Raw genomic sequence first — 288,358 nt, 5'->3', positions numbered from 1 at the left:
CCATCTCTTCCTCCTGTATCTTCAGTAACTCTTTAACCTCCTCTAGTTCCTTCTGTCTTGGGAAGCTAGGGAGACTGCACACTTCATGTCAGAGCCGGAAACAATCTTACCGTGAACGTTAGTTATATCTGCGGACAATTCATCTACATGAGGTCTAGCAGTGAAAACATGGCCTCGAGAGTCAGTAGTTGCACACATTCAAAGCCCCTCGAAGCTGATTAAAGACACTCATCCCTAAGCCCCACTCTGGACCAATCAAATCATAATATCTGGCAGTGGGGTCCAGGCGTGAGGATGTTTTAAGAGCTCCTTATGTAAGTATAACGTGCTACCAGGTTGGAGAATTGCTGGACTAGAGAAACGGATCCTGCTTCCAAGATCAGCTCTTAATTCATTATGCCAACATGAGTAGCTCACTACATTGTCTGGGCCTCAGTTTTCTCATCTGTGAAACATGTGGGATGAATGATATCCTGTTTAGAGATAAAATAAAGTCTCATTACTTGGGAAGTGTAGGTTTTTTTAATATAACAAACACTTTTGTAGCTATGACAAAGGCAAGACACTCTGGAGAGTAAAAAGAGGAAGGGGGACCCCTGCCCTCAAGTAGTTTATAAACAAGCTTTGAATCCATCAGTTACCTGAGAGCAAAAGGCAGAGAGACACTGGTTGGATGGATGGATGGATGGATGGAGGACAGACAGACAGAAATGTTTTCCTTGTGAAAATGTTCTACATATAATTTGATTGCTTACATCCCCTTCTAAATCCTAGCACTGCCCTGATGTGAATCAGGGAGAAATAAAACATACTGTCATGTAGGTTACAGGAAGATGTAAATCACAATTTTATTTTTGTGTTGCTTCTTTTATGGACATAAAGCACACAAAAGTAGATTTATTATAATTCTTGAATCAAAAAGCACTATCACCAGTGGTCCATGCCTTAATTTATTTTATTTGTTATGATTTTAGCAGATAAACAGCATTCACAGATCCATCGTGCAATCCATGAATAAGAACGTTACCCTTTACTAGGACTCTCATCCCATTTCCTAGCCTTCACCACTCAGCCAAGTCCAGAGATAATAATCATACTAAAGTTTGTGTTTTTCAAACTTTGTTTAAAACAAAATATTCATCATATGCTCACATCCATGCACACAAGCACCTGTGTCTAAATTATGTATGATTTAGTTTTGCTCATATGTTGACTTTACAAAAAGGCTGTCATGCTACAGGTAATCTTCTAAGTCTTGCTTTTTAACTAAACATAATGTTATTAGATTCATCTGTTTTTGTGTGTAGTTCATTCATTTTCACTGCTATATAATATTCCATGCATGAATGTACCACCATATTTTCATCTGCCTCCTTTAGTGGCATTAGGGTGGTCTCTAATTGTGTACTGTTACAAAAGGGCCGCTATTAGCATTCTTAAACCTGTCTCCTGATACACATGTGCAAGGGTTTCTCTTCAGTGCATACCCAGCAGTGCAATTACAAGGTTGTAGATAATGTACATGTTTAAGCTCACAAGCTAATGGGCAATTGTTCTCCAATGTGGATAGTCTGGGTTAAAGCCAACCATAAACGTGCCAGGAAGCTTAAAATAAGAATGCAATTATTTGTTTAACAAACATTCATGAAGAGCATACCAGGCGTTGTGCTTGATGCTGGGGATAAAATGATGCAACAGAAAAGGGTCCAGCACCTCACTGGGGCTGCACACAAGCAGAGGGGAAATTAGAACAGAAGATGATGAGCGAATGGAGAGGGAACTATCAGGGCTCTGCAAGAGTAGAGAAGAAAGGCTTCTAATTCTAATTGGAAGTCAGAAATGAGACCAAGAAGGAACAATAGAAGTCATTTAGTCCAATCCCTTCATTTTCCAGGCAGAGACATAAATGCCAAAGCGTAAAACACAGGGAAAAGGGAGCTGTGGATGATCAAAAGGGCATTATCTATAAACAAGAAGTAATACAAAGCTCATGTGGATAGTCTGAGTTAAAGTCAACCATAAACGTGCTTATGTTGTTGTGTTGTTGTGTCGTTATGTTGTGAGTGTTGTGACTTTTAAATGGAATCTCTATGTAAAGATTTAGCATAGTGCCAGACACATGGTAAACCACTAAGTAATGTTAACTATTATTATCATCCAAGATGACGCGTCAATTTTGGTTCAGGTAATTTGGTGAACAAAGGTCCGTTCACTAAGATGGGGAGGAGAGAAAGAGGAGATTTGGGGGCAGTGGAATGACGTCAGCTTTAGTCAAGTGATATCTGAGATACTTATATGCTGGAGGTTGTTGGGTAGAAGTCGGAAATCCAGAGAGAGAGATTTTTGGGGCCATCAACTGGAACTTTGGGGAAAGATGTCATCACTAGAACTTTGGGGAAAGATGTCATCACCCGGGCATAGCAGGCGTAAATGAGAGGACTGAAGGCAGAACACTGCAGAATATTAATACTGATATGGGAAGAGACAGTAGAGCCACAAAGAAGGCCTGAGAAGTGAAATGAGAAACACCAGGAGATCATGAGGGCAGGAGAACGGAAGCCTAGGGGACAAAGCATTTCAAGGAGGAGGTAACACTGCCAAATGCCAGGAAGAAGTCCAGAAAGGGGACATTGGAATTACCAAGAAAGACAGTATTGGAGACCTTGAGAAATTCAGTGCCAGTGAAGTGGTGAGGGCTGAAGCCTATACATCCCTGGTATATGAAGAAGAGAAGGGAATGGCTGATACAGGCAGACAAGGGAAAAAGAGGTAACTAGAGGAAGCATGGGCTCAAATAAATAATCTATTTTAAAGATGCAGAGACAAACATAATAAGAGGTTGAGGGGGAAAGCCAGTGGGAAGAGAATTTGAAAATATAAGAGGAGCCCTTAACTGACAGAATACAAACCTCCTTAGTGGGGAGAATCTAAGCCCTCTTCCATTATTGCTGGAAGCTGGACGATCTTCGCTTTGGAGCTAATTAATAGTTTCCTTTAGCTCCAGCCTATTTAGACAAAGGAGCTATTCTAGATAACCAAGCATTATCTTTGAGTCTTTCAGATCCAACATTTGTAACTTTTACTAATACAATATTCCCCATTGTTCCATAGAAACTGAGAATCAGAAAGAATCATCTGGTGTCTAACCGCCTCACGTTACTAATGAGAAAACTGTCATCCTAGAATTCTATTCCACTTAATCAAGGTGACAATAAACATTATAATAAATTAGTGAGAGAAATAAAAATGATGCCCAAGGCTTATGAATCCTAGTTTAAAAAGAGTCCATTCACTCATTCAACATGTATTGAGCACATAAAACTCAGACAAAATCTCTGTCCTCATGGCTAATACAAGATGATTTCCACTAGATTTTCAGTCACATTTATCTTTATTTCTCTTCAAAAAATAAAACAACAAATTTCCTAGGCTCCTTTAATGAGACTAGAGTCAATTTTCGCCTCATTATGGCACTGAGACCTTTCAGCCTCCATTTGCTTAAGTGGTATCAACTTAGAAAGGCTTATAACACTGGACATTGGGCACAGCAAAGGAGGGCACCAACGTCAACTGCACCCTTACTCTGTCCGTCACGATTCTGCCATGTTCCAGCTGTTCGACCTTGGATCTCTGCTTCTTTTCCTCAAACACGCAAATATTTCTTATAATTATTTGAAGAGCAAAAGGGATAATGTAATTTCTTGGCATATAGCGGACGTCCAGTAAATATTGGTAGGAGATAAGTTTGAAAATTTCAGACACGGATGAAGAGTGTTCAAACAAAACCAAAGAATCAAAAGAGAACTTAGACATCATCTTGTCCAACAAAATTGCTTTCGGGAGGCTCTGAGTCCCAGGGAGGCATGGAGACCCATCCAGAGTGCCATGACCAGTCAGCAGCCTCACCGCACCTGGAACCTGCATATTTCAATTCCCAGCCAAGAGCTTTTGGTAAATGCCAAGTCCTATTGTACCTTGAAGGGCGGTCTAAGGAATCTAGACTTTGTCCTGCAGAAAATGGAGGCCTATCAATGGTTTTCAATAAGTGACATGATGAATTGCCCATCAGGATTTGACATCAAATGTGTGTAATAATTGGCAAGGACCAGGACTGGGAGAAGAGTCCCTGCCCTCCAGATGAGAGTCTCCGTCTATCTGGTGAGCTCTATTTCTAAATCTAATAAACTATAAAAACTTGGACTTCCAACAGACACCTTAAAATAATCAGAATCCATAAAAATGCCAAGAGATGCACAAATCCAGTTTCCACATGCCTGCTCCAGCTCCAGCAGGATCCCGAGTCCCAGAAAGCACTTGGTTCGCATTGAGCTGATCAAAAAACATCAGTGAAAACATATTTCATCTGTGGACATCATTTTTCTTTGGTACACAGTGACTTTCACTCCTGACCAAAAAAAACCCAAAATAAAAAGAAAAAAAATGAGAAGTAAAGTCTTCATATCAAAGCCTTATTGATTTTTTTTCATTTACAAAAACTCAACCATGCTTGTCTATTAAAAATAAAATGTCTAAGGGCCTGAACTTATGTCGTGCCAAGGACCCAAACTTTCTGCTGAATTCAAGGAGAGCTTCTCGGTTAGAACAAGAGCAGAAGAGGCCAAAAGAGGGCTGAGAAATTGAATCCCAAACCCAGGTCTTCAAAACCTTGCTTTCTTGTTTTACCCCCACACTCCATGAAGTTTCGAGTTGAAATATCACACAGGAGGTAGCAAAGGGCTTTCTAAGAAATGCCACGTTATAAGTAAAGCAAGACAGTCAACAGACATTTGAGTACCTAGCGTGTTACAGGCTTACACCGCCAAAGGCAGAAGAGATGACTTTCAGAACTACCTTTCTAGACTCATTGCTTATCATCCCCACCATCTACCCCATACTCCAACCATCCAGACTACAATTTTCTGTCCAAATGCAAACATGACATTGGTCACAACCTCTCCAATCCTTTGCTTATATTTTTACCCTCTCATCCTTCAACACCCAGCCTAAATGTCTGAGATCAGTCTGGGCACACTGAAATTATGTTTAAATGTCTGCTTCCTCCATGATCATGGGGACTAACTCCACAAAGACACCGGAGCTTATTCACTTTGTACCTCTCGCATCTATCATATTCCTTGAAAAAGTGGGTGAATGATAGATGTTTCTTGAAGAATGCATGGGCAAATGAAGAAAGGACGAATCAAACAGATTCTGCCATCAAAGAAGTGTCTAGAAGGGGAGTAGTAACAGAAATCCTAAGCAAAGTGGTAAATGTAATAAGGAGTACTCAGAGAAAGCTTTTAGACACAGAGACTGGAGAGTAGCTATTGCTGGGGGATCAAGACAGGCTTCATGGAGGAAGTGGCATGTGAGCCTGACGTTGGAGGATGTCTGAGGACTGAACCAACTAAATGAAGCAGGGCACTTGTAATAGTTAAAGGTAACATAAGCAAAACACCAGGTCCCTAGTGGGAATTAAGTAAATGGCAGCTAATAATAATAATAAAAATACTCTAGCTAGTCTCAAAAAGCATGTCAGTTGTTAGTGTTTTATTTTATTTCTTTCATACTTTTACAATCGCAACACTAGAGTCTCTGGCCATATCAGTTTGAAATTGGTATGTCTTACCAATGATGAAGTCGTCACATTAACAGCTTCTGCACAGACGGTTGTGGAGTATATTGGGCTCCTGGATTGTTGAGCCTTGGGCCAAGCATTAATTCCTAGACCTTGGTTGAACTGGCAAAGCCATTTCTTGTGCTCATACTCTATTCTTTATGGTCAAGAGTGAGCTCAGATTTTTCACCAGGATGGGCCCAAGACAGACAGGCATCCCTCCTTTCAATCAAAAAGTCTTCCCTCTACAAGAGGAAGTCAAGACACGCCTTGAACTTTCATCTTGATGACCTTTGGTTAGCAAAGAGTGACGGAGGGCTCTTGCCCTTTATATAAGATACATAATAGATATTGCATCTACTCCTAAAATGGCTGTGGATTTTTTCCAACCCACACCTATTTATAAGGTACCCATATCATTCTCGGTTCTGAATGGAGTTGTAGTGAATGTGGAGGCAGTTCTCTCAAAGGCTCTCCTGGCTGCAGTCTCCTTCCTACAGTTCATCCTCATGTGACACCAGCATGGTCTTGCTGAAACACCGATCTCCTCACGTCACTCCACTGCTCCAAAGCCCTCCATGGCACACCATCCTCTTCTGTAATGGTTTTCAAACTAGGCTCCACTGAGCCTCAGACATCCCTCAGTCAGCCTACGAAAGTTGGCCACTTTGTGGAGGGTGTAGGATGGAGGGCACAGCAGAGAGATGAAACCTGAAATGACAGGTTTGCCATTTTAAAACCAGTGGCCTACTGTAAAAACAAAACGAAACTCATTGAAGATCACGCAGGGCCTTCCCATTCTCGCTACTACTTCCTCACCTGCCCAGCCTGTGGCCATGCCCTATGTATGCAGCTAATGCCTCCCCAAACAACTCTGTCTCAAAAGTACTGGCCCAGATGTGTGTAATCAACATCTGTTTACATATGCCCCCGCTCACTGTCCAACTCCATTCTCCCCTGAGAACTCACCTTCACCCTTTAACACCCCGCTCATGTCTTGTCCTCTATTAATCATTCGTCTGCTCTCCCGGTAGAGGTTAGATGCTCCCTCCTCTCTGTTCCCTTGATCTTTTTGCACATGCAATAAGGAGCCTCATCTGAGTACTTGATATCTATTCTCCACACTTACAGAGTTGAAGAGGGAAACAAAATGATCTTACAAAAATCATCACAAATAAACTGTTAAAAAAACAAAACAGTTCTTGTTGTAACACTAGACTCTATTCCCACCATCAACTCTATGTTCTTGTTGATTATTCTATGCATGACAAATATTTAAAATGTTTTACAAATACTACAGGAACTGTTTGCAAAATGAAATTGTAAGTCTTGCAAAGATAGAGAATTCCATGAACTCAATAGAAGCAATGTCAGCAAATTCTATGTCAAAGCATAGGATACCCATTGACAGATTAGAATTTAATTGAGATAGACAGTTATCAAGTGAAAAAGATGAAATCTACCATATGAACATGCACCTCAAAAGAATTATATGACTATTAAAGGATTAAGAGTAGCCATTGTTAAAATTGATGAATCCTTTAGAAAACGTGACACTTTAAATTAATAAGGGTAAGCTAACTATTGTAACAAACCACCTCAAAATCTCAGAGGCGTAATACCTCTGAGTTTAACAATAGTGAGTTTCTCACTCAAGACATGGTCTAAGGTGGGGAGATCCGGGTAGGCTGGGGTGGAATGGAGGTTCTCCTCCACTCAGACTCCTTCCATCCATGCAGCTCTGACCTCTTCTCAACCAGGGATTGGCAATCTGTCCTGTAAAGACTATATAGTAAATATTTACAGCCTTCAGGTCACCTGGTCCCTGTCACAACTACTTAACTCTGTCATTGTAGCATGAAAGCAGTCATGGGCAATACATAAATGAATGGGCATGGCTGTTTTCCAATTAAACTACATTGACAAAAATAAGTGGAGGGCAAGTTATGGTCTACTGGCTGTGGTTTCCTATTCCTGTTCTAGAGCTTCATCCTTCTCTACTCAAAAGGAAGAGAGGAAAGAGAGAAGAAAGACAAGGCACATCTCGAAAGATTATTAAGGCTTCTACAGTCCATGCTGGAATACTAGCCATATTAGGAATTTTTCCTGTTTTTGTCACTGATCTACCCTAAATATATAGAGAAGTGCAGATAGCTAATCAATAAATATCTAGTAAGTGGAATTATTGAATGCACTTATATTAATATGATTTTGAAAAGCAACATATACACTTAGCCATTTTGTGAATTTTAAAAATTACAAATAGCAGCTAATGTTTACTGATCATTTAATATATACCAGGTACTGTTCTAAATCTATTATGTGCTATATATCATTAAGTTTCTCACAACAACCCTGAGAAGTTCCATTGCTAAAACTTTTTTTTTTCAGATAAGATAACTGAGGCACGGGAAAGTCAATCACAGTTCTAATTAAAACCTAACTATGATTCAGTATAAGTCAAATGCACTTACTTTCAAAATTTCTAATTTTATGATTCTGAATTAAAATCTCATTCAAACCCTCTTCCTACATCACTTAATATGACAGTTTCTTCTTTTAAAAGTAAATTCCCTTCAGGTGTCTTTTCTTGGTTTCAACTGTTCTCGCTTATTGAGTACCTCCTGTGATGTTTTGCAAGTGCACCCATTATCAATTTATTGCCTCTCAACTGCAAATGAACCCTTCAATGCCAGCCCTGCAAAAAAACTGAGCTGGGCCCTTTAAATATACTTTCCATTGTTAACTGTGCCAACAGAGGGCGCTGAAGAAAGCTTACAAGAGGAACTACGTTCTCAGAAGACTCCTGCACAAGGTGACTTCTCCAGCACCCCCCAGGGTTGTGAGGGCTGAGTTAAAGAGAAAAGGAATATAAAACAGTTGACACATGGGGCTGGCCCCATGGCCGAGTGGTTAAGTTCGCACGCTCTGCTGCAGGCAGCCCAGTGTTTTGTTGGTTCAAATCCTGGGCGCGGACATGGCACTGCTCATCAAACGACGCTGAGGCAGCGTCCCACATGCCACAACTAGAAGGACCCACAACGAAGAATGTACAACTGTGTACCGGGGGTCTTTGGGGAGAAAAAGGAAAAAAATAAAATCTTAAAAAAAAAAAAAAACAAACACGACATGCACAAGTCATCTGGATTCCCCTCCTTAATGAGTAATCAGACCTGCGTTCAACACTGTGAAGGATTTGCAGCAGGATGTGGGGATGAAAGGCGTATAAAAAATTTTTTCTCTCTCTTTCTGTTATTTTGGGAAGGAAAATACCAGTGTCCCATGACACTCTTGCACATGAGAGCGATTATTAGATGTGTTACGATTATGCATTTACAGGTCAATGAGCCTAAACATTCACTATTTAGCTCTTTTGTCGGGAGAGCAAAAATGGAAACAACACCATGGAAATCCGAGGCCTAATGTCCTGTAACCTTTATTTGCTAGACCTGCAATCATCTGAGAAAGCAGATTCTGAGGTTGAATGTTTTGTTTTTGTTTCATTTGTTTCTTTGTCTACTTTTATTGAGAGACTGCTTTTATGGGATAAGAAAAAAATAAAGAGGTATTCAAAATATATAACAATTATTTATCAAGCTTGAAAAGCAAATCATTTCTGATCATCAAACTGGAAAAGTGAAGAGGTATAACTCACACAGTACATTGAGAAAATTCAGTTCAAAGAGATTATGGAATTTGCTCCGTGAGCAACATATCCAGGATTTTAGCCCAAGAGTTGATTGGCTCAGAACATACCTTCTTGCCCTGACACTGTGAAACTTCCCTTACAAAGTCTTGATGACAATAACATTTGGTAAAAATCAGATTCTAAACCCAAGTCTGCCTGACTTCATAGCAAATACTTTCTCCACTATAAGGGAAAGAGAAGAGAGGGCGAGAAGAAAGAACCAAGAACAGTATTTACCATGCACTTCAGATTATAACCTACTCTAAGTCAAGAATTTTGGTCACAAGTAACAGAATTCCAAGACCCATGAGCTCAGCAAGTTGCAATAAAGAGAATTTATTGACTCGTGCAACTGACAAGTCCTGGGACAAAGCTGCCTTCAGGCATAGCTATATACAAGGACACAAATAATGACAGTAGTACTCCATCTTTCTGCCCACTGACGTTCATCTCTGGTTCCCTTTGTTAACAGACTTTATTTTCTTACTATAGTCAAGCTTTCTCCACATGGCAGGCAAAACAGCCACCCCCAGCCCCAGGCCTACACGCTTACAACACTTGATTCAAAAGAGAAAGACAGCTCCTCATCTATCGCCAACATGGAAAAGTCCAGGGAAGGTCTCCAGCCGGCTGAAAATCACTGGACCCTTCTAACCACCTGGAAGTGTGAGGCATCATCAACATCTCTTGGAGGAGGAAGTGAGTACCCCAAACCCCGAGATGTTGATGAGAAGTTATCACTACATTCCTAATACACACATGCATACAAGCCAACATTACAACACAATTCCAACATCCCCCAAATTGAATATTCTAACTGATAAAACATGCAACGTTTTAATATGTAAAACCAGCTAAATCACAATTATATTGTTCTGCTGTAGAACAGACAGCACAAATTTTTCATCAAACGAGAAATCAAATAAAATATAGATTATTAACTCTATATTACATAGAGATCTATTATCTTGACCTCAGGAGTCTTGCTCACCACCATGCTTTGTCTTGTTGTGTGAGCTTGGATATTATAATGTGCGTGTGGTATTGAGAGATCATGATGTTATGATATTTTTGTCAAACCTCCAAAGCACTTTGCTTCTGCATCCTCAGAACACTGTATGTCTTTAATGCTGCGTGATTCTTCCCCACGTTAATTGGCACCTAAATGGATACCCTAAGCTCTGACATATATCTCTATATGTTAATGAACACTTCTGAAAGCATGTTCACATTCCATGGGGCACATGCCCTCAAGGTGATAAATGTAAAAAGGTTCAATGGCTAAAAGCATGCTATAACATTCTCTTAGATAATGATAATCTGAAATAGTGGATAAAACTCTCTGAAAACTGTAGTAAAAAAAGAGCTGCTCAGCTTTTTCTAAAACCGTGATGTCTTCACTGAGATTTCCCTACGAGCAAAGGCTGAGACATAAATTTACACAGACAGTTTGCAAGGTGACCACAGGAAGCAGGAGGGGAGAAATGGTGAGACAGGGAAGGAAGAAAGGGAATCAATGCTGCTTACTGAGCTGCTTAGCACTATGGTCACGTGGGGACTGATGTTGGGGACTGATGTTCAGAGGGAACCTATAAGGAACCGTGTGGAATGCCCTCAGACCTGTCTCTCTAACTACAGGAAGCTAGCATTCATCCACCACCTCTGATCCCCCATTGATGGAGGGTTGACCCCAAAAGCATCAGCTCTCTCACACCCCCCGGCACCTTCACAAAGGCCAAGGGATCTGCTGCAGCTTAGGAGGAAGCCATGAGACAGTAAAGCAGAGGAGAAGCATGAGATACTGCTGTACAAGCAGGAGGCAGGACCTTCAGCGGTGTGGAACCGTCCACCAAGGCCGTGTTGAACTCAAAGGTGGGAAAGAGAAGATGACAGAGGAGATTTTTTTAAAAATATGCTCATGTAGGGGCTGGCCCCGTGGCTGAGTGGTTAAGTCCCCGCGCTCCACTGCAGGCAGCCCAGTGTTTCGCTGGTTCGAATCCTGGGCGTGGACATGGCACTGCTCATCAAACCACGCTGAGGCAGTGTCCCACATGCCACAACCAGAAGGACCCACAACAAAGAATATACAACTAGGTACTGGGGGGGCTTTGGGGAGAAAAAGGAAAAAAATAAAATCTTTATAAAAAAAAAAATATGCTCATGTATTTTTTTCCAAACTTTTTTGAGCATAGAATCCTTGCTGTGTGAAACGCCTTTCAGCATCACACACAATTTGGAAAATACTCTGTTAGACCATTGTGCACAAAAGGACCGAGAAGAGACAGATTTCCAGAATAGCAGAGAAAGGATCTCCAAAACTCTACTCTTCTACAAAGGCAACAAGAACACTGACAAAAAAAAATCATCAGGACAAATTTTTCACAACTCTTGAAATTAACAAATTTCTTGCAATAATCCCAGCAACACTTATTCAAGAATAAAATAGCTGAATCTCAGTCAGAATAAGGAGGTTTGTGATGTTTTAACTCGCCCTATTTCCATCCCTTTCTTCCCAGCTCTACAGGAACCTTGAAAACCGTCTGCCTTGGATTCTCAGTAGCTGTGAAAACAAACAACTGAGTAGACACTGAGGGGACACATGGGGTTTGGAGCTCTTCAAAAAGTCCTCTCCCCATCACATTGCACTATGTCACCTATCTGGCAGCTCCCTGGAAAAGCCCCATTCACAGAGCTCTTCATTATTTGACCTAATTCAGAGCTTACACCATGAGAAAAGTCCCATCCCTGGGTGTTTGTCAAAAACAATCAGTGGTCAAGAGAATGAGAAGACAAGCTGCAGACTAAGAGAAAATATTTGCCAAGGACACATCAGATAAAGGACTGTTACCCCAAATATACAAACAACACTTAAAACTCAACAATAAAACATCAATAACCTGGTTAAAAAATGGGCAAAAGATCTGAACAGAAACCTCATCAAAAAAGATATACAGAAGGAAAATAAACCTAAGAGAAGATGGGAAACATCATATGTTATTAGGAAACCGCAAATTAAGATAACAATGAGACATCACTGCACACCTACTGGAATGGCAAAATGCAAAACACTGACAACGCCAAGTGCTGGAGAGGATGTAGAGCCACAGGAACTCTCATTCATTGCTGTTAGGAATGTTAAACTCTACACTTTAGAAGATGGTTTGGCAGTCTCTCACAAAACTAAACATATTCTTACCATACAATACAGCAATTGCCCTCCCTGGTATTTACCCAAAGGAGTTGAAAACTTACGTCCATACAAAAATCTGCACACACATGTTCATAGCAGCTTTATTCATAACTGACAAAACTTGGAACCAACTAAGACGTCCTTTAGTAGATGAATGGATAAATAAACTGTGGTCCATCTAGACGATGGACTATCATTCAGCTCTAAAAAGAAATGAGCTATCAAGCCATGAAAAGATATGGAGAATCTTAGGCTTCATACTGTGTGATTCCAACTATATGACATTGTGGGAAAGGCAAAACTACGGACACTGTAAAAAGATCGGTGGTTGCCAGGGGTCAATGGTGAGGAAGGGATGAAGAGATGGAGCACAGAGGACTTTTAGGGCAATCAAACTACTCTGCATGAGACTATAATGGTGGATACATGGCATTATGAATTTGTCCAAACCCATAGAACCATAGGGTTCACCAAGAGTGGGCCCTAATGTAAACTGTGGACTTTGAGTGATAATGATGTGTTAATGGAGATTTGTGGATTGTGACAAATGTACCACTCTGGTGGGGATGCTGATAATGGAGAGGTTTTGCATTTGTGGGGGCGAGGGATATATAGGAACTCTCTGTGCTTTCTGCTCAATTTTACTGTGAACTTAAAACTGCTCTAAAAAATAAAGTCTACTAAAAAATAAGAGTCAATTGTTTACTATTGCAATGCAGAGCTGGAGGTGGTAATGCCAGTTGGGGCGAAAAAGAGGCTAGCCAAAAAACTTGAAAGATCTGAGGTTTAAGATGCTCATGGGGACTTTGAAAAGCTCCAATACATTGCTGAGATCTAGAGGACCAAATATGTGGGTAGAGATCTACTCATTCCCAGGAAAGACTCAAGAAGCCCTCATCTCTCCCTCCTGGCTCTCCTTGAGGCTCGGTGCAAGCAGGAAATTATGCCTAAGGTAGAGTTCCAAACTGCTAGAATATTGAAGCTAAGTCCAGACACACACACAAACACGGCTCCTTGGCAAACTGTGAGAGACTTACTGCTTCAAGGCACTTAAGGAAACTTCCTCTAGTCTTGACTTGACCACTAAACTAACTGGACACAGACTTCAGTGGCTGCACGTGAGCGAGAATACAGACTTTAGACAATCAGTTCAGAAAGGTCATGAAATAAACAAATAGTTTCAGGAACATCAACAAACAGCAACAACAAGAAACCCTGGCAAGAGGGGAGTCACATTTCCAGAACAGCCACGTCAAATTATTTAAAATGTACAGTTTTCAACAACATGAAAAATATGACACATGCAAAGAGATGGGAAAGCGTGTCCCACAGCCAGGAAGGAAAATCAATAGAAACTCTCCCTGAGGAAGCATGGAGTTTGGACTTACTAAATAAAGACTTTACGTCACTACTTAAATCAATTATTATAGTATGTTCAAAGAAGTAAATGAAAGTATGAGAATGAGGTCTCATCAAACAGAGAGTATCAGGAAAGAGATAGAAATTATTAAAACATAGAAATTCTGGAGCTGAACAGTAAAATAACTTGAATGAAAATTTCACATGAGCAGCTCAATAGTAGATTCAAGTTGATCGAGAGTCAGAAACCTTGAAGACAGAGCCCTGGCCTCTATGTTGCCCTGTGGGGAAAGAGAGGTATTTAAACAGATAATCAATAATAAGAATAATAACAGTATGATGCTAATGAGAAGCTGAGAGGGCAAAGAAGTTCCCTGCAAGAAGACGAATTGGGAGGTTGGAAAAGACAGACATGGAGGATGTGCACTGTTGACTGTAAGTTACCCAAGTTGGTACCCAAACCTTTGCCTGATTCTGTGTTAGGGCTCAGAAAAGGAGAGGTTGAGATACAACAATATGGTGCAGCCACATGCTTATCTTTCCTGAATTTATTATAAAACCCTATGCCATTCCCAATCAATTATTGATTGTTGAAGGATTTTTTAATAGGATTGCACAGAAGGTATCTTGGCATCTACGTCACTGCACAGAGAGGAGCCATTTTTTTTACTCCTAGTAGGAAATGACTCTTGCCGCCAATAGGGTTTGGAATGCCTTCTCCCAGTGCTGCAGCAAGCTGAAGCGCCACTGCCAGAGAGAACAGACCTGTTCAACAGACTGCAAAATCAGTCCCCAGGAGCTCATGCGAGACAGAGAGCTACAATATCACACAACCACAGCCAGCATTTGCCACTTGTACTGAGGGATGCAGAAGCTTCTGGAACAATTCATTAGCAAAGACTCAGAAGGGAAAGTCTGTAATGTGAACAATGGCATAGGAGAAGACTGAGACCTGATAACAAATGTCATGAAGCAAGATACGGTCACCCCTCCACTGAGGGAGTAGAATAGTGTGAGAGCCACAAAAGAATCCAGTCCATACGAAGACTTGTCCACAAATGTTCAATGTAGCTTTAGCTGTAATAGCAAAAGCAAAAAGAAAACAAACGCCAAGCACCAATCCAAATATCTATCATCAGTTAAATGGCTAAACAAATTCTGGTATATCCATACAATGGAATACTACCCAGCAAGAAAAAGGCATAAACTATTGATACACAGTAAACCGTTAATTAATCTAAAAATAATCATGCTGAATGAAAGCAATCAGACAGAAAAGGACACATTCATACTGCATGATTCCATTTATAGAAAATGCACACTAATGTGTAGCAGTATAAGGCAGATCTATGGTTGCCTGTGGATAGGGAGGTGGTGAGGTAGGATCACAAAGGGGATGAAGACACTTTGGGAGGTGATGAATCTGCCCATTATGTGGGTTGTGGTGATGGTTTCATAGGTGTGTGCATTTAACAGAACTTATAAACTGTTAGTATGTACAGCTTATTACATGTCAATTATACCTCAACAAAGCTATGAGAGAGAAGAGAAGGTGACGAGAGAGAGAGAGAGAATGAGAGGGAGAGAGAAGAGCGAGGCAGAGAGACGAGAGAGAGAAAAAATGCATTCCCTTTTCCCTAAAACTCCTTCCTCAAATATATTAGTAGCTGAGGGTTCCCAGCGAGAAGTGTGTGGGGGCCTATCAGACCCTGACTTGCATTTATAGGGTATTTCCCAAAAGTTGTGAAATAAACTATAGACACATGTCATTGCAGAGTGTTGGCACAGTCATTCTCTCATACATCCTGCACTGTCTCCATAAAGTCAGAGTTAAAAGAACACTTCACATACTCCCACATATGGGGGCTGAGTTGGGTGTGTGCTACCTAATTTCTAAAATCAAGAATCTTGGGGCCCCCGGGTGGTGCAGCCATTAAGTTCGCATTAAGTTCAGCAGCCGGGGGTTCGCAGGTTCAGATCCCAGGTGCAGACCTAAGTACCACTTATCAAGCCCAGCTGTGGTGGGCATCCCACATATATGCCAGAGGAAGATGGGCACGGATGTTAGCTCAGGGCCAGTCTTCCTCAGCAAAAAAAAAAAGAGGAGGATTGGCAGCAGATGTTAGCTCATAGCTAATCTTCCGCAAAAGAAAAAAAAAGATTCTGATGCCCAAAACGGATGAATCCAGGTAAGGCAATCCCCTTCAGAACCCTGAAAACCCACTCTATTTCTCCCTCCCCTTCCTGCCCTTCAAACTGTCAACAGTGGAACTCTTCTGAGAGCCACACTCGCCCTCCTGCCTCTCAGCTCCCGCTTGCCCAGGATGACTCTCAAGTTCTGAAGTTCCTCTGGCTCCACCCCCACGGAGCGGGTTCCTATGAGGGCGTGCGCAGCTCTACTGAGCTTCTCCGGATGCTCAGCCACGCCTCCTCCTCCTTCTGGGCCCGCGGCAACTTCAATCCTCCAGCTCGGAAACCTGGAAACCTCGGAAACCTGGGACTCCAAACGCGCCTCCGCCTGGCTCTGGGCTCTGAATCTGCCCCCAGGAGCTTCAAGGACTTTCCTTGCTTTTTCTTACAAAGTATGATTTGCCATCCTACGGTGCTGCAGAGGCCGGAAACGAGAAGACACTGGCTGAAGGTGTCACCTGGCAGACCTGAAGAAGACACAGGGTTTCCTTTCCAGAGAGTGGCTCCGTTCAGCAAACAGGTTCTCTGCACCTGCGGTGAACCAGGCACGTGGTCAGGCGCTGGAAGGGACGGAAGGAGGAGCAGGGAGCCTTCCCGCCCTCAGGAATGTGCGAAGCAGGCTGTGACAGGCCAGAGCTAGGCAAGAATATATTCTGGACCTCATGCTAAAAAGCAGCCGCTTCCTAAACCTGCAAGAATGGCAGGAAGGGAACTTATTAAATGTAAATCAGTGAAGACAAGAAAGGTGAGGGAGGAGCTGACAGCAGATGAGACGGGGCAACTGAATTTCAGACAGTGGAAAGTGAACACACAGGGTAGCTGACCTGTAGGAACAGGTAAGCTTAAGCCTCAGGTCACCCCGCAGGGCGCCAACAGGAAACAGGCTGCTGGTGGTGGTGGTCCAATATCTAGCCCCCTCTGTCCTTGATTAAGAAGTCCGTTTTACTTGGAGCAGCAACACGCCCAACCCAAGAAGTAGATCATGTTTGGTCCCAACTGAGCATGTCACTGTGGTCTCTAGTTTTCCAGCCTCCTGCCTAGAGTCATAGCCATGCGACCTGTTCTGGCTTCTGAGGCTGAAGCAAAAATCTTCTGGAGCTAGTCTTGACAATTACTTTGCTTTCTTAATAAAGAGGGTTGTACATAGCTGGGACCACCTCTCCCCTTTTTCCTGCTGGGAATGTAGCTGTAATGGCTGGAGTTACAACAGCCATTTTGCAACCCCAAGGGAAAGATCAAAAGGATTGCAGAGACACGAACCCTGACATCATTAGGTCGCTAAACTGATGCAGCAGCTGCTGACTTCAGACTTCTTGGCATGTGGGGGGAAAAGTGTTTGTTTCAGACACTACCCTCAGGTTTCTGTTACTTGAAGTAGAAGACATTCCTAGAAGACTCAAGAGATGAGGAAGCAGGGCCTCCAGTACTAGAGAGAAGCAAAGTGAATGTCATGGTGATGGATAAGCCTCTGAATGACAGTGTGGGGCAGACCCAGAGGCAGCAGAGGTGGGCAGGAGCAATCCAGATCCAGAGGGCTCTGGGAAGCTGTGCAAGGGGACAAATGGAAATAATGTGTTACCCAATACATTGGCCAGTTGCAGAGGAAGTTTAATTTTAACTAGGAGTCCTGGTTTTTGTTGTTGCTGTTTTTTTAAGATTGGCACCTGAGCTAACAACTGTTGCCAGTCTTCTTTTCTTCTTCTTCCTCCTCCTCCCCATACCCTTCCCCCTTCCCCTCTCCCCTCCCCCTCCTCCCCTCCTCTCCCTTCCCCCTCCACTCCCCCTCCCCACCCCCCCTCCTCCTCCCCAAAGCCCCCCAGTATATAGTTGTACATTCTAGCTGTAGGTCCTTCTGGTTGCACTATGTGGGACGCCGCCTCAGCACGGCCTGATGAGCGGTGCTAGGTCCATACCCAGGATTTGAACTGGAGAAACCCTGGGCCACCGAAATGGAGCACATGAACAACCATTCAGCCATGGAGCCAGCCCTGAACTTTCTTAAAACAGAGAAAAGTGGTTCAAACTTTATTAACTTATTTTAAGGATTGGCTAATTTAACATAAATGGTCAACAAATGATCAAACTAGCCAGTAAATAAAGAGAGAAAAACTAAAATGAGAAAACATCTTCAGCTATTAAATTGGAAGGGATGCAAAAGAAGAATGAAAGTGCAGTGACGCTGAAGAGAAATAGGTGCTCTTACGGATTGCTGGTGGGTGTGTCAAGAGCACAAGCTTCTGGAGACAAATCTGGCTATAGCCACAAAAACACCTTATTTAAAAAGTTGGCCAGGAATTCTAGTTCTAGGAATTGATCCTAAGGAAACCATTGGCTAAGTACACAAAGATATATGTGCAAAACTGTTTCAGAATTGTTTGCAGTATAAAAATTGGAAACAATTAAACAGTTAAACATTATAGAACATGGAAAGAGGTTCATAATATACTATTGACAGAGAAAGCATGCTGTAAGTAATAGGGGATTCCATTTTTGTTTTCAAAATTTTGCGTTTTCTACCATGTACACAAAATAAATTTATACATCATCATGTACATAATTGCAGAGAGAACGCCTCAGAAAATTCTGGAAAGTTATACACTCCACTGTTAACAATGGATATGTTTTGGGAGTGGTTCTCGCAAGGAAAATCTTAAGCCTTTATTTTCGTTTTCAATTTCATCCATAACTTCATTTTTATTCTTTTATAATCATCGTGAATCTCGTTATATAATCAAAATAATACTTTAAAAAATGAAAACACAGACATTTCAAACAGTCAGTACAGTGCTCAGGCTGCATTGAGCGCTCATGAAATGTCAGTTACGCAGAATTATTTAAAGCAAGAATATGGAACAAAATTAACTGGCTCATCTTCAGATCAGTTATGAACTTGGTCCCATTCACTCCATTCTCTGATCAACTTAACTTGAACCTACTAATGAAAATATGCATTTTAATGATTTTTGAATCGCCAACATGTAGCCCAGTGCCTGACCCATAGTCAGGACTGTGTTTATACAGGAAAAGATGAATAAATGAATGAATATCCTCATACAGAAAGAGGTCTTTACGGGAATCTGGAAAGCAAGGGAAAAAAGATCCATCTGACTATTCCCACTGCGCGGGGTGCTACTCCAGATGCTTTGTTTTGTATCTCATTTGATCTCACAGCCCTCGGTATCTTCACCTCCTTCTTAGAGTTGAGGAAATGAGGCTCAAAGAGGTTAAGCCACTTGCAGAAGGTTATACAGCCAGCCGGTGGTGAAGAAGGATTGACGCCCAGCCCCACATGACTTTCTACATCTGCTCTTTCCTCTGCCCCTCAAGCCTGGTCTGCGATACCCCGCGAGTGAATGCATTAGTGGGGGTCAAAAGTCAGCCTGGTCATCCAGACCCTGCTATCTCCATGATGTCAAGTGGTAGAGGTGTGGGTCCTGATGGCACAGTGGCTCACTGATTAGGAAATGAGCCAGCAACCCCCAGGTAATGGAGTGGAGCAGCAGCCCCGTCAGCTGAAGAAATGTAACGAGTTTTCATCCAATCCCTTCAATTATCCTGTTCCCCTCTCAGGAGACTTAGCAATCAAGGAGATGACGCAAAGAGGGGCAGTGGGCTTGGAAAGGTCAACGGTATTAAAAAGCACAGAATCTTCCTCCATTAATGCCCTAATTGTTTTTATCACCTAGTTTTCACTCAAACGTCAAACTTAATCTCTGCCTTTCTCTTCTCCCAGGCCGCAGATGTTTAATATTCCTGGCTAAGGCATAATGAACCTTTTTATGTCACTGTAATATTTAGTCTCTTTAAAACATGATTAGCTTCCTCCATTGTGCACTACAGGCAAGACTAGAAACTTTGGAGATGGGATTCCATTAGGCGAATATTATTGCCAAGCCAAGCTGAAAGGGAAATTAAGCCAGGTGGCAAAGTTCAGTGGTGATAAACTACACTGCCAGCCTGGGGTTGACTGTCTGTGAAACTCAGGTCAAAAAAAAGCAGAAGATTGGGGTATTAAGGACTTTGAAAAGTTATGATTTTCCAATTTTGTGAAAGTCTGCTTCCCAAATGAATATATTTTTTTTAATGTTCTAGCGCACTAAGACTTTTTAAAGTGTAACTTCAGTTATGTTCTTCCAAATTGTGGTCCTCATCTTGAATGGTTCATTTGGCAAAAATAAGTTCACAAGTCAATGAGTACGCAATTGCTTATAAAACATCATTGAAAAATGTAAAGTGCATTCTTAGGTTTTTGTGCAAAAAAGCATGAGAATGCACCTATCATTTCTTTTTCGTATTTCTCAGAATAACGTATGTTGTCCCACACTCATGTAAAAACACACAACATCTTTAAAGCTTGCCAACACGGCATGCAAGCAAGGACCAAGACAACTGAACTGAACACACTCCAGAGCTGTTCAAGGCAATCATTCAAATTCTAAACATTTCATTCCAGACCTGTCACTTCAATTTCTACCCAGGAGTTCACTCTTGATTTTCATCTCCCATTTTTCTATTCCATCAATGACTTTAAATTTGAGACACCCCATGAAGAAGAATTGGGACAATATCTGACATTCATTGTGAATTACAAGTAACAGAAAAGCTACAGCAATGGGGGCATAGCTACTGAGGGCAGCAGGTGAGCATTTTTATAATTATCAAGATACAAACACCAGCCTCTGCTTTCTGTCAATTTGCCAAAATAATAATAATAATTAAAATGCTAATAATACTATTAGAAGGATAAATATTGAAGACATGGCACCAGTTAGATTTCGCCCTCCACAATGGGCCAAAGAAACTATTCAAATCTGGCCAATTTCACTTCTTGAATATGTTTTAATTCATCTGCTCTCTATCGCTGTTGCTGCTACTAGAGCTGAGCTCCTCACCAGCTCCCAACTGGGCTGTTTCTGTAGGAGCCTCTGAATTAGTCGCTCTGCCCCCACACTGACTCCTAGCTCCCTCAATGGCTTCATTGCCTTCAGCCCAAGGTCTTCCCCATGACGTTCAAAACCCTCCATGAGCTGGCCTTTTTCGGCACTTCCCCCACCACTTCTTAGCTCTGGAATTTTTACTGCTGTGCATGCACAGAGCTCCAGCCTGGAAGGATGAGGGCATGGAGTTTTATCTGAGGGGAATCTGGCCTCCTGGAGATACAGAACCTTTCGTTCCCTGGTGACGTGGTTTCTGAGAAACTCGTAGAACAAATGCACTCAAAAACATGGGACTAAACTAGAATGTCCTATTTCACTGATTGTTTTCTTCTTTTATATATCGCAATGTAATAGCTTATTATAGCCATCCTTGGGGTCTAGTGGTTAAGAATCAGGGCTGTCACCACTGAGGCCCAGGTTCCTTTCCCGGTCGGGGAACCACACCACCCATCTGTCGATTGTCATATCGTAGTGGCTCCACACCGCTGTGATACTGAATGCTGTGCCACCAGTATTTCAAATACCAGCAGGGTCACCCATGGTGGACGGGTTTCAGTGGAGCTTCCAAACTAGACAGACTAGGGGGAAGGACCTGGCCACCCACTTCTGTTAAAAATGGCCATGAAACCCTGTGAATAGCAGCAGAGCCTTGTCTGATACAGCGCCAGAAGGTGAGAGGATGGAGCAAGAAGACCAGGCAGGGTTCCGCTCTGATGTCCACAGGGTCAAAGGAGCTGGAATTGACTCACGGGCACTAGCAACAAATAGCTTATTATTCATTGTAGCGTATGTATATGTGTGTGTATATATATATGCAATCAATTTATTGACTTCTATATATTAATTTTGAATCAAGCTACCTTTTCAAATTATTTCATTATTTTTGTTGATTTTTGGTTAATTGCTTTGAATTTTCCAGGTATATAATCATAATATATATTTAATTAGTGACTGTTTCACCTCTTCCTTTCAAGTTTTGTACATATAATTTCTTTGCCTTACAATTCATCTAGTAAAATGAGAAATTATAGTAGTGATAGCATCTTTGTCTTTTTCCTGAATTTAGTGGGAATGTTTCTATTGCTTCCACATTCACCCTGAAAATGCCTTTGGGACAAAAGAGATATGATTCACCAAGTTATGAAAATATTGTGAATTCCTGTTTTATTAAGAATGGATATTCGATTTTGTCTAATGCCTGTTCAGCATCTATGAAGATTATCACGAGTTGATTTCCTTAGACATATCAATATGATGAATTAAACATATTACCTTATAACAAACCATTTCTGATTATTGGAATAAGTGCCATATAGTCACACTGTGCTTTTTTTAATGTGCTGTGGAATTGTTGGTTAAAATTTTATTTAGGATTTTCTATTATCAGATATTGACACAATTTATTGCTGAAAGATTCAAGTGCATCCTGGGTGATTCCGTTGGGAAAGGACTCTTGGAAGCTTGCTCCTGATTTCCTCAGAATTTTTCCCCATGCATCTTTTCCCTTTGCTAATTTCACCTTATATCATTTTGCTGTAATAAATGACCATAAGTGCTCTGGGACTATGGCTAAAAGGAGGTTGAGTTGGGGATATATTTAGTGGAGATTTGTTGAGATATATTTGTGGTTTGCTGTCACTGCATTTACAGTTAAATTATTGCTAGCCATCCTGGTCTAGGATTAGCTTCCAGAAGTCTCCACTCTCCCTCTGTGCCAACTCACCCCACATGGTAACTTGGAGATGCAGAGTTTGATCCTGATAGGAATCCACCTTCTAGTCCCTGGCACTAGGCATATGTGGCTAGTGGAAGAGAAACAAGGTTTGAAATACACACAGCCCAAACAAAGCCCAATGGTGGAAAATTCTTCCAGTCATCAAACGTGTACAATTATAAGCTTGGTTCTCTTTGATGTCTGGTCAAAACAGAAGTTCTCTCCTGTCAGCAACAGGCTCGAAATCTCAGCAGGTACAATTATAAACGCACTGTATGCGTTTTTCTTTTGTGATGGGGATTGCACAAAAAAGAATTTATCACAGTCTACTCTCCATAGAGTAGAAACCAGTAACAGAACAATAAACAGCAATATATCTGTGTGTTTTATGCATCCCAACACATTGGATTGCGTCTAGAATATCCAATGCGTCTTGTCCTGAGGAAGTCTGCTGATGCCAGATGACAGAGAAGGCAAGACTGTCAGTGACACAGCAAAACAGCCTGAAGAAACAAGTGAGGAACTCCCACACATTCATCAGCAAGTCAATGGATGTGGAGTAAGAACAGATTACACTGTTAAGTAGCTCAATACAGAGTAGTGCCAGTTTTTAAAAGCATTTGAATTACTTTTGTGTATGCCTTAATTTCAGATTAATTTTACGCATTTTCAGAATTATTGATCAAAGCAAAATTCATGTTTGATGGGAAGTATCTTAGTGGAAGTCAAGAAAAAACTTAAACAAACCTGGGGCCAGCCCGTGGCTAAGTGGTTAAAGTTCTCCATGCTCCTCTTTGGTGGCCCAGGTTTGCTGACTGGGATCCTAAGTGTGGACCTGCTCCACTCATCAGCCACGCTGTGGAGGCATCCCACATACAAAGTAGAGGAAGACTGGTACAGATGCTAGCTCAGGGCCAATCTTCATCAAGCCAGAAAACAGGAAGGTCAGCAATGGATGTTAGCTCAGAGCACATCTCCCTCACAAAAAAAAAAAAAAAATTTAAATCAAGACTGGCAGAATCTTTAAGATGTCAAAAACTCTCTTGTTATATCACAACAGGAATTAAAACTCTGATGGTCAAGGTCATAAAGACGCAAAAAAGAATCCTGGTAGCCAGAAGCATACAAATAAAAGGACAACTGAGGAGAGAGCAAAGGTTGTGAGAATCAGGACACTCCCAAACAGAAGCCAAAGTCAGAAGGAAGATGAAAATAACAGCGAAGTAAGACACAATTTGTGTGAATGACAAAACTGGCATGAAGGTCAACAACAGCTGTACTTGACTGAATTCATGGACTTCCATGAGTTCTGTGATCCTTCGTGATGGCCTGTTACAATGAGCAGAATTCTCATTCATATCTGTTTAACTATAAACAGCTGTTTTGTTCAAAATCATGATCACAGTAGCATGAAGAATCATACTACAAAGGAACACAAAGAATCAGACAGAATATAACATGGACGTCAAAGATGCTTCTGAAACAAGTGATTAAAAAAGATTCCTGACCAAACTGCTGAGGTCTTGGGTGTCCTACAGGACGGCCTGTACTTGTGTCCTATACAGCTTGGTGCTGTTTGGGTTGTAAACTCTTCCGTTAAGAGATACAGCAAATAAACTAGCCACTAAATACGACTCGACGATCATAGGATCTACATGGGATGGAATAAACATTGACCTGTGGCGAATATCGCACTACTCTCTTAACAGAAAACCCTGAGAAATTTTTAACTGTTTTGCCAAATGACCACTATCTATGACTTTATTCAACAAAGTGAAACAAGTTTGGGACTATTGTAGCCTGTCCATGAAGGACATCCATGGTCTGGCTCGTGAAAACACTGCTATTGTGGAGAACAGAGGCCTCCACGCACTCTTTAAAAACATTTAAAAATGGCACAGTATGCGCACTGAGCGTCTCATTTCCTCAGTCCTGTGGAAGGAAAAGCTGCTCAGCTCCCAGTGCGGAGGGTGTTGACAGCTCTGGTATTCTGCTACATTAAATGTTTTCTTTTCAGGTTTGAATTGTAGATGTGTTATTTTATACACACAAGCCAACTTAGATTTTTCTTTAAAGATTTTAAAGGTGATATAATGGGAGGGCCATTATAAAGCTATTCAAGCTTTGCACATGGGCATAAGGATGTTTAAAGGACTCTCACATATATTTTTGAAGACTCAGAAGAGAAACCTGAGTACAAAGATAATGTAAAAAAAAAAAGGTATTCAAAAAGCTGATAAAGCTTCAATACACCATTTCAACTGTAATTTGAAAAGACATCTTGGAATGTTTCAAATAAAACAAATAAGAAATTACAGGCTTCTGAATTGGATGTTTATGAAGGATACATTCTTTTATCATCTTTAAATTTATCTGTGAAGGAGATGAGAGGAAATTCAATTAAAAATTAATGGAAACAAAATGAAAATATGAAGGGAAAAAGCAATTGAAGTTAACCTGACATTTAGAAGCGAATTATAACAAAAACAATGTTTAGATCACACTAAATCTGGTATTGCATTAGAAGGAAGAGTGGCTCTCTTCATAAGCTCCTGGATTGTTTGACATTTTGGCCAATCGAAAGGAGTGAGTCATCTGAATATATTGGGAAGATATTCAAATTTCTGGCTGATTTGAAACAAAATACTTACATCGATGGAGGTCATACAAAATTCAAAATACACCACTACAAGAGGAAATCATTGACAAGCTGGTAAAGGAGTGTCAGTAATTCAAAGATGATTTAATATTTAGTTCCTACACAGGAAAAGTTGAAATGCCCTGAAACCTTACAGCTCATATATGGCAGAAATTGGATAGAGTTTTTCCCAAAATTGATAACAATCCTAAAAATTTATGACTTGACCAAGAATGGATTGGGACACTGAAAAGATCTTTTCTTAAACCATCAGTAAAAACTATTTTAATCCACCATGCTAGAAGAAGGATGGAATAAGCTTTCTGTTGTCTCATTAGGAATTATTACAAAATTGTTGTCTTGTGAAGAGGCAATGAAAGAATATGCACCCAAAATCTTGAGGAATACGTGTTATAAAGGTGTGTCCAGAAGTTAATTTTAAAAATTAGGTATTTTTCCTGGATTTTATAGGATTATTTGGGTTTTGTAGATTTTAAATCTATGTAATTTATTTATTTTCTCATTCTAAGTAAATATTCATTTTTAATCGAATTTTCTGTTCAAAATCCCGGGTTTTTTTCTTAAAAAGAGCCCCCAAAATTGTATAATCTTCAGGCCTCACAAAACTTTAATAGCATTAATAGTATCTTATACATAAAAACAACAGTTCAAGACCTGAAGAGAGCATTAGTGAAAACATGAATTTTAGGCAAAAATGTTGAGCCATTATTTAAATTTCAATACATAACAAAATGCCTCTCCCATTGCTCCACAATTCAGAATCTCCTTTACTCCCAAATAATTTGCAATGATTGACCCATGTATCTTATAACAGATGCTAGGTGTAGGTCAGTGGAAAAACAAACAACTTCTCAGAGCTGGCTAACAAGAAAATACAATGATAACTTATGTTTTATAATCCAAGAACCAACAAAAACACTACATCACTTGACTGAAGTCAAGCTCCTTGTCTTGTCATTAAAGACTCTGAAGAGTCTGGCGAGACCAGAAGAACTGCCCTGCTGAGCCCAGCCCGCATCTCTCACCTATCACATTATAAGCAAATGAAATGTTTATGTTTTAAGTCATTACATTGTGGGGTGTTTTGTTACACAGCAAAAGCTAATTGATACGTTCACAAAGCTGCTTTTTCAAAAGATGCCCAGCTTTATGGTTAGAAAGCTTTGCCTTTTATCAGCTCTGAACATAACCCTGGATTATCCAGCTGTTTTGAATATGCTCTCCCCTCTCTCTTCAATATCATTGTCCCTCCTCTTTGCTAGTGAACTCGATCATTCAAAACCCTGCCGATATTGCCCACTCTGCAATTTCCTCGTGCTTCCCAGGTAGGTAGCCATCCTCTAGAATGCCTCTAGTGTGCCTAGTAGGTAGCCTGTGTGCCTCTAGTATATGTTTTAACTCAGCTATCATACGGTCTTATTCATCTTAGTGTCTTTAGTACTTAGCACAGTGGCAGGCATGTAATGTTTACTGAGTAAACAAATAGCATAGTGGTTAATGAAGTGAACTTTCAACTAAGAAAGGTTTCACTTCAAATCCCAGCTTTACCACTTACTAGCTGTGTGGACGTAGGAAATGGTCTTGGCTGTGTGGAACAGAAAACCTAAATGGTGGAGTAACTCAGACAGTGACTATCTTCTCTCATTAAAGTAAGTCTGGAGTAGGTGATCCCAGGCTAGACTGGTGGCTCCATGGTAATAAAGGGCTCAGACTTCTTCTAACATTCTCCTCCATCACTCTTTGCTTGTGATTTGCATTCTCAAAATCACCTCGTGGTCCAGGGAGTGTGTAAATGCTCCAGCTATCACATCCTTGTCCCAAGCAAGAAAGAGAAAATTGAGAACAGGAAAAAGGATGCTTTTCTGGGCCAAGTTATCTCCTTTTAAAGAATTCTCCCCCAAAGCCTCAACCAACAACTTTACACAACTCATTGGCCATTCGTGTCAGCAAGGCAGAATGGAAACTACTCTCCTTTATAAGTGGGCACATTGCCACAGCCAGCAATATTTACAGGGCTTCTGTCATTAAAGAAGAAAGGAGAATGCATATTGAGTAGAAACCTTGGAGTCTCTGCGATGTTTTGGACCTGCCAGTTAAACTTTTGAGCTTAAATTTCCTCATGGGTACAATATGAATGAGAATCTTTCAAGGCGGCTGTGAGGATTCTGTGAGATCACTCACGTGAAGTATGTAATAGAGTGTCTGCCCGTAGTAGATGTTTGATAAGTGGTAACAATTCTTAATATGAATTTTCATGAAAGTATTCTATCTACTACCTATCTGTCTCACTCAACTATATTTCAAACGTCATAGAAGGTCTGAGCCGTCCATAGTCATTCATCTTTCTTTTCCCAACGCCAAGCACAGTGCCTGGCACGTAATAGGTAATTGACAAATATTGTTCAAATAATGTCAAATGAAAATTAAGCACTGGAAAAACACAAAAAGTGAGAATCTGCTGTGCTCTTTCTTCCCAATACTACCTTGACAAATGGTGGCTGTGCAGTTGACGACAGGTGTTGCAGAAAGCAAGCTTGAGCAAAATTCTTTAAGCACAATCAGCCCTCGAATGGCTACTCAGCAAATAGACAGGACCCTCAGTGACTGTAATTGAGTACCGCCTGGTACAGAGTCCTGAGAAAGTCAATTCCGTAAGAATGTTTAATAAACAAGAAGGCTGCAGAAAATGAGCAGCGGAGAAGCCCATTTGGGTAGCTTAACGGGGCCGTTCATTCCGATTTTCCCTCCTTAAAAGCTCTTTCTCCCCCTTTTTCCCCTTTTGAAATAGGGAAACCTCTTGGCCTGTCTCAGCCATCAAGGGGTCACAGAAACTGGAGGATTTATAACAACCAACAAGAGGAAGACTTTCCTAGCATCCCACTGGGATGAAAAAGTTCAAACTAATTAGCCTGGCGTCCCAGGCCCTCGTTGATCTGGTCATGCCAGCCTTTCCAATGCTAGGCGCTCTGCTCACCTCTTATGTCATGAGTTTAACCCACAGACAACTTGCAGCCATAGGTGTCATTTTTCTGTATTTTATGGATTAGAACATTGAGACTCAGAGAAGTTACATGACATATTATTTAGGACCATTTAGTTGCAAGAGATAGAAAACAACTCAAATAATCTTAAACCAAAAAATAAAAATAACTTACATAACTGGAAATTCCAAGGGTAGCGTTGACTTCAGGTAAAGCTAGATCTAGGAGTTCAACCATCACATTAAGACTCTCTTTCTTAATTCTTAGCACTGCTGGCTTTATTCTCAGACAGTCTCTATCAACATGGTAGCAAGATGGTTCCAGAAGCTCCAAATTTACATGGTACTTAGACATGACTCCATGAAAAGAGAAGGTCTCTTTATTGATTGCACAGACAAAGTCTCAGGGAAAAATCTGAGATATCCAGTTTGAGTTACACGCATAGCCCTGAACTAATCAATGTGGCCAGAGAATAGCTTGAACAGGCCCCCAGGACCAGGCAGGGGCTCAGTGAATTTAACTCCACACAACCGTGTGGGCTGAGCAGGACTTGGGCAGAATGGGAATATGGTTATTCCCCAGAGACTGAAAGTAAATGTTGAGCTCCTTTACACAAGTCCCGGTCAGGTCATAGGGTTAGTCTTTCGTTCCAAAAAGGCCAGATTTTTCCTCCAAAGCTCAAGCTGTTTTTAGTACACCATTCTGGCATCAGATTAATTAAAGACTGGAAAGCTATATGATTTCTAAATGAAATCCTATTTTATGGGTGTTTATTCTTAGTAGACACTGTGCTAGACACACACGTCTACTATGTGTTGTTTCATTTAAGTCTCACTACTGTGAACAGAAGTCATAACTCAGTATGTCCATTTTACAGATAAGCAAAGTTAGGCTCAGAGAGGTTAAGGCACCTGCCCAAGGTCAACAGCTAGCACTCACCTCATCAGATCCTCCTTGCCCCAGGCCTGCTTGGCTGTAGGGACCAAGGCAGTTGAGGTGTGATTTCCACCCTATCCCGCTGCCCGAATCCATTCTAAACATGGTAGGCAGCACAGCAGGCACCTTGTCACCACCGCAGGCTGCCTCGGCCCGGCAGACAGGGTGCAGGTCTGGGCCATTGAGTGGCTGCAGCCACTCTTGACCAGCGGATTCAGGGGGCTCCTATACTGGCTCCCTGCCCTACTTGAACTCTGACATCGGAGCCTGTCCTGCAGCTCAGCCCACTGGGACGAGGCCAGAACACCTGGAGGCACCCATTGCCTCTTTCCACAGGGGTCAAGTCCTAAGCCTCACTCCCAGCCTTTAGTTAGAGCCATGTTCCAGGGTGAGTGAGTGTCTCGGAAATAGCATCGAGCTGACCCGTCTCACTGTAGACCTGTGGTCAACCGACTGCAAGAACGCCCCTAATCCTCCACGTCTCCCTGCGTCCACCCCCTTTCCATGCAACTGGGCAGCTCCTCTTACCCAGACATGGAGGCTGTGTCCCACCTCTCAAACCTGGGGTTGCCTTGGCACTTGCTTTAGCCAATGGAATGCAGCAAAAGTGGCCTGGGGTCAGTTCCTACCCAGGCCTCAAGAGGCTAGCCTGGTGGGAGGGGAGAGATCACGTGGGGCGGAGAGCCCTGGCTAAGCCAAGGCCATCCTGGGCCAGCCGGCAGCAGCTGATCCCAGTAAATGAGCCCAGACCAGGCTAGGAGAGCTGTCGACATGAACCACAACTGATCGCAGATGCGTGCATGAGCCCATTAGAAACCAGAAGAGAAATACAGCTGACCTCTGAACCCATTAACAGCAATTAGTGCTTATTGCTTTAAGATGCTGAGTTTGAGAGAGGTTTGTTACGCATTAATAGCTAACGCCCACAGACACATCAGGGCCACTCAGATGCCAACCCCACCCAGCCCAGATCAGGCTGAGGTCTCCACTCCCCTTTGGACCTATTCCAACATCTGCTCAGCTCCATTCCTCATCATGGGCCACAGCAAGGCCTGAATCCATGCACTTTCTCTCCCAGGCTACCAGATGAGGTCCTGGCACAGATACCAGTTGAGGCTGACCAAATTATGCTATTCTAAGCCCTAAGCTGTCATCAGTAGGGCACATGAAAATCACAGAAGATGCATTCCCAGCCTGCAAGGGACTTACCATCCACCTGAGGAAAGAAGATGCGCATCTAAACAACAAGCAACAAGCAATGGTCCCTGCTCTGCCTTGTACATACTGTAGTAACCATCAGATGAAATAACTACTCATCAGCCTGTCTCAAGCACTAAACTGGGTGCTCCTTGAGGGCAGGACCAAGTCTAGTTTCTCCATGGATCCCCATCAATGAAGCTCTGCCTTGACCAGAGCAAGGACATGGTGTACATTTCCTGAAGGAACGAATCATGCAAGCTGACAGGCTCAAGTGCTCATCAAGGGGTTCAGAAAATATGGGATCAAGAAGTTCAGCGGGTGGTTGGCACATACTGAGGGTTAATAACTTCCTTAGATGAATGAATGAATGAATGTGTGCCTCATATAGTATGGATGTGTCCTATCTATCCGTCTGTGTGAACGACTGTGGCAAGAGTAGCAGGGTCTGTCAGATGATCCAGTCCTGTCCCTCACTGACCATGTGCCCCTGGGCTCAAGTACCTTATTCTCATTTGCCTCGATTTCCTCACTGTGAAATGAGCCTTTAAATCAAAGGATTTCCATGAGAATGAGATGTGATCATTTGTTCCCCTATTGAAGGAGCAATCATCAAGCATCATGGGGCACTGCCCCCTGGAGACTCAGGGACAGCAGGGTACTAGCCCCAGCAGCAAATGGCTCTAAGTACAGGGCAGGAGCATCTTCCTGGAGATGAGAGGGATGAACATGTAAACCACAAACACAGCCCACCTTGAGGGAGGAGAGCCACAGCCAGAGCTCAGGGGACAGGCCCTCGCCGAAAGCTCAGACAGGGCTGGCTCGAAGGGCACGGTGAAGCCTGTGATGAGAAACGCTGACCTTGGTCACCCGCTAAGCCCCGGCTTCATGCCCGTCCACGTCTTCTATATTGGTTCTCATCTATTATTTTCCATCTTTCTCTCTGTGCGCTTCTCATTTACTTTCTTCACAGTCCACGGTGTTTTCCCATTACCTGGTTTTGCAGGGCTGCCCTGAGTGTTCTAACCCGTGACCCCAGTGCCCCTGACTGAATAAGGCGGTGCGTGCACGCCTCAGATTCCAGCTGCCTGCGAAGCCTGTGGCCCAGAGGGTCACCTGCACAGGTGCCTCCCCTGAGCCTGACCTGGAGGAGAGCCACGTGCTCCCCGAGTGTTCCCATGAGCTTTGAAACCGGTCTAACAGTGTTTGAATCTCAGCTCTGCCACTCACCCAGCTGTGGGAACCTGGCCAGTTAAACCTCCCTGACTCAATTTCCTCATTTGAGAAATGGATACAATAGTGCCTTCATCACTGAGTTTAACAATTCAAACTGTTTTGAGAGTACTTCTTACGTGCCCTGCGTTATACTAAATATTTTAAATGTTTTAACTGTTTAATCCTTGTAACATCAACTATTAACACTCCCATTTTACAAATGGAGAAAGGGAGGCAGAGAGAGGATAGTTACCTCACCGGGAGAACACACAGCTAGCAGGGACAAGCCAGGAGTTCGACTCAGATAGGCGGTGTCAGAGCCCACACTTGTAATCCCTCTTCAGAACCACCTTCTATATCAGGATTCAACGAGTTAAGGGTGTGCAAAGAGCATAGTGTGTGTCCAGCATGTAGTAAGTACCCTAAAAAGAGTAGTTATTATCCAGTTCCCAAGGCACATGGTGAAAACAAAATTGCCTGGATCTAATTTGGGGGAAATCTCCAGTCCGTGGATGAGTGATATAAGATAGAAGACAAAAGATCGTGATGACCTAGGGAGCTACTTTCTAGAGCAGTGGGTCTCAACTAGGGGTGATTTTCTACTCCAGGGGACATTTGGCAACGTCTGGGGATATTTTGGTTGTCACAACTGGGGTAGGTACATTCGTAGCATCTAATATGATTGGACCAGTTATTCTGCTAAACATCCTACAATGCACAGGACAGCCTCCCACACCCCCCCACCAAAAAAAGGAATTATCCACCCCCGAATGTCAATCATACCAAAGTTGAAAAATTCTGTATTCAATCACTGCATCTGGACCATGTTCACTGATGTGGGCTAACTGTCCAGTACCCAGCCTCACACAGAGTAGCCACATATTAATATTTATTGGACACGTACATACATAAGTGAATGAATGGATATATGCCCTCAGTTCTAGGATGCGCTCAACTGAACAATGTACCATCAATTTAACAGTGGTTGTTCAGAGAGGAAAGAAATAGTGTTACATTGACTATAAGATATACCCCAAGTCAAAGATGTTAAAATGGAGGAGGGATGTGCATTTTATAATTGAGTAAATAGAGAATATTCCTTAAGTTTAAAAATTCTCTAATCAAAGAAGAGGCAATCTTTCCAAGGCAGAGAGAGCCATCAGAATATAACCCAAGATACCTTTAGGGACTTGTTCAGCCTCTAGGCAGACAACACAGCAGAGCAGGAGGATGGCAAGATGTTATCTTGAACCTCAAGCGATTAGTGTAATGTTGGGCTGAGAAGGATTTTGAGACAATGTCTCAGTTCAGCAGGATAGACATCCACGATTGATTAGTGATGCCTGTGTAGACGTGGTACAGGAAGTAATGTTATGCATGGCAGAAACCTGCTCAAAAAAGAAACCTACTATACTCAAACCTACTATAGTCAAAAGAACAGTGACTTTTGAAACCACACTACCTAGATTTGAACTGTAGCTCAGCCACAGAAGAGCTATCCCCTTGGGTAGATCAGTCTACTTCTAGAAACTCCATTTATTCTTCTATAAAATGTGTGCAGTACATCATGGTTCCATTTCATGGTTGTTTTGATGAGCTCTGTTGGGTATAATGAAAATGCTAATTATTACCATGAGATTAAAATGAAATAATCGATTCTGGTGCTTCTTAACCTGAAGTTCCCAGGTAATATCTGGGAGCTGTTTTACTTTGTATATTTCAAAATGTACACCAGATATCGTTCTTGATACACCCTTACAGGCCGTCAGTTAATCAGCACAGTATGTTGTCTAGCAGTTTGTGAGACGTGGCTGCATTGCTGAGGTTACATTATTTGGAGGAGTTTCAGGCCATCCTTTAGGGTCATCTCTATCCTTTTTTAATCTAGATAAGGGATCTGGACTGGGCATGCTTTATACAATAGGAAATTAACTGCAGAATAAGTTACTGGTCTAATGAATGCCCTTTCCTGACTCATATTAGAGTTTTCTGGGGACAAAAGATAATCTGTCCACAGGTAAGGAGGATACACAAATGAGCTATCATAACTGGTCTCCCCGTGGGCTTCAATAAGCCATGCCTCCCAGTATTCACACTCTGGCATTATCCTTTTCCCTTGAATCTAGGTTGGTCCTGTGACTTTAACCAATAGAATGTGGAAGAAGTGACAGTGCATGACTTATAGGGCTGGATCAGAAGAAACTTTGCAACTTCCTCCTTGGTCTCTTGGAACATTCATTCTCATGGAAACCAGATTCCATGGAGGTAATACTGCCATACTGTGAGGAAGCCCAAGCTAGTCAAGAGAAGTTATGTGAAGAGAGAGGCCCAGGCAGCTGCCAGTTATTCTATTCAACCCAACCAAGGCAGCAGCCGTCGGTGAGGACACCATCTTGAATGTCTACTCCAGTTGAGTCTCCAAATGACTCCACCCCCAGCTGCCATCTGACTTCAACCATCTCAAAGACCAAGCAAGACTTGTTAAACCACAGAACCATGATAGATAATAATAAATTGTCATTTTAAGGCACTAAGTTTTGGGGTAGTCTGCTACTCAGTATGAGATGTCTGAAGCAGGAGCCATGCTCGATGTTGCAGACAGGAGAAAGACTGCAGTGATAAACTGCTTATCTTTGTCCCTGCAGTAGGTCACATTCTGAGGTATTGAGGGTTAGCACTTCAATATATCTTTTGGCTAGAAACACAATTCAACCCATAACAGTAGATATTCAGAGTTTTTGTGGCTGGAGTATACTATCCATGTGGAGAATTAACAGGAGTGAAGCTAGAAAGAGAAGTGTCTGTGTGATCCTGGAAGGCATTACCGGCCACGCTAAGGACTTTAGACTTTATAGTCAGAGAAACACAAAATGGTTTTAAGCAGAAAAGTCATGTGATGGACCTGGCTTTAGAACGGACAACCATGCCGGCAGAAAAATTGGGATAATTCATGATAGGAAACTGGGGCTGGTACCACACAAGAGGCTATTTCAAAAGTCAAGGTGAACCTCGCACAGTACATAAAAACTAATTTGACACGGTTCATAAACCTAAATGTGAGAGGTAAAGCAATGAAGCTTCTGCAAGAAAACACAGGAGAATATCTTCATGATCTTTGGGTAGGCCAAGGTTTCTTAAACATGAAAAAGGAAAGCACTAGCCATAAAAGAAAAGATTGATCAATTGGACTTCATTAAAAGGAAGAACTTCTGTTCATCAAAAGACACCATCGAGAGAGTGACAACACAAGCCACGGAGTGAGAAAAGATATTTATAGCACTTATCTCTGAAAAAGGACTCCTATCCAGGACATATAAATAACTCCTACAAGTCAAAGACTGATGACTCAATTTTAAAAATGTATCGCGCACACACACACATACATACACACGTACACACACACAGACACACACACACCTAACAGCAATAACAAATGTTGGTGAAGATACGGAATAACCAGAACTCTCCTACATTGCTGAGGGGAGTGTAAATTGGTTCAATTACTTTAGACAATGATTTGGCAAAATCGACTAAAGCTGAACATAGATATTCTATGACCTGGCAATTCTACTCCAGGCTTTGTCCCTAACAGAAATGAAAACTTATTTCCAGCAAAAGACAAGTGCAAGGATATTCACAGCGTTATTCACAAAAGCCAAAACCTGGAAATTATGAATTGTCCATTAAAAGCAGAACAGGTAAATTATCTAATGGTCCAGGCTGAGTGTTTGCAATCCTCAAAATTCATATGTTGAAACCCAAGCCCCAACATGAAGGTATCAGGAGGTGGGGCCTTTGAGGGTGATTGGGTCATGAGAGTGGAGCCCTCATGAACGGGATTAGTGCCCTTATCACAGAGACCCCAGAGAGCTCCCAGTCTCTTCCACCACATGAGGACACAGCAGAAAGATGGCTGTCTATGCACCAGGAAGCTGTCCTTCACCAGACACTGAACCTGCCAGTGCCTTGATCTTGGACTTCCAGCCTCCAGATTGTGAGAAACATATTTCTGTTGTTTATAAGCCACCCAGTCCATGGTATTCTGTTATAATAGCTGGAAAGAACTAAGACAGTGGAATACTTCTTAGTAATGAAAAAAAAAATCTTCTGCTAAATACAACGAATTGGATTTATGTCACAGACATAATGGTGAGAAGAAAAGAAAAACAGACACAAAAGAGTGCATCCTGTATGATTCCATTTAGAAGAAATTCAAGAACAGGTGAAAGTAACCTTAGTTACTTTGAGCCTTTGGTTACCAGGAAGAGGGCACAAGGGAGCTGTGGGCGTGGAAATCTAGACCGAGATCTTCAGATTCCACAAGTGTAGACGTGTAAAGATCACTAGGGAAACTTTCCTGCATAAAGCAATACCTCCATGAAGGAGAAAGCAAGCCCAGGTGAGCACAAGGGGAATGGGCGGCAGGGAGGATGGAGAGGAGAGAGCATCCGATGGCTCCTGGGGAGATGGGAGAAGCTGACTGGAAGCAAACCAGATGGAAAGCAGTGGAGACGAGGGAAGACTCAAGTGCATCTCTTAGTCCAAACTATAAAGGTACAGAAGGGAAGGGAGAAGACAGGAGATGCTAGGAGAGTCAGAAAGAAGCCCGAGCTCCCTCTGGGCGCTCAGTGATGGGCTGGACTTTGCTGGGGCGAATTGGTGGTCAGACAGGGAACTGGTCCAGGAGGATGGAGAGCGGCGCACACAAGGGTCATGAGGTGGGAGCCCTTACAGCCCATCAGACCCACCGTCGGGGGGTATCCTCTCTGCCCATTAAAATCTTGCTGGGTTTTTGTGATAAGGGTCAGAAGTTAAAAAAAAATCTCAGTGTCTGTTTGGCAAACAGTCGACAGAGAAGGCCCAGGAGTAGAAAAATAGCTACTCTAGTCAAATCTTCCTCCTGGACAGAAAAAAAGGTGGTGGTAGGGGAGGTGGGGGCGATTGCATGGGAAACGTACAATGCTGCAATCTTTCAGGAGAAATGCTGGAGGGATCTGAAACCCACTTTATCACAACTGTCAAAACAGACTCAGGCAGTACATAATTTATAACCCTGGGGTGGCAGCTGGGGGGAAGAAGCCTAAAAGATTGGTTTATTTTTCTTATTAATATTTATTGGCTAAGAAATAGCTCTGCCCCCACTAGACCAGAGTATGGGCTTAATTTGAAGCAGACACATTTGATTTGTGTGTCTGAGCCTCTGCGGCTGGTCCTCGGAACTGACTGGAGCAGGGACAGGTGGGCGACGCCTCCTCCCCTCACTCTGCAGCCCACACCGCACTGGAGACAGAACTCAGAGAGGAAGACATGGGCCCCCACTGGAGCTTGTGCATGACAGCGACACAGACAGACGGAGTTGAGAGTCCCACACGGACAGGAAAGGAAAGCCCCCAGCAGAGTGCTGGGAGAGGCTGGGAAGCCTGAGGCAGCCCAGAGGTGCGGAGGAGAGGAACACAGCAGCTGGGCTACACGCTGAAGGGCTGGCAGGATTTAGATGAAACAGGGGGGACACAGCACGTGCAAAGTTCAGGAGGCGTGAACTAATGCAACTTTTCCAGGGAATTGTCTCCGTTTGGGGAATTGTCTCCGTTTAAGAACGCAAAATAAATAAGTAAATAATAAAAACTTTAAGAACAATATCTTCCATTGATATTAGAAAAAAGAGGAAGGAAACAAACAAGAAAAATGTTGACATTATTAGCTTCTTTCAGAGAGCCCAGATTGCTGAGTCAAGAGTAAAGAGGACTGGGACAAGCATGTCTGCAAAGGCACCTCTGTAAGATGGGGTGCAATGGGGTGGGGCTTGCTGGCGCCTATTTCCAGCTACCTGGTGACCTACGATGTGCATTGACAACATCTGAGCTGAAATGTGGCATGCAAACTGTAGAGTTCAGTACCTCGCCCGCGGCAACCTGCACAGAGCAGTGTCACCCCCTGCAAGAGGCAGGTTTTGCTGTCATGGCTTGTCACAGGAGAGGAAAAGAAGTCCAGACAGGGAGGCACTGCCCCATTTCCACTCCACACAGAGTGTGGACTATGACTCCAGGCTCCAAATTCAGTGTTGTCCCCCTATAACTCCCCCTCTGACCCATCTCAGCGCCAATGGAGATCATCAACCCTGGCCTCACAGAGAAGGGCAAGAGCTGAGGGAAAAGAGGGTAGAGGAAAAAGGCGGTGAGGAGAGGAAAGGACTGGGGGTGGGCGACCCAGAATCAGGGCGCCTTCTCAGATCTCTCCGCCCTCCGTCCTGCCCTGCTGGGCATGCTTGGACAAGGGAGGTAACCTCGGGGAGACCATTCAAATCTGTGGGAAAAAGCATCATACCCATTTCACCAAGTCTCGCGAGATTAAGTGAGATTATAATAGGCAAATGCAACGAGCACTTCTCATGTGCCAGGCACCTACCAAGCTGGACCCTTTTCCAATCTTATTTTGTTTGCCCTCTGACCCTCCTGCAGAGAGGCCTGTTTATGCCTATTTTCCAGCCAAGGAGACTAAGGCCAGAGTGAATACTGTGGTCTGCCTGGAACTAGTGGCAGCGTTAACACTCTCTCTCTCCTTAAAGAAGTAGAGAAGGAAATCAGACCAGTCCAGACAAAGAAATAGAGGACGGAGAGAGAAGTCTCCCCAGAGATGAGCCCCGCCCCACGCACCCCACAGTCAGAATCCCCTCTCTTAGAGGCTTCCTTCTCCGCTGGCACAACTTTCCTTTGCCTTTTTAATTTTTTCTTTGCCAGTAGTCGGGATGGCTGGCAGGGAAGGCTTCTGTTTTTAGGTGTGGTTTTTGAGAAGAGCTTTTAGGCCATTGTTTTAAAAATCTTTTCTGGGAAAACTGGCTCCCAGAGAAAAGTCTTTCTTGGAGCAAGAGAATTACAGGGTCCTAATGGATTCTGGTCTCATCAGCTTCCCGGGCTCTGCAGATGGCCTCTCATCCCCACGCCTTAATAAAACCCTCCCCAGCCGGCCCCAGGATGCTGTGCTGTGGCCACTAGACTAATGGGATGTCTTTCCCAGCAGAAACCCACACAGGAAGACCCCGAAAGAAAGAGTGAGGGAGAATCTGAGTCAGGCCTGGGGTGCCGGCTGGAGAGAGCAGGACCCTTAAAGGAGACCTGGAGGAGTGTGGGGGAGAGAGGGAGTTGTGGGGGAGGGAGGGTGCCATCATGATGACACACCCACTGTTGTGGGTTTAACTGTGTCCCCAGAAGGGACCCGTCCAAGTCCTAACCCTCAGTACCTATGCATTCACCTCGTTTGGAAATAGGATCTTTGCAGACGTGAGTGAGTTAAGGATCTTGAGAAGAGATCATCCTGGTTTTAAGGTGGGGCCCAAATCCAATGGCTAATGTCCTTAGAAGAGAATGGAGAGGGAGATTTGAGTCACAGGGAGATGCAGGGTGAAGCCTGCCTGAAGTCAGAGGCAGCGCTGGAGTCCTGCATCTACCAGCAAAGGAAGGGCAAGGATTGCCAGCAGCCACCAGGAGCTAGAGAGTGGCATGGACAGATTCTCCCCAGAGCCTCTAGAAGGAGCCAGACCTGCTGACACCTGGACCTGGGGCTGCTGGCCTCCAGAACTGCGAAAATGAGTCACAACTCAATCTGTGGTAACCTGTTACAGCCGCCCTGGGACACTATACTCCACCCATGGACCAGGGCCCCGTGAACCCCAGGTTTGCAGCAGAACTCTCACTGGTCCCCCCCCCCAGCCAGAGATGAATGAGGCTGCCGATCCTTCAGTGATCAATTTCGCTGGCTGTTGGCCCCATCTCGTAACTGAGAGCACAGCCCCCAGGTCTCTCTGTTATGTCCAGAGGCTGCAGAGTGCCGCACAGGGGCTCAGGAGCCAGTCGCTCTTCCCCTCCCCCCCTCCTGGTCACATTCACTGCTGGCAAAGACACCCAAGGCCTGGCTGGGCCCTGCCTCTGGTGTGAGAGCAGGACCCAGCCACACAGCTTCCCCTGCCTCTGAGCTGCAAACCTGCCATGTGGTCTCCAGAGGCCCCTCTGGAGTCTGTGAAGAAAGGCCAGCACCTGCTGCAGCCCACACAGGGCTCAGCCCTGGTCCACCGCTGGGAGAAGACACGTCCGTGTGGTCCTGGCCCCCAGCCCAGGCCTCAGTGAGAAAATGTCCCTCCCCTCCTTCCCCAGGGAAATTAGCTCCAGCAAATCAAGTGCCTGAAGAGCTAAGAGCTCCTGGATTCAACAGACACGGCCAGACACTGAGCCCCAGCTCTGCCCATCCTGGGTCCCAGCAACACATGGTACTTCTTTGAAGTACCTTGAGAGGTGGGAGGCCATAATCCACCAGCATCAATGGAAGAGGTTCTTTCATTCATTTCTTTCTTTTAATGTTCCATAAAGAGATTCAATTCCCCAGAAGGGGTGTATTAGTTCATGCCACCCGACCAAACTTTGCATGTGCTCTTCCCTCTGCCTGGATGCCCCGCCTCTGTGTTTCACTTAGGTTCCACCAGCCCTTCAATACTCAGCCACCGCATTCTTCCCCTCCGTGCCCTGGGCTGCTTTCAGGGCCTCTTCCCAGTGCTCCCTATTGGCAGAGGGGCTTAGCTCAGAGAGGCTGAGTCCCTTGGCCAAAGGCACACAGACAAAGTGGAGGGCTAGGACCGGAATGCACAGCCCACAGACGGAGCCCCGCCCTCACAGTGCTCAGGCTCTGGCAGTGAAGGTGGAGGAGGCAGGGAAGCACACGTCAACAAGCTCGGGTGAGTCTTCAGAAGCTGATTGCCGCCCGAGCTCAGCTAAGGATCCAGACCTTGGGAAGGCTGCAGGTGTGTGGGTCCCAGGGCAGCAGATAACACCTGCTACCCATCAGCAGTGGGAGCCCTTAGATGACTCTAGAGCCGAGGGTGGTGAATGACGGCCAGTGAACCAAATCCACTCACTTATAAATAAAGTGTTGTCGGGACACAGCCAGGCCGACTCATTTACAGATTGTCTGTGGCTGCCTTCCTGCTCTGATGGCTGAGCTAAGGTAACAGAGGTCTTATGACCCACTCCACGAAGCCTGAAATGTTTACTATCTGGCCCTTTACAGAAAAGGTCTTGCAACCCCTGGGTCAGAGTAAAAGCGAACACTTCTCGTGCCTCCTTCAGGTAGGGCGGCCTCCAGGCTGGCTCCCACAGCCCGAGGCCAAGGGGAACTCACCTGAGCTCCAGCCTGGGGAGGCGGTGAGAGCTGCCCAGCTGTATGCGTTTTTTTCTCTCCAGTGTGAGGCAAGAGGTGCTGGGTCCCCTCATGTGGAGGTGGGGAGTTGTTTTCTCCGGTTTTTTGTTCATTGTTGATCCAGCATGCTCGCAGACCCCTGGCTAGGGCAGTGCCCCCATGCTGACCCAGCACAGCACTGTCATCCCCGAGGACTGACGGGGAGCTGGGCCTTACCCTCCCTTGGGAAGGTTGGGGCCAGCACCGAGGTCCCCTCTCTTGCTCCCTTGCACCCTTGCAACTGCCATTCCCCGTATGTGATGGTTAATTTTACGTGCCAACTTGACTGGCCATGGGTGCACAGATTAAAGATTATTTCTGAGTGTGTCTGTGAGGGTGTTTCTGGATGAGATTCATTTGAATGGGTGGCCTCAGTAAAGCAGATTACTCCCCCAATGTGGGTGGGCATCATCAATCCCTTGAGTGCCCGGATAGAAAAACAGACAGAGGAAGGAGAAATTCACCCCTTTTTTCTGTCTCTGTGCACGAGCTTGGACATCTCCTCTCATCCTCTCCTGCCCTCGAACTCAAATTTGCACCATCAGACCCCTGATTCTCAGGCCTGCAGACTCAGGCTGAATTACACCACTGGCTTCCTGGGTTTCCAGCTTGCAGGCGGCAGATCCTGGGAGTTCCAGGACTCCACAATCACATGAGCCAATTGCTCATAACAAATCTCCTTTTATATGTGTGTGTATATATTTGTGTGTGTGTGTGCACGCGTGTGTGGCCTATCGATTCTGGTTCTCTGGGGAACCCTGACTAATATACCGTGGTACCTCGAGACAGAAGTTAGCAAGGGCTTGGAAGAAGGTTCAAAAAGAAAGTGGTGAGGAGCAGGACCATTGAGGTGGAGGGAAGGGAGAAGGCAGAAGGCACACCACGGGCAGAGTCATGGCCACCAGCCATCGTCTTGACTTTGATTGTTGGCCGTGGCCTTAGCCATCCTTTCAACCACTCCAGCTCCCCTTTCTGGATCCCTGATGTGCAAGGCTGAGCCAGAGGTGCAGAGTGGAGGCAGGATCTGGGACCACCCAGTGCAGGCCACGAGCTGTTGGAGTTGAAGGGGTATTCCTTGGAGGGAATTCAGTCTGAAACTCGGCTGAGGTGACAGGAGATACCAGAAGCCAAGACAGAGGCAGTGGCATATTCTAGGGGGGACGGCTGCATTCCTACGTCCAAGTACAGACATCCCTCTACTGAGAGGCAGGGCTGGCCATGAGACACAGACCACCTTGCTCCAAGCTGCGATGTTGCTCACGACCCAGTCCCCAGTAAGGAGTAGTCAGAAACTTAGACCCGGCTTCCTCTCGCGGAAGAACCCAGTTCCCAAGGAGAGAATTCATCTCCAATGTGGGGCGTCTGGAAGCAACCAAGGCCTGCAGGAGAGGAGGCCGCCTGGGGGGCATAAGGGGAAGCAGGACTGTGAGGCTCTGTCCAGAGTGGGAGGCACCTCTTGGCCAGAGCTCTTAGGCCAGGTCCTCCTAGGACACTGGTCCCCTTTTGTCAGCTCATGGACAGCTGAATTTGGGTCAGGTCCAGTGCTAACATCCAGAACAGCCAGGCCACACTGACACAAAGAACAGTGCCTTATGCCTGCCACCTGCTTTCCTCAGGAGGAAGTGGGACAATGGCAACACCTCGAGGCATCACGACCTCATACTACAGTGATCACTCACTCATTCGCTGTGTATGTCTTTGTTGAGGACCTACTATGTGCCAGAAACTGTGTGCAGGATACAGCGATGGACAAATAAGACACATGGAGCCCTGAGGAGCTCACGGACTCTTGAGGGAAACGAACACCTAACAAGTCAGCCGCCACACATAAAACCACACCCTGAGGATAGTGTTCTCTTAGTTTCGATTTCCCCAAAAGTAGACCTGGGACAAGGACTTGAGTGTACAGATTTTACGTAGAAGGTGATCTCAGGAAGCAGAGGAGAGAGAGAGGCAGGGAAGAGAAGGAGGAGGGGCCACACAGGGATGCCTCTGGGAGGTCACTGCAGACGAGCGGGGCTTGGCACAGCTCAGACATCTGAGAGGTGAGCAGAAGCCCTCCTGCAAGGCCAGCCCCAAGGTGATGATGGGTGGGGGACTCGAGCATCATCCGTGGCTCCACTCCCATGGCTTTAGGGAACCCCAGCTATGAATGTAGGGAGCCTGCTCTCCAGTGAGCTCTGGAGGAGAGAGATAGGGACCTGGGCGCAGGAGTTGGCCGCCATCAGTGCAAGGCTCGTCTGAGTTCCATGAGCTGTCCACCAGGCTGCGACTGAATTCACAAGTGGGCTGGGTTGGGGAGGATGTGATGGGGTCCCCAGAGGCATCACCGCAGATGCCCTGAAGTCAAAGACGGGAGGCAGTGAGAGACGTTGACAGGGAGACCCATCCAGCTGGGAGTCACAGAAGACGTGCCTGAGGAAGGGGCCAGTGGGAGACGCCTGAAGGAGGGGTAGGAGACGGACAGGGGAGAGAAGCAAGGAGAATCACAGGATGCGATGTGAGGGTGTGAGACGCCTCCATGAAGCTGTATGAGGAAGGACCAAGGGTCAGACTTTACCATGCCTGCTCAGCTCCTGTGGGACCCGGCGAGAGCATGGACAGGATTGGGAGATGAGACCAGAGGGTGCTGCAGAGGTCCAGGAGACCCAGCGGGAGACGGGCATGGCACTGGGGGATGTTCCCCAGCTAGATGAAATACAGCGAGGTGACAGTGACACAGCTCAGAGGAGAGGGAGCGTCCCCTGAAATCCTAGGCTCGTCCAGCAGGATCCCAGTGGTCTTCAGCGGTCAGGTTCACGTCCACACGTTTTTATCCATAAATATATGAGTGCTACAGATACAAATGACTTAACATTTTGCTAACCCTCCAGTCCAAAGTAGATCATTGTTTTGCTTAACATTGGTCACCAGAGAAGAAAACGATAACAGGTAAAATATAAAAATATACTTTTGTACCCTACAGGCAGGTTGAAACTGAGGTTGAACAACGGAAAATGCAGCTCCTGTGTATAAAAAGCTAAAACAGATTAAAGCAATAAATCTGGGACAATGACACAAGGCAACTTAATAAGACTTTCCAACAAAGGTGCTCTTTGAACCAAGACACACACACACACCCCCACCACCACCACCATCGCCACCGTCACCACGGCTCCAGAAGGGCAGAGCACTGGGATGATAAGCTGAGCGAGAATCAGGGGACCGGAACGTTGCTTTCGACTCTCCTGATTGTTTTATTCTGCCCAAGTCATGGAAGAATACATGGGTCGATTTTCTGACCTGTAAAGTGGAGATACTAATGACTACTTTGTGACTATACCAGGCAATTAGAAAATGAATTTAAAACCTCATTGGAAAAGTATAAATCCTGTATAAATACCAAGTGTCTTCATCAATACCATAATCATTTTTATCAGAATTGAAATCTGATAACAGCAACAACGTTACTATAATAACAGTTAACACTTATTAACCAATTTCTCTAAGGACTATAAAACCCCATTTTATGGGTGAAGACAAGTTTCAAAAACATTGAGACTTTTCAGGATCAGGACCACCATATACAGGTGCACAAGTTGTGCACTGCACAGTTCTAGGGAGGCCATTTTGGTTTGTCATCATCGTAGTTTGGGACATTTTTTCAGCAGAGGCCAGTGAGAAGTCTTGACGAACAGTCAGCGTTTTCTTATTCTCAAAAAGGTGCGGCAAAGGGGCTGGTCAAGAGTTTAACTCTGTCAGACTCCAAAAGGATATCCGAAACTTAAAGAAGGAGATGTGGTCTTCTTCCACAGTAAATGATATAGAACCTCAACAACATAGAACACATCAAAGCATTCTGCATCCCACCCCTTCTCTTCTCACTGCACTGCCCCCTACTCCCAGGGGTCCCCAGGTAGGGCCACCCTTGTACAGCAGCCTGGATTCCTGCGAATTCTGGGTCCTCCCTGCCCACCAACCCACCATAGATGGGGGCAACTACAGATGCCAGGAACAGCCATCTGGAGGGAACTTAAAGGACAGCCAGGCAGGAAATGCCAAACCAGAGAGTCATGAGTTAATAAAAGCGAAGGGAGGTGGGGCAGGTCATGCTCTGAACAAGAGTTTGGTTCAAGGAGAGCTAAAACCCAGCCCTCGCTCCACTCACCAAACCATGCACGTGGGGTGGGGGTGGGGGGCTGCATCTGCCCAACAGCAAGAGCACCTTTTTCTAATTCACAAGGAGGCATCCTATAGGTAGCTGGGTACCCGAGGGGAAGGGAGGGGAAGAGAGGGAAGACAAGAGCAGGAGGGAGGAAAGGGAATCCTGTATTCATCTGAGAAGCAGCAAGCACAGCCAAAACTCAGAGGCTTACGACAGTCAGCGTTGTTCCCACACTCCACTGTTCTGTGGGTTGAGCACAGTTTAGCTGACCTACACTGGGCTTGGCTCCAGGCTGCAGATTAGCTCCCGGTCTGCTCCATGTGTCTCTCATCCTCTTGGACCAGCAGCACCCCAGGGCATACTCTTCTCCTTGGCCGGTCATCAATTCAAGAGGCAAGCCCAGCTACGTAAGCACGTTTCAAGCCTCCACTCAGGGCTTATTTACTAACATCCCGGTGGTTAAACACAGTCACACGGCCAAACCTAAAGTCAAAGTGTAGGATGTACATTCCCTGCATCCACTTACGTCTAGGCAGGGCTTGCATGTAGAAGAACTGGGACCAATCTCCTGTGGGGGTCTGGACTTCAATTCTGGGCATCGTGGAGCTGTGGTAGCAGAGGGATAAAGGCCTAAGGAAGGCCACACTGGTCACAGCGTGAAGGAAGGATTACAGGAGGGAGGGACCTCCTACAACATGCACCTGGGGGGTCCAAGGCCTGAGCTGCGTGAGTGACAGAGGGATGAAGAGCAGGGATGAATTGAGAAACAGACCACACTCCCTAATGCTGTGAGCCAGTCCCAAGTGTTTTCCAATATATGAAAATAAGCCCCCCAGGTCACTTGATAACTTCCATAAGATAGGTCAGAAGAGGGCAATGATTTTTCTAAGACTCCATTAGCAAGGATCAGACAACCACCAGGATGAGCTTTTCCCTTCATATCCCACCAGCACGGGTTCCCCACATTGCAAATGTAAATTATTAGTTGCCGTTTGAGAAGTCTTAATTACCTGGATCCATTGGAAACCATGTCAGTTATTTGAAACCAACGGGTCGATAGCTCCGATCGATGCCGGGCCATTAAGGCACAGAGTGCTCCATTGAAAGAGCCCCAGATCCACTCGCAGAACTCAGGATGCCCGAGGCACTGCATCTTCTGAAAAGCTAACAGAAAAAACTTTAAGTCAGACAATGTAGTCACTGATGAGGCCGTAACCACAGCCAGCAAGAGGGTACAAAATTAGATTAAGATCTTTCATTTTAGGTGGTTGCAAAGTTTTTGCCTTTTTTCCTCTCAGGAAACTTGTTATTTATTTTCAATTTGAGCTAAACCTAAGGGGGTCTTCTCTCTTGTCTCCCCTGTAGCAGTCTGATTCCAAGAACCTCAACCAGGAGAAGAAGAGCTGGGCTCCACTCCTGATGTTGCCATTGCTGCGCCAGGCAACTCCTGGATCCAGTGGCATACTTAACATGCCCTGGGTGTCCTAACGTGACTCAGACACAGTGCGGCCAAGCTTGTCCCTCTGCTGTCTCCTCCATCTCAGAAAGTGGCACCCCACTGTGGGTGTCATCAACAATGAAAACAGCGTCTGGCACAGGGTAGAAGCTGAACAAATCATTGTTGAGTGAGTAAACATGAACGATGCTGGAGAAGTTATATAACCTCTCGGAGGCCACTCTCTCATCTGTAAAGAAATGCAACTAATAAATGTATTATCTCCAGGGGTTGTTTAATGATTGGCCCAAAATACGTGAAAACCCTAGCCTAGTGCCTGGCACACCTTGTGTCTGCTCCTTCTGCCAGTTCAGACAGGAGGCAGACATCTGTGGGCAGCGCAGGGAGCTGGGCTGGGTGTCCTCAGAGCAAAGGGGGAGCAGAGAATTGAGAGGGCCAAAGTTTCTCATGCAGGGTTAGAACCAGCCAAGGAGCCTGTGGAGAGAGAAATGAGGTGCTTTCATGGAAAAAAGCCACAGAAAAGTACCAAATTGCCTGACTGAATGCAAGAGACCCACCTGCGCAGCCAGTGATGCCAAAAAATAAGGAGAAAGCACTGCCACTGTAGTGGGTCATAAATCACTTATTCTCTACACGCAGCATGGATGCTGGGGTTCCAGTCACTACATCCTCATTCTAGGTAGCAGGAAGGAAAGTGAAGAAAGACAGGAGCACTTCTAGAAGCCTGTCCAACAACTTCTGCTTACGTTCCGTTGGCTGAACTCAGTCACATGGCCAAACCCAACTACAGCGTGGGTGAGAAATGTGCTCTTAGCAAGTCATTGCTCCCTCTCACGAATAAGAATTTTGCTATTTTTCGGTAGGAAACAGGGAGAATAGACATGGGTAAGTGACCAGCAGACTCTGCCACAGTTGGCTTCAGCCCAGGTGTCGACATCATGCCTCTGGTGGGCTAAAGATGACCAGCATCTGTGCAGTAGACGACAAGGCAGGAAGGAACACACATAGGACCCGCCAGGCAGGGTGGTAAGAGGGGCTGTGCATCTGGGCTGATCTGGGCCCGGAGGGTCTGAGCTGCAGGCTGATGGAGGAAAAGGGACTCACTGTGAGGCAGCTGCTTCATGCTGGCTGGCTCATCTTATTGGAAACAGAGTCTAGGGGGTGGGGGCCAAGAGACAGCATATAGGCCAAGAGCAGAGGGGTCTGGGAGGCCGAGGTCCCAAACAAGGGAGCTGGGTTCAGGGCCAGGGCTCCAGCCCACAGCTAGGGACTTGGATCTCATCAGTCCAAGAGGACTTGGACTCCAGTCCTCTGCCCAGCACAGGGTGGGGAAGCGTGAGTGCCGGGGGCCCAGGTGCCAGGGCATGCAGAGCAGCATGGCTTTATACTCCAGGATTTTCAACAAAATGGCCTCCCCTCAATTTTTTTTTAATCTTTTTTTTTCAGTTCTTTCAATTTTAAAGTAAGCTAACCACAAGCACTGATAAATGACATGCATGATGTTAAACTCTAATTTATTTAGTTAGTTAGTTAGTTAGTTAGTTTTGGGTGAGGAAGATTGGCCCTGAGCTAACATCTGTTGCCAATCTTCCTCCTTACTTTTTTTCTCCCCAAAGCCCCGGCACATAGTTGTATATCCTAGTTGTAGATCATTCTAGCTCTTCTATGTGGCACGCCACCACAGCATGGCTTGATGAGCAGTACATAGGTCCATGCCCAGGATGCAAACCAGAGAACCCCAGGCCACCAAAGAGAAACCTATGTGCAAATTTAACCTCTTGGCCATGGGGCTGGCCCCATAAACACTAATTTTTTATTTATTTTTTTTTTTTAAAGATTTTTTATTTTTTTCCTTTTTCTCCCCAACACCCCCCGGTACATAGTTGTGTATTCTTCGTTGTGGGTTCTTCTAGTTGTGGCATGTGGGACGCTGCCTCAGCGTGGTCTGATGAGCAGTGCCATGTCCGCGCCCAGGATTCGAACCAACGAAACACTGGGCCGCCTGCAGCGGAGCGCGCGAACTTAACCACTCGGCCACGGGGCCAGCCCCAAACACTAATTTTTTTAAGAAACCTAAGAACCAGCAACCTGGACATCAATAAGACACTTCCCTTTTCACCCTGATGGTCCTGAGCCCTGCTGGGGCCCCTCCTCCGTGTGTTGGAGCTCAGCCCCCTCCTTCTGTCCCTAGGCTCTGCCTTCATCCGGCCCTTGTCTCTTTCACCCTGGACCATCCCTTTTGCCTCCTCACCAGTGTCCCTGCCTCCCTCTTGCTCGCTCTGCAGGCCATCCTCCACCAACCACCAGGAGTGATGGTTCTAAAACCGTAGTCCCGGGGCCAGCGGCATCGGCCCTACCTTGGAGCTTGTTCGAGATGCAGAACCTCCGGCCCGCCCCTGACCTACATCTGAATTTTTACACCCTCCCCGGGGATTCCTACGTATAATAAGGCGTGAGAAGCACTGTTCTAACTCGCACCCCAAAGATGCCACATCTCCCTGGCATCAAAGGCATAGAGCCCAGCACCTTCACTCAACCCTGAAGGACATGGCGTCACGTCCCGCCAGCCCTCCCATGTGCCTCCCCGAACTCACCTCCCTCCACTCACCTCTAGAACCTTCCACTGCAGATAGAGTGAGCTACTTAGCATCCCCCAAATGCTGTTGCTGCATGTCCCCACCTCTGGTCCTGTCATTCATTCAGCTATCATTGATTCATTCCTCCCACAAAGATGCACTGATGCTCTGGGCTCGGTGCGGGGGATGCAGGGCGCTCATCCTCATGGAGCTTAGTGTCCCCATAAGGAGGACACTAATGAGGGAGGGCAGGCATGAAACATGAACGGACTAATTACACAATGATTGATTACACCTGCGTGAGTGCCTTGACAGGGAAGTTCTGGGTGATGAGCTCATGAAATGGGAGCCTAATCTAGAAGACGCCTCCAAGGGTAGAGAGACAGGCCAGGCAGGGAAGAGTGGGTATGAGGTCCTGATGGAAGGACTCCAGAGCTCCCAGAGTGTGGAGAGCAAAGAGAAGTGGCTCCAGAAGGCTCTCTTGATGGTTCTACGTGGCCTCAGGCCACAGTAAGGAATTGGCCAGATGGAGGGATTAAGTGGGCCTCAACTTTCCCATCTTTGGAATGACCAAGCTGAGCTTTCTGAAGTGCCTCTCCCCAGAAAGTTTCACAATTCTGTGGTATTTGCGGAGGAGGCTCCAGGCGCCTTGGGAGTTATCCCAGGTTTTCCTATGGTGACTCAAAATAGCGGCCATTGCCGCCTGTCACTTGGGTGAAAATATGGCCATATGTATGAAATTGATTTACTACCAGAGAAAGGGGCATTAATCCAGCCGCAAATTCTCTCTGCTGGGACACGAGGCAGTAAATTTCAGCTAGCCGGCAGCCGCTGCGATTCAGGGTGAAATATGGTGCTTATGTTGTGTGTGTGTTTTAATAAAGGGAACGCTTTTTCAGATTCTTAATTGACAATCACATTTTCCCATCGAAAAACCGTAGCAGATGATGAGATCATAAAAATGTGAAGCAAAGAAATGCCTTTTCCCTGCTCTTACTGACGCTTCAAAACACGGGGTTCATTGAGAGAGCCTCTGTCTGTAGTCAGGACATTCCTGTGTTTTGAGTATTAAAAGGAAATTAAACCAACCAGAATAATTCATTGGACAACCATTAAATGCGAGGTGGCTTTCTAAGAGCAAGGAATAATAAAAATACATGTTACTATTATCATTATTATTGTCACTATCATTTATTGAATGACTACCATGTACTGGGAACTTTCTAAAGCTCTGGCCTATAAATTCTGAAATAGCCCTGAAAGGCAGGCTATTATTATCCCATGCTTCTGTCGATGAGCAATAAGCTCAGAGAGGGTAAGTGTCTTGTCCACGGACGCACAGGTAGACAGTGGGCCAAATGTGAACCCAACCCTGTATTTTTCCCACTATATCACATAAATTAGACACCAATTCCCAGGGTGGACACATTTCCTCATGCTCTAAGGTGGGAAGCCCCTCCACTCTCCCCACTAGTCCCCTACTTCCACGGGTTCCAGGGAAGAATTGACAAGGCCCCTAATCTCCAGCTGTTCCCTTGATCTGGTTGTCTGAACTGGATCTCATGGCAATTTCCCCCCAGAACCAAGTCAGTTTCAAAGGGCATTTTCCCGGCCCTGCTTGACGCTAAAAGGCTTTTTCCCCAGATTGCAGTCCTTTTCAGCCTCGGTCTCCTTCACTTCATACTTACTTACTGAGCACCTATTGCATATCAGAGAGCGTCCTCAGCACTGAGAAGCCACCCATGTGGGTCTTAAGTTCTAGTGAGAGGAAAGAAACTGAGCCAAGGCCGGAGACGCGTGTTCTTCATCCATGCTTCCCACGCGGGGGTCCAGCCCCAGCCACCGCTGTGGGTCTCAGGAGAATCTCGTCCCGAGACGGGCGGAGACGGAGGTGGCGGCAAGCGCTGGGGCACATGCTCCCACTTGCACCCAAGAGCCATCTTTCTCTCCCTTCTTGGCCAGCGAAATCCGCCTCCCAGGGCGAGAGGCTGGAACGCCTGGTGCTCAGTTTCCAGAGCCCTTTAGGCTGAGGGTGGTCATGTGATCCAGTTCCAGCCAATGAGCGTGCAGGGGAAACCTGCTGTGCGGCTTCCGTGAAACATTTCTCTCTGATAAGAAGATACAGATGCACAAGAAGAAAGCCCTGCCCTGTGTCTCTGATCTTGATTTTGCTTTTCTTAGGTGAGGAGGTCAGCCATCCTTTGACCACAGAGGAGACTTCAAGACACACGGAGGAGACAGAGTAGAGAGAAGGAAGGAACCTGGGTCCTTGCTGGCATGCTTAGGCTGTCTCCTTAGGTCTGTAAAAGGAAAAGTGTGCTATACGTGAGTGAATGGTAGCCCGAGCAACCTCGACATCAGGCAGACATGGAGAACGGCCAAGTAATAATGACGCTTCCCGACAGAAGAAAGCTCAGGGGTGATCACAGTGGAGACAGTGTCCACAGGCTGGCGCAGTATTGGCCTGCAGCATGTGCTCCTTCAGTTTTCTTTTCGTGTCCACAGTCAGCCCCCGCCCAGGCTTGGCAAGACATTTTGTAGGGTCTGAAAAGAGGTCTCAGACTCTGAATCCTGCCTTCGCTGCAACCTACCACATTCCCTAGCTGCTGCCAGGATTTGAAAAAGAAAGAAAAACCCACCCTGAAGTGTTTCCTTCAGCAGCACGCCGACAAGGATGGAATCAAGCAATCCATCAAAAAGGAAATGAGGACGCCAAAGTAGAGAATTGAAAATGAAGCTGAGACTGACAAGAAAGTAGATGAAGTATGAAAAGAAGCTCTCTTTTTAATGCATTTATACATGAGAACATCAAAAATACCACATCTGAGAGAGGCCACATGTCCATTTGCAGAAGTAACTGTAGGTCTAAAAGGCGGGCTGGAAGGTGGCGATGGCACTGCTCCCGGGCCATGTGGGGCCCTCGCTGGAATCTTCGCTTTCTCATCCAGTGCATCCTCCGGGAGGCAGCCAGAGGGCTGCTTCCAGGACACGGGTCTGACCTATACCTCTCCGGCTGGAAGATGGCCGTTAACTCTCTGCTGTCCTCGGGACCAGAAACGGCTCCTTTCCATGGGGTTCTGAGCCCGCTGTGATCTGTCATGGCCTCTTCTCCCACTTCCCCTGTTGCCTGTTCCTGGCTCCCTCCATCCGTACCCACCAACTGGTTTCTGCCCTCCTTCACGCCTCTGTGCCTTTATCCATGTTGTCCTTCCTTCATGCACACAGCATTGATTGAGTGCCTTCTGTGTACCGGAACAGGAGCAGGTAATGGTATAGAAAGAAGAGTTGGATAGATTTCAAGCTTTGAAGAGTTGCTGAGCCCTGTGGGGAAGACAGATGCAGAAAGAGATCATTAAAAGCAATGTGCTCAGGTGGACCTACATGTTTGGGAGACGAGCCCTGTGAGAGGTGTTAGAGCCCAAGAGGGGTGACGAGGGCGCCCAGGCATGGGGATGGCCAGCATGGGGTTTGGGAGACCAAACTGGGTGAGGAGGGCAGCCACATGGAGAGGTGGCCGCACGGGAGAAGTCAGAGCCTGAGCAGGAGTAGGTGGGCATCCACGTGGGAGAGGTGGTGGCACTGGACAAGGGCAATTTTACCGACATGAGGATTGATCAAATACATAGATATTAATAAAGGAGGAAGGAAGCCAGGTTCCTCAATGTCGGAGAAGGATTTACAAATACAGAAAGACTGAAAGCCAGAATCAGCTCTCTAGTGTTGGATTGGATGTGGACATAGTATAAACTCATGGCCTTCAGCGTATACAGCTAGATATAGAAATAAATTTAGATATCAATGTCCAATGAGAGTGCCCAGTGGCAGTCACACTCCACTAATAGCAAGCTCACCCCTCACCCACATCTTGGCTTCTAGATACCATTCTCTTCTCAGGGCTTCTCGAGAAATGACAATTTCCAGGGCTACAGCAAGGAATGTACAAGATGAGCTTGGAACTTTTTGTGCCAGAAATCAAGGTAGTGTTAAAAGAATGATTGGAACATGCCCAAAGGATAGAGAAGCTAGCAAGAGGGAGCCCCACTGACCAATCAGAGAAACCAGAGCATGAAAATGAGAGTAACAGGATATAACTCATAGAATAAAATAGAAAACCACAAATCCATGCTGATATAAATGAACAAACGAGTACATTGAAAATTTCTTGAGAAAGGAGTTATTTACATATTTTAAATGTAACCTCTCCATGAAATACTGGTCACTTGCAAAGGAGAAGCCATTTACAGTGGAGAAGCTGGTGACATCCCATCTCACTCAAATGTTCAGAGTGATGGGACAAGTTGAAGCCACAGACAAAGCACCACTTCTGCAATATTCCTGCCAAAGGTCATGGCCTGGGTCTAACCTTGAGGAAACATCAGCCCGAAGTGAGGGATGTTTACAAAAGAACTGACCTGAAGGTTTCAAAAGTGTTGAGGCCATCAAAGTCAGGGAAAGAAGAATTCTAAAGGAACCTGACAACTAAAGCCACAGGTGGTCCTTCTGCTATCCAGGACACTATCGGGACAATTGGAGAAACCTGGGTGGTCTGAGGATGGGATGGAAGTAATGCGTCAGTGCCAGTATTCAGACTGTGATGAAAGCAGTGTGGCTACACAAGAGAAGGTCCTTGTTTCAGGAGATACACACAGGTGACAGCAGCAGGTCAGGAACAGACTCTCAAATGCTTCCAGTAATGTGCCCCATGCTTCCAGCATCCTCTAAGTTGCAGTTTTTGATATAGAAAGAAACGAGAAGCAGCACATGAATGGGGCTATGCAGAGGGATTGTAGGAAGGCCCTGGAGGAATCGGGCAGGGGATGACACCCCAACTGCAGCCTCCTTCCTTCCTTCCTTCCCCTCTACCTCCCTCCCTCCCACCCATCATCAGTCACTCACATTCATTCATTCATTCATTCATTCAAAGAAATAGTCATGCCAGCATTGTATTAGGTGATAAGAAATAATGGTAAACAAAAACAAGAAAGATGAACTCCCCGTCTCCAAGGCCCAGTGGGGAAACTGGATGCTGATGATAGAGTGAGAAGAATAAATGCAAAACTAGAACCGTGAGTGCTTTGACAGCGAGAGATGTGGAAATAAGAGAGCACATTCTAGAAAAAGTTGACCAGTCAGGAAGGTTAAAAAGAGAATCCCTGAGGAAGGAAAGACTGAAATGACTAAAACAAGATTCTGAGTTAAGATTCTGAGCTCTGGAGCATGTGCTGGTTGAGAGGCAGCCTAAGCCGCTATAACAAAGAGACCCAAAGATACAGAAGTGAAACAAGATTGGTTTCTGTCTCCGTCTGGGGGTGGGTGGTCCAGGGCAGTCAGTGGCTCAGCTCCACAAGGGGTTCCGGGGCCCGGGGCTCCCCTCCTGTGCTCCCCGTTCCTCCAGGGCGTTGCCCTCCCCTGCATGGTTGGAGCCAGTCCATCTCCCACGTCTGAGTTCCAACTGGAGGAACGGGGGACTTAGGTGCAAGAAGCCACGCAACTTCCTTTGTAAACATGTGCCCTGGAGGTCGCACACAGCACTTCCATTCACACCCACTGGCTGGAACTTTGTCACACGGCCCCCCAGGCAATGAGACTCATGGTGGGGGTAATTAGCAACATCCACCAGGCCCCACACTTGTCCTGTGGCTTTGGTTGCTGGTCTGTTTTCAGAGGGAGACAGTAAAATAGGAACACTGAGATGGGCCTGTGGCCCTGCCAGGGAGCCCTTGCTAGCCTGCAGCCAGGCCTGTGGGGGCGCGGGGCACACAGGGAGGCGGGCCAATGAGTAGGCAGCAAAACTGGACGGAGTCCCCAGGACCTGCGGAGAGGAGAAGAGAGCGCCAAGTGGGTGCAGCATCTTAAGAAACCACGGCTCCCATCCCCTGGTTCCCTGAGGAGGACCAGCACCTTTTGTCACCACACCGCCCTTTTCCTCTCCCCCCCAGCTGAGAAATGCCATGAGCTCAGGACCAGACAACCTGGGCTCGTGTCCCAGCTCTGTCCCTTATTACTGTGTGACCATGGGCAAGGCACCAAATCTCTGTGGTGCCAGTTTGGTCAATGGTGAAACAAGACTCAAAATATCTCCCTCTGGGATGTGCTGTTTATCACCTGACACAACCCCTGGAATGTGGTAGACACCTAAAAAGTGCATGCACCAGCCCAACCTGTAGGCCTCTGTGTTCACAGGACTGAGCTGGGACATCCCACTACTCTCTCTCTTCTCTCCCACATCGGGCCCCACTTCGTGCTTTTGCTTTCTGTTGGTAAACTGTTTCCATGCTTTGGGCCTCGTTGTCTCACCAAATAACCATCCTCATCCCCACCCCGGGCAGCACTTCACACCCTTGCTGCTCAAAGTGTGGTCCACAGGGAAGCAGCATCCGCATCACCAGGGAGCTTGTGAGAAATGCAGAGTGTCAGGCCCTGCCCTAGACCCACTGGATCAGAATCCTCATGTTAAGAAGATCCCTGTTGATCCGCGTGCACACTGAAGTTTCAGAAGCGCTGCTGTGTCCACAGCTATTCCTAGCTGTCACCTCGTAAGATCTTCCCAACTCCCTGAGCAGAGGCTAGCATAGCGATTGTCATCACCACTTTACAAATGAGGACAAGTCCACCGAGACTAAAAGGCAGAGCAGGGACTCAGGTCTGGGTCCCCCGCCTCCCCCCGGGCCCCTCCAGCACACCTTGCACTGTCCTTCCATCTCTGCAGAGTACACGGAACGCCTGACTGTGGTTCCATTCCTGTCCCAGTCCACCTCCAGAGCCCCTGAGATACAGAATTTAATATTACTGTGGGTCACCTCGTCCCCACCGCATACAAGGTCACCAGGGGAACAGGAGAAATTAAAGAGATCAGCAAGGAAAATAATTACCGGGCTGAAAGACCTGATAATTGCCAAATGATTGAAGTTGGCAGAGAGCTGGAACTATGGAGATTGGCTAATTGATCTTCTTGACAAGGGTTAAGAAACAACATTACTCCCTGTAGCCATAATTGAGAGTTTGCTAATCCCTGGAGGGAAAGGCAAGATTCTGCTTCCAAGAAAGTGATCTGTATAGTTATGTTGATACATATCGCGTTCCACCCCCGTCAGTCAGCTGTAGCCTGGGGAGGACGGACAGCTATAAGCTTGGGGGTCAGGCTGACCTGCTTTTGAATTGTCATCATAAGGCTTCCTGGCTGTGTAGCCCTGGGCAAGTTCTTATTCTGTCTGAGCGTCAGTTTTCTCTTCTATAAAATGGGTCTAACAATACAAATATCATACGGTAATGGAGATAATAGCTCATATGTAAACTGATTATTACAGTGAGGGCTGGCACCTCTCACGGTGACACCATTTTGCACCCCTATCTTCTTAATTTATAAGCAGAGGTGATGAAGAACAAAAATGGGGGCAAGTGAGTCCAGAGAGGAAAGCACAGCTGACTCAACTCTGTGAAATGATGAGGACCATGAAAGAAGTCTAGCCTCCTCCAGGAAGCCTTCCGGGCTTCTCAGGGACGACTCCCTGATCCCTCTCCTCCAGGAGCAGGTACAGTCTGACTCAGACCACCCCAGACCACGCTGACACATGAGGGGCTCTTCCAGCACAGAACAAGTTGGGGACCCCTCCCCTGGTGCCCACACTCGCCTCTGGCTCGTTACAACATTTATTCAGCTTCCAACTGACTGTCTACGTCCCCTGAGCCTGGCTTGCTCTTTGGATTAGTAACAGACCTGGCTTCCCCAGGTCAGTGCTTTGGCTCTCTCTCCGTCTCATTGTGTGTGTGTGTGTGTGTGTGTGTGTCTGTCTGTCTGTCTGTCTGTCTGTCTCTGACAGACCTCACGCCTGCTCCCTAGCTCTCAGGAACCCCCAGCCTGGGTCCTCCAGGCTTGATGGTGGGACAGTGGGATTGGTGGTATTCTATACCCAGGACCACCTCCTCAGTTGCCCGGGAAACCGCCCTTCCCCACCCCAGCTCCATTTCCAGGCCATCCTCAGCCCCCTTCCACACCCACAGTCACCCTAATTCCCACTTTACACTCCTGTGTGGTTGTCTTGCTGAGCCTCTATTTCCTGGCCCTGGGTGGATGGATGCCGAGTGGGAGCTTGATCCAATTCTGGTGTCTCCTGAGGCCTCTCATCTGTGGTTGTCCTGCTGTCCTGTGCTCCACCCCCCCAATCCCGGTGCCCCCTCCTGCCTCCCCACAGTCTGTGTCTACACAGCAGCAACTAGTGATCTTCAAAACAAAAGCATAAAGCAAATTATGACACTCCCCATTGCTTTCTCATCACAGGCAAGAAAGCAATCCTGACTCTTCCCCGTGGTTTATAAGGCCATCCAGAACGTGGTCCTGCCAGCCCCTCTGCCCCTCTTTGCCCTGCTCCAGTCACTATTCTACAGCCACAGCTCCATCCTTCTCTCCCTGACCCACCAGACTTGCTCTCCCCTCGGGGTCCTCTGTTGGGGGCAAACTTCTCGGTTCACACTTCAGTCTCAGCAGCAAAGCCCGTGTCCCGCTGCCCTCTGTGCCCAGGCCCTGCCCTCCTCCTCTTTCTATTACAGGATCCAGCTGATAGCCGGGCAGCTAGAGGCAACAGGTGGTCACTCCTGCTCCCGGCCACTGGTCCAGTGGGAGACAAAAGGCTGCAGAACCTCACAAGATGGCATGGGGTCCGACCCCACCGCATGAGTCCCTCTAGTCAATGCGTGTAAGAGGCGTGTTCCGTTCCCCACTGGGATTCCTAACTCACAAGGCCACAGGTGGCACTTTTTAATTCTGGTCTTAGCTCCCTGAGGTCCTAGTACAAAGACAGGTCCAAACAGGTGATCACTGGGATGGAGAACACTGAAGGCTGGATTGGCAAAGGACCTGAGGAACTCAAAGAACCGCTGGTCCAAGCCCTTCATGTCTGAGATGAGACAGTGAGGCCCGAGGGAGCACGTTGCTGACCTAAAGCCCCAGGGAGTGGGTCCCGAAGCCTTCACATTTCTGTGTAACCTGAGGATGTGAAGTAAAAACCCGAGAGAGCGATTGTTCCATCAGCCTCTCTTATTTAATTCTCTGACATGTTGGAGGAGACAGGAGACAAGGTCCGTCCTCATTGTTTCAGTGATCTGTGCTGCATGGCAAACCACCCCACACTCAGTGGCTGAAAACAGCATCCTTTTAGTCTTTCTATCCTTCTTCCTCAGGAACCAAACAGACATGCACTGCAGGAATCCTCATGGGCACCTGGCCCTGGGCTTCATGCTTAGGGCACAGAGCTAGGGGACAAAGGGATATTCTGTTTCTGCATTGACGAAGTAGCTCATGACACTGCCTACAGCCCCGAGTTTGGCTGGGGATCCCAGTCCTCCTCCATGGGGCCTGACTCTCCATGTGGTGTCTCATCTCCAATGGCCTCTCCATGTGGCCCCTCTCATGCATCAGCCGATAGCCTGGACATCCTTAGAGCACGGCAAGAGGATTCCGAGAATGAGCCTTCCGAGAGGACAAGCCCCAACACACAAGCATATTTAAAGCCTTTGCTTGTATCATGCTTGCTAATGTGCCCATTGTCCAAAGCAAGTCACATGGCCAAACTCAGAGTCAATGTCAGAGGGGCAAGGAATACCCGGAGTTGAGGCTCACTGAGGACACCCATGCACCGGTCTGCCACACTCCTTCTCCCCTCAGACAGACAGGGTATTGTCTCCAGGGCCTGTCGCTGGCTCCATACTGTGGAGGCAGAGGTGGGCGAGACATGGTCCTGAGCTGAATGAGGTTGCATCTCTGGCGGTATGGCAGACCAAATACCCTGAACTACACTCTAATTCACAGCAACTACAAATGCTGGACAGAAGTTTTGTAATGTTTTTAATGCATTGCCAAGCTTGGAAGGAAATTAGGAAACTTCTTAGGGGCCAAACTGTCTGGGTCCAGCTCGTGGGTCAACCAGCTATCATGTCCTCTTAATGACCTCCTTCAAAGATTAGTTTGAATCTCATGAAAATGCCAGTGTTAGGACTTCTTAAGTTATAAAGCCAGGACTTTCATATGGTTCAACCTAAAAGTTATTTTGGTAAAGCCCCATATCTTACTTTTCCAACATGAGCAATAAACCAATACTGGAAATTCTCTCTCCATTCATTACCAACATATTTGCCCAATGCTCAAATGAAAAATCCTACCCTAGTTTTCTTTTTTTCTCCATTTTGTGCACTTGTAATTTTTAAAATAAAGGCACATGCACACACAAAACCCTGATTTAACATTGACTTTCTCTGTTCTTTTTTCCTTACATCCCACTCATTGCAACTAACATTGAGATTGAAATTGAAAAATGAGTTTGGAAATTCAAACCAAAGCTAGGCAAAAGAAAATAAATAAATAAGTCTCTAAACGTGCCCTGGCTATTTCTGCTGATGTGCCTTTTTCCTGACATTTACTAACAACCAGCATTGGACGGGTTCCTTGCTACCCTCCCACCCCGCCCCTCAGTCAGTCAATTTAAAGATGATGTATTGAAGCCATTGCTGACATAAGGAAGGGGGACTCCATGGTGGCCACTCCAGTTCCAAAGTCAATTTTCAGCAGAGATGAGCGACTGTGACTATCTCAGAGAACAGCTTTTCATCCACAGCCCTCAGCAAGCCTGGGTGGGGAGCCAGGAGACCCGCGTGGGTATCCTTGAAGGGATAATCACAATTTGTGCAACAGACAGAATGAAATGGATTAGGAGAGAATGGGAAAGGATGGGGCAGGGTGATGATGCCGACTAAGTCTTCAGAGGATGGCCTTTCGTCTTCCAGTTAGGCATTGTGCATCCTTCTTGGTGAGCTCTTTGAAAGTATTTGCAAATTCCAATACCCTCCAAGACATAGAAAGCTCAGAGTAGAAGGTGTTGACTTCATTTGGAGCATCACCCATCATGTGAATTGATGGTCTGTCCCAGACATTCAGTCCCTACAGGGAGGACGGGGCTAAGGGAAGACGTCATAATATAAATCAGAGACAAGTAAGCACAGGTCATGCATCTACCATGGTCTTTCTAGGCCTTCAGAGATTCAAGTGGGGTTTTCTTTCTTCTTTTTTTAATGACCACTTCCTTTCTACTTGGGTAAGTAAAATGTTCGGCATGTGTCTAATAAGACTAGTGCCATCAAGCAAGAAATGGCAAGGGGACTGACTCCTTAATTCCTGACCAGTCAGTGCCCACACCCGCAGTCACTCTCCCCAGATCCCTGAGAAAGCTCTGCGTGGAAGTTATGAAAGCCAAGGATGCCTTTATTCTTTTTTAGACAAACACATTATGATTTATTCATACAATTGAATATCCAGAATAGAAAATGATCGGACGATAGCTGAACACATCAACACAGATGAATCTCAAATGAAAAATTTTGAGAGAGAGCAGCAAGTTACAGAAGAATATATCCAGTATTACTACATTTTATGTAAAGTTTTCATAATGATAAAATTAAATAATATATTCTTTGGGGATATAAAAATAAGTTATAAAAACTTTAAAGCAAAGAAAGGAGGTGATACACACACAGACACACATGCGCATACATACGCATGATAATGGTTTCCTCTGGGCAGGAGGGATGGGCATGTCAACCTGGATGGTCAAGGAGGGGGTTGGTATCCAGGAGTTCCATTAGGCTACCACAATGGGCTTGGTCTGCCTTGGGTTGAATCTTACCTCTTAAAAGTGTATAATAATGGGAATTTTGCTTAATCCCTCTGTGCCTGGTATCTTCATCCATAAACCATGAAAATACTAACTACTTTAGAGACACTAACTCATGTATAGTGTTCATGAAAGTACCAGTTGAAAAGCAGTGAGGTTTAATAAGTGACAACTATTTTTATTATTATTGAGGCTGCCAGGCAGTGCTGGTCCCTCTTCTGGCTGTGTCTCCTCCATAGCTCTGTTCTTATAAGACATGTTTCTTCATCCATTCCCTCATTCATTCATTCACTCATTCATTTCACAAGTATTGTTTGAGGCTTCATATATACTGGACCTTATGCAGTGGTGTGGTAGTAATCCGACAAAAAAAAAAATACACTAAATTTATAGTGTTTGTCAATTTACATGGTGTAAATACTCCCAACTTGGCCAAATTTCAAGCTACTACCATTTAAAAACTCACTGGCAAAATTATGCTGTGGTCATTATTGTTATTACCCCATTTTTAAAATGAAGAAATGGAAAGGATAAGAAGTTTGTCCAAAGGCATACAGCCTGGACATGTAGAAGTTGAGATGCAGACCATGGCAGCCTGATGTTGGAGTCTGCGCCCTTAGCTGCTGCGCTGTACTCTCTCCTTCTGAGATCGAAACCCGGGCCTAGTACCAGCCACCTGCTGCTGCCTGTTTGTAACTTATAACCCACTTCTTTTCCCAAACAATATTTTGTGGTAAGTTAAAAAGTGTCGACTCTTTATAATACAATCAATCAATGAATGTTCCAGGAGACAGGTACTACGCAAAGACAATTTTACTCAGTTTCCTATGGAAACTTCTAGGCCTCAGGCAATGGGTGAGCTGCCTGTAGAGGGAGCGAATGCCCATTTGTCCCCACCTTGGTCCACTAAGAATGAGAGCTGAGTTGAAGGATGGAAATGCAATAAAATGAAATAACAGTAACACATCAGCATAATGAAAATCAAAGTAAAATGAAAGTATCTCAGTCTTTCATGGGTCTGGGAAGGAGGAGATGAATGTTACCACCCAAAAATACTGAAACACCTCCAAGTTCCCTTCTTTTCTACAATTCTAAAATTCTCAAAGAGTTCATAATTCAGGTGGCAGGAATTAGAGGGTAAAACTCTATAAAAATCATTCTTGGAATACACTGGAGTCCTCCTGCTTCCTTCCTGTTGTAGGCAGACTCCCGTGATGGCCCCTGAGCTGCCGGCTCCGTGGTACACACATCCCGTCCTTCTGATGACAGACAAAGGCCAGGCTAGCTCCAATTTGCTACCCGCTGTGCAATTATGTAACGAGATTGACTCTCATTGTTTGCTTTGAAATGCTCTCAGAGGTCTGTGTTAACCTGCTCGTAATCATATTTTCAACTTCTTAAAAGTTTAATAAAGGTCTTTGCAAACATCCTACTTAAGCATTGATAGAAATGTTAGAATGTATCTAGTGCTTATAAGTGGGTGAGGTATCAGTATTCATACACTCAGTGACACTTATTGAGCACTTACTGCATGCCAGACACTATTTGGAGCCTGGGAAAATGTCAGTGACCCAGGAAAACAAGATCTTAATCTTTCAGGAGCCCACAGTCCAATGGCAAAGAGAGACAAGCCATCACACACAGATGAACCCAGGGCAGGAAACACGAGCAGGAGGGCAAGCTGGAGCTCCAGGGCTCGAAAGAGCCGAGGCAATATGAGAGAAGATTCACAAAGGAGATCAGGCAGGAGAAGAGCTAGGAAAGGCTGTGAGAAAGGGCACTTAGACCAGGGAACAGCACAGGCAAAAGCAAGAAGGTGCCAAGATCTTCATGTTCAGGGAACCACAGTATGTAGATCGTTGTGCCTGAAGGTCAAGGCATGAGTAGACCCATCTCGAAAGATGCAACTGAAGCCAGCACAGGACGACGAAATCTCACATATGAGATACGTATTTGGCTAAGTTAACTCTGCATCTTCCAGAATAAGGGTCAGTAACCATTTCTTTTTCTATAAAGGCCAGATTGCAAATATTTTAAGCTTTATAGGCCATACGGTCTCTGTCCAAAACTCTCAATTTTAGCATGAAAGCAGTCACAGACAGCAGGGAGACGAATGAGTGTGGCTGTGTGCCAATCGAGCTTTATTTGTGAAAACAGGCTGCCGACAGGATTTGGGGGTTGGACCCCTGTTTGTCCATCTCTGTTCTCGAGGTGTTAAGCTGTTTGGGGGCTTTGCCAATTTTGCACATGGGTTAGATTTCTAACAATGAGTGAAGATTGTCTACCTGTAAGCTGAACACCTGAAGACTGAACACTCTGCAAGCAGCTCCTTTGATTTGGTGATGATTTTATTTTTTTTGCAGTTACTCCATTGGAATTCCGTCCTGCCCTGCTTGCCGTTTGTGGTTACGGGATGATCAAGCACCGCTGGACAGACGGAACCACAGAATGTTGGAGCCGGAAGGGAAGTGTGATGGTAGAGCCCCACGCAGCTTGCAGATGAGGAAGTGGGCACCCGGAGAGATGAAGGGACCTCCCCAAGGTCACAAAACTAACATGGCCCCCGCACAATTGCGTTAACAAGGCTTGCGTTGGTGCAATGCCCACCTAGTGCCAGGAACTGGGCTGGGTACTTTAGACACAGCATTTCCAACTCTCACCCACTGCACTGCCTCTCCTGCAGACAGTTCTCAGAGAGGGGACTGCAAAGGAAGCCTCCTTTCCAAGATTCTGTTGATCAGTGGAAACGGGAATTCCATGCGAGGGTTTGTGTGGAGAAGGGCGGCCAGACTGAAGGTCAGTTGAAGTGGTTGGCATCCCAGTTCTGCCATTCCTTGGCTGTGTGACTCCCAATAGGCCACTTAACCTCTCTGAGCCTGATTTTCTATATCTGCTAATTGAGGATAATAGTACTCACCATGCATGGTTGCTCTGAAAGTTAAAGAATGTCATGTGCGCAGGCCTCTCTCATTGTACCCAACACCCTGAAGCCACACAGCCAGGGGCAGGCCTGCAGCTTGACTGGCCCTCCGCAGTGTCTCCCATTCTGCGTGGATTAAGAGCTAGAGCTTGATTGAAACGGTTCTGTGTGAGTCTGGGACTTCAAGAGTTCAAAATCCATCGTAGTCAAGTGATTTGGGAAGTCCCTTTACGGTCCATGGAACTCTTCAGAGCACACACACTCTGAATGTCAGCCAGGCCCCGACCCAGGCTGGCCTGGGGCTGTGTGCTCTGCATGGTCACACCTACCGAGGAGGCATGTGAGGCTGAGCCTGTGGGATCAGTTGGGCCTGGAACTCTGGGCCAGGAAGGACCTTGTTCTTTCTCCCGGGCTGGCCTCGAGCTGCCTGAGGTGCCTGTACTGTGCGGGGAGTGGCAAGCATGATCTCCTGGGGCCCTCGAGAGCCAGCCCACACCGCTGGTCAGATCCAAGGGCTGAACAACCTGCCCACGTCCACAATTAACAGTCACGGGGCCCTCACTGGTGCTTATAAAATGAGGCAAGAGGCATGGTTATTTCCCTAGAGGGGTGCACAGTCTAACGGGAGAAGCAGAAACAGAAGGAGCTCGTGTCATTAGAATGGAGAGAAGGGGAAGCATGGAGGAGGGGCCTTGCTCCATGTGCAGGTGCAAGAGAGCCCCCTGGAGCAGGCGGCGCCCAAGCTACATGTGGGGAGCCAAGGAGGGCTGAAGAGCTTGTGTTAGAGGACCAGCGGCTTGGGCTTAAACCCTGTCTAAACCACCTACCAGCTGGGTGACCCTTGACGCACTCTCTTTCTCTGTTTCCATCACCTGACCTGTACAGTGACTAACAACATAACCTGCCTCAGAGAACTGCTGCCACGGGAAACGGGCTAAGATTTTCCAAGAGTCAATACAGGCTCACAGTTCCCGGAGAACAGGTGGAGTTGGCCAAGCAAGCAGGGACAGGGCCACAGGCACAGGAGCAGGGGCACACCTGGGCGGAGGGCTAAGGCAGGTCTGCGGAGGGGAGACACCTGCTCAGGGGACGCGTCTGCTGCCATGTCACGGAGCCTGAGCCTTTTTCTCTCACAGAGGGACCATGCCATGGCCTCTGCTCTCTGTGCCTGACCACCCCACCGGCTGCCAGGCTGGGAGCATCCAGGATTGCTTCCCAGTTGCTTGGGATCCAGCGTCTGCTCCTTCCACTGTGCAGATGTCTCCCAAGTGCCAGATGCCACGTGGGGAGCTCGCAGCCAGCGTGTCATTGAACTAGCGAGAACACTGGACCCTGGAAGCTCCCCCAGCTCAGTGCCACAGGCCAGGGTCATCCTTCATCATTACAGTCCAGTTGTCCTGCCCTCGGAGGCCCTGCCCTGGAAGTTTCTGAAGGGAGTGGACTCCAGACTCCCAGATCGATTCTACGGTCTAGCCTGTTCTTTCTAATCAGAAAAATGCTGCATGACACCAAGTCTGCTCTTTGTAAAACACACGGGGCTTTCTGAAAGGTGCAGATGATGATGAATTGGGGCCTGGGCCCAGCCTAATCAAGCCCATGCATCTTCATAACCTGGGATTGGAGCAGTGGCCGCAGAGAGAATGGGGCCGAGCCCACCCGTCCTGCACCGAGCACATGGCTGCAAGGAGCCCTCACCTCTTCGGGGAGCGGCAGCGCTCCCCGGGCATACGCAGCTCTCATCTACAGGAAAACCTGCTCAGAACATTCTCTCCTTGGGCAAGTCCCCACACTTCTTTCCTCTTTACTCCCTAAGCTCTTTTAAAAAATTCCAGGAGCCAAGTCTGATGCGAAGGTTGGTAAAGGGCATGCATTTGAGTTTCAGTCAATTGTTGAGCCAGGTTTTGAAGCCCTTTCTTTTTGCAAAGAATCATCAGATTAGAGCTGGAAAAGCCCTGAACAATCATGCAGTCCAGCTTTACTTTGCAGGTGGGGAAACTGAGGCCCAGGAATCTGCCCATTATCACTCTGCTGGCTGGTAACAGAGCCAGCACTTCTGATTCTCCCTTCAGAGCTCTTTCTACCAGGCCATGTCAGGTATCAGTCTCCGTGTGCATGTGTGCGTGTGTGTGTGACTCACACACACACACACACACACACACACACACACACTCTCACATCCTTAGTGGGCCCAAAGAAGGGACAGCCCACTCAGTAAGCATAATGGAGACTGAAAGTCGTCTGCCCAGGATCCACACTCCCCATCCAGTTTTTCTCAAAATGTTGGCCCTGGACCAGCATCATCAGCATCACCAGAGAGCTCCTTAGAGATGCAGATTCTCGGGCCCCAGCACAGACCCACTGAGTCTGAGACCCTGGGGGTGGGGCCCAGCAATCTGCTTGAACAAGCCCTCTGGGTGATTCCAATGCAGCCGAAGTTTAGAAGCAGTGCTGACAGGGACACTCTCTGTGCCCTCGGCCCACATACAGTCCCAGCTGCAGCTACGGTGGATGCTTCCTAGCAGCACCCCAGTGCCCACCATGTCCCTCAGCTTCTCCAACTCAGGATGTGTCCAGAAGCGTGGGGAGTTCACAACCCCGGAGCCAACCTCACCCAATGGGGCACTGGAGTCCACTACAGACCCACAGCCCCTGCCCGGATGGTCATGAGGTGAGGCCACGGTTTGTTCCAGAATCCCAGTCACAGAGTAACATCAGCCCAGTATCACATTGGCCCTTTTCCCACCCACGTCTCATTCTCTCTCCACCCTCTCTTCTCTCTGAGGATCACCTCCAAGACTACCGGCACCAAAATCTGTCTTAGGATCTGCTCTGGGGGTGCCAAACTAAGATAGATGGGACCACGAGTGGCCCTGCAAACAGAGCTGGGATTCTGGCATCTATCTGTCAATCAGCATCAGGCAGCAACAAGCACACATCACTGACTTTGCAGATGATCTGGAATGAGGTGCAGGGCAAAGAGAAACACTGACATCTAACTCTCTCATGCTGCATAAGAAAGCACCGCACAGTGTACTGGCTTAGCACAGGGTTCAGCAAATCACAGCCCTTCGGCCAAATCCGGCCCAACACGTTCTTTTGCCAGCAGAGTTTTCTCAGCGCACAGACACGCCCATTGGTTACGGCTGCTTTCACTCTACCAGGCACAGTCAAACCGTTGTGGCAGGAACTGCATGGCCTGCAAAATGTAAAGTATTGACTACCTGGCCCTTTGCAGAAAACACGTGCCAACTCTGGCTTAGAACAACCACCCTAATTTTGCCCCTTAACCTGCAGTTTGGGGATGGCTCTCTGGGGACGGTTTGTCTGTGCTCCACACAGAACCAGCTAGATGACTCACAGGCAAAGGGGGTACAATAATGGGGCACAACCATGGGTGCTGGGTCCCACCAGGTGCCACACCACCCAGAGGCAGCCGCTCAGCTCAGACACCAGCTCAGCCCCTGCACAGCGGGCTCTGTTCCACAGGATGCATGAGTGCCTTGAACCAGGGGTCAATATACCAACATACAGCACTCTGCACCCAGAAGCTGGAACAAAAGGTGGCAGGAGGGTCAGTCCCATCCCTCATCACTCCTAGGGACCTCCTTATAGAAACTGGCTTCCGGTCCCCGCAGCCCTAGTGTGTGCTGGACTCGATGACCTGGTTCCCACAGGGGGATGCTCCCACCAAGAACATGGTAAGGTTTCCATTGAATCTAAAACTGAGCCCACTGCCTGGCGACTTTGGGTCCTCACTCTGCTGGCCAGCAGGCAAGGAAAGGGGTTACTATGTGCTGGGGACAGTCAACTCTGACAACCAAGAGAAGATGGGTAGCACTTTCTGATGGTGAAGGGATAAACGTGCCTGGAATCCAGGAGATTCACTGGGGCTCCCCTCGATGCTCCAACGTGCAGCGATAGCGGGGAACACACATCCACAGCCTGAGAAGGCCATGAGGATCTCTTCCTCCTGAGGGAGGATCTGGGCCTCGCCACATGCTTCACCTGATCACAGGGTGACCCAGAAGTGCAGGGCAACCTTCCACCAGTGGGGTGGAGTCAGTGCATAAATGCTGGCCCCCCCTCTCACCCCCGGCCTTTAGAGGGACAATTCCGGGATGCATCCTCCTCGGGGGATCCAGAGGGACTGAGCCCTCATAGCCCTCAGGGCAGAAACGCACCCTTTCCCGCTTTTCTCCTTCTCTGTCTCATTCTCTGTCTCCCTTACATATAAACTACCTGCAGCCAAGTGTGGGGCTGAAACTCTGCTTTTGGGGAGACACAAACGAAGGCACTAATAACAGATTGTCCTAGGGGCTGCACTGTGCCGGTCCACCTGAGCATGAGGAGTAGTCAGGCACACACTCTGGCCAATGGGCTTTAACTAGAAGTTTCAAGTGGGGCTTCCAGTAACCTCCTTAAAGGGGGCTGTCTCGACAGACAATGCACTTTGCCCCTCCTCCTTCTTCCTGCCTCCTGCCTGGACCACAGACACAATGGCTGAAGCTGCCATGGCTCTCTTGTGACCAAGAGTCCACTTTGAGAATGCAAGCCACCAACTGAGGATTGCTGAGCAGAAAAATAGAAGGAATTGGGGTCCCTGAACGGAGTCCTTAGCCCAGCCTGAAGGGCGGAGCTGCAGCACCCTCAAAGTATGTTCTAGAACAGGGTAATGAGCGTGGATGCTGGAACCTGATCTCCTGGGGTGTGCATCCCAGCTCAGCCACCTAGCAGCTGTGTGTGTTGGACAAGTTTCTTAAACTCTCTGGGTCTGTTACCTCATCTGCAGCGCGGGGGCTGAGAGCATACCTGGCAAGCTGTTCTGAGGATTATATGTCAGACACTGGGCCAGGCTCACAGTTAGCGCTCTCTGGAGCCCCTTGTTATAACTGTTACCCCACCTCTGGGCCCATGACCTTCAAGATTCTCACTATGCAAAGAGAAAAGACTAATTTGTCTAAACCAGGTTTTTGCCACTTATAACCAAGCACAATATGGATTTTTGCTTCTTTTGGGAACTTATTGAAAATATGAGAATTAGGATAGCTGCTCTTACTGAGTGCTTGCCGAGTACTAGGGTTTAATTTGCTGTTATCATGTCCATCTCCCAGCAGTGGGGCTCCATGTCCACACTGGGGGTCTCACATTATCATCAAACGGGAGCCTCCGTGGGCCTCTCCCGGGGTCGCCCAGTCTTACTAGAGGCAGGGCTGTGATGGACGGCCGGATGGCTTCTCTGTTGGAGGAGCATTCTCGAGGTGCACAGAGGATGTCCTCCAGCACCTGAGGGGCTGCCCCCTGGACGGGGCCCTAGTCTTCCCTGGCAGGACCGCTGAAGACTGCTGAGATTGGGTCTGTTTTTTATGGCCTAAAGGTCGATGGGTAGAAGCAAGAGGAAAGCAAGTTTTAGGTCAATACAAGGAAGGACTAATGTCCCCCCTGCCCTGCTTTTTTCCTCCACTCTCCCCTGTCCTTACTTCCATCCACACATGTGTGATGGGCGTGTCCTGTGCGCCAAGCACCATGCTCACGGCTGGAGGTGTAAATACTGATGAGATAGAGTGTCTGCACTCAAGGAGCCCACAGTCCAGCTGAGGAAGACAAAACTAAGTGAGCCCTTCCTCTGGGCTCCTCTAGCTCCTTTGCCAGCCTCTGTCTTAACCCTTTTCACACTGTCTTGCTAGAGATGTCAAACAAGAAACGAGCTGTCTCGGTAGATAATGAGCTCCCCATCAATGTGGGTGTGCAAGCAAAGGCAGAAGCACTTGTCAGTGTTGCTCTAGGAGGAGGGGTGAGAGAGGTGTGGCAATCTTACAGTGAAGGTTGGACAGAATGATCACTCCTAAGAGTGAAGGGCTTTGGTCTAAAGTGGGCGATATTCGCTGTACCCTCTTATGTCCTTGTGGTGGCCGGGACTGCTGATTAGTGAGAATTCTTGGCTTCCCAGATCCAGAGAGCTCCTCAGCTGCTCCTCACTGTACGACCCTTCATCCTGTCTTCATCAATTCCTTGTGGTCCCCAGATTTTCCCTTGAGCTGTGTGGCTGGAGTCCCATTGGTGGGAGGAGGCATTCCTGCAGCCTTGGAGGAGCGTCACTCAGGGGCCGCTCCTCCTCACCAACTACCAGCCCTTCCTCCTGCCCCTGTCCACCCCAGATGCACTGGAGGCATCCATTCTCGCCTCGTTGTCACACAGGACTGTGCATTTGGGACCAGGTCATTCTGACAGCTCCCCAGTGACCAGCACCCACGGACATGGAGGAAGAGCCTATACCCAGAGAAGGGCCTCTCCCCATGGCTCCTCGCCAAACTGCAGACCCACCGGGACCAACGCTGCCATCTGCTCTCACTGAAAACCCTCCCCTGTCTCAGGTAGCCAGCTCAGTTGATGCTCTTAAAGCCGGTCTCAATTATTTTAACACAGAAAAAACCAAAAAGGCACAAACTTAGACACATAAACTCTCACCAGTCACACCATCTTCGGGGCAAGTGCTCTGGTAGCTGATTGTGACAACAGGTGAGAACCATGGGACTAGGCATTTCACGTCTGTTGTGTAGGGTTAATGTCATGTTCCTCCCTGATAATGCGTTCCTCCCTGGTATTGCATGAAGAATGGGCTGCAGGCGCGAACCAGGACAGCCAGAGTGAGGGGGAGGCGGGGGAGGCCCGGGGATGGGCGAAGCAGCCTGGTGACTAGATGTGCCCCCGCCACTTCACCTCTCAGGCACCTGGGAGCTAAACAGCTCAGAGGCAGAAGCGACTTCAGCCCGGGTACCTGGTACAGATATATATCTTTTGCTGCTTTTAAGTGATCTTTATTTGGTGTAGAATTTTTTTTTGGCTTCTTTTATGCGTGTTTTAATGTTGTAAGACTCCTCAAATCCCTTCCAAGGAGCAGATGAATATAAATGATAAATGAATAAACACATAAATAAGTAAAGAGGACACAAATGTCTTTTCCAAAGCAGTTTTTCCTTCTTTCCTGGGTATTTGTCATTCAAGACAAATGCGCTTCTCATTATGTGGCCCCGACGACCATCTACCCGGCGCAGGTCTTGGCTCACCCAGCGAGTAGGAAGCCCCTACTATGCGCGGGTGTGGCGTGTGCTGGGCCCTGGGGCACGCAGAGGAGAAGGGAGGGTTCTCCTGGGGAGGCAGCTTGCTCTCCAGGCCCTAGGAAGGTAATGGCTTCCATTAATAATGAACTCTCCTCTGAAGTGTGTGTGCGCGTGCGCGCGTGTGTGTGTGTGTGTGTGTGTGTGTGTGTGTCTGTTGAGGGCGGGTGGCAAGTTATTCCTAACTGGCCCTCCTGGTGGGTCATTTCTGGTGCAAAGATTAGAGGTGGCTGGGAAGCCAGGATGCCCAGGTTGTGCTCCAAACAGCCTTCGCCAGCCCATCAAGAGGCCCAATGCCAAGGGAAACCAGAGGAAGACAGATGTGACCAACAGCCAGGGCTCCGGCTGCCCATACCAGGGCTGGACCCTAACCTTGTGAGCTGGACTGGACTAGTGGAACCCCAAAGACACCATCATAAGCAGACACCCAGGGCCACGTTAGGGCTTCGCCCTTCCTTCTAATTGGTTTTCAAGTGAGTGGGGCTGGGTGAGTGGCTCACCTTCCTTCAAGCTGGAGGGGGGCTATGAAGACAGGGGCTGAGACCCCCAATACGGCCAAGGGCAGGTGGAGACTGTGGCTTACAGTGCTTACCTTCCCACAGGAAGGAGAGAGACCGCCCCAGACGCCACTCTGAACCTGTTGCTGTGCGCACGGCATCCTTGACCTGGACCCAGACTCCGGGTGGAGGCATGCATCCTGAGCTTCCCCTGGAGTCTCACCCTATAATGACATTCAGTTTGGCAGCAGTGGATTCCCAAATCCAAAGCTGAGACCTGAGGGATCTTCCAACTCTAAGCAGGGCACTCTAGGATAGAATCTTCCAGAAATCCAGGAGGCCTCTATCTGAGGTCACTCTGGAGAAAGGAGGCCTTGTAGTCACTAAGCCTTAGAGTCGCAGGGCCTCGTATACGAAAGGGCCTCCAAGGTTGTCTGGTCCAGTGGTTTTTCCGATTCTGTTCCTGCAGCCTGGGTCTGCCAGGGCTGAGCCCGGGAGGGGCTTCCAGTGAGCTCCAGGGTGTGGCTTTACCCGGCGCTGCTCCAATTTCACCAGTTGTTCATATGAGTAAGATTTTGTTTGGAGAAAGGGTCATAAAACTGCCAGCTGTGTACAACCAGCCATAAAATGTAGGAACCCCTTCTCAGGCCGGAGGAAGCCTCCAGCACCTGCCGGAACTCCTGGGCTGTCGGGAGCCCATGTGAAACCCCCAGCTCGCCCATCAAGCTCAGAGCCAGAAAACTCAGAAGTCAGGTGAGTGGAGAGGAAAATGGATCAAGATCTGTTATTGTAGTGGAGGCTGCTAGTGGTCATGCAATATTCTCCCTCTCTTTCTTCTTCCACATGATTATCTCATGTAGGCTGTGTGCTCTGTTAAAAGACTACATTGTCCAGCCTCTCTTGCAGCCAGGAGTGACCAAATTGCTAAGTACTGGCCAAAAAGATAGAAACCAAAATGCTGTGTCAGATTTCCAAGAAGGTTGTGGGAGAGGAGCTCAAGTCTAGAACCTGAGAGAGTCGTCTTCTCTCCCAAGGGAGAATGTGGTTCTCCAATGATGGCATATTCTCTCAGATCACTGCCTCCCTCTGGTCCTGCCTAGAGCTAGAAGAGAGAGAAGATCCCAGTGTGCATAGTATTCTGATGGCTGAGGCCCCAGCTGAGAAAGTCCAGGGGAGCCCCTCTGCATGGGAATTTAAGGAGGGGGACGAGGGTTCCACAGGGAGACCAACGTCTTTTCCTCGTGGGAAACTGGCTCATTCCACCATCAGACGAGACTCTGACTGCTGCAAGCTTCCTCCCCAAGCTGAGCAGGAAAATCTCCATTTGGGGAGATGATGCTGGCGGGCGTGGGTTCTGTCCAGATCCACAAAGAATAAGCTGAATCTCTTTGAAGGGTCTGAGGCTGCTTCACGACAAATGGAGAGCCTAGGTTGCAGTGTTGCCAGATGAAATAGAGGACATCCAGTTAAATTTGAGTTTCAGGTAAACAATGAATTGTTTTTTTGAATAAAATATGTCCCAAATATTGTGAAGGACATACTTGTACTTAAAGACTTATTTATTGCCTGTCTGAAATTCAAATTGAACTGGGCATCCTGTATTTTTACTTCCTAGCTCTGGCACTCTTAGCCCAGAAGCACCAAATTTCCAGACACTTCGATGGGCCCAGTCCAGTTTTTGAGAAAGGCTGCGATGTGAAGAAAAATGCAGAAGCGGCTTATCTGCAACTCCCACCTGCACGCTCGCCTCTCTCCCGGCCTGTGGTGCTCTGGGCCCATCCCAACCCAGCCTTGCTCACAAATCTGAGACTTCCATCAACTCCAGCCCACACCAAGCCCAGAGTGGATGGTTGGCGCCGGCCATTCCCGTTATGCAGCATGTGTACCCCAATTTTGCCTCCCTAGATCAGCCAGACTCAGGGCTGAGCCAATCAGATTCTTCACTCTCTCAGCTACAGCGATTGGTTGGAGCTGGCAACGTGACCCAAGTCTGTCCAATCAGAGTGGATTTCGGTGGTTTTGCTAGGTAAGGACGGCCCGGATCTTACCTGGAGGACAGGGAGCATCCTGGGAGCACGGAAGGGAGGGGGGCGGGCAGCCAGGGCAGGACCAGATCCAATGGACAGGCTAGCTCTATTCCCTGGACTTTTCTGCTTACATGAATCAATAATTCCCCTTTGGCTGAAAGCCAGCTTGTTCTGGATTTTTCTGACGCTCGCAAACAGAAGGATCCTGGTACAAATCTCGAGAACAGTCACAAGGGAAGGAATCCAGAGAGCTCATCCCATCCCCAGCATGCAAAGCGCTGGGCATGTTGTTGCCCCTCAAAGACTTCGGCTCCCCTTATCCCTATGGGGTCCCAGGGTGCTCCCATTTAACCTCACCCCACAGCTCAGTGAGAGATTCTTACTGCAGTTAATCAGACAGGGAGAGATCAATAATAATGGTAGCTAACATGGGATCCTCACACCAACTCTGAATTAGGTGCCGTGTACATCCTGCTAAACCCCCAGTGTCCCTTTACTGCCCACAGGGTCACGTTCTAGCTTCTCTGCAAGGCCCTAGACTTCTCCCGGGGGCTTTATCCACTGCCTGGCCTCCTGTCCCCTCCTCCAGCTCCACAGGCCTGCACCTAGTCTCCATTTCTCCCCATCATGCTCTGCTCCTGCTGCCCTTTGCCTGGGTTGTCCTTCATTCTTTCCCTGGCCAACACCCCTCAAACGGCAAAATTAAGCTCAGGCATTGCCTCTTCCCGGAAGGCTTCCTGGTCCCACCTTCCTGCCTTCTGCTCTTAATACTGCCCTTGCCCCCAGCCTGACGGTCTGCTCCTGTGTTCTTCCACATACCCTAAAGGATATATACTGTGGACACTTGAATCTTGCAATGAGCCCCTGTCCCCTTTTGCCTTGGCTGCTGGGATGCTCAAGGCCCATTTTAGCCTTTATGGAACACATGTTGCTCTCCAGTCTCACCTTCCTCTGGCTGCGTCTCATTTTCTCAACCCCACTTGCTTTTCCCTCATCTTCTCCTTTTATCCTTTGTGTAGCATGCACGCTTTGCAGGAAACCATCCCCAAACCCTTTTACGGGGAATGAGGCAAAGCACAAAAATAAGTAAATAGAAATGATAAAAATCCACCAACTTCTATGAATCTAATTATATAACTAATGGGAGCAATACCTTTTTCCTGAGAGGCGATGGGACGGTGTGTCTTCTCCGCACAGAATATAAAATGTTGTTGTTATTTAAGGGAAGTGAAAAAGAAATTGCTCCCCCTTCTTCCCACATCCTGCTGAGTTTTCTCTTAAGTAACCTTGAAAATCTATCCAAAAAGCAGAATTAGAGAGGCTGCCCAATTCACCGAACGCCTCCCTGCTCGTGAGCAGAGCCAGGAAAGTCATGGCAGGTTGGCCTCACTCCGAAACGTGAGCTCTCGTGATCACCTTTGAGGGCCACCTCAGTTGGCTGAGATGTGCCTCAGTTTCCTGTTGCTACCGTGACCCCCAACTTAGTGGCTTAACACAACACAGATTGAATAGTGTCTTAAAATTCTCTAGGTTAGATATCCATTTTGGGTCTCACTGGGCTAACATCAAGGTCTTGGACTAAAATCAAGGTCTTGGTAAAATGTCATTCCTTTCTGGAGACGCCAGGGGAGAATCCTTCTGTTGGCCTTCTCCAGCTTCTAGAAGCTACCACACTCCTCGGCTCGTGGCCCCTTCTTCCATCTTCAAAGCATATCACTCCAACCTCTGGGTCTGTCCTCATACCTCCTCTCTCTGACATTGCCCCTGTGGCCTCCCCTTTATAAGGACTCTGGTGATGACAGTGGGTCCTGCTGGATAATCCAGGGTCACCCCCCATCCCGGATCCTCGACTTAGTCACGCCCACAAGGCCTCCTTGGCTATGTAGGGTAATGTATTCACGCAGTCTGGGCATTAGCACATGGACATATTTGGGGCGTATTATTCTATCTACTACAGTTAAGTTCGCCCAAAAGCCAACCCTAAGATAAGGACTTGGGTGCAAATAGCTTATTTGGGAGGTGAGCCGGGAGGCACTGTGAGAGAACGAGGAAGCAAGAGAGGGAAGTGAGAAAGGCCCAGAGAGGCTGTGCTAACGAGCGGTCAGTGCTGAGCATGTCAGGGCTCAGTCCCTCTGAGAAATTGGGTGAGGACACACCTCTGAATTTTCATCCATAGAGGCAAGGAGCTTTGTGAGTTTCCCACCAGAGGCCATCCCTCACTGGCTGAGGAGTCCCCCTGGGGCATCAACTCCATGGCATACTCCCGAGGCAGAGGACACCTTGGTGCTCAAATCAGGAGGCTGTCACATGTCAGGGAGTCCTTCACAGAAGGTTCTGTGACGTGGTGGCAGAAGGAATGGTAGGTAGGGCCCTGACAGTGTCTGTGTCTGAGAGATTTGCCGTGGAAGAATGGAGCCTGGAGCGGTTGCGTGGCTTTGTGGCTGAAAGGTGGGGAAGGGGAGCAAGTGAGAAAATGGAACACAGGGAGGAGCGGAGCCCCTGGAGCCCCTAGTTCACTCAGAGAGAGAAGGGGAACCAGCCCCTGACCAAACTGGCCATCCCACCTTCCCCTGCCCCTCCACGCCCATCCCATGACGTCATGCTGGAAGCAGAATGGTCCTGAGAACCCAGAACCATAAGGTGCAACTGGTTGTGGACAGGTTTGTAGCAATCCCTCCATTTTCCACACAAGACAGCTGAAGCTCAGAGACCAAACTTGGTTCACTAGAACTTTCCTAGACCCATAATGGCACAGTGGGTGGAGAAAAGCACAGATCTTGGAGCCTGCACTAATGAGGACAGACCATCAGGGAACCATCCGAGCGTGGAAGGCCTGTGACTCAGGGATCGCCCATGAGAAGTTTGTTCTTGCTGGTGTTGGGGTCCAGGGCAGCTTGACGGGTGTTCCTGGCGGCTATTCGGGTCTCTCTAGTGTGGGGATTTGCCCTCCTCGGCCTCAGCCCGCTGACGAGGGGAGATGAGGCAGAGAAGCTACGTCTGTCCTCAAGCGCCGTGGCCCACAGGTAGCACCTGTCAGGTGGCACCAGTCATTGCCCCTTGCTTGTCATCAGCAAAAGCCAGATGCCAGGGGCTGGGACATGTGGTCCACCAGGAGTAGGAGGGGACCGATGCACGGGAGCGAGAGAGAGGGGCCTGCAATCCAGATGTGCCCCTCACCTTCTGGGATCTTGGAAGTCAGAACTGGCAGGAGCCAAGCGGGCACATGTTCCTGGCTCTCAGGGTCACTATGGGAATCACATATTAGAGCACATCCCGCTCTCCCGGGAAGCCAGCGCAGCACCTGGCCCACAGGAAGTGGCCACGGAGATTAAGCCCCTTCCCTTCCTCCTGAGTTTAGTCAGATCCTCTTTTCATCGTGCTGGACTGGCCATGACTGGCTGACCCCACTTCCCCACCTTTTTGGCTGCATTTACTGCAATTCCAATATGACCAAGCAAATAACTTTTGTGCAGTGAACGCCCTCAAAATGGACCCAAAAAATGGGGCACAGCCTGGGGTCCCGCTCCATCCCTCTGCCCTCTAACTGGTTTCCTCAAGGCTCTGCACTCAAGGCGGAGTTTTCCTCTTCGAGACAGGGGCAGGCTGGGCCCTGGTGCCACTCCCGGCATCCCCCCCTTCTCTCTTCTCACCCCCACAGGACGGCCTCATCCAGCCTGCAAAGCATCTATTTACAAAGCAGGTCACAAACAGACAGTGCTGCCATCTAAAAATAGAAAGTCATTACGGAGCAGACAAGTGTCTGCGCTTGTCCTGCGAGGCTGGGATGGCTTCTGTTTGCCTTTTCTTTTTCCTTTCTGCCTCTCTGCACAACAGCCCCCGCTCACTCTTCTCCCACCGCAGCCGACAGTGGGAGGACACAGGCCCCTCGATGAGGGCAGTGCTTCCTTACCCCTTGGTCCTGCCTCAGCTCAAGAGCCTACCCCATGCGGGGACCCGGGCCACCTGCACCCAGATTTCCTTTGATTCTTTCAACAGACCCCACAAGGCTAGTGCTATCATCATTCTAGTTTGTCAACTGAGGAAACTGAGGCTCATAGGGTTATGGGACTGTCCCCAAATCACAAAGGCAGGACGTGGTAGAGCTGAGACGGGTGGCAGGTCTGTCTCGGGGATTTGTCTATCACACCACAGGCACCGTGTCATATCTGCCATGTCACATCCACCACAGGCATCATCTTTGGAGACAAGCACCATGTGCCCTGGCATCTTGAAGAGATGCTGGGACGTGCGAGGCCCGTCTTCCGGCCCCTCTCCTGGGATGCCAGCCCCAGGGAGCGCTGCCTCTGGGGGCCCCCAAGCTGAGCTCATAGCTCTGCCCCCCGTGCAGCCTGCCCGACCCTGCTGGCCTCAGAAGAGAGTGCTTCCTCCCCTCCCATCGCCCACAGGGAGGACGCGCTCTCTAGACATGTCTCCAATGCACGTTTGTATCGTGGGTCCTGCACAGCCCGTGTCGGGATCTGAATTACACTGAGCATCCTGATCCTGACTCCTCCCTTCACAGCTCTCCTTCTTCTTCTTCTTCCAGTAACAGTAATCAGGTCCTGATGACCTACTGTGTTCTACAAACATCCCATGGCATGTCTCGGTATGGCAAACAAGGACCTGGGCTCAGAGCAATAAAATGACTCGCCTGGGGCCCTTTGGGCAGTGGCTGGTCTGAGGCCCACACCCAGGTCTCTGACTCTTCGTTCTCACTGCCACCCACTCAGGGTTTCCAGGCCAGGCTGGGGACCCATGGTCCTGCCTCTCTGAGAGAAGCCTCTTTGCCTGGAATTCCAACCCTCTGGCCCCAAGTGTGACATGCGTGAGTGGCTGCCACACACCTGGTGGAACCCTTGGACAGTGGATCCAGAGGCCAGCCCTCTCGGACAGGCAACTGTCTCTGGTGCCTCCTGAGAAGGAAGGGATGTGAAAGCCTGGGGCATCAGCCAGGGCAAAGAGGGTCCCGAGACCCAGGAGTCCTGCCTCCGCAGAAGCCTAGGGCAGTACAGCCTTAAAGCCAAGTACAAGAATGAGAACCCGCCCGGTGGAGAGAAACCCCTGGGTGCCAGAGTGGCTGGATGTGGGGAAGCCGGGGTGCTGGTGGCCCTGGGGGAGGGGTCAGCTTTCTGTATTTGGCTCTTGCTCAGGCGGTGGTTTCTCCTGTCACCTGTAGGCAGTGTGGCAGGCCCCTCTTTTCTCACCTGCCGGGGCTGCTCCAGCTAGGGGAGGCAGAGGATGCCCTGACAGTCTTCCTGGCTTGGGAGCCATCTGCTCGGCGATCCTCTCCACCTGACAGGCTGTCAAGGAGGGCATGCACCTGGGAACTGAGAATCGCTCCCTTCTTGAGTCCTGTCTCACCGCCTTACCCTGCTGGGCTCACAGGGAACCAGGAGACAGGCCTAGGGAGTATGTTTTGCTGAATTTTCAAATAACCATCTCATTGTGAATAGTTATCAGACCGGGGTGTGACTTTTTCTAGCTAACTTGACTCCCTCGTGGGACACAGTAGAGAGTATGGGACAATGCCTCACTGCTTGGGCCATGGACATCAAATGCAAATGAAAAATGAGGCCAAATAGTTGCCAGCAAATGCCTGAAGCCAGCTGCATGGGAGGTAATAGAGAATGGTGGGGACTGGGGCAAACACCAAGGGCTTGTGCCTCAGCTCCAAAGCTCCATGGCTCCATGGCTCCATGGCTCCATGCCCCAGCCAACCGTGGGCATGCAGAAAGCAGGCTAAAGTGTAGATCACCTGCTTTGTCATGAAAAGTCAGAATCTAGATATCTGTTTAGAGTTGTCGGATACTAGATGAAAATCATCTAAAACACTATATGGGTGGAAGGGAACGTTGTTGGCTGCATAGAAGCAGAGAAATAGGCCTGTCACTCAATATTGTTTATTGGGAAAGAATTTTTTTCTAAAGTATCTGTAGTTTGACCTCAATTATTCAGTATAATAGATGTGTAGGAAGAAAGATCTGAGGGGAATAAGTACTCTGATACGGTTGCACCATTTGGTTTAAGATGGAGACATTAAGCCGTGGGAGGAACAGCTGGCCTCCATTGGGCCAGCGTGGTCTTAGTGGTGAGTAACGCAGCATGTTCTCCCCTATGGAGTAGCTTGTGGATTCCGGTTGTGTACGTTGTCGCCCTCTCAATCTAGAGAATCCAGACGAAGAGGCCTACACAGGCCCCGCACTTCTGGAATTTTCTTGGACTTAAGCTTCCTCTACAGATGCTTCAGGGACGGTGCCCTGTGGCCACAGAGGCCGAGGTGGCCTGGGACTCAGCTGCCCCAGGCCTCCTCGTCCATCACTTTTATCTTTTGAAGATGTCAGACCTTGGCTCTTCAATCTTTTGACGTCTTGGAAATCATGAGTTTCCTGCCCACAGAGGGAAGCAGATCCACTTCCTTTTGCCTGCACTGTTTCTTTATGGGGTGAACTCTCTTGGGCTTTGGGTTTTGACATTGATTTCTCCCCCACCCCCACAGCTGCAGGCTGCCTCCCCAGGGGCATGGCTTCGGGAGAGGGAGAATGAATTAGCACATCAGAGCACTGGGTTTGGGGACATCATCCTGCATTTTGTTAAACAGAGATCCCACATTAGGCTAGATTAGAGATCTAAATGTTCTCTGGTTTCTGGTTTTTAGAAAACGCACCTGTGATCGTCCTGCCCACTTCCCCTCCTCCCTCAGGCTGTGAGCTGCTTGAGGGCAGCACGTCATTCCTACAGCTCCTGTTCCCAGCTCAGGCTGCCACGTAGCAGCAGGTGCTCAGCCTGCACTGGGTGGGGGGGAGTGGTGACCAAGTGAGTGACAGCTGCGTGCTGTCACTGATCACTGCTTTCCTGTCTGGGTCTCATCACCCATTTTACAGATGAAAGAACTGAGCAGAAGAGCTACTTGCTCAGCCTGTTGCTGCCAACTGGTTAGCCAGGTCGAGGCAGGGCCCAACCAGCGGCTGCGGCGGGCGGGGATTCCGGGGAGCAGAGAGCCAGGAGGAGGGCCGAGGCTTCAGGGGAGTGACAGCTCTGGAACCAGCAGGTAGAGAGATGGAGAACGAGCAGGGAAACCAAGGCCCAATCCCCTCCTCAGGGGCCATGAAGGTTAAGGGAAGTCTGTCACTCAAGTGATGGGACAGTGGCCAAGGGTGAAGCCGGCGCACCAAGAACGAGGCACGTGGCGGCTGGCGGATTCTAGGTTCCACTTGCTGGTGGGAGGGAAGGGGCTGCCAAGGTGCTCTCAGACTGCTGAGAGCTTGTTCCTTCACTTGGCAGGCATTTCAATGGGTGCCTGCTGCTGCGCGGGTGATGTGGGGAGGGGTGAGTCCTCATCCTGCGCTCAGGAGGCCACTGTCATAGAGGGGGACATGGGTATGGTGGCTGAGAACTCTCAGACCAGTGAATGAGGGCGTCTACACTCTACATTGAAAGTGCATGCGTGCATCTTGGAGTATGTCCATGATGATAACTAATGTATATCAAGTCCTTACAACGTGTCAGGCCTCCTCCTGACAGTCTCTTTGAGGTGTCACTACTATCCCCATTTTGCAGGTGAGGTCACTGAGGCACAGAGATGTAAAGTAACTTGACCAGGTGGGAGCCCGCCTCCAAGATGGCCCGGGAGGTCCCCACCTCCTGGTATTCACCCCCTTGTGCAGTCACCTCCGGCACTGTACCAGGGGAGGTGTGTCTGACCACTAGCATGTGGAGGAAGTGATGTCGCGTGTCTTGCGAAGTGAGGGTGCGAGTCTGTGGCTTTGTCTTATGAACACTCTCACTCATGGACTCTCCGTCGTGGACCACTTGCTCTGGGGGAGCCAGCTGTCATGTTGTGAGGACACTCGGGCAGCCTGAGAGGCCCCTGTGGTGAGGGATAGAGACCTCTGGCTGCCAGCCCCAGGCGCGAATCAGTGAGTGGCTTCTCCAGGCCAGTCAAGCCTTGAGATGACTGCAGCTCCAGGCACAGTTTGCACCCTCAGGAGAAGCTCGGGGCCAGAATGTGTCCCAGATCCCCGAACCTCAGGATCGTAGGACGTCGTAAATGCTTGTCCTTTACACTGCTGAGTTCTGGGATGGTCTGTTCCGCCGCAGCTGATAACACACACACCGAGCTCTCCGCTCTAGTTAGGACGGCCCTGAGCACAGAGGCCCATGCTCTGCAGCTCAGGCTGTCAGCTCCAGGAGCCAGAACAAGGAACTATTTGGAAGGAGAGGCTTTGGGGCAAGGGCCGAGCAAGGAACGAGAGTGTGGGGCAGGCTGCATGGGAAGTGCTCTCACGTGCGTTCAGGTGTCTCGAGGCAGTTAGGCGGGTGCAGATCTGGGCCTCGGAAGGTGGTCAGAGCTAGGCAGCCCGGAGGAGCCGGCAGTGCATGAAAACTAGAAGTCACCACTGAGCAGAAGCACGGACCAGGAGCTGTTAGCTTCTGCACACAAGCAACGTTTTGCCAGAGATTTCAATAGTTCAGTGCAATAGCACCTGGCCTGGGTCACCTGGCAGAGGATTTTAGTCACTGAAGGGCAGGATCTCAGATTACCAGAAAGTACAGAATCTTTCGGCATGGCAGCAACCATAATTTTTTTTTTTTTTTTGGTGAGGAAGATTGTCACTGACCTAACACCTGTGCCATCTTCCTCTACTTTGTATGTGGGACAGTGTGGCCTGATGGGTGGTATGTAGGTCTGTGCCCAGGATCCAAACAGGTGAATCCTCGGCCACTGAAGCAGAGCATGCGACCACTACGCCAATAGCCTGGCCCCACAACCATAATTTTGACAACTCCACGAAGGCATCCCCCCAAAGAGCTGGCTTTAGGGTCTAATATAGTTAAATACATGTTGAAAAAGCCATCAGCTGTCGCTCATAAACCATAGGAAGTCACTGCGATCCTTAAAATCCATCCAACGCTGGAATGGACGTTTCCCCTGCCAGGCTGGACCACCTGCTGCTGACGGGAAAGGAGACCTCAAGGAGGACCCCGCTGTCTGAGGGGGACCAGGAGGAACTCAGCCAGGGAAAAGTGAAGCTGCTTTTCAAATCTGAAGGCAGCTTCCTAAGTTCAAATGCTTTTCTGTGCCCAAACAAATCCCTCCCAGGCTTCCCCCGGTCCAGAGGCTGTCTGTGTAGACATTCAGTGAGTACTTGCTATGGGTCAGCCCTGGGCCGAGTTGGGAGGATAGTCGCCTCAGACAAAGTCTGTCCTGCAAGGCGGTAAGCCAGAGCAGGGACAGATGAGGAAGAATATAGGGACTATACCCCGGCGTGGCCACCAGGCATAGGTGTGTAGGTTAGAGTGTCTGGCGCTGTCTGAAAAGATGGGTATGAGCCGGCTGGAATCTCGGAGCTTCCAGATCACTGTACTGAAAACGCGTCACAGACATGGATTCCCTTCAGCTAGGGGTGGCTCTGTGGGGCCATGTAGCTCTGACCTTCCTCCACTCCTCCCGGTGACATATTATCATTTTCTTTATGTGCCAAGTTCTGGAAAACTTGGGAAGCACTAGGTTAGAGGAAGCAGAAGAGAAAGGTAGACAGGCTAACAGGACACATGTGCAGGGGTAAAAAGCAGTGACAGGGGACAATCTGGTCCATCTAAAGAGCCACAAGCAGCAACCAGTGAAGAGGACACATGGGTGGCGCACAGTACATAGGTCAGAGGGGCCGTGTGGGCAGCCAGGACGTCCACCCCACCTGGTGGTCCAGACATTAGAATTACCTGACTGTGGTCACAGCAGGAATTTAAGCTAGAGAGTAGGTAGGAGCCCAGGAATCTGATGTTAGCTGGGAAGCTGGGGGGTGCCCGGAGCATCTGACCACGGTGGGACACGCACCATTTAATGGCCATGTTACACAGGCCTGGCAGCAGGCACCCCAATGCAAGGAGACCTGCTGGCATGGCGAATGTCCATCCACCTTCTGCTCTGCTCCCATCTCTACCATCTGTGTGCTGCTGCCCAGGCCCCCTCCTGGGCAGAGATGGCTCCCCCACATCTCCCCAGCAACCCACCCGTCTCTCTCTTACACTCTCAAATGTTTCATCTCAACTCCACACCCCTCTCCAGCAACTCTAGAAAGCAGGCTCCTTGAAAGCGCTGACTATACTAATTTCTCTTCTCCAGTTCTCTCTTGGATCTGCTCCCAGCCCTCCCTCTATGAAGCAAGCATGGTCACGGAGCCTCTATGCAGCTCCTGTGTCTGATCTTCAGCCCTCACCTCCCTTGCCGAACCTGCAGCAAAGCATCCCATCCCCACTCTGGGAAGTCCTTTCTACAGATGCCTCCTGCGGCACAGCCCTCGGGCCCCTTGCCAGTCGGCGACTCCTTCTTCGTCTCTGCTTCCTCTTCATCTCGCTCTAACTGTTGTAGATTCCCCAGGTCTGTTCTCCGATCTCCACACTCACCGTCTACCTTAAAATGACATCTGTATTCTAATGGCTCTCCAGTTCCTATCTCCAGCTGAGAGCTCCCCTCCTAGGGCAGAGTTCTATCTCAAACTTAACGTATCACCTGTTCCTTCTACAATCTTCCCATCTCAGAAAGCAATTCTATTTTCTCAACAGCTCTAGATCAGAATTTTTGCATCCTCTAACCCCTACTTTTCTGCACCTCCCATCTGTGAACTAAGTCTTATCAGCTCTCCCTTCAAAGTAGACCTGAAGTTGGGCCCGTCCTCAACACCCACAGGGCTGTGCCCCTGGACCATGCTCTTACTTTCATTGCAGTTGCTTGTCTCCTCCTGCCCTACTATAGCCTGTTTTCAGTGTGGTTCCAAAGCAATTCTGTTAAAATGTACATTGGATCACGTTACTCCTCTGGTTCAACGTCACCCCACTTCCCGCAACGTCTTCCCTGAAAGTTCAAAGGAGACCCTTCGGCCCAATGGGCTCCAGCCCCTGGCCCCTTCTCTGATTTCATTTCAGTCTTTGCCCCTTACTCATTCCATTCCTTCTGCACTGGGATCCCTGCGGCTCCTCAAGCTCCCAAACACGTTTCCACCTCAGGATCTTTGCATTTGCAGGTGTCTTGATGCAGCTCATTTCTTTAGTTTCCTAGGTCTCAGCTAAAATGTCAATTATTCCTCTACCGCCCAAAGTCAAGTCTAACCCCTCTTCTCATTATTGTGCTCTGCTGTCCCCACAGCACCATTCTGTTGTTTTGTGGGTGATGGCCCGTCTCCTCCCTTGGAAGGTAAGCTGTTGAGGCAGGACGCCCTCTGCTTTGTCCTGTGCTCTCTCTCTAGTACGTGGGACAGTGCCCAGCACATGAGAGTCTCACTAAATGTGTTTAATGAATTAAGTAACGGAGGCCATAAAAGAGGAGGCCAAAACGAAGGTATTAAGAGTGGGACCAAGGAGAAGGGGACAGAGATAAGAGTTGGAAAGTTCAAATCCACAGCATTTTACTTGCAGGGTTATGACATGTCACTGACTCAGTAGGTGAAAAGGCTGTAAGCAAAAAGGGAGCTCAAATTGTGTTCATTTACAACAATCTGGCTTATGCTGTAAAGTTCCGATTTGTGTAAAATTAATTCCAAACGAAAGGGTGCACTGGGCCAACCCTGACCCTCTGATGGGCGTGCACGCCCTCTGGCTCCTGCCCCACCTGCCTGCTCGCCGTAGCGGCCCCTCGGCCCTCCAACACACAGGCTTTGATTCCTTGCATTCTGAGATGGGGAAATGTGTATTTGACAAAAGTAAACGTAGGAATCACAGGAGTGGAAAATCATGTTTCTAGGATGCGTCATGAGAGGATCAGGAACAGCAAACCTATAAGAAGTTATGCTGTGGTTAACACAATGCTCCCAACGCGGTACATCGCAAAAAGTGAACTCCTTAAGGAAATGTGTCTTTGAGGGAAGAAACTGACAATTTAACAATGCGTAAGACTGTTCTTGAAATTCCAAGACTAGGAAACATGTTGTGTGAGCTGCTAGCAGAAGGAATAAGACACTTCCTCCCGGGGCGCACTGAATTAAAATCACAATGTGCCAGTAAATTGATGAAAAGAGAAGGAACAGAGTAATACCGTCCACAGGGATTATGACCTTTATGCTCCATAACAAATTACGGAGAGGCATGAAAACCACACTTCCCTTCTGTCGGCACCACTCTGCTTCCCGCAGAAGCCTTTATAATCAACCTTTCGTGTGACAGAATACTTTCGGCATAACATTTTCATATTTATTGTTCCATAAGTGAGATGGATAAACCATTTTCAAATCTGGACCATGTGCAGAATCTTGACTTCTCACATTGAGTTGCAGCTGTACGTGGTTCTCAAGTGTGCAAAGTTTAGAGCTGAAATAGCAAGACTTGGTTTCTCTAGGTTTATATTAAAGTAGAAGAGATCAAAACGGGCAGCCTTTATTAAGTAATACACAAATCATTTGTTTTTTGTTTTTAGGAGACAACAAAATAAAACTGATTTTCTTTCCTGTTTTTAGCAGGCTTTCCAAATTAAAAAGCATACCATCTTATAAAACATTTCACAAAACACAAAATTGTGCAAAAAGTAATAAAGTAAGATGATTTTCAAGTTCGCAAGCGAATTCATTTACTGACTAGGCACGTTGGTGAGTTGACTATTTTTAAGCAGTCCAAAATTAGAAGGAAAGTTCCTGAAAGAGAGGAAAATGAAATATATTTGTACATGTTAAGAAACAAATAATTATTTATGCTCTGTTGGGAAAGGCAGGATGTAGGCAGAGGAAGCAGGCAAGTAGAAATTTAATAGAAATAAGGATATTTATGGTAAACAATGCAAAACAGACTTGCAGAAATTAAGCACATAAAATATTTGTGTTTAGTAAGGAAGATGAATGATTAAATACTATGATGATGAAAACACTACGCATTGTGACATTTAGGAGTCTGACATCAGAATGGCAGTGCTTGCTGTACATGGACCCTCCAGGATGACAATGTGAAATGACTTCCTATGGGTACACACTGGCACAGCCCTTGCATTCTTGGCATCTGAGAAGAGACAACTTTCAGATATGTCTTTTAAATTTTTTATTAATTAACACCATACGATATATTTTGAGGCGCAACAAAACTGTTATTTTAAAACCCAAGTGGCAATCAGAAGGAAAAAGAAAAAATACAAAAACAATCACACCGGAGAGGTGGTCATCACTGTGTTTACTTCTCACAGCTCTGGTTACACATGCTTGGCCCTAGGGGATCCGGCAATGCCACAAAGGGTGACGCCAAGCCCTGGGGACCCGGTTCATGCCCCCTAGGACCTGGCTACTACCTCCCCAGATGCAGCACCCCCTCTCCCTCTCCCGGCACCGGCACTTACAGTCCAGCTACTGCTGACATGTCCCCAGACACAGGATGCTGCTCCTGCCTCGGTCAATGCCCGGCTCCCCTCTGCCTCAGCCTGTTAACACCTGGCATTCTTCTCCCTCCTGCTTCAAGATTTCCACGGAACTTTGAAACTGCACTCAGGTCTCCTCCGCGGCGCCTCTCCCTCCTTGTGGTCCCTCAGACAGGGTCCATTGCCCTGTCCCCGGCGCCACCTCTGCCTGCGTCCGGCCTTTTATTACTGCCCCGGGCCAGAGACAGCGAGCCTCACGGTGTCACCTGCACAAAGCATCCATGTCTGGGGACGGACCAGATGCAAACTGTTATTTTCAAGGCTAATACTTTACAAAGGTCAACATCTCATATTGTAAATCTATTAATTAGGGCATTGTTTAGTTAATCAATGAGTATTTCTTGACTGGCTTGAGAAGCAAAAGTGCTTTAAGGTGACACGAGGTAACGGACTTACTCCCAGCCCTCAAGAAGCTTCCTGGGGGACGAGGGACAATCCACACAACACTGCCCGGATGGTCAGAATTCGGTGTGTGCCGACTGAGTGCTGGCAGCCAGTACTTTCAGAGGCAAGAGAGAAAAGGGTTCTTTTGGCAGAAAGAGTGGGGAGAGCTTGAAGAATTGGCAGAGTCAGGGTAGCTAGAGATGAGGAAAATGGGGGCGAGGACACTGTGGCGTGAAGTGCCAGCAGGGGTCTGTCTCCTCCGAGACTGGGGGCCCTCAGGGGCAGAGGCCACCTCTCACCCACTGTGCGTCCGCAGTGCTTAATGTGAAGTCAGCCCCATGGAGGGCCGGCCCTGAGAACACATCTGCCGACGTAAACCGCTCCAGCAGTGAGAAGAGGCCAACCCAAGCTTGAGCAAGGGCTGGGGGAGCTCCCCATATCTCTCAGCTGTCCCTGAGCGCCCGGGACACATCCCTCCTGGATCCAAACTCACCCTGCCTCATCCATCCGTGCAGGCTCCTAACCCACCACGCACCAGTCTCCCTGCTGCGGGTGGAAGACTGTTTTAAACCCACCCGGAGTGGAGGAGTTTTCCGTGTCGCCACAGGTGCTAACAGTGGTGTTAGTAACAGAGACACCATATTTAGAGTTCAAGTTTCCTTCAGAAAAGCATATTAAGATATAGTATTACCTCCATGGGGAACGATATAGTATCTCTACAAAATGCAATGACTCAATAAATCCAACTTAGAAATTTATTCTACAGATGTATACAAATGTGCACGGTAACAGGGATGTAAGGCTATGCTTTCTAGCACTGTCTTTAATGACTGCAGAATATTGGAAGCAAATTACACGTCTGCCAAAAGTTGTTTAAACTATGGTTCATTCACATAAATATTATTCAGCCAAGAAAGAGAAAAAGGTAGCTTTATAGCATAAAATGATAGAAAATGAACACTAAGATATACTTTAAAGTGAAACAGGGTAGAAAACAGTGTAGAAGCAAGTAGAAAACAGTGTACTGTTTTGTACGTAAAAAACAGTAGTAATTAGAAAAAATATATATGCTTTGCATATGCACAATCTCTAAAAAAAATATGGAAACCAATATGAACAGCTGCCTCTGGGTGTGTGGGGGTAGGTAGGGCTGGCAATGGACCAACTTTTCATTGTCTACTCTTCTGGAAGTTTTGGATTTTGCACCAAGCATATGTATTATCTATTAAATAAAGAACATACTGTGGTTTTCCAATTTCACATTTCCCATGTAAAAACCTAGAAGTTACAGAAGTAAATATCTCATTTCTGCTGAAAAACCAAACTAACAGTGAGCAGTGCTCCGTGTAGTATTTCATGACTCACAGGTTTGCTCACCATTCGCCCCTGAGTGAACACCCTGTCGGCCCCTGCTATGCACCCGGCATGACGCTGGGATCTGGTGAACATGACAAACAGGACACGGTTCTGTCTTTAAAGAACGCAAAGTCTTACAGGTGGTGAGAAAGACACATCAACAAGTGGAGCAGAAATCTCGCTTCAGGATAATCCCTCCAGCCTGCTCACTTCGCAGTGGGGTCTGCGCATTTATTCCATCTCCGTGTCTCCAGGGCCGTCCAGTACCAGGAACCATGTTAGGTAGCAGACGTGGAGAGGTGAGCAAAGAATGGATCTTGCCAGGAGTGGTGGCCAAATGTGATTTTATATTTATATATGTGAATGACAACATTTAATGACCTGTTATATTCTCTTCAAAGGGAAGGATGACTCTAACTTGGTCCAGTGAGCCCAGTGAGTCCCGATCCGCTTTGTACTATGGGACACTGCGCCACCTCACTCATTTTATTTACTCACACATTCGACTGCTTATCCATTTAGCACTCACTGGGCACAAGACATGGCGCCTGCACTAATGACGTTTATGTCGTGGTCGGTGGTGGGGAGGAGAGGAAATAGCAATCAAAGGACAGTGGGTTGCAGAATCCGTACAGAGCTATGAGGGCTCTCAAGCAGGGATCCCACACCCAGGCGAGATGTGGAGACGGCCAGCCAAGGAAGGCTTCCTGGGTTAGGTGATGCTTCCAGTCTCACTTCCAAGTTGGACAGACTAGTAAGGACTGGCCATGTCAAGCACTGAGTGGGAAGGGAACGGCGTGATTTCCGGCAGAGAATGGCACAGACATGAAGGCTCCCTGGGGGATTCAACAGCAAGGCTGGAGCAGAGCAGGGAAGGGTGGAGAGCACGCTGGAGGCAGCTGGAGAGGCAGCCAGGACCAAGAGCTGCAGGGCTGTATGCTCAGAGCGAGGGAGTCTGAGCTTCTCCTGAAAGCCATTGGGAGCCACTAAAGGACTCAGGATACTAAGATCCGAAAATCAATTTCAGCAATGGCCGCTAACCACCAAGAGAGAGAACTGAGATTCTGGAAAGAATCCCATTCAGAATCAGCTTCAACTGGGGAGGATTTTCCATTCGATAAGGGAGGCTGAAATTCAAATTTAAAAGTGTTCTACAACCTTTCTCAAACATGGAAAGAGAATCAAGCATGAAGTAGATTTTATTTTAAATATAATGATGGATTTTTTTCCTTTCTATCCCTACAAGACACTGAATATCAACATAAATAGTAGATATTATTTGCAGAGAAAATAAACTATTATTTATGTTCATTACATATACCTTATAAAGTGGCTTATATTTTGGTTAATTAGATTTTTGACTACACTCCTCTCTGCCCCCCCAAATCATCAGTTTCACATTCTGGGACCCGTCTCTGTACGCACGACCAGAGTCACTGTCAAATTTTGAGTTAAACCAAGGGAGCCAGACCACCTGAATTGCCATTAACATGAGTGACCTTTTTTGTCTTGGCTAACTATTCCCCACCATTTCTAACACTGCCTGTTAGGAATCGTATTGATCACACTGACAATGTCATTCTTTCATATTCATCCTGCGAGACACTGTGCTCAGAGACGGGACGAGAGGATGAACGGGTTAGGGCCCTGCTTTTCCAGGCACTCTCTGTCTGGCTACGGGATCAATAAGCCGGGCAAACAGAACTCTGTCCAAAGTTCTTGTTGGAACACGGACTGGAAAGGGCACAATCTCCACCCAGGGGAACGGAGCAGGGCGGGCTTAAAGGCGAAGAGGAGATGACAACTGAAGTGGTTTCACTGTATTTAAGGTTCTTAGCAGGACCTGCAAGATCCCTCATTATGTGTCCCTTGCCTAACCAGACAGCATCTCTTGCTTTTTCTAATTATCTAATATAACTGAAGTTTCCTAGATGATCGTGTTTTCTTATAACTCCAAATATTTACATAAAGCAACAAATGATTAAATACCTATATTTGTGCCAGGCATGCTTCTAATCTTCTCACTAACACTGAGATAGACAGTATTACTGTGCCCGTTTTATGGACGGATAAACTGTGACTCAGACTGCAGCTTAGACAGGTTAAGTAACTTACCCAAGGTGACAAAGCTGGTAAATGGCAGAGCTGGGATATGAATGTTTCCCAGAATATCTTCCTTATGTGGTTATCTTCTACTGGTCCTGGCACCTGGGATGGCACCTTTCCCACCTCTAATCACCCAACCTGGTGGACGTCTCGCTTCTATGTGCCTATATCTGTCACCGCCCTTGAGGCCTTCCTTGCCCATCTCCCCAGTAGACTGTGGCGCCTTCAAGGACGGGACTACAGCATTCATCACTGCGTTCCCACTGTCTGCAGCAGAGAGATGCTCAGTCAGTGTACCTGAATGAATACTGACACTGATTCAACTGGAATATCTTGAATATAAGAAGATTCAAGAATCTCTGGGGTGGGAGGTGGGGCAGAGATGGAGAAGGGAACGGTCATCCAATCATAATGTCTAGCCAATGCTCAGTGTTGTCAGAGTTACTTTTAGGGATACAAGGTAACAAAAAAATTAGCCCCTGTTCGTAAGGAGCCTTTAATCTAACGAGGGAGTCAGTGCTAGCCCAGAGAACTGACAGCGCAACAGCATGGTTAAGAACAAAGACTCTGGATTAAAGTGGAGGCTTCAAAATTGGCTCTCCCGGTTACAGGGTGTGTGAGCTTACATAAATGACTTCATCTCTTGAAGCTTAAGTGTCTTCCTTTGTAAAACACTTATCCTTCTTATAGCTGTGAGGATTCAATGAAATCGTTTATAGAAGGTGATAAGCACATGCTTGGTGATAATGGCAAATTGTAACCAATCTAAGTCACATGCTATCAATACTAAAATGAAGAAGTATAAACCAAACACGCTATTTCAGAGAGGGCTGAGGGACCGTGGCCTGTGTTAACTGGTGGAGACACTGTGGAAGAGAGGGTACTGGGCTGTGTCCTGAAGGATGGGCATGGTTTCTACGGGCAAAGGAATGGGGACAGATAGCAAGTACTGGTTTGTCAGTCCGTCCTCTCCATTCGATTCCGAATTACTTGAATCTAAGGTCCACGTCTTCTGGATCTTTGTATTCCTGGTGCCTCCTTTGAGTCTAGCATAGAACTTGTGCTCAGTAAATGTTGTCAAATGAGAAAATAAACGAATTCCAAGGGGGCAGACGAAGCCTGGGGGAAAGACTTGGGAACGATGCAATGTGCTTTCAGGGACAGAAGACTGCATGTGTACAGCAGAGCCTTCCTGTGGAAACAGGAAGAAACAGGGCTCGGGAGAGTCTGTGCCGAATAAGGGGAAGCCGTGAAAGCCAAGCAGGAGCACCCCTGTCCAGGACTGCTCTTGGTGGCTCCCGACCTTGCTCACTCACAAGCCCTTTTTATAGTCTGATGAAACTACAGATTCTTTAAAAATGTGAAGATAAACATAAAATTGAACAATTCCTACGAATTAGCTCTGAAGACCATTTGGAGGTTTATCCATCAGGGACCTATTCATAATTCCTGATCTAAGAAACCTACATTTATTACTCAATATACCAATTCCTAAAAAAACTTATTAAAGAAAGAAAACAGTGAAAAATTCAATATAGCTCCACACATTGAAAAAAATGTGTTATACATCATATTCCCTTTCTGTGCAAGAAAAGAAGCAAAGATAAATAAACAAAATGAACTTATTTTGGTCTATGAGAGTGAAGAGACCTATTCCTAACAGCAATTTAATTGTTTCAGGCTAATTTTGGCTATTCTAGGAAAAAACCCTTATATCCTTCCCGTATACATTTCCCATGCATATTAAACATGTATATTCAACTTTGACAATTACACTTCACATTATTGCATCACTTTCCAGACTACAAAACACTCTTGCAGTATTATCGCACTTAATTCTTAATAACAACTACATGAGAATAAGCATCGTTCTCATTGTGCTGTCTTCAAAAGTGAGACTTGTCGGAAGTCACACAGTAAGGGGCAGAGCTCAAATGCAAATACTTGTAAAAGGTAAGACTCTGGAATGTCAGGGCCTAAGGAATGTTTCGGATGATTTAGAAAAAAGCAAGAATATCTGAAAAGACCAAATTAATGATACCTTTCCTTCACAGATTGCTAGATTTTTTTAAAAATTTAAAAAATGTTATAAAACACACTTTATAATATTTAGCTTACAAAAGTAGTAATTTGTTTTGCAAAATCCCAAAAGGATAGAAAAGCACACACAAAGAATCATAATTCCACAAGCCTAAGATAATTATAGCCAAAAATCTCTAGCACATCCATGTCATTTTGAATCTGAATATATAGTCCACACAGTCAGTTTTCAAAAAATAAAATCGGGATCCTCTTATACATTAGGTGTGGTAAACTGCTAGTTTCACTTAATAATCTGGAAAGTTTTTCATGTCCTCGACTAGATTGTTACATATAGACATTTTTAAAGACTGGCACCTGAGCTAACACCTGTTGCCCATCTTCTTCTCCTTCTTCTCCCAAAAGCCCCCCAGTACATAGTTGTATACTCTAGTTGTGAGTGCTGCTGGTTGTGGCTTGTGGGACGCGACCTCAGCATGGCCTGATGAGTGGTGCCATGGCCGCGCCCAGGATCTGAAGTGGAGCACGAGAACTTAACCACTCGGCCATGCGGCCAGCTCCTAGACCGTGATGTTTTTATTGAAGAAAGTAATCCAAGTATTTAAACACTGCCATGAGCTGAGGCCAGCAGCTTGAACGCAGCTGACTGGTCTGACCTGGTGACATTCGAGAAGCTTCTTTCCTGACTGGGAGTTAATGTGCCATAATCACGAGTGGTGGTGACAGGAGCCAGCATGGGAAATGCTCCACGGACTTCAGAGGAGCATGCGATTGTCTCCATCTTCTGTAACACGTCCAAACAATCAGCGCGAAAGGCAAAGGCACTCACCTTTGTTTGCTGGGGGCACGGCTGTTCCTCTGACTTCCAAGGCGGCTGACATTTCCTAACAAAAGAAAAGACCTTTTTACTCAAAGAGAAGGAAATCCTTCAAGAAATAAAAAGTAAACATTTTACATAATCTACAATTTAAAAAAAACTTAAGCCAAATGATTAAAGAATAACTTTATTAAATATTTGTCAGTTTTAAGAAGTGCCCTCAATTACTAGCAAATAATGTATTACAAACAACTAGTTATGAGATTTTACATTTGTTTAATAGGGAATAATTGGCCCCAATTAAACTGACTAAACTAAGGCTTTTTAGATTACTAAAACAAATTAAACTTTTTAAAATGAGAATTTAGGTGATCTTAAACCCTTTCTAAAATGGATAATGAAACTTGCTACGTTGTCATCGTTCTGGTTTTATTAGTTATATTAAGATAAATTAAGTGAGATTAAAATCTTATTTGATTTATTTACCTTTGAAAATGAAGACCGTTTAAGGGTTACACATCCTCAGCCTTGGCGAGTGCGACCTCAATTAGTCAAGTCAGAATGTCTTTAAAAGCTTTGTGCTTATTGCTTCCAGCATGGAGCGAAGTGTTCATTAAGGTACCAAAATTCTCATAAAAAATCCAAAGTTGCACTAGTGAAAAAACGCTCAACAAGATGAAAACTGATCACATCTTTTTCAGAAAATCAGTAGTAGTTATTTTAAAACCAGTTTTTAAACAAGATTTGGTTTTGCGTAGTTTTAACGTGCCACTCAAGCAGCTTGATACCATTTGGACTCTTTAAACAGCATTTAAATCTACGGTGAGTATATAATGGTACATTTAATTTTATACCATTTTTTAAATAAGTTGTACAATGTTTAGTGTGACCCTTTTATCACAAGCGTTGTTAAATGAATTCTTTCCCTGTTTACAACTATTTATGAAGGCCTTTTTAAATAAGAAAAACATGAAATTGTTAGCTCACACACACGAAATTTCTTTCAAAAGTTTATTTAGTATCAAGCAAGAGGAGACTTTGCTTAACACTACAGAACATTTCAAGACTCGAGTTACAAAAGAATACCACATTATTTGCACTTGTAATTGGCTTCCCTTTTTACGCATGTTGGCAAGAGAAATAAAAACTAGCATATGGCTGAAAGATCAAATAACTAAACTCTATGGAAACCTTTAAAATGAAAGGTGAGGCTTATGTTAAAAGGATGGATTAACATATTTAGTAAACCTATTTTTTTGTTTAACACTAGTTAATCAAAGTTATTTTTTTTCCTTTTGATGACCTATTTTTTCATATACAGACTGGAAATAACAAAATTTTACATGTCTTTTTTTTTTCTGCCCAGATTGATGTTTCAACAAAGTAGTTTTAAGTTCCATCCATTCAGATTTTAAGCATTTTGATTTATTTAAAAAGGGATTGTTCATAGAAAAAAATTACTTTGAACAGTATACAGGACTGGTGGCCACAGATTGGCTATTTCACAACATCAGACAGTACAATCAGTATCTGCCATATGGCTGGTCTCTGTAGACGCCCTTTGCTGTCCTCGCTGAAGGTGCCTTGTGTCTTGAGTTAGTCCACTCCTCTTGTCCTAAAATCAGTAAGATGAATCACAATTAGATCATTGCCATGGAGCCCACTGGCTTCATTGTTCCGAATCTAACTCAGCCCTGAACTAATGGTACATGTCATATTCAAGATAGATATCCCTGAGGAGCTAAAAAAAAGACTCAAGGGAATTTACTGTAAAAAAATTACCAACACAATGGAAAATGGATGTCTCACTAGCAAAGCCTATCAGCATGGGAAAAAAAATAAGTTTTGTATCTTAAAAGACAACCAGCTGTGCAAGAACTTTCCTCTTGGCTACTCATTTCACAAAAGCTCACAAGCTCAAGTGGCAGATTCAAGTGCCTTGTGCTAAACATTAAGACATTTATGAATGGGAAAGAGAATGGAAAAAGAATCACTTAGATTTCTTCTAAAAGAAAAAAACAAAGAAAATACAGATAAAAATTTGTGAAGACAAAAGATGAAAAAATGAGAGCAAAATGGGAATGGGCAGATTGAAAGAAATGCTGTAACAATTTTCATAGGTCCTTTCACAGAAAGAGTAAATTAGAGTTGTGTTGGTAGAAATTTATGCCTCAATAATACTTCATGAATATGAAATAATCTTAACGTCATAATGTCAGATTTCACTGGACCATACTGGATCCCGGCATTCTACACCTCTGCCTCCTGAGAGTAAACGTCTGGTCAACCTCCAGACTTCCAGTGATCGATCTCTAGGTCTCCGACAACAAACAGTTAACAGCCCTGCTGCAACCCACAGCAATTTAACAGCCATGTGTCCACAGAGACCAATTTAAAAAAGCTGTGAAGGAAAAATGCTTAAAATGACCTCTTCTTTTGACACAAACATGCAATCAACGTCATTCCCTCAAGCTAACTTGCATCAATTTAAGTAGACAGCATTCAGCAAACCAACGTATTTCTCTTAAGTATTTGTTATGAATAACAAAAAAAAAAACCCAAGGTGCGGTCATCACAGCTTGGGGCAGGTGATATAACAAAATGCACTTCAAAAGGAACACCCGAAAATGGTTTTCAGTTATGTTCAGAGAAATGTCACAACATCCATTAAGCAGAATCCTGATCCACTTGTACTGGGTACCAGGTAGTCTTCGGAGCTTTGACCCTGATTGAAACTTTCAGTTCTCTGCTCTCTTCGCCCTGCAGCGAAGGAGCTTCTTACTATTATTATGTTGCTGCTGCCAATTCTTTTAATTAAACCCGTCATTCTTCTGCATATTGAGACCTGGGACATGGTTTCCCCAGCATCTCTACCAGCCTCCCCTGAATTAAGTGGGGTTCAGCCGTCGGCAAGCCTGGGAGAGCCTTACACCTTCCTGGCTCAGTGTCCTGGACACTGTGTGGAATGACTCCCACTGTGATGTTTTCAGAGGACTGGGGATTGGGGATGAATTAAAATATAAAGATGGGGGTGCGAGAATCACTTTAAAGCTGTTGTCTCGATTGCTTCACTTGCCTTTACTGTCAAGAAGCAGACACTTCAGAAAGACCCACGCTAGCGAGTGTCTGCAGTTTGGCAAACTAGTCTATAAATAAGAAAATCAGCACGTGGTAATGAACCCAAACAGAAAATCTATGTTCAGAATCTGAATTCATGCAATTTTCTGCAAGTCTTTAGTTCTCTTTAAATATTAAATTTAAATCTTAAAGGAGCTTCTAAAAATATCTAGATATGCACAGATGAACTGAGAGGAAACTGCTGTTTCACAGCCAAAATGTCTTTTTGAGTTTCCCCTCAACATGGATCTTTAAGGTGTTCCTATGGCCATCCCCCTCTCCATTTATGGTTCACTTGGGCGTGCCACTCACCGTAGGAATCGTAGGTCTCTTCACTGAGTCCATGTCCATAATCATAGTAATCAGCGCCACTGTAGTGAGCAGAACAAAACACGCAGAGAGAAGAGACAGAAACACAGTTAGGAGCAAATGCACTGACTGTGAGTTTAAATCATATTCAATGAAGTATTCTAAAACTTACAGATAACTAATAAGGGCAAGGCTAAAACCTGAATGAAATTCCCGTTGAGATGACCGGGCTCTAAGAAGGCAGCCTCAGACTTTAGGATTATCACAGGCCCCTCTTTCATCCCGACAACTTTAACACAAAACAAACGCGTGTGACACCTTCACCACAGCTGCTGGCCAATCCACACCGAGTAAGTGCCGACTGTGCATGGCGGTAAAGAGAGTCTCTGTCCTGGAAGAACTGAGAGTCTGGAGAGCAGATGGCTGCGTAGTGGGCAATTACAGTCCTGTGTGCCAGGCACTAAGGCTGAGCTCACGCAGGGTGCTACGCGAGTGGAGGAAGGACAGCCACAGTCTCCTTCCAATAGATGGACGTTGTTACGGAGGCAAGGATGGTATTTCCTCTTTAAGCCTCACCTACTAGAAGACTCGAGCTATACAAACTACAGGCACTTCACTTTATAATACAGTAGCAAAGACCCCGGTTAAATGTGTCCTTTCATCAGCACTGTGGCCGTACCATCAGGCAGTGGCTAACATGGGACTCAGCACGACTGTGTGTAACAGGTGAGTGGACGAAAGGCCACCCCCACATGGTCTGTGAGGACAGAGGCCAAGGATCTGCTCAAGGAGCAGGCACAGCTATCCTCTGACGCGCGGCACCCGTGAGGTACTGGGGAGGGCTTCTGTCCCCACGGCTGCAGGCAGCACACACAACAGACTTGAAGGAGGCATAAGTTTTTTTTTTAGATTGGCACCTGAGCTAACAACTGTTGCCAATCATCATCATCTTCTTTTGCCTTCTTCTTCTCCCCAAAGCCCGCCAGTACATAGTTATATATTCCGGTTGTAGGTCCTTCTAGTTGTGGCACGTGGGACACCACCTCAGCATGGCCTGATGAGTGGTGCCATGTCTGCGCCCCGGATCCAAACCAGTGAAACCCTGGGCTGCCAAAACGGAGCGCACGAACTTAACCACTTGGCCACAAGGCCGGCCCCAGGAATAATTTTTTATAGGAACAAACTTGTGGGAAATCTACACTATTAAACCACAGCAGGGACAATTAGTCTATGACACATCCGAGGAAGAGCTTCCACTCACGCTCTCAGGCTTTCTCCTTTCCCACTCTACTTAACGGTGTAGAGAAACACTCATCCTGAATTTGTTATCTTGGATTGTCATGGAAATAAACATTCTCATTATTCCAACTTCATGCAGTCACGTAAGAAATTCTAATCAAAATGGAAAACGATCCAGCTCGGCTATTTAACACCTTAGGAAGCCACAATATGAATAATAAAATCCATGCTGTGTCACTGTATGCCAGCGGCTGAGAGCCTGCACAGAGTCATCACAACAGACCCTGAGTAAGCTGAACTGTCATGCCCGTGTTATAGGGAAGGGCACTGCCCGTTGAGAAAGCTAGGACGCCAGCCTAAAGCTCAGAGGACAGCAGAGGCGACACACTCGTTGGTTACAATCACACCTACTTCTCCCGCCACACTTCCTTTCTCAGGTAAACGACACCAGAGACGAAGCATCACGTCCAATGACTACAGCACAGGACGGCAGCTGCCACGAGGAAAAGGTAAGCAATGGGAGCTATGCTCCTTTTTGCCTCAAGCATGTGGGATGTGTCTCCACATCTGCTCCTCCCTCCACCAGAAATGTTCTTTCCTCTCCTTCCAAGCTACCTCCTTCTCAGTCTTTAGCCTGAATGTCACTCCCTCAGACAAACTGCCCAGTTCCCCAGGTTAGGTCGGTTCCCCATTACAGCACCCTTTCACTGTTTCTCATCCGTCTCCTGGCCCTGCACAGACCCTTACACTACATGAACTGAGTGTCTGGGGATATAGAGAAGCGGCACCTCCCTCATTCTGGGGGTCATGGCTGGCTTCTCGGAGAATGCTGAAAGACTGGGAGGGTGGAGCTGAAGGAGGGGTGAGGAGAAGGAAGGCACGGAGGCAGTGGCAGCAGGGCCTTCCAGGCAGAGGGAGAGTACAACAGACGCGGGAAACAGGCGGAAAAATCTGAGTGTCTGTAAGTATGTCTATCAAAGAGAGTTAGTAAGCACTGATAAAATGCCCGGGCTTGAATATTCCTCAGAATAAAATGCTTCCTCTATGTGCAAAACAGAGGACAGATCTTGTTATCCAGGTTTCATCACGTCTTCGCAAGTTAATTAACTACAGTGTAGCACACTGGTTATGATGCGAGCTTTCTGGCATGGAGACACAACGTAAGCTCTCTGGAACGAGCTGTGTTAAGCTCCGCTGGCACTTTTAAATGTCGCCCTGGAACAGAGTAGTCACTCCTACAGCTGACCTATTATACCAAGTGGCGACGTGCAAGTTTTCCAAGGAGGCATGTGCAGCTACAGAGTTTCTTAAAAAAGGTCTTCAAATTGAGAGCTGGCATTCCTAGAGAAGCTGGAAGAAAGGAAGGGAGAGTGAGAGGAATGGAGCTGTTGTGAGCTGACCCCTGCTGCACTGACCGCTTCTCCATGTGTGCGATCTCACTTCACTCACGTAAGATCTCTAAGCTTTCACAGAGAAGGAAGCGGAGGCTCAGTGAGGGTGACCCACCTGCCCAGGGTCACACAGCTTGTAAGTCGCAGCACCTATACTCAAAGCTCAGGGTGTCACCACTGCCATGCGCTGAAAATCTTGTTGGTGGGGGACGGTGCTCACCCTGGCAGGCCACCTAACATGGCAATTCCTGCTGGACTCTGACCTGCTCTGCTGCTCTCCCAGAATGTCCTATTGTTCCCCCTACAGCTTACATGACCCCTTCTCACGCTCAGAAACAGGCGGCAGGATCCACACGAAACTCAGTGCAACATGATCATGGTGAGTCAGGACTGCCATCTCTACCTGGTCTCAAATTCTTCCTCTCCCTTTCCGTAGTCCTGATTTTCCCTGAAGGCATAATATGTACTCATGGTGAGACGACGAGGGACGAGTTGAAAAAGGAGCAGAGGAAATTTCATATTGAAAAAGGAAAAAAATCCCACAAAAACAAGCAACAACAAAATTAACAATATGGCTTTCCTACCTCTTAAGATTTTATAGCCTTAAATATGAGAGTTGCTATTAAAGTAGGATATATTTTTCACCTTGAGGATGGAAACTCAGAGACAAACATTTTCATAAAATGTCAGTGTCAGATACCAGTCAAGACACCTGAGTGTGAGCGTGGGCCTCCGCGTGGGGCTCGGAGAGCTGCCTGCTCGCTGAGCCTCAGCGCCCATCTGGCAGAGCCGGGCCGGCCGGGCCAGCTGCTGCTCAGCCCCTGGGCAGCTCCAACATTCTTGGTGTCTCCTTCACAGCATCTGGCCACAAGGTGGGCAAAAGAACTCCTCATTTGGTTGAAAATAAATTGGCTAATGCTTCTTAGAAACCCAGCACTAAATTACACGTGAACCTCGGTCTTCTTTCCAAAGGTCAGAAGCTACATCATAATGGCTCCTTAGACAAATAGAACCTTGATGTTCTCGAGTTTTCTCTCTGTTGCACAGATAAAATGACAATAACCTCTTCATAAAACTGCAAAGAAGTTCCTTTGCTGAGACAGGTCCCATTGTTTAACCTGGAACTGTCAATGACAGAGACTGATAAACAGGAGAGTCGAACAATTGCTTTCTGACCAAACTAAGGCTCCTTTATTAGATGGACCGAGCAGTAATGAACCTCAGTGTAGACTGGAAATTTGTCTGTGAAGTGCTCTAACGCAGTTCAGCATAAAAAATCGGGGTGAAGAATGTTTTCCAATGAACAGGAGGATAAAAGGTAGCATAATTTGGTCCAGCAATGGTTTCGTGATAAGACAATCTTAGTTTTGACAAGTGAAAACTTTAAACTGACATTTGCTATCATTTCGCCCAGTTTCTGATTATTTATTGCAGGACTGTCATCAAACTGAAAAGCTGGGAGCAGCTGAGCCCCATTCTCATACCTGTCAGTTCCATCTGAATTGCTTTCGCAGCGTTTCATTTCGTGCACCTCAAATGTCTATTAACCAAAGACGTGTCCTATTTCCCAAGGATAAACTAAAAACTCAACATAGAGCAAAGGGAAAAAACACTACGAATCTCTTCATTTATGGATATAACTTATAATATTAATAATAGGCAAGAAAACACATTAGGCAGAAATACACCCAAACTTCATCAAAAGGGATCAAGGGGAAGCCCCTCACTCAGGAGATCAAGAGGGAGCTGCTCTCAGGGGCACTGCGCCCACGCCTGCCCGGGCCTTCTAATCTTCCTCCACGCTCCACCCCTATCAGGGGTCAGAGCAAGTCCAAAGGCTCAGCATAATTCCTGGCTTTCCAGAGGTTCTCAAGTCCATCATCCAGAGTCAAGAAACAGCCCCCAGCACTGGGAAAACACAGGGGTCAAGGAGCAACTGTAGCACTAGGCCCAAGTCCACGTCTCGCTGGGCCTTCCACCCTCCACTGACATGTCCAAGAGGAGGACACAAACTCTGAGCCCCGGATCACCCTGTCTCTACGAACGGCATTAAGAAGGAACCCCTGACATTTATCCATCCCTATCCCTTCAATTTCTTTAAGCCTCTCCACCAATTTCTACTTTAGTCACTGGAACTGATCTCATTAGGCCCTTTGCTTGTAGTCATGTCAGCTCAGAGAGCTCTAGACCACGAGCTTACTCTTTATCTCCAGTACTTGTAAAGCTCTGCCTGCCTACAATCTATCCTCATCTCCTGCACAACTGTTTTATTGTGTCCTCTGGAATTCATGGTCCATCACTGGCAAAAGCCACTATATATTCTCAACCTCCTCTTCGGATATTCTCTCACCTTCTTCCTGAATGAGCACTTGATTCCCCTCTAATGATAATTCTTCCCCAGCAGCCCTCTCCAGTTTTTTCTTTACCTCCCACAGCCCACGTCCCATTGGGCCTAGGGGAAGGGTGAGCATTCTCTTTGCTAACCTCTCCCTCCCCCAATATACACACACCACTGCCACTTCCAGACCATTATGCTTCATTCCTCCGTACAGACACCTGGCTTTGAATCTCCCAATAGTATCAGTGTCCTCAATCTTGGTGATTTCAGTGTATGGATAGAGAATCCTTCAAACGAGCCAGCCTCTCCATTCTCTGGACAACAGTTGTGCATTGATCTTGCCTCTAGTTGTCTTTAGCCATTAACTCCCATGTCACACCCTAGATCTTGTCATTACCACCAATAACTTAAGTCTTCCCCACCTCACTTCAATTTCATATATGCCACTCTGAGTACAATTTCCTCTCTTTCTAGTTTCATTCCGACCTTCTAGCATTGTGCTGACTATCCTTTCAAATCCACTGCAATCATCCCCACCACTCTTTACTTTTTCATCTCTTGTCACGGCAACCAGGGAACTTGAAGTTGTTAAACTCAATGGTCCATTCTTAGTCCTCATGTTAGGTGACTGATCAGTAGCATCTACTATAGTCGATCACTCTCTGTTCCTTGGTATTTTCTTTATTTGGCTTCCAGGATACTGTGAAATTTCACCACCACCGGCTACTCCTTCTCAGTCAACCTGCCAGTCCTCCTGTTCCCTCATTCTTCCTGAAGTTGGAGTGCTCCAGAGTTCAGATCTGGGTCCTCTTGTCTTCTTTATTTACCCAAACTCCCTTGGTGAATTTATCTAGTCTCTTGCTTTATATACAATCTAAATAGCAAAAACTCCCAAATTTATAGCTTCAGTCCAAGAATCTCTCCTCCAGTTTACATTCAGGTACTAACGACCCACTTTACATCTCAACGTCAATGTCTAATGCATATCTCAAATTTAACAAGGCCAAAACTAGACTGAATCTCTGATCTTATCTCTAAATCTGCTCTGCACAAGCTTTCCTGCATCTCAGTTGGCAGCAAACTTGTCTTATTTGATCAGGCCAAGAGCTTGGAGTCATTCTTTTCACTGGCTATTTGCTTTGCCTAAAATACTCTTACTTCCAAATACCTGTATGGTTAACTTTACCTTGCTCAAGTCTTGGCTCAAATGATGCCATCTCAACAAGGTCCACTCAGATTAAAATTGCAATCCCCTTGCCCTGGCAACTCTAATTCACCTTACTCTGCTCTACTGTTTTCAACAGCACGTGCTACCTTCTAACATACCATATACTTATTTATTATGCTTATTATCTATTTCCTCTCAATAGACTGAGAGTGTAAGCTCCACAAGGGAGGGATCTGGGTCTTATTCAATGGTATAACTCAAGCTCCCTTAGAATAATGTCTAGTACATAGTAGGTACTCAGTAAAGAGTTGTCAAATACTTTGACTGAATGAATTACAAAAAAATTACTGGAAAACTATGTGCCAAGGAAATTTAGGAAAGACAATGTTATTAGTGGATAATGGTGAACAGGAGACCAATCCCCCCTACCCCAACTCTAAAGCTGCAAGATGGAAGGACTCAAAGACACAATAGCTTTTGAATGTTGAGTAGACTTGAAAGAATAAAGTAAAATGAAGTCCTAAGCCCAAGTGTGGTCATGTATTGAGCAACATTTTTGCGTACTTACTGTGTGAAAGATACCATTCTGAAAAATGGAGATACAGAAATAAATAAGGTGTGATCTCTGCTCTCAAGAAGCTAGCAAAGATGAGCAAGTAAATTTCAACAGAACAGCCTATAAGTATGAGCATAGACGTATGTCCAAAATACCTTGAGATCAGATTTTATTGGGAGGTGAGGGGAAGGTATAAAGGAGGCAGCTATTCAGTGAAGGTGACGCATGAGTGGTTGAGGATTGAACGAGGACGAAAGAAGCGATACAGGAGGGTGGGGTCAGGCTGCCAAGTAGTTCATGAGCTCTTCAGGAAGGGAAATTACTAGCTCACCTAGTATATACAGGGTGCTGCTTCATGCAACTATCTAGCTATAGCTCTATCTATCTATGTATCTATCTATCTATAGAGTGTGTGTATATTTCTTCTTTTAACTTCACGACAACTCAATGAATTAGATATTGTTCTATCTCCTTTATATATAAGAAAATTGCAGCTCTGAAAGCATTCTTATCCAAGGATGAACAAGGACAGAGGCTGTAGGTCAGGGCCCATCTGATGCCACAGCTGATGTTTTTTGCACACTAAGCTGCTGCCTCCTTCTCTCTAATGCTAAGCAGTTTGGACTTTATCTTTTCAACAAGAAAGTTACAAGTCTGTTTACTTACAGCACTAGTTTATTTCCTTATTTCTTGTTATATTCACATCTGTTTTGGCACCTGGTTTGCCCTTTTGATGTGAATAATAACTTGCGTTTTTCTTCAACTTCTGGATTTTTTCTTCTTCTTTCTAAAAATTCTCTCTCCTCTTAATTCTCTTTGTCTTCCCATTCTGTAACCCTACTTAGGTTACTTTTAAAGTTTTGGGCTCCATCTTCCACATCCCTCAATTTTTCTATCAATGTGATAGCTCCTCGTCCTTTGGTGCTATTCAGCAACCTCTTTAGCCATTTGTTGACTTTTTAGTTCCTCACTCCTTAACTGGTTTGGCCTTTATGGCTGTGATGTCTTCTAATTCATATGAAGATTTAATTACCTATTTTACAATCATCATCTACTTTGAGCTCTCTCCTCTCAAGTTGTTAGTTTCTCAGTTTGTTGACTCTGTTTCTTAAACGCTTAGTAAATTTTGGGTATGTGTTAATTTTTGCATCCGAGATTCTCACTTTGCTTGTCTGTGGATGTTGCCCTTGTTTAAAATAGCTTTCCTCTGGTGGCTGTGGAAAAGGGAAAGAACATACTGTTGGGTGGGATACGCGAGCAATCTGTCTCCTGTATTTGGAGCTCTGGGCTCGCTAGAGGGTGGTGCTATCTGGGCTGTGGCTTTGCATTGCTGCAGCTTTACTCTGGGAATAGACACCATTACTCTGCACTGCAGACACCACTGGGTTGGAGGGCGGGGCCAGGCCAGTCTAGCTGCTCCACAGCGTTGGGGGGAGCAGGTATATGTTTAGTCTATCCCCTTGATTCAATCTTCCTTTCTTTTTTTTAAGTCCTTTTTAGTTTAGGTAATCTTTTAATCCTCAAAACCGCTGTCTGAAGTTGATATAGGAACCATGTCTAATTCGTATTTGTTCTCTACAGTTTGTCTTTCTAGCATACAGTAGCATCCCAGAAAAGAAAGACTAATCTGACCAGTGCGACTGAACATTTTGCCCTTGTCTCAATGAATAGTCTGTAATGATAACGCTTGTTGCAATGGCTGTGACTTTTTCGGGCGGAAGGGGTAGTGCATCCCTTCAGATGTTAAATTAGTAAGTTCTGTGCTGTTTGAAATTAACATAACAGGACTAATTTTTTTTTTTTCCTGATTATTTTGGCCCATTCCTTTAAGAAAAATCTTATCTTTAACCAACCCAGATAATAGCTCCTGACTGGCTGCCCCAGTCTAGTATTTCCATTCTACTCAGGACCCTTTAATCCCCATACAACCATTAACAACTGTTATGGATAAAGCAGAGTAAACAAAAATAACACTTAAAATGAAATTTTGGGACTACTTCTGTTTTCCCATTATCATAGATAACCGAAAGATTTGAAATTCCTTCAGGGTAATTGGCTAAAAAACTTCCAATCTGCTTTCAAAAGGGTCTTGTTTATCTAACAGTTCTTTTGTAATATTTAATAATATTTCCCCAGGAAGACACGGAATAAGAAGTTTCAGAATCAGGTTGCACAAGTCGGATGGAAGAAGGGTCAGAGGCGAAGTCTAGTCACCCGATTAGGGCTCTGCCGCGTGTCAGCCTCTCCCTGGGGCTCCTCCCGGGCTCTGCTGCTAACGGAGCCATTGTCATCTAACCTGAGGAGACGCGGCGTAACTTCACTTCATTCCTGTCTTCTGTGTTTTGCTAAGTGTGTTCAGACTAAACCTATGGCTGTTGATGATGTTTTGACCCTCTTCACCTGAGAATTCCAAAGTTAGAGCAGTTTTGATGTGAGGGCAAGGGCTCAGCCTCCCCTCACAGGCACACTTGGCATTCACGGGGCACCTACTTTATGACTTTTATGCCCTCAAGGAGCTTACAGTGTGAACTGTCATTCATTTGATGGAGAGGCTGCACAAAGTTTAAAATGTTTTGGCTCAGGGCTAATCTTCCTCAAAAAAAAAAAAGTAAAATGTTTTAGATAACTTGCTGCTGGATCCATCTCTAACCCATCTCCCTCCCAGAACATTAATATACATCGCACCTTCAAAATGGCCCAGAGCAGTGTTTCAAAGTGTGGCCTGGGGCCTCCTCGGAATCTCTGAGACCCTGTAGGGCCATCCACCAGGTCAAACTATTTTCACAATAATAATAAGACGTTCACATCTCTTGCTGTGCCGACATTTGCACCAAATGTGGTGAGTAAAACCGATAGAGCTTTAGCAAGAATCCAGGCAGTGGCACCAAACTGTGCGAGTAGGTGTTTTTTTTTTAAGAGGTAGTTTCATTTAAAAATGTCCTTGATAAAGTAGTAAAAATTGCCAATTTTAATAAGTCTCAAGTATGGAGTGCACACCTTTGCCTCAGTCTGTAGGATGAGTGAACAGCGTGCTCATGGCAGTTCTGCACACACTGAAGTCATGTGCTTCCGAGGCAAAGCACCGGGCATTTACTGATGTTGCCCAACTAGCTTCTTTTCTCACAGAACGTCATTTTTATTTGAAAGAATGAATGGCAGACAAACTATGATTACTCAGACTTAGATATCTGGCAGATAACTTTCTCAAAAATTAATGAAGTGAACCTGGCACTTCAAGAAAAACAACAGACAGTATTTGTTACCAATGACAAAATTCAAGCTTTCAAGTATAAACTGAATTTTGGAAAACTAGTATTTGCCACTGTAACCTGATAGCAAGCTGATGCTTCAAGACTTCTCTGTTGAGACGGGTGGTGATAATAACGAACGTGATTTTTTGATAGTGCATAATGAAATGTGCGCAGCATTGTGAAAATACGCATAACTTGGTGAACCAATATTTTTCAAATGAGCCATGCATGATATTACAAAATCCATGAAGTGTAAGACAGACCAAGGTCATTTTAATGTAACACAGTATGAAGTCTTACTGATATGGTTTCAGAATCCACATTTCAACTAACCTCCAAGAAACCACCACCTGCCAAGTTTTGGTGTAGTATCAAAGAAGAACATCCACAATTATGTGAAAGGCCATCTAAATACTGTTCCCTTTTCCAACTACACATCTGTCATTCCAACTACTTCAACCAAAACAACAACGCACCCCAGAGTGAACACAGAAGCAGACAGAAGAATCTACCTTGCTTCTGTTAAGCCAGACGTTAAAGAGATCTGCAAAAACATAAAACAATGACACAATTCTTATTAAATATTTTTTTGTTTTGGAAAATAGGGATTTTCCAAAAAAACAGATTATTTATGTTAACATGCAATGGGTTGATTATTGTTATATATTTCACTATTAATATTTTAAAATGTTTCTGTTTTAATTTTGAGTATGGTAAATATTAACAGACGTAAACCACATACACTAAAGCACTTTGTGGCCCTCACTAAATCTTGAGGGTGTAAAGTATGAAGGAGTCTTGAGACCAAAAACTACCCAGGGGCCTAGGATGCTCAACTGCAGCAAGTATGAGGAAGGCAGAGAGTTAGTGTCATACACTTGCCTGAAGAAGGAGTCTTTTTCTCTGGAAAACTGTTTCCTTGTGCCTGTAGTGATGAGGGAGGAAGTGCTCACTCACAGAGCTGGTCAGGTGGACAGAGCCCCATGTTACAACTGCTTAGCCTCAGGTCTCATGCGACGCCATGATTACAAACCTGTCTTCCAGGTCAGACAGGTAAAAAAGTCAGGGAGAAACTTAAACTTCTTATAAGCAAGGCAAATGTGAAGATTCTCCTAAACCCATCAGGAAGAGAATTTATTTATTTTATTTTTTGATGAGGAAGATTGGCTCTGAGCTAACATCTGTGCCAGTCTTCCTCTATTTTGTAAGTGGGATGCCACCACAGCATGGCTTGATGTATAGGGCCGTGCCCAGGATCCGAACCTGCAAACCCCAGGCTGCCGAAGCAGAGTGTGTGAACTTATCCACTATGCCACTGGGCTGGCCCCCTCAGGAACAGTTTTAACATGGGAATAACTTCCCTAGCTGGTACATGTTATTTTCCAGCACCAAGAATGTAAGAAAACAGAAACAGACCCTTAAGTTTGAAGTAAACAATTTTCTTTAGGAATTCAAAATTATACGCATTTGCCAATAATTAAATATTTAAACTTTCAATATAAAGGGCCAGATAAAATTTATAGTTTAATCAGAGAATCCCTCTCTCTCTGAGAGAAAGGTCCAGTAATTCTATTCGCTCACAAAAACTGAAGGTCTGATTTTCATAATCAGAGACCTTTCTGAGTTGACATCATTCACCTGCTCAGGAGAATCCATCACGAGGCTGACAGGGGAGGGAAAGTAAAGGCAAAGTTAAAAATTAATTTTACCGTGTTTTTTAAGCTGGGAAATAAGATTTGGTAAAAAGAATAATGGGGCTTAAAATAAGTGGAGAATTATTCTTGCTTCCTATTCAAATAATTTAAGAGTAAACAAAAATTTTACTTTACAATGGAATCCTAAGAAATGGGTTGATATCAAGGACATAAACCATAAAAATATTTTTAAAATTGTAACTGAAATTTTGTCTCTCACTTCTTTTTCAGGACAAAGTAGGACTTTAAAATGAGAGATGAGAAAACAGATATTTTTCTTCTTTACTAATAAATTAGTAATCAAAAAACAATCCATGGGGGCCAGCCTGGTGGCGGAGTGGGTAAGTTCATGAGCTCTGTGATGGCAGCCCAGGGTTCGCTGGTTCAGATCCCGGGCACAGACCTAGGCACTCCTCATCAAGCCATGCTGGGGCAGACATTCCACATATAAAGTAGAGGAAGATGGGCACAGATGTTAGCTCAGGGCCAATCTTCCTCAGCAAAAAGAGGAGAATTGGTGGTGGATGTCATTCAGGGCTAATCTTACTCACGCTCAAAAAAAAATATCAATGAAACTGGTTATATTTAACAGTCATTTTGTGCAACTGAGGCTAATTATTAAAATCTGAATTTTACTATGACATTAACAATAGGTTATATTTCTATAAATTGTATAAGAAAAATAACATTCCCCTAAGTTATTAAAGTTCTTGTCATTGTCCTAGAAGAAAGAACTGCCCATTTTACTCTCCCATTCATATGCGGATGGAGGCCCACCCTGCTGTGCGTGTGCCAGCGCCCACGGGAGCTGAAGGCCAGCACAGCACAGCACGGCCACTCTGGATTCTAGTGAGTCTTGGCTCTGCCACCTTCCACTGTAGCAGCCTCACTGAACCAAATACCATGAGCCAGGCACTTCATGCATTCATTCCTCCACTCATTCACTCACAGATTCAATTTATTTAAAAATGTTTAAGAAACAAAACAAATTCACTACTTTCATAAAGCTTACAAGGAGAGAGAGAGACAATAAACTATTTACATATAAATAGGCGGTGAGAAAGACTGCGAGAATAAGAGAGAATAAGAGAGACCAGGAAGAACTGGAATAACGTAGTTAGACAGTTGACAGCCTCTTCCCCGGGGGTCAGAGGAGCGGAGACTTGAGACTCCAGCTGTGCAGGGACCCTCTGAGGAAATGCTACTCTGGGCAGGGGGGCTAACAAGTGCAAAAGTCCTATGGTGGGCACATTCTTGGTCCATTTGGGGACCAGAAAGGCAGGGCAGGGGGAGCAGAGGGACAAGCGGAAGGCAACTTCAGAGAGGAGGCAGAGGTGGGTCACGCAGGGTCCTGAGGCCACCGAGAGGCTTTGGGTTCCTATTTTCTCTTCCTGAGTGAGATGGGAAGTGATTGGACAGTCCCACGGCTCCAGGGAAAAACAGCTTTGCCATTACTGAGATGGGGGGCGGGCAGGGAGCCATCAAGAGCCGGCCTGGGACATGTCAGGTCTGAGACACCTCTCAGACATCCCAAAGGAGACAGCAAGGAGGCAGCTGGGAAGAGAAATCTAGAGGTCAGGAGAAGTCCACTAAACTGGAGACACATATCATTCAAAAGTACTTAAAACCAGGAGAAAAGATGAGGTCCCGCACGAGGAAGTGCAAAGGGGAGAGCTCAGAGTCTGGATTAAAGTTCACTTAGTTCTGAATCCTGCTCTTCCAGCTAGAAACACTGGAATCCTGGGCAGGTAGCTTAACCTTTCTGAGTCCCCGCTTCTAGAAGTGTCTACAACATAAAAGGTGCTCAATACAAGTACTGAACAAAGGAATGAATGACGTGTGTGGCTTGTAGTTACTGCTGAGTAAGTGACAAGTGCAGCTGTGTCTTCTGCGATCGGGTGACAACGGATGAGTGATGGTTAAATGAGTTCACATACACAAAACGCTTTCCACTGGCCTGCCACTTTGTCAGTACAAAATAAACGGTGCTATTATTCTTAATCCTATTGTTCTAATTAAGTTTGCAAAGCCTCATTTCAGATGTAACAATTACTTTGTCAAATAAAAAGATTTAAATGCTAATATAGGTTTGCCAGGGAATCAGAGACACACAGTTTGCCATTTATAGCTCATCTTGCACCTCTCCGCTGTGAACCACTTCTCAATGTGACCTCTATAAAGCCAGGAGTTGACTGGCTCTGTGCTGAATCAAAGGGAAGAAAGCGACCTCCAGAGTGCCTGTGGCCCATCCCCCGTCCTCAGGCTGAATTGTCTTAATTGTCTGAGAGAAATGATTCTCTCTCCACTTTCAAAGAAATGAAGACTGACTAACTTGTCACAGCAACACACTCCAACAGGCCTGCCAGGAAGTTCTTATTTTATGTTTAACCTCGATCACTCATGAGACACCCAGAATCCTTTTCCTCTTATTCTGTTCTGCACGGAGCTTGAGAGTCCACTGAGTAAGAAGACTCAGGAAGACAATTACAGAGAGGGCATACGGAGGGTGTGCCTGGGAGTTCCCGCAAGCCTAACTGAAAGGAGGACCCACTGCAAGGACCACACTCTGGCGCTCAGTATGGGCAGACAGACACACAAACGAAGATTTAACAAAACACTGACAGCAGACACCACTTCACAAATGTCCACGAGCCGTGTAGACGAGGTACTCCACACAACCATCAAGCTGTGTAGACGAGCTACTCCACACAACCATCAAGCTGTGTAGACGAGCTAATCCACACAACCATCTCTCATCTGTAAAACAAACCTGCAGTCAGGTATTATCTCTACTGTGTAAACTTAGATTAAACACCAACACTTTCCACTTAAGAGAGAAACACTCCCTTCTCACAGCATCTCAAGATAGATGATCTCAGCAGGAATTTACGAGGTTCAAACGCCAGCTTCTTCTTTCCGCACATGCTCAGGAGGTATTTACAGAAGACCTACTGTGTGCCACACGTTGGGGTGCAGCGTGAACAAGACTTGGTCCTTGTGATAAAACGTGCATATTAGACCAGTGTAAAGGCAAACGGAGCCCTGTGATGCTGGCGAGCCCAGAGTTCTGAGGGGCTCGGGGGGCGGGGTGCGCCTGACCAGTTCTGGGCAATATGGGAAGGCTTCCCAGAAGAAGAAAGGTCTAAATTGACACCTTAAAAGAAGAGCCAGACAAAAAGGAAGAAGAAAGCATTCCAAGCACAACAACATTCAATCTGGCTCTGTAATGAGAGAGTAGTGAATCAGAGAGATACAGTGATTTCTCCAAAGTCACGTGGCTACAGCGCCATGGAGTCGGGCTATAAGCCTGAGTTACTCTGACTTCCAAGTGTAGATTCTTCCCACACCACGTGCTTTTCACGACTATCTAATTTAACCATCAATCACGACATTCTCAGAATAATAGGAAATCTGTCTGGGGACTTTTTCAAAAAGCCATGTAATTCAGGGAGACAAAAAGAGATAACTAGAAGATACCCCAGAGTCAAAAGGAAAAGCCAGAGAACCTTCTGGGGTGCTGGAAATGTTCTCTTGGTTACATAGGTGTACATATATATGTATATAATGATGTTCTTCAGATAGGTGTGAATCTATACCCTTTGCTGTATGCACATTATATTCCAGAAAAAGGAAACAAAATCTAAAGGAAAAAAATAATTTCCACGTTAAAAAGGAAGAAGCAACAGGCAGTTGTTGCCCATTTAGCATGCACTTTCCCTTTCTTTCTTACCAAAAGATTCCCTGTAAAATGGAGAGTGAGGTGCTAGTGATAATCTATCACCCCAAAAAGCTCCCTTTCTCAGCCACCTCTGCAGATGAGGTCACCAGTGAGACAGGAGCAAACTCAGGGAGTGAAGCTTCCGTGAAATTTCCGAACAGAAGGCCAAGCTACGCAGGAGGTGAGGCTGCCTGCTCTGCTCTTCCTCCTCCTGCCTGAACCCCACCTTGGTGGCTGGAACGACAACAGCCATATTGAGACTGACGGGAGCCTTAGGATACAGGTGACGGTAAGGGTGGCGAAAAGGAAAGGCAGAGGGTGGGTCCCCAGTGACTATGAAGAGTGGTCCCTTAGTCTGCTGCCACTTACATTCTTCCCTGAGACAAAATAAACCTCTACTCTGTCTGGCTTTAAGGTTAATTCAGAGCTTATCCCAGTGCTGAAGCGTAGAGCACCACATTCTGAAATAGGGGATGCTGAGCATCTCTCTCTCTCTCTGATGCAGAGATCCAACTATGCTTTCTTATTTTAACACAAAACCCTTCATTATGCTACTCCTTCCTATCAAAAGTTGCTTCAAAGGTTGCAGAGAGTTCTACATAATTTTAAAAAAACTATGAAATTTTATTAGATTCAAAGAAAACAGAAAGAGTAAAAATAAAAGAGTTTTGTTTATAAGAGTCTCTCTAGTTCATCCTTTTTCTTCTTCCAACATTGACACCTGAGTCACTCGTGCAAAGAAGCCTCCGTGATGCTCCATGTGTCTGTTTCACGGCAACATACATTGATGTCGATGCTGTGATGTCTATGCAATGCTAGCTTGTTTCTTTATATACTCATATTTTCATTTTTACACAAGTTTCTCATCTTATTGTAACTATTTTAGAAGACAGTATAGAATTAATAGTTAAGAACAAGGATTTGGAGTCAAACAGATTGTCAGAATCCAGGCTCCAGCATCTACTCTGTGTGCAAGCTTAGGCAAAGTTATTTCAATTTCCTCATCTGTAAAATAGTTTCTGTTTTGTTGTTTTTTTGGTGAGGAAAACCAGCCCTGAGCTAGCATCCATTGCCAATCTCCCACTTTCTGTCTCAGGAAGATTGCTGCTGTGCTAACATCTGTGGCAATCTCTCTCCATTTTGTATGTGGGATGCCACCACAGTGTGGCTTGATGAGCAGAGCGTAGGTCCCTGCCTGGGATCTGAACCTGTGAACCCCGGGCCACTGAAGGGGAGTGCGCAAACCCAACCACTACGCCACAGGGTTGGCCCCAGTAGAATCATTTTCAAAATAAATCTTTCATAAGATAGTTGTGAGGTTTAAATAAGATGATGTGTTACATATATCTATTAAGCTCTTATTCAAGGATAGCCATTACTACTATTATTAAAGCAGAGGTTCTTTCTAAATGAGTAATATTTTTCCCAGAGTGCTTATTTTGATGTTATACAACCTATTTCTGCTTAGCAAGAGAGTGGGGAACTTACCTTTAGTGACACAAATCTAACAAAAATGCCAACAATCACTAATAGTTTCCTTCTATTTGCATAGTACTCTGCAGTTGCATAATTTTATTTAACTGTCAGGAAGGTAAGTACTATTTTGTCCATTCACTTTAATTAAATGTAAGGTTTCATAAGGTTTCCTGTTCATTTGCTCAAGGTCACACAATAAACAATATAGCTAGGATTCAAAGTTGGATCTGGCCTTTGACTCAAGCTTCAGTATTTCTACTGTAGCTGTTACTTAATTTCAACAATGAATTAATTTCTCCAAAATACTAACTTCTAGAATTAAGATTTCTTATGAAGAAACACAGAACAGACTCCCCTGTTTTTTTTTTTTTTTTCTTGCTGAGGAAGATTAGCCCCGAGCTAATGTCTAGGCCAATCCTCCTCCACTTTATATGTGGGTTGCCACCACAGTGTGGCTGATGAGTAGTTTAGGTCTGCACCCAAGATCTGAACCCGCAAACCCAGGCTGCCAAATTGAAGCATGCCAGACTTTACTACACCACGGGGCTGGACTCCAGATCCATTTTTATAACTTATTTTTCTGGCAAAAGATGATTTAAAAAGTATTATCAATTATATATATCATTAGACATCCCAAGAAATTTTAATGAGAATTCTTCACATGAAATATTAAAACTACATATTAGAATGTGATAGAACATAACTGTCAACACAGCCTGGGGTCGTGGGGAAAGTCTTGAGAGTGGGAAAGGGTCATGGATGTGTCCCCAAGTCAGAAGGAGGCTGAGAAGGTTGCTGAATATTAATTTCCAAAGAATGAAATATATATCTACCAGTTTAAACAGTATAAGAAGAGTTTTGGACAGGGAACAAAATGAAGGCTGGGTTCATTTGTGTATTTATCTGTATTTCTCTCTGTGAAACCCAAGTCCAACAACACTGCATGCCAAGGCGTGCACTCTTTTGCTGTTGGGTTCTTTGGCTTTCAACAGCATTCAAAATGGTCTATCAACATTTCATGAGCAGTTTATTGTATTTCACGGCATCATTTGTTAATCTTGAATTTGCTTTTGCAGCCAAGGCTTCCATCTGCTATAGTGAAGTATCTTTTGGGGGAGATTTGATAGTTGGATTTCAAAGCCATTATCTATTAAGTAAGAAAACTGGATTGTGATCTGTAATATCTATGCATGTGAAATACTATGTATGTGAGTGTGGAAGGAGTCTCACTTGACTTCTTACGGGATTGTCAGCACCCTCTGAGACGATGTCAGTCTAGCGAATGGCTTTCAGTATTTCTGGAGAGTCTCGTAGCTCACTAACGTGCATCGATGTGCACATCAAATTATTCAGCCTCACTCCTCAAATGTGTAGAATTAAAATAATTTAAATTACATTAACCATAGCAATTGTATTTAAATTCAATGTTAAGAAATTCAGAAAGGAATACCTACTTTGGCTTAAAATTAGTGACGTGAAGTAAAATTTTACCTCTCCTCTTTATTTAATAAATAATTATTGAGGAGTTTCTGCATCACAGGCACTGTGCTAGGACTGGGGGATATGATAGTGAAAAAATTGAAAGAAGAACATAGACAACGATCAGACAATTACTTCAATATAAAATTGCAGTTATGAAGGGAAATTGCTTGGTGTTATGAGAGCATATAATTATAGCACATTTGAAAAAATATCATTTTGGCTGCAGTATGGAAAATGATGGGAAAGGACTCACAGAGGGAGGCGGGGTGAGCAGCAAGCCGGCTACTGGTATCCAGAGATAAGATGACATTAGCTTGGACCACCGTGGTGGCAGAGGGTATGGAGAGCAGCTCGGTTTACAAAGACCAAAAAGTCCCGTACAACTCCTGAGCCTGGTGTTCAGGTCCATCACAAACAGCTGCTATAGGTCTTTCTGCAGACGCCTCACACACCCTCCTCAGGCTCTCCAGGCCTTCACCCCACTGACGGACTAGTTAGTACCTGCAGATACCAAGTCAATTCCCTTCACAGGGCCATTGCACATGCTGTCTGTTCCCTTCTCCTTCTCCTGGTTTGTCCAGATTTCTATTTGTTATTAATCACTAATGTTGTTAAATTTTGTCAAATGTTTTTCCTGCATCCATTAAAATGATCACATGATTTTTTCTCCATTACTTAATTGTGAATTATATTAACTTTCATGTCATATAAATCATGCATTGCTGAGACAAACTCCAGTTGGTCGTGATAAATTAACCTTTTTGTACATTACTTATATTTGATTTGCTAATATATTTGGTGAAGGAATTTGCATCTATGATCATGAAGGATCTCAGTCTGTAGTTTTATGTTTTGTTTTGTTTTCCCTGTAATTTTCTTTTATCGTTTCGGTCTCAGGGCTATGGCGTCCTCATAAAATGCGTTGGGAAGTGCTCTCATCTCCTCCATGTCAGAGCCTTTCTGTCACACTGATATTAACTTCTTCTTTAAAAGTTTGATAGGATTCACTAGTAAGCCACCAGGGCCCAGAGTTTTCTTTGTGGGAAGGATCTTTACCGATATTTCCATTTCATTAACGGATACTAGGCTATACAAGTTTTCTATTCCTTCTTAAGTTTTCATAAATCAGTTTTCAAAGAATTTGCCCACTTTTCCTAAGTTGTAAAATACACTGGCATAAAATTGTTCATAATATCCTCTCATTATCCTTTTTCTTCTCATCAGAATCTGTAGTGATGTGTTCTCTTTAATTCTTAATATTGGTAATTTGAGTTTTATATTTCTTTTTCCTCAGTTGACTAGTCTTACTCAGTTTATCAATCTGAATAATCTGTCCAAAGAACTGACATTTTGTTTTAGTGATTTTCTTTATTGTTACTTTTCTATTTCATTTCTTTCTTTTTTTTTTTAAGATTTTTTTTCCTTTTTCTCCCCAAAGTCCCCCAGTACATAGCTGTATAGTTGTATATTCTTAGTTGTGGGTCCTTCTAGTTGTGGCATGTGGGACACTGCCTCAGTGTGGTTTGATGAGCAGTGCCATGTCCGCGCCCAGGATATGAACCAATGAAACACCGGGTCGCCTGCAGCGGAGCGCAGGAACTTATTAACCACTTGGCCACAAGGGCAGCCCCTATTTCATTTATTTCTAATCTGATCTTTATTCTTTCTTTTCTTCTCTTAGGGTTTGATTTATCTTCCTCGGTACCTTCTTAATATGCTAAATTATTGATTTTATAGTTTCTTTCCTCATATAGGAAAATAACGCTAAAACTTTCCTTCTTATGGGCAAAAGATCTGAACAGAGATTTCTCCAAAGAAGATATATGGATGGATGCCCAACAGGCATATGAAAAGATGCTCAACATCATTAGCTATCAGTGAAATGCAAATCAAAACTACAATGAGGTATCACCTCACTCGGGTCAGAATGGCTATAATTAACAAGACAGGAAACAACAAATGTTGGAGAGGATGTGGAGAGAAGGGAACCTTATACACTGCTGGTGGGAGTGCAAACTGATGTAGCCACTGTGGAAAACAGTATGGAGTTTCCTCAGAAAATTAAGAATAGATCTACCATATGATCCAGCTATCCCACTGCTGGATATTTATCCAAAGAACCTGAAAACGCAAAGGCATAAAGATATATGCACCCGTGTTCACTGCAGCATTATACACAATAGCCAAGACTTGGAAGCAACCTAGGTGCCCATCAAGGGATGAATGGATACAGAAGACGTGGTATTTACACACAATGGAATACTACTCAGCCATAAGAAATGATGAAATCCGGCCATTTGTGACAATATGGATGGACTTTGAGTGTATTATGCTTAGTGAAGTTAGTCAGAGGGAGAAAGTCAAATACCATATGATCTCACTCATAAGTAGAAGATAAACGACAAATAAACATAGCAATGGAGATTGGATTGGTGGTTATCATAGGGGAAGTCGGGGGGAGGGCAAAAGGGGTGATTAGGCTCACATGTGAGGGGATGGACTATAATTAGTTTTTGGGTGGTGAACATGATGTAATCTACACAGAATTTGAAATATATTACAACGTACATCCGAAAGCTATATAATGTTATAATCCAATGTTACTGCAATTAAAAAAAAAATTAAAATTAAAAAAAAAAGAAAATGGAAAAAAAATTTCCTTCTAAGTACTGCTTAGCTGCATCTTACAAATTGAGATATTTTATGTTTACATTATCATTCAATAAACAAAATAATATCTGGTTTTCCTTGTGATTTCTTCTTTGATGCCTGCATCATTCAGTAGTGTGTTCTTTAACTTGGAAATATTTTAGGATTTTATAGAAATATTACTGATTTCTAATTTAATCATTGGCTATTTTTTTGTTTTTTGAAGAACACTACAGAGATAAAGTGTATTTCATCATATTACATCAGGGGGGATATACTATCAACATGACTTACCACTGTGATGTTCCCTTGATCACCTGGATGAAGTGGTGTTTCTCAGGCTTCTTCACTGTAAAGTTACTCTCTTCTTCCTTTTTCAAATAACGAACTCTTCAGAAAGAGTAATATTTCATTTCCTTGCAGGCAGAAGAATTCCAAATAATATAGGAAGACACTCTTTGAGGGCAGAGAAAATTATTTGGAATTCTTCTGCATGGGATATTTGTCTATACTACCATATTTATTTACTTATTCATTCACTTATCTATATCAATGTAGACTTAGGGATATTTATACTTTGGGTGATAATCAAATGTTATTTTATTTTGTTCATCAAACGACCCAGCTTTAGCAACAGGGAGCTCTTTCAGTTGTCTCCTGTGTTGCTGTGACACACCCTCATTATTCATCCACTCAATCATTCATTCACTCACTCATTCATTTATTCTAGCAGGTCCTTACTTTCTTGATTACAAGATACTCCAGGCTCACCTTGTATATTTCTTGCCCTAGCTTAGAATCAGCCATTTCTCCAAGGAACCCTGCTTCCTGTCACTGAATAATGGTATTAGAAACCAAGATTTGTGCATTAGTTGCTTTTTATTATTTTGATCCACAGAAATTTACTGAGACTTGTTTTATTGCCCAGAATATTACCTATATTAATGAATGTGCCATACGCACTTGAGAACAATGTCTATTCCACTCGTGTTGAATAGTTCTATAACAATTAGTAGGTCAAGGGTTGATAATATTTTTCATATCTTTTATACACTACGGATTTTCTGTATGAATTCTACCAATTACCTAGATAGGAAGGTCTTAAAGTCTTTAGCTTTGTGATTTGTCTCCAACTGAGATTTTATTTATATGTCAGTTAATATTCTTCCATTTTTTAAAAATCATTTTTGTGCCTTGTTATTAGGTGCACAAACACTTAACATTATTTATGTCTCTGGGATGAAATGCCCACTTTATCACCAGGAAATGCTTGGCTGTTTCTAGTAAGACTCTTTGCCTTGAGGTCTACTTCGTCTCAAATTACTATAGGCACACCAGATTTTTAATCCACACTATTTTCACAGTATATTGTTTCCCATCCTTTTGTTTTCAAGGTGTTTGTACAGTTATGTTTAAAGTGCATTTCTACTAAACAATCCATGGTTGGTCCTTTGCTTTGTATCCAGTCTGCAAGTATCTGCTTTTTAAATTTAGGTTTTCATTCATTTTTATTTAATTATTGATATATTTTGAATCAGGTCTCCTATCTTGGTACTAGAATTCTAATTCTCCAAACTGTTCTGTTTTCCTCCATTTCTCCTTCTCGGCTTTTTTATGAGTGAATTAAATACTTTTTAGTAATTTATTTTTATCACCTCTATTGACTTTTTAGTTATGCTTCTTTTATTTTTAGAGGTTGCTCTAGAAGTTACCACATGCATCTTTAACTTATCAGTTTACCTTTAATAAATATTTAAATGCTCCATAAACACTAAGAACTTTCAACAACACACTGCCAGTTAATATCCCCTCTTTGTCCTATTGCTGTCATACTTTACTTCAATATACGCAATCAATATGCTATAATTTCCACAGTAAATTACTATTACCTCTACTTTTAATAGTTAATAGTTTGTAACAAGATTCAAACAGAAATAAATGTATCTGAATACTTTTTTAAACGGTCTCATTTTCCATATTTACTTTTTCAGGTATCCATTTCTTTTGACAGAATGAGATGTTTTTTATCAGGTATCATTTCCCCTCAGTCTAAATATTCAGCATTTCTTACAGTGCAGGTCTGCTGGATACAAACTCCCTTTCAACTTTCATTTTGTCTGAAAATGTTCTTATTTCATACTCCTCTTTGAAGGATATTTTCACTGTGTAAAATTCTTGGCTGACAGGTGTTTCTTTCATAGCTCTAAGGACACTATTCCACTGTCTCTGGCCTTCATTGTTCCTGATCAGAAGTCAGTCTTTTTTCTTATTATTTTTTCCTCTATGTAATATGTCTTTTTCCTTTGGTTGCTCTCAAGATTTTTTCTTTGTTTTTTAACAATTTGTATACGTTACACCTTTCATGAGTTTTTCTTTATATTTATCCTGCTTGGGGTTCTATCAACTTTGTGGATCTGTGTGATAGTGTTTTTCATTAATTTTAAAAACTGTTCACCCATTATTTCTTCAAGTATTTCTTGCACTCCATATTTCTCTCTTCTCATTCCAGAACTCCAATAACACAGCAGGTGGCCTGATATTGTCTTGCAGATCTCAGGGGCAACGTTCCTGTTTCCCTTTGTCTTTTCTCTTTGTACATCTGTTCAGATAATTTTTATTAATTTGTCTTCAGTTCTCTTATTATTTCCTCAATTGTGTACAATCTGCTAATAAGCCCACTGAAATAATACTCTTCTCTGATATTGTAATTTTTCTCTTCCAGCATTTCCACTTGTCTCTTTTTTTAAGAATTTCCGTCTGCTGAATTCCTACTTGTTCACTCAGGTTGTCCACCTCTTGCACAACATCCTTTAACATATTTACCCTTTCTAGTTTTAAGACCCTGACTGACAATTCCAGTATCTGGGTTCTTTGTTTCCATAGACTATTTTCTCTCTTGATTCTGGGTAATATTTGCTTACCTTAAAATTTTTTATTGAATACTGGATGTTTAGGAAAAAGAACAGAGAGATTGAGATAAGCAAAATTTACATCTGCAAAAGCCGTATCTCTTCTTCTGTCAGACTGTTAGTTGCTGTCTTAGTTTTCTATTTTGTCTGTTAAAGTACCATAAACTCAGCAATGTAAATAACCTGCGTTTATTCAGATGCAGCTCCACAGAAACCTCGCTGGGTCTCAGCGGGGGAGAAGCGAGGCACTAGCAGGGCCTCATTTCCTCCTGGAGGCTCCAGGGGGGCATCTGTCTCCTCGCCCTTTCAGGCTTCGGGAGGCTGCCCACATTCTTTGGCTTGTGCCCTCTTCCTCCATCCAGCAACGTTGCATCTCTCTGTGCCTTTCTCCCATAGCCACATCATCCTCTGACTGACGCTTCTGCCTCCCTCTTTCATTTTTAATGATCCTTGTGCTTACAACCGGCCCACTCGGATATTCCAGGATAATCTACCCACTTCAAGGTCCTTAACTTAACCATATGTGAAAGTCCCTTGGGCCAGGTAAGGGATCATATCCACAGGTTCTGGGCATTCGGACATGAATATTTTTGAGAGCCATTATTCTGCTCAAGACATAAGTATGTACAGGCAATGGTCTTCTCCTGTAACTGCACGGTTTAAGTCTGCAAGCTCCTTTAATCATACTTGGATCAATTTTAAATAGGAACAAGTTATTAGAACATATTCTTGAAAAGTTAAAATATTTTGTTCCAAATTGTTCAAAAATATCTTATTACAAAGAGAAATTTGAAGTTTTCTATTAGAAAAATTTGAAATTATAATTGTAACTTTGAAGATGCTAGAATACACGAGACACACTCCCATCAAGGGCTTTTGCACAGACCACTGCTCCCATGGATATCCTCTCAGGCAAACTCTGTCACCTCCTTCAAGTCCTAAATTCTCTTCTCATTGAAGCTGAACATGACCGCCATATTTAATCATGACTACCACGAGAATTTAAGCTCTATAGGGCAGGGGTCTTTATCCTTTTCGCTCACCAATATTTATGAAGCACCTAAGATAGTTCTTGCCACACAGTAGGTACTCATTAGTTGTTTGCTGAACAAATGAATGGAAGACATTCCAGAAATGCCAATAATTGATTTCTTGGGGAAACAAAGATTTACTTAGCAACTATCTGCTAGGCACTGTGAAAAGCACTTTGTATATAATACCTCATTTGTATAGTACTTATTATCAAGATGAGTAGTTCTTAACCTTGGCTTCTCATTAAAATTATCTGTAGAGTTTAAAAATTTTCAGGTAGCTGGGCTACACGAAGACCTAGATTGAAAATAATAACAGGTGCTGGCCCTGTGGTGTAGCAGTTAAGTTCATGCATTCCACTTTGGCGGCCCAGGGTTCGCCAGTTCAGATCCCAGGCATGGACCTACACACTACTCATCAAGCCATGCTGTGGCAGGTGTCCCACATACAAAGCAGAGGAAGATGGGCACGGATGTTAGTTCAGGGATAATCTTCCTCAGAAAAGTAAATAAAGAAATAAATAAAATAATAACAATAATAATAACAAACAAGAGATTGGCTTGGGCACCTAATTGTTTTGTTTTTTGAGGCTGTACAAGTGACTCGTCTACTCACCAGAATTGAGGACTGCCTCCATCATCACAGTAAACTTTCAGTGGGACCAGACTTTTCACTGTTTCCAATAAAGAAACTTCCAAAACAGATGCAGACTTCTTCTTTTTTTTTCTTTGAGGAAGATTAGCCCTGAGCTAACATCTGCTGCCAATCCTCCTCTTTTGCTGAGGAAGACTGGCCCTGAGCTAACATCCATGCCCATCTTCCTCTGCTTTATATGTGGGACGCCTGCCACAGTATGGCATGCCAAGCTGAGCCATGTCCGCACCCAGGATCCGAATCGGCGAACCCCGGGCTGCCAAAGCGGAACGTGCGCACTTAACCGCTGCACGACCAGGCCGGCCCCAGACTTCTTAAATGTTATCTATTTAACTGAAAAACCCAGACAGATCACTTTTCTGATCAGTACTGTACTAGGTATGGGAGATACAAAGGTGACAACAAAAGGGACCTGTCACTGGGGGCTCTCTGTATAAAAAGGAGACAGATGCTCAATGGCCTAGAATGTACGACTGGAGAATCCAGGCAAACATAGAGTATTCTGGAAACACAGTAGATCGGCTTAGTACTTGATAGAACACAGAAGGAAGGGGATGTGAGGTGAAGAGAAAGGATCAGGGAAACTTGCTGGATGAGATAATGATTGATTCAAGGAACTGCTGCTTTGCTGCAAAACAATTTGGCAAGGACTAAAATGAAAAGAAAAGCAAATTATTCTGTTTACACCATTTTGGAAAAGTCTAAAAGAATTACATGTAATTTTTATAGAAATATGCCAAATAGCTACAATGTCTTTAAAAAGTCTATGGGGGGGCCAGCCCAGTGGTGTAGTGGTTAAGTTCACACGCTCTGCTTCGGCAGCCCAGGGTTTGCAGGTTCGGATCCCGCGCATGGACCTACACACTGCTCATCAAGCCATGCTGTGGTGGCATCCCACATACAAAATAGAGGAAGAGCTAACAGATGTTAGCTCAGGGGCAATCTTCCCCAAGCGAAAAAAAAAAAAAGAGGGGGATAAGATTGGCAACAGATGTTAGCTCAGGGCCAGTCTTCCTCACCAACAAAAAAAAAAAAAAAAAAAAGGAGTATATGTGAAGAAAATCATTGAAGATGCCATGAAGAATTTGATAAAATTAAATTTACTCCCATAATTTATGCTTTGAGATCTATTTAATGTATAATTGAGCAAATTACAAATGAGCCACAACTGTACAATTCAATATAAGGTTAGATTGTATGAGTGGGTACCTTGACATGAGGCTAGAGAAAAAATCAGGGCCAGATCAAGAGAGGCCTTGCTAATGTGATGGCTTCTAATAGTTAGGATGGGTCTGTATTAATCCTTTAATCCAACCTATTCAAATACTAATTTGGGGGCCGGCCTCACGGCCTAGTGGTTAAGTTTGCATGCTCTGCTTTGGCAGCCTGGGGTTTGCAGGTGTGGATCCTGGGCGTGGACCTATGCACTGCTCATCAGGCCATGCTGTGGCAGCTTACCACACAGAGGAACTAGAATGACTTACAACTAGGATATACAACTATGTACCAGGGCTTTGGGGAGAAAAAAAAACAAAGAGGAATATGGCAACAGATGCTAGCTCAGGGCCAATCTTCCTTACCAAAACAAAGCATACATTTAAAAAAAGATTTTCCCCATTCTGGATTATTAAAAAAAAATTTAATTTTTAGCACTAGCAGTATTGTTAGACTCCATAGGATTACAAACTTCCAAGGCTGAATACCATCTTCCCCTTCAGAAATCCCCTTGTTTTTCAATTTGCTATATATGCTTTTCATCCCTTGGTAATCACATTTTCACTGATCATAAACTTCAAATAATCCAAGGGCAAGCACTGTCTTGGAGAGGCACAAACAGACTCCACTGGATTTGTATAACACGTGGTATGTGACCATACTGCCTTTCCAAAATACAAAAATTCTGCCTCGAAGACGCTTAGACCCAAGAGTTTTATAGAAAGGCTTAGAGAACTTTAATGACAGCATTTACGAAGAGCCAGGCACTGTTCAAAGTGCTTCCACATAGTCACTCACTTACATCAACCTAGGAGGTGGTTACTGCTATCATCACCCATTTCACAGACGACAGACCTAAAGCGCAGGTTGAAGATGCTGAACACAGCCTTGCTGTCAGCAGGGCGGGGCTGGGATGCAGATGCAGGCAGTCCTGCTCCCTGAAGTCAGATGCCCTCCGTTCTCATTAACCAGGTCTTGATTCAGCCTTCACTGAAGCACTGTTTTTATCTATATTACTTTGGCCAAGTTGATGAGCATAGGTTTTTTTTCCCTATCTAAAATGTCATTTCTCTTTCCCTGAACTTTGCCAGAAACCGTTTACTCTTTTTAAAGAGCTCTTAATTACATTTTCACTGGCAAACGCTCGCTATATAGGAAGTTCAGGCACTTATTGGGCAAATATTGGGTCAAAGGTTACAAATACTTTTAAAGTTCCTGATGGAAACTCGTAAATTACCTTCCAAAAGGAACGTATCCCTTTACGACGACGAATATGAGGGAAAAAGACAATGCAACCATGTCTGAATTATTTCAGTTCTGAAGTTGTGAGTTCAGTGAATGAGGCTGGACCAGATCCTGAGAAATTCAAGCACACTGGCATTCTCCCTAATAAACCATCCTTCACACGTAACTGAAAGCTTTGACCTCAAGTCTACGCTTTCAAACATTTATGACTCGACACAATCTAAACTAAATGAGGCCTTCAATAACTTTTTTATAAAACGGCATGCATAATTGTATTCAGATGGTCTACTTGTTGGGATTTGTGGACTGCAGTCTTCCTCAGAAAGACTGTGAAGAGTTTCTCGAGGCACTAACTGAACTCGTGAGCACAGTTACGAGAGGCAGGGCAGCAGTGTGTAGACCGCCTGGGTTCACAGCCAGCTCGAGCACCTACTCTCCACGGACCTTAGGGAAGTTCTCTCATCTCTGTTTCTCAACTTCCTCATCTATAAAATGGGGTAATAACAGTAACTTACCTTTATAGGGCTGTAAAATGCTTAGAACAGTGTGTGGGACCCAGTATAGGGTCCCTCAGAAAGTTCATTAAACTTCTGCTATCTACATTACATCCACTATCTCCTTTAATCACAATCTTACAAGTCAAATATTACTGTCATCATTTTACAGATGAGAAAAGATGCAAAGAAGTTAAACAGCCCGGCCAAAATCACACATTTAAAGAAGTGATGGAGCTGGGATTCATACCCAGGTTTGTGCGGTCTCATAGCCCACAATCTTTTTAGTAAATCATGCCACCTAATATTAAGAGTCAGGAATTATATGAAAGTTATATCATTTTCTTTCACTAGAAAGAGTGCTGGAGCTTTTAGGAAAATTCTAAAAATCAATAAAAATACATTTTAAGAATGTAAAAAAAAAGGGAAAATAAAACCTGGGGAGATTCACTGAGTAGATCTTTATCTAACAGACCTTAAAATGCTATAGCAAAGATTTAAAACCGGGGGCTTGATAAGCAACATATTCACTTTTTAGAAACCCTGTCACATAACCCGCATTTTGGTAACAAACCCCTCTGCCCGGTCTGCTCACTCTGCAGCATCTGTCAGCGCTATGAATGGCTGATCAGAAGCACCGCTCTAGTCTTCTCCATGCTATTAAGCAGATGGCAGCGCTAAATCCAAATGATGTAGTACATTTCCCTGGTGGACTTTGTTTTCACATCCTACCATTATTCTGCGATTCCTCGGTGATAAATCTCGTGTATTCTCAAGAACATTAAAGAGTGACTGACAGTGGATTGACTAACTACCACCAGCATGTCTCTGCCCCGCGGCTGTTTCCACACACTTGTGGAGATCACGCACGAAGATTCCAGGGGGTGAATACAGCAGTTCTGCTAGTCTCTACAATTATAAGGACATATTTCTCTACCAGTTGCTTTCGAGTTGCGTGAACATGGGCTTGATCTCAAAGAGAAGTGGGTACGAGGCCTGACTTACTAGCTATGTGACTTTCGTCAAGTTCACATTCTCTGAGTGTCGGTTTTTTTGTAAAATTGAGGACTGGCAATCTTACTGAGGTTGCTGGGGGTTAAAGGAAATGATAGGTATGAGAGCATCTAACATAGTAACTCAGACTTGTAAGTACTCAGTAGACATCTGATTCCTTCAAAGTTTAACTTAATGAATCTTGAACAAAAAATTTTCCATCCTTTTCTATTAGTTTAACTCTAAGGAATTTCCTGATTGAGCTATGAAACGTCTTAGCCTATTTTCAATATAGTCGAGGTGTCAAGTTTAGCAGAAGAACAGTGTACCTCAGGGTGAAGTCCGCTCACGGTTCTCAGATTCATTCGCTCACACTTCACTTGGAGCAGAGACACACAGGAGCTGACCCATTAATTAGTGAAACAAACGCTGAGCGCAGTGTTCGCCAAACTGCAGCCACTCAGGGCCCACTGCCAGGACTCCTGCCACCAGGTACACCACCCATCCTATAGGTGACTTAATGTCACTCTCTATATGGATTTTAACTTGAAGATATTTAATAATTTAAGTATATCAGTAATATTCATAAAATCATGTGCTTGATATGCTAATTACGCTTTCCTAATAATTTTTAAATCTATCCCTTAAAATTGCAAAAAGTCTGCCACGTATCATCTGAAATCATGTTGTGAAACATCAGTGATAAGTATACTACTCTTCAAAAACCACTACCATAAGAGAAAGAAAATGGGCTGAATTCAGTATTGTCACTAAGTGTGTAACTCAGGCCACTCATTACATCTCTCTCAGTGTCTCCGTTTTCTCAAGAATAAAATGGGGATGATAATATCTACCTTTTTAAGGTTAAAATTAAGATCAGAGGGGATGTGCGCGTGTGTACCTTACACACACTGGACACCCTAATGTAACCAACACACCACAACACACGGTCCATCCACGGTGACTGTTAACAGCGACACTCGTACAGGTTGGCACTTTGGCTTTGGGCTGCTCCTTCCCTTTCCCTTTCAGGGTGTGGCTTCACTTTTCCGCTACAGCCCACCCTGCCTTTCTTGTCTCAGGGCCCTTGATGGAGAACTAAAGTATTGACAGGTTTACACTACCATTGGGTTGGTATCTCTGTTTAGTCAACGCCCACATAATGCTCTGTTAGAAGTATTTGTTATCTGCTTACACCGCTTAGTTTGTGCTGAGAGCTTCCTTCAGTAGTTGTGCAGCAAGCAGCCAAAAAGCCAAAGGACCAGGCTAGACAAAAACAGATGTGACAAAAGTTTTATAACACACAGTTAATAAACTCTTAATCCAGGCTAAATCATTTCTGCTTTTAAAGGCTCAAAACAGCTAACCCTGAAACAACAGAGGAATATCTTCCAAAAGATAGTTTGACTGATGTTTAAATGGTTACATCTTAAGTTAAACAACAGGTCACCATTTGCAAAGTGAAAATTCCACACTATTTTCAGAGCTCCACAGGTCAGCTCTTGGCATTATTGGACACATAATGCTAAAGCTGCCAACGCAAGCAGTAACAAACTAGAAAGCAGAGCATACGGCAACATCAGTTTCTGTCTCGTTGCTTTCCTTGGAATTGGCATTTGAAAACACACCAGGAGTACTCACAGCTTCTCACAGCTGCCATTACTCCACTTATTTGGATAAAAAGGGCTTAGGTGTTATTTTGCCACAAAAACAAATCAGTGATTTTATATTCTTAAAAATATTTTCTTAGCTGGATAACGGCTTTTAGAGTCAGACAAAAACCTAGGCTCAAGTACTCTTTAGCTGTGTGTTCTTGGGAAAGTTGCTAAACATCACAATCCTCAACGTCCCTACGGGGAAAAACTTAGCACATAGGGTGGTTATGAAAATTGGAGATAATGTATTAAAGGACATAGATAGCTGAGCGCTACACTTAATACATTCTCCAAAACTGGTAGCTGTTATTTCTAATCCCCCTTTTCAGTAATTTTAAGCATTTTCATGAAAATCATAGAGATTTTGGCAGATGAATTAAAACATACACTTGAAAGTACAGTTACACCGCAAGGCACTATGAGAAATTAGTGTGTCAATATTTACAGGTCCAGAAACTAAATCTTTTTACCGCTCAGTCATCCACGGACACTCCGGGCCTTCTGAGCACTTTTTTGAGATCCTTTTTGTTCTACTTACTTCATGATCACTACTGGAATCAAATATTTCTTTGGAGAATTTATAATTATTCAGAAACACAGATTAAAATATTGTGATATTTTTAATAAAAATCGTATATATTTAAGGTGTAAACAAGATATTTATAGAGTGAAGTGATTACTACAGTCCAGCTAATTAACGTGCCTCCTCCTCGCAAAGTCAGTCACCTGCGTCTTTGTGATGAGAGCACCTGAAATCTACTCTCTTAGCAAATTTCCAGCATCCCATACAGTATTAACTACAGTCATCATGTGTATGACTGTGATTGCTATTAGGATTATAAATAAGACATCAAATGAAAATTAGTTCCACTTTGTTTAGAATGAAATGGATACATTTACAGAGGGTCTCCAGGAGTAAAAACTATGATTTCTGTGAAGGCACAAGTCATGTCAGGGCAGGGGCGGCCCCGAGGGCTGAGGCCTTTTATCAGCTGCTCTGCTCTATTCACCACAGCTCCTCAGGAGCTGTGGGTCCACAGGAATTAATCAGTAATATTTCTGAGCCAACGTATATTAGAACAATTCCAATATTGCAAAGAACAGGTCATAGTTCTCCCCACAACGACTGTGTTGACAGCTTGTTACTCATTAAACATGTGAAGTTAGATAAACAATGCTTTGTTTTACACAACAACATTCACACTTGCCAGGTCGTTACAGAAATCAATGGGGAAATGGAGCTGAACCACACTGAATTTCTACCACTCTGTAGGGATTCTCATTTGTACTCTAATTTTAATACAAGGTATTTGAAAATTGAGAGAAAAAAGTTCCTAATTCGTAAAACCTCTCGAGAGAAACTGTTGTTTGCCCCACAGAACAGTGCCATAAATGATTACGGCTTATGGAATCTAAGTCACGCCTGAAAGGAACCCGTTCACACACTGATAACACCCACTGGCCAGCCATCCCACAGTGCTGGCTTCTAGTTTGTTTTCAAGTGGGCCACGGCTGCTCGCCTGGCTAATCCAGTTTATGGGAGATATCTATACAGACCATCCCTGAGGGGAGAAGGCCCCCACAAGGTACCCCCTCTCTCTTCTCCTTCTCCCTGCAAATCATTTACTTGCACAGTCCTTCCAGATTTACTAATACCTGCTTCTCAAGGCCACCCCTGTGTGAAAGGAGAAGCAGAAATAATTTAGAGGTGCGGAAGGAGGGAGGGAACTGGGGTTTACGGGGTACTAACTGCCTTATATCACATGTTAACTACCTTACATAAGTTATCTCCTTTAGTCCTCTCCCAGAGAAGACATTGCAGACAGCGCACCTCATGCTAACTGTGGGCTTTCCTATCTCATCAACCTTCGGGACCACCCTCTAAAGAAGAAACTAAGTTACACATTTTACAAACTGAGGCTTAGAGACGTGAAATAACTTGCCCAAAGTCACAGAACCAGTAAATGTGAAAGTTGGGATCTAAAACCACTTTTGGAAAGTAAACCACTTTTGAGCTTGTGTGTGCTATAGTATTAACGAGTTATACCTTACACACAGCACAAAACATCAAAACAGTAATTTAAAATGGACAAATATGAGTTGATTTCTCTCATTTTCCTTCTGCATCTCGTGAGCGGACCTGTGTGGCCCGAGGGTGTGTGCCCTAACGTGGAGACACTTCACTGTTCTGGAATGCCAGAGACATAGCCAGCGTCTTTTAACTCTGTGCTGTCCAAGAGAAATTTGTGATTTAAAGTTTCGTAGCAGCCACATTAAAAATAAAAGTAAAAACAAACAGGCAAAATTAAATATATTTCACCTTCTTTACTTCACACTAAGTCTTTGGAATCTGGTGTGTGTTTCACACTTCTAACACATCTTGGTCTGGACCAGTCACGTTTCAAGCGTTCAACAGCCATCCGCGCTCATGGCTACCACAGCTGACCGTGCAGTTTCACTTCTGCTCAGCGCTCTTTCGACTACATCATGACATGTCAGAGAACACTTTCAGAAGAGCTTTGTAATCTAAAAGGACCCTAAGTAAAGAATTCTGCAGTAATACTGGATTACATAACTCTAACATAGAATGTTCTGTCAAATTTTGAATTGAGAGAATTATTGAAGTAAGAAATTCATTTCATAGAACCTGCAGTGTCAAAATCAAGGAATTTTAGACGACAGAATATCAAGTGTTACAAGGTAATATCTATTAGCGAAAATAAGGCTGTGTGCTCCTTGAGAGCAGTGGCAGTGAATGTTATTTGCTGAAAAGATCTAATGTAAAACTGGAAAAACAAAGTTCTTAATTTCATTAGTCTTAGCCTACAACATTAATATGCCAGCTAAATGAAATTCTTAGGTTGGATTAAGGTAGTCCAAGCCTGATAAGGCAACACTTCCAGTTCGGATGAAGCATAATTCCTAAGGGATTCAAAAGCATCACAAAGTATTACATTTTTGAATACTGTATGTGGGGAATACCAATAGGAATCAGTTTCAGCAATCAAAATCAAAACCATGACAAAAGGAGAGTGAAATGGCGACGGAGCAGAGTACCAAGAGGATGCTTGGGGCCAGCGTGGGTTTGAACCAGCGCTCAGCCTTGCGAGTCTGGGGAAGTGATTTCACCTTTCTGAACCTGTTGGCAAGAGGATGACATGTTCAGACTTGACTTTTGTAGTATTTCAGGGCATGCTGAGAGAGGAGAGAGAATTTAGGTGAAGAGTCTGGAATAGCAACAAGCATACAGTAAACACACTCCGTAACTGAAGATGAGGGTAACGGTGATTTCCTTGATAATACCCACTATCTGATCCTGGGGACGATTTGAAACTTTGCTACACTAACTGGTTTATACTAAATTTCTAATTCTGAGCCATACGGTCTTGTCCTTAAACCAGTGTTATAATATGTGCACCTTATGGGCTGAATTGTGTCCCCTGCAAAGTCACAGGAAGCCCTAACTTCCAGGACCTCAGAATGTGATCGTATTTCAGGGCCTTTACAGAGGTGATTAAGTTAAAAGGAGGCCTTGTGTGAGTCTTAATCCACTCTCACTGGTGTCATCATAAGAGAAGAAATTTGGATACACAGAGAGAGAGCAGGGATGCACGTGCACAGAGCAAAGGCCATATGAAGACACAGGGAGAAGGCAGCTGTCTGCAAGTCAGGGAGAGAGGCCTCAAAAGAAGCCAAACCTGCCGTCACCTTGATCCCGTCCATCCTTAAGAATGGTGAGAAAACGAATTTCTGTTGCTTAAACCACCCCGTCTGTGCTAGTTTGTTACGGTAACTCTAGCAAACTAACACAGTGCATAAAACCATTTCTTCATCTTACTACATAATGTAGCTGCTTCCTTCCGATGTACAATAGAGTGGCTGCTTAGTTAGGATTGAGCGCTACAGAGGAAGGTGCACGCGGTCAGACAGACCTAGGTTCCAAGTCCCACTCCTTCGCTTGGAAGTTGCATGATCTTAGGCTAATTACCTAATTTTTGTGAAGCACAGTTTTCCTCTTTAAAAGGACTAATGTTTATTTATTAAACGTATATTCAGAATACCTAACAAACAGTGGTTTCTGCATTTGCCAACGTGCACAATTCTCTGTACTCCTTCAGGTAAGATGAGTTGTAGCATTGAAAAGATCACTTCAAAGAAGGTAAATGGGCTGTCATGCAAGATGTTTCTTAAAGTGAGTCTTGCCTGACATTTACAGGGCTTATAATTTATAATGTACCAGCTTCCTAATGGATCTCAGCCTCCAGGCTCGCCATCTGTCAATCCAGCCCCTCCACGGCCATCTCATTAATTTCTCTGAACTCAAGCCTCAACATTGTTCCCTTGCATGGAACTCTTCGATGGCTCCCTACTGCTGCCTACAGTGTCAAGCTCTGGCTCCTGGGCAGGGGCCATGCAGCCACTCCGCCTCGCGCCTCTTCTCTCTCCTGCGCATCACCCTCTGGTTCTACAAAATGATGAGGAGTTCCCAAACAACACCTGCTATTTGGCGCCTCTGTGCGTTGCTGTCCCTGCTTTGTGAAATGCCCCTCCCTGTTTGCACCTGGGTGACTCCTACTTACCCTTCCCTTTCTCAGTGAAATGTCCCCGTATTCCCGACCAGACTCAGCACTGTCTTCTTATGGAAATACGGAGTGTTTCCTCAGACCTCTCATAGTGATCACCATATTATATTGCTTTTACATATTTATATTTGCTTCCTGCTAGCCTGTGAGCTTTTCAAGGAGAGGGTATCTGCCTCAATAATCTTTGTATCCCAAGCATCAAGAGCAGTGCCTAATATAGTGGACATTCAATAAATGTCAGCTGAATAAGTGACCAAAGGAATGAATGCTTGTGACCCAGCACATTGACATGTTATCACAGCTTAAAGTGCAGGGACTTTAGTGTTCTGGGTCCAGGTTCACATCCTGGATTAGTCTTTTACTTCTGAGTCTCAGTTCCATCACCTATAAAATAGAGGTACATTCACTCTTGCAGCTGCCGTTCATATGAAAGGAAGCATGTGAGTTAAGGATTACGCTCCATGTGAGATTTTTGGCGAATTAGTTAACGTTATGCTCTGTGATCCTTTTCTTCATCTATATGACGGGAACAGCATCACAAACTTCATAAAGTCGCTGGAACACTTCAATGAGATACTGTATGTAAACTCTTGTCTAGAATCCGCTAATGCCCGTCACCCTGGGGGCGTCTAACACCCTCAAGGATCCAAACGACCCACAGGCTTCCACTGAAAAAGACCACTTGAGGGTCAAAGTTGGAAGGTCACTTAATTGTTACAAGCTATATAACAAAAAAAATTCGGCATGAACAAAAAGAAAAAACCATTGTATATCCCTGTCAACCCCACTAGCAGAGTTAACAAATAAGAGGACCCATCTGTTCAAAGCCTGCCCGGCACCGGGTGAGTTCAAAAATTAATGTACGTTTTATCAAAATAACCACATCCACATGTTTTTATGCTTCTTAAAGCCAATATGTTTTGTGTAAATCTATCTTTGTGCTCCACTTAGAATTTTAAACATCAAGCGAGAGGTTTCCAGGCATTTAGGAAAACACTCTGAATAGAATAAACACTGATTTCAGATATCGGTGAACATCAAGGTGCATTATTAGAAGAGGTGACAGTGAAGCTGTTTTGCCTCTTGCAACACTTACTTCTCGGTAAATACTTCTTTAGGAAATGAATTGGAACTAACATATCCACAAATAGAAATTTGAAGTTGTAGAAAACAGGAACTCTGCTGCTAAGAAAATGGAAACGTTCTATGACTATGAAACAAAACTTGTGGCACTTTCTTCCCCAGGCACTTGACAACGTGGGATATTTACGTATTTCTGATGCGATTTGCAGCCTCAGGACTTGAATAGCCAGAGACTTTGTAGACACTGTTCCTCCTCAGAACATATTGAACACTTAAGTCAAATTTTTAGAGGAAATAAAATTTCAATTCTTATTTCCCAAGTTTCATTGCTTTAACACTAAAGTAAATTTGGGAGGAGTAATACACACTAGTTGGTAAGACAGATAGTGCTTCTCCAATGAAAACAAACAAAAGACAAAGCAGACCAAGTCAAATTACCCTCACAGGCCGATCAGCAACCTTTCTCAGTCTATAAACGTGGAAGGCACAAGTGTCTGTTATGCGGTCTGCTTATGAAGATTGACTCTTACCTTTGGACTGGGGTGCTATAGCTGTTATCATAGGAATCATAACTCTGTTCATCATAAGCAGTGCCATATCCATCATCATAGTCCTAAAATACAACAGGAGAAGTACAAAAAAGTTCAGAGAAGTTTCTGGAAAGAAAGAAGCATTCTGCTTTTAGTGAATCATTATTAATTCAGCTAGCATTTAACTGTATATCTAATCATAGTGTAAAGAAAAATATGAGTGACGTAAGTGAAAACGATGAAGTAAGAACCTTCAAAAATTGTCTCTAAAAAAGCAAAGAGAAACTGGCAAAAATGGTCAGAATCAACATTTTCACAACTCTGGAAATTAACCAAAGGATTGCAGAAATCTAGGGAGCACCTGCTTTTTTTAAAAAATTGGGCGAATCTTGGTATGAACAATGAGTTTGTGCTGCTTTAATTTGTCCTGTTCCCACCTGCCACCCCAGCTCTGCAGGGCTCCTGACAACCAGGGGCTGCAATAATGGGGGAAGCAGCAGCTGAATGAGGGGAGCAGAGCAGGTGGAGAGCTTTCAAAACCCCACTGCAGAGGACTGTCTCATTTGTATTCACTTATTCTATTTATTTGTAATAATAAATTTTATTTGTATTTACTAATAAATAGTAATTATTTATTATTTGATTGTATTTATTTATACCTGACTTGGAGCTCATCCAGTACAAAGAGCCTTTTCCCTGGGGGTATTTGAAGAACGTAATTAGAGGGAATTGTTTAAGATTTCAGCTGTCTGAGGTGGAAGAGAAAAACTGGAACAAACAATGGGGCATTCAATAAGCTTCCAAGGAGAAGTAGGGGAACGAGATGTCCATGTGGGCTTTGGAAAGCTCTGACATATTCCTGGGATCTCGAAGGCTACGTGCATGCACAGTGCCACATACACGCCCAGGAAAGACCTGACAAGGCCCTAAGCTCTCTCCTTCTGCTGACCTTGAAGTTCAGCACAGGAAAACCAAATCCTCCCTGGGGAGGGAGGAGAATTTGATTTCCACAGTTGACACATTATACTAAACATCCAGTTTTAAACAAAAAATTAGGCAACATGCAAATAAACATGAAAGTATGGTCCATATACAAGAAAAAAGTAATAGAAACTGTCCCTCAGGAAGCTGAGACATTGGACTTAACAGATAAAGATTTTAAATCAGTTATTTGAAATATATTCAAGGAATGGAAGAGTACTCTGCATCTAAAGAACTAAAGAAAAGTTTAAGAACAATGCCTCACCAAATAGAGAATATAGATACAGAACACAATAAAAAAGAATCCAAAGAAGTTCTTGAGTTACAAAGTATAACAAATGAAATGAAAAATTCACTAGAGGTTCAACATCAGATATGACTAGGCAGAAGAAACAATCAGTGAACTTGAAGACAGATCAATTGAGATTATCCAGTCTAAGGAAGGAAAAAAAAAAAAAGAATGAAGCAAAATGAACAGGGTCTGAGAGACCTGTGGGACACCAACAAACCTGAACATATGCATAATGAGATGCTCAGGAAGAAAAGAGAAAGGACCAGAAAGATTATTTGGAGAAATAATGGTTAAAAACTTCCCAAATTTGATGAAAAACTTTACAAATCCAAGAAGGTCAACAAATTCCAAGTAGGATAAATTCAAAGAGACCCACATCTAGATACATCACAGTCAAAATGTTAAAGACAAAGGCAAAGAGAGAATCTTAAAGCAACAAGAGAGAAGTGCTCATCAAGTGCAGGAGATCATCAATAAGATCACACATTGATCTCTTAAGAGAAATTGTGGAGGCCAGAAGACAATGGGATTCCACATTCCATGTACTAAAACAAAAAGAGTGTTAACTAAGAATTCTACATCCAGCAAAACAGTCCTTCAAAGACGGAAAAATTAAGGGGCTGGCCCTGTGGCCATGTGGTTAAAGTTCCACGAACTCTGCTTCAGCAGCCCAGGTTCACGGGTTCAGATCCCAGGCACAGACCTACTCCACTCATTACTTATGCTGTGGAGACATCCCACACACAAAATAGAGGAAGACTGGCACAGATGTTAGCCGAGGGCTGAAATCCCTCAAGCAAAAAAACTGGAAGATTGCCAATGAAAGTTAGCTCAGGGTCAATTTTTCTCACCAAAAAAAAAAAAAAAAGGAAAAATTAAGATATTCCCAGGTAAACAAAAACTGAGAGAATTCATCACTAGCAGCTATGCTCTACAGGAAATACTAAAAGAAGTCCTACAGGTAAAGTAAAGGTCATTAGACAGTAATTTGAATTCACATGAACAAGTAAAGAACATTACAGGTAACTACTTAGGGAAAGATAAAAGACAGTACGTAAATGTATTTTTTGTTGTAACTCTTCTTTCTCCTATTTGACTTAAAAGATAACTGCATGAAGAAATACCACAAATCTGTGTTGTTAGGCGCACAATGTATAAAGCTGTAATTTGTATGACAATAACAACACAAAGGTGGGAGAGTGAGAATGGAGCTACAGAGGAGCAGATTTTTTGTGTACTGTTAAAATTAAGTTGATATAAATCTACAAAAGACTGATATAAGATGTAAATTGCAATCTCCAGAGGAGGCAAAGAAAATATTTTAAAAAATTAAAACAGTAGGAAAAGAAATGACAATGGAATTAAAGTGGGGTAGTAAAAGATAATCTATTTAACATAAAAGGAGGTAGTAAAGTGCAAAAAAGACATAAGACATATAGAAAATAAAAGGAAACTGGCAGTTGTAAATCCTACCTTAATAGTAATTACACTAAATGTAAACGGATTAAATGCACAAATTAAAAGGCAGAAAAGGGCATCAAGTTAAAAAATATGATACACTCACTTGCTGTCTGTGAGAGACACACTTTAGATTCAAAGATAAAAGTACACTGACAGAAAAAGGACGGAAGAGAGTATACCATGGAAATACTAAGCAAAAGAGAATTACCATAGCTGTACAGTCACGTGTTTTTTAACAACAGGGATATATTCTAAGAAATATGTTGTTAGGTGATTCCATCATTGTGTGAACATCATGGCGTGCACTTACACAAACCTGGAAGGAATAGCCTCCTCACTCCTAGGCTATATGGTACTAATATTATGGGACCATGATCGTACTTGTGGTCTGTCATGACTAAAATGTTGTTATGCAGCTCATGAAAGTACTAATATCAGACAAAATAGACTTTAGGACAAAATATGCTACTAGAGAAAAGGAAGGGCATTTATTTATATTGATAAAAGGGTCAATGTATCAAGAGAATAAAATTATTATAAAAATGTATGCATATATATAAACATTTATAACAACAGACCTCAAAATACATGAAGCTAAAACTGACAGAATTAAAGGGAGAAATTAGACAATTCAACAAAAATAGTTAGGGACTTCAATATCACACTTTCAATAATAAAGAGAACATCTAAAAAAAGATCCAAAAGGAAATAGAAGATTTGAGCAATAATACGAACTAATTACCAGACAGATATCTACAGAATGCTCTATCCAATAAGAGTGGAATACACATTCTTCTCAATTACACATGGAGCATTCTCCAGGACAGACCATACATTTTCCCAATTCAAAATTTACTACAAAGCTAAGTAATCAAAACAGTGAGGTACTGGCAGAGACATACAGGTTAATGAAACAGAATTGAGAGTATAGAAATAAACCCTTACGTTTATGGTCAATTCATTCTCAACAAGGATATCAAGACAATTCAACGGTTGGAATAGTCTTTTCAGCATATTGTGTGGGAACAGCTGGATATCCACAGGCAAGGAATGAAGTTGGACTGTCACTTCACATCACAGGCACAAATTAATGCAAAATGCGTCATACATCTAAATCTACCAGCTAAAATTATAGAACTTTTAGAAGAAAACATAGGTGTAAATCTTGTAATCTTAGTCATTAGTTTCTTAGATATGCCAGCAAAAGCACAAACAACGAATGAAAATATAGATAAAATGAGCTTCATCAATATTAAAAACTTACGCTTCAAAAGACACTAGCAAGAAAGTGAAAATACAATCCACAGGATGGAAGTATTTCTAACTCATATATCTGACAATGGTCTAATGTTCAGAATACACAAAGAACTCTTATAACTCAACAATAAAAAGAAAACCCAAAAAGAGCAAAAGACATCCTCTAGTTCTACTGGGGACAGACTTCAAATTGAGGCCATTCTGCAAATGTGATAACAAGCACACTATGGTTATTTTCAAAGTATTGTGGAATTCAAAAGGGTCCAGAGAAATGATGGAATATAGAATAAGTCAAATCAGATATGTCACTCAAAGACATCTGCATGCATGAAAGTGTGAATCCTACCCCAAAACTGATTTCTAAGTTTCTGAGCTTAGTCAATTACATAGTGACTTCAGACTTACTGGTATTTACTTAATATTTAAATGAGGCTGGAAATAACATCGAAGTATCTTGGAACATTGGTATTACCAATGCCAATCAATGTAATGATTACCACCAGACCTCCTGAAGTAGAGAATGTGGAAAGGATCTGGAGTTAGATGAGCTTCTCCAATTTACTATCAATGATTTTAGGCAGGCTAATTCACTTATCAGAGTCTGTTTTTTTTACTTGTAAAATGGGAATCCTTGTATCTTGAAGGGATAAGAAATCATATATACACACATAGGTATATATTCCAGCCAGACATGCATTAAGACCTTTATAAAAGAGAGCTTGTATTATTAACTATTACAGTGAAGCATTACCTATGCAGACCTCCCTCCTGAATTTCTAACGTGATACGACCCATAATGAAGAACATTAACATGCAAGGGTATGAGCCAAATGACTGGTTTTAAAGTAATCACCTTAGTTACTCTCTTTTAAAAAGCATCTATCAAATCTTACATCTCAATTTATTTGACTTAGGAAAACACAAATATCTAAATAGGAAGTGACATCGTAATGCTTTCAATTTTGTAAAACAAATAGTAATATAAAGTGATGGCACTGTCTTTGTAGGAAGTTAGGCTTATACAATATTTACATGTTCACCTTAATTTTTTAAATGTTTTTTCACAAAGCAAGAACTGAATATTTGTTGAAGAGCTATGTGTCCAGTACTCAGGACACACGATAAAATATAAAATGAATACTCAGTAAATAGGGGCAGAAGAAGAAGAAAAGTCAAGAGTACAGTTAGAACACAATGTGCAAGCCATAGTGTTCCTCACAGTAACTATAGGCAGACTGCTAACTTGGCTATGATCTTCCAAGGACCAATGCAAGGAGCAGAAAGCTATCAGACAAGACACAAACAAAAAAAATTGAGAAGAGTTTAGTAATGAGATAAGTAGCGTAATGCAGACATTACCAAGAATTCTGGCAAATTAGTAAATAAAAGAAGCAGGTATTCCTAATGAAAGGAGTAATCTTATTAAAAAAAAAAAAAGAAAAAAACCCTTCCCTCAGCCCCTCCCCTGTGCCCAGCACTCTGCTAGACATCACAGATGGAAAAGGAGCGTCACGGTCTAGGGAGGGCACTGGCACGAAGTGGAGCGGGAGGGATGAGACACAACAACTGAAGAGAACTGCAGTGCCACGTGTCAAATGACGCAGCCAAGGTGTGCATCGAGGTGCCACAGAGCAGCCAGACTGCGCAAGGGAGAGGGAAGGAAGCTTCTCAGAAGCGTTGATGCTAGAACTTAGTTTCAAAGCAGAGAAGGGCAAAAGTAGTTGGGAAAATCCATTAATAATAAAAATTAGGCAGAATGAATAGCAAGTGCAAAACAATGGAGGTATAGACACGAAAACCCTCTCATTCTGGGAATCAAACCGCTTCTTGTTGGCACACAGTAGGATGCAAACGGAAGAGGGGAGAGTAGTGAAACTGAGAAACCCAGATCAGGAACCATCAAGTTAAAGAGCGAAACGATCCACTTTACATTTCAGAAATCTCTCTGGGGCGACAGTTTGTGGGCGTGGAACAGCAAAGGAGATTCCAAACGGCCAGAGTTGCAAACAGATCATCGTACTGTGCAGAGTTCGGCAAAATGCAGAGCCCATGGTTTCTTTAGCAATTTGTTAGTAGCTTCAAAAGAACATGGTTCGCCACGTGAAGAATTCTATTTCTATGCTGATTTGAAGAATCAAGATTGTAAATGATTGGAACTTTCTTAAATAACTAAACTGTTAAGTACTATATTATTTTTCCCTAAAATTACATCATTCAGGGGCCGGCGCAGTGGCGCAGCAGTTAAGTGCGCACATTCCGCTTCTTGGCGGCCCGGGGTTCGCCGGTTCGGATCCCGGGTGCGGACATGGCAACGCTTGGCACGCCATGCTGTGGTAGGCATCCCACACATAAAGTGGAGGAAGATGGGCACGGATGTTAGCTCAGGGCCAGCCTTCCTCAGCAAAAAAGAGGAGGACCGGCAGTAGTTACCTCAGGGCTAATCTTCCTCAAAAATAAATAAATAAATAAATTAATTAATTAAATAAAATTACATCATTCATTCCTTATTCAATTACTCTGTCAGATATTATAAAGCTGGTGATTTACTTGAATTTTCAAATTATTTAGGTCATTGAATTACTGACTTCCATATGTACACTGAAGATCTTAAAAGATTCAATTTACAGTTCTCACGGGGTTCCCTTCCTGATGACTTCACAGCTGGATTTGGCCATGGGGGTGCACCCCTTCCCGTTACAAGTATGCTTTGTTCAATGCACAATGCTTGAACAATAGGAAAGCAGAAAGAAGGTCTGGACAGGAGAAAAGGCGGAGCAGCTGAGCGTGACTGCAGGTAAATGCATGTGGCTCTAGGAGGGCGTGGAGGGCATTCTGGTTGATCATCTGCTCTTTTATTGCAAGGTAGGAGAGGAGGGCAACGGCTGAGAACAACAGAGTAGGTTAGCCAGTAAAGGGCTGGAGCAAAGGTTACAAGGAGGAAGGGTGGATGCTGGTGGAGCTGGCTAAGAGCGGCTGAGCAGGAGGCTTTTGGTCTGAGGACTGGGGCATCGGAGCTGCAGCAGCCGCCTCCTTTTTCCTAATGCTCCTATCCTCCAGTCTTCCCAACTACTGGTCGCTTGTTTTTCTTATTTATATAATTTAATTTTACGAAATTCCTCTTTAAATTTTTCCGAGGCTAGAGTGGGAATTTTAAAAGAACAGTCGATACAGTATTTGTTACAAGTTAATACACAATTGAGTAGAATCATAAATGTGGTATGGAAGAGGATGTTCCAGATTTAGTTCAGTCACACAGCGAAGCTTAGAGTCCACTCTTTAAACGTGTGCAAGAACCTGGGATGTGGACTCACCGCTTCTCGGATAGCAGTGCTCAGGTATGTCCAATGATTTTCTTTACACTTGAAATTGTTGCATAATTTCTCACTTTTCCGTATTTTCTCCTAGAGAACACTCCTTTGTGACATGGCCCCAGTCTACGTCAGCCTCATTTTTGCTATGTGCCCTGTGCTTCAAATGCAGTAATTACGTCCAGTTCACGTGCTGTTCCCTCTAAGTTTCTGTGCCTACTGACTTTTTCAATATAAAACTCAACTGAGTCTCCTCTTCTGTCATATCTTCTCAGTCCCACAAAACCAGAGTGTGTCACACCTGTGTTATGCCCCAAAGGACCCGAGGCACATACTTCTCTCACTGTGTGGAAGTGACTGGCTTTTGGCCTCACCCACCGCAATGAACACGGATTGTGTCTTGGCTCCTCTTTCACACAGAGGACTAACCACACCTGGAACTTCATGAGGACGACTCATAAAAGGTCACTAGGTGGCTGGATTGCCTGCCCCGGGAGGAAGAGGACGTCCCTCTCCCACTTAGTTCTCTCACCTGCCCCGAGCTCGCCGACGTGTCTCCAGAGCCATTCCTCAGATGACCCAACTGGGTCCCAAGTGAGGAGACCGCGCATATACCCTACTAAGCAACCTACTTTATCTCCTCTGGAAGAAGTTTAATAGAGCTCCCTTAAGCTGTTAAAAGGCACTGCAAAGACCTTCTATTCCTTTCCTTGCACTTTTAAAACAGGGCCCTGCACCTGTGAGTGAGACACTCCTGGAGATACACATCTCATGAAATGCCAAGAATCATTAGTCTACACAAACCTCTGAACGCACTTTTGTCTGGGCAGAGTCAATGTGCCCCGCTTTACTACCCCACTATCATTCCACCCGGCCAGTAAATCTTTAATTTGATCTCCTAAATCTCTCTCACACCCAGCCGTCCTCTACATTCCCAATGTGACTGTGTCAGAATTCACAACTTCTCCACTCAATTAGTACAATATTCTAACTCATCTCCCTGGAGTCCCAGTGCTTGCTCATCTAAACCTTCCTCCAGAACTATCTACTAAAATGCCAATTTGCGCTTGCTGCTTCCCTGCTTAATCTCCATTCCCCTTTCCTAGGTCCTGGAAGAGAAGGAAGGAATTCCTAAGCCTCTCGTAGTCTTGCCCTTCGCAGCTGGTCCCTCTGACATCATCTTTTATGTCTTCCATCAGGAGACCTTAGGCTAAATTATTGCTCCCTTGTTTGTGCTTCCATAATAACTGATAACTTGCATATACACCATGTCTGTAATCATTTCTCTGCCTCCTTTCTCTCCCACTAGTCAGTGAGGGTAAGGCCCAGGCCTTGCTCTGTATTTTCAATGTCTGGCACCTGGGAGGCATGCAGTTACATTTGTTGAATGAATAAATCAAGAAAAGAAGTAATTAAAGACCACGTGGCAGGAAATATAGCAATAGCCTCTTTAAATGCAAATCGAGGAGCTATGGTGGAGTAAATGCAATATTTATTAAAATATTATAAATTTGATAATGAGACCTCACCTAAATTCTTTTCTGTCAAACACTCTCTTATGTTCCCTGCTCTCAGCAAAAAATCCCTCTAAAACTCTGTATTCTATTTCTGAAAGTCAGAACAAAATTATTAAAAATAGTGAACAAACATGGACAAGAAATAAATGTATATGAATATACATTGTAGCTTCATTAAAAGAGACTTGCTTATTCATCAAGCTCCACTTCTGAGTTTTTATCTTCAATAAGGAAACGTGTAAATGGAATTTAACTGATGGTGACCTGGACACTTGCAGACGCCAGGCCTACCTCTAGTAAGGGGACACGTTCTAACACAGGTGGAGATTCTCATCTGCCATTCCAGACCGATAAAACTTCACCGACAGCTGACCCAGACCAAAGAAATCCTGCTTTGAAAAGAAGAGATTTTCTGGGATAAAAGACATAGCATGACCTATTTAATTCTATTTCTGTCACAACCAAAATCAAGCATAACATTTAAAGTGGGGAAAATAATTTTAAACAGAGAGTTTATAAAAGACAGTGATTTTAAAAATAATGTTTCAGTTTTGAGTCCTTTTAAAAGGAGACAATTATGCTATATAACACCTCACTTTAATTAGGGTGCTATCTGGTCATTTCAAAATGGAAAAAGTTTCATATATCACACAGTGCTAAATCTAGTCTTATGATGATTGATTTGAGTTTATAAAATCGGATTAGCTAAAAACAGTCTTTTGAGAAGTTCACTTTTGCTGGGGGACTCTGAGTAGTAACATCCTTGTTGGGTATCACCAACGACCATGAACATATGACATAACCAAGTCATTTCATAATTAAACACAAGTCATAATATTAATAATAATGCTAAATAAGAATCTTTCACATAACCAGTTAAATAAAATCACTAACACAACAATCAAATCACATCCCCAGGTGTTTATGTTATGGCTGTGAGGAATACAGTATGCAGCTTCTAGACCCACACAACTTCTCCATGTCAGCCTTCGGAGTCGATGACTGTGTTCGAATTCCAGGTCTGCCTCTTATTAGCTGTGTGGCTTTGGGGAAATCACCTAACCTCACGGAAGCTTGACTTTATAATTAGCCGAATGGGAATCATAATCCAGGTCCTGGCTATTTCCAATGGCTGTGGGAGGATTAACCAAAAAATATATTTGAAAGCTGTTTGGCACAGTTCTTGCCCAATAAAGGTAGTTTCATTTTACTGAAGATCTATTCCCTTTAACATTCTCAAGCTATTAGCCCAGAGAAACATCAGAGCTATCCAGGTATTTCTCTTTTGTAGAAAGTGATAAATTCTTAAAACTTTGTCTACACTGCAATGCCTGCATTTCCATTCTGCAAATGCTAGTATTAACCATTGTGGTTTTTAGATAGAGAAATGGCTGACCAAGATTAGCTGTGATTTTACCCATATCTGAACAGAGCTTTTAAAAATACTTCTATGTCAATTATTCGTAAATGTCTTCTCTTCTCTCAGTTCATATCTGAGAAAGAAATAGATTTGTTTGGATTTGACAAGGTGTTCAAAATAATACAATAAAGGAAAATGAAATAACAAAGAAGTTAACCCAGAAATCAGACAAACAAGGGAAGGGAAAACTGTAAATGGAAAATTAAAGAAAACAGAAATAAAAAAGAAATCCCACAAACATGGGAAAAAAGGGAATAACTAAATCTTACTAAGCCCACGCTAGGTACTATACCATGCTAAAGATTTTCACATCAATTTTCCCATCTTCTCTGGGAGGTAGACGTTGTTGAACGCCTTCTATGTGTCAGGTGCTGTTCTAAGCACAGGGGACAGAGTGTTGAGCAAACAAAACAGAACAAACACTGTTGTCCTCATGGGGCTCACACTCCAGTGGGGAGGCAGACACAAAAAAACAACCAGCACATACACAGCACGTCACAGAGTGAGAGCGTGGGCGAGGCTGAGCACTTGGGGTGGCCAAGGGAGTGGCTACAGAAGAGATTTTGCATACAAATGTGAAAGACTTGAGTGGGCTGGTTACGCAGTCTTCCTGGTGGGAGGTGGGTGTATTTCAGGCAGAATAAACAGCAAGTGGGAAGGTCATAAGGTGCAGAGGGCAAAGGGAGTGAGCCAGGCAGAGAATACAGCAGCCAGATGACCTGGGGCCTTTGGGGCCTGAAGTGAGAGGTAGCCCCTGGAAGCTCCTGGGCCCCATGTGACTTTCTGCTTCAATGATCTCAGTTCCAGTATACTATTTCTTCCTTTATCTGCATCTAATGTGCTACTAAAACATTTATTTAGTTTTTTAAATATTTTTCAGTTCTAGAATGTCTATGTTTTCTGTATTTTCCAGTTCTCTGCTTAAATCATCAATCTTTCTTTTAATTCCTCGATTATAATGAGCATAGTTATTTTAAAGTTTGTGTCTGACACCTGAATCTACTGGGTTGGTTTCTACTGTTTCCTTAGTTTTTTATTATGGTACCTCTTGCACGCTTGTAAACTTTTGACTGAGTACTTGCAACTATAGATAAAAAATTACAGAAATAATTAAAGGCCTACGCTGTTCTATTTCTCCAGAGAGAATGCATATTTGCTTTTGGTGGGAGGATAGGAGACTTAGCAGCTCCGGCTTAACGTTAGTTCCACAAAGGACTGGAAGAGGAGAAAGCCTTCCTCTGGAGCACAGCTTCTCTGGGATCTATCAGCTCCCTTGACCCGAATTTGGAGGGAGGGGCTTAAACTCCAACTTTTCTTTTTTTTTAACCTTCCCAATCTCTGCATTTCTGTTAAGGCTCAATTCAGCTTCTCAGCTAACTTTTCAGGAATTGGTAGAAGCCCTCACAGCCTTTCTCATCCAGGGTTCCACCAGAGAATGAAGCGCGATGGCCTAAGGCAGCCTCTGTATGCAAGATGACCTCACTTCTCTCCTGTGCAGCTAGAACAGCAGTGGCTTTGCACTGTCCTTGGGATGGTTAAGGAAAGCATCACTCCAACCACTCCCACATCCTGCGAGTCAGATAAGGAAGCCCAGTTGGAAAGGCTGCCCCATGGGCTTCATCTGCCTTGTTTACTACGGTGTCCCCAGCGCCTGGCATGAATCTGCATTCAATAAATACTCTCTGAACAAATGAATGACGGTAATGGATTTATACTGGTTCCCTTCCTTGAGAAGAATGACCTCCATCTGAAAGATGACTGGCCACAAGAGTTGTGCGTAGTATCTCCAGTGCCACCATGAAAGAGAAAGGGCTTCTGGCTCGCCAAAATGCACACCTAATTCACACTGCAGAGGTTTCCTACAACAAATGTATAGCCACCAGACTGTCCGAGTTCACAGCAACAGCACTAAGATTACTCCTTGCTCAGCTTTTAGACTCACCCAGAAACTGTCAGATTATCACCTGGTCTAATAGCAGACCTCCTTGAAGGAAGATGTTCGGCTCTGTTATAAACGAGAGTATCTGGTCTGTCTAGTACAACGTTCTTAATACACAAAATGATCATATTTTTAAACTTTTTAATCAAGCATAAAATTAGTGATAAAAAGGTACAAATCCTAAGTTCACAGCTTAGTGAGTTTTCACCAAGTAAGCACAACTATGTGACCAGCACCCAGATTAAGAAACGGAAGATCCACCGGCCCCCAGAAGCTCCCTTTGTGCCCATCCTCAGTTACTGCCTCCCCGCAACAGTAACTACTACCCTGACTTTCAACACCACTCATGAGGGTTACTTGGCTTTAAGCTTTACAGAAATAGAATCAGAGTAGCGACCACTTTGTGGCAGGTTCCTTCCCTCAGCACTGTATGTGTGAGATTCGTCCATGTTGTTGGATGTGGCAACAGTTGGTTCCTTTTCGCAACTTGAAGAAATTGGTCCATAAGATTACACTACAACTTGCTCATCCACTCTAGTGTTGACATAGACTTGGCTTCTTCCTGGTTTTGCCTGCACGCTCTTACACCAGTCTTTGGTGCACCTACGCGTGCATCTCTACTGAGTAGTTCCTGGCAGCAGAAGTGCTGGATGGCGGGGATGCACGTGTTCGGCTTTAACAGGTGGTGCCAAACTTTTTTCAAGTAGTTGCACCAACTTACATTCCCACAGGAGCAGATGAGAATTCCTGCTGCCCCTCATTCTAGCTAACACTTGAAATTATCTTTTTAATTTTAATCATTTTGGTGGATGTGAATACTATTGGATATCATGATTTTCATATATTAATGTCTGGGACACAGTTAGCAAGAGTCTTCCCTGAAAGACAGCACTACATTGGTAAACAGAAGAATTAGATTTCTGACCCAACAATAAAAACACTTACACACCACTTTTTACGTGCCAGGCAATATTTTAAGTACTTATCATACATTAATTTATCTAACCTTCATAGCGACCCCATGAGATAAGCACTAATATTTCCATTTGCAGATTAGGAACTGGGACACACAGCAATTAAAGGCACAGCAAGGATTTGAACCTAGTCAGTTTGGCTCCCAACCTTGCTTTTAACCACTGTGATACACTGCCTGTTCATTAAAACTGAAAGTCAGACTCTGCACCAGAATGAACTTCCCAGGATAACGCCACACTATGAGGACACGTCTGGATGGCCAGCTGGTCTTCCACTCGCATTGCCCAACACGACAATGTGGCTTTATTTTAAACTGCTTTAATCCTGAAGTATCTTCCAAGATTCCACGTTCTGTTATGTACCTCACACTATTCTACCTGTAAAGAGACTGAATGGAATAACAATAAAAGTATAAAGATGCTAATAAACCTCATCAATCCTATGCTTCTCTTCCAGCTGTTCCTGCACACAGCAACGCCCCCCAAGTGTCCAGGCCTCTGGAGGCCGTGCTGCGTCTTCACAGAAAGCCCTCAGCCCTTCCCTCCTGAGTGGTACTAGTGTCCGTTCCTGCTTGGTTCAAACACTGACTCCTCTAGAAAGTCCTTCCACACTCCATCAAGCAGTTAATCTTCCCTCTTTGGTCCTTCCTAAGTATCATATTCATAAGTCAATTACAGGTGTTCTTATCCTGAATAGTAACTGTGCTTTGTTTCCGTATCAGGAAATCGAACATCAATTACTTACTATATGCTGGGCCCTGTGGAAAAAGGGCATGGCCCTGTCCTCAATAACTTAGAATGTGACGGGAAACAGTAAGACAAAAGGAGTGATCACACCGCTCTAATTACCCTAAATAGGATGCACACACACGGATCCAAATAATAGAGAATGACCCCTGAGATAGACGGCATTGCGGGAGATTCAAAGGGAGGGTGCTAACTGTGTTCCTTCCTAGACCCTGATCTACTGGAGGGCAAGGAGCGAGTGCTATGGCTGCTGTTAACTGCTGGGGAGAACGATAAGACTAAGATGGCAGGTTCTTGTAGGAACTCCACTGTAACAGAGGACTACCTGGCGATTCTCAGATTCCCCTCCCTGCCTCAGCCCTAATTCGCCTGAGGGATATGACACATGTCACATTCGCTCAAATACAACCACCATCACTCAGCCAACTGGATGGGCAAGCCCAATTACGGAGGCAAATTTTGCCTTCCATGCCTTAGTGACACTGTCATTTCAGAGTCCTCTAGTCCCTAAATAAAGCATTTTTTGGGTTGTTTTGTTTAATGTAAGGAGGAAAAAACCCTTCCATATTTATAAATTTAAAATCTGAAATTATTTCCTAAAGGTTTACGTTTCTGAAGTAGGTCAACCTTTCAAGCAATTTAGGAAAAAGGTGAATTTGTGACGCTCCTGATAGACACGTCAAGTAAACTGCATGCTGGCCTTATTCTTGCTTCTGGTAAAATGGATATAAAAAATTATAGAACTTTCATCTTTTTATCTAAAATAAAAAGGTGTCCCTAGGCTTTTCAATTCACATTTAAAATGCATTTTCATAAATAACCTTTTCACAATCTGTACTCTGTTTTAATTAAATGTCTCACTATGGAAAACAAGATAATTGAAGCAGTTTAGACATTAGTTAACTGTCAAAAAATTATGACAGTAGTCACTGCACTGGGAAAAATGTGCCATTAGTACAGCTCTCATCTGTACTAAAATCCCCAACCTAGCCATATAACTAAAACTTCAGGTGAGTTCTCAAAAGAATGAGAAAAAGCATGACTTCACTGAGTCTTTAAACAAAAGCTACATTAAAGAATTACACGTACATTTAAAAAATATATGTGGTTTTCCCTAAAGTCTTCTCTGATGTTCCTAGCAGTCAAAATTTCAGAAGAGTTTATTCTTACAGCCAAAGAGGAAGTGGTGGTCCCTGCATTGCCGGGTTACAGGTGAGGATACTGTTTATGGCCATACCAGTGTGCTTCTAAAGACAAGAGCCACCTCCTATAGCTTTAAGGAGCCACGATGCTCGAAAACAGGCAGAAAAGGCGTGTCTGCTGGCCGAACACAAGGTTTCGATTTCTGCTCCCATTCAAAACTCTCTTTTCTGACTCTTGAAGCCTGGATTAAGTTAACCCATGCAGAAGTTCTATGAGGAAATACCCTACAGAGTTACGCAAGGACTGGTAAAACCAATTGCTCCTTAATCGTGCACCAATTGCTCTTTTGTAGAGCCAGCTTGATGGTCTGAAGTGATGAATAATTTTTCCCACTCATTTGTCAGTTTCTCTGTTTGCAAACACAGAGTTTTAATTTCAAATTAGAAGACACGTACTTGTCCAGGCAGCACTGGGTCTTGGCCAAGGGCCTGGGCTCTGGAGCAGACACCAGGCTCTGCCCTAACTACTTCTGTGACTGGGAGGAAAGGATGCACTTCATGGTGGGGTCTGAAGGATCTAAAAGATCCATGGACAGAGCTGAGAAGAGTGCTCATGAGGAAGTAAGGGCACATGAGTTTCATTACTTACCAGAAGCGTGATTGGGGAAAAGTTCGTTATCCTAAACGGTCTGGAGACTACAACATGTAGTTCACAGGGCGGAAGTGAGGGTTGAGTAAGATAATCTAGGATAAGCGCCCAGCACACTAATACACTGCACAACATAAACATCCAATAAGCGGCAGCTGTTATTTCTTCTATTAACTTTAAAAAGTTGAAGAACATATCATTTTTCAGTGATTACAGAATCACAACATTGGAAGAGAGCAACAAGAGTAGACCGTTGGACAGTTTCATGACGGTTTCCAACGAAACCATCTGCGTCAGGAAGTGTCCTTGCAAATATGTAACAAAGCAATAACTTCTGACCTTAAGACTGAGGTTGATGAGTTTACAAAGAAGCATCTAGAAAACTCAGGCTCTTCAGTAGTTAGTAAGGCAGACCTGGTGAGTGCTTCAGTTTGGAAAAAACGTCCCTGGCTAGGGATGTCTGGATATTCAATGAGGACTCTTGCTCTGGTTCTTGTACTCTTTCCTCACTTATTTTCTCATTTCTTCAAGCCCATAACATTACACAAGTCAGAATGTTGGTGATAATGCTTTAGACCAGTGGTTCGAGAATCTGGGATCCACCCTCAGTGCACGTACTTTTCATCCGCGTGGGTCACTGGAAGGCACACCCGTCTTTGGATAGTACGGGTTGGGTTATTTTCTTCATCTGTGGCTTAGTGACCATTATTCCTCCTCTGCAGATGAGGACCCCCATGACAGTGCTGTGGTGAGGCCTGGATGCAACAGTGCAAGGGAAAGTGCAGCAGTACATGGTGCTCTGCCATACATCAAGGTCCCCTGTGCGACATTCGAACATATGGATGCCCGGCCCCCATCCCTACAGATTCTGACAGAGAGGCCAGAGGGAAAAGCACCTGGGTGCTACAGTCAGAAGTACTTGGCTCTGCTACTTCACACTGTCCCACAGCCTCGAGGAGCCGCCCCCTCCTCATTTAAAGACACGCACCTGAGGCAGAGCGCATGCTCCCATGAAAGCCCTTCAGCACCCGGCTGACCCCGTCTCTCTCAAGGCAGGACCACCGCACCACACGGGCTGCTGAGAGGGTAACTTCAGTCTGTTCAGTGAACACCTTATAGCTGGATAATCAGAGCATATCAAGTCCCTGAGAGGGCTTTCAGACTCTGAGGAACTTGTGCGACTTCATCTAGAATGCCCCCATACCCATCTTTAAAGGGGATTAACCCATTGGCCCAGCCTCCAAAGTGTGAATGATTTCACAACACAAAGACACCAAGGATATTAGTGAATGGCAAATACTTCCTATGACTAGACGGCTGACGTAGTCGTAATTAAACGAGTTAGAAAATAACATGATTAAAATTTCTAGGACAATTTTAGTTTATACATCTTGAGTGGTCAGTCTGCATTTGAAAACAGAATCTCATTTCAAAACATTTTTCAAAACTTGTGCTTTAGAATTCAAAACACTCATAGCTGCTCACACTGTTAGTTTGTTTCTCTCCTTAAAATGTCTGCCTCATTTATTCTGTAACTTTCCTGTCAGTATCAATATTTCTACTTGATGAAAATACAGTTTCTTATTAGAAAAACCATCTTTAGGGTGATAGTGGAAACTAAGTTTCAGAAAATTCTCAATTATAGAATTTTCAAGTTGGAAAAGATGTTTGGAGAATATCTGGTCTAACCTGCTGATTTGTTATGTAAAGTACTATCTGCATTTTGCTGAGGAAGAAACTAAAAAGTTTAAATAATTGACCTAAGAAAGAAACAGGGGGCTGGCCCTATGGTGTAGCGGTTAAGTTCAGCACACTTGCTTCCAAGGCCTGGGTTCATGTGTTTGGATGCCGGGCGCAGACCTACACCACTTGTCAGCCATGCTGTGGTGGTGACCAACATATAAAATAGAGGAAGATTGGCACAGATGTTAGCTGAGGACCAATCTTCCTCAACAAAAAAAAGAGAAAGAAATAGATGCTGATACTGACAAGCGGGATTAGAAACCAAGTATTTTATCTCTCAGAATAATATTCTTTTCATTAAATTGCATTGTCTTTCCTATTTATTAGTTCACTAAATGAGCCATGTTATGTTTGCTAAAATTTGCTAAAGATACTTAATTTCACTTCACTATGTTTCAACAGTGCACATGACACACAGAATGACGGAATTAGTTGGCATTAATAAAGGCCATCCTCCACATGTTTACTTCTATCTCCAAAATGTCAGCCCCTATGATAGGCTTTGGGAAAACTAAAAGTGAAAAAAAAAGAAAGAAAAAGAAAGAAAAAGACATAATTCCTGTCCTAAAGAAATCCACAGTCTACTGGGGCCAAAGACAATTAAGCAGACAGAGCAGTCGACGCAGAGTGTACCAAAGATGCTACTGACCATGCCTGATGAGAGCCAGGAAGGCCCCACAACCCCAGAACAGGAACAAGAGTCGGCACAAACAAAACAGGAAAAGGCCTTCCGAGAGAAGCAACAGTACGTGAGCAGCAACGCAGGGTTCGGGTCCCTGGTACGTTTAAGGAACTGTGCTAGGTATTGATGGAAACAAAATGATAATGTGGAGAGCAGAGGGTTATAAGTCAGACAGAAGGACAGACAAGAAAGGCTTCAGACGTCACTTAGAAGAATCTCAGCCTTCTCCTGAAGAGACTGAGATCCTTCTAAAGTTCTAAACTAGTTCTGACGATCTAGGGCAAGGGGGCGGTAGCATTATCAGACTTCAGATACTAGAAAGTACACCAGAAGTGGTATGAAGTACTCATTATTTAAGAGAAGGGCTAAGCCAGACTGAACACCATGGGGTGACTAAGGAGGGTGCAGCAATTGCCTAGATGTCTGTCTGGTTGTCCATCTGTCCATTAATCCATCCATCTAAATAATCAGTATTTCTTGAATGACTACTGTCTATTCGGTGTAGGAATAAAAGAGTGAACAAAGATTTAAGTTAGTGAGAAGTCAAACGTGAAAACCAATATACAAACAAATAAGAGCAAATCTGAAAACAGCGGGTGCTCTGAGGGGACGGGATCAGAGCACCTGCTGTGGACACGAGGAGCTGGTGAGAACACTGCACAGGGAGCACACGCATCTTAACGAAAGCAGCTGTGACAGAGACGGGCTGGAGACCAAACACTTATTTACAAAGACATGAAAAGACTCAGGTTACTGTCTGAACATAGGGAGTGAAGGTGAACAGATGAGCCCGGGAGCCTGGGTACAGGTCGTGCCATCCCCCTCACTCAGGACGCGGGGAGAAGCACGGCCTCTGCACTGGCCACCCCCCAGCTTCCAGTGTGTGCAGGGCACAGGGAGAGCTGGACACAGCAGGTGACCCCAGAGAGAGCTCCAGAGAGGCCAGAGTCAGAGATTTAGATACGGTGGTTATTAACACATAAATGTTAGTGAAATGATGGAAATGGACAAGATTTTTCAGAGGTAGTAAATAAAACTAACATACTAAGTGTTTGGGGAACAGGCATCTATTTAGATGACATTTTTTTGGTAAGTGAAGCCTAGGGCAATTTATCAAAAATGGTTTCACTTTAGAAATTCTTATGTAAATTGGGCTCTGGCAGCAAGCATCAAACATATCTTTCTGTGTAACTTCACCAACATTTTGAATTGTTAAAGTGCTTTCATTGAATGTGTTCTGGCTTACACTAGTTACTTTGTCAGTTATTTAATTATTTGGACAGTAAGCAATGAATCAATGTCATTTTGAGAAAGAGATACCTCTTATTCTCAAAAAAGAGATGAGAAGTTACTGTAACTATGTCTAATTTTACTAAGTTAAAAGTGGAGCAGAAGGTCCCAATTTATACTCAAAAGGTTGAAAACACATTTATTATTTGTTTTCTTCTTTTTTGGAAAAAAGCTAACCATGTTAAATTGCCTTATTTTCTTAGAAGACAAGTACGCTCTGAGAGAACAATCTGGTCTCACCGATGGTTAGCCTCTTCTGCTCAAAGGGCTACTGGGTCTGTTCCCCGCGCTTTTGCAATAATCACCTTCTCACAGTCAAACAGACTCATTTGCTAACAGATGTTCTTCCCAGTGACACACACTCAGGGAACACTTTGTGACAGCGGCTCTGCTGAAGAACGGTAGGCTCCGATGACATTATAAATGATCAAATATCTTCACCAACTCACCTTTAGAAAAGTCAGTCAAATTTCCATAGGCACATTTTGACAAGGAAATGCCTTCATTTTATCAGGCTTTCTCACTCAGGCTAACAAAGCACATTCTTATAACGGGCATACTATAACTATCTACTAAAAACAATTGCAGCATATATACCAGTAATCGAGTTTTTCTGGGGCTTCAGACTATACTGGAATACATTCATTTTAGTAGACATAATTGGAAGAACATTGAGGATTTTAAGGATTGAAATGTATACTTTCTCAAGGAAGCAGCAGCTGTGGCAGAACATGAAAGAATAGGATTTTATCCCCTTTTTTGTTTAAATAAGCAACTGATGATTTCTTTTTGTTTTTCATTCTGGAAATAATGAGTCTAGATACTAAATGTTAAATGAAAGTTAAAATGAAAAGTAAATTGAATTTGTTAGATATAACCCAACAAGTCCTACAGAATAAAACATTTATCACTATGAACATACTTCAGGGAGATCTTTAAAAATTACATTTCTGCATTCCAAAGGAATGACAAGCCTTTTTTACAGCTATGGCTGCTCTCAAACTCTTAAATAGTGAAAATGTTATTTTTTATTTTTGCCAATAAATTCAATAATTGCTCTGTTTACTACTTTTTAAAATCCTAACCCCATCCCATTCTTCCTACTGGTTCTCAACTTCTATTTGCCTGCTTAAGGTACCTTAAAACCAGAGAATTATTAAATTGCAAGGGACCACAGAGGTTAGTTCAGTTTCCTCTCATCCCTTTCATAGCACTCCTGATGAGAGCAATGTGTAACACCTGCCTGGTTTTCTCCAAAGATGAGGAGATCTTATAATCTCAGCTAATAAAGCACTGTTTTCAATAAAGCACTGATTGTTCGAGATAGAACAGAGGGCTTGAATTTTGAATCCCACATCTGCTTCTTTCTCATTCATGTGACTCTGAACGAGACATCCAGCTTCTACAATCTCAAATTCTCATTTGCACCACAGGAGCGTAATATCTCATGGAGTGGCTGAGAGGACAACATGACATAACATACATCAAAGTGCCTCGTGAGAAGTAGTTTCTCATTAAATATTACGTCCTTCTTGAAAGTTCATTCTTAAACTGAGATGAGATTTACAATGTTACTCTGTTACCTTCTGAAGCTACACAGAGTTAATCTTACCTCCTTGTAACCCACAACTGCCCTCTGAGCATGAGAAGAGAAGAATAACTAATAGAGGACGTTTTTTCAAACGACACCCACCACATTTCGCACGAGACAGTTACAGTAATGACTCGGAAAAGAGCAAAGCTAACCTTCATTAGGAAACTTACCAGGTCTGTACAGGGTTATCCAGTCCAGTCAACATTTACTAAGTGCTCACAATGTGCCAGAATCTATGCTAGTGGCTAGAGATTAATTAAGAGACAGCGCTCTTCCGCAGAAGTTTATAACCTTCTGAGAAATAGATGTATACTAACTAACGGATGCCTTATGCAGCTATACGCTAATAATTAAGTTATATATACCCTGCTCTGTGAGTAAAAATGCAAAACCACGCAGGAGGCATCTGGGGTGGGTCCTCCACAGGTGACAATTGTTAAAAACTCAGTCTTGAGAATACTCACTCACTCACTCACTCAGCAAACATTCATTCAAGACCTTCTATGTGCCAGGCATTATACTAGGTGCTGGGAGTACAAAGGTGAGAGAGGGGGAATCCCTACCGTCATGTAGTTTAGACTATAATTTATGATTACTCCAGTTCAGTAGAATAATTATTTTAGTATATTCTAAGAATAATTTCAACTTTCCCATGTGCCACATGAATGGATAAGCAGCTTTTTGGGTTATGGAATCCCAGGCTTTTAAAGTTGGAGATCTTGTTGTACCCCTGCTCGATCTAAAATCCTAGAAACAAGCAAACAAACACACTTTTTTTTAAAGTTTGTGTTTTCCCCTTCCCATGCTGCCAAGCTAAGCACATTGTGTGAGTAATCTGTGAGAGGATTCCAAACAGCTAAGACCAACAGCCAACGTCTGGGGATATGCCAGGGACTGCCCAGCTGTATCAGAAAGGCTGGAAGTAGGAAATTCAGTTAAAGTTGGGTCAGGGGAGGAAGACGAGGTCAAAAGAGCACACCTGAGAGTCAGAGCTACTGATGGGGAGGGGAGGGAGGGAAAGGGAGGTGAAGAGAGGGGAGGCAAGGGGAGGGGGCAGGGTGAGGCGGCTTTGTCTCCTCCTCATACGACCTACCAACAAAGTGTGTTACGTACAGTGTTCAACTGCAGAAGCTTTCTCTGTAACTCTGTGGAGGGCTTACAAAATGCTAGGCGAAGTGGGAAAAGCCTTGTTCTTGGCTATTAATTTTAATAAGTATTCCCAGGAATAACAGATACAAAATTAAGAAGGGAAGTTATAACACATAATCAAAACTCTTCATGATAGCAATTCAATTTGGGGACGTGAGTGTACTCATGATAGGCTTTCTTTTTGGTATGAGTCCTACTATACCACACAAAGCATACTGAGAAAGCACACAATCATTTGATGTGTGCAAGAGGAGTTGTATGAAGTTGAAGAAATTGCTAATGCCGCACTCCAGCCAAATTAAAATGAAGATGGCAAACGCCGGTGTCACTTATCCAAAGGCAACACTGTGGTGCGGCAGAAAGAGTCCCAACCCTGTGTTGGAACTGCAGGCGCAGAGACAATCAGTGTCTGGAAGATCACGAGGTGCGAGGCTGGGACTCAAACAGCGAGGCTGCCTTCCTCCTCAGAGCTTCAAAACCCTGTCTGCTCCTGCCAGGACATGGGCTTTCTTCTGATGGCCACTACCCCATCATCCACTGCGGTGGACGGAAAGGGGGACTAACTGAACGCTACAGAATACTTTTCAGATCAACTGTTTTCATGCCTTCCCCATCAATTATCAATACAAATCAGAGCTAAAAACAGAAAAACCAAGTGCCTTGAATTTCTCTTCCTTTTTCTCCCCTAAGCTTTACTCTTTCAAGAAATTTTTACTTGTAGTAATCTAATTTCATTCTAGACTCATAAAGTCTACATGTTGAGACAGAGAACATGTGTGTCTTGTTCACACAGTGGGAATTCAATCAATCTTTGCTGAGTGGAAAGATGAATTAATTCACGGAAAGGAGGCAACAGCTCTTTCTGAAACATGGATTGTGAAGCCAAAAGAGTTAAATACCTTGCCTGATTTATACCATATTTATGGTACAGGAGGGTCTAGAATCCAGGTTTCCCACACCCTGTGCCTGGCAATTACCACAATACCATCCAGAAACATCTACATTAATCCAAACCTAAGAGAACTCAAGGTAAGGCAAGGTAGAAATAAACAGACACTGGGCCTACCTAAAAGGCATTCAACAACATTTCCTTTCCTTTACAGTCACTGCTATTCTTAAGAAACTCAGCGTTTGTGGAAGAGCGCCAGGCATGATTATTATTGTCAGCTTGGTAAGAATATAACGAAAGAGGAACATGTCCAGCTGTAAGGAATACAAAGAGAAAAGATAGAGGCTGCATCCTTCCCCGCTGAACAGCAAAACGGTGAAACTGGCTATTCTAGAATCTATCTGTTAAATACAATTCACTGAGCCCCCAGTAGGCACTCTCTGCCAAGCATAAAGGATAAAAGCTCTCCATCCGTGCTCTTCCAGAAGTCGCAGTCTAGAACAGAGGGAGACATGTCACCACTGTAGCAATGCTCAGTAGGTCAGCTCCTACCTCCTCTGAATTTCCCTAGTACAGCTGACCTAAGTCTAGAAGGACAAATAGGAGAGATGAAGTGAGACGAGCACTCGAGGCAGAGAAAGCAGCACGAGCAAAGGTCTGGAAGCCTAAGAGGACACAGCACATTGAGGGAACTACAAAAAGTTCAGTAGGTCCAGGACAAAGACTTAGATCTTTCCAGTGGCTGCAGGTGAAGATGGAGAGGTTGTCTGTGGCCCAGGGGATGACGGCAACCTTCCAGACACTGTGCAAAAAGCTGTCCTAGCAAGAGACCTCCGTTAAAGTACAACAGGAAAAACTCTTGTTCTTGCATCGTAGCCCTGTCCCTGCTTCCCCTTCTTTGACAACAGTTCCCATAGTCTTTCTTTAATACTTTGAATTACTAATATGAAACATCTATCCACTACTCATTTTCTTATTTTATGGTCAACTAGGAAGTTATAGTAAGACTCTCAGGGAATTTGCACTGTATTCTTGTTCAAGAATTCTTCCTCCCTTCCCCCAGCCCAGTTTTCATGGTTATATTTTCTTTCTCTTATGTTAAGTAAGTCTATGAACCGTATCAAAGAATCATTGAATGGTAAATGGAAAACTAACTGATTTGCATTAACTTAAAAAATTGGGAACTTTGTTTTCTTCACTGAAAAGAATTTCAGTAAGAATCCATATTCAGTAGCAGAGATTAAGAGGAAACACTTAAGGGCAAAAACAGCTCAGTATATGTAGGCAATTATGTTTTATACGATTGAATTACTCAGAGGCAACCTGGAGTGGAATATGAAAGAACGCTGCATTAAAATCCTGGAAGAGCTTGATAACACATCTCCCTGCCCCTAGTCTTGAACCTTCCCGTCACCCAAATTCATCTTCTCTATCTTAGATGGAAGCTATTCAATCAAAGAAGTTATATTTTTTTCCATTTTTTTGTACCTCTAGTACCAAGTACTTATTTAGCACTCAATAAATGTTTGCTGAACTAAGGTGGGAAGATTCAAGATCTAAAACACAGTGAGGGAAGGTCCTTGGTCACACACCTAATGCTGTGTCTGAACGGGGTCAATCCGATCACCCAAGCTGTTGTGGGACTCCTTCACTTACATAATCTCCATAGGTCTCTTGTGTTGGGGGTGGCGGTGGAGGTCTGTACCCAGTTGGGGGGACTCCTCTTGCTCGGGGAGTGAGCAGTCCTCTTCCCCGACTCACTGGCCCTCGGGTGGAAAGGACTCCCCTGGAGGTTGGCGTCCCGCGTGGCACACCGACTCCAACTGGCCGGGCTGTGACTCCTCCCCTTCCCCTGCAAGCAAGAGGGGCAAGTTAGCAATATACAGCATGTTCTTTAAGATTCCATCGTTCCATGCACAAATACTCAGAAAAATCAACGTTCCATATTCTGTAAAAGGAAATAAGGAAACTATATGCAGACTAAAAACTAAAGCAAATGAGAAACAGGTATCTACCAAAAGGAAGTTAAGTCACGTAGGCAGCTAGTCCAGCAATAACAAACATGGTACCATGGTACCATCAAAGAAATCAAGACAGTTTCTGGGTGGGATACAGAATAGCAAGTTATGGCATCTGGGAAGGCTGCATCTACCGAGGACTTCTCTATAATGCCACTCAAGGGTCACATCCAACCTTCACTCCAACACTACGAAATGGGCCTTACTTTGCTTGTTGATGGACAAGGAAACTGAGTCCTAGAGAGATCTTAAAACCATCTGAGAACACACAGCGAGCAAAGCCAGGGACCAAAATACATGCCAGAGTTCCATGAGAGAGAGAACAAAATGTACTTTCCCAAATAACATATATACTACCTAGTAATTTAAAATACCATTCTTAAGGTAAACACAGATATTTTCTGAGTTGAATTCAACATATTCATGTATTTCTAACACAAAATATGAGACTTCAAGTCAGAGAGGAAGGAAGGAGGCAGCTGTATCAAGAATAGCTCAAGATAAGCAAAAACTTGAGAAAATGTGCAAGTCCTATGAAGAAAGAAGGACAGAAAAATGCAGCTCTTCCACAGAATAAAGGCACAGGCTGATCCACGTCCCACAGACAACGTGCCCCAAATAAGGAAAAGCACAGCAGACGACATGGCTGCCTACACTTCCGTTACTTCCTGAGTCTTTAGTTTGACTGGACAGCAAATACACAGTCAAAAATCTAATTTCCAAAAACAAGAGAGAAAATTAACAAAATTCAAAACCAGTCCTTTGACAGGATGGATTAAACTGATAAACCTTTAGACAGACTAAACAAGGAAAAAATAATATCAGAAATGAAAAAGGGGTCATCACTGTTGATCTCAAGGACATTAAAGGATAACAAAGACTATGAACAACTCTAGGCCCACACATTTGTTAACTTAGATGAACTAGATTTTGAAATATACAGATGACCGAACTGCACACAAGGAGAATTAAGCAATCTGAATAAACTTACATCTATTAAATAAATATAACAATCAATAATATTCCAAAAAAGAAAGCAGCAGACCCAGATGGTTTCACTAGTAAATTCTATCAAATATCGAAAGAAGAAATGATATCAGTTCTCCACAGTCTCCTCCAGAAAAGAAAATCAGAGGGAACGTTTCCTAAGTCATTCCATGAGGCTGGTCACTGGACTGCCTCCTGAGCAGTATTTCTACATTACTAGTCAGAGGCTGGGATTGGCCAGGCTCAGCCAGGGAGGACAGAAGAGACTGGCCTCCACGTGGTCTTGAGCCCCGCTGGAGATCTGTTGTAGAAGGCACTTCCCAAGACTTTTTTTCTAAGTCCCACTCTGGGAACCATGACTGGCCAAGGGGTCTGGGGGGACCAGGAGGCCTGAGGAGGGTGCCATGTGGCTGGCCTAGCTGCTCTCTGACCTCCCCAGGAAGAGACATGTGGTCCAAAGGGGAACAGGACAAGGCTTTCGAATAACCAAAGACATTAGATAAAGATACTATAAAATGAAAAAAACTATAAATTAATATCTCCTGTGAACAAAGATGCAAAAATCTTCAAAAGTAGTAGCAAACTGAATCCAACAATGTATTACAAAATTATACATGACCAAGTCAGATTTATTCCAGGTATGTAACGTTGGTTCAACATTAGAAAATCAACGTGTTCCACCAAATCAACAAGGTTTAACAAGAAAAATGACATGATCACAAAGAGCAGAAAAGCATCTAAAAAAATGCAACACCATTCATCATAAAAACTATCAGCAAACTAGGAATAGAGGGAAATTTTCTCCAGTTGAAAAAGAACATCTAAAAAACCTACATCTTATATCATATAGAATGGTGAGAAACTGGATGCTTTCCTCTTAAGACTGGGAACAAGGCAAGGATGTCCACTCTTACTACTCGTATTCAAATTTTACTGGAAGTCTTACCTAATTTAACAAGACAAGAAAAGCAAATAACACTTATAAGACTCTGGAGAAAGAAATAAAACATTGTTTGCAGGTGGCATCATTCCTATGTAAAAATTCTCAAAGAATTGACCACAAGAAAACAAAATAAAGCAAGCAAACAAACAAGCAAACCACTCCTAGAACTAATAAACACCTAAAACAACGTCTCAGAACACAGTTAGTAAGTCAACTGCTTTCTTATATAACAGCAATGAACAATTGAAATTTGAAATTAAAACACGATAGCAATACTTGCTTTGGCAGGATATGTACGAAAATTGGAATGATACAGAAAAGATTAGCATGGTTCCTGCTAAAGGATGACATGCATATTTGTGAATCGTTCCATACTGTTCAATGCAGGTGTAGGCGGAGGAGGCATGTGGGAAATCTCTGTATCTTCCTCTCAATTTTGCTGTGAACCTAAAATTGTTCTTAAAAAAAAAAGCCTTTAAAAAAACACACACAGTAACATTTACTAAAGCAAGAAAAGAACTGAAATGTTCTGGCACAAATCTAACAACATATGTACAGAAACTCTATGTAGAAAATTATAAAACTCTGATGAAGAAATGAAAGGAGAAATATTCCATGTTCATGGTGATAAGAGTCAATATTGTTAAGCTGCCAATTCTTCCCAACTTGATCTACAGACAAGGGAATCCCAATCAAAATCCCAGAGAACGACAAACATATTCTAAAGAACACATGGAAAGGCAAAAGACCGAGAATAGAAACACAATATTGCAGAAGGAAAATGTTGGAGGACTTGTGATATCTGATTTCAAGACTTACTATAAAGCTACAGTAATCAAGACTGAGTATTGGTGAAAAAATAGACACGCAGACCAATGGAACAAAAGAGAGAGCCCAGAAACTGATCCACAGAAATACAGTCAAGTGATCACTGACAAAGGAGCAAAGACAACTCAGTGGAGGACAACAGTATCCAACAAATGGTGCTGAATAATGGACAGCCATACGCAAAAAAGAACCTACACACAGACCTTACATCTTTTACAAAAATCAACTCAAAACGGATTTTAGACCTAAATGTAAAGTATACAACTTAAAGAAGAAAATATAGGATAAATCTATGTGAGCTTGGTTTGATGATGAGTTTTTAGAAACAATATGTAAAGCATAATCCATGGAATAAAAACTGGTAAGTTGGACTTCATTAAAATTAAAGACTTCTACTCTGAGAAGAACAAATACAGTACACGAAGAACTTTTAAAACTCAACAATAAGAAAACAAACAACTCAATTAAAAAAATGGGCAAAAGACTTGAACAGACAACTCACCAAAGAAGATACATGGGTGGTAAATAACCAAATGAAAAGATGCTTAACATCATTTGTCATTAGGGAATCGCAAATTAAAACATACCTTCTACTGGGATGACTAAAAGCAAAGGTAACAATATACCAACTGATACCGAGGATGTGGAGAAAAACAAACTCAATTCACTGCTGGTAGGTATGCAGAACAGATAGACACTCAGGAAGACAGTCTAGCAGTTTCTTACACAGCTAAACATAGTCTTACCATATAATCCAGCAATTCTATCCTTAGGCATTTAACCAACTGATTTGAAAACTTACTTCCACACAAAAACCTGCACATGAATGTTTATAGCAGCTTTATTCATAGTCGCTAAAACTACCAAGATTCCCTTGAAAAGGTGAATGGATAAGCAAGTTAAAGTACATTTATACAATGGGATATTATTCAGTAATAAAAAGAAATGAGCTAACAATCCATGAAAAGAGATGGATGAATCTAAAATGACTGTTTCTGAGTGAAAGAAATTGTCTGAGAAGGCTACATATGGGAAAAGAAAAAAACATAGAGATGGGTTAAAAAAAAAAATCAGTGGTTTACATAGGTTCAGGGGAGGAGGGAAGGTCGAAGAGGTGAAGCAGTAGGAATATTTTAGGGTGATGAATCTATTCTGTATGATATTGAAATGGTGGACATGTAACAAAAAGCACTTGTGAAAACCCACAGAACTTTATAGTACAAAGAGTAAACTTTAATGTATGCAAACTAAAAAATATATACATTATTTACGAAATCAAGAGCTCCCAGGACGGAATGTTGAATGTGACAAAACGTTTTAACCATATGAAAAACACAGGAAACAACCTTACTGAAGGAGTTCGGAAGAAAAGTAAGTAAATTTAGAAATGAGTGAAGTTTTTAAGGCTAAAGGCAAAAGAACCTGTACACAGCACTGCTCTAGTTGATAAAGTTATTTCCCCTGGGGAAGGGTGCAGGTAACATTAATGATTCTGATACCACCATGCATGTATACAGGAACTGAACAATTAAATAAATGGATGGTGGACAGTGGGAGCACATTTCTCGTGTTGGAGAGAAGGTTATAGACAAGTAAGTAGAAGAGGCTAAAATGATCAGTATGGTAACGACTGGAATTGAAGACATCAATACAAACGCTTGACTGGTTTACATTGATACAGATTTTAAACAGAAATACGCATGGATACGTTTTTATACAGATGGTTAATCACAGAAATATGCACAGATATGTTTACACATGGGTTAGCATACACACATATATTCCCTTGCTCTGTTGGTTGAGAGGGCCTAGAAGCAAGGACATGCCAGTAGTAACAAGCACCCAGATCTTGGTTTCTAATACCATTCAACAATAAAAGAAATGAAGGTTCCTGGGAGAAATGGCTGATTCTAGGACTGGAGCAGGAAATATACAAGATGAAGCTGGAGCAACTTGTAGTGTTAGAAATTAAGGAAGTAAAAATAAATAAGTAAATAAATAATAAATAAAAAAGCACAAATTATGGGGGTATGTGAAAGAAGCAGAGGAGGCAAGTGAAACAACTCCAATGGCCAAAGCTGAAATAATTTGAGCAAGAAAATAAAGTAGTATTAGATTTTAACCCACTGTATAGAATATACTTCCAAGAGTCTATACTGATACAAATTAAGTGATTTACTTAATAAATGGGAGAGAAGAGAAAAATCTTCCAAATAATTTATGTAGTTATTCCATGCTCCAGGGGAAAAACAAAGAAGTGAACCTTTACAGTGGAGTAATAAGTACCAGCTCAGCCAGATTACAAGGTAATGTCAACAGTGGTAAGTCACGTAATAGCACCCTTGGTAGGATGTGATGACGATGACATTTTACCTAGGTGGTTTTTGTTCCCCAAACTCATAATCCCAGGCTAATCATGAGAAAAATATTAGAAAAATGCCAAATGAGGGACATCTTACAAAAAGCCTGACCAGTACTTTTCCAAACTCTCAAGATCATCAAAAAGAAGCAAAATCTAAGATTTTCACCCTTATGCAACTTGTATTAACCCTTTTATGAGTATTGTATGTTAGGTCTTTTTTTCCTATCCTAAGCCATAAAAATTGGCACCGTAAAAGATGTGGTCAAGAGTAAGGGTACTGGTATAAGATCTGAACTCAATTCCTGACAGTACTTACTTGCTTAACTTCTGTCTTCCAGTTAACATTCAAACTAATCAAGAGCCTAAACTTTCCAAGCCAGTTTCCTCAATTGTGAAATGGGATATGAGCCTATTTCGAAGTATTATTACAAAGGAAAAATGACACAGGACATATATTTAGCACATCTCCTACTCAATGAAGATCAACAATATATATATAAATTTCAATCACTCTAAATTGTACTGACAGATGTTATAATTTCTATAGTGTTTTACTCATGTTTTTTATCTCAGTATATATCCAGAAAAATATTCAATGTGATTAGAGGAAAAAGTAGTTTTTACTTATAGTACATCTAACCCCTTTGTGATATTTCAGTTAATCTGTGTGTATTCAAACTAGTTAAGGCCCCTGCTTCCTCTAATATCCCATCCCTGCCGTCCAAGGTACGACATGGACCACAAAATATTCAACATGCTTTTTGAACATATAACTTTATGTCTTTCAATTTTATGTAAGACATAAATTTATATATTCAAGAAGCTCATAATTCTTTCAATTTTATGAAAGACATAAATTTATATATTCAAGAAGCTCATAACTCTTTCAATTTTATGAAAGACATAAATTTATATATTCAAGAAGCTCAGAATTCTTTCCCATCAACATTATTAGCTCACGTGCCCACTGGGTGTATGAAATCATCCTAAGGTATCCGTCATAGAATTCTAGACAAGTCATCTGATATATGTAGCTCCAGATACTTATCTATAAAACATGCTTTGAAGATTGATTTTTAAGGGTTTGAAATTCCACAGGAATGGTGTTAAGCAGCATAGTATTAGTATTGTTTCAAATGATACTCTGGTGAGAGGAAGGCATGATGGAGAGTGACATGCTAACATAAAAATCCTGTCATATTGCAAAGTATTCATTGAATGCTACAAAATGAAGTTCAGGGTAAAGTTGAACAGCTGGACTGATAACATGGGGCTTTTTTCTGAAAAAAAAAAGAGTCTGTTAGATGACATTTATAATGATAATTAATAGTTTTTTGGGGGTTTTTTTAATGAGAAAAGTTAATTCAAATTGACAGGATTAGGATGCTACACAACTCAGAACGAGGATAATGAAAAAGCAGAAAGATAACACATCTGCGTAGCAAGTTTCATAAGCAGAGGAATGGATATGATTGTAGTTGTTCTTTCTGTTTGCATTTTTCAGCAGGGTAATCATGGTTTCTGGTTTTGAAACTCAGATATGAAAATAATCCAGAAAAGTTTTTATAGTGAATAGCTATTTTTGTGGGAATAGAGCTTTGAATGACTGAATTTAAAAAGTCATTGACTAATCAAGAACTAATTATTTAGTTTATAGATTAATAAGAGGTTTTAGGATATGATGAAAAAGTATATGCTTCGGGTTCCAACAAACCACACACAAATCCGGTTCTGTTACTTAGTTGCTGAGCAACTCTAACTCCATTTACAGTTTTCCAATCTGTAAACCGGCTTAATAACATCTAGCTCTTAGTTAGTTGTGAAGTTTACACACAGGGTATATAAGGTGCCTCCCCTAGAACAAGCAGTCAGTAAGTGGTAATTATCAATGTGGTCTTCTACTCAGACTCTGTCCTGACACTTTCCTTTTGGCTGCTTACTGAAGGGTGAGGAGAGAGAGCAGACAGAAGGTACAACTCACTCAGTTCTCACCTGATGCATTTAACAAGAGCACATTTATATACATTCTATACATTTAGCAACAGTAGCACTGATTAGCAGAGTAAGAGTAGAAACATACATATACTACATTGTTTGACTTTTGTCTATAAATTTTATGAGAAGTGAAAAGTATAAAGTAAATCAATGAATTTGGTAGCAGAAGCCCTGAATTCTCAGGCTCGCTCCAGCAGAAGCACCTGGGTGACCCTGGGAAACACAGCTGACTCCTGGCCCTCAGGAAAGGGAGCACCCGCTGCTGACTGCACAGTGGGTGCCTGCAGGATCTCGTGCCAGGGTCTTAGCCTGGTATCACCGGTATCACAGTGAGATAAACCTTCCAGAGATCTATTTGAGGGCCCTGCCTGATGCAACAATGACCTGAGGGGTAATTTATTTTTCTATAGAATCCCTAAGACATTTGACAACTTATCTGGATCTTGTGTTTTTTGAGAGTAAAGCTTAATCATTCTGAGATTTTGCTTTTTTTTCTTGCCAGAGGCTGCCAAGTGAAGGAAAGGGTAGACAAAAGGAAAAGGAGAACATGGCCTATAGCTACAATCTCTGGGAATTTATAATCCCTTAATTCTTTCAGAAGAAATTGTCAGAGCTGATGGAGACAGGAACTTGTACACACATGACTTTGGCAGCTCTTACTCTGAGCACCTTCAGAGATCACATTAAATGTGGTTCCAGGGCAATGCTTCTCACACCTCAGCGTGCAGCCTCATCACCTGGGACCTAGTTTCGGGGCAGTCCGGGTCACTAAGTCTAGGGGGCATTGGGATTCTGTGTTTCCAAGAAGCTCTCAAAGGGCTGCTGCCGCTGGTTTAGATCCAGCAGTTACACACCTGCTATGAAACCTGTTGGCTACCTCTTTTCTTTACTCTGTGATCAGCTAATCTTCAATGCCACTAAAAAAAAAATCACTGAGCAACTGTTTTGTTATCCTACAGTGTAACAGTATGAAAGAAACCCAAGGCACTTGGTTTCTCCTCTGACAAGTTATGAACTGGTTATTAGTAAAAGTCTTGACAATACAAGACAGTGGGTGAGAAGGACAACCTCTTACAAAGTGCAAGCGCAACTAATTTACCTTTTCATCCAATGATATATCCCCCTGAAGACAGAAAGCCCATTCCTTACTTTGAAGCCTGTCATTGTCTTCCAATTCCTATGGTTAGCATGGTTTTATTTATTTACTTATTGTTTTGGTGAGGAAGATTGGCCCTGAGCTAACATTTGTTGCTCATCTTCCTCCTTTTGCTTGAGGAAGACTGTCACTGAGCTAACATCTGTGGCAACCCTTCCTCTATTTTATGTGGGATGCCATCACAGCATGGCTGGATGAGCAGCGCATAGGTCCACACCCAGGATCTGAACCAGTGAACCCTGGGCTGCTGAAGCAGAGCACAGGAACTTAACTGCTATGCCACTGAGCTGGCCTCTACTTTTTTCTTCATTTAAAAATAAAAATAGTGGGGCTGGCCTGGTGGTATAGTGGTCAAGTTTGTCTGCTCTGCTTTGGTGGCTTGGGGTTTGCTGGTTCCTGGGCATGCACTGACGCACCACTCATCAAGCCATGCAGTGGCAGGCGTCCCACATATAAAGTAGAGGAAGATGGGCATGGATGTTAGTTCAGGGCCAGTCTTCCTCAGCAAAGAGAGGAGAGGATTGGCAGCAGATGTTAGCTCAGGGCTAATCTTCCTAAAAAAAAAAAGAAAGAAGATGAGGAAACCACTCAGAGAGAAGTTCCCTGATGCCAAAGAGCTAGTAACAGCCAGAGGGGACTCTGATTTTCCCACAGTGCCCCACCCTAATTTCCAGCAAACAGTCCCATCTTTTCTGCTTTCAGACCTTTGCCCCCTGGTTGGGATGACTTCCCTCTGGCACTATCCTGCTGGATTTCTTTATCTTCCTCCTAAGTTTGTTCATACTCATGTTCCCCACTCAGAATTATTTGTACCCTCATTTCTAGTTCCATTTCATTTTTTCTCATATCCCTTGTCCCCTATTTATACCATTCTGTCATAATTACTTGTTTCTCTGACTTTCCCCTCTTAAGTCCCCTGACGTCAGGATAATGACTTACTCATCTCTGTAAGTTCAAGTCCTGTCACAGAAAAAAACTCAAGGAAAATTTGTGGCGTTGTATGACCCAACATCAGAAACTGACAGACTGACTTTCAAAGAGGAAACAATCCCTTAAAACTTCTGACACAGCAGGGTGTGGTGGAGGAGATTCCTACCGTGTGTGAACACACTCACTGGACTCCTTCCACCCGCCACTGTCTCAGTCTGTCAGTGATCTTCTTTAACATTATTCTAGGAAAATATCAGTTGGCATGTCAGGTGTCAAAAATCTTCCTCCAGTCGGCACTGAAGTCTACAGGAGGACCTAGAACATTTACCCAGCGTTACGCTGTCTTGACATGGATGTGCCTGGCTGAGTTATAACCCAGAGAACCACGCTTAGCCGCTTTTATTTGTCTGTCCCTGGCTGGCACTTAAATTACAAGTTCTTGTCAGAAGTTCTCACACTATTTGCAACATTATTTGCCTGAGTTATTGTCTTCTCAAAGCCTATTAATGTGATTTTAAAAGAAACCACACATTTTCCTCCTTTGTCTCCTTTAACCACCTGCAGTGTGGCTGCTCACTAACACGCCATCAGCGAGCACATGAGTAAAAAGCAGCTGGATGCCGAGGGCTGCGGGAGCAGCTCAGTGGGAGAAATTCAGTGGACCTCATGGCAAGAAAAAAGCCAAAAAACTCATGTCCAACAAAAGTCCTCTAGTGTTCTGCCTGGGACATGGGGCAGACAGGTCACATATCAATACCTGATTTTACTAAAGGCACAGACAGTAGACACAGAGTGGGAGGGAGGTGGAGGAGGTGACTTTTCTGAGAGTTTAGGTGGTAGGATGTCCTGAGAAGGTAAGTTCAGTAGCAAATCAAACAATTAAAAAACTGTTTTTTAATGGAAAATTTCTGTAATTTTGGCTACTAGAAAAACAAATATATTATTGTTTTCCTATAACCATCCTTTCCTTAATAAAAAAGGACTTTTTAATATAGATTGGTAGATTAATATAAATCACACCATATGCTGCTGAAGTATTTATGGCCCTTATACGAACTATTCAGTTTTCTTGATAACATTTCTCGTTACTTCATATACTATGGGGAAACTACATCATTCTTAGTCATTAAAACAATCTTCAGCACCTGTGAATATCATTCATAATCCACTTTAAAAAGAGACTAACTCCCGTGTGAAATCAACGTGGATGAGGAAATGAGAGCGACTGTGTCCCAGCTCGTGGTTTGAGAAGCTACGCAGAGAAGCGCCCAGCAGGCAAAGTAGCTGTGGCTACTTGCCAGTCATCACAGCAGCTGCTGAAGTACCGGTTTCACAAAGATAGGACACCATTAAAATCCGCGGGGCACGGTCTAACGTTGAAACTCTAAATGACTACCTTAAGCTGATAGTTCAGGCAATGCCTACAAGATGTTGATTACTGTGGCTGGTGGGCCTGTGGAATTTTAAACTCTCCCAGGGCAACTCTGCGAGCTGGCTGCAGCACCCAGTGCCCCGACACACAGTCTGGGAAGGGCAACCGTAAGATCCAATGTGGGATCGCAGTCCAAGACAGAGCAGAGGGAACCGGGCAGGTAAAATGGTTAAAGAAACTGTGGCTGAAAATTCCACCAATTTGATGAAAGCTGATAAAAGGCCTTGAGTGACTGGGTCAGCCTAACGTCCTAAGTTAAAAGAAAATCACCACATTCAGCACCCAATACTGTGACCGTGTGTTTACTACTTAGAAAGACAGGCTTCATCTACTGTGTTCACTTTTTCTTCCTCCTGTTTCTGGTGTCAAATGCAGGAAGATAAGACTGCTCGCTACTTGGGAGAAAGGGCCAGGTGGGCCAGAGGAAAAGCATCACACAACAAGCCAGCTGTTTTGAAGGGAGCATCATTGAGGGTTCAAAACTGTCTAGCCCAGACCACCAGAGCAGCAGGCAAAATGCAGGGTAGGAGACCTACTAAGAAAAACACAAAACAAAACAATAAGTGTGTTGCCTGGAGTGGCCTCAATTCTTCGCAAACTCCCCCTCTGCCAGCATCTGCGGAAGGAGCGAGGGAGATGACATACCCACAGCAATGCTTTTAGGAGGCACAGCCCAGGACAGACTGAAAGCAGAGAAACTTCCCTATGTCCAAAGTGAAAAAAACAAGTAAGTTTAGTTCTCTCACTTGAAACTGAGATGAAGGGGTTTTATTAAAACACTTATTGCTTCTCAATGCAAGATTTAATTTTGGATTGCTTACATATTTTAGCAGAAAGGTATCCTGAAGTGATAACAGTGGGAAACATTCATGAAGAGTCCAGCAATAACTTGTTCCACTGTGAAATTCCAAAGTGGTGACATCCATGTGACGATTCCCACAAAGCTAATCCCCTAGTAAATTCAGTCATATGTGAGACAAGAACTACATTAACAAAACACATTGTAAGTGGTCAACACTTGATCAGCAAGAGCCTAAAGGATGTGTTGTTGTACTGCAGTCACGCAACAATTACTAACTGAGCGGCTACTATATGCCAAGCACCAGGGAGCTGCTCAAGGGCACTTATGGGTTTACATTATAATGAGGAGTAATAATCAGTGAAAAAGTGAACAAATAAGAAAGGTAAATTGAGTTTGATAACTGCTACTAAGTAACCACGATAGCGTGTGGTCGAGCAGCTCCGGGGCTAGGGCCTTCAACAAGGCCAAGAGCAGAGGCTTCTATGACAGGTGCTTGAACACGATGGGAAGGCAATGCTGAGGGCGTGGCTAGACACAGGAGACCCAGCACTCTGGGGAGAAGGAAGGGTGAACAGAAAGGACCCCGGGAAAGAAATGGGCTTGGTCTCTTTAAGGAACAGAACGAGACCAGTCTGGCTGGAGTGCAGAAAATGGCAAGGAGGAGTGAGATCCAGGCAGAAAGCCGGAGAGTGCCAGATGATGGAGGTGCAGGTCAGGAAGTCTGGCTTTTCTTCTAGCTGCAAAGGAAGCCACTGAAGGATTTTAAAGCAGGGAGAAGATAAATCTAATATAATTTTCAAAGGCCTTTAACACAGTGAACGAAAACTGGAAGAGTAGTGTAGATAGATTAGGAAGGATGGAAGAGGTGATTAAAGAAAAACAGACTTAAGACCTATTTTAGAGGTAAAATCAAAATGACTTCCTGAGGGCCTGGGTGTAGTGACGACTTACGACTCTCCAGGGGAGATTCTCTCACACGTCTCAGGGCTAGAAAGTGCCAGGCTTCAATGAGGAGGTTTGTCTTTTGTTTTGTGTTGTTACTGCTTTTAGACACTCAGACACTGTGAACTCTATAACCATATTTTCCTCAGCTTTGGCCACTAGGAAGCTCAAAGCATCATGTGAAGACCAACCCCACCAACTCTACAGAATAACACGTGCTTTCTGTATACTCACCTTACCCCTGGGGCTTTTTGTGACTTTCTATCTTAATTTCCACATCAATTTATTTTATTCTGTTAGATGGACATATTAGTCTGGCAAGTTACTATATGTGATTTGATGAGAAAAAGTAGTAAATAAATATAAAAGTCTTTTCATCCTAGCTTGTGTTAAAAGCGTTATCATGTGCTATAATGAAAATATAATAAATGTGTCAGAATGTAAGTTCTATGGGAGAACTGCAGTGAGAGAACAGATGAAAGAAAAACTACGGATGAAAACACAAGGGGAGGATCAGAGAGGGAGAGGTGTGGGTTATGGAACCAGACTGCTGCCTGTGTGCCAACCAGACTCTACCAAGCACTAGCTGTGCGACCTTGGGCAAGTCACTGACTCCTCTGGCCTCATTTTCCTCATCTGTAAACTGGCAACGTTACCAGAACAGTGCCCACCTCACAGGGTTGTTACGGGGCTTAACCTAGCTGATAGGTATCGTGCCTAAAAAAGTTCTCTATCAATAGGTGCAACATAAGTGTTTGTTAACATAAGTTTCAGTTTGGGATGTAAAGATACATACGATTTAAACAGGTGAGAGGGGCAGAATTGTAGACAGAGGAACATGCGAACAAAGGTACGGACGGGTGCAAGCACAAACTTTATGAAACAGTTTCCAGCCTGGGGTTAAGCACACAGGAATACGACAAAGGAATCTATAAAGACTAAAGGGGGAGAGGTTTTAAGAAAAAATACAGAAGGGCTTTGAATGCCTCTTGTAGGAATATGAACTTTATACTGCTAAAAATAGAGCACTTGAAAGATTTGGTACCAAGGGAGCCCACAATCCTATGGAGGAAAGACAGTGGGGTGTGTGTGAGGCACTCTGCCCAGTGCCTGGACCAGGTGCTCCTCAGACACGTGGTGACCCTAAGTACACAAACAGAGATGTTTACTCTAGCACTAAACTAGCCATTACTCTACTACAAATAAAAACAAGGCCTGAAAGGTGAGCTTCACAATAATTCTATCAGAGAACAGTAACCATCAAGACAACGGAAAAGCTTTAAATGGCAATGTTTATGCTGTGAGGAAGAGGAGTAATTCATCTGGGCAGATGGAGGTGTTTCTCCACATACCATACTCCAAAAAATGAAGAGCTTCTGCCTTCTTTATCTGTTCATAACATAACAGTTTCAACTTAATTTACAACCTGACAACTAAGTTAGAAATTATCTTCGGTAAAAATGGCAGATCTGGTTTGAGGAACACAGCATCCCCGAAACAACAGCACTGGGTGTGCTCGATTCTCTACGCTCTCCGTCCAAAGGACACGCATCCTGTGAAGCGGCCTTATTAGGAAGAGGGCCACTGCAGATGTGCTCACTAGGTTAAGAATCTTGAGATGGAGAGATTACCTTGGATTATCCCGGTGGTCCCTAAATACAATCACACATACCCTCGTAAGAGGAAGGCAAACAGAGATCAGAGCTGGACAGAAGAGGAGAAAGCAACATGAAGACAGACGGAGAGATGAGAGTGATACGGCCATATGGTCAGGGCAGGCCTTCAGGCACCAGAAGCTGGAAAGGACAGGAAAGGATTCTTTCCAAGAGCGTCTGGGGGAGCACTCTAACACCTTGATCTTGGTCTAGTAACACTGAGTTCAGACATGGAGCCTCCAGAACCACGATAAACTGTTCTTTCTTAAAGCCCTCAAATTCAGGGTAATTCATCACAGCAGCCACAGGAAACTAATACAGCAGGTGAGTAATTGCTTATTATGTTCTCAAGTAAATTTAACCGTAGAAGAAGTGGAAATGAAAGAGATTCACCATTTACTGATCACCTACATAAATTACTTTATTAAATCATCAACAGCAATTCTATCACTATTAGCTCTTTTTCATAGAGAAAACCCACCTGCATCACACCCAGATCTATGTTTATTTTATACTGCAGTAACACCTGTTTCCAACTGCTCTGATGCTGCACTGATCAGCCACACTGAAGAGGGGAACTGACTTTTTATCCTTCTAAATAAACTTGGGGATATACAAAAAGTGCTATTTTAAATTATTTCATGCAAAATTCTAACTGAAAAGATATATGTAGTCACCAGTGAAAAATTTGTGTTACTTCTTTCCACTGAGTTCTTTTGGGGACAAAGACTAAAAAACTAAAAATAATTCTCAAACAGATTTGAGATAGTCATATGTATTTTGTCAATTTATGATCTGCTTAAATTGATTTATGAATTCATTAAAATAGTTTTCATATTAAAAGTAGTCATCATCCAAAGACAAAAATAAAAATTCTGCATGCCTGGTCAAGCTCAGGATTTTTAAGATACCACAGAGCATTTAGGGTGACTGAAATGACAAGAGGTATTTGGACACCCACTTGGTGCCTGACACTGTGCTGGACACTGGAGATGTGGTGATGAACTCGCCTGAGGCTGTGCTCAAGGGGAAAACACAGTTCCACTCTCTCACTTTGCATATCAACACGATTATCTACATAAAATAAGCCTCATTTTATATAATTAAGGAATTAATGTTAGAGTGATCGAATGAACTTATCTCAAGTCAGCAGCTAGCAAGTGGTACAGGTTACACTTAAGCCCAGGAACATCTCAGTCTAAAGTGAATCCCCTTAATATGACATCATATTGTCTGAATATATTCTTATAGGCTTTGTACTGATACACCGACAGAGCCGTTTGACTATTAATAAAGGAAACATTAAAATTATTGCCGTGGTACCCTACTCTAACAACAAAAAATAAATCAATTAATTACACCTACCTGGTTATTGCTGGGGTTGGTACGCCTCTAGTACGCAAAGTGGATTTCCCTCGAACAACTGGTACATCTGCGTTTTCTGAGCCACCATTCAAATATGTTAATTCCTGGAGCTGCGCTTGCCTGATCTCATCATTATAGTCCTACATGGGAGACAGAAGAGAGCATAATTCACCTCATCCGAGAAATACAAAAGTATTTTTTAATAGAAAAAAGGGTTAGGAAACTTGGTGAATTCATAAAACAAGATTTAAGTTTGTTAAAATAAAATGCATCAAGAAACTGTTGTAAAAAGGAAAAAAACACAGTATTTTCCCCCAAACTACGACTTTCTACAATCAGCCATAACTCCTTCCCCTGCGTATGCTTTCCAAGTGAAACATTTATAATAAAATTAAAATGCCATATAACTGATAGATGGGCATTGTTATTTACAACTCAATTCAACTAGCAGTTATTGGGCATCTATGATGTGCCAAGTAACAGAAAAACACAGAAGAGCAAGCCATGGTCCCTACAGCCAAGGAACTCACAACCTACCAAAGGAGGAGGACACACAACATGGCAGCTTTACTGAAATTAAGAACCACATGGACACGTTCTTTTTACACATTTCCATTTGGATATCTCACAAGTAACAAAATGTAACATTTCCAAAACTGAATATATCATCTTATTCTTGAAAACTTGCTCTTCTTTATCTTACATTTTTGTCCAAATATTCAACTAAGAACCTCTAGGAGTCATCCTTGATTTCTCCCCTTTCCTTAATACCCCCAACTCCACTCCACAGTCAGCAAGAAAGATATGTAATTAATAAATAAAAGTGTTTGCTTTATAATAAAAGGAAAGTTGAGGTCTAAATGGTCAAAAAGGAAAGTCATCTAATTCTGCTGTGGGTAGTAAGAGGAGGCACTTCTCTACCAGAAGGGCCACCTAAGGATGGGCATGAACTAAATACCAAAAGGGGGCAGTAAACCATTCCACACAGAGGGAAAAGCATATTTAAGACCCAAAGTAATGCTGTGTCCAGGGAACTGAAAGAAGTGCCATATGGCAGAATTGTGAAAACACTTTGGGGTGGGGATGGGGTCTTCAAGTGGAGGGGAAAGCAGAGGCCAAGCCATGAAAAGCCTTAGATATTTTAAATACAACTCTAAATGTCTAGAATTAAGTGTACTAAAAAGCATTCAATGGTTTTAAGGAGGTGAGTTGCATATTTAGGTGTGTGTTTTGGAAAAATCATTCTAGCATTGTGTATATAGATAGCATAAGACTGAAAGTAGGGACTGATAAAACACTACACTCAAAACCATCAAAACCGCATATGCTTCTCAAGTGCATATGGAGCATTCTCAAGGACAGACCACACACTGGTCCATAAGATAAGCCTCAATCATTTAAAAGGACTGAAATGAAACAAAGTACATTCTCTGACCACAATGGAATAAATCAGAAATCCATTAAAAAATGGAATTTGAGAAGTTAACAAATACATAGAAATGAAATAACATAATCAAAATAACCATTAGATCAAAATAGAAATCCACAAGGAAAATTAGAAAATACCCCGAGATGAATGAAAACGAAAACACAACACACCAGTATGGCCAGGATGCATGTAAGGCAGTGCATAGAGGAAAATGACTATATTTAAAAAATGAAAGATTTCAAATAAACAACCTAAACTTTCACCTTAAGAAAAATAATAAATCCAAAGTAAGTAGAAGAAAAGAATAATAAAAACTAGGCCAGAAATAAATGAAATAGAGAATAGAAAATAAAGAAAACATCAATGAAATAAAGTTGGTTAAGATTAACAAAATTGAAACTTTTAGCTGAAGTAATCAAGAATAACAGAGGGATGACTCAGGTTATTGAAATCAGGAATGAAGAAGGAGAAGTTATGCAGACTTTAAAGAACTAGAAAAGGGCTGTAAGGGAATACTATGAAGAACTGTATGCCAACAAATTAGATATTAGATGACAGGAGACACGGACAAATTCCTAGAAAAACACAAACTATCAAAACTGACTTAAGGAGAAACAGAAAATATGTACAGATAGTAACAAGTAAAGAGACCAAATTAGTACAGTTGGCCCTCCATATGTGCGTGTTATGTTTATGATCTGCGGTTGGCTGAATCCACAGATGGGGACCCCAGGGATGGGAAGTACTGACCAAAGGATTTGAGCTTCTGTGGATTTTGGTATCCACAGAGGGTTCTGCAACCAATCCCCCTCAGACACTGAGGGACAACTGTACTCAAAAAATGAGCTGCAAAGAAAATCCAAGGCCCACGTGACCTCAATGGTGAATTCTACAACAATTAAAGAAGTACTCATGCTAATTTTTCACGAACCTCCAAAAAACTTAAAGAGAAGGAAACACTTCCTAACTCATGCTACGAAGCCAGTATTGCCCTATCCCAAAACCAAAGACATTACAAAAGAAAGCTACAGATGAATATCCCTGTGAATATAGATGCAAAAGCTCTCAAAAAAAGAAATATTAAGAAGACAAATCCTGGAGCATAAACAAAAAAGGGGGCATATACACAAGAACTGAGTAAAACTTACACCAAGATTGCAAGGTTGGTTTAACATCTGAAAATCAATTAATGTAATACCATAATAATAGAATAAAGGTCAAAAACCACGATTACTTTAATACACAGAGAAAAAATATTGGACAGAAGAATCCAGCACACTTTAATGATAGAAACACTCAGTAAAGTAGGAAAGCTCACAGCTAACATTGTATTTAATGGTAAAAACTGAAAGCGTCTTCCTAAGATCAGGAACAAGACAGGATGTCTACTCTCGCCACTTCCATCCAACTTTGTACTCTAGGTTCTAGCCGGACAATTACGTAAGAAATAAATAGTATTCAGATTAGAAGGGAAGAACTAAAACAATCTCTAATCATTTATGGCATAATCCTGTACATAGAAAAACCATAAAGAACCCACAGAAAAATTAGTATAACCAATAAATGAGTTTAGCAAAGCTGCAGGATGCAAGATCAATATACAAAAATCAGTTGTATTTCTTTACGTGAGCAATGAACAATCCAAAAATGAAATTAGGAAAAAAATTCCATTTAGAGTACACTGAAAAGAATAACATACTTAGAAATAAATTTAAAAAAATAAGAGCAAGATTTGTACACTAAAAACTACAAAATATTGTTGAAAGAAATTTTTTAAAACATACATAAATGGAAAGATACTCAACGTTCATGAATAGGAGGATATAATATTGTTATGATGACAATAGTCCCCCAAAATTGACCTACAAATTCAAGGAAATCCCTATCAAAATTCCAGCTGATTTCTTTGCAGAAATGAATAAGTGTATCCTAAAATTTATATGGAAATCCAAAGGAACTAGTATAGCCAGAAAAATCTTAAAAAAGAAAAACAAAATTGGAGGACTGTTATCTTCCCATTTCAAAACTTCCTAAAAAGCTACAGTATTCCAGACTGTATGGTAATGGCTTAAAGGACAGCTATAAAAATCAATGAATAGAATTGAGAGCCCAGACATAAATTACAGCCAACTGATTTTTGAGTGGTCTCATTAACAAATGGTACTTCAACAACTGAATATCCACATCAAAAAAATAAAGTGGGACTCATACTTCTTAGCATACAAAAATATTTAATCAAAACGGATCAGAAATCTAAAAGTAGGAGTCAAAACTGTAAAACTGTTAGAAGAAAACATGAAAGTAAGTCTTTACGATCCTAAGTCATGTAATGATTTCTTAGATAACAAAAGCACAAATGAAAAAACAAATCGGACTAAATCAAAATTTAAAACTGTTATGCTACAAAATTACCATCAAGAAAGTGAAAATACGACTCACAAAATGGGAGAAAACTTTTTGAAATAATATATCTGATAAGCAAATTGTATCCAGAATATATGAAGAACACTTACAACTCAATAATAAAAGAACACATAACCTAATTTTTTAAAGAACAAAGGATCTGAATAGGCACTTCCCTTAAGAAGATATAAAATGGCCAATATGCCCATGAAAAGAAAACTAGTCATTAAGGACATGCAAATCAAAACCACAATGAAATTCCACTAACATACCCACAAGGGTGGCAATAATCAAAGATACAGCCAATATCAAATGTTGGTGATACTGTGGAGCTACTGGAACCCTCATACTTTGCTGGTGACAATGTAAAATTGGCCAGCCACTTTGGGAAACCATTTAGTAGCTCCTCAAAAATGTTAAACACAAAGTTACAACATGACCTGGCAAATCCTCTCCTAGGTAATACCCAAGGAAATGAAACATCCATCCGTGCAAAAACCTGTACACGAATGTTCACAGTGCAATATTCGTAGTAGCTCAACAGCAGAAATAACCCCCAAAAGTTCTCAACTAATGAACAGACAAATAAAATGTGGGATATTCATATAATGGAATAATATTCAGCAATAAACAGCAACTTGAATGAACCTTGAAAACAGTATGCTAAGTGAAAGAAGCCAGATAAAAATGTTTTATATGTTTTATATAAAATGTCAAAAACAGGCAAATCTATAGAGACAGACTAGTGGTTGCAGAAGACTGAGAAGTGAGGGAGGGCAGGGAAGGAAACGGAGAGTGATCGCTAACGGGTATAGGGTTTCTTTGGGGATGATGAAAATCTTCTAAAATTGACCATGGTGATGGTTGCATAACTCTGTGTATATACAATAATTCAATGACCTGTATATCTTAAATGGGTGAGTTGTATGATATGTGAATTATATTTCCATAAAATCCATGTAAAAAGGTTGTCTAGGGAAGCAGAAGAATGGGGAGTGACTGTTGTCCATTATAAGGTTTATTTTGGGGGGTAATAAAAATAGTCTTAGACAATGGTGACAGTTGCAGAACTCTGTGATTAAACTAAAAATCACTGAACTGTATACTGTATATCGGTGAATTTTATGATATTTTACATATTAAAGGAAAAAACCACAGTGGAGGCAGAAATACAAGACGGAAGCTCTTAAAAAACTCCATTATGTGGTAAGGATGGCCTAGAATAGGGAAGGGGCAGGAAGGATGAGGAAAGGTAGATTTGGAGATATTTATAATGTTTAATTTTATTAGAAACAGTAATACACTGGATATGGAGAACACGAGCAAAGAATGTCAACTGGTTTCTGGAAGACAAGAAGGGTCAGTAGCAGAGTGGTATCATGATGGCAACAATTTTGTACAGGTTGAACCTGCAATGGCCTATGGTACATGAAAATTGAGATACACTATAGCAATCAGATATAGGAACTGGAGATTTACAAGTTAAAGATATGGATATAGAAGTGGTAAAGGAACGTTTACTGAGGCCCTACACATTACAGAAAAAGGCCTGTCATCAAGGCCGGTCCTTGCAGGCTCCTAGGAGACAAGCTCTGAGCCCATGTAGGGTTCTGCCTACTAAGAGTGTTTCTCTGTGCCTGAGGCTTGAGGCTGTGCTGTAACAGTTTGGGCAGAAAAGTCTGTCCTAGGGATATGACTGGTGGGGAACATTTGTTGGCTCAGGAAGTGGGGTGGCGATGACAGACTCTCAGTAGCTCAGGTGAGGTACACAGGCACGACCATATGCCTATGTGACTGATCCCCAAGAAAAACCCTGGACACCAAGGCTCAGGTGAGCTTCACTGCTTAGCAACACTTCACATGTGTTGTCACACATGGTTGCTGGGAGAATTCAATGTGCCCTTGTGCTACTCCACTTGGAAGGGATACCTGGAAGCCTGGGCCTGATTTTCCCGGACTTCACCCCATGCGCCTTTTCTCTTTGCTGATTTTGATCTGTATCTTTCTGTTGAAATAAACCATAATTATAGAATAACAGATTTTCTGAGTCCCGTGAGTCCTTCAAGAGAATTACTAAGCTTGAAAGTGGTTGTGGAAAATCCTAGCACAAGAATTCATTTGTGTAGAAATGTTAGCAACAGGCAGGACTGCTTGGGGCACATTCACAGAGTGAGAGAAGGGCTAGGACATAGCTTTGAACATCAACATAAAGTAAAAGGCAGAAGAAGGAAGGCCTACACAAAGCAGACCGAAAGGTGTGGCAAGAAACTGAGAAGGAAAAGGAGGTAATCATATTACGAAAGCCACAGCAAGTCGGTGGTGCATTGCCGTTCGGTCAGGCTGCCAAGTATCAATTCCAGGGGAGTCACCAACAATAAGGCATTACTGACTTCAGAAATAGCAGTTTTGGTGAAGCTGGAATCCATTTCAGTGGGATTAAGAGTGAATGTGAGTAAGTCACGGACACGGTAAAGGTAGGCAGCCTCCTCCAGCCGAGGAAGAGAGAAGGACTGTAGGTCGAGTAGGGAGGGTTTATGATAGAAGAAACATCAGCATATCTGAGAATGAAAAGATGCAAGGGAAACTGTGTCCTGAATTATTTAGAATTGAAAATATATTTGAAATATGTTTAGTAAATTTATTAAAAATAAATACACTCTCTCTTCCTTAATTTTCAGAAAATGACTTGAAGCTGGTAGTGGAGGGCATTGTAAAATAAGAAAAATAATATGAACACCGATCAAAAATGAAGTTGAAATCACACTCAGCCAACACTTGCAGAGTAGGAGGAAGGGAAGGCAAATGAAGACAAATCAAGTCACCATGATAAGCAGGAAAAGCTAAGGGCAAGGGCATCCAGAATTTACTGTAAACGGAGATTCTTTTTCTTGACTTATTGGGGGTATTGTGATCTCAGAAGAATCATTTGAATCTATCATTATTTCAATCTCTCTAAAATAAACCTATAAATATGCTTCCTACCATTTTACTAAAAATGTGTGAAGATTAATACATTATTTGTAAAGCACATTCTAAATAAAACAAGCTACATAAATGCTAAATATTTGCCCTGTTGAAAAGTGTTAGGAGGTGTGACACAAATTGTATGCAGTTAAAAACAGATTCATGGGAAAAGAACTTAACTTGTGCCCTATCCAAAAACACTATTAAAAAATTTTTTGAAAAAGCTTGCTCTGAAGTTAGGTGATTATAACAGCGTCACCAAAACTAGAATTAAGGCCCATTTTAAACATCATCTTTGTAAAACTACATTTTAAAGCAGACAAACAGTGGAGTTAAAAAAAAAATGAACTCTGAGCCCCTCACATCCAAGGTTAAGCCTGAATTTAGCTGACTGAACTTACCAGCTTTGTGATTTTAGACAATGTTTTTAAACTTAAGATAATTGTTCCTTCCGACGTCATGTGGACACAACTGATATAATCATTATAGTTATAATTTCCTTGGTTTTCGAAATAACGCTTTTAAATCAGTAGGGAAACTAAGTCATATATGATAGTTTACAGACTAAATTATGTTTATATTTTTACATTATAAACTAGTCATATTTTAACTCTCTATCTGAAAAGTGAGACTATTATAACATTAATACTAACACTGCCATCAATCGCGAAGAATGCAGAAGTGATTATAATTTTAATTCAATACGTGTAAATGAGATTTTTCTCTCCAGCTGAGTTTAGAATCTATTTAAATGTATGTTAGCCTAGAGAAAGAGGACAGAGTTTTTAAATGAAATCATTAAAAGTAATCTATTGAAATTCAGTGGGTTCTCTGCCACGAATTTACTCTTCAGATATATTTGCCAAAATATGCGGACATTTATGTCCAAGGTTAATTCTGGGATCATTGTTTGTACTAAAATCTATAAGAAATAACTTAAATGTTCATTATTTGAAGACTAAATCCTGAAACATGCATATAATGAAAGATTAGCAAACATTAAAAAGAATGAAATAAAACTGTACACATGGTCTTATGGACAGAGGTCCAAAATAACCTAAGTTTAAAAAAAATAACCATAATGAGAGGTCAAGGGACTTTGAGGATAGCTAATGAGGAACTCAGCAAAGCCTTTCTATATAAAGCAACAACAAAAGCTGACCAAATGGTTAAAAACAACAATTTCAGGTCTCTGGAAATTGATTGGAGTTACAAAATAAATAGAAAATAAAATAAATTTGTTCGTGAAAAACTGCTAAATCTGAGGTAGGAAAAGAGGGAGTCTGTGTTCCTGAGGATGCCAATGCTCTCCTCCCTAGCCCAGGTGAGGCATTAGTTCCATCAGGATGGGGAAGGACAGGAAAACGAGCAGCTCTGCTGTAGGACGGGCTCACTTCATTTGGAAGAAAGTGTGAGAAACCCCCACGCCCAGCAGCACTGTCAATATCAGGAGCAATTTTTGTAGCAAATGAATAGAGGAGACCAGTGAATCAGCAAGCCTAATACTGTAGTTTTGGGTGGGGCAAGCAATAGACTGGCAGACTAGGCAGAAATTTAACAGAGATCCAGGAAACGAGACAGCCACGAAGAGCCTTGGGAAGCTCCCTGCACATATCTGACTGACTGGAAGTCTGTGCACATGGTACAGTCAAGAACAGAGAGAGCTAAAGCTCTCGACATATGCTTGCCTGACAGTGAGTCTATGCACACGGAAAGGAGACACAAGGAAAACCTGCGGAAAGTAAAAGCCAGGGCAGATGCAAAAACTGCCGAGCCTTTGCAAGCACTCCCCAATGCATACACGCTTCCATCAGCAGAGGATGGCTTCGTTACTAACACAGGTGTTTGAGCACAACCTCTGACCAATCGCTAGCTGACCACTCAGCAACGCTGACACTCCAGGCCAGCCCAGCTTAAAAACAAAAGAAGGAAAAAAATTAACAAAGACATTACTAGCCATAAACCATGAAGATGACAGATTCCACAGATTTAGTCCAACTAAATTATTAAAGAAATGAATAAAAACACAGCAACAAACAATCCTCTGGGAATAAAATTAATGAGAATGCAGATGCACTACGTTATCTAAAATGTCGTTTTCAACAAAAAACTAAGACATGCAAAGAAACAGGAAAATGAGACCCATGCTCAGGAAAAAAAAAAAAGGCAGTAGGAAAAAATTGTCCTGGAGAGGGTCCAGATGTCAGACTTGCAAAAGAAGAGATTTTTTTTAAAAAGAGAGTACAATTACTGCAATTAAAAATTAACTAGCTCAACAGCAGATCTGAAATGGCAGAGGAATGAATCAGCACACTTGTAGATAGGTCAATTAAAATTATTCAGTCTGAGGAGCACCGAGAAAAAAGGATGAAGAAAAATGAGCCTCAGAGATCTATGGGACACCATCAAGTGTACAAACACACACATAATGGACAATGGGAATCCAGGGGTTGGGATTCACACCCCCATAGGAGGAAGAGAAAGGCAGAAAAAATTTAAAGAAACAATGGCTGAAAACTTCCCATATTTGAAGAAAATATAAACTACATATCCAGAAAGCTTAACAAACAAGGATGATAAACATACATATCATAGCCAAACTGTCAAAAATCCAAGACAATAAGAAAGTCTTGATAAGAGCAATACAAAAGCAACAGATGATGTACAGAACAACAAAATAATTAAAGACTCTTCCCATCAAAAATCATGGAGCCCACAAAGCAAGGGAACAGTCTTCACCACCTGAAAGAAAAACTCAACCTTGAATTATATAAATTGCCCTTTAGAAGGCAGGGGAAATGAAGACGGTCTGAGAAAAACAAGACAAATGTTTGTGCTAGACTTGGGTTACATGAAAGACTGAAGGAAGTCCTTCAGGCTGAAAAGAAGCAACACCACATGGCGGCTCTAACCACAGGAAGAAATCAATGGGGTTGGCCCCATGGTTAAGTTTGCACACTCCGCTTCAGTGGCCCAGGGTTGCTCTGGTTCAAATCCTGCGTGTGGACATGGCACCACTCAACAGGCCATGCTGAGGTGGCGTCCCGCATGCCACAACTGGAGGGACCCACAACTAAAAATGCACAACTATGTACCAGGGGGCTTTAGGGAGAAAAAGGAAAAATAAAATCTTTAAAAAAAAGAGAAAGAAATGAAGAACACTGGGAATGGTAAATGTGGAGGTTTATATAAGACTATAAAAATATTGTACTATAAGTCAATATCCCTCATGATCATAAATGTAAAAATCCTTCACAAACTATTTATAAATCAAATGCAGCAACACACAAAGGAGATTATAGACCAAGTGGGATTTATCTTAGGAATGCAAGGTTGGCTTGATATCTGAAAATCAACTAAGGCAATACACTATTTTAACAGAATAAAGAAGAAAAACCACAGATCAACTCAATAGGCAGGAAAAGCATTTGGCAAAATCCAACACCAATTTGTGATAAAATATCTCAACACTTAGAAATAGAAGAGAACGTCTTCAACATAATGTTAGACCTAATGAAAGACTGAAACCAACAAGGACAGGATGTCCATCTTCACCACTTTTAATCAATGATGCACTGAAAGTTCTAGTCAGTGTTATAAGGAAAAAAATAAAAAATTAAAGGCACCCAGATTGGAAAGGAAGAAGTAAAACTTTCTTTAGTCACAGAGGACATGATCCTGCATGTAGACAATCCTAATGATTCCATTAAAAAGAAACACACTATAACTAATATACATGTTCAGCAAGGTCAGAAGATAGAAGATTAACATACAAAAATCAGCTGCATTTCTATACACCAGGAACCACCTGAAAATGAAATTTAGAAAACAAATTCCATTCACAAGAGCATCAAAGATTATACATTCTTAGAAAAAATTTAACAATAGAAATGCAAGCCTAGTACCCTAAAAATTATAAAACACTATGGACAGAAATTAAAGAATATCTCAAAAAAAAAAAAAGTAGAGAGCATTTCACGTTCATGGACTTGAAAGCTCAATATTGTGAAGATGGAAATTATTAATCTAGAGATCTATAACTTAGATTTGATCAAGAGATTCAATACACTATCTATCAAAACTCCAGCAGGCTTTTCTGTAGAAATTGACAAGCTGATTCCAAAATATATACAGAAATGCCAAAGAGCCAGAATAGCCAAAATAATTTTGAAAAAAAAGAACAAAGTTGGACAACTTATACAACCTGGATTTCAAAATTTACTATAAAGCTAAAGTAATTAAGAGTATGATATTGGCATAAGGACAGGCATATAAACCAATGGAGCAGAACTGAGAATCCAGAAATAAATCCAAACATGTATGTTCAGTTAATTTTCATCAATGGTGTCAAGGCAATTCAATAGGAGAAAGACTGTCTTTTCAACACAGAGACAACTGGATATCTATATAGAAAAAGATAAATTTAGATCCTAACCTCACACCATACACAAAAATTAACTTAAAATGGATCATAGACATATATGAAAGAGCTAATACTATAAAATATTAAGAAGAAAATACAGCAGAAAATTTTTGTGACCTTGAGTTAGGCAGAGTTCCTCTGGCCAGACCAGATTCAAGGTGAGAGAAATTAGACCCTACCTCCCGGTGGAGGAGCATAAAGGAGATGGGACGGGAGGGACCACTGCAGCCGTCTTTGGAAGACAGAAGCTGTCCTACTTGGCAAGGTCAGCACTCCCTGGCCCACAGTGAATGACCACTAAAACATTACACCTCTCCTTAGTCTTGTCACAGGTGCAATTTTATAGTCCTTTATGTGAATATCTGATTCTTATCTCTCTCTCCCATTACATAAACTCCATAAGGACAGGGACAATATCTTTTATTCATTCACGTGTGTCTATCACGGAGAAAGCACCAAAAACTTTGTTTTTAAACTAAATGAATAAATGGATCATTACAGTGACTTCAGGGAACTAAAGAAAATATTAACGATTTTCAGCTGTCAAGTAAATACTTAATACAATCCCAAATCCTGGCTTTTCAAGGGCAATTGTGATTTAAAATATCCTTTTCCCACAAATACAACAGTGTTCCTCACAGATAATATAATCATGATGCATATGTTGCAGTATGTAAGTCAATCTACTAGACCAGCCTGCAATCACTGAAGACACAGTCTTACCCCACAGAGCCCGCCAGCAGATGCAACAGTTTCTCTAAAGTAAATTGTCTAAAGAATCAAAGTGTTTAATGTTTCAGTTTTTTAAATCAAGAACACGTAAATTATACAAAAGACCTAAATTAACTTTTGTAATGGAGGTAGGGATATATTCTGTTTAAATTATGACATTCTTAGCAATGTCAAGGTGTCTGAAAAGGGTTAAAAAAGACTGTCAATTGTTAACAAAACATCAAACACCTAGCAGAAGCTGGTTGAATAGCTTCACGTGCCTCTCCTCTCTGTGCTCATCATGCTTATGGCTGCCATTCTGTTTATCAGGCTGCACCGAGATCATCTGCTCAGGCTTGTCTCTTCCCCTAAGCCCATATTCCTCCAGGGCAGCGACTGCTCTTACGCATGTCCGCACACCCAACACCAAGCACAGCGCTGGGTATACAGAAGGTACTAATGAATTTGTGTTGGAGAACAATAAATTTGTGAGGTTATTTCAGTGTCACAAAAAAGCTTGGGACTTGGAGTCCCAAAACGTGAACAAGCGATTGTGCTCTTCAACCTTCTTAGCCCTGTAACCTTGGGAGTATTATTGCTATTATTACTATTTTTGAGGAAGATTAGCCCTGAGCTAACATCCGCTGCCAGTCCTCCTTTTTGCGAGGAAGACTGGCCCTGAGCTAACATCCATGCCCATCTTCCTCTACTTCATACATGGGACGCCTGCCACAACATGGCTTGCCAAGCGGTGTGCAGGTCCGCACCCAGGATCCGAACCGGTGAACCCAGGGCCGCCGAAGCGGAACATGCGAACTTAACTGCTGCGCCATGGGGCTGGCCCCAATACTATTATTTAATTTCAAAAAAAATCTGTCACCTCATATACTCACAAGGAATAATGTCAAGTAATCCCCAGGGACACAGGGAGGTCTACTTGTGATGCTGTATGTGAAGCTCTTTAATAGAAAAAGTGCTATGCAAATAACAACACTGATAAGAATTACCAAGGATTAAAATAAAGACTTTAAAGTACAAGTTAACTATCAAGAAAAACTGTACTAACAGGAATGAGGAACTTTTTGATTTCTTCCAAAGCATGTCCCATCCGGGCATACGCTTCCGCTGGTGGGGCAAAAACTTCAATGAGAACGTGCAGGTCATCATGAAGGTGAAAGTACTTTGCTTCTCCACTTTTCCTCAACTCTTCTTCCTGAACAAAGAAAAGTCATGTTTAACAACGTGTCAGAAGGAAAGAAAATAAAAACTCCCCAGAGCTTATGTGGCATGTAGCTCTCTCAGAAGATTCACTCAGTAACAAATATCACCTAAAAAAGAAAGTTTAAAACAGAAATCTGCTCCCGCCATTCCCAGGCTTTTATGAAAACTCCAAAGGTTTCCTACGGCTGCTGGAGTAAGCCTCAGCCCCTGCCTCAGCCTAGGAGGAGTCCCGCCGCCTGCCCACCACCTACCACCGCGTGCTCTGGCTCCCTCGCCCCACCTCCTCCAGGAGCTGCACAGAGATGCTTTGCATTCCTCAAACCAGCTAAGCAATCAAGCTCACTTCTCACCGCTCACACTCTGCGCCTGTGATCCTGTTACAAAGTAGTTGCCACTATCTGAGATAACTTATTTTTCACTTGTCCATTTTCTAATTTCTGTCACTAAAGGTGATTGCCATGGAGCAGAAACCATGCTTGTCTTGTTGGGTGTGGCATTCTCCTTATCTAGGAAAATGCTTGGTATATAGCAGATGCTCAGCAAATATCGACTGAAAGAATGATCAAACATTATTTCTTCATTTCTACATTCATTTGCTCATTCATATATCATTCAAAAAAGCGTTTCAACAGGCCAGGCACTAAACTCTTTCTGAGGATAAAACAGTGAATAAAATAAATGACAGATTTTAATTACATAATTTTACACATTTATGATAAACATCTTTTACCATTTTTCTCTTTTTTGTGGTTTACATAATGAAATCCAGGGGAAAATCAGGAGGAAAAAAACATTTAAGGGACTACCAACTTTGCTCCATTCTCTTTTCCTAATTAGCCTTCATCGGGGCAGCAATTACAGAATCCGGGTCTTTGAATAGTCTTTGTTTCCAACATTAAAACCAGACAGACAGATTAAGATTAGTAGGAACCTACATCTAAAGTGATTTCTAAAAGGTAGGAAACTTTCCCAGCCTCTCCAAAAAATCTATCCCGTAAGACAGAGAATTCCAGGAATTCCTGGCAACAACATCGTTCGTTTAATTTCACCATTAGCCAAGAGGCCAAGGAAGCACCAACACCTTCACTTCATCCTTTAAGGCTTCAACTTCTGTTACTTAACTAATCTGAATTCTTACTAAGAAAAGAGACATCAACGTGAAAAGGGCATGGGATTCAGAGTCACATATACCTGAATCTTAGCTATGCCCGTCACTAGGTGTGTGAGTTAAGACAGATTATATGTAATCCAACATTTAATTTGCAAAATCAATTCCATTTGGTGTTAACGCATGTATATTAATGCAGGATCGTCAAGAAGACTCAAAGGACCAGCTATATGGAAACACTTGGCCAGGAGACAGTGTGTATAGAACACTGCCTTACACGTGGTAGGCTCTCAATAAATGCTAGTTTCCTTCACACTTATGGAAAGTGGGTCAGAAACTGAAAGAAAGAAGAAAACTATTTGAAATACAGGACAGCAAATATAAGCTACCATAATATCCTGCGCATTTTCTTTGAAATTTGTCTTGACTATAAGAAACACCATTCTTTTATGCCAACCGTAGATCATCCATTGTTCCAATCAGAACATTTTCAATCATTTGATCTGATACTCTGCCTTGTATAGCTAAAGCTTTAAAAATTGTATTCTGTGTACAGTAGTCCATCTGTGAAAATATGAACTACTAAAATAAACATATTTTTCTAAAATGGTATCAAAATAATGATTTTAATGAGAGATTATAATGTTCACAGTCAAGCATTTCATTTCTATCACAAACTTGCGATGGAAGGAGCTTTCTTACTGCAACCACAGCTGTTGCACGACTCCATAGAGTGAGCAGTTGCTACCAGCCTGTTTCAGCGGTTCATGAAGACAGGCACTGTGTTTTCTGAGGAAGAACAAAGACTTCAAACTTCTGCTTTCAAATCCCAAATCCAATACATACTGTGCTGTATAACTTTGGGCAGGTCACTTTGTCCTCACTTTGAAGGGATGATTTTAAATGAGGATGCTAATAGTATAGTACCTACTGCTCATAGGGCTGTTGTAGTAATAAAGGAGTAATTATAATTAGGTGTTATTAGTAATAAAGGCGTTGTGGTAATAAAAGAGTTTTGTGTCTAAAGAAAGACACAAAAAGTCTTTAGAATTATGCCTAGCAGATAATAAACGATGAATACAGTAATGACAATTATTATTACAGTAATTATTATTACATGGCTATAGTATTAATTATTCTATTGTTGTATAATACAGTTGATGTGGGCAAAACATCTAGCATGATGTTTCCACAAACTGAAGGCCCAGCAGACCACAGCATTACTGTGATTATGCTGCATAACCAGCCGATACATGTCAGTAATGACTTCCATAATTTCATCAATGTAGCAAGTACAAGAAAAAATGAATTATGCTCATGTTAGAACTGAAATAACGAACACTTGGAAAATCTCAAAGGATGAAATTTTAATACTAAGTAACAGAAAGCTGTTTAGAAATAAACATATTATTAACTGAGAATTTCTGTATACTAAAATTAAACTAGTAAAAAGGATCAAATGAAATTAGTATTCAAGAGTTCGGGCAGTGAGGATCTGACTATAACACAGCAGATGGGATACTAAATGTATTCATTTAAGGCCCCTGATGACAATGAGGTCAAGAGACAAAAGGACTTCTGGTCCTAGTCTATTGACAGTACGCTCAGCAGACTGTAAACCCACGATGTATGGGACTTCCTCAGTTTCTAGTTGTCTTGATGGAATATAAATGATCAGCCACTTGCAGAATCCCCATATTGACTTGCTGACCCATGTCATTGAGCACATAGAAATGTAGAAATGAGAGGATTGGTGAATGGTTGATAAGTGGTCTGGAAAGAGGCCCATGCAATGCAGAGCAGGCACATAGTGACCCGGTAACCAAGGGGACCCATTTTAGCAGTTGTCAAAGCAGCTCATTCCCAAGCTACCTCAGTGCTACACAAGGGACTCATCAACAAAGTGCTCAGGGTGACAGGGAGAGAGGTCATGCACTACTTTACAACACGGACTCTCCCCAAAAACGATGATTGGCTACTGCCACCGCTGAGTGTCCTATATGCCAACAGCAGAGAACTACCACCAGCCCTTGAAATGATAACATAACCTGGACGACCAAGCCCTGAAAGCAAGCTGATCTTCAGGTTCCCTTTCATTATACAGCCAGCCAGCCATTTGTTGGTACTTGGACATAGACTCTAGATAAAGACTTGCCTTCCCCACTTCCCTTCTACCTGTAATACCATCTGTGGATGCCCTGATCAAGCCACTGAATGGTCTGACCAAGGAACTCCCTTAACAACAAACAAAATAAGTAGCATCATGTTGATGGGTCTCTGTGGTCACATCAGGTACCACGATACCAGGTGGCCTTATGGAAGACTTTATCAAAATACCAGCAAGGGTGGGGTACTTTCCTACAAGATACACAGAATTTCTGACCAATCATGATTCTATTTTCTCTGCCTGCCAGAATAGATGAGTCAGGGAATCAAAGTAACACCACTTGAGACAGCAATGCTTAGTGAGTATTAAGCCTGGCGTGGGTCAAAATCATTTCAAACACCTATTGAAAATTCATTTTGAGGTTCCACCCTAAACAGATTGGGACACGGGAATGTGTATTTTTAAACAGCATTCCAGGTGAATGTGACACACAGCCATTTTTTAATCAAATAATATAATGAACTTCCGTGATTAACCCAGATGATCACTCATGTTCTCTGAATCTCAGTTTTCTAACACATAAATAAGGAGAGTGGTATGTATCTTCCATTTTTCTAAGGATAACATGGAATAATGCATGTAAAATGTCTCCCACAGGGTCTAATCATAGTGGGTGTTCAATAGCAAAATGATGGCTATTTTTATTATAAAAGTTGTTATTTAGATGGACTTTTTTTTGTGAGGGGGCTGGGTTTTGTCTGAATAACTTTCTTGTCTGATACAATCATTGTTCAACATTGCATGGCAAGTGATCACTGAATATGGATTTGGTTCTCAGTAATATAAATCTTTTAACAATGAGAGAACAACAAAGTGATAATAGAGAAAACATTAGTGATAGCACACTAAGAAATGTGAAAATTTCTTTCAGAATTGGTATATTTAAGAAAGTGCTCAAAGCAAATAGCTGAGTAATTTTAGCTTATTTTAAAAAAAGGCAGTTAGTGTGATCACATCCAAGTAGTATTAGTAGGTGTTAGAACAGTGAGCAACTACTAAAACATTTAAAATAAATTTTAACTTGATAAAATGCATAGGATATCAAAGAAATGGCAAAAAGAGCAAATAAAAGTATATACTTTATAAACTCAACTGTGGGAAACAAAGGCATAGACAGAAGACCCTAAGGAACTAATCTATAATGCAAAAAATGATGGTGAGACTATAGATAACTCTTAGTTCTCTTCAAGATAATTTCAATATCACTGTACTTTCTATAAGGTAACATTGCTTTTAGAATCAAAACCATAGGTACTGCTATTTAAGTTTATAAATGAATGTAATAGTCACAGATGTAGGTTTAAGATACTACATATTCTGAAATTGGCCAGAGTGATTCAATTTTCTAAACAGTTATCACAGATAAATCACCTTATATAACAGTTTCACATAATTTCCTTTGAGACCCCAGTTAGCTTTTATATAATATGCATTAATACAATGGATGACCTAAAAGTACATTATATAACTTAACTAAAAATGTAGCCACTGTCTATGGTGACTGTTACCTTTGCCTTGTCTCTCATGGAACCTTTTCCAAGGATGGACATTTTTGTCAAGGTTTCTTCTTGTAAACGCTTCAGAGAATTGCCACGTGGACCCAAAAGTTTCCCCACAAAGTTGAACTAGGAAGAACAAACAAACCAAATTTGTAACATTCATATCTGAAAGTAATTTACTAATCCAGAATGTTAGGAAAACACTGTAGTATGCCACACATAATTAATGTTCCTAATATTTAAGTTGTGCTACATGCATCACACTGTTTCCATAAACTATATAAAATGGGGCTAAAAATGGTGAAATTTAAAAATTTTTGACATGTTTCTTTACACCAATCACTTCAGTGATGGCTACATTTCACAAATTGTACATGCAATTTATTTCCCAGAATTTCTAAGTTGCTATTCTGACAATTTCAACACACATTCAATATCAACCACGAACAATGCAAGGATTGAAATGTAGGTGAGGGAAAGGACAGCGGGTGTCCTCTAATGTGCACTGGACTGGTCATTATAGAGTATCTGGGTTCTCCTTGGTCAGTACCTAAGCTTTGGTTAGTCAATCAGTGGGTGCACTGGCTCAGATGAGTTCTTAAGCATTCAGTGGCCAACAAAGGCTTTATGAAAAAATACATCTCTCTCTTCTAAAATAACCAGCTATGGGAATACGGACAAATTATTTAACCTAGAAGCTTAGGATCCTTTATTTAACAAGAAGAGTAGAAGTGAATTAATTAGGGTAGAGACTTTGAGGCTAGACTGCCATGATTTTCAAACCTGGCTGTTCCACTTACCAGCTGAGTAACCCTGGCCAAGTAAGCTAACCTCTCTATACCTTGACTTCCACATCTATAAAATGGGAATGATGAACCACACAGGACCTACCCTCACAGGGCTCTTCTGAGGATTAAATGGGTCCACATAAATACATAATTTAGAACAATGCTTGGCATATAATAGACAATAAATATATCTTGAATGGAAGAATTATCATTAGGAATTTCACACAAGTTTTAAAAGCTTTACTATAATTCAGGTAAATCATGGATACTTCTTGCTGCCATATAGAAAGTCAGCACTGTCTACCAGGAGAGAAACTGCTCTCTTTGATAAGATCCTTGATTACAAACTCATGTAGCTGCTGCTTTGATATCAGCTATCTTTCATGATCTATGCCACTGCTGCGCAATTGCAGTTTGCGTTCGTTTGTTTTTTGTTTTGCTGAGGAAGATGTGCCCTGAGCCAATCTTCCTCTATTTTTTAGTATGTAGACCACCAGCACAGCACGGCTGCTAACAGAGTGGTGTAGGTCTATGCCTGGAAACCAAACCTAGCTCACGAACTGGAAGGCACTGAATTTAACCACTACGCCACTGGGGCTGACCCAGCATTGCTGTTTTTAAGAGAAAATCATTCCTCAATTTATCCAACTATGATAATTGAAGTAATTTTCCTGAAATACGTATTTTAAAAAATCAAAATGGTATTTTTTTCCTTGTCCACTTTTAACTTTATTGGTCTTCAATGAAAACTCAAATATCTATTTTTAACCTTTACATGTAATTATTTTTCGGTTTTTTAAATTTAACTTTAATTAAATTAGTTTTGAAAAGTATAAAAGTGATACTTTCAGAGTTTCAAGTATCAAACAAACTACAAGGTGGGAAAAAAAAATCAGTGTCTCGACCCACCCACCTCCACTGTATTCTTGTTCCTCATTTTCTCTACTTGGTCTTTCTGGAAATTCCATTGTCTGGATATTGGACCTCCTGAGTTGGATGTCTAAGTTTCTCTCTTAGTTTTCCTCTCTCTTTATCTCTCTCTGTTTCACTTTCTGGGAGATTTAATTACATTAAGCCTATATTTCTATTGATCCTTTCATTTCTGCTACGAAATGTTTAACTACTAACAGTATTTCCTTATAGTTGTTCTTTTTTATGGCTTTTAACAAATATTTATGGAAGCAATATAAGCTCTTATCTCTCTGAGGACACTAATGACAGTGGCTCCTCCCCACCTTGGAGCTTACAGTATCTGCTTCTTGCAACAGATTCTCCTGACCCGCCATGTTTTGTGAACTGCTCTCTTTCTACATTATGGGCTTTCCTCAGATGACAGGTAATCCTCTACTATGCATTTTTAAAATTTTAAGATTGAAGCTCTAAAATGCTGACTGGAAGTTCTGCTTTTGTACATGGGATGACCGGACTTGACAATTCACTGTAATATGGCAGCCAGTTTTTTCATCAAAAGCTACTCAAATATCACTATCTCTATTTCTCTTCTCTTGGGCTAGGCATTTCCCTGAAGAGGAATTCTCAGTTTCCTAGGAGGGGGTATAAGCCTGGCTGCCGGAATACTGGGATCCCATTTTTAAGTATGCACATCCTTATTTAAATGAAATAATTCCCTCGTTTTCAGTGGGAGGATCTCACTCTAGCCCTTAGCTGTCTATTTGGGTCTTAGAGCCTAAGGCTTCTCTTACGTAAACTCTGGAGAAAATCTCCAGTCTGTTGCCAGGCTAAGAAGGGCAGATGCCCGGTTTCACCAGCTGGGAAGAGCATGTGGTGGTCTAACTACTTCCCACACAAGCCTTAACCAAGTCTCCTCTATAAATCTACCTTCACAGTCATTGTTGTCTACGATTCCTGAGTCTTTCAGGGTTTTCTTCCCACACTAATGAGGTTTCTGGTCGACTTTCTCTCACTCTGCAAGCTCAGGATTCTGCTTCCTCTGGTCTTCCAAGTCATTACCATTTATCCATTTATTTTGCAGCTACAAAATTTTACTGACATCATTTGCCTTTTGTTGTCTCACACTCTCATTCTTCTCTTCACGGATTTGTGCCTTTTTTCCATTCATTTCCATTCATTTTAGTGGCATTCAAGGATAGCATAAAAATAAGTTTCTGCAAACAGCCATATTTATTACATCACATCTTTAATAGTTAAGTATTTCCCAACTAACGCAAATTAGAGACCTTAGAAATCACCTAGCACAAACATCTAATTTAACACTGAGGAAACTAAAGTCTACAGAGTGATAATGATTTATTCAAGGTCACTTGATAAAATATAAAAACATGGGACTTTACATAAAAAGGAAAAGCATTTTTTAGACCTTTAGGAGTCTTCTTTCTCCATTTAACTTCTATTAGTCTTTTGTTGACAAAAAGTACCATAACGAGTATTTGGGTAATCAGAAGCACTTTTATTCCCTTTTTTGTTCAATTAACTATTGTGTATTGGTTATACTCCCTCAGCAAGTCAACCCTCACGAATCTCAGACTCCTCATCTACAACACAGGGATCATACCACCTACTGTGGGTGCTTTTTGTATGAATTAAATACAGAAATGTATAAAAACCACCTACCAGAGCAGCCAGCAGATTATGTACACTCTATGCCAAGTCAGTGAGTGATAAATTGATGAATTTAACCATTGTGGACTACACAGAACTTTATCTGAATAATACCCACTTCCTACCAAGAAGTGACTCCCCTTCACGCACAAGGCTACCAAGGGAGCCACCACACTGAAACAACACGACCACGCCCAGGCCACCCAGGCTGGTCAAGGAGCTGACCTTTGCCTGGAAGTCCAGGGAAACAGAGGTTGAGAACTTAGCGTAGATACCAAATGTCCCTACAGCTGAGAAACAACGGCAATACGCTCGGCAGCTCGGCTGGGCTCTCACTGCAGGTTGCATCACCTCCCGGGGCTTGTGGAAATACTTAGCATGTTTGGTTGGTTGTCGCCATGACGGTTGGTCACTACTGGCATTTAGTGGGCAAAGGCCTAGAACGTCACACAGCAGAGAGGGATGAGACTGCCCTTCACAAAGTAGAAGTGTCCTGGGTAAAATGTCAGTTGTGCCCCTGTTGAGAAACACTGCTAAAGAGAGGGGCCAATGACTGGTTACTCTATTTCTTAGGCTTGAAGCCCTTGTCACTGTCCTCTCAGTTTACAAGTTCAATTCCTCCGTGCAGTCTGTAAGATATGCTAATGTAGTTAAAACAAAGAAAAACAACTCTTCAGCTGGCCATGGTCAGTCTCTGTCACAAGAAAAGGCTTAAGTAACACATGGGCTGATTAAATAGTTTGGCCTTTTTAGATGATATAAGAAATAAACAACTTAGGCAGCATAGTTCTCTTATTTGCCATGAGCTCTGGGAGCTGCTGATGTCCCGCCCCACCTGCTATGACTTCTCAAGGAGTGAGTGTCTTAGGGGCTCACCCTCTAACCAGCAGTGTGGTCACGGCTGTTCCTCCACCCTTCTGGTCCTCAGTTTCACCAGAGTCACCTTGATTGTGGCTTACAAGAGTCATTATTCTTCAGGGTTATCATGAAGATTAAAACGTATCAGATAAAGTGCTGAGTAGCACTGTGACAATGCTGAATTTCACCTGAGCCCTGAGTTCCTAAAAGACAGTGGTGATTAAGAAACCTTCATACCCTTTGGCATTCCTGGAAATGGCTTACTGCAAAGGACTCTCCTTTCCCATATGACTTAGGTAGGAACTGCGGATGACTCCCTCGTTTACCTACAACCAGCTCAGACACAGGCCCTCCAAATTCCTATTCTTTGCCCCTTAAAAGATTAGCTGATCTGTTTGTCCACTGATCAACCAGAAAACGTCCCTTAACCTGGCTTGATCAAACTTCCCCCCATTCCTCAGGCCTCTGCATGATGACCACCCACGGCCTGAGCCAGCGCACCACGTACCACTCTCTCGAGAGGCCTCCCAGCTTCTGGGCCAGCCTCAGGGTAAACCCTTCTCTGATCTACTGTCCCTTCATGCCACCTCCCTCCACCACTCCCACTTCTCCACATCTTTCTGGCCTTGTTCACTTCCACGCACAAGAAAAGCCCTTTGCTATCTGACCACTGAGACGCTGAGATCTCATGCTCAGAGCCTTCTCCCTGCTCTTGCGAGATCCCTTCAAACAGTCTCTCCTGACTTAAGTTGGGATTTGGTTTTTACTGGACAACTGCATTTGCAAGACAGACAGTAAGAACTCAATATGTCTTAACTTTTATTTTTATTAATAATTTGATTTGTGCATAGGTTTGAATAAAAAGTGACTATTATTCCCAAGACCAGTGATTTTTCTCCAGATGCCAATTATTACAAATATATTATATTACAAATGTTACAGTTGTGAATAGGAAGCTTTTCAAATGATTGTGCAGATGGTAAACCAGCATACAGTGAGTATATGTGAGTTTCACTGCATGATGCACAGGAGCCAATAATCACGTTCTTCGTTGGTAAAGACCACGTGCTTTCTGGACTAGCTTTAATTGATCTAAACTATATTTGTGACATGACATTGTTCCTCGGGGAACAATTACAGTTAAGCTGTCATTTCATAAACAACTAAGCCTCAAGCACATGTCACTGTCTCCATTAAAGGTTTCCCTTAATTGGGTGCTCAGCAAAATGTTGATTAGTCTAACAAGGGGATGTTTTATTGACCTCAAACTCAACACTAAAACTGAACTTGTAACCTCTGCCACCACAGATTCAAATACGTTATCTTTCAGAGTTCCTTAGCCCAGCAAAAGGCTGCAGCACCCACGCAGCGACTCAAGACAGAAACCCGACCCTCATTCCCTGAGGGCAGTGGCCAGGCCTTTTGTACTCACTGCTCCAACACTGTGTCGAGAGGGCATTTAATAAATGTTCAATGAATTCATTAACTATCTGAACAACTTTACCTCCTAAATATCTCTTAAACCAGTTTTTCTGTAGTCCCACCACCACATACCCCAGCCAAGCCATCATCCGCTCTCACCCAGCCCACTGCAGAATCCTTTCCCTGGAGCCACTTCCACCTTCCTCAACCAGCAGAGAGGTCGTAACACAAAGCTGGCCGTGTTACATCTCTGTTTAAAATACACCTGTCCCACTCTTCTTAGAATGAAGTCCCAGTGTCCTGATAGAGCTGTGAAGGCCCTCTCGGAGGCAGCCTTTGCCCACCTGTCCGCCAGCCTCGCTACACTCTCCTGCTTTAATGTTAGTCGTTCTGGACTTATTTCACTTCCTCAAAATTACCACATTCCAAGAACTACCCATTTCGGCTCAGATGTAGAACTGCAAAGAACGTCACTCTCACCTAAAACAAGAAAGCTGGACAGAATGCAGATCAATGCTGCAGTCCCAAGGCAACACTAACCGCACATCTGGAGAGAGAACAGGCACCTGCAGGGAGAAAGGACTCCAGCATTTGCTTATGGGGGCGGGGGGGGGGGGGGGGCGGCGGCAGCATGAGAGCATGAAGCCCTGAAAGCTCCAGAATTAGGAGAGGTGACCCTTCTTAAAGCTGTTTTTCTGCAGGAATCCAATACCTCTACCCCCAGGTGCTCACAGAGAAGGTCAGGGAAGAATCCTGAAACGCCCTACTTCCCCTGGGGCTGGTAGGGGAGACAGAAGCAGCCTGCCAAAATGTGTCCAGATCCACGTCCCTATCTGCCCTCCTGAACAAAAGCTTAACCTGCAGGAGGACGGGCAACAAAGGCGCTCTGCTCTGTTTTGTAAAATATTGACAAAGTCAACAAAACACACACTTAGGTCATCTAGCCCTCAGTGAGTGTCGCTACAGCAGGGGTGACAAGCAAACATGTCCTGTGTGCTGGGTAGGAAAGAGAAACAGACAATGCCCCATCCTCACTGAGTTTCTCTTTCTAGTACCAAGAGCCGGATGACAATCAAAGAAAACGCCTACGAGAGGATAACATTTGTTACTACCAGGAAGCTTCTGGTGAGGGCGCAGAGAGCGACCACAGAGCAGGGTATTCACGGAGGGCAGCTTCAGGCTAGGCTGGCCTCTGTGACGGCTGCGCTGAGCTGGGTCCTATGCGACGATCTGGGGACAGACAACTCCCTGCAATGCAAACAGAAGTCGGGCACAGGGGAGCTTCTGAGAAACAAGCAGCCCACCAGCCTGAACAGAGTGGAGTGAGGTGGGGTGGGGAAGTACGAGTCGGGGTAAGAGAAGACAGAGGCACAGCAGGCAGCCCTCCTGGCCCACTGCCAAGAGTTTGGATCTGAGTTTAAAATGTAGGTGCAAATCTGGTGGTTTTATTTTCTTCGTATTTTGGTCATTGCTTAAATTTTCCATATTGATTTGAATTCACTCTTAACAACAGTAAAAACTTACACTGAAAAAAGAACACACTCCACGGTATAAAGTACGTGCCCAGCCAGTCCTGTCTTACAGCTCCTCAGAGTCTAACAGGCCCAGGGGCGTCTCCTGCAGGCACCTCCCTGACATTCTGAATCCACACTCATTCTCCTGCTTTCTCTGGTGACACTTACCAAACTATATTGTAAAACATCTCCTTTCATGTTGGGTTCCTGAGAAGAGGGAATGTGTTTTACTGAACTCCGAAATCTTGTCCACATCTTAATCCCCTTCTCCCCTTTTAATACACTGCCTGGCACAGAGTAATGCTCAAAAAAAAAATTGTTCTGAATCCATAAAAGCAAAAGAATAAATTAATGAACTCGGGGTTCAGGAACCTAGTATCCTGTCTCTTGTTGCTTTATTTTGAGAAAGCCACAGCTGTATCAGCAGTATCATAAAATATAAAACACTCTGGCACAAGAGGAAAGGAATTTCAAAACAGTAAGTCTTTTCAATGGCAGAGCCCCTCCTGCTCACCGTGACAAAAATACTCAACAGTGTTATGGCGTCTTCCCTGACTATAACACGAACTGTTAACGTTCCTCTTAGATTACTTATTTTTCTTTAAATGCACTTTAGTATTTCATAGACGAAATCAAATCCTGGGATAAACCTCATGCTTGCTGAGAGTAATTCCCTTTGGTCCATTATGGTCCCTTGTCCCTCTCATTGTCCTCCAACTCTGATGCTAAAACCCAACATGCGCATACGTTGCATCATTTTCACACAGCCCCACCTGACTTGGCAATCAGAAAATCAGGGACTGAAGAGTTAGGCTTTAATGCTATCTTGGTTGTCTACTGCTGCATAACAAACTAACCCAAAAACTTAACGGCCTTAAATAACCATTTTATTTATTTGCTCACAATTCAACAATCTGAGCACTATGGGGAGGTCCATGTGGCAAAGCCAGATTGACTGGGCTGGAGGACCCAGCCCACGATGACTCACGGCCATGTCCTGCTGCAGGCTCTAGGTTAAATGGAGCCGCAGGATCAGGAGAGACTCAGGGAAGGGAACTATGCTGGGCTTGAAGGCAAGAAGGAGTGGCTTCAGGGGGCAGAGCACAACAGAATCCACTATCACAGAAAGAAACAACAAAGCTGTCATTTAGTAAAACAGTAAGTTTTACAGCCTCGCACAGCAGTCTTTTCTCAGCCTGGCCATCTACTTGATACCTTCTTCTCTCTGAGAAGGGGAGGGGAGCAGTGATCTCTCTGAGGGCAGAGACCCTGTCTTATTCATCTGTGTACTCAACAACCGCCTAGGACAGCACCTAACAATACTGGATGTGAAGAAATAGTTCAACTTTGAGAACATCACCCTTCTTGTCATATCCAACTGGACCTCAGTCACTCGGACCCTGTTATAAGGCTGAGCTTGTTCCAGGCACAGGGCAAGGATCAGCTCTGCCATTTTTTGCTCATTTCTGATGAGGATTTTTAGGCTGCTTAATTTTAAAACAGTTTATGATGAGGATTTTTAGGCTGGTTACTTTTAAAACTACAGATAAGAAGCAGGCTCCAAGGAGTGGAATTTGTTTGCCCTTTGATCAGAGACAATTGCATTTGTGAAGGAAATCTCCATGCCTCCCTCTCTGGAATTTGTTTGCTCCTTTGTTGGGAAACATTTACATTTCTAAGGGAAACCTCTATCTGTGAAGATGCCTCCCTCTCTGTGCCAGGAAGAGGGGGGGATGGTCTTATCTCTAGAGGCTCTTGGTCAATGCCAGAGGCAAGAACTTAAGTTGGTTACTGTCTGGCAACCTCATGTAACTGACCCTCCCCCCCACAAATCCTCCTTTGTCTTTAGCCGAGGATAAAATTCAAGCGGTGACTTCTGCCATTTACTCAATCCGGTTTGATTCTTATCTACCATTTTAGCTTTTTACATATTCTTTGTCTTGTAAAGAGATAACTCACATGCCCATGCCTTAAATTTAGCCCTAACCCTCAACTAGGGGCAGCAGAAGCTCTGACTGCCCATGGGTCCTGTCCCCATGCTATTCCACACTATTCTCTAAATAAAAGAGCACTACTGCCAGATCTTGAGAGTCTAAGAAATCTTTCTTTCGACTCCTCGGCTCACCGATCCCGCATCAATTTCTATTGCATGTGTAGCAGACCTTTAATTCACAGTTTAAGAGTGATCTTTGCCCATTTAAAGATAAGGATAACTACAACTAGGTAATACACTCCATGAATCCATTACTCAGGCACACACACCAGCCATATGCCCCGAGATACTCAGAGCAAATGAGTAATGAGAACTTGGTGAGCCCTTCCGCACTGTGGTGTTGCCCCTTCCTTCAGGATGCTGTCTCAGCGTGCACACAGCTGTACGGCACTCATATGAACCTGTAACGGTACTACATTTATCCACGTACTAAATATTTATAAAGGTTAGTTTCTTGAATAAGAGCATGGGTTCTGGAGCCGGATTTCTGGGATTCAAATGCCTGCTACTCAGTAACTGTGTAATCTTTAGCAATTTACTTAACTTCTCTGTTCTTCAGTTTTTTCATATGTGAACAGGAGGTAACCATTCCCTCCTCCTAAAGTTCTAAAGATTAAATAAGTTAACACCTGTAAGGTGCTTAGAACGGTGCTCGACACCCAGAATACCATACGCTACATATACACATTAAGATAGAAGTTCTAGCATCCAAATGTTTGTGTAGACATCCTTCTTTGGAAAGCATCACCTAAGCATTTGCTTTCTAGACCTTACCAGGGAGAAAGAAGTAAACTGCCAAGGAACAGCTTTGGTTCCTGATCTCCACATTCATCTAATTCCCGCCCTAGGGCAAGAATACAAAGGAAAACTTAACAAGCTTGGTTTTACCTATCTTCTCTTGACAGGAAAGACTGGATCACTACTTTTATTAGCTCTAGGGGTCATTTTATGTTCCAATAATTTAAGCAGTAACAAAATAATTAGTTACGTAAATCCACATTTCAGTTGGTATTCAGAATACTGATATCATTTGAATTAAATCAACGTCATAAATGCCAAACTCCAAACAGTAGTAAACCTAACCAGAGACCTAGGAACATGGCATTCACGTGAAAGGGAGCAGCCTCTTCAGAAATAAAATGCTTGTTGCTTAGGATTGTTAGTAACTGAGCCAAGCTTTGGATTACTGACAACGATTTTCATGATCCGATAATCACCTCTGAAAATATCAGTCACTTTTACACGAGAAGTTGAATTTCCTAGGAACAAAAGTCATTCCAAAAAGTCATTTAAATCAATCATTCCTAAATTTTAGGAGAGCTTAAAAAAAAAAAAAAGGTCTTTTATAATGCAGAATATCTTCTATGGTATATTCTAGCTGTTTGCTTCTCTCTGCCGTAGATCTTCAGGGCTCCTGACCGGCTGTACAGAATTCTAATGCCCAAGCACTGCACCGGAGGCTTTCCAGACTAGTCGCCCCCACGCCGATGAACGCTACAATCTCCTATCCCCATAGTTCAATCATGCTAGCCCAACACTTACCCCGCCCTTCCCCGATCTCTGCTTCCTAACATCCGGGGCTTATTCTTAAGGACCAAATTTAATTCCACTTGTAATTCTTTCTAGAAATAACTCTCCCTCACTCCTTTAAATCCTGTGGTATCCCTCTACCTCTCATGTTAATTCGATCTTTACCCCATATTATTTAGTGAAAGTTACTCTGTTTCTCCTGTTAGGTTATAAATCTCTTGAGAGTAATTAGGACTCATATTTGATTCATCATTTTTCCTACAAAATGAATTCTCAATAAATACTTGTGGAATTAAAGTTTATTTTACCCCAAATCAAATGGCACTAGTCAATATAGTTTTTATTGATTTTCTTTGCTCCAGAAATTATTGCAACATATTAAAGCTATGGATAAATACTATTATTTAAATTTATTAATTTGCCAACCACAAATCCTCAAATATTACTGGTAGTAGTTAAGATTATTTGGTGATTCTCCATTGATTATAACTTAACACAGTATTTACTTCTGAATGATAAACAGCCCACCTTATTGAGATGTTAGCAATTCTAAAAATCAATGAAGTGTACAAGTAACTTCTACGGGAGATGATATGGGCAGGCATACAAAAGTAACATACAATCTGAAATGATCTACATTACATTATTTCTATCTTTACTTGTTCAAGGCTGGATTATAATCTTGGGGGAGGGAAGGGTGGACGACAAAACAAATAAAATAAGCAAGTGTAGCCCATATATAAGTGAGTTTAAAACTGTTAATCCAGAAAATCCCAGACTTCAATAGTTTGGCCACAAGTATGGAGAATAGAATGGAGGATTTGAAACTGAAGGTAAGAAATTGACTGAGTTAGAGATGATAGTAGTCTAAATTAAGGAGTGGCAATGGAATGCAGAGATGGAGATGGATGATAATGAATTTAAGAAGTAGAAATAATAAAATGTGTAAGTCACAGTATTTCAAGAATGGAGGGAGAGGTGGTAAATGAAGGAGAAGATAGTAGACAAAAACGATGCGCTGGTTTCAGGCATAGGCACTTAGGTACACAGGCTGTCTGTCATTCACTGAAATAAGGAATACAGGAAAAGGTGCAGGTTTGCCAAGAAAAGGAGGTATGAAGATCACTCATGTACGCATTGAATCAAAGATGTCTGGGATATCCAAGTGGAGGTGACCAGTAGGCAGAGCGGGGCATAACACAAGTGGGGCTAGCTCCTAAACCTGACTCCTTTCCCCTCAGTAGCAATGCTTCTCAGTATCATTGTAGATCACGTGTCTTTTGTTTCATGTAATTATGTGTCAATTACTTGTTGTGATAAAAGTTTATAGTTTGGTCCATGGTATGAATTTCTGCTGTTTTATTCCACTAGGCTGGGAGTTCTAGAAGAAAGTGATTAAGTTTTGTTCACATTTCCCATGTCCAATACCAATATAGTCACACAGTTTTCAGTAGACCCAAACTGGTGGTCCTTAAGTGGCCCAGAGCCAAAATAATCAGTCCAGTAATATTAAAGATACCTAAGCCAATAATATAATGCAAAGCACTAATGATGCTGTTACCTTTTGGCTCAGCAACACATTTAGAGATCTCTCCTCCACCCCTCCTCAAAAAGTAAGCACTGATGTGTCAAAAGATTTATACATAATAATACTTATCACAGACTTTAATTTCTAAATTACTGCTTTGTGAGCAAAATTCATATACGGTAGCATTTCTAGTCTTTAACGTAATGAGATTGTGGGGGTCTCTATATAACCAAATTTTATAATTATTTCATCTGGCTCAATAAAATAGTAGTAGTAATAATAATAAGCCCCCAAAACAACATGAATAAATTCTTTCGGGAACCCCTCAATATACTCCTGGCTGTTTTTGGAGTCTGCTTAACAAATCTAAGTTCGAGTGCTACTTTCTGGGTTAATGATCAAGCATTTTAAAGAGAATAAGGGAAAAGTCACAGCATAAGATTTCAAATTCCTTCACAACGCTTTTGAGTGCTACTGTATTTCCAAATACCAACTTAACTTTCTAATTCAGTTCTCATGACACAGGGGCTGTGTGTCACGAGATCCCAAGAGCCCAGAGAAGACCTCTGAGAACAGAACAAAAGTAGTTTCTGAAGATATATTCCTCTCATCTCTACTTATAATGGCACTTCTCTCCAAGTCCCACTATAGGCTATGGGTTGTCAAAGCGATGGTTGAGGACTGACGTGGAAGGCACTGTGCATTGTGAACCAATGGCTTTAAGGGCCAATACTTTCCCTAAGGTTCTGTTATCCAGAGAGGCCTTTCTACTTCATAATAGGGTCCCAAGATTTAATGAATACCAGGAGGGACACTAATAGTGACTTGAATTAAAGACATGTATCTCTAAGTGACTATTTTTAATATAAGGCTTTCTTGATGTCAACAAGTTCAAAATCCCCACTAGCCAGTCATATTAATCTTGGTAATGGCATATACATATAAAGAACTAACATACAAGCACATTATTACTTTATGTCTACAGGTAGTCTATCAATTGAACACCAAAATTAAAAATTATTTTCACATAAATCTTCTGGGAAAAATATTATATGCCTGTGATAATCAAATAGGAGTCACAGACAAGGCAATTTTTAACAAGCCAACGTGACTGTCACATATTTACTAATGTGGAACATTCTTAACCCCATGAGGATTTCTATGGACTAGGCTTCTACCTAGTGGTAAATTCACGGGGTTTTGAATTGTCTGCAACATACTACAAGGAAAAAATGCAAGCCAACTTTGAAAAAGAAAATTTTCCTGAGCTTCAGTTCCAACTCCAGGTGAGACCATGTTTCATAAGCCTCTATTCTCTCCCTCAAAGACACTTACTTAACCTAAGTGTCTCTGTGAGACAGCAAATATAGCAAATTCAAAACATGCACATAATAGGAAAACATTTAATGTGAGAAACCATGCTGACTAATATAAAGTTACTCAAAATAATATGTAAACATTAGAATACTTAGAGATTAAAACAATTACCAATTAAAAAATTTAATAAATCTAATTTAAACTTATAGAATTTAACTCAGAATTTAACACTAAATCTTAAAAAACATAATCATAGTACAAACGTACCTCCTAAATTAAGTATTTCAGGCACATTTTTCCCAAAAATGGAAATCTCTTTTCATCCTAATTATAAAAGTTATAATGATAACCAAGTTATCATTATCAAAAGTTTAATGATAACCAAGTTATCATTAAAGCACAGAAACACATAAAGCAGAGAAGAGCACATAATCCCACACTCCAGAAAATCACTGTTGTTAAGATGCTAGTCAGTTTTTTCAAATAACTGTCCAACTGGGATGCTGTCTGCTCTACATGTTGCTTTTTCTTTTTTTATTTAACAATATAATACAGACATCTTACCCTAGCAGTAGAGCATGTATGCATCATGATGCAGAGATACAATTTATTTAATTTCATATCACAGCTCACTTGCTAAAATGGTGCATCAGCCTTCTTTCTCCCTAGCATGACTTTGCACATGGCATTCCCGCTCCTGAACTAGTTTCCAATCAGTGAACACATGGAGAAGCCCACCTCATCCTCTAAAACAGCTCGAATACCACCTCCTACTCCATCCTCGCAGCCCCACTGACCAATCCTACCGCATACTCTTCTCCCTTACCACTTTACTTATAAAGCCTCTACAAAAATCCTCACATCTTACTGAAATTAACCTGTTTAGCCAAACAAGATGGCGTATAATTTCTCAGACGTCCTCTGCTCTAGATATAGTACTCCCCTGTCAGGATCACCTCAGTCTCACCCTGTTGTACTTCTGACTCCTACCCAGCCAGCTCCTTCGGACACAGCCACCTCAGGAAAGTCTTCTCTGAGAGCAGCAACATAATCTTCTTCTTGGTCTTTCTAGAGTACACTACCATCGCACTTCTCACACTGTACTATAAACATGATTTTATTCATCTGCATTTCCCACAAAACTGGGAACTTTTTGTGACAAAACAACATGTCTTAATTACTTTTGTTTTTCCAGCACAATGCCTGGCTCAGAGGATACCCTCAATAAATGTGAGGTATGCGAATGGATGGATTTAATTCACTGATGGACGAACCACTTAATGAGAAAAATCAACGTAAAATCTAAAGCACGAGACATCTACCGTCCTCCGAGATAGGGCGCCTTGCTCCAACGTTGTTTGCGTACTTACATTAACTCTGTCATATCTAGTCATTGCGCGGTACCAAGGGTTAGGATTTATCCACAGGAAAACTATGGAGGATGATTTCTGCAAGTTTTAAATATTTTTTAAAAAATCATAAAGCAAGCGTTTACTTTGAGTCTCACACCCTACAAGCTCAGGCATATAACTGAAGAGAGTGAATACACTTTAGGTTTGAGTACTAAAAGACTGGTGATCAATGTGGTGCCAGTGGAAGAGTGTTGAAAATGGTTCATTAAGAGGAGAGAAATTATTCAATTAATTAGATCGATTTTCACAAACAGCACTTCTCTGTTGCCCCAGAAGCCGAAAGTGTATAGTCAGCATCAACTCCAGCATCAAGCTGTATTACTCTGCCCACTGCTATCCCAGAGGGGCAAGCATTGCCAGCTTCCTCCAGCTCAGCCTATTAACCTATTCCAGCATGAAAGCTTTTTCTTAGAACTGATGCAAGTGCTATACTAGCCTTTATACAAGGCTGCTTGAAACCTGCGTGCTCAATTATGCTAAGCAGAAATATCCTTTTTCAGCATTCTGAAAGCAGTGCATTTCTAAGTAGCCTACTTCAGGCATGATAAGTACTCGAAATGGACTCTGCTGTCTGTAGACACAGAAACTATAATTTGTCTTCCCCTACTCTCATCAAAGCTGACACTGAAAAACAATATTTGAGATTTTATTTCCTATACTTTATTCATATACTTTATTTTATTTCATATACTTACTCATAGACAACAGAGCACTAATTTAAGGTGAATCATCTACTAGATTATGAACTACTTCAAGATGGGGCAGTGTCTGTTCATCTTTCTATCTACTGCATATTGAGCATATAAAGGATATCGAGCATACTGATCAATTTACAAAGGTTTCCATAAGTCATGCTCTGCTTAGTAATGAGGCTGTCTGTGAAATGTTCACAACATAGTTTTGTACTTAGTAAAAATGTCCATTCTCAGTTCTGCAAGTATGGCTGAGTAAGCTCCTATTAGGCTGACTGTCTATAAGACAACAACTATAAACTCTTAAACCGAACAAAATATAAAAACCAACTATCTGAAGCCTCTGGAGAACGATCAAATTCAAGGAAATTCTGAAAGGGAGTCAAGACTTGGAAGAAGGGAATAGTCTGGGCGAATTTATTGATTTTGGAGTTTTTACCCTGAGTAGCAGAGTTTGAGGCAACCAGAGTGCTGAACTGTGAGGCAGGAATACTGGGAAAGACAGAGTTAGAGTTGAGGAACCCCAATTTTGTGTATAAAATCTAACAAAATCTCTGGCTGACCCCCACATCACGTATGCCAAAAATAAACACAAAAGTCAAAGTAAGGAAAGAACAGAACTAAGATCTGCACTCCTACCCAGCACACAGTCTGCAGACTGAATCCAAAAGAATCAACATTCCTCCAGGAAATAGAACCAGAGTAGTTTCCACAAAATGACACTCACAATGTCCAGTATGCAATCCAAAACTACACAACATATTAAAAATAAAAAGTGAACAATATGACTTGTTATCAAGATAAAAGGTTATCAGGGCCGGCCCAGTGATGTAGCGGTTAAGTTCACACACTCCGCTTCGGTGGCCCAGGGCTCGCCAGTTTGGATCCCAGGTGTGGACCTACGCACCACTTGTCAAGCCATGCTATGGCAGGACTCACACATATAAAGTAGAGGAACATGGGCACAGATGTTAGCTCAGAGCCAGTCTTCCTCAGCAAAAAGAGGAGGATTGGCAGCAGATGTTAGCTCAGGGCTAATCTTCCTCAAAAAAACAAAAAAAGATAAAAGATTATCAATTGTAAGATTTTAGAATTAGAGACTTTAAAGCACCTATTTTAATTGTGCTTAATGATGTAAATAATATGACACCTGCAATGAATAAAAAATAGAAAATCTCGGGAGAGAAAATTGTTTTTTTCACATACCCATATTTACATAGGAATCAAATATAAATTCTGAAATAAATCATTATAATACCTGATAAAAAAATTTATGTGATGGGCTTAACAGAAAAATAAAGATAACATAGGAAAGAATCAATGAGTTTAAGATGCAGCAGTAGAAATGATCCAATCTGAAGAACAAGGGAAAAAAAAAAACAAAAGTAAACAGAGCCACAGGAAGCTTTTTTAGGATATCACATGGATGAAGGAATGTGTAAATGAAGTCTCAAAAGGCGGAGAGAGAAAGGGTCAGAAAGAGATGAAACAGACAAACTGCTTGAAAAACAAACAAAAATTTACAGGTAAAATAGAAAATCTCATTAGTGCCCTGTCAATTAAAGACACTGAATTCATCGCCAAACTCCAGGCCCAGATGACTTCACTGGTGAATTCTAGCAAATATTGAGAAAGAAGTAGCAGCAAACTGACATACATTCTTTAAAAGAAAGGGAAAGGAACACTTCTCCACTGATTCTATGAAACTATATAAAAAAAGAAATTCTAGGCCAGTATCACTCATGAATATAGACGCATTTGAATCCAGCCATATACAAAAATAATATATTATTACCAAGTATGATTTACCTCCAGAATGCAAAGTTGGTTTAATTTAGATAAATCAATCAATAACATCCACTATATTAACAGCATAAAGGAGTAACACCCTAGTTCATTTCAACAGATGCAGAGAAGGCATTCAACAAAATTTACCACTCAGTCAGGATCAAACCCCTCAGCAAAACTGTCACAGAATGGAACTTCCTCTACTAAATAAAGGGACTAACCAAAAAAACCCTATGGCTCTTACCATTCTTAATGATTAATATAGAATGCTTTCCACATTGACTGGGAAGAAGGGAAGAATGCCTCATCTTACCACTTGGATTCAAGCATTACACTAGAGATCCTAGCCAATAAAAGAACACAAGCTAAACAAATTAAAAGAATAAAAACTGGAACAGAAAAAAAAAAACTGGAACAGAAGAAGTAAACTGTTTACGCAGATGATCTAATTATGTATATAGCATATCCTAAGAAATCTATGAAACAGTTTTCTAGAACTAACAAGTGAATTTTGCAAGGTAGCAGAATACAAGGACCATGTACAAAATTTTATATTAGAAGCAAAAAATTGGAAAATAAAATTTCTAAATATTCATTTTACAATAGTGTCAAAACAAAAAATATTTAGGAATAAGTTTAACAAAAGACAATAAGACATTTACCTTGAAAAGTAAACAATGCTGCTGACAGAAATTAAAAACTCTAAATAAATGGAAAGATATACCCTGCTTAAAGAAGGAAAGACTCAATATTGCTAAGATGTCAAATCTCCCTAAATTAATCAAGAGACTCAATGCAACTGCAATCATCATCCCAGCAGAACGTTTTGTGAAAATCTATAAAATAATTCTTAAATTATATGGAACTGTAAAGGACCTATTTCCAAGCAATCCTGAAGGACAAAGTTGAAGGGACTACATTACCTCACTTCGTTTCTTACTACGAAAAGCTACAGTAATGAAGACAGCATAAAGATACATAAATAGATAAATGAAACAAAACTGAAAGTGCAGAAACAGACCCTCACTTTACACAGTCATCTCGATTTCATCAAAGGCATCAACATAACCAGTCCAACCAGGTGGAGGAAAACATCTTTCAACAAATGGTACCAGAAAACCCGGATACATCCAGAATGAGAAAAAATGAATTCTGACCCTCTATCTCACACCATACACAAAAATTGAGATGGGTCATAGATCTAAAAGTAAAAGCTACCATGATAAAGATTTTGGAGGAAACACAGGAGACTTATCTTTCTAACTTTAAAAACACTCTAACCTTCCCTTGAGGTTGCCAAAGATTTCTTAGTTTACAGAAGGTAAGAATCATAAGAGAAAAACCTGATACATTATACATCATCAAAATTAAAAACTTCTGCCTATCACAAGATTCTGTTAAGAAAATAATAGGCAAGTGATAGACTGAGTCATATGTTTATAAAACATTTATCTAACAGAAGATTTTTATCCTGGATATATAAAAAAGCTTCTACAACTCAATGATAACAAGACATACAGACCATTTAGAAATAGGCAAAAGATCTAAAAAGACACTTCAAAATAGAAGATACATGAATGGTCAATAAGTCCATGAAAAAGCATTCAAAATCACCAGGGAAATGAAATTAACACCACAACAAAATACCAATACACTGCCAGATTAACTAAAATTAAAGAGATTGACAATATCAAATACTTTTGAAGATATGGAGCAACCACAATTTGCTCACATCGTTCCTGGAAATGTCACAAGGTACAACTACTTTGGGAAAAAAGTACTGGTAATTTCTCATAAAACTAAATACACAGCAATTTAAGTCCTAAGTATTTACTCAAAAGAAATGAAAACATATGGTCACAAAAAGACTTTACAAAAATGTTCACAGCAACTTAATTTATAATAACCCAAAACTGAAAACCATCCAGGCAAGTGGATAGACAAACTGAAGTATATTCAGGTAATGAAGTATTATTCAGCAATCAAAAGAAATGAACTATTGGTATCTACAACAGTATGCAGGAATCATGTACATGGACACTGAAAAGAAAGAAAAAAGAAAAACAGGGTAAAAAGAGTATCAATTCAGGCCAAATCTAAGATGGCCAACATTTTAGAAGTAGATGGGACCTTAAAGCATCTTTTTTTGTTGTTGTTGTTTGAGAAGGATTAGCCCAGAGCTGACTGCTGCCAATCCTCCTCTTTTTGCTGAGGAAGACTGGCCCTGAGCTAACATCCATGCTCATCTTCCTCTACTTTATACGTGGGATGCCTACCACAGCATGGCGTGCCAAGTGGTGCCATGTCCGCACCCGGGACCCGAACTGGTGAACCCTGGGCCGCCAGAGCAGAATGTGAGCACTTAACCGCTGCACCACCAGGCCAGGCCTAAAGCATCTATTTTAATTGTGCTCGATGACATAAAATAACACCCGCAATAAATGAAAAATAGAACTTTTTTTCTAGAATAGATTTTTTTTAATCTCTTGTGTGTGTGTGTTTGAGGAAGAATGGCTGTGAGCTAACATCCATTGCCAATCTTCCTCTTTTTTATTTTTCTTTTTGAGAAAGATTAGCCCTAAGCTAACATCTGCCGCCAATCCTCCTCTTTCTGCTGAGGAAGACTGGCCCTGAGCTAACATCTGTGCCCATCTTCCTCTACTTTATAGGTGGGATGCCTGCCACAGCATGGCTTGACAAGCAGTGTGTAGGTCTGCACCCAGGATCTGAACTGGCGAATCCTGGCCCCCCGAAGTGGAACATGTGAACTTAACCACTGCGCCCCCTGCTGTGCCACCGGGCTGGCCCCCAGGAATAGATAATATTTTGAAATTCACGTGCTAAGCCCTGTGCTAAGCATTTAACATGGACAATCTTATTTAATTCTTAACAACCCAGCCTCATCTTATAAATGAAGAAACTTCAGTAGAAAGAAATTAAACAGGTTGTCCAAATTTGCATCACTAGTATGACTCAGAAGCATAAATTTTAGGGGCTCCATTAGTCACACTAAAGTCAAACAGAAAAAATGGAATCACTAAATAAGTTTTTAATTAACTTTAAAAGTACATATGGGGAGGCAGCTGTGCTAAGGGAAAATATCTCAAGAAAATATTAAACAGAATATAAATTAAACATCTGCTCCCCCGTGATTAAGTGTAACACACCTGCAGTGTAGACCTCACTGTCTTACCTTAGGGAACTGTTTTACAGGAATTAACACTTTCTGTCCCAGCTTCATGTTCTTATTAATCACCACATCAATGTACTTTTCTTCATCTTTGCCTTCTCCTTTTTGAAACTTTTCTATTTCTGTGAAGGAAAAAAGATAACCATGAAGTATATAACTTAGAACTCCAGAGATGGGGAGTTCTTGTGAGCTCTAAGGTGGCATGAAATCAAACACAGAATATGGACTATTAGATTGCTCAGTTTTTTCAGGTAAGGACATATTTCCCATTTTATCAATGATTCTTCACCAGTACGGTGGAAAAAATGCATAGACCATGACTCTACAAAGTCCAGTCTCGACCGCCCATGCTAAGAGAGGGGATCCATGGACTAGCTCACAAACAAACACAAACACAAAGGAAGTTCCTTGGGGCCTTCTGGAATCCTAAAGAAAGGCTCATCAAACAGCAAAGAAAAGCCAGAAAGTATTCTCAGTTCAGTGTTACAAAGCACTGACATCCCTATTTATCAACCCGGCCTGGCTCTCCAAGGCTTACACCATCAAGAACTGACTCTTTACAATGGCTTTAAAAGCCCAGACAGGCACCAGTTTTTTTGTCAGTTCGAATCCTGGGCGCGGATGTGGCACTGCTCATCAAACCACACTGAGGCAGCGTCCCACATGCCACAACTAGAAGGACCCACAACGAAGAATATACAACTATGTACCGGGGGCTTTGGGGAGAAAAAGGAAAAAGGAAAAAAAAAAAAAAAGCCCAGACAAGCTTCTGTCATTCAACCTCCCCAACCAAATCTGCCCTCCTCACAAGTGACACAAATCAACTCAATGCTCATGCCTTTGCTAATGCTCTTTTCTCCACTTATGCTGTTATTTTGATGACTTCAATTTCATATAATTCCTTGAAGATTCAACCACATTAAATACCACTTTTTATATGTGACTGTCGTCTTCCTAAATGGGACAGGAGGACTGCTAGAATCAATTAATCTCACCTTGATATTGGCAATGCACTTTACGTACAACTCTTATAATTCAGACAAAAAAAAATGTGGTACCTCTCTGCTATAGACGTTTGTGCCTCCCTCACTCATATACTGAAATTCCAACCCCCAATCTGATGGTAGTAGGTGGCAGGGCTTTAGCGAGGTGATCAGATGGTGAAGGTGGAGCCCTCGTGAATGAGATTACTGCCCTTACAAAAGGGACCCCAGAAAGCTCTTTCACTCCTTCTGCCATGTGAGGACACAGTGAGAGGACCACTGTCTATGCACCAGGAAGTGGGCCCGCATTTGACTCTGCCTCTATAGGCATGCTGATCCTGGATTTCCAGCCTCCAGAACTCTGAGAGAAAAATTTCTGTTGTTTATAAGCCACCAATCTATGGTAGTCTGTTATAGCAGCCAAAAGGACTAAGACATTCTCCAACCAGAACATAAATTTCTTTTACGTAAAATCTGTTTCTTCATTCAACAAACATCTACTACTAAGCACCTACTACGTGCAAGTTCCAGATCTTGGAAAATCTCAGGAGACTCTTTCCTCACATAATTGCCTAGAGCATTTGGCTGTAGAGGAGGTACAAGAATATGTACTTGAATGACTGCTGAAGCAGAGCATTCATGGACTGTACCCCCCACAGACTGACCACAAAACACCCAGGGTCAAAGAAGGGGACCAACGCATGGAGAAGGACCAGGGACGGTATCAGTTGTATAAAGGGGTACGCATATTTATTCATTTTGCCTGTTGGGGCAGGAATGTTTAAGAATTTAATACATGTCACATTCGTGAGACAATTCAATCCTCACCATAGACGACAAAAAGGAAGTTGAGAAAGGTTACTTTACTAACAAACGGCAGAGGTAAGATTTACCCCCAGGTTTGCCTGACTCCAAAGACAGTGTGCCACTGCAGTCTCTTCCACTGTTTTTAATGGCATATTTGACAGAAGATAAGATTTTCGTGGCATTGTTGGATAAATGTAGGCTGTGTTTAAAGCTGGAGGCTGCAGGCCTGTGGCTTCAGTCATCACTGAAGAACCCCGCCGGCCTGGATGTCTCCTCTTGGCAACTCTCCAACCACTGGCCCCTGCATTCTGCTTCTTAGCTCTAAATCCCCAACTGCCTTTGCTGTATTCAGAGCTGAGCCTCATCTCTGAGCCCTGTGGCAATACAGTCTTGACACCTATCATGACAGTCCTGAATAAAATCTTTCTTACCATTTTAACAAGTGTCAGAATAATTTTTTATTTAACAATTCATGGTAGAAAGTCACTATATAGGTGAGGTGTAGTGAAAAATACATCTTTGGTCTTTGTTCTCAGTTCCTGGCACAGAGCTCCTAAGACCCCTGGAATTTCCTGAGTGATGGGGAGTGCCTTGTGCTATTCATAACAAGTCCCTTCCAACCATACCTGAGTTTACGTTAACGAGGTGACTCTTGGAGGACCAGGGAGCCGACTGCCAGAAAAACCAACCATGTGACTGGAGGGTTGGAACTTTCAGCACCCACCACTTTCACCATCTCTGGGGAGAGCAGAGGAACTAGAGATTGAGTCCAATCATCAGTGGCCAATGATTTAATGAATCGTGCCCACAAAATGAAAACTCCACAAACACCCCTAACAGCAGTGTTTGGAGAGCTTCTGGGCGGGTGAACACCTCTGAGTGCTAGAAAAGCAACGTGCCTAGAGAAGGCATGAAGCTCCACATCCCTCCCCCCATGCCTTGCCCTATGCACCTCCTCTACTTGGCTGTTTCTGACTTGTAACCTTCATAATAAACCATAACAGTAAATAAAGTGCTTTCTTGAGTGCTGCGAGTCATTCTAGCAAATTATTGAAGCTGAGGTCGAGTCAGGTTGTGGAACCCCCACATTTGCAGCTGGCCAAGCAGATACGTGGGTAGTCTAGGCACCCTATTTGTAGCTGACATCTGAAGTGGGGGCAGTCTTGTGGGACTAAGCCCTTATTCTGTGGGGTCTGCCCTAACTCCAGGAGTTAGTGACAGAATTAAATTGAAGTGGATTGCTGGATACCCAGTTGGTGTTGGAGAATTGGCTGGTGTCAGAAAACACTACACACAGGGATTAAGAGAGATTGGGTGGGGGTGGGGGGAACCAAGAGGAGCAGGGAAGGACCTGGAGATAAAAAAGGACAGCTGACAGAAAGGAACAGCAAATTAGCTCTCCAGCTTCTGACCAAAGTGTCCAACTTTGAATAATACTGAATCGCCAAATAACTGATTGATTATTTTGTCAGCTTTCTTGTATTATCCTATGTTTTGATCCTATAAAACTGATTCTAAATAGAATCTCTATGGGAACAATACACACTGAAATTGAAGGATGTGAAATGTAAAGATTTACTCAGATAATGCTTGCTATTTTTGTTGAAAAAAACTTTCAAAAGTACTTTTAATTTTGATTTTCTTCTATAAAAATAAAATGTATACAGTAAAAGTTTTAAACAAATATTACACGATATAAAATTAAAAGAAAAGGTTTCTCCTACACCCATACTCCAGAGGTAGTAATAATCAACAATTTTATATACTCTTTCAGAAGTTTTCCATGAATAAATAAGCATATGTGCACGTGCACCCGCACAACACACACAGGCTCTGAAAACTGTAGAACGAATAGCATACATGAGCTAGTTCGTTTTGTTTTCCCCAGTAAAGAGCAGTAAGCCACACGTCATCTGCTCTGTTGAGTATAACAAATCATGACTTCACTTTAATTAGAAGAAAATAAATTCTACACTTTACTTTTATCTACCTATGTATGCTATAATTGGAAATACCTTTAACATAGTTAGAAGATTCAACAAAATTAGGTACAGTGAAACTTCTTAGAAAAAACATTCAATGTACACATATGTTTCTAAAAATAGATTTAACTTGGGGCAGGCCCTGTTGCCTAGTGGTTAAGTTCAGCGTTTTCCACTTTGGCAGCCTGAGTTCAGTTCCCAGGTGCAGACTGACATCACCCACTGGCGGCCATGCTGTGGTGGCAACCCACATATAAAATAGAGGAAGACTGGCACAGATATTAGCTCAGAGAGAATCTTCCTCAAGCAAAAAAAGAAGATTGGTAGCAGATGTTAGCTCAGGGCAAATCTTCCTCAGCAAGAAAAAAACACCATGATTTAACTAATAATTTTCTTTTCAAATAATAAAGCATTTTTATAATTTTTGAGAACTTACAACACATGCACTATTTCATATTTAATTCTATAATCAGAATTCAAATGTTATTCCTTGAATCAGTGACATTTAATTTGAGGTGACATGCAAAGTGATAAAGGTAAAATTAAAAAATTAGAAAAAATTATGTATTTTACCATACATTAAATTAAAATTTGAGATATGCCTATGATTTTAAAGAGAAAAATAAAAATTAAAAGAAAATATACACAAAATACCTAATTTCCTCTCTAGATGAATAGTCAACTTTGCAAATCTTTCATTGCTAAAATATCTTGCTGTTACTGTGGGGGACTGGCATTGGCCACCCCAAGATATGTCTCTTTGGCATGAAGATTATTTTGGGCTGGTTACTTTTAAAAACTACAGATATGAGAGAAACTCTGAAAAGTAGAATTTACTTACCCTTTGTAAGAGACATTTACATTTGTAAAGGAAATCTCCATCTGTAAAGGTGTCTCCCTCTTTGTACCAAGAAGAGGGGGGGATGACCTTATCTCTAGACACTCTTATCAATGCAGAAGGCAAGGACTTAAATCTGCATAATGACGTTACCCTTGTTTAATGTGCTTTTCTGATAATCTCCCATAACTGACTCTCCCCACCCCCAACATCCTCCTTTGTCTTTAGCAGAGGGTGGTATTTAAGAGGAGAGCTTCGACCATTTTGGTGAGTTGCTCAGTTTTTCTGGGTCTCTCCCATGTATACATGTTATAAAACTTTGTTTAATTTTCTCCTGTTATTCTGTCTCATGTGAATTTAATTCGTTGTCTGACCAGGAGGACCCAGAGTGGGTAGAGGAAATGTCTTCCTCCCCTATATTACCTTAAGTAAGCTTTGAATTATGTTGAAATATAATATTTCACCATTTAAGATTCATTTAAAAAATGTCTGAAGCCTGATGCCATGTTAAAAGCATGTAAGTTTGCATGTACTACATTTAACACACAGCACAGCAAAGGAAAGAGCCCCAATCCAGTCTCTGGAGTCAAAGAGATCTGCTTTCAATCATGGCTACTGTACTTTTCTCTGGCCCTTGTGTCCTCCAGCTTTAAATTGAAAACTGTCTAAAAAAGTTTAAAGTCAAAACTTTTATTTCTTTAGGTCCTGTTCAATCAACTATTTTTTATTTTCTACTTGATTGAGGATTACAAGTAGTTTGACATTTTCATGAAGTCCAATAAAAATACAACGCAAAAAAATGGGGAATTGTACATGATGATCTATGAAATCTTGAAACAGCTTTGTAGTGTTTATGCCTGCCCCTAACTGGGAGTTTCATATTCCAAAACCCATGCGACCACCCTCTGCTCTTCCCTGAGGAAGGGAAGGAACTTCACACCCACCAAGACGGGTCTAACCTTTCAGTTAACTGTAGCAAATGAAGGCTGACTGTAGGGAAATCCAATCAGATTTTCAAGGTCAAATGCATAAAGGATCCAACTTTCACTAATCCCCAGGTTACATCTGTCACCATACAATTTAATGTGCCAATCCCACCTCCCAGCTCAGAAATAATAAGCAAATATGTGATTAAGTTTTAGATAACATAGGGAATTAAAATGCTACATTTTCAAACCATGGACACAACATCTCTGTCAGGCCAGAAATTGAGTGTCAGTGCTGTCTTTTTTGGCTTTTGTTTGTTCATTCCTTTTTTGTTTTCGCCTTGGTCCAGTCGAGTAGAGAGCTTCCTAAACACTTACCTTTTTGCCTACCAAATATATTAAAATCCACTCATCCTCTAAAAAACAAATAACCTTTAAATTTAAATGAGCTAAATCTCCAATATAAAAAATTTTAGTAGTGTAAATTTTCACTAAAGCCACTTAAATTCTCTCACAGAATCAAACACTTCTAAATTGACGTCTCCTTTGTCCCAGCCACTCCAGTTCTGAAGTTGACTGAGTTCCCATGTGTTGAAGAAATTGTACCAGATGCTGGGAATAGAGTACAGAGAATCTGAGGCATGTAAACAGACAAATTTAATCAAATGTACACAGAGCCACAGAAAAGGGACTAAAGTTGGGAATTTGTAAAACTGTTCAAAAAGCTATCAAATATGTGCTAAATCCTTAAAGGACAGGGAATGGAGACTGCCAGCAAAGAAATGATGATTTCTTCAGTGAAGTCAAGTAACCCTGTGTGACCCTAGTTCACATCCACTCATCTGATTACACTGTGCATTTGACATAGAGTTTTACTCAGATATAACCTATTTTTTTCCTTTTCTCTTTTAATAGTACTCAATGGAATAAATCATACAGTAACGATGACAAAATTCTGTGATCAGAGAGTCAGTTAGTGAACAAGCTTAGACATGAATGCAATTTCCTGACCCAAGTCCTAGTTTCTTGCAGAAAGATCAGGCAGGTTCAGGGTGAGGAGAGAGGTAGATCTCCTCAGCCAACAGAGAAGAAACGCAAAGCATGAAAAGGCAGGCCAGGTTCTTAATGCCCAAACTGATACTAACAGTGGAGTCACCTCAGGAGATGCTAACAGTTGTGAGCAGAGGAGTCTGCTGAGACATCCTGAAGGAGAGATGGTCTGGTGGTGGAGTAGGAAATGGAATGGGTGGAATACAAAGAGAGAGCAGAGCAGAATACAGCTGGATAATCACACAAACAAATGAGGGACTGAACTAGAAGGCAATTCATATTTAAAGTCGACAGAAGATGGATGAGAGTGCCACCAAAGAGGCAAGCCTTTCATAGAGACAGCGTCATGCCCGCTGAATACCCAATCAAACACATGGGATGCAGCTCGCGCCCTCTCCCCTTGCTTTATCCTCTATCCCTTAACTCCCATCCTCTCCACGGGTTCAAAGCTCCACGCTCATCAGGCCTTCGGCTTCTGAACTTGTTCTCCAAGATTGGAACACTTCTCTAGACTTTTTGCCTGGCAGTATCCTTCCCTTCATGTCTCTGCCTGAATCCCATGTCCTAGAAAGGCTGTCTTTGAATTCTCAGACTAGTTAAGCGAAAATCACAGCATTCTATCATGATACTCACCATAGGTGTAACTTCCTACTTCATGCCTGTCTTCTCCAACAGACTGTTAGTGACCCCCTGTTAATTCATTTCATAGTGCCTAGCATGTGGTAACAGCCCTGCAGATACACGCTATAAGAACGAATGATGAAACGACTCATCATTACAAATAAGACATCTACACACACAGCTCTACCTTGTATAGTATTTTCACTGCTTTATCTCACATGATCCTGACAACATCCCAGGATGGTTGAGTCTCATTCACATTTTGCACATGAGAAAAGTTAGAAAATATATTTCTAAAAGTCACACAATTAGCAAGCAACATTACCAAGACTCAAACTCAGGACTCCCAATCCAGGACACTTTCCCAACACATTCCACCAACAGGTCATTAGAACATCTTGTCTAACTAGCAACCCAATCAAGCCTGGAGTACACAGTGCTTCTATAAAGGAAAGAAATACTCCTTACAAAACAGGTCCAGGAAAGACAGTATTAATGAGCCAAGGACTTTGTACGCTGAGCCCATACAGAAGTCATCCTTTAGTATCAGAAACTTTTAGCTAGAAACCCTGATACTTGGCAACTCTGCCAAATCCTAGAAGCCTCTGTTCTTTCTCTGGGTGAACGATCCAAGGAACAGGATTCCAGAAGGAAACAGATGGTATTCAAACTGGCTGATCTGAAGAGAGTTTAATTAAGGGCCAGTATATAAGGGTGCGACTACTGCAGTACTGGGGGTTAGGCAGGAGGGGAGGTGTTACTGCCCCAGGGGATGAAGCACGAAGTGGCAGGAAAGAAAAAGAAAGAGAAACTTTCTTTCCTTCCACTGCGAGGGCAGCCTGACAGGGTTGCAGATTCCTTCCACAGAGAGAAGCAGCCATCCTTTGGGGACCTACCACCGAGGGAGCCAAAGAGAACAAACACTCTGATCCCTCTTTTCCCTCCTGCCAGTCCGCTACTGGTGACCTCCACTGGGTAGGTACTGACCCAACCAGAAGCCAGGGGGTTAAAGCATCTGCTGATACGGGCCTCACACCACACACATCAGCCTCCCGGGCCCAGAGCAGAGAACAGAAGGGTGGAGAGAGGAGCTGGGAAGGCAAAATGCAGCTCTCCAGCCCTGCACCTTTGTAACCTCAAGGGCTCTTTGCAAAGAGCTTCTGATGCCTCCTTTACATGCAGCAGTTTCCATCCGAGCTTGCCACACACAAAATTACACAGCAGAACACTAAAAAGTAACGAAAATTGCTTCAGAGATCGCTTATCATACCAGTACTACTTAAGTAATTATGACCTTGTTAACAATGAGTCACCAGCTATGGGGCTGTGCACTTGACTTAAAGCCCCTCTTTAACAAATCTATGATCTATGTCCCCACTTTACAGAAGAAGACCCTGAGGATCCAAATGGATTTTTAAAAAGTTAAAAAGCTTGCCAAAGCTTAGACAGTTAATAAGCAGGCGAGTCAGGATTCCCACTAAGGTATATCGAATGCCAAAGCCCATCTTATTAGGTGTTTAAAAGCTACTTAATAAAAATTCACAAAAGGGTCAGAAAAGTATAACTAAGAAAGTAAACGCAGCTGCACAACACAGCAGTCGTGTGGATAGGGACACAGTCAGCAGAGGCCCCCTTGTCCAAGCGCCTTAACTCTGACGAACTCACTACAGGACAGGGTGTAGCCTGGACCCGGACCAAGACGAGAAGCCCAGAGAAGAGTGATAATACCTACACTCAACATTCCGAGATCTATCTCAAAACAACACAACAGCCCAGTGGGAGGATTCAAACTCATCTTAGAAGATATATAAATAGCGTTCATGGCCACTGAAATTCTGTTTGACAAATTACTAAAATGCTACTACGGCTGCTGGTCTGAAAAGAAATTTTTTATCCCCCAACACGACAAATGTTCTCACGAAGGAATTATTTTATTTAAGCAATCCAAACTCAACTGAACATCTATTAGAATCAAACCAGAGTTGAATACACTAAAACCTGCCTGGACTAGATTGATTCATATAGCTCAAGATCTTGCAAATAATCTTCCATAAACAGAAATAAATGGCACGGCAGAGTAGAGATGCATATCACTGTCTAATAAGGATGAATAAGCTCATCATAAATACACATAAATATACCATCCAGGGAACAGGAAACAGTCAATACTCTAAATATTAAGAATGCCTGAAAGTAAACTATTTTTATAAAGACAGAGCGAACATTTGTACAGAAAATATCCTTAAATATATATACAACACACAAGATTAAAACACACACACAGGAAATGACAGTCAAATTCCTTCAGGAAGGAAGAAAGGTTGATAGGGAAAGAGAGAAGGAGGAAGGAATTGATACTCCCCATCATGGATAATTAACAAAAATATAACAATAATTTCAGCAGCTGGAATGTATTTGCTGACTATCTTCCAGGTGTTTAACGCCTGTAACACTACAGCAAAGTGGACGTCATCCTCAGTGTGCAGAAAAGACACAGGTGCTTGGAGACATCCAGCGACTCAGCCGAGGTCACACAGCCAACCCAGACCGAGGTTCCAGCCCCAGTTTACCTGATTCCTAAGTCCACGCTCCCTCCAGTTTCGTGGTATTACTGGAGCAAAGGAATACTGAACTTGAGTGAAAAAAATAGCTTTGGATTATTATTTCATTTTGGGGGAAACTCACCATGTATCAAAAGAAATAACGTTTATTAAAGTGCTTTGAAAACTCTAACACATCATGCAAATATAGGTTATTATTGTTTACTTATTACAATGCCTAATTTGTGATGATTTATTTATATGCATCTCAGTGTAGAACAGATTTCACGAAGAATTTGTGAAAGCAATAAGATTCTAGAGAATCAAATCCTGATAACTAAAAACTTTTGAGCACTACTCAGAATTATTATAAAAATTTTGTCAAATTCTTTTTAACAAAAAAAAAATGCTTCCAGTGTACTGGCACCTTAATTTCCCCTTCAATATATGCAATCATTCACCAAACAAAGGCATCTTGGCCAGAAATGAGAAATACAAAGATGAGACATGGTCATTCAATGCCTCAATGGAACACAAATTTATCATCTAAAGAGGAAAGACTCAAAGGCCTTCAGAAATAAGTAGGTTACTGAATTTTGGTACTAAATTCTAGAAATTTTCAAAATAAACTTCTAATTACAAAAGGTTTCTTACAATTTTAAAACACTAAAGACCAAAGAACGGAAATCAGAGATGAGATATCCCCTGAAACTGGTAGAAGGAGGCTAACCAGTTGAATAATTACCATATTCTAGACATTATACTAGAAGCTTTACATAGATTTAGTCCTCATAACTTCTCAGAGTGTTGGGACAAGAATTATCACCCCCTTTTTTCTTATACGTAGCAAGTGACAGAGCCAAAGTTTGACTGCAGGATTGTCTGACTCTCAAAGGTTTTACTTCTTTTCCAAAATATCACACAACTGTCTTCAAAAGAAAACAAAACCTTCCAAGCCAACAGGTAAACAGAATAGATTAAATTCCACCTCTAATAAACCAACAGAATTTTACAGCAAGTCTGTCAACAGCATTCATTGAATACCTGCAGTTTAGTGTGAAACATAACAGAAGGAACAGAGGGCGTTAAAAATGTAACTAACGCGCAACAGTGCATGCTGGTGTGCACAGCAGTGAAGACAACAAATGATCAGGGCTCAGGTTCACGTATAGTTTTACCAGTCCTAATGCTGAATACAGGTAAATTTCTCTTCTATGGACCAACCCGTTTTCATCTGACAGTAAGGAAGCCACTGAAATAAATATTTATTGAAACCGGTCACAACGAATGGCTCAGCTTCTACTTAAATCACACAAAAAAGAGAGGCAGGGGGATGGACCTAGTCGACAGGGAAAAAGAGGCTAAGAGTTCCTGCCTTCCCAAACAGACCAAGCCCTTGGCTATTCCAAGTGACTGAGAATTATTCTTAATATAAATGCATTTGTCAAATGAAGAGTCGGTAAACCCACGGACTAAATGAAGGAAACAGTGCATCAGCTTAGTTCAAGTTGCTCATGACTTAAGTCAGCACCTATGGGGAGGAGGGATGGGAATAACCACTAAAGACTGAAAAAAAGGAAAATCTACTTTTAGTCGCACCTGCCTAAGGGTTAAACGACATTTCTCACTTTTAATTGCAAACATCATTAAGTATACCGCAAAAGACCAGCTATCTTAAACAATTATCAGGCTCCAGAGGTCACCAATTAGAACCCTGCAAGGATTTGAATTAAAAAAGGTTTCACGGTTAGGTGAAGTAATGATCCAAGAAAGAGATTAGTTCTGTTCAGACTGCACTCATTATAAAATCCATTTCCTTTGTATGAAGATTCAATGTCTTTCTCATTTATCCCGCTGGCATTATCACACTTTGAGATAGAAATATGATTGTACTAATGATATTCTATAACAACCATATAGTACAAGCATTTTGCTCTCTACTACTTTAATATTTAATAAGATTACCAATGAATACCTTCTATTGGTTAGATATACAATATTACAGACTCTATGGGTATGACAGAGTATTCAAAATAAATTCAAAGTAGGATATAACTGTGCTATGGCTATACATTTTTAGGTCAGTCTCATAATCATCATCAGTCTCTATTTATATAGCAAAGTGTCAGAGTAACTGGGGGGAAATAACCCTTAAAACATTAAATCATATTTTTCATACGATGATTATCTACAGGGTCACTTTTATAAAACAAACTCTAAAAATAAATAGCATGATCTAGGATTACAACTAGAGCCCAAAGAAAACATCTACTTTGATGCTGTTTAAAAGGCCTATCGAGCCAGGCCTGATTGCCTAGTGGTTACAGTTTGGCACACTCTGCTTCAGCAGCCTAGGTTTCTGGTTCCCGGGTGCAGAACCACACCACTCACCTGTCAGTAGCCATGCTATGGAGGTGGCTCACATAAGAAGAACTAGAAGGACTTATAACTAGAGTATACAACTATGTACTGCAGCTTTGAGGAGGAAAAAAAACAGAAGAAGATTGGCAGCAGATGTTAGCTCAGGGAAACTCTTTCCCACCAAGAAAAAAAAGTTAAAAAACAAATTAATAAATAAACAAAAGGTCTAGCAACAAAGCCATAAGAGATATGCTAGAATAAAGAACATGGCTAGAAAAAAAACCACAGATTAATATTAGAACAAAACATAGAAAATGTCTAAAAATACCATTATTTCCCTCATAACTCAATGCTCTTCTAAGCTACCTGAAAACTGCCAAACAGGCATAAAACACTTTTAAAAACAAAATACAATTAAAGCAGAAACATATATCTTGTCACTCAGATTTAATCATCATAAAAAGTTAAGACACTGATAAAAAATCAGTCTGCATACACTTATTAGTCACAGCCTCTGAGGACAGGAAATATCTCAACACAGATGCATACAATTATTGAAAATGAGGACAACCTTCCTATGTCAATTTAGAGCCAGGAAGAGTTATCCATACTAGGTCATCCTCCAGTCACATTTTACATATATATATATATATATAAAACTTCTCCTTATGAGGCAGGTGCTATCTCCTCACAGTGGACCATCCCACTGGGAGTTTTCTTAAACAGATTTGTCAAGTTAGGTATAGATCTTAACATTCTAGACTAAGCTGTACATTAAAATCATGTAGGGATCTTATGTAAAAATAACTACGCTGAGACCAGCCGGGGGCATTTGTTTGTTTTCACTTTGTCCTTCAACCATGAAGTATTTAGTTAGCAATTATGCACTCTAGTGGGTTCCACTTGTCAAATCTACTGACAACTGACTGATCAATTTTAAGGCTGAATATACAGATTACTTGTTACTTTACAGAATTGTACCACATAGCCCATCAGGGCAAATGAGCCAGAATCAAAGGGTAAACACAAAGCTTTACTTTGACTAAAACTAACAATAAGTATCTTCGGTTGATGTCTGACTGTCTTCTATTCTCACCTTAAACACAAGAGGTGGGATACTTTGTTGATCTATTCCACGAAAGAGTAACAAACAAGACGAGAACACTAATAACACGGCCAGGAAGGATAGACCACATTCGAGGATTCACCAATTTTTAAATCAACAGTGGTTGCTGCCCATCAAAGGGCCACAATACATAAGCAGATACACAGTATATCTGAAGTATCACTATTTCACGGCAGGGTGAAATATTTTTGTCTGTCATATAAAAGAGGGATTAGATTTGGTCAGTAAGACCAATGGTAGAATTAGGACTAAAAGGTAGAAATCATAGAGAGAGGAGCAACCACTCAAATTATAGAGATGAAGATTCTAACAATAGCATTTTCCAAAGATGGAACTAGCTACTTAAAGAGACTTTAAGTTCATCTATGGAGTCCATCCAGCACAGGCCGGACCCAGCTGGCAGGAATGTCCCAGAGAGAATTCAATCATCTAACGGCAAGTTCAACTTGAAGGCGGTTCTCAACCCTGAGATTTACACACGTCCTTATCATCTGTCTCACTGACTAGCTCGTCTACACATGAAACTGTGTGATTCATCATCACATCCCCAGTACCTAGTTCTGCACCATGAATCTAACATGCATTCAAAAACTATTTGTTGAGTGAATGACGATATTCTTCACGGAAAGGCACAGTGAGACCTGAGGAACTTTTAGGAAGACCCAAGGTATGAATTAACCAAAATGCAAGTCACCTATCTTCCAATTTCCATAAACAAACCACCTATGCCAGTTACCAAGATAGTGCCTCCCAGCTCCCTCCAAACCCATCCATGTCCTGTTCTAGAAGGCTGGGGAGGGACACTGGAAGCATATTTCTCCTCTGCCAGCAGTCCCCTAAGAGGTTCTGCATTGGGAGCGCCAGCGTGGGGGAGACTGACGGGACCTGCTCCTTCCCATTCTGTTTCTATTTCCTGGCAGCGTACCAGAACAGTGTTCTCAAGTTGTGGCAGTGACAGTGATTTTCCCTCACATTCCCAGAATCTCACTCATTGCATCTCCTCAGCAAGCCAGGACCCTCACCTGAGGCCTGAGGCCCAGCCCTCTGAGCTCCCTCTTCAGGCCCCTGAGTCAGCGCCCTGAGTGGGCCTTGGCGCCAGGGTCCTGGCTGGTTCATTTCTTCCTCCAGCCCTGAGGGCGATGGCTCAGCACGGCGCCTCTGGTACCACTTCTGTGTTACTTCACTACCCCCCATTTGCCTTTTCAGTCATCCAGCACCTGTCTAGCCAGTTCTTTATACTAAATCCTCTGTTCAAATACCTGGTGTGATTTCTGTTTACCTGACTAGACCCTGACTGATACACCATCTTGGTAAATTCCTGGAAGTGTAGTGGAAAGAACCTGGGAATCAACAGGCTGGAAGTCTTAAGTACTGTGTGCCAGGTACCATGCAAGGCCTTAAGGCAGGTCCTCACGGGTCCCAATCAACCCCAAACAGGGCAGTAAAGTGGAAGAGAGGACACCGGTGTTGGGGGAGCAGCCCAAGCTCGACCTCTAGAGAACCTCCAGCAACTCACTTAGCCTCACTGAGCCCTCATTTCTTCATGTATAAAAACAGGGGGAAACCCAGGCTCGTGTGACCCATCCCCAACTCTAGGGGTTGACAGTCACTAATCTAATGGCATCAAGCCCCTTCTAAAATTTGATTCTTCTACTTCAATAATTCTTGGAAACTTAAATAATTAAACTTTTTTAGACCAGGGATTTATTAATGGTAAAAAGCTCTAAAGAAAAGGGCAAACTTTCCTGGGCGACAGCATGCTTTTGCAGCACCTCCTCTGCCTGCAGAGAGGGCTTTCGTGCTGACTCCTCAGCCTCAACTGCAGCTGGCAGAGCTGACAGCAGGGGCGCCAGAAGGATGGCTGTGGCGGTGTGCCTGTTCACTCCCCACCCACCTCCAGTACAGATCATAATGATCACCACAGAGTTTGAAAACCAGCATCTATGCAATGACATTAGCATCGATGTTCTCCATACAGTGGAACCATAATGAATATCTTGGAGGCTGAATTATCTGAGCTAAATTTCTGATTTCCCCTGTGAAAAGCACAGGAAGACAGCATAATCCAGGAATATGCAACTGCAGGTGATGTTTACCTGGAGCAGCATACCTATCAGCGCTCTAATTTGCGTAGCATAGAGTAAATCTCTATGAATATATAACCATTCAACACATTATTCAGGGGGAAAGTGTTTATCGTCTTCAAAACATTTGCTATTCCAGGAACTAATTAAGTTTACAAACTGTGGTGTGAATACCAGACGGCAGTCGATGTACAAATCATATTGCTAATTATGCCTCTGACAAAGAAACTGTATTACAGGTATTACATGCAAATGCTGCAACCAGGCAAGTCCTTTAAATTTCACGATCTCAAGCTTGGGAACAAATGAAACCCAAAACATGAGCATCAAATGAATGGAAATTAAGTCGCTCAGAGGCAAATTCAACAGTAGCCCTAAGTGAATGCTTAATCGAGTTATTTTGTCACCTGTTTTTGCTTATGGCATTCCCAGGACAGAATATTAACCTAGAGCCTCCAGACAAGCACAACTGTCTAGCTTTTTGACACCTGCAATAAGAGAGTATAAATTAATGATAATGTGGAAAGAAGATCTTAATTTAGTGAGACTCGAAGTAATAAAAACTAATGAAAACATGAGTTCAAATCACAGACCAGGACTGACTTACAGAATGACACTGGGGGAAAAAAACAAGTCAGAGGGCTCCCAGTCCCCTGACTATCACTTAGGGGTACTGAGACCCACTCCTAGAGCTGTGAGGAGTCGTGACACACAACAAAGGCCCTCCCTCCACCCTGCGCATAAGAAATCCTGGCTCCTGCACGCTCCCTACTTCTGCGTATTAATGCAGGCAGAGGTATACATGAAGAGAAGGCTAATACAAACTTAACGAAAAGTGTAAATATTAATAGAATCAAAGATCACTAGAAAAGATTAGAGTGCTAGTTACTCCCGAGTCTCCTGTAGTCAGAAAACCATCAGTTGTGCTAGTGCCACCACTGGCAAGGACCTGGGCCTGGTAAAACCAGGGAGCTCTGCGTGTGAGGCTGCAGGTTCTGGAACTCTTCTGTCCTAACTCAAGCCTTGCTAAAGGTTTATTTGGGTGAATTATTTATCTTCTCTGAAACTCAGTTTCCTTATCTGTAAAATGAGGATTGCCTATGACCTGACTTAGTTGATGTGGAAATAAAATGAGGCCATGTAAAGGAAACCACTCTCAGCCTAAAAGAGCTACTCGAATATCACTGGGGCCATACACATACACGGGCCCCAGGGAATTCCTTACCAGGAGGCCACATCTAAGCAACATGAGCAAGCTGCAGAACAATAGGTCAGTGCGGGACCTCTCCAGCTGCAGTTAAGAGACAGCCACTAGGTCAGGCCTCACGTTTGCCTTTCACGGCTTGGCTAGCTCTCTAAGCTCAGAGCTTCTGGGGGAAAACATGTCTGCTTCCCTCCAAGGAGCAGTGAAGGGGGTATGCAGGGTAAATGAGAGTGTCCCTGCGACAGTTAATAGAACTGTGAATATGCGTGACGTCTACAGGAAACCAGCTTCTGGGATGATGAAATAATACCAAACTGGAAAATGTATTATTATAATAGATACAGGGATATCTGCATAGGACACTGTTTGTCTACTACGTTATTCCTGTCCTAGAAGTAGGTCAGTCACACCACATGCATGCAGGGATTATCCAGAAGGCAGTCAAAACCACCCAGGCCAGTACAGTCCAGGAGAACTTTCTGTGAGGAGGGAAATGCGTGTCTGTGCAGTCCAATACTGTGCAGCCACATGTGGCTACTGAGCACTTGAAATGTGGCTAGTGTGCCTGAATAACTGAATTTTTACTTTTATCTCATTTTAATTAATTAACATTTAAATTTAACTAGCTACAAGTGGCTGGAAGCTACCACAGCACAGATCTAGAATATGGCTAAAAACTAAAAAGGAATTAAAAACGTGTGTGACCAGCAGAAAGAGATACCATGAAGTTCAAACACTTATGTTTTCATTCAACAACAATTTACTGAGTGCCTACAACACGCTGTCGGTGCTCCCTAGCCAACAGCTAACAACTGAGCAGCAGCTGACGGGATGGACGGGCACACAGGGACTCTGGAGTCGGGCAACCCTGGGCTCTAAACGGTGGTTACGTTGGGTAGAATATAATGACATTGATCCTATCTCAAGAAATACGTACCTTAGGAAAGACTACACATGGACACTCACAACACAAAGTATAAATTTTAAGCACACTAAAAATAAATGAAGTACTACGAAGTTTAAAGGAGGCAATAAACACTTTTGGGTCAATAGATCACAGGCAACTTCAGAATGAGTGGTATTTTAGCTGAGCCTAAATGAATGGACTTTGAACACGAAGGGGCATCCCGTGCGTGGGGAGCAGCAGGAGCAAAACTGTGTAGACGTATCCATGGTAATGCGTGCAAAGAATCCAGAGCAACAGAGTGATGAAAGCATAAGGTACAGAGGGGGAGTATCTGGTGACCAAGCTGAAAAGGCAGACAGACCCAAGACAGATTGGGGGACTTGTACTGCCACTAAGCAGCTCCTTTAGGACAGGACTGCAGGCCGAGGGGGCATTTATATGGGGCAGTAGCAGGAAGAGACTTGTGGTTGAGAAAGAGGAAACGGCTCCGTACAGCAATGCCCGAGGGCTGCTCTGTTGTCACTGAGGATTTAGTGTCCACTCTTTGCGTTAAGGTTAAACTACTTTAATAAACAGAGACGCCACAAAAAGGCTGTACAGGAATTAAAAAGTATGATAAAGAAAAAGTTGATTCTGAGACCCTCTACAGGCCCTTGTAACTACCTACATCAGAAGGATGAAGCAAATTAAAAAACCAGTAACTCACGCCAAAAGTGCAAGATGTATTGGTAGGAATTTTAAAGAAAAAACTCACAGATTATAGGTTAAATCTAAGGCCAGAGGCTGAAGACTGCAAAGAGTAAGAATTACTACACAATAGCACCCCAGAATGTCTTCTTGTGAAAAAAAGGTCATTTTGCTCTGAGACTAAAAATATGATATTAAAAAATTGCTGCTATATGTTACCTATGAAAAAGGAGAACAACAAAAAACCCCTACACTACAACTTTTCTATAAGAAAGGAAGAAGAGGATTGATAAGCTACATTTTTGGACAACTGGTAAAAAAGATACAAATCTTACTGAAGGATGCCTAAAAATGTATGATTTCCTATTTCTCTTCCTCTAATCTACTTTCACCTCAAATCTGTTGAACTCATTCCTATTTCCTTCAACTGCAGCTGATCTCAAACATTCCTTGATGTCTTTGAAGTTTCTTGCTCAATAGCTACATGTGATTCTTCTGGAAATGATTTTTACAGTCGTAGAGATAATACGTTAACAAAAAAACTGCCTGAAACAAGAACCACATCATGGTAGGTACTTCACATGGACTTCTTAAAGTCTGCATGCCAAGGCACGACACCTTTATGTATGCTCACCAGTCACCAATCAGAGATGTTCAAAGGCCCTAAATTCTAAGACAGAAAATATTACAAAATAAAGGAAAAAGGGCTCAGAGCTCAGCCAGCACTGTTTCTGTTTTTACTTGTTTTATAAATTAAATGCCTGTTCAGCTATAAACTATACTGGGCTTTTTTTTTTTTTTTGAGGAAGATTAGCCCTGAGCTAACATCGACGGCCAATCCTCCTCTTTTTGCTGAGGAAGACTGGCCCTGAGCTAACATCCATGCCCATCTTCCTCTACTTTATATGTGGGACCCCTACCACAGCATGGCTTGCCAAGCGGTGCCATGTCCACACCCAGGATCCCAACCAGCAAACCCTGGGCCATGGAAGCAGAACGTGAGAACCTAACCGCTGCACCATGGGGCCAGCCCACTGGGCATGGTTTAAGGAGAGAAGGAGGTGGAGTCAGCATTTACTGAGAGCCTCCTGAAAAGTAGGCACTTTAAATATGTCATCTCAATTAATCTCCGAGGGAGGTAGACAGCCGCAGGGGGGTCTTCTCGCCTATCAAGCTAGCAAGCAGAGGTAATAGGTACAAACCCCTATCTGATCAAAGGTCATGTTTTTGGCTACAGCAATAGTATTCCATTCTCCAGTGAGAATATTTAATCCAAGTGTGATATACTTACTATAAGCCTCCACTAATTCCTGGTTAATCGTTTTACTCATCTTCCCAAAGCGTTCACCCCATGCGACTTCACAGCACCTACCAGAATCGTTTACACCCGTCTTAATCATGCCTCAACTCCGGCACTCGCAACAGAGCCTCGTGTGGAATAAGAACGGATGAATAAACAGATACAGAAAATTAGCACCTGAATCAATCAGAAGATTTGGGCTCTCTACTGGTTTCTGCCGTGAACTAGTTAAATAAGCTTAAGCAAACTACAGGTTTTCTGACTTTCATTTTCCATTTCTTCTAGGAAATATTTTCTGAGCTCTCTACTTCTCCCCATCCCAGGGCAGCCAAGTCCTAAAACTAGGAACTAAGTGGCTTCTGAGAAGAGGGTGGGGTGACTTCTGCGTCCTTTATTCTTCCAAGGGGCCTTTCTTCCTGACCGTTACTAATAAGCCTACGTCCACCATCTCCCATCGACTCTCTGAGCGCCTCGGGTCCTTCCGACAGTCACCGTTCGTCGGTCAGGCAGGTCAGTTCCTATTCTTTGGAAGAAATGCCTGTGGGGGTGAAGCAGAGCCTCCGTCACAGAGCAAGCACCCCGATGTTACTCCTTTTCATCTAACCCCTTTATTTAAAAAAAGAAAAGATTCTAACCAAACCAAACTACTACCAGGTCTGGCTAAAAGTCCCTCACAAGGAACTGCGTTTCCCTTGCTGGCCGCTGTTCTACTTTTGAGTAGACTTGCATCTCTTTTCGAAATCCTCTGGCCCGTGTTTCGGGGTTCAGTCTGACCTCCCTCTGCAGCTGCAGTGATTTTCCGGGATCAGTGAGACATCCTCTTCAATTCAGTAAAGAGTTGCAGTATCATGAAACATGAGAACACGATTTTCTATTGAAAAATTCTGAATGTAATGGTAGCCACTATCTAATAGTTTTAACTGCATCCTAGAACTGACAAAGGCAAACTTTACACGTACAAATATCTTCTGTTTCACTGAGACTCTGGGCCGGAGGAGGAGGAGAAGAACTCTAGCATGGGAGGAGACCAGATAAAAGGATGCTCTTTAAAAATACGCTTTCATTGCCAACCAATATAAAAAGTCTCTTTGATCAAATAAAAATCCAGAGTCAGGCTCCTCCCTCCAGGCAAGGTTAAAAACCCAGGAAGAGAAAGTAAGATAAATGAGTTTAAGACACTCTGATGTGTTTCTACAGCAAAAATTAATAATTTTTAAAAATGCAGTGAAAGTAAAAACTAAGATGTGTCGATATTGTGCCATATCTGCTGGCTATAGCCTGTATCTAAAATTTTACATCTTCAAAAGGGGGAAATTATAATGAAAGACAAAGTTAGAGATAAGAGTTGCAATTTTCATTTTGTATAAAGGGACACAGACATATAGCCAAGCACGTCAAGAGTTTTAATAGCATCAAAATGGACCAGCAGAAAGACTGATTTAAAATAAGCAGAAGTAGATTTAAATGACCTCTCCAACCCTTAGAGGCTGCTAAACTTTGGTCAAATTACTTAATCTCTGAGACTTTATTTTTTTATTGGCAAAATATAGATAATGATGCCTAATACGCAGTCCTGTTGTAAGCAACTAAAACAGAAAACAAATATAAACAATGCCTGACAGCCACTAGACACTTTCACATTACCTATTAATATTGTTATATTTCACTTATGCACTTCTAAGTGATACAATGAAAATATTTATCCTTCCTATCCACAACTGGCTTTTCCCTGCACAGTCAGGTGCCTGCCCACTGGAATAGGCACCCAAACTGACATGTGGTTGTAGGGTAAGAGATATATGAAAAGCAAGTCAACTCTAAGAGTAAGCACAACGCACAGAACCACTCTAAACCAGATTTAACCCAAATTTACAATAATGAGGATTCTTTCAAACGATAATACCCAGTACTGTCCAGGAGAGAGGAAAAAAGGTACCGGAGGGTACTCTGCAATGCCAGCACTTAGCACAGGTACCACTGTGGGTCTTCTCCCACTCCGGACTGTGGGCCCGAATGCTAGTTTCAGGTCTCACTTCTGCATCCTCCAAATCTCAGAGAGGAAATGCTCAATACATTTTAGATGACCAAATGAACAGATGCTTAACATATGTATACTCACTATATTCAAAACAGAAAGAACAACTAACCTTTATTTATTACTTCAAAATAATTTTCATTCAACTATTTATTGAACACCTTTTACACGTGCAGCTACACTGGCTGCAGAGTTCTTCAGAAACAAGCTAGAGTTTTGGTGATCAAGAAACTTAAGTAGAGCAGAAAGGCAGACGAGAGGGAGATAATTGTCACAAAGGGTGATGAGTGTCCTGACGCAGGCTATGAAAGACATGAGCAGAAGGGCTCAACGCAGTCCACCGCAGGGTCCAAGACGCATGCGGAAGCTAAGGCTGGCTGAAAGGCTCGACACACAAAAACGATGTGCTCAGGTCTAGCTGCACGAGATCGCTCTGCTGCTCCGGGGAGAGGCCTGCCGGGTGAGGAGCAGCTCAGAAGGGCGGGTGAACCACTCAGGAGACTGCTGCTGAGCTGTTCTTCATTATGACTAAAAGCTCTCTTATTTTTCATCCCCCCAGAATCCCCAAAGAAAGTGTGTTTTATATACTAAGGCTTCAATCCCTCAGAGTAAGGCAACATGGATAGAACAGAACCGGGTTTTCTTCCCCGTCGAACATCTTGAAGCCCCCTCACTCCCTTCACAGTGAGCCATGCAACAGCCTTAAATGAACATGTTACGCCAAGAATCAGACCCCAACCACAGGGAAGCCTAAGGAAAGGGAAGGAGTTCTGTTGTGCCAGGGTGAGCTAATGCAAAGGGACAGGACCATGCCCTATTTTATCATCACATGTAGATCATCAGAGTGCCCCAGTCATTAACAGAACAATCTTTTTGAGAAGTCGGATGTAATACTACAAATAGAATGGCCAATTTCTAGCCTTATGACCTCAGATAAGTTCCTTATTGATTGGGTAACCTTTCCCCACCTGTAAAAATGGAGAAAACACTACGTACTTTACATGGTTATTGAAAAATTAAATAAGTTCACTGCATAAAGAACATCTTCTGAGGGGCTGCCCCAGTGGCATAGTGGGTAAGTTTGCATGCTCTGCTTCAGTGACCTGGGGTTTGCAGGTTTGGATCCCGGGTATGGACCTAGCACTGTTCGTCAAGCCATGCTGTGGCAGCACCCCACATAAAATAGAGGAAGATTGGCACAGATGGTAGCTCAGGGCCAATCTTCCTCACAAAAAAAAAAGAAAGAAAGGAAAGAAAAAGAAAGAAAGAAAAGAAACAACACCTACTGAGCACTTACTAAGAATCTCACACAGAGCAGATATTCAATGGCTGCTGCTTTTAGACACTTTTTGCATTAAAACATAGAATCAGGGTCTTCTGAGGGCTCACCTTACTCACAGACTTGGCCTAAGGCCTCACAGGCTATGTGCCTTTCACGCCCCCTCCCAGCCCAGAGCAGAGCTGTCAGGAATGCTGCTTCCTGTCAGCACCAGACCACCAGAGAGGTTCACGTTCAAGGTCATAAGGTTGAATTCACACAGAAAGTAAACACTTATAAACATTGAGGGCCTCCAAAACAGCATGAAAATGTAGCAACAAAGGAGAGAAAAAGGCTTCTAGGAGAGATGCTGCTATGGTCATGAGACAACACCTTCTTTTCAGAAACAGCCTTATCAATCCACCACTGGGACACAAAGAGCCTTCCTGGCACATCCAGTGATGCCGGCACAGTTGGTTCTCTGAAGCCCCCGACGGCACTCAGAGCTACTTCCGGGAGTGAAGGAGGATAACGCACAGCGAGGACGCAGCTGTGCTCTGAACACCAGTCTGCCTCGTGAAATAGCGACATCTTCTCTGTGCTCATCACAATTCAAATACTACAGATGGCAACACTTCTTAGAGGCTGAACGCGGGCTAGCAGGATAGTTTAAAACGTCTGGGAGAGCACACCCACACCCCAACTATCATCCACAGGCCTCCACCCGGTGCTCAAAGCAAGACTGGACGCAGAGTAGGAGACTTAGGGGAGCTTCTAGGAGGGACAAGTGGTGATAAGATGCCTCTGGGAGAGAAGAAAAACAAAAGCCCTTGCTCATCCCAGGCCCTTCTCTCATACAGAGCAAAAGCTCTCCGCCACAGAGGCAGAGTGACTAACCCTCACACTGCCCTCCTCCACCTGCCTGCCCTCCAAAGCCACAGGCCACCCGGGATGGTGGGGGTGAGAGGAACAGACCCTCCTGAACCCACTGGGGAAGACAAGAAAAGCCTGCCCCCACACACATACTCTACTGACACTAGGCAAAACACATCTGCCACTGGAGAAAGGGCAGGAAACCAGTCTGCTCAGGATCCTGCATTGAAACAAAGCATTAGATGCTTATATTAGGAAGAAGAAAGGTCTCAGGTCAATGATCTAAACTGCCCATTGAAGAAACCAGAAAATGAAGAGCAAATTAAGCCCAAACAAGCAGAGGAAGGAAATAATAAAGAGCAGATATCAATGAAATTGCAAATATAAAACTATAGAGAAAAATCAATAAAACCAAAAGGTAGTTCTTTGAAAAGCTCAGTAAAAGTGATAAACCTCTAGCCAAACAGATCAAGAAGAAAAACGTGAAAGCAATTACTAATATCAGGAATAATAGTGACATCACCACAGATCCTACATTCATTAAGAGGGTAAGGAAATATTATCAACAGTTTTACATCAATAAATTTGATAACTCAGAGGAAATGGACAATTTCCTTGAAAGACACAAACTACCAAAGATGACTCAAGAAGAAGAAGGATAACATGAATAAGCCTCTATCTATTAAAGAAACTGAATTCATAGTTCAAAAACTTCCCTCAAAGAAAACCTCAAGCCCAAATGGCTGCACTGGTAAATTCCACCAAACACACAAGGCAGATGCAATACTGATTGCACACAAACTCTTCCAGAATGGAGACAGGGACGGACACTTCCAAGCTCGTTTCATTATCCTAACACAAAATTCAGATAAAGATTTTAGAAGAAAACTATATATCAATATCCCTCATGAACAAGAGTGAAAAAGAACTTAACAAAACAGTAACAAACTGAATTTAGCAACATCCAAACAGGAGAATACAGGATCACCAAGTGTGGATCATCCCAGGAAGGTAAACTGGCTTAACATTTGAAAATAATTCAATCTATTCACAATATTAGCAGACTGAAAAAGAAAGAGCATATGATCATCTGATAGATGTAGAAAAAGCATTTTAAAATATTAAACCTCCATCATGACAAAAACTCTCAGCAAAACAGGAATAAAAGGAAGCTTCCTCAATCTGATAAAGAACATCTATGAAAAACCTACAGATAACATCACAATTAATGGTGAAAAATTGAATGATTTCTCTCCATGATCAGGAAAGAATGTTCTCTTTCACCATCTACTAACTGATTGGGCGGAAGGAGGGGAGCGGAGGGGCTAGCCAGTATAATAAAGAAGAAAAAGAAACAAAAATAATTGGGCCGGCACTGTGGCCGAGTTGTTAAGTTTGTGTGCTCCGCTTCAGTGGCCCAGGGATTCACAGGTTTGGATCCTGGGCGCAGACATGGCACCGCTCGTCAGGCCATGTTGAGTCAGCGTCCCACATGCCACAACTAGAATATACAACTATGTACTGGGTGGATTTGGGGAGAAAAAGCAGAAAGAAAGAAAAAAGAAAAGATTGGCAACAGTTGTTAGCTCAAATGACAATCTTTAAAAATAAATTAAAAAAATAATTTAGATTGGAAAGGCAAAAGTAAAACTGCCTTTATTCACAGACTAAATGATCTAGAAAAAGCCAAGGAATCTACAACAAAGCCAGTAGAGGTAATCAGTGAGTTCAGCAAAATGGCTTGATATAAGGTACTATACGACAATCAACTGTATTCCTAAGTAAGAGAATACAGATAAAAACTTTAAAAATTGACATTTAAATAGCAGCAAAAAATATGAAATACTTAGGGCTAAATTTAACAAACTAAAAACTACAAAACATTGCTGGTAGAAATTTTACAAGACATGAAGAAATGAAAAGATATCATGTCCAAGGGTCAGAAGACTCAATATTCTCTAGATGTCAATTCTCCCAATATTGATTTATAAATTTAATGCAATTCCCTATCAAAAGCCCAGTAAACTTTTTCTGTAGAAATTGATAAGGTGATTTCCAAATATATATACATGTTCAAAGGACCTTGCATATAAGGACGTTATATGAATAGAGAAGAACAAAGTTGAAGAGCTCACACTACTTGATTTCAACGGTTCGCTGTGAAGCTCCCGTAATTAGCAGTGTGGTCCGGGCTTAAAGAAAGATGTACGAAGCAAGAGAACAGTGTCCAGAAGTAGACCCACATGTGCACTGTGCCTACACCTGTGGCTAACTGATTTCTGAAGGAGATTTAAAGACAATTCAGTAGAGAAAAGATGGTCATTTCAAGAAATTGTGCTAAAACGATTAGACAGACATACGTAAACTGATTAATCTCAAGCCTTACCACATATAAAAAAATAACTTGAAATGAATGCAGACCCAAGTATTCCCTTTCTTCTTCCCACTTTCTTTGATACATCTTAATTCTTTCTCCATACATAGAGCTTTCTCTAAGTCATTAGTTCAACAGATATACAAGTATCTTAATTACTGTCAGAAACTAAATGAAAAACGCATTTTGCTTTAAGATACAAAGTTCAGCTGAAAAAATATAAAATGGAGCAAGTACTACAACCCACATGTCTCATGCTAATAATCCTGTGTATCTGTTCCGCATGATCTCCTACTGAAAGTGCTTCCATCTCCATTATATCCTACTCTGCAGCAAAGGAAACCCTGGCTTTTGGCAAATGGTTACCAGCAGTCCATTTGCTACTTGCAGTCTTGAGGCTTCTTTACCAGGTTACCAATCTAGATGTTTGTCAAATAATCCGAAAATGATGACTGTGGGTAGGGAGAGCAGACAGTAGATTTTAAAACCTATACTTAGACAATTTGTGGGATTTTTCCAAAATATTCTTAAATGTACAAAAGAATTAATTTAAAAATAGCCTACTTTATAATATTATGCTAGTAGTTTATAGAGTATGAAATTACTAAACAGACAACCAGAACATCTAACAACATGTTAACAGCTACTGGCGAAGAAACTTAATTTACCCCTGGAATAAAGCTTTCTAGAGTCCCTGAAAATGTACAAAGCATTATCCTAGATGTGAACCAAGGTCTCACAAATCCAAGAGTCTTCCATCTTTCTGGTCTTAGGACCCTTTACACTTAGATGCATACAAATTTTTAAGAATCCTGGAGAGCTTTTTGTTTATGTGTTAGAATCTATCAATATTTTACCAAATTCTAAATTAAAACTGAGAAACTTAAAACCATTTATTAATTTAAAAATAAGAAAAACAAACCATTACATTTTAATATAAAAACATATTTTCATGAAAATAACTGCATTTTCAAAAATAGAAACAAGAAAAAGGAAAGAAAATCAGTGAGAAGAGTGGTAGTGTTTTACTTTTGCACACTTCTTCAACATTTGTCTTAAAAAAAAGATAGCTGAATTCTCTTATTTGCTTCTGTGTTGAATTATTGCAATATGTTGTTGTGACTGAGGCATATGAAAAAAACTCACACAGACATGCAATGGAAGAAGGAAATAGATTTTAAGAGTCTTTTCAGATAACTGTGGATATTCTCTGCACATCAAAACATGACAATTTCTTAAAGGTGAGTTGCAATATGGAATCTGAAACTGTATCAATGAACTTTTCATATTCTAGTAAATTAAGACCCATTGGCCTATCTCGTATTTGGAATGAGATATTACCCTTCCTCATAAATTAAAAAACAGAGGCAGAGAAGTTAGCCACCTAGCCAAAAGGTAGAGGGCATCAAAGAAAGAGCTGGGGTCCCAGTCAATGTGACGTCAATGTCTATGCATTTTCCACTGCATATATTGATTTTCCTCCCTTTACTTTCTTAATCCTTTATTTTTTCTACACACTGAATTCTGTTCCTTTTCATTCTATTTTAACCATCATAACCTCACGTCTGAAAGCAACAACAATAAGGGGAATAAGGTACAAAACACATCAGCTATAAAATCTAGGCACGCATTCATGATTGACAATGGTTTGTAATTTGGGGATACACAGAGGAAGTAATGTGGGCCACCAATATCTACTTTCAGTATTTCAATGGGCCCAATGAGAATCACATATTTACCTGCAGGAAGGCTCTGTGTCTAAAGGAAATGTCACATTTCTTTGCCCAAAATCCACCAATGACTGTCATTAATTTCACAATAAAATTCAAACTCCTTTAAAAGAGTCTCTTCATTCATTAATTCCATAAATATTTTCTGAGCACCTACCATGCAACAAACAGTATTTCAGGAGCAGGGACCCAAGGATGAGCAAAATAAATTACCTGCAATCACAGAGCTTAGATTCCAGTGGAGGGAGCAACAATAAACAAATAAACGTACAATATAAAGTTAGGTAATGGTTAATGCCATGAAGAAAAATGAAACAGTATCATTTGGACCTCTATCACTGCCCTACCCACTTATCCAGGCTTTTCTTTCTTTTTTTTTTATTTCTGGGAAAGACTCACCTTGAGCTAACATCTGTTGCCAATCTTCCTCTTTTTATTTTCCCTCCCCAAAGCCCCAGTGCATGGTTGTATATCCTAGCTGTAAATCATTCTAGTTCTTCCATGTGAGCTGCCGCCACAGCATGGCAACTGACAGATGGGTGGTGTGGGTCCACGCCCAGGAAGTAAACTTGAGCCACCGAGGTGGAGAGTGCCGAACTTTAACCACTAGGCCATCAGGGCTGGCTCTCCAGCCTTTTCTTTCTTCACTCACCTATGGTGAACTCCAGACAGATTCCCTCAATTCCCTAAAATGGAATGGTTTTTGACAATTCCAAAACTTTGCAGATGCTATTATCTTTGCCTAGAATATGTTCCTCCTTCTCCATCTCCATCCCCACCCTTGCTTCTTAGCCTGACTTATTCTTAACCTTAAAGATTTAGCTCAGGCATCACAATCTCCTGGAAAGCTGTTTCTTATACCCCCCAGTCTGGGTCTAGGCTATGTCTCTGTGCTCCTATAAAGCGCTCTTCTGTGGTTTCACCTATTTGAGGACAGTCCCTTTGACTCCACCCACACTGAAAGGTCAATCCTTAAAGGTAATGCCTTATTTTGGTCATGCTGCACATGCTGCATGTGCTCAACAATTGCTGGATCGATAGAAAGATGGAAGGACTTGATTCTAGCCAAAGATATATCAATTTAGCATGGTTGCACTGAATTCAAAAGAGGTGCTCTGACACATTTTAATGCCTTTTATGATAGAAAAAGTGTGGCTTTAGAATCAGCAGACACAGAATCCAAAATCTTGTGTAAGACCTTGAGCAAACAACATTCCTTGACCTCGGCGACCTACTTAGCAGCACTGTGGGGAAAAGTAAATTACAGGTGAAATGCCAGCCAGCGTGTCCGGCATGTGGCAGCTTCCCAACACGTGGAATTGTTACTATGATTACTTGACAAACTCAATTTGTCTAGTTTACAAGATTTCTTGTTTTAAATAATGGTACTGTGATGTGAGATTAATTAACAAAATGAAAGTTTGGTGGTAAAATGGTCAGCAACCACTGCCTTCTATATAGCCCTTAACAGACATGACATACAAGTCTTCACAGTTCTCACCTGAATTTCTCCAGCTATGACTTCTAGTTCCACGCTCAGTGAAGAAGGCAATGACCAGGCAAAAACCTTCTTTTTAAATAATCATTTGCATGTTCGGGGAGGTGACATGTTGCCTACGCATCCCTTCCCCAGATCAAATAAACACATAAACTAAATGCGGTCTGCATCAGAGACCCATAGATGTCATCATGTTTTCTATAAAAACCACACATGTTGGAGAGGGTGTGGAGAGAAGGGAACCCTTGTTCACTGCTGGTGGCAGTGCAAACTGGTGCAGCCACTGTGGAAAGCAGTTTGAAGTATCCTCAGAAAATTAAGGATAGATCTACCATATGATCCAGCTATTCCACTGCTGGCTATTTATCCAAAGAACTTGAAAACACAAAGGCATAAAGATACTTGCACCCCTATGTTCACTGCGGCATTATACACAATAGCCAAGACTTGGAAGCAACCTAGGTGCCCATCAAGGGACCAATGGATAAAGAAGATGTGGTATTTATACACGATGGACTACTACTCAGCCATGAGAAATGACGAAATCCGGCCATTTGTGACAACATGGATGGACCTTGAGGGTATTATGCTGAGTGAAATAAGTCAGAGGGAGAAAGTCAAATACCATTTGATCTCACTCATAAGTAGAAGATAAAAACGACAAAAAAAAAAAAACCACATAGCATTGGAGATTGGGCTGGTGGTTACCATTGGGGGAGGGGGGAGGGCAAAAGGGGTGATTAGGGTCACATGTGAGGGGATGCACTATAATTAGCGTTCGGGTGGTGAACATGATGTAATGTATCCAGAATTTGAAATATGATGTACATCCGAAAAAAATAAAAATTAAAAAAATATAATAAAATTTTTAAAAAAACACAAACGGCCAAAAAAAGGAGAGACTTTGGTTGATAATCCTGGCATTTTTGCTGTCGAGATAAAAACTCATGTTCCCATGACCTCCCAGCTCTTCACCAGGCAGGGTCCTTCACACCCCACGCCTTTGCAGACGCTTGCCTAGAAGCTCTCTACTGGTGGCCGCTGCTGACAACAGCCCACTGTCTTCAGAGCACTTATCATCCGCTGCATCTATTCTTTCTGTTGACTTTTATATTGCCCGTCTCCCCCACGAAAATTCAAGCCCCACAAGAGCAGGAATCCTGTCTACGTTGCTCATTACATTACATCCAGTACCAGGAGCAAGCTTAGTCCATGGCGGACAATAAACACAGGTTAAGTGAATCAGTGAACATTCCCTGGTTGTCTTCTTTTTTTAATATTGCAAAGTATTATCATACATTCACATTTTCAAACCCTAAAAACAAATAAACACGTTTCTAAAACATGATATTTAGGGACTTTTCCATATTTGACAACATAATTACCTCCTATACAAACCACCAACCAGGCTCTTAGTAAAAAAGATTCTTATTCTAAACAATTCTTTCTTAGTTTGGATGAGGCTTAAGAAAAGGACAAGACATGGTCCATGCGAATTAACATCACATTCTGTTTTATTTTCTCAGTAATTACATCAGCTATATTTATATTGTTTTATTAAAAGTCTGTATGTGGCTATTCTGATTTTTTGTCAGACATGTGCTTTCTCACACGGGCCTCTATGGTTTGCTTTTGAATTCCACCTAATCTGACGACTTCATCTGCCACGTAAGTGCTGGTGACGCCACACCATTTTCACGGGGTCAGACCTCTTTCACAGGCATGAGATCTGAGTATGGTCTCATCAGCCAACATGGATTGAGCTGAGTACTTCCCATGCCTAAGGCACTTGACAGTACTCATTCTGCTAAATCTTCACAACCCAAAGAGGGAAGTTTTGCTATCCCCACTTTAAGACAGGGGTCCACAACTAGTGAGAGAGTGGAGAGAAGGAGGCGTCTATCTCGGTCGGTATCCACTGCACTCCACTGCCTAGCTGCAGGCCTTCTCTGCCTGGCTATCCTCGTCAACACAAACCCACTCGGACCCACTAAATCCGTCTCCCCTGTCCCCCAGCCTACATCCCTGAACTCTGAAAATGGCACTGCTATATACATTCAGTTCTCTTTGAGAACCGATGAAGATAAAATGTTAAAAATTATTTATTTAGTTCTAAAATGTGGTTCAAAATAAGTCTGCCTACCAAATGGCTTACAGCGTATATTAAACAAACATTAGATACATAAATAAAATCAAATAGTAAATGCCATTTGTTTCAAATGCTACGATTGCCATGGCCTATTTTAATATCTGTATGTGAACCTAAAGGTATTAAGCAAAGAAGTAGTTTTAAAACTCCAAAACAAAAACAAACACACCAAAAACAAACAAAAAACTGGACAATTATCCATTATCCACAATTAACACTGGCAGACAGCAAAGTTCTGAAGTTCAACCTCTGGTGACACTTCCTTTTCTCAACAATGTACCCTCAGTCTGCTCCTTGGCTTTCCTCTCAACACCGGATTACACAACGCTTTCTGTTAGTCACTCACTATAATATCGTTAACGTTTTTCAAACCTAACTACAAAAAATGTTGATTCCCACAACTGTTTCAACAACCCTATCAATACCAATGGCAATAATGGCAATACTTCAGCTCTGTGTTAGTTTACAAAAAAAGTCCTTCGCTTCTTTCCATTTTATCTTACCCTACGCCTCTACGGGGTGAGCAAGCTGGACAGCACTGTCTCCCTTTTCAAGAGGAGGAAGCAGCAGCCCAGAGCAGAGCAGGGAAGCAACCTGCCTGAGGTCACAAAGTTCCAGGACAGGCTCTACACGGTCAGACACTCACGCAGGTGTGGAGGGAGGGAGCTCATTTTCTTCCACGTGACATTTCCTGAACCAGAACGCTGCACTTAATAAACAGCAGTCAATTTCCTACAGCTAAAAGCTACGAAACCCAAAGTGCAGACAACCTATGTCAAAAGTAAGGGACATTGGGTAGACGCGTCCTTTTTCAGAGCTGGAGAGGTCATCAAACCAACAGTCACTGGCCTTGGATTATAAACCCTTCCTCTCCAGGTGTGGCTACAAATCCATGACTTCTCTCTCCCCAGTAAGAACCCCAATCTTCCCCAGATAGAAGGGGTCACTTCTGACGCATCTGGAGGACTTGGGACCATGATACAAGTGTTCTGTAACTACAAAACATTAAAGCACTTTTGCACCTATAACATAAATGTCTAGAATAAAAAAAATCCCTCAACAAACCCTTGTCAACCTCATTTTGCCCGAGGTCATGCGACTAGTAAGTGGCACAGTCAGAAAAGAACTGCCATCAACAGAGAGTACCAGGAGCACTCTAAGCCGAAGTGGCTGGGAAAACCATCAGAAGCAAGCAACCTCTTAACTGAGGCAGTGATGTGGAGAACTCAGCCTACAGCTGAGGCCTCAGGTACGGAGCCCTGGGTCATCCAGAGCAAGGAAAGGCAAAGATGTCAAAGCCATATGCAAAGCCCAGGGTACCATCACAGATATTCAGTGTGTCCGTCAGTCACTAAATAAACGAGAATCCTGGTATCTGCCCAGCACGAGAGATACACCGTGAATGAAATAAGAACAGCCCTGCCCTCTGGGGGACTAGCAGCTGGTAAGGGAGATAGACTCTAGAGAGGAGCTGGGGGAGGGCTGGGACAGAATTACCAAAGAAAAGAGGAAGTCCTCTAACTGTATTATTAGCTATAGTGTGATAATAATTATAAAATATTAATCATAATAATAATAGCTGCATCTGTTTGCTGGCTGGGAGTCCACTATCTGCAAGTAATTTATTGGGCCTTTACGCATGATATCTCCTTTAATTTTCAGAACAATAGAGAACAAAAAAAGTTAAGTAACTTATCTAATGCACAGCTAATAATCGGCATTGCTGGGTTCTGAAGCCAGGATTAGCTGGGCACAAACATTCAACAACTTCCACTCGGAAAATGTTTCTGAAGCATCAATTATGAGCAGGAACTACCCATGTGCTGAGTATACAGTAACAATCAAGACACGTCCTCTCTCCGCAGAAGTTACACTGCCACACAGGATTCAAATCACGATGCTGTTTAGTAGCCTCAATTGAACGTGGGCTCTTTGATGCTTCTGGTGACAGCCAGACTCCCATCCAAACATGAAATCATTCTACAAACATCAACAGCCAGCTTCTCACCCTGCTCCATTTCTCAACCCTCTCTATTGCTAAGGATGGCATAATTTTTCAGAAAGACGCCTGGCAGTAGGCTGACTGACACTGCTATCCTTACTTTCTCTAACCTCTAGATGCTGAATCCAAACGGCAGTACAGATAAGGCATAACTTAATCCTCTGTTGAAGTGTCTTTCCTAATAAGCTGAATTTGGAGTGAGTCTCCAAACTTCTTATCTCTGCCAGGCTGCAGGATCTATTGACAATAAGAAGGATATTTTAACAGCTCAATGATGGAAAGAAAACGAACCTTCCTGCAACTCACCATGTGTACCTAATAAAGCCGATTATTGAATGATTTGGCAATAAGAATTGAAAGATCTAAAAAGTCCACTTCCTCCTTAGTTCTGTTTCTGAGATCAATATGGTAATAATCTCCCCTTAGCAAAGCATGACCCATTTCAGCAAGTGAACAAGTTAAAATCAAAGATATGCAACTACATAAATACACAACTGTATATAAAACTATGTATGCTATTTTCAAATAAATACATATACTGTATATAGAAATATATGTATTTATTTTTCTGAATTGATATTCTACATACATACCCTTATATATGCACATACACACAGATGTGTACCTATGCATGTGCATACACGGTGACAATTTCTGAAAACAATAAGATACATTCAAATTAAAATTTTTAACAATGATTTTTAAAAGATACAGTTTTTGAAGCACTGCTGTGTGACAAGGTCCGACAATGTTAAAACAATCTTGAAGCCTCATGTTAAAGAGTTATAAAGATTCCTGCAATCATTTTTCAGGCAATGTCGCAGACTGAGTAAAGGCAGGTCGACTCTTCTCCCTCACCCCCTCTCTCTTCCTTGCAGGAACACGCACCCGGAATTCCTCCCCATCCCGCAATCTACTGTGGTCTCAGGGTTCTGTGACTGCGTGTGCTGTTATTCCTTTTCCCTCTTCTAAATGAGATCTCAGACGGAGTGTTCCTGTGGAGACCCCTCCCACACAGGCCCGTGAGTTACACTCTCCACGAGCTCCTCCCGCACTTGGGCCACTCTTCCCTCAGGGCAGTAACACAGCAGAAAACGCTTTATTTCTTCGTGTCTTTTTCATGCCTGTGTACATCTTGAGAGCAGAGTATCATCTTCATCCCCCTCACCTCCTCTAACCAGCTCAGCATAGTGTCTCATATAACAGTATTTAACAAATTCATTTATTCTGCCAACACCTGAAGCCCACTATGTGCTAGGAAATCAGCAACGAGCAGGAGGCACAAGACACGCCCTCTTGGACTTTAAATGTTAATGTTAAATATATTAACAACCATTGACAAATGATGTCAAATGATAAATAGATGTCGCATATAAAATATTTAAATGACTTAAAATGTTGAGAAAAATTAATGAGAAACACAAAAGAAACAATATAGGAGAAAATTTGTTTTACATATATCGAAAGGTTCAAGGTCAAAATGCCAAACAGAAGAGAAAAATCATGTCGTCTAAACAGATTAGCTCAAACCATTCTCTTCTGGAAAAAGAGAAAAAAAATAAAACAAAAGAATCAGCTTGCTTTTCTTTCATCAGAGATGCTTTTGCAAATAACTATTTGTGTGCAGTACAACTCATGTTTGATCAGGTCTGACAACAGTATTTCTGCAAATCAATTTCTGTCACAATTAAGCATGCCAATTTATAATGAATATACACCGTATAAGAATGGGTTTTGATACAAGAGGCAAACATCACCTGTTATTATTCAAATTGTGTTCATATGCTAAAAACATCTGGGAGATAAAACACAAGACATACATACCTAACTATGCACAGATTACACATAAACAACTATTAATATTCCTCTCTAATGGCTCTGAGAAAGTCACTCGATTGTATGGGAGTGACCTGGATTTGAATGTGTTTTTGCACTCACCTGCCACACATCCCCAGGCAAGTCATTTAACCTCTCTGAGCCCTGAGGCTCGGTCTTCTCCCTCAGAAAATGGAGACAACATCTGCCCTTGACCACAAGCAAGCCCCAAATTTCTGGAGGAGTCTAAACTTCCCCAACCTTCGCCCATGAACAGGAGCTCAGACAAGGGCCGAGAGCAAACGGGACTTCTCGTAGACAAAATGAGGCCACCACCATTTACTCTTCATCCATCTAAAATGTTCAGTGAGCATTTTCTACATGCCAAGTACTGTTCTGACTGTTTGGTATCAGCAGTGAACAATGCAAAGACCCTGTCGTCACAGAGCTGACATCCTGTGGAAGGGATGACGTCTTTAGACAGAAAAATAAAGGATTGTAAATGGCACTGGAGCGGGACTTGGGCTCATCAACCAGAGTTTCACTGCCCTCTTCATTTGCTTTGCTTCTCAGGCCATGAGGCTGACACGCTGATGAGGAGCTCAGCACTGCCTCTTCACTGTGGGTACCGCCCCCTGGAATGCTAAGCGGGAAGCAAAAGGGAGCGCAGGCCGCCGCTTTCTCAGGCATGCTGCTCTGCACTCTGCACCCAGGCCGAGGGCCGCTTCACTGCTTAGCACAGGTGAAAAGGCTGGCTGCAGCAGCTACAGCCTTTGGAGTAATAAAAGGATCCTTGCCTGGGGTATCTTTATAAACCAAATTTTCGGGGCCTAGACAAATGAAAAAAAAAAAAAAAGAACCAGAGATGCTAATCAATTCTGCATAGCTCATAGAGCTATTAAGAGTCTCACGTGAAAGGACAAGTGAAAATCTTTGGTAAAAGCACAGTAAAGTGATTTGGAAATGCTGCCATCATCACCATCATCACCATTTTCTTTACCTTCATTGTTTAGTCCTCTGTGCGCTTGATTACATCATTGAGAAATAGCTGATATTCTAGGAATTAACTTCACCCAAATAAGAGGAAGCTACCATATGAAATCTTACACAAAAAAATAATTTCCTGCAATAAGCAATGCAAGAGTTTAGAAGAGAACATGGTATTGACAAGTGAGTGAGTAACCAAACAGAAAGTGAATCCCTATCCTCTTCCTCCCTGAGAGGCAGCCATCAGGTCATCTGACATGATGACAGGTGTGAGCCGTCCTTCTCACTCACCCCACAGACTTCCCTATCCGGAAACCTCTGCTCTTCTGCCGGAAACGCCCTTCTCCACTGTGTAGACAGCTGGCAAACTCTTGCTTAGCCTTCATAAAAAAAAAAAGGACCAACATAAAAAGCGCCATCTCTAGTTTTCCTTGTCCCATCCAGGCTAACTCACAGTTTTCTCATCAGCAGCCCGCGGCACTCATTCATCCAGCATCACTGTTACAGGGCTGGGCACACGGCAAAGAGCAGACAGCGTGCTGTCTACAAGGAGTGTATGTTCTAGGAGGGAGAGACAGACGATAAACGGGTCGTATGCCAGGCAGCAGAGGAGTGCAAGGAAGAAAACTGACCTGAGTAAGGAGGACAGTTGAGACGGGAAGAGGGCATATTTTATGCACAGCATTTATCACACTGTATACAGTTCCACTGCACACACTCTTAGCAGACTGTAGTTTCTTAAGTCAGAGACTATTTCTTCCTCCTCTTCCCCGCCCCCGCCCCCCAGCAGTCAGCACAGCACTTGACAAACACAAACCGTAAAACAATCCTCATCATCAGAACAGCAGCTAACGTTAACTGAAGGCTGCTACCTACCAGGTAATGAACGCTTTACATAGTGAGCATATTTAACCTTCACGACAACCCCTGGAGGTAATATTTTTACTGGAGTCCACATTTCACCTCAACTGAGGAAATTTAGGTGGTGAGGGGTTAAACTACTTGCCCCGGGCATGCAGCTGGCAAGCAGGAGTGATGAGCTAGATTTAAATCTAAGCAGTCTGACTCCAGAGGCCTCATTCTTAATCACTGTCCAATACTAGCTTCCAAAGTACTGAACGTTCAAAGTCATCTCACATCAAAACAAATTGGAATTGTACACCTATGCTCCACAATATATCTAAAAATGCCCCGTACGGCCTAGAAACAGAGTGGTAACAGCCCCGGACAGGGAGTAAGAAGGAGCAGGTCAAGACTGGCATCACACTCCGCCGTCGGGATGCAGAGAGGAAGCTCAGCTCTGCAGACACAGCAGCCAGCAGGGAGCCGGGAGAGCGGCAGGACCAGGCACTGGACACGATGCCTGCACAGCACGGTGCGGTTATAAAGGAAAAGTACAAAATCACGTAAATTCAAAGTATGAATGTGATTCACGTACTTTATACTATTTAGTTCCAAAGACTAATTAGCTTCAGAGACTCTAAAGTGCAGAAAACGCCCTGCGCTTTCTCCCACAGCCGCCATGACGTTTCACCACACCGCAGTCTGACAGCAATTACAAGCCAGTGTGGGCAGCTGCAAACCACAACAAATGCACTAATGGCAGCTGAATGTGTTTACTTGCCATAATCCATCATGCTTTGGGTTCCGTGCTGTACAACAATGCAACTATAATAATTACTGGTTTGAGAAGAAGATGTTTTCAGACAGGTCTGACCATTGTGCCCCATGTTTGAGGTGAAAGAAAAAGAGTCCATAAAATATAATCAGCAACTTTCAAACATGAGCCAGGTGCAAAGAGGATTTCATTAGTAAATACAACATTTTCAGTAGAAAACACCCATCACTTTTGACCTTTCTTTTTAACGGGAATGGAGCAGAGAGAGAGGGAGAGAGACAAAGTGAGGGAGGAAAGAGACGGTCTGGAAACACCATGGGAGAAGAGAAAAGGATCTCACGCCCAGGAAGAAGCACGGGAAGAGGAATAAAGCAACACCCGTTATGGAATACAGAGAATTCTTTTCTAGATGTTCTGATGGGAAGAACTTTACGAAAAAGAAAGGAATAAACATTGGCTGGGTACCCACCACGTGCCAGGCACTAGTCAGACTCTTGACAAGTATTTCATTTACGCCCGACCTTCACACACACTCCCAACAGCTCCACTAGCCAGGCGGTGCTCTGCCACCACAGACGAGAACAGTGCTGCAGAGGCCAGTTAACTTGCCCACGTCCTCGTAGCTACCACCGGCCCAGAGCCCATTAGACACCTACTCTGCCACACCCCCTGTCCAAACAATGAAATCAGAATCTCAAATAGAAACCTTGTCCCAGGCTCCAACTCCACTTCCCAGCCCCATCCCAACACACACACACACCCCCACAAAAACTTAGACAAAGAAACAGGGATGAGGAAAAAAGATAGCCCATAGGTACATTTAGGACTGTGGAGGTATAAAGACAACTGGGCATATAATTGATAGAGAATTATCTTCCAGAAACCAATCTGGTAACCAAGAGCTCAGTCCTACGTTCCCTCTTCTCTGGTACTAAGCCTTATAAATCTAACCATTTCCTATTTCCCAGGTCAGCACCGTGAAATGCTTTATAATTCTATTGCAGGCTTTATCAGATGCAAATCCAAACACTATGTATATCGTTGATAATCATTTTTCTCCCTGCCCTACGGAGAACTTTAGCCACTGTAAATTCATCAGCCCAACCAGCAACTCTGAACTTATACACTAATGTAACACTCAATGACACTGTAACAACTTTTTTTTAACTTTGCAAAACCATAAGGAGACCAGACAAAAGTGCTTCTCCAAGAGCTTCTCCAAGTTCCAAAAAAGCATTAATTCTAACAGTGTGCCTATTACTGTTTTGATCGTTTTGCTGGCGTCCGAGAAAGCTGTCTGCCCGTCCACAGTATCAAGGAACAACAAACTACATCTGAAGGGCAACCACAGGACAGACTGGGAAATGAAAAAGCAACACCCAGTTTTCTAGTGTAGAAGTCCATCACGCCCCCATCACCAAATACTCACAGAAGGGGACAGGCTGCGAGCCCACAAAGAAATGCTTTCTGCTCAGTATCTCCCTAAACAACCATGGCCTACACAGAGACAACCCAGGTTATCCTAACAGAGCTGACCTCAAAATACAATTTAGAAGGTCCCATCTGAGGATATTCACACACAGCACTGGCAGAGAGTTTAAAACAACTCATCTATAAACCAACTGACAATGTGGGTTGTCAGTGGTGACGAACTCTGACCTGTTATTCAACTTCTGGGAGACTGCCCTAAAGAAACTATCTGAACGGCCAGCACAGACCTATGTGCAAGAGCTTGTCCTCTGCAGCATTCCCTGAGAAACATCTACTGAGCGCCTACAGTGTTCCAGGCTCAGTGGATACACAGCCCTGTGAAGGGGAGACACAGGCGAGGAGATCACGATGCAGGGTGACACAGGCTGTGACAGAAGGATGCAGACTGCACTAAGAGATGTGAAAAGGACAGAAGAGGGCACCCAATCCAGAAGTGAGAGTGGGTGGCAAATTGGTTTCCTCTAGGTGGTGATATATGAGCTGAATCTCTAAGAATACAAATGAGTTAAGTATATAAGAGGCAGAAGGGCATTTGTGTTTAAAACAAACAAAAGCAAAAAACAAAACAGCACACAGAAGGCCTTACAGAAAAGAGCACGTGGCTTTCATGAATCAGACAAGAAATTCAGTATGACTGTAACCTCACGATCAAAGAGGGGAGCGATCGAAATGAGACTGGCCAGCTGAGTAGAGCAGCGAACACCACCCTGAGAAGTTAAGGTGTTATCTTGAGGATATGACGTACCAGTGGAAGATTTTAAACAAGGAATGACTTGACTGGATTTGCATGTTTAAAAACATTTGCATTTCACACTGCTTCCTTTCAAAATGAAAATCTTGAAAGAGAGGAGAAGAATTGATTTTCAGATGCTAAACCAACCTGCATTGCAGGGACAAATCCTATGTGATCAGAGTGTATAATCCTTTTTATAGTTGCTGGATTTGGTTTGCCGGCATTTTGTTGAGGATTTCGTGTCGATATTCATCAGAGATACTGGTCTGTAGTTTTCTTGCAATGGCTTTGTCTGATTTTGGAATAAAAGTAATATTGGTCGCTCACAATAAGTTGAGAAGCATTCCTTCCTCTTCTATTTTTTGGAAGAGCTTGTCAAGAATTAGCATTAATTACTTTTTAAATGTTTGGTAGGATTCAGCAGTGAAGTCATCTGGACCTGGGCTTTGCTTAGTGGGTAATGTTTTACCAATTCAATCTCTCTACAATTCTGTTCAGATCTTCTATTTCTTCTTGAGTCAGTTTTGGTAGTTTGTGTCTTTCTAGGAATCTGTCCACTTAAACTAAACGATCTAATTTATGGTCTACAATTGTTCAAAGTATTACCTTATAATCCTCTCCATTTCTGTAAAGTCAGTAGTAATAAACCTTTTCCATTCCTGATTTTAGTCATTTGAGTTTTCTCTTTCCTTTTAGTCACTGTAGCTAAAGTTTTGTCAATTTTGTTGGTCTTTTCAAAGAACCAACTTTTGGTTTGTTGATTTTCTCTATTGTTTTTCTTTTCTCTCTTTTTCATTAATTTCCATTATAATCTGTATTATTCCCTTCATTATCCTTGTTTTAGATTTAATTTGCTCTCCTTTTCCCAGTGTCTTGAGATAGAAGGTTAGGTAACACATTTAAGATTTATCTTCATTTTTAATATAGGTATTTACGGCTACAAGTTTACTTTTAAGTATCACTTTAGCTGCATCCTATAAGTTTCGGTATGCTGCGTCTTCATTTCCATTCATCTCAAAATATTAATTTCCCTTGTGATTTTTTATTTGGCTCATTGGTTATCTAGGAGTCTGTTAATTTCCACATATTTGTGAATTCCTCAAATTTCTTTCTGTTATTGATATCTAATCTCATTTTATTGTGGTCAGAGAATATCCTTTACATGATTTCAATCCTTTAAAATTCACTGAGGCTTGTTTTATGGACTGGCATATGGTCTATCCTCGAGAATGTTCCATGTGCACTTGAGAAAAATGTAGCTTCTGCTGTTTGTACGGGAGCATGTTCCATAGATGTCTGCTAAGTCTAGTCAGCTTATAGTCTTGTTCACGTCTTCTACTTCCTTATTACCTTCTACCTAGTTGCTGTATCCAATATTGAAAATGGGACTTAAATCTCCAACTATTATTGTTAAGCAGTTCATAATTATTTAAGGACATTGCATTAGTTTCCTATGGCCACTGTAACAAATTACCACAAACTTAGTGGCTTAAAACAACAACAGAAACATATTACCTTCTAGTTGTGGAGCTGAGAAGTCTAAAATGGGCACGGAAGGCAGCATTTCCTCTAAACGCTCCAAGGGAGAACCATTTTCCTTGTCCTTCCCATCTTCTAGAGGCTGCCAGCATTCCACGACTTGTGGTCACATCATTCAATCTCTGCTTCTGTTGTCACATTGCCTTCTGTCTGACTCGGACTCCTCCTCCACATCACTCTTATAACAACCAGTATGATTATACTGGGCCCACCCAGATGAACCAGGATACTCTTTCTAAATATCTTTAACTTAATCATATCTGCAAAGTCCCTTTTGACATATCAGGTAGTAGTCACAAGTTCTTGATATCAGTAGATAGACATATTTGGGGGCCATTGTTCAGCCCACCACATTCATTGAAATGAATTGCTAAATCCAGCCCTAGTTTGTTGCACATCACTGAGCTCCTCAGGTCAATATAAGCCAAGCACTTGTTAGCCTTCCTTTTGAATACATAAACTTGTGCTATTTGGGCATTATCTGTTTAATTACTACATCAGTCATTTTTTCTTTTCTCTATGTTTTCTTCACATTTGACAGAATTATTTCAAGTGATCATGTTGAATACGTAGGACTGAAGCAAAAATCTATAAATAGGATACATCTTTTATAGCGTAGCAAGAAAGAACACACATTTTGAGTCAAAACCGTGATTGGTTTCAATCTCGCCATGTTATATATTAGTAAAGCCTAAAGTTTAACCTTTCTCAGGCTCAGTTTCATTATCTATAAAATGGGGGCATTAACATCTATCTGTAAAAGGTTGCTGCCAAGATTAAATAGATGGGAGGACCATAACTAAGAAGGAGCTCAATAAATACTATGGCTGTTATCGTCTACAAATGGATAAAAAGTGGGAGGGTAGAGGGAAGTAAGGAGAAGTTGTCAAAGCAGTTGATTAACTGACTGGTCATTCTCACATGTGATACAAAATAACCTTTGACAAATACCCTGTCAGGTGTTCTGAACGTTATCCAGATAAAGACTTCAGTGTGGTGTAGGGTGCAAGAGAGATCAGCTCCATAAGGCCCCTGTATCCTAATCCACTGCGATTTAACAGAAAGAGTACAGACTTGGGACTCACCGACAAAGCCCAAAGCGTTCAGTGACAAGCCAGCCACGTGACCCTGAGCCAGTCCCAACTTCAAGGAAAGCCTGTTTTCTCATCTGTAAAATGGAATTTATGTCATTCATCTCAGAGAGCTGTACTGAGAATTGAGAAAAATATAGCCTGTAAATCTCTTGGCACAGTCTCTGACACTTAGCAAGAACTTAACAACTAATAGCTCATTATTATTAATAACTGTGTGACACCAATACGTTATTTAATCTCTAGGACCCCTGATGTATAATTTGAGATAATATCCTAACACATAAAAATCTCTAAAACTAGGCTGAAGATATACCAGGTTCTGGATAAACATCAGTTTTCTGCTTCTTTCCCCAATCCCTCCATGGTAGAGAGAACAATGACTCCCCAAAGATGATCATATTCTAATCTCCAGAACCTGAGAATGTTAAGGAGAATTAAAGGTTACAGAGAGAACTAAGGTTACTAATCAGCTAACCTTAAAATGGGGGACATTATCCTGGATCCAGATGAGCTCAATGTAACTATAAAGAACCTTACAAATGGAAGAGAAAAGCAGAAGACAGAGAGCCACAGAGATGGCAGTGTGAAAAGGATTCAGCCCAATGTTGCTCGCTTTGAAGATGGAGAAATGGGGCCATGAGCCCAGGAATGTGGAAGCCTCTAGAAGCTGGAAAAGTTAAGGAACAACAGAGCCTCCCCTAGAGTTTCCGGAAAGGAACACAGCAGCAGCAACACCTTGACTTGAACCCACCCAGTGAGAACCATTTTAAACTTCTGACCTTCGGACTGTAGGATAGTAAGCCACTGAATGTATGGCAATTTGTTACAGCAGCCACAGAAAACTAATACACTCTTCCTTCCACTTTTTCAGTTTTATTGTCATAAGTCTCAAAGAACATCTGAATCTGAAAAAGAAAAAGGAAATTGTTTTTGTTTTCTCTACACAGATAGATGCATCTAATCTTTTATTTTTTGGGGGGGAGTGGTGAGGAAGATTGGCCATAAGCTAACATCTGTTGCCAATCTTCCTCTTTTTGCTTGAGGAACATTGTCTCTGAGCTCACATCTGTGCCAATCTTCCTCTATTTTGTATGTAGGGTGCTGCCACAGCATGGCTTGAAGAGCGCTGCATAGGTCCACACCCAGGATCTGAATCCATGAACCTGGGGCCGCTGAAGTGGAGCGCACAAACTTAACCACTACCCCACTGGGCCAGCCCCAAGATGCGCCTAATCTTAAAATGAAATCTCTTAAGAAAATCACTTCTTACTGAACTATACTGAATGAGTGATCTTAACAGTGCTGGATTGCTGGCCTTTGCCATAAAGAACTTACAAGATATTAAACAATATAAACTGATTCATTAGAATTTTGGACCCACAGCATAAAATAAGTAATTAAGATATTAACACAGAGCACAGAAGTACCTAATGTTATAAGAAGCAGTCAATCCAAGAGAGCCTTTATCACTAAAAACTAAGCAGGGCACAGTGCACATTTCCCTTGGGCATCTGGCTAGCTTCAAGCGTGCCATATGTTAAGTTGCAAGGCAAAGTTTATGGGCTAAATGCTATTCTGAAGATTGTGATTTTGTTTAATCAGAAGAAATAATGTTTCCTTTATGTACCTGTGCTTAACAATGGAGATCAATATTATCTCTTCAAATAAGGAACTCAAATCAAGGTACTTAGAAAAGTTTCCTATTGATATTTTTCAAACAGAAGGCAAAGTTACACTGGAAAAGGGTTTTTTAAAGGTTACTCAAGCAAGAAGTGATAACTTTAAAATGAAATGAAATGAATTATGAGATGGTGAACTATGAACGGACACTTCACTGATTCCTCGTGTGGTCTGTAGGCAAAGGAACTGGGAAACCAAATATCAGTTACATACTCTAACCTCTGTGGGACACCAAGCATCCTACGGTCCCCTCCAAAAAACCATGACATCATCACCAGTGAGAAAGAACGAGCCTCTAATGGACTCCTCTGGGACACCAAATAGGGACAGAGTACAGTCACGTGCTGCACTATGGTGTTTCGCTCAACGACAGACAGCATATACGATGGGAGTCCCATAAGAATAGTACCATAGAGCCTAGGTGGGTGGTAGGCTGTACCATCTAGGTTTGTGTAAGTACACTCTACGACGTTCGCACAACAACAAAATCGCCTAACAACGCCTTTCTCAGAACACATCCCCGTCGTTAAGTGACACACGACCATACTGCAGGTAGTGCCTCCAGTGGCAGTAGGCAAGAAGCTAAGAAGCTGTCCTCTGTAAAGGGACCTTTTCCCAGCTTTTCTCCTGGAACTCTCCTTTTCTGGCCCACTTTCACCATGTGGCTGTTGCAATAAGAAAGCCCCATAACCAAACAACCCAACAATTGGGAAACGATGTCTGCAAATCATACATCTGATAAGGGGTTAATATTCAAAATATATAAAGAACTCATGCAACTCAACAAACAACAAAGAACCCAATTAAAAAATGGGCAAAAGATCTGAACAGACATTTTTCCAAAGAACATACACAGATGGCCAACAAGCACATGAAAAGATGCTCAACATCACTAATTACGAGGGAAATGCACATCAAAACTACAATGAGATATCACTTCACGCCCATCAGAATGGCTATAATTAACAAGACAGGAAATAAGGCTTGGAGAGGATGTGGAGAGAAGGGAACCCTCATACACTGCTGATGGGAGTGCAAACTGGTGCAGCCACTATGGAAAATAGTATGGAGATTCCTCAAAAAATAAAGAGTAGAACTACCATACGATCCAGCTATTCCACTGCTGGGTATTTATCCAAAAAACATGAAAACATGAATGCATAAAGATATCTGCACCCCTGTACTGATTGCAGCATTATTCAAAATAGCCAAGACTTGGAGGAAACCTAGGTGCCCATCAGGGGATGAATGGATAAAGAAGATGTGGTATATAAACAAAAGGAATACTACTCAGCCATCAGCCACAAAAAAGATGAAATCTTGCCACTTGCAGGAACATTGATGGACCTTGAGGGTATTTTGCTAAGTGAAGTAAGTCAGACAGAGAAGCTAAATACCTTATGACTTCACTCATAAGTGGAAGACAAAAACAACAAATACATAGATACAGAGATTAGACTGGTGGCTACCAAAGGGAAAGGAGGAGGGAGGAGGGAGAAATGTATGACAGGGCACACGTGTGTGGTGATGGATGGCAACTAGTCTTCGGGTGGTGAACATGATGTAGTCTACAGAGAAATCGAAATATAATGATGTACACCTGAAATTTATATAATGTTATAAAGCAATGTTACCGGGATAAAAAAAAAAAGAAGACCCCACAGCTCTACCAACTGGGATGAGGCTCCTGCCACTCATTCAAGAGCCCAAAGAAGAGCGAAGGTGCAGCCTAGGAACAGGCAGCAAGACGCAGACAACCGCGTCTGCTCCGACCTTAAGTCCGAAATGAAAGGAACTGAGGACAAAACAATCTGCTGCAGTCCATGTGTCCAAGGTCTGGGGCCGAAGCTCTTTAATAAGAAAAAGCGCACATCTGCCTGCAGTGTCTCTGTACTCCGCATACATCCCCAGGGAGCCTCGGAGACCAGGCAGGGACCCTTGTTAGGCAGCAGGATTCACATTCAGGATGGAATCTGGACCACCACCTGCTGATGCAGCAACACTAACCGAAAACATCCACAAAGCAAGCAGCAATTTCAGCTTGTATTTGCTGGTGAGAATCGAAAGCCGCAAAGCACGTCATTTAAATTTAAAGTCTACTGGGAAAGTGTGAACCAACTCAAAGTCAATTTGGAAAACTTGTGGTTTCTGATGAAGAGAAGCTATCAAGAGCCATTAAGCTTTGTGGACAGACAAACCTGTGATGAACTGAATATCCCACCACATTCCCCGAGCTCCCCATACCAAAGGGCTCTCCTCCAAATTCCAATCAGCTTAGAGTCTAAGAAGCCTAGAGACCCTGTTACGCTTAAGCATTGCTGCCAGTGACAAACTTTAAGATTTCTACTGAAAAGAAAGGCATGATCAAAAATAAAGCTTTTAAGATAAACATTTTTAAGTGTAATTTACAATGACAGAATCACACCCCCTTTATGAAGTCAGTCACCTGAAGTAAGGAAAGGAAACCACCGAGGGTCTTCCTTTCCCCAAGCCTTCAGTGCTGCTGTGACCTCAAGGATTCCTTCCTCAGCCCTTTTCTCTTGATTCCAAACACTCTCCCAGGGGGAGCTCATCCTCCACCGTGGCTTCAGACACAAGGCAAGGCATTTTGAGTGAAAGGAGACATCCAGAAACACCACATATAACTCTGAACTCACAAAATTCAAAAACTTTTCAACCTGCATTGTTCAGCATCCCAAACGATCTTTCTGAAGTACACGGCTGACCACATCATTCTCCTGCGTGGCATCTTCCAATTGTGCTCCAGATCCTTAACTCCATCCACACTCCTTAGCTCTTTACAGGCCCTGTGTGTTCTCGCCCCTGCCTACCCTCCCGCCCCATCTCTCTGCACATTCCTGCTTTCATCTTATCCTCCACACAAACTGACAGAAGGTGCTTGCACGTGGATCATTCATTCAACAAACACGAGTGCTTACTGTGTGTCAGGCACTATTCTGGGCACCAGAGATCCCGTAGGGAACCAAAGCCCCAGGTCTCGGAAGCCTGGAGTCTAGTTACACACAGTCTCGACATATGTCACTGAATCCTCACAGCCAGTCTGGGCGGTAGGTACTACCATGCCTGTTTTAACAAACTAAAGCACTAGAGTTTAGACAGCTGAAGGTATGCGCCTAGAGCCAAAAATTCTTAAACGGCAGAGGGAGACTTCCCACAGGTCTGAGTCCCAGACGCAAGGCTCGGGCCCACCCTGCCAAGGTGCCCACGCCCAGCACCCTTCCTGAGAAATAGCAACTCTCTCCTCAAAATCAGCGGCCGGAAACTCATGCAAAAGCAAAATACCCTTTACCAATCTTCCTTCACCGAAGCATCCTAAGATAATGAATTCACTGCCCTAACCCAAAGAAGAAGGAACTGAGACCAAGTGCCTTTTCATCCTGCAAATATCACTGAGTACCAACTATCTCCCAGCACTGTGCTGAGCACTGCAGAAGAAGTCAAAGACAGCACATCAGACTTCCTGTCTGTAAGGAACTTGGATTCTCGTGGGAGAAATAACTCCCAACAAATCATTAGAATCTAGAGCGTGATGCGTGCCATGATGGATGCAAAGAGGAGGGAGTGTGCTCGGGGCTGGGAACGAAGAAACAGAGGGGGTAGTCAGGGACTCATCCACGCCACACTCCACGCCAAACAGAGAGCCCTGCACTCTGCAGAGAGGCCCATGACTCAGTACTGAGGAAAGAGACTCCGAGAAGTTAACTGACTCGTGTCACAGTTATGTCACACTCTGCAGCCCAGGACGCCTCTCTTACTACATCAGGAGTCAGAGGTCCCTCTTCGCTCCCCCAATGGAGATACCGTAGTGCTCCCACGCGGAACCATTGAACCCTGTGTGCCTTTCTTTACTACAGCACTTCCCACCCCACAATAGAAATGTCTTTTAATTTGGCTGCTTCCCCACTGAGCTGAAAACTCTTTAAGCAGGAATAAAGTATTACCCAGCTTTGCATCCCAGCGCTTGGCCCAGCCTAGGAACATGATCCTCACTGAATAAGAACTGAACAGCCCTCCAGTCTAGTGGGAAAGACTGCAGAAACACACACCCTCCCAGTTGTCGCCTAAAGGCTTTTCCCGAGAAGTTCAGATGGTGATTTCCTGAAAGGGTCTAAAAGTCTGAAGTCTGATTAGATTTTGCAGTTCCTGTGCCATAACACTGCCTCCCCAAGCCTAAAAACTAACTTTCTGTTGTGCCCCTTTATTGGTTTAATATGGTGCTCTGATAAAGATGGGGGAGGAAGAATTCACACACAGCCTTCTGATAAATGTGTCCAGAAGGACATAATGAGTATCGGCTCTGTGCCTAGTATCACGTGCTGGGCTCCATGAAGAAGAGAAGGAAGACAAGCCTTCCACTAGCCTAAGAACTTTGGAGGAAGAGCTAACTAACCTGAGGACCTGCGACATGCCAGGCATTTCATACAGATTCTCTCACGATCATTTGACAGAGGAAGAAGCTGCAGCTCACAGAGCCATTACTACCAAAGGCAATGCACCCACTGACCCATTTAAGGAGCAAAAGCCTGAGGGGGAAAAGAGGAGACTGGAAGAGAGTACAACACAGAACACGAGCGACTGAGCTTTACGTTACGAGAGTCTTTTGCCTCATCCCCTTGTTCCTCTAAGTCATTGTCGACCACACAAATACAGGGCAGGCGTTTATGGTTCCCGGTTTGCTCTGAATCGATGGCATGTGCACTAACCGATGGGCAACGTGTGGCACAGTGGAGAAATTCCCTTCTCCACATGTGTTGAGCGAGAGAGGGAGAGACAGGAATTGTTCTGTGACCCAGAATCTTGAAACCACTCTGGATTCTAGGCAGGCCTGAGCGAAACTTCCTGCTGCTTCTGATAAACAATCAAAGGCCTGCCGACAAGCAGAAAAACTGCTCACCAACGATTTACAAGTGACTTTTGAATTTTTGGAATTAAAACAAAACATAAGCAATAATTGAAAGTCTGATTTATTTTACAGTCATCAGAGACACTCTAAACTGATGCAATCTGCATCTTTATGCTTAAGCCTTTGCTAGCTGCTGTGATGTCCCCTGGGGCCTGTGTCTTTTCAGCATCCAAAGTTACCTTGATGGCAGTCAGTGTGTGTCACCAACAGGTGGTCTTTCCTAATGACACATTTTTCTCTGAGAAAGGGCTCACTTCCTGATAAAATCCATTTGTCACTGCTGTAATGAAGTCTTTTTGAATAAATTAGAGCAATAAATTACATAAAGAAAACTGTAAGGAAACAAATTTATTCTGAGACAATAAAAGGAATATAATTTTGAGATTTCTCACCCAAGTGACGGGTGCTGGAGGTTTGTCTTCAGCTGAGATGAGCCGGAAGGAGAGCTGTGCTGGGCCAGAGCGGGGAGCAGGGGCCAAGGCCTGCAGGTTTTGGCTCGGCCTTAGACATGCCCTTATTAAGACAAAGGCAACCATTTTATCGTGACAAGAAAAACACCACCAGGAGTTTCAAGAAATTATTTTTTCTCAGTATGACTTTGCAATTGTACATATTATGTTTTTAAAAGACTCTCATCTTGCAAATAAGAACCTCAACATATTAGCAGGTCACAAGAAACTGATATCCAAAAGATCCAAATAAGAGAACTGAATGGTCCACAAGAGAAACGGCTAACAGCTATCATTAATTCATTCATCCAAATTATTGTGAGGGTGCCCCTCCCGGGGATGGGGCATGGCTCTGGTACACAGAGATAAGGCCTGGTCCCTGGTCCCTGGTAGCTGAGAGCAGGGAAGGTGGGCACACAACAGCCCAGGGCCAGGCCCAGCACCCTGCCTGTGTCTGTGAACAAAGCGTCATCAGAACACAGCCATTCACTGTTCACAGACTGTCTACGGCCGCTTTTCTGCTACAACAGCAGAGCTGAGCAGAATGTACAGCCCACAAAATGTATACTATTCGGCCTTAAACATAAAAATTTGCTGGCCCTAAGCTGAGTTTAGCATTACAACAACGGCAATGCACCTGCAGCTACAGACCCATTTCCTGGCTCTGTCCGGTGAAAGGCTTGGAAGGAATGACAGCCAGCAGCCCAGAGCTCTGTGTCTAAATACCGTTCCACACTCAAAAAAGCAGGGCACGCAGGAATCAAAGGCTGACTCCAGGCCTAGGGCAGAGCAAGTACAAGAGAACCTGGAACAAAATGCTCTTAGAAAGTAAAAAAATACTCAAAAATGTATGGAATAATCCTGTCAACAGGCCCAGGAGCCAGGGTAAAAGGCTCCCAACAGCCAACTCTGGGACAGCTTCAGTGTCAACTTATACAGTGACAGTAGAGGAGTGTAAGCAAGTGGATTAAAGAAGGATCCACGAATTTATCCAGAGAGGAGGGAGGGAGGAAGGCAGGAGAGAAAGAAGTGGCAATGTTCCCTTTCGGTAGACTGTCAACCAACAAATGTAGATGGAACGAACGAGTTAGAAATTTACCACTTTACAACCCTCATAATAATAATTCAGGTAAGAAATACTAATGGATGCTAAAATTTGTCAGGGAGAGTTTAATGAGGAACAGAAATATTTACATAGGCTGAGAGTATCCCCCAACAAGGGCACTAATTAGTTACAAAAGGAAAATAGTAACTACAGTGCAGATAACTGGTGCCACGTTCATACCAAGTGATCAAACGTAACATCACCAACAATGGGGGCAAGTGACACAGACGCTGTGTGCCTCCTGACACGATGTACTGAGGAGGACACACCGCCACCTCAGTGAATTCCTGCCAAGAGTGCACAACATGACTCTAATTGTAAGGAAACATTAGACACCTCAAATTGAGAGATGCTCTACAAAAAAACCAGCTTTTGCATGCCACATAGGTCATGAAAGGCAAAGGAAGCAGAGGCGCTCGTCTGAGCTAAGAGACTACAGAGCTCTGACAACTAAAGGCAGCGCGCCATCCTGAGCTGGGTCCCAGAAAAGACAAACTGGAACAACTGGCAGGACTAGCACACGGAATGTAGATTAGATAATAGTACCAAGAGAGTGGTCAACTTCCTAATTTACATCACCGTTATCTGTAACTGAAGGTATACAAGAGAAGGCCCTTATCCTTAGGAAATACACACCAAGGGATTTAAGTATTTAGGGGTAAGGGAATATAATACATGAACCTTACTCTCAAATGAGTCATGAAAACACATATATACACAGTGAGAACAGCAAAGCAAATGTGGGAAAATGTCAACAACTGGTGAATTCAGACAAATGGCTATACAGGGGTTCTTAGCACTATTCTTGTAACTCTTCTATACGTTTAAAACTGTTTTCAAAAAAAACACTTAATGCCAGGAGGAAGAAATAAAGGTCTTAAAAATGAGAGAGAGAGGAAAGGAGAAGAGAGATAACCATAACACACTACAACAAGTAGGAAGACGAAGATGTTATGGAAACATACGGGAGACTGGAATTAACAATCTGGAGGAATCGCAAAAGTTACCCATCCCGCCTGAGTCCTTCTCGCTGCCTGGCAGGATTTCTGCACCCAGCTAATTCCTCTCTGAACAAGAGTCCCCCAGAAAGCCCGTGCTGGTCCTGAGAGATGCGAGGGGTCATCTCCGAGCCCTTAAAACCACTATGCACCCATCTACCGCAGTGCTTGACACCCTCTTCCATCGTCCCCTCTGCACGTTGCTCTCCCCACTGGATTATGAATCTCTTCACACAAATGATGACCATGGCGATGAAGGCAGCAGCCACTCACTCCGCACTTACAGGCCAGGCTTGACACTACACAGCTCTTCACACACACCTCCTCTAAACCCCACACACTCTCCAGGGGGGCTTTATTATTGTTTCGTCACCATTTTGCAGCATGGAAACTGAGGCTGAGACGGGTCCATGTATCCGAGGTCACAACACAAAGAAGTGTCAGACTGAGATGCAAACTCAAGTCTGTCTGACTTAAAACTGTGTTCTTAACTCTCCCTTTTCACGAGTCTGAATCTTTTCTGAGTATCATTTTTAGTGAACTGTGGTGTGCCCACAGTAGGCAAACAAAAGATGGGAGGGATTTTTCTAAGCCTTTTCCTTCTGTTTATATTTGCTGAGCACACTCCAGCTGAAAGCAAGGGACAGAGGAGGCACAGGCGGTGGGAGAAAGCCAGGCCTAAAGAGACCGGCATATAATCCATCACAATGTAGATAACCAGGAGCTGAGGCAGGAAACTCAGATATAAAAGATGGCATATGGGGGCCAGCCTGGTGGCAGGGTGGTTGAGTTCGTGTGCTCTGCTTCAGCGGCCCTGGATTCGCAGGTTCAGATCCCAGGCGCAGAGCCAGCACCACTCGTCAAGGCATGCTGTGGCAGCATCCCACATAAAATAGAGGAAGACTGGCACAGACGTTAGCTCAATGACAATCTTCCTCAGTAAAAGATAAATAAATAAAAATAAAAGATGTATTATGAGGAAGAGAAACATATAAATGTAATAACCTCATATTAGATAGAACAAATATATGCTATATGTTAAAGATTTATTGTAGGGCCGGCTCCATGGCTGAGTGGTTAAGTTTGCGCACTCCACTGCAGCAGCCCAGGGTTCGGATCCTGGGCGTGGACATGGCACCGCTCATCAGGCCACGTTGAGGCGGCGTCCCACATCCCACAACTAGAAAGACCTGCGACTAAGATACACAACTGTGTACAGGGGGGATTTGGGAAGATAAAGCAGAAAAAAAAAAAAAAGATTGGCATCAGTTGTTAGCCCAGGTGCCAATCCTTAAAAAGAAAAAAAGATTGGCAACAGTTGTTAGCACAGGTGCCCATCTTTAAAAAAAAAAAAAAAAGATTGGCAACAGTTGTTAGCCCAGGTGCCAATCTTTAAAAAAAAAATTTATTGTAAAATCATTGTCATTTCACCCTAATGACAACCTATGAGGCAGGCATTACTGCCATGGGCAGATAAGGCAACAGAGGCTCAGAGAAGTAAAGTAACAGACGCAGAATACACAGATCAATTTCACAGTGCAGATACTAAATAAATATTAGTTGAAAACATGAATAAAAAGAAGCCTCCGTATAAACTTCTGAGGTCCTATGGACTCTTGATCCAGTATTCAGCTCTGCTAAAAACTACTAAAAATGGAACGGTGACTTTGTCCAAAATTTCTCCCAGGTTTGCACCTGGTACTGATCAAGCCCCTCAGCCCGTGCAGGCCAGCAGACCACGGACGGCAGGAGGAAGCAGGAATTTCCACAGCAGCACAAAGCTTACACAAGTCAAAGCATCTAACTGTCAGGACTCCAGTTTTCCCTAACAAAATAAACAGATACAATGGCCAGGACCCATTAGTCAGACTATCCTAACACTTTCCTAAAAAAAAGTTTTCAATTCAATGCTTCGGGAATATTTTTTCTTTAGGGCATAGCAGGCCCTATCATGTAAGTTGGCCACATGACCTTGGACAAGCCATGGACCCCCCCATGACCTCCATTTCTTTACCTGTAGGATGAGAACAACAAAACAACTTCACAAGCCGGTCGCCAGGATTAAAGGGAGTCAGGTGTGAATCCTAGCAACATGACACTTTAGCCACTCAAGAAATGGTGGCTACAAAACAAAAAGACATCGTGATTTTCTGCAAATGCTGGTTAGAAAGTACGCCTCTTAAAATGTCGGAAATATGAAAGATTAATATCAGTATGCGAAAATAAAAAGCAATGCAGGCTTGTTGACTGACCGAGACTACATCGGTTCAGCAGCTGCCAGTGCAGACGGCAGAGGGTGACCGCGCTACGCGCAGCGCCATCTAGTGGAAGGAGAGTAGAGCACAAGTGGCGTAAATGCTGAAGTAGAGGAGAAAGGAAGGAAAAGGAGGAGGAAGTCAGCCCCTGAGTCTCCCCTCCATTATAACGTCTCCATGGGAGCTTGAACCAACAGTGACCCCACGTGTAACATTTACATCAAAAAGAGAGATCAAAAAGGTGCTCTTACATACTCAGGCTCTTTATCATACCAAGGAGGAATATCAATAAAATGCCAGGAACGCCTTTTAACTTTCTTAAAACAGCAGCAAAGGCTGATAGGTGAAAAATTATGGAAATGCAAAAAATTATGGAAATTTACAATCCAGAGTAAGACAGCCTGTGCTTGTGGAGAGAGGCTGCCGAGTGTCCAGACATGTTCTAAGCTACGCAGTCCTAAAACTGTTTAGGGAAGCTTCATTTGTTAATTTAAGGCTCAGGTGCTACGTCTTGAATAGCATAATAAAAATCAATCAGAGCTGCTGCTAATTTTGTACATGATTTTAATAAAAGAAGCTTCCCAGAGAATGAGTTTCTCCTTCAATATTTCCAAGATTGGAAAACTAAAATCATTTTAATAACACAAAATTACCCTAAGAAACGAAACTAGATGATTTATGTATTAAATTATTAAATACTTTATGTCTGGAAAGTGATGCCAATAGGCACACAGCTGTCTCAGACAATTCTGTAAAAAGAGCAGGGAACGTTTACTAAGCACCTATTAGTGTCAGACCTGTATTTCTACCTAAAACCACCACCCTACAAAGGAGGTATAAGGTTCCCACCTTTAGAGATGGGGAAACTGAGGCTCTGAGAAATTAAGTAACCTGCACAGGGTACAGATTAGAAAGCCATCGCCTCCCATAATCACACGGCTCTTTCTATACAGCTCTTCCCTGTTAAGTAACGCTGTTTCCCAGGTAAACCCCATCCACCAGACTTGCCGTGCCACCACTGGGCACAGAGTTCCTACCCCATTTTGTCAGGCCACTGTCTGCCCTGCTCACAGATCACTGGTCCAATACGAGTGCTGGATAATAGAGCTGTACAATAGAGAATTTCCATGGAAGTCAAACATGAAAACCCCAGCCACCGAGAAAGCTCCCACCTGCCCCTGGTGCTCACAGGTGAACTGTGCATCGTCCTGGAGGCAGGCAGATAAGGATGCGAAGCCTCATTTACCATTTACTAGCTGTCTGACCTTAGGCAAATTATTTGACCTTCCTGCCCTGTTTTCTCATCTGTAAAATAAGGTAAAATGATTTACTCTTTTAAGACTGTTAGAAGAATTAAACGAAACAATGTATATAAAGCATCTAACCCAGAAAAAGCTCTCGATAGATGGTAACTACTAATTTTAGCAATTGCAAGGCAAAGACATTCAAACATACCCCCCCTTAGAAAGCCAACACCACTGTCTGTGGGAATATGCTCGTGTGTTCGTGTACTCTTTTTTTTAATTTTATTTTTTAACCCTATTTTTAGAAGATGGAGAATTTGTAAACATACCATAGACTATAAACCCCTGATATCTTACTATCAACCATTTCTGTGATAAATAGGTTATCAAAATATGAAGAGTTCTGTGCCTCTAGAAAGTTCCTTCAAGAGAGACAGACCTATATCAAGAATTTGACTTATGAACTTTCTATACAGAAAGTTTTCCTATTTTCTCCTTGACCACTCAAATACACGTAGTTAAAAAGCCTTACCTTCAATGTCTACTGAAGACTGAAAAGTCTTGATGGAGAGCATAGGAAGAAATGGAGCTTGCCTTTTTGGTAAATTTTCAGAAGCCTCTTTTAAAAAGTCATCACCACCAATGGAAATTCTTAACTGGCTTCCACTATAATGAAACTTTTACTTAAACAACACTGTCCAGCTCTGTCCTCGCATCTCTTCTCTGAAAGTACCCTATCCAGACGCGGCACACTTGATTTAACGTCTCCGCCTGACGACTCAGGAGCCGCGCACCTCGACTGGGTGGTGCACTTTGTGTGTGAAGACACAAAGGAGGCAGACAGGGGACAAAGCCACTGAGCCTGCAGGATCCTGTGGGGATCAGAAATAATGCATAGGAAGCACCTGGCACAGAAGAGGCCCTCAGTTTGGCAGCTTTTAGTATAACCATTATCCCCAACGCTAAGGAACACTCTACTTCCCTTTTTTTTTTTTTGGTAAAAAATGTAAACCTTCTATCTTCACTCAGTGGGAATGACGACAAGCAAAAGGGTCTTGTGATGTCCAAGTTGCTGCTGGGCTTCCATCTGCGATCCGAGTCGCTCTCTGGCTCAGTGTCTGCCTGGCGTCTGAGATGGCAGATTAACCCCTCCAGGTGAGAAGGCTGATTTGGCATGTGACAAGGGCCTCCAATTTCTGGTTTTAATCAGTCCTAAGAAATCTCATGAGGACTTTAGGGAAGGAGAGCTAACTGCATTAGAGTGCCCTGGCTTAATAAATTCCTCAGGAAAGAATAAAAGTAAATAAGCATCTGATTCAAAGCAGATCTGATAACATTTTCTCATTCCCTCCCAGAGGAGCACCCCTACGGCTCTACCACACTTAAGGAGCTCGGATGTGCTCCTGCGTGTCCAACACCGCATTTCACTGGAACCTTCTTTCACTTACGTGTGCAAAGCTGTTATCCCCACCCCCAATTCAGGTGCTCCAACGCGGTAAAGGGCAAAGCTCTTCACTGACTGCTGAACTCCAATACACTTTCTAATTCTCCCACCTTTATGGTAATTAAAACACAACACTGAAACAAAGACTAGAGTTTGCAAGGGCTATGTACCAAGAATCACGGGACGTGAAGACACAAAGCAATGTCAGACCAGGCCTTGCCCCCAAGAAGCTCATGCTCTCCCTGGGAACAGAGATCCAAATAGCACAGTGAGATGAGGAGCATGCCGTCAGAGAGTGAAGCACGGCCGCTGTGGAAGAGCAGAAAACGGGCAATCGAACCCGTCTCGGGGAGGTAAGTGGTCAGGAGACACCCCAGAGAGAGATCTGAAGGATGAAGTACAAAAGGGATGGGACATCACTTATCTTTCGATCCCAGCACAAGCTCGAAAGAGAAGGACAAACTGCATGTAGAGACCAGGTTTCACCCTCCTCCTGTCTTTAACTGACTGACCATCACGTGTGACCTGTAACGGGACCAGCTATACTCTGAGGTCAGCGCAGTCCAGTAAAAGAACGACCTGGCCAAGAACAAAGCCTGAGCCCTCACTCAGACACATCATAAGTACATCACCCCAGGAAGTCACTTCAGTTGCTGGAGTCTCGGCTTCTGCAACTGACCAGCTGGGCTAACAACCTCCTCGCTCGCGGGCCGCTCCCAGCCTTGAGACCACAGAGATGACCGGGCACAGAGAAGCGCCTTGAAGTGTCCGCAGGCGACTTGTTACATCTAAGCCACCTAGTCACGACCTATTTCAAAAGGACAATGGGAGGGCTAATAGGACATTCGTCAGGAAAGAAGAGGGCACCTGTAAACTTGCAGCTCACTCTCACACTAACGAATGCAAACCAGCGCACGGGTTCCTGGAGAGCAGAGACCGTGCCTCCCCCTCCCTCCAGGACCAGCACAAACACGTGGCACAGGAGGATCTCGGGAACCATGTTACTAAGGTCCAGAGGCCCAGACACTGCAACTCACAATCAGTGGATCACTGTGAATATCAGACACTACGGAAAATTCAGAAATAGTTTATCTAAAAACGTGAATCACTGCATCTACTTTGCCACAAAAAACAAAAATGACCACCCCAGGAAAAACTATTAAAAACTAAATAACCGCATCCCCCCCCACCCCCGGATGAAGCAGAGAATCGAGCAGTGTGGCATGGAAGCACCACACCTAAATATAATTCTGCAATTTCCATTCTCCTCCCTCTGTCTTACTTCACACGTCTGACAACATTCAACCGATCGAACATGTTTTCCAAAAGGGGTCCCCAAAAACGAAGCTTTAAGCCATCAGGTTGGGTTCTGTAGAACAAAGAGATGTACACAGGGCAAAGTAATGATCTCGCTTTATACATGTTCACCTCTCACACACATCCTGGGCAACGCTAAGAGCCCTGAGAGTACAAAACCTGATGTGATATGAAAAATAATTATCTTTAAATACCAACAGAAAACTTTACCTGGACACAAACCAACCACCTTAATCTTGAGTCCTTTACTCCACTTCCTCTTGTAACCAACTACTAAATATAACTTGGCAGTGAACCCGCCACCAACCCATATATTATATCAGATAATTAAAAATACGGGGTTATGTAATCTTATTTAATGGTTACTTGGCTTGGACTGAAAACCATGCAAAGCAATCCCAGAGAGCTGGATTAAATTATAATGCATGAGACATTTCTGAAGATATTTTTTAGTAAGAGTCAGCACATTCTCTACTAGCAAATATAATATAAAACATGAAACGCTACTTTCATCTCCAATTAACCTCCTTGGCAAGAAACCGCAACGTCAATTCACTCTACAGACACTTGTGTGTCGGGGGTGGGGCAGGGGGGAACAACAAAGGCTAGTTTCTTTGATTCAGTTTTAACATCGAGTAAACATTACCCGTTACTCTTGGTAGAGAAACAAAAACATTCAATATTTGGGGGGTGGGAGGAAGGAGAGCCAGTTATCCTGAGAAAACAAAAAGAAAAGTCAGCAAGTGATGCCCCTCACAAAACACAAGCCTGGAAAAGTATAAAAGTCGACCTACGTCAGCACACGAGCATAGATCTCGATGTCATCCCAGCTCAACTTCTCACTTAAAGATTATTAGAAAAAAAGTAATTCAGCTAGGAAGCTGATCAATGTTTGCAAATACAGAATTTTTTGAAAATGACGACACCTCATTTATAAACTATTTCATTATCCTAATGTGTTGATTCTTAAAGTAATACATTGGTCACAGGAGAGTTTTAGTTCAAAAGTACCTCTCAGCCTGAACATTAAAATCCTGTAGGGTAAACCTACCATGAAGTTGCATCTTCAAAGACCACTAGACAAGTACAGAAAGAAACTTTTTCAGAAAATCAAGCTAAGTCAACCAAAAACAAGCATATTAATTATATTAATTTCTGCAGGGCTTTAAATTACCATGTGCAAAGTGTTCTGTTCCATTTTTTCTGGAAGGCATAAGTAGCAAGAACAATAGCCTTAAGAGATGGAAGACCTGAGTTCAGATTAAATCTGTATCAGTTGCCTACAAGCTTGCACAGCTGGGGTCCTCAGCTCTCTCCCCTGAAAAATGGAGACATCAATGTCTGCCTCACAGGGGCGAGAATGGAACTGACGGCATGTGCCTTAAAGAGCCTCGGAAACTTTAAAACACTACGCAAACACAAGGTATAGTTAGCACTGGGAGATGTTAACCATAAATACATCTATTACATGCCACTCCAGAATAAAGGTTTGCACTGCTGACCCACCATCACTGTCCAAGTTAGTGCCGGAATACCAATACCAGAGGTCCAGAATAACCTCTGAAAAAAGAGTTTCCTTTAGAGGCAAGTAGTCAAAAATATAGCTAAATATGAATAAAAATGCGTCCCTATAGCCAATAACAAGATAGTTATCACATTTAAAATCACAGCTTCCTAAGAAGCATTCAAATTCAGATTTAAGATACTGTTTTAGAAATGCACTTATAATTTTAGAGTTACATAAGCGAGCCTAATTAATATTTTAAATGATAGGGCTTTGCATTCTGGATATCAGCCTATGATTTAAGGGAAAAACATTTAGTCAAGGTAATCTAAATTAACAGTAATAAGAGCATCTGAGCAGCACCTCTTTCTTCCCTCACAACATGAGAAACGTACTTCTCACAAGAATTATATTAGTGTTGGAAAAGTAAGGTAATCAGGTGTAACATTCAAAAGAATACTAACTGGCAACATTGTCCAATATCTGTTTCAAGTAACTGGAAGCCATTAACACTAGTAAAAACACTGAAACCAAAAGATATTTTGAATGTATTAGCAACACAATACTATGGTAACACGGCACAGAGCAATAATTCTGACTTTTAAAATAACTCATTACACTTTTAGTTAAACTGTTTCTTAATTGAGTACAACATAACTTTGGTTCAGCTTCTTCATTAAGAAAAACGTACTTGATTCCACCATCCAGAGTATTTCCAATGCCACTGATCTCGCACAATGTACAAGGAAATTTCTTTCACAGAGATGACAGCCCAGCAGGCAACAAAAGATATATGTAAATCATAAAAACCACGGAGTACAAACCTAACTGCAGAACTGTTGAGAAGAGCATGGGAATAAAACTTAAAATTCTTTTTCTCTCATTTCAGAATGCATGCCCATTACTTTTTCACAAGCCCATTTTATTAAAGAAATAAAAGTACGCCTGCAATTAAAACGGGAAAGCTCTGTAAACCGATTTCTGCTCAACGATTCACATATCAGGCTTAAATTCTTGGAGAAAGTGAAGCTCTCCACCACCATCATCAACCGACAACACACACATCCTACTCTGAAGAACTGGTTGCAATAGGCAAATAGCAGAGGCCACTGTTTAAAATATAGATATCTATATACAAATAGAATATGTCTGCCTCATCTTTCACTTCCAACAATAAAAGAGCCAGGGCCAGCGTTCAGATCAGCAGACCCGATTTACCTCCCCAACCACAGACTGTCATTGCAGAGAGTAATTCACGCAAAATGTAACAGATCTGACCAGATAATATTCCTACCATCAGGCAGGAAAAAAGCAGACCAGTGGCCCCCAAACTCCTCTTTATCGGAAACATGTATTCCAGATACAGGAGGAATAGAGGGCTGCTCCGGGCAAGGCACGCTTAATTTACCTTCCATCCCAGAAGATTACTCAGGAAGCCGGAAGAGGCACAAAACAGGCATTAGTGTCCTGGGTGGGCACGCCTCCATACGCCCCTGTATCCGTGCGTCCTGTGCTCCCCAGGACTGTTCACACCCTGAGCTGGCTGAAGTAAGACTAAAATGGCACAGGCAGCAAAGACTCCGCGGCCAGTGTTCTGAACCCGGAGCCAGCACCCAAGGATGGTGACCCGCCCAGAGCAAGCCCAGAAGGGGGCCCTCCTGTGGGCCTCTTCTACCCCACTGACCCCTCCACGGGCCAGCCCGCACAGCTTGGCACGAGTTGCCCACCCCCAGGGAGGGCAGACTGCCCTGCCAGGGCGGCTAGAGCCTGGACAAGGGAAAAATTAAAAAGAGGGATGGGAGAGGGAACTGAGCTCTGCCATTAGGATCGCTGGGTCCTTCTCCTCCAGATGCTTGGGGTCTGACCCCAAACCTCCTCCAAGGTCCTCGAACTTCACTAACTATCCAAGCACCTGTTCCCTTCACCTCTTCTGCCTTTGATCCCCTCAAATCCTTCCATTTTCCTCCAGCTCTTTCTCCAGTTTCTTAGACAAACCGAACACACCAGTCCTCCGAGTCGCCCCACTCTCCCCTCCAATGAGATAATTCAACCCCCGCTCCAACCAAGCCCCCAGATCTTCGCTGTCCCCCACCCAGAAGTTTCCCCTGGGTATCCTCGTGTCCCCAAAGATTTCCTTCAAGTCTCATCCAAACGCCCCGGCTGCCTCCTTCCTTCCCAAGTCCCCCAAAGGCGCATCCCGGGCTTCGCCCAGGTGTCCCACATGTCCCCAGGTCCCCACCCGAACGCCCCCAGATTGCGCCCTGGGTCCCCTCCAGTCTCCCAGAGGTCTCTTTCCAGCCAGCCCCGCCGTCCCGCGTCCCAGGCGCCCGCACTGCTCCCCGGCCCCGACCCTCCCCGGTCCCCAGCCCCCGGCCCCGCCGCTGCCCGGGTCCCCAAGGGCCCCGAGAGACAGTTGGCGGCCGGCGCGCGCACCTTGGTTTACCAGCCGCAGAGCGTGCGTGAAGGAGGGGTCCAGGGAGTCTTTCTCCGCCATCAGCTCCGGCAAGTACTTCTCCTCCATGCTCGCCGGCCGCCCGAGCCCCGCGCGCGGACTCGAGGCGGGCGGGCGGCGGCGGCGGCGGCGGCCCCGCAGCCCCCGACCTCGCCCGCGCCCCAGCGGCGCGGACCCCGGGCCAGACCCCGCGGCGGAGCCAAGCCGGGCGGGCGGCCGGGCGGCGGCGGCACGCGACGGGCACGGGCCCGGGGGTGGCCGCGAGCGCTCCCGCAGCGGGCCGAGGGCAGCGGGCCGAGGGCAGCGGGCGCGCTCGGGCGGCGCTCGGCGAGCCTCAGGCAGTCGGCGAGCCCAGCCAGCCGGCGCCGCCCCGCGCCCGCGCCCGCCCCCTGCACGCCGCGCGCCCCGAGCTCTGCCCGCCGCGCGCCCCGCCCCGCGCGCGCGCCCCGCCCGGCCGGCCCCCGCCGCGCCTGCGCGCTGCGCCCGCGCCCCGCCGCTGCCGCCGCCTCCAGGGGCCGCTCCGGGCTGCGCGGCCGGCGGTCCCGGCCCCGCCCGCCGGCCTCGCTCTCCTCCAGCCCTGGGGCGCGTGGGGAGCCGCAGGGTGCAGTGACAGCCTCGCCAGGCACCGAGACTGGGACGCTGGAGCCCAGAAAGGTCAAGCGGCTCGCCCAAGGTCACCCAGCGAGCGTTCCCGGGAGGAGGGCTGCGCACTCGGCCGCCGGGGCAGAGGCTGGGACCGGAGAGAGGACAGGGAGGGGAGCCCGGACTCGCTCCTGTGGGCTTCGGGGAAAGGCGACGGGGCGAGCCGTCCTGCTCTGTAAGGCTTCCAGGACGTCCCTAACTTATTTCGCTTTGTTGTCGCCTCCTATTTGCAAGGGAGTGAGGCGGGCGCGCCGGCCGTCCTTGGCGCCCGCTGGCTCTGAGCGCCACCCCGAGACCCTCGATGCCGTGCCGAGGTCGATTACATAAAAGCGCGTGCCCTTCAGGGCGTCTTTGTCATCCCGACTTGTCGCCGGGTTGTCATTCTCTTCGTCCGTAAACCGGCTGTGCCTGTCTGTGGATGAGGGAGCGCGGCCAGCCTGTCCCCTCGCTGGGAGGGGCCCCTGGACGCACGTGGCTGCCGATGTCCTCTGCCCCTCTCCGCCGCGCACCGCACAAACCCTCCCCTGGCCGTTTTCAGATTTCCCCAGCGTGTGAAGTAAATGTACCCCAGCAGGCCAAGGATTCCCGAGTCTCAGTCTGTTCTGCCTGTCCCCCTAAACCCCCCACCACAAGTCCTAGCCTCAATGTCACCTTCCCTGGATAGCCTGCCAGGACTTCCCCAGCAAGGGTGGTCACTGCTCCGTGTGCCCCCCAGCGCTGGTCAGCCCTCAGGCACAGCTGCAATTCTGTCTTCATCAGACCATGAGCATCCCACAGGCAGGGTTAGAGTTTCGTTTTGTTGGGGAGGGTCCTCCGCACCTGGTGTATTGGGGCAGGTGTGGGGGCACCAGACATGTTTGTTGAAGGACTAAGCCAGTGGCACACCACTCCTCTGGCCAGCAGGCTGGGGCTGAATCTTCCCCATGGTCCCCACAGCAGCCCCTTGTCCTCCTGATGCAAAAGGAGGCAGCGCTACAACCAGAGATGCTGGGATGGAAGTCAAGGCGCTCTAAGCTGCTCTGAGTCCCAGCCCCTCATACCCATCTGCCCTCGTTCTCAAGCACAGCCTCCCGTGCTCCACTCCTAGACTGACTTGCCTCCCAGCTAAGGTACCATTTCGGAGTCCCCAGTAAGAATCTCCATGACTGTCCTGGTCTAAACTTGTAAGAGGCAGGCAAATGAGACAGTCAAATATGCCCCCTCTGGGACCCAGCGGCCTGGGTCTGGAATCATGGCTCTGCTGCTCCCTAACTGTGCATCTTGGGCAAGTTACTTCACCTCTCTGTGCTTCAGTTTCCTTAGCTGTAAAGTGGTCATGATAATAGAACCTATTTCATAGGAGAGTCGTGAAGATGAGACATGTCAACCTGTAATGAAATCCCCCAGGCTCAGCAGGTTGTAAACGCCTAGCTGTTCTTTGTTGGGGATTTTCCTACTCTGGGTCCTCTGGACCTCTCCTTCCTTCAGCCGTAGCTCCCGTGGGATCTTCCCTGCAGGACACAGTGCATTGTCCCAGCAGACGGTGAAGGACCCGGGACGACACAGCTCTGTTTCTGACCCAGGGCCCAGCATGGGGCTGCCAGGACAGCAACGTGCCTGTCTGCGGTCGCAGCCCTACCTGTCTCGCTGTGCGACCTCCCCTCATGAACCTGTCTCAGCCTCAGAGTCCACGTCTCCAAACCCCAGGTGCCGCCCGCAGTCTTGGAGGTAGTCGGAAGGATTGGGGGAAATGTTCTCTCCTTTAACATTAGAATGGAGTGCCCATCCCTTCGGCTTATGGTCCTCCATCACAGGTGTGAGTCCCTGACAGCCACTTTTAAAGGGAGGAAGGAGGAAGGAGAGTCTCGGACATGTAAGGGGGGTGAGCCCCAGGAGAAGGGAATGGGGACCAGATGCTCAGCTGCTCCCCTCACCACTTGGTCCAAGGCTCTCCATTCGGACCTTCTGCCCCGGTGACAGTCCAAACCTGAGTCATCACTGTTTTTATTCTGCATTTACTAAGTGCCAGGCACCGTGCCACGGTCTCTGCACTCACTCTGTTCAGTTCTCGCAACCCCCTGTGGGGAAGATACATTTACGGCCACTAACAAATAAGGAAGCCCAGGCTCCCAGCAGTTTGATACTTTGCTTAAGTCCCACTGCTGTCAGAAGGGCTCTCAGGCCCCTGGGACTCTAAAGCCTCTGCCTTCTCCCCCAGAGTCTCCTCCCTGTCTCACCCTCCCAGGTAGCAGTCCATGACACTCATGACTGACTCATCCCTTCCCGCATCCGGACAGTTGGCAGAGACGTCTCGCTAGCAGCTGCGGAGGAGGGCTGTACCTCAGGAAGCCGACTGCAAAGGTACTCAATCTTCTGCTCCGGACCCTCCTTCTTGCAGAACCTTCCAAGAGGGCAGGTGCCCCGCATCCTGAGTGCCCATGCCGGGTCCTCCAGGGAGGAAGGAGATGAATGTCTCTGTCTGTGAGATGCTCAGGAAATTGTCCCCACCCACCAACCTGGCAGAGCCACTGGCTGTGGGGCACCTGCCCGCCTGGCTGCAGACTCTGCCAGTCTTCGTGAGATGGCCATCCTGTGGGCACTGACACTCCAGTCCCTTTGAAGATAAGAAGGTCAGGTGTGGGGAAGGTCATGATTTTTCTGCAAGTAACTACAGGTAGGACTGAAACTTAGGTTTTCTGACTTCCAGGCCAGAGACATCCCAGGCCCACACCAGGAGTCACTGAGCACACACTGTGTGTAGGGACTGCTCCAGGTATAAGGGACTAGGCGGGGACAAAGCAGACTTCTCCAAAGCCACTTCAGCCCAGGGGAACCAGGGCCACTTACTCCCTCTGTGTAGCGTGCATCTGCCCTGGACTGGAGGCCCTTAGCAGAAATAAGATGCTCTGGCTGCCCTTTCCCCTCCATCCACAGGTCAGGGATTCACCTCTTGGCCCCAGAGACAGAGGGGCACTTCGCAAACCAGCCTCCCCCCGTGTTACTGATCCATCTCAGGAGCCCTCTGCCCCCACAGCAAGTCCCTCCAGCCCCAGTCAGCCACCACCATGCCACTGGCTGTCAGCATCCCCACCCAAGAGAGAAGGACAAACACTTCCTGGCCTTGAGGACACAGCCAGCAATAGGTCAGATGCTGCCCACTGCCGTGGCAACACATTGTAGAAGAGGACACACAAATGTGGGAAGTGTGTCCATGAGGTAGTTGTCATGTTTGTGTAGCTTTCTGTTCACACTACAAGTTTCCTATTCCTTTTGTTGAAGAAAGGTGAGTCCTGTCCCAGATACCCTGAGACCCTGCAGTGCCATGTGTGGTGACCTCCAACTCTGGCCAGAGAGAGCTCCTGCTTCCTTGCTGTCCTTCCTAGCTGTGTGATGTTGAGGCAGGTCCTCCATGTCTCTGAGCACAGTGAGAGGAAATACCTACCTCCCCAGATCGTTGCAAGGTTTAAACAGAAGCAGTAAGCTCGTCAAAGGCACTAAGTGAGTGCATTTAAAGCTTTTTGACTCTCCGTCCTCTCCACCCTGCTCCACAAGCATTGCTGGTGCTCCTGTGCGCACTTCACACATCAGGTTCCGGGCACCTGTGGACCTTTCTGCCTCCACACTGTCCTCGGAGGCTGCTCACCTCCATGGCCCCAGGGCCGGGTCAGGCGGTCGGTTCCCAGCAAGCACTGGAGGCTCGTTCAAGTCCATTTCCCCTGAAATGCAGCCCCTGACTGCACCATTCCCCAGCTCCCTGACACAAATGTGTTTGTCCTGTAAGACAAGCACCAAAAGATGGCACAGCCTTACCTAGAAATCAGTCATCCGTGTGTCAGGGAGAAAGACACCAAGAGTGGTCACTCTGGTCCCGGGCTCAGGTCAGTTTCAGCAGGAAATGCATTTTCAAACCTGGAGAGTGAGCGAAAGGGTTTAACACACATGGAGAAGGACATCGAGAAACTCTTCAAAGTTGGGAGCCTTCTCTAAGGTCAAAGCCCATCCCTCCATCAGGAATGCCTTCTCTGAGGACTACTTGCACTGTTGGCTCTCTTCTGTTTCACTCAGCCAACCTCCGAAAACCTCCTGCATTCAACGTATAAAGATGCAGCTGGAAGGAATCACAGAGATCAGTTAGCTCACAAGTCACTAGTTTTTAGAGGTGAAGAAACTGTTGTTTAGAACATTTAAGTAGCCCAAAGGTACTAAGTGGAGAACTGGACACACACACACACACACACACACACTCCACCGGTCTCCAAGGTTGGATGGAATCAGGCCTTTCAGCCCAGTCACTCACATACATGAAGACCCCTATCCTGTCTCTGTATCCATGTTCCTTTCAAGTCTATTCCCTTCTCTCGCTATTTAGTGGATGGAAACTCCAGTCCTTCCAGCAACTCTCTTCCTTCACCACGAAAGGAGCCATCCTGGCACTTACAGCCTTCCAGCAGCGAATAAAACCACAGATATTGCGCACGCACCCCCTAGTGGCCAAGTTTGGAAGGGCATGCCCCAAAAAGTTCATGATGGACCAGATTGACAAGCGCGTGGGTTTGACCAGGTCGCTACCATAAGGGAAGCTCAAAGAGGATTTCAACTCCTTCCCAGGAAAGATGATAGTGACGTATGATCTTAGGTGAAAGAGAATGAAAAAGGTAGAAGGTACATAAAAAAGGGTAAAGGAAGGGAAAAAATAGGAGGGAAGGAGAAAAAGACAAAGGAAGAGAACCATAGAAAAGAGAAAAAAAAAGACATATAGAGAGAGCCAGAGAATAAGGAAAGCTGAAAGGAGAGACTTTTTTGATGCTAAGCCTTTCTCTATTTCAAAGATAAACAGTCAAGAAAATAGTAACGGAAAATAAGAATTGACACACTCGGGGTCGGCTGGCTGCCCTGTTGAACAGTCAGGTGGGTACAGATGGGCCAGGGAGGAGAGGCGACAGGGACCCCGTAGTTGACCCCATCACTGCCTGACTTGGTAATCTTTTCCAAATCCAAATCTTTCTCTGTCTCTATTTCTGAGCTTGAAAAAGGGTACTAATAACAGTTGTTCTTTTCCTATTTTATTGAGATCTAATGAGAACAATAAAGATTTGCAGAGAAAACTCAGAAAAGCACTCTGCGTTCCCAGCTATAAGCATCCTAGAAATGTGTTTTATTTTCCTCTCTGCAGCAGTAGCCCTCTGTCCTGTGTTTCCTGGACTAAAAGGTGATGTGTGATGCTGGGCTGCCAAAGTACTCGCTATATTTCAACAACACATCAAGTTATCACGACCTCCGGTGCTTTGTGAAATGCTGTGATTTGAAAGGCATTGTAGAAATGTAAAACATTATTGCCACAGTAGTAAAAAGATCCATGTCCATCTCCTAACCCACTCTTTCTTGTCAGTATCCATAGCGATACACACAAAACAATTTCGTCCACATTAGCAGAATACTTTACAGTAAAACTGCACATGTCTGAGTTCAGCAAAATGATCACAAACAAAATATTTTTGGAAGTGTCAAGTTACTCTTAGTGTCCAAACAGCTACCAAGGGGGTGATGGCATTTTTAGAGTCCACTGCAAAAGTAAACACATTCAGGTCTCATATAAAAATGCCGGCTTGTGCTTGCGTTTTTCTGTCGTTAAAAAATGAAGAGACAATCTTAACAAAAGTGGCTGTGGAAGAAGAATGGATGTAAAGTTGAAGTTGTGTACTCAGGGACATTGAATTACATAAGAAAACATTTCTCCTCAAAGCAAAAGTGGACTTTTGTCAGTAACCCCGTTGCAGACTTCCCAAATGTCTCTGTGGATTTTCTTCTTTCGGTTCTGTAGAACAGGGCACCGGCCTTCGCACAGATCACAGCCCTCATTACAACCCTGTCTGGATTTATACCAGGTGATAAAGAACACCTCAAAATGCCTTCCTTGCTGTTAATGGGGAAGGAGTGGGGTTCCAGGTCTACTTAGGCCATCTCGCTTGACCTGCTCCAGCCTCCGATGGCAGCTGGTGCATGGGGAAGTTTCAGCTTCCTCTGGCAGATCTTGTCCTGTGAATCGACTCTCCCGCAGTGTTCCCAGACACGCTCCCTGGTAACAAGTCTGCAAAGCTGCAGCAAATTAGATCCATGCACAGTTCTACATGGTAAGTTACCCTTGAGCATGTGAGGGTTGAGGCCACCCACTGAGGACTCAAACACATCAGTGGGCCCACCCCTAATCAACAGGGAACTTTTGGAAGCAGCCTCTTCTGGCCTCTCTCTCCCCATGTGTAAAATGAAGGCATTATCACTGGCCGCAAACGGTTCCTTTAAGATCTCCATGAGATTAATGCATGTAAAGCGCTTATCACAGAACCTGGCACTCATTGGGCACAGAATGGGTGGAGTATCCATAGTGCACGTGGAAATACGGTGTGAGCCACATGTGACATTAACATTTAAAATTTTCTAGTAGCCACAGTAACAAGGTGAAAAGAGACAGGTGAAGTTCATTATAAGATAGCTTATTAATCCTATATATCCGGAATAGTATTTCAGCATGTGATCTATAATTTCGAAATATTAATGGGATCGTTTACATTCTTTTTATTTATACTAGGGCTTTGAAACTCACTGTGATTTGCATCTACAGCACATCCCAATCTGATGAAAAATTTTCAATGGTTAAAGTAAAATGTGGTCCTACCGAGACTATGAAGTTGTGTTTAATAGAACAATCTTACACTGCTTCCATTTTAAAATTTAAATTCAGTTAATTAACATTAAATAACTAACTGTTTTTCTGTAACGCTAACCCAATTCAAGTGCTCTTAAACCACAGGTGGCTAGTGGCTGGGGTATTGGGCAGTACAGAATCAGAAGAAGAGATTCAAGAATGAGGAATAGAAAACCCAGCTGTCAGTGCTTAACCAAATAGATGTGTCCTGCAGGGTCTTACCCTCGATGAAGTCCAAAATAGGCTACCTGAGGCTGGTGCTGTAGGTAGAAGATGTCTTCAGTGTGCCAGGTTCCTTCAGTCTTTCTACTTCACCTACCTTAGGGTGCAGGATGCGTTGTCCCCATTCCACCCGGGGCATCTGACCTCATTCCAGGCAGGAAACGGGGGGAGGGGAAGGGCTAAAGGGAAAATGATTATCACCCAGTTGAGTCTGCTCAGCCGTTAAGGAGCTTTCTTGGAAGCTTAAGTATCATTAACCAGAATTGTAACACTCACAGCCATCCTTATTTGCCCAGGGCGGAGCTGGTAAATGTAGTGTTCCACCTGGGCACACTGGCGCCTCCAACAAAAGTGGAATAAAGTGGAAAGATTGTTTCCTTAGTTAAGAATAGTGGACAATGGGTATTTGATAGGCAACTGACCCATCTATCAGAGGTGGCATCTGCAATTATCATTACTAATGCTACTAAACTCCAACAGGCACTCACAGGGAATCTTTAAAGAAATAAAATGAGTTGTGTTTTTTGGTTTTTGTTTTTTTTTTTTTTTGCTGGATAAAGAAAACAAAAATCCCCTTACTGCATCACATCTTATAATTCAACTGGGTGAGGCTCAGGGAATTAAGACAGACATGGGGAAGGGAAAGTGGGAGGACTTGCTGCCCCCTGGATGGGCAGAATGAGGTGTGGCTTGGACAGAAAGCAACTCCTATGCGGGGGTGAGGCAGAAGCTAGAGCTCAAGTTAGTATTGGATGGGACTTTGTCTGAAGCGACCGGGAGGGTGACTTTGTGAAAGGCCAGTGTGTGCTCCCTACTGAGGGTTCTTCTTACAGGCACTGAGGATGTTTCTATGGATTCAGCTGCAGCTTGGAGATCTTTCTTAGCATGCTGACTTCCTATCCTTTGGTCTCCTTACTATGTCCCTGCTCATGGCAGGAACAGATGTACTGCCAACCTCAATATCACCAAGGTAATGACTGTTTATTCTTGGAGAGTTACTTAAAATCTAAGCCTCTGCTTCATCATAAAGTGGGGGCAATAATGGGATGACTTGATAGGCCAATTGTGAGGAAGAAATGAGCTAATGCATGCAAAATGCTCAGCTCAGCCCCTAACACACAGAAAGTGCTCGATAAATTATTATCCTGAGTTTTCTCTGATCATGCTAGAGTGAGTCTTGTGTTTTCTTTTGTCTACCCCATCATTTAATATATTGGTCAGAATCCTAGTGGGAAACTCATGATGTACTCAAAGGGAGTCATTAAAGAGTATTATAAAGGAGCTGTTTACAAGGTGTGTGGGGCAAAGGGAAGCTGAGAAGGAAGAGTGAAACAGTCCAGGACAACAGTGAGGAACCTTGCCTTAAAGAGGCAAGGGAGAGGGCAGGTCCCAGAGCCCGTGAGAGCTGTAGAGGTAGGAGGAGACTTGGAATGGGAGCTGTGGCTGCAGATAGAGAATGCACACCCTGCCAAACAGTGGTGTGGCCTGGAAGGAGCCAGGGGACTAAAGCCCTTGACCTCAGTCTTCCACTCTCATTTCCTGCAGGTGCCTCTCATTGGCTGGGTCCAAACTGAAGCCAGAGGTTGAGGGAGCCCAACTGATACATTCCGTAGATGTCAACCTCCCAGAGCAGAGAACAGTGTTGAAAAGGGTGGGGAGTGGACCCAATGGGGCAAAAGGAGAATGACCAGACCATTTGGCAATATGCTATATGTACTAAAAGATTCCACCTCAAATATCTGGAGCTGACTTACTGGATTTCCACTCTGGTTAATTCTCTTTCTGCTTGCAGTGTTTAGTATCCTCATCCAGGTTATGGGTACACATGGCTTCTGGTCAAGAGTCAAGAGGCAGAGAGGCATCATGGTGTGGGACAGGGGGCACAAATTCTGGAGTTACCCAGAATTTCACACAACAACTGTCCAACCCACTAGCCAGTGACCTAGTGCAAGCCAACAGGCCACTTGGAACCAGCTCTCTATTCCCTGTCATGGGAGGAAAAGTGGATGCCTCGCTGGCTAGTTGTGAACATTAGGTGAAATGACACTGGTTAACTATGCCTTTGCTGCTCCATGGCTGAGAATGGACGTTCTGGAGATGGAATGCATGGATTCACACCCAAGCTCTGCCATTTTAAACTCCGTGTCCTTGAATAATTGCTTAACCTTTTAGTATCTCAGATTTCTTATTCCACAAAGTGGAGGAAAATTGTCCCCACCATATAAGGTTGTTGTGAGAATTAAATGAGCTATTACATGACAAGTGGTTAGAACAATGTGTGCCACTTCTCAACACCGTGTTATAAATAAGTAAAACATAGAGATGCAGATTGTGTGCTCAGTGCACAATGAACTCCCTGCTTCCTCCTTCCTGCAGGGGGAGTGCAGGGGACGATCAGCACCAGCAGCGTGGACAGCGCCTTTCCTGGCCTCACGCAGTGGGAGGCAGTTCCTTCCCTGACTCTGAGTAGGTGTAAGAGAGGCAAGTGTTTTGCGCATCTGAGCAGGAGCAAAGTATATGACAGGCCTCATGCATGGTGGCTTCCTGTCCTCAGGAAAAGGAAAATCAGCACAGAAGCCACCACCCCATACTTCTGCCCGAGAAATACCTGGGCTTAGTTCAAGCACAGCGCTGCTTAGCGTAGTGGTCATTGTCTAAAGAGCCAGCTTCTCTTTAGCCATGTGAGCTTGAGCTAGTTAATTAACATCTCTGTGCCTCTGTTTCCTCACTTGTAAAAAGGGGATGAGGGTAGCATCGGATTGATATGAGGCTGAAATTAGTTAATATTTGAAAGAGCTTAGAACAGGGTCAGACACATAGTATGTGCTTTATAAAGATTTCTTAAATAAATAGAATAATCTTAGGTCTGTAAACAAATTCTGACCAATCGATTTTCTTTGTGTTCAGTACTGGTCTGAGACACTGTTCTCCCTGGGGGGCTGAAAGCAAATCAAAACTGTGCTTGTGCAGGAAAAAAGATAGAAAATGCTTAAGTCAGTAGAATCAAGGGATCCATTCATTGACTTCAGTCACTGAGATCCACTGTTTGGCATCCTGTAGCCTGAGAATGCTTTGATTTTTTTTATCTTATGGACAAGGCAAAGTCCTGCCGGTACTTCCCAATCACCAACAACAGAATTAGCAGACTGGAAATGGAATCCTTCCTCCTTCCCTTCCTAGCTTGTACTGGTGACTTGCTCAAGTTATTTCATCTTTCTTTGAGCCTCCATTTTCTCATCTGTGAAATGGGGTGGTAATTCCCACATCAAATATTCTTTCAGGCACAGAGCACTTAGTAAATGAATTGGTTTCCTTCTACCTTTGTCTGTGAAAGTCTATAAACAGTGAGGAAGTCTGGGAGAGCTAGATTTGGAGACTGAATTTCACAGATGGCATCAGTTAATTAAGCATTAACAAATTTGAAACCAAGTGTGCAGCTGGGTTTGTCTATTTTTTTTTTAAATTAAGCAGTGCATGATGATGCTTCTTGCCTGTGCTAATCAGAAGAAGGCTCTGTTGTTTTACTTTGAATGAGCAAAGGGCTGCTGCCTCAGAGGCAAAGCTGGAAGGACAAAGACCTTGGAACCTAGTGTTTCAACTCCAAGACGTGTGATAGCCTTTAGCAAGGACTTAACTTTTCTTTTCTTTCTTTTTAGCATTAAAGGGTCTTTTAATTTCTGAAGAGTCAAGACCATTGACAACTTTTCTAAGCCTCAATTTCCTCAACTGTAAATACCTACCTTACAGAAATATTGAGATTGATTAACTAATATTACATACATAAGTTGCCTGGCACATAGTAGGGGCTTAATAAATGGTAACTATTATAGTAAGTACATGTCCCTCTTGAACTAAAATTAGGCTTATTATCAGATCAAACTGACCATATAAATATATTTAAAAATACACAGAAATTGCTTCTTTCACGATGACTTTTTTTTAGGTTTCTTGAAATATGTGGAGGAAGAGAACATTATACTCCGAAGAAATGATGCCACTTCTGCTGATGAAACTCAGTTTTAATGAAGTGAGGACAATTTATTTCAAGTAAAGTCCAAGCAGATGCTCCATGCTGGAGAAGTTGCTTCTAAACAGGTCTTTAAAATTAGCTTAGAATCTGAAGCTGTGAGGGGAGCACTTGTTGTTAGTCATTGAATAGTTTCCACAAGATGTCTAGTTTGCTCTTATAACAGCCCCTTAAAATTAGCCTTTGTTTGTTGTTAGTGCCCTTTAGGTCAATTCCAACTCCTAGGACCCTGTGGACAGCAGAGTGGACCCCTGCCCGGTCTTTTTGCACCATCCTCTCACCTTCCAGTGCTCTATCAGACAAGGCTCTGCTGCGATTCATAGGGTTTTCATGGCCAATTTTTCAGAAGTGGGTGGCCGGGTCCTTCTACCTAGTCTGTCTCAGTCTGGAAGCTCCACTAAAACCTGTCCACCATGGATGACCTTGCTCATATTTGAAATACCGATGGCATAGCTTTCAGCATCACAGCAACACACAGCTGCCGCAGTGTGACAACCAATAGACAGTGGTGTGGTTCCTTGACTGAGAAATGAACCCAGGCCATGGTGGTGAAAGCACTGAATCTTCACCACTAGACCACCAGGCCTGGCTCTCAAATGAGCCTAAGAGCCTTATAACAAATGATCTCTGATTAAAGGATTATTATGGTCTTACTTGGTATTTGCATTTTCGCCTTTCATGAAATAATTGTCCCTCCTCTCACATGTAGTTTTAATTTTATTCTTCTTCCCACAGCCTCTCAAATCTAACTGTCTCCATGTTCTCTATCTCATCCAATGGCCTCTCCATTATTCCAAAAACCTGGATGCCACCGCCCCCTCTTCCAGCCCCTACAGTGACTCTGCCAGCAATTCCTGTAGATTTCCCCTCCAAAATATCTCCAGATTCTCCCAGTTCCCTCTCCCCCTCCTGTCTTCTCCACAGTCTTCTCAAGGCCTCCTGCCCTCTGGCCTCCCTCTTGCCCATTATCTGCGCTGCACCCGGACTATTCTCTAAAAATGCAAATCTGGTCACTTCTTCCTTGCTGAAGACTATCAGTGGTCCCCATTGCTGTTGGTCCAGATGAAGGCCAAATCCTTTATTCAGTCAACGAGGCCCTGTGGGATTTTGCCCTGCCGGTCTCTTCTTACTCCTGCCAAACTGATTTTTGGGTTTGGGGAATAAACCATGAGTTAGTTGAATGGGTGTTCCATAACCTATGATGGCTCCCTTTTGCTCATAGCATCAAACTTTAACCTTCCTCTGACTCTGACTCCTAACCCATTTTCCATCATTGCTGCTCCCCATCTTTGCACCCAGAGCCCAACAGCTATTCTGTGACTGGCCTGTCTCTGTCGGGGCAGCAGAGGGGGTATAGTTTCAAGTTCTGATCCCTCCACCAGAACTTCACGGTAGTCAACTAGGACCAAATCAACTGACCTTCCACAATCTCAGTCCATCAGCCCATCACACACACACATAAACAAGCACATACTCTCATACGCATGCTCACACACAGACGTGCACACATACACCCACACAGGCACACGTGCACACACTTGCATTTACAATAGACACACACAAACACGCTCAATTTTCTTTTCTGCAAAATGAATACTACAACATCAATAATAAAGAGAATGAAGGTAATAGTGATGAAGAAGA

The 288,358-nt window shown here is 43.1% G+C and overlaps 1 protein-coding gene and 1 non-coding gene across 11 annotated transcripts; one reads left to right on the top strand and one right to left on the bottom strand.

The window, feature by feature from the left end:
• Positions 1–85,653: 85,653 nt before the first annotated feature.
• On the bottom strand, positions 85,654–275,506 carry KHDRBS3 (KH RNA binding domain containing, signal transduction associated 3). 10 transcript variants are annotated; one of them, XM_070631012.1, is made up of 11 exons: positions 275,123–275,506; positions 213,161–213,279; positions 192,555–192,671; positions 187,617–187,763; positions 174,621–174,760; positions 158,862–159,057; positions 134,172–134,254; positions 96,820–96,878; positions 93,877–95,005; positions 93,403–93,457; positions 85,654–85,920 (listed from the first exon to the last, which is right to left on the bottom strand). In XM_070631012.1, the coding sequence occupies exons 1-9, from the start codon at positions 275,208–275,210 to the stop codon at positions 94,914–94,916; spliced, it is 1,041 nt and encodes a 346-aa protein (XP_070487113.1). In that variant the 5' UTR covers positions 275,211–275,506; the 3' UTR covers positions 85,654–85,920; positions 93,403–93,457; positions 93,877–94,913. The 10 variants fall into 10 exon arrangements, with proteins under 10 accessions (XP_070487113.1, XP_070487106.1, XP_070487109.1 ...); XM_070631005.1 differs by having other exon boundaries at positions 94,852–95,005; positions 275,123–275,339; XM_070631008.1 differs by lacking the exon at positions 275,123–275,506 and adding an exon at positions 274,098–275,066.
• On the top strand, positions 161,426–161,532 carry LOC139085366 (U6 spliceosomal RNA). The gene has a single exon (XR_011543640.1). It is a non-coding gene; the product is annotated as a U6 spliceosomal RNA (small nuclear RNA).
• Positions 275,507–288,358: the final 12,852 nt, after the last annotated feature.

The sequence above is a fragment of the Equus przewalskii genome, chromosome 8 (assembly GCF_037783145.1).
Source record: "Equus przewalskii isolate Varuska chromosome 8, EquPr2, whole genome shotgun sequence".
NCBI classification, from domain to species: Eukaryota; Metazoa; Chordata; class Mammalia; order Perissodactyla; family Equidae; genus Equus; species Equus przewalskii.
The sequence above is the reverse complement of the archived record's forward strand: the minus strand, read 5'-3'. Positions and strand labels throughout refer to the sequence as shown.

Coding starts and splice junctions, on each gene's coding strand:
- KHDRBS3 (XM_070631002.1), bottom strand. CDS start 274,104: ATGGAAGGTAAATTAAGCGTGCCTTGCCCGGAGCAGCCCTCTATTCCT. Junction 187,764..192,554: donor CCATGAGAGACAAGGCAAAG/GTAACAGTCACC, acceptor TTCTTTGTTCAG/GAAGAAGAGTTGAGGAAAAG. Junction 174,761..187,616: donor TCAAAAAGTTCCTCATTCCT/GTTAGTACAGTT, acceptor TCTCCCATGTAG/GACTATAATGATGAGATCAG.